Genomic DNA, 260078 nt, shown 5'->3' with positions numbered 1-260078 from the left:
TTGTCCTTAAGCCATTTTGGCCCAATTTGGAAGTATGCTTGGGGTCATTGTCCATTTGGAAGACCCATTTGCGACCAAGCTTTAACTTCCTGACTGATGTCTTGAGATGTTGCTTCAATATATCCACATAATTTTCCATCCTCATGATGCCATCTATTTTGTGAAGTGCACCAGTCCCTCCAGCAGCAAAGCACCCCCACAGCATGATGCTGCCACCCCCGTGCTTCATGGTTGGGATGGTGTTCTTCGGCTGGCAAGCCACCCCCTTTGTCCTCCAAACAACAATGGTCATTATGGCCTAACAGTTCTATTTTTGTTTCATCAGACCAGAGGACATTTCTCCAAAAATTACGATCTTTGTCCCCATGTGCAGTTGCAAACCGTAGTCTGGCTTATTTATGGCAGTTTTGGAGCAGTGGCTTCTTCCTTGCTGAGCGGCCTTTCAGGTTATGCCAATATAGGACTTGTTTTACTGTGGATATAGATACTTTTGTACCTGTTTCTTCCAACATATTCACAAGGTCCTTTGCTGTTGTTCTGGGATTGATTTGCACTTTTCGCACCAAAGTACGTTCATCTCTAGGAGACAGAACGTGTCTCCTTCCTGAGCAGTATGACGGCTGCATGGTCCCATGGTGTTTATACTTGCGTACTATTGTTTGTACAGATGAACGTGGTACCTTCAGGCATTTGGAAATTGCTCCCAAGGATGAACCAGACTTCTGGAGGTCTACAATTTTTTTTCTGAGGTTTTGGCAGATTTTTTTTATTTTCCCATTATGTCAAGCAAAGAGGCACTGATTTTGAAGGTGGGCCTTGAAATAAATCCACAGATACACCTCCAATTGACTCAAATGATGTCAATTAGCCTATCAGAAGCTTCTAAAGCCATGACATCATTTTCTGGAATTTTCCAAGCTGTTTAAAGGCACAGTCAACTTTAGTGTATGTAAACTTCTGACCCACTGGAATTGTGATACAGTGAATTATAAGTGAAATAATCTGTCTGTAAACAATTGTTGGAAAATGTACTTGTGTCATACACAAAGTAGATGTCCTAACCGACTTGCCAAAACTATAGTTTGTTAACAAAAAATGTGTGGAGTGGTTGAAAAACGAGTTTTAATGACTCCAACCTAAGTGTATGTAAACTTCCGACTTCAACTGTATATAACACTGGGATGTAAACCAAAAAGAAGAGCGAGATGTAAATCTCCAAACAAATACACGGGACGAGACCCGTAATCACAAGAGCACAATACACGGTACTCACAAGACCAACGGACATGTGACAGTAATTGAGAAGGACAATTGGGAACAGAGGGCACATATATACACATACTAATCAGTGGGAATGGGAACCAGGTGTGCGTAATGAGACAAGACAGTCCGGGGTTGGTGATAATATTCCATGTCAGTGACGCCTAGAAAGCCGGTGACGTAGACCTCCGGAACTGATGAACGGAATGAGCAGCAGTACCAGGGGGATCCGTGACACCGGCCTCGGGGACACAGTGCGGGTTGGTCAGGGCGCCCCGCCCGACACCTCGAATCCAGGACTTCATGGACTGAGTACGTCGGACCTCCCTCAATGTCCAGAGGAGGAGGCGGGGCGTCACTGGGTCCAGCCTCAGCGAGGGGACCAGGCACCACTGGCCTGAGGACAGACACACGAAAAGTCAGGTTAATGCGGTAATCATCAGGGAGTTGCAAACGGTACGTTACCTCATTAACCCTCTTCAGGACTTTAAACGGCACAACAAACCGTGGACTCAGCTTCCGGCAGGGCAAGTGGAGGGGCAGGTTCCAGGTGGAGAGCCAGACCCGGTCGCCTGGAGAGAAAACAGGCACCTCACTGCGATGGAGGTTGGCCTGTTCTTTGTGCCGACGCACGGCCTGCTGGAGACGAGTGTGTGCAGCATTCCAGATCTCATCAGCGCGCCGAAACCACTCGTCCACCGCAGGGGCCTTGGTCTGGCTCGGATGCCAAGGTGCCAGGGCCAGCTGGTACCCCAGCACGCACTGGAAAGGAGAGAGGTTAGTGTAGGAGTGGCGGAAGGAATTCTGTGCGTAATCAGCCCAAGGTAGAAAATCTGCCCACTCCCCCGGCCAGTCCTGACAGTAACACCTCAGGAACCTTCCCACTTCCTGATTGACCCTCTCAACCTACCCATTAGCTTGAGGATGGTACCCGGAGGTGAGACTGACCGTGACCCCCAGGCGTTCCATTAGCGCTTTCCATACGCGTGAGGTAAACTGAGGACCATGGCCTGACACAATGTTCTCAGAGATCCCATAGTGCCGGAAGATGTGCGTAAAAAGAGCCTCCGCATTTTGCATGGCCGACGGGAGCCCAGGCAGAGGAAGGAGGCGACAAGCTTAGGAAAACCAGTCCACAATGACGAGAACGGTGGTGTTCCCCTGGGAGTGGGGAAGGTCAGTGACAAAGTCCACCAAGAGGTGAGACCAGGGTCGTTTTGGAACCGGCTGGGGAAGGAGCTTTCCATAAGGGAGGTGTCTGGGGGTCTTAGACTGGGCACAGATGGAGCAGGAAGAGACGTAACCCGGAAGTCCCTAGCCAAGGTGGGCCACCAGTACTTCTCAGTCAGGCAGGCGATGGTACGGCCTATCACAGGATGACCCGACACAGGCGCCTTGTGCGCCCAGGAAAGGAGGTGGTCCCGCACACCCGTGGGCATGTAGGCGTGGTTCTCCGGGCACCTTGCAGGTGCGGGTTCCGTACGTAGGGCCTGCCGTATTTCGGCGTCCATGTCCCACACCACTGGCACGGTGATAGGGAACAGAGGGATGATGGGGGTCTTCTGTATGTAGGTCTCCATGACCTCGGTCTCCGCGTAGGAGAGGGGATAGACGTGTCCTCGCGGGAGGGCTGCGTCAGACAGCATATCAATGGCACAGTCCCAGGAGCGATGAGAAGGCAGGCGTTAAGCCTGGGTCTTAGAAAAAAACCCGGTGCAGATCCAGGTATTCCTCCGGTAAATCCACTTGAGTGGCGTGGTCCGGACTTTCCACTGTAGTGGTGTTGACAGACACCGCGAGACACCTCCCCTGACACTCCTGTGTTGGAGCAGGAGAATTCCCTGGCTTGTCACCTCCTCACCTATTAGTGGATAGGGGGCAGGTCGGGGAGAAATGGCCCCTTTCTCAACAATAGGAGCAGAGACCCAGATTCCTCCTTCTCCTACGCTCTGCTTTGGGCAAACCTGCAGAGCCCACCTCCATCGGCTCTGGCCACGGAGCAGGTGTAGCCATGGGCTCCAGATTCCGCACAGGTCTTCGTTGGGACCGCAGGAGATTGTCCAACCAGATCGCCATGCTGATGAGCTGGTCGAGTGACAGGTTATCATCACGGCAGGGAAACTCCCTCTGTACCTCCTCCTGCAGTCCGCTGTGGAAAACGGTGACCAGAGCCAACGCATTCCATCCGGTGGAGGCCGCGATGGTCCGGAACTCCAGGGCGAACTCCGAGGCGGTCCTAGATCTCTGGCGTAGTCAGAGTAGACGCCCACCCCCATCTCGGCCCTCCACAGGATGATCAAACACCGAGCGGAAGAGGAGGGTTAAGCGCTCATAGGACTCGACCTCGGGTCCGCCCGTTTCCCAGACCGCGGCACCCCAGTCCAGGACCCTTCCATTCAGTGCCGAGATGACTGTGGCAACCCTGTCTCTCCCGGAGACAGCCTCGGCATAGCGAGCGAGGTACAGGTCACATTGCAGAAGGAATCCCATCAAAGCGCTCCGGGAGGGACAGGGGTATTCCGCGGACCGGCTCCGATGGGACGGAGGCAGGTAGTGGTGGTGTGGGGGCTGGTGCCAGAACCGGTGCTGGAGACTGGAGGGACTGCACATTCCTCTCCAAACGCAGGATGGTTGCCAGCACGCTGTCCATGGCGCTGCTGAGTCTGGAGAGACAGTCCAGCATCACGAGGACTATCACTACGATGGTCACCAGCTCGGCCTTTCCCGCTGTCTCCATTTTATGGGTCGATTATTCTATCACGTTGTATAATGATTTGAAGACAGGCGCAGGAATACGTATTAGGGGTTTTATTTACTCCACCCAACACAAGGTACGTCATGATAAACGATGGGGAAGAATCCCAAAACAAACATGTGTATATATATATATATATCACACTGGGATGTAACCCAAACAAAAGAGCAAGGTGTAAACCTACAAACAAATACACGGGATGAGACCCATAATCACAAGAGCACAATACACGGTACTCACGAGACCAACGGACATGGGGCAATAATCAACAAGGACAATGGGGAACAGAGGGCACATATACAGTGGGGGAAAAAAAGTATTTAGTCAGCCACCAATTGTGCAAGTTCTCCCACTTAAAAAGATGAGAGAGACCTGTAATTTTCATCATAGGTACACGTCAACTATGACAGACAAAATTAGATTTCTTTTTCCAGAAAATCACATTGTAGGATTTTTAATGATTTTATTTGCAAATTATGGTGGAAAATAAGTATTTGGTCAATAACAAAAGTTTCTCAATACTTTGTTATATACCCTTTGTTGGCAATGACACAGGTCAAACGTTTTCTGTAAGTCTTCACAAGGTTTTCACACACTGTTGCTGGTATTTTGGCCCATTCCTCCATGCAGATCTCCTCTAGAGCAGTGATGTTTTTGGGCTGTCGCTGGGCAACACGGACTTTCAACTCCCTCCAAAGATTTTCTATGGGGTTGAGATCTGGAGACTGGCTAGGCCACTCCAGGGCCTTGAAATGCTTCTTACGAAGCCACTCCTTCGTTGCCCGGGCGGTGTGTTTGGGATCATTGTCATGCTGAAAGACCCAGCCACGTTTCATCTTCAATGCCCTTGCTGATGGAAGGAGGTTTTCACTCAAAATCTCACGATACATGGCCCCATTCATTCTTTCTTTTACACGGATCAGTCGTCCTGGTGCCTTTGCAGAAAAACAGCCCCAAAGCATGCTGTTTCCACCCCCATGCTTCACAGTAGGTATGGTGTTCTTTGGATGCAACTCAGCATTCTTTGTCCTCCAAACACGACGAGTTGAGTTTTTACCAAAACGTTATATTTTGGTTTCATCTGACCATATGACATTCTCCCAATCCTCTTCTGGATCATCCAAATGCACTCTAGCAAACTTCAGACAGGCCTGGACATGTACTGGCTTAAGCAGGGGGACACGTCTGGCACTGCAGGATTTGAGTCCCTGGCGGCGTAGTGTGTTACTGATGGTAGGCTTTGTTACTTTGGTCCCAGCTCTCTGCAGGTCATTCACTAGGTCCCCCCGTGTGGTTCTGGGATTTTTGCTCACCGTTCTTGTGATCATTTTGACCCCACGGGGTGAGATCTTGCATGGAGCCCCAGATCGAGGTAGAATATCAGTGGTCTTGTATGTCTTCCATTTCCTAATAATTTCTCCCACAGTTGATTTCTTCAAACCAAGCTGCTTACCTATTGCAGATTCAGTCTTCCCAGCCTGGTGCAGGTCTACAATTTTGTTTCTGGTGTCCTTTGACCGCTCTTTGGTCTTGGCCATAGTGGAGTTTAGAGTGTGACTGTTTGAGGTTGTGGACAGGTGTATTTTATACTGATAACAAGTTCAAACAGGTGCCATTAATACAGGTAATGAGTGGAGGACAGAGGAGCCTCTTAAAGAAGAAGTTACAGGTCTGTGAGAGCCAGAAATCTTGCTTGTTTGTAGGTGACCAAATACTTATTTTCCACCATAATTTGCAAATAAATTTGAGCGAAAGATTAATGGAGCAAATTACAGAGAGATCCTTGATGAAAACCTGCTCCAGAGCACTCAGGACCTTCCAACAGGACAACGACCCTAAACACACAGCCAAGACAATGCAGGAGTGGCTTCGGGACAAGTCTCTGAATGTCCTTGAGTGGCCCAGCCAGAGCCCGGATTTGAACCTGATTGAACATCTCTAGAGATCTGAAAATGCCAAAAGTGTGCAAAGCTGTCATCAAGGCAAAGTGTGGCTACTTTGAAGAAACTCAAATATAAAATATATTTTGATTTGTTTAACACTTTTTTGGTTACTACATGATTCCATATGTGTTATTTCATAGTTTTGATGTTTTCACTACTATTCTACAATGTAGAAAATAGTAAAAATAAAAAATAAACATTGAATGAGTAGGTGTGTCCAAACTTTTAACTGGTACTGTACATAGTATAAAACAAGGAGAAATGTATGGCCACTCAATCTTTACCTATTACAATAGTATGTGAACACCTTTAGGCGCAACAAGGTGCTACATCGACAATGGACTAAGTAGATATGTGTTATTACATACATTTGTATTTGTATTTATTATGGCTTGCAAAAGTATTTACCCCCATTGGCATTTTTCCTATTTTGTTGCCTTACAACCAGGAATTAAAATGAATTTTTGGGTGGTTTGTATCATTTTATTTACACAACATGTGTGATGCGTGACGGAGGAGGGTAAATCACAGTATACAGAGTTTATTCCGTAATCCAGCATAACCAGTCCAGTGAGCAAAACAGGCTCACTTGAACAAACATGCACACAGGGAAAATACCCCGGCAATACAAAAATACTGAGCTCAACCGAGCTACTAATCCTCACAATGAACAATCACCTACTAGGACAAGGGGGCAGAGGGAACACTTAAACACGTACTAATGAAGGGAATATGAACCAGGTGTGTGTAATGACAAGACAAGACAAATGGAATGATGAGATATGGAGCGGCTGTGGCTAGAAGGCCTGTGACGACGAACGCCGAAGCCTGCCCGAACAAGGAGGAGGGCAGCTTCGGAGGAAGTCGTGACAGTACAGCCCCCCCACCCCCCCTTGACGCGCAGCTTCAGCAGCGCGCCTACCCAGGCCTCGGGGACAGCCAGGAGGACGCGGAGCAGGGCGAGGCGGATGCCGACGGTGGAAATCCCGCAACAGGGAGGGATCGAGGATCGAGACAGGGAGGGATTGAGACCCCCAGACGATCCATGAACGCCTTCCAGACCTTGGATGTGAACTGGGGACCCCGGTCAGACACTATATTCTATGGTATCCCGTAGTGCCGGAAGACGTGTGTAAACAGGGCCTCCGCAGTTTGCAGGGCCGTGGGGAGACCGGGCAGAGGAAGGAGGCGGCAGGCCTTGGAAAAGCGGTCCACAACGACCAGGATGGTGGTGTTACCATTGGGAGAGGGGAAGATCGGTAAGGAAATCAACACTCAGGTGAGACCATGGTCATTGTGGAACTGGTAAAGGTTGTAACTTACCCGCTGGGAGGTGCCTAGGTGCCTTACTCTGGGCCACACCGAGCAGGAAGAGACATACACCCTCACGTCCTTAGCCAAGGTAGGCCACCAGTACTTTCCGGTCAGGCAGCGCACTGTACGACCGATAACTGGGTGACCAAAGGAGGGTGACGTGTGTGCCCAGTAGATCAGACGATCACGGATAAGAGCAGGCACGTACTGCAGCCCAGCTGGACACTGAGATGGCCTGCTCTACAGTCGTGGTCAAACGTTTTGAGAATGACACAAATATTAATTTTCACAAAGTCTGTTGCCTCAGTTTTTATGATGCCAATTTGCATATACTCCAGAATGTTATGAAGAGTGATCAGATGAATTGCAATTAATTGCAAAGTCCCTCTTTGCCATGAAAATGAACTTAATCCCAAAAAAAACATTTCTACTGCATTTCAGCCCTGCCACAAAAGGACCAGCTGACATCATGTCAGTGATTCTCTCGTTAACACAGGTGAGAGTGTTGACGAGGACAAGGCTGGAGATCACTCTGTCATGCTGATTGAGTTAGAATAACAGACTGGAAGCTTTAAAAGGAGGGTGGTGCTTGAAATCATTGTTCTTCCTCTGTTAACCATGGTTACCTGCAAGGAAACATGTGCCGTCATCATTGATTTGCACAAAAAGGGCTTCACAGGCAAGGATATTGCTGCTAGTAAGATTGCACCTAAATCAACCATTTATCGGAAAATCAAGAACTTCAAGGAGAGAGGTTCAATTGTTGTGAAGGCTTCAGGGCACCCAAGAAAGTCCAGCAAGCGCCAGGACCGTCTCCTAAAGTTGATTCAGCTGCAGGATTGGGGCCCCACAAGTGCAGAGCTTGCTCAGGAATGGCAGCAGGCAGGTGTGAGTGCATCTGCACGCATAGTGAGGCGAATACTTTTTGGAGGATGGCCTGGTGTCAAGAAGGGCTGCGAGGAAGCCACTTCTCTCCAGGAAAAACAACAGGGACAGACTGATATTCTGGAAAAGGTACAGGGATTGGACTGCTGAGGACTGGGGTAAAGTCATTTTCTCGAATTAATCCCCTTTCCGATTGTTTGGGGCATCCGGAAAAAAGCTTGTCCGGAGAAGACAAGGTGAGCGCTACCATCAGTCCTGTGTCATGCCAACAGTAAAGCATCCTGAAACCATTAATGTGTGGGGTTGCTTCTCAGCCAAGGGAGTGTGTTCACTCACAATTTTGCCTAAGAACACATCCATGAATAAAGAATGGTACCAACACATCCTCCGAGAGCAACTTCTCCCAACCATCCAAGAACAGTTTGGTGACGACCAATGCCTTTTCCAGCATGATGGAGCGCCTTGCCATAAGGCAAAAGTGATAACTAAGTGGCTCGGGGAACAAAACATCGACATTTTGTGTCCATGTCCAGGAAACTCCCCAGACCTTAATCCCATTGAGAACTTGTGGTCAATCCTCAAGAGGCGGGTGGACAAACAAAAACCCACAAATTCTGACAGACTCCAAGCATTGATTATGCAAGAATGGGCTGCCATCAGTCAGGATGTGGCCCAGAAGTTAATTGACAGCATGCCAGGGTGGATTGCAGAGGTCTTGAAAAAGAAGGGTCAACACTGCAAATATTGACTCTTTGCATAAACTTAATGTAATTGTCAATGAAAGCCTTTGACACTTATGGAATGATTGTAATTATACTTCAGTATACCATAGTAACATCTGACAAAAATATCTAAAAACACAGAAGCAGCAAACTTTGTGAAGACCAATATTTGTGTCATTCTCAAAACGTTTGACCACAACTGTATATCCGCGTCTATTGCCCATACTACAGGCGCCACAATACAGGAGGCCGGGAGTATGGGGGTGTTGTCTCTGGGCCTCTCCTCTGTGTCATACATACGTCGTAGTTCTGCTCCGCCGGGCTGAGCTTCTTAGAGAAGAAGGCACAGGACAGCGCCTATCCCTACCTCGGACGCATCCACCTCCACTACGAACAGTAGTGATGGATCGGGTTGGGCCAGTACCGGGGCTGAGGTGAACAAACCCCTCAGGTTACTGAAGGCCCTGTCAGCCTCAGCAGACCAGCGGAGCTGGGACGGCCCACCCTTCAACAGAGATGTAATGGGAGCTGCGACCTTGCCAAAGCCCCGGATAAACCTCTGATAGTAGTTGGCGAAGCCAATAAAGCGCTGCACCTCTTTAACCGTGGTTGGAGTCGGCCAATTACGCACGGCTGAAATGCGATCTCCCTCCATCTCCACACCTGAGGTGGTAATACGGTAGGAGACGGATTGCTGGAAAAACAGACACTTTTCTGCCTTGGCATAAAGATAATTTTCCAACTGTCGGTCCAGCACTTTGCGAACCAGGGACACATGCTCGGCGCGCGTGGTGGAATACACCAGAATGTCATCGATGTAGACCACTACACCGCGACCAAGCATGTCCTGAAACATCTCGTTCACAAAGGACTGGAAGACTGATGGAGCATTTATCAAACCGTAGGGCATCACCAGGTATTCATAATGCCCCGTGGTTGTTTTGAATGCTGTCTTCCACTCATCCCCCTCTCGGACACGCACCAGGTTGTACACACTCCGGAGATCTAATTTGGTGAAGAAGCACGGCCCATGCATTGACTCGATCACTGAAGGAATGAGGGGGAGAGTATAACGAAATCGTATCGTCTCCTTGTTCAGTGATCGATAATCAATGCAAGGGCTCAGACCGACGTCTTTCTTCTTCACAAAAAAGAAACTCGATGAGGTGGGTGAAGTGGAGGGACGTATATACCCCTGGCGCAGGGACTCGGTGACGTATGTTTCCATAGCCTCCATTTCAGCCTGTGACGGGATACACATGACTCCTGGGAGGCACAGCGTCTACCCGGAGGTTTATCACGCAATCCCCCACCCGATGAGGTGGTATCTTGGTCGCCTCCGTTTTGGAAAACGCGTGCACCAAATCGAGGGTATTCGGGGGGAATGCTCACGGTGGAGGTACTGTCTGGACTTTCCACCGTGGTTGCACTAACGGAAACACCAAGACACCTACCCTGACACTCTCAGGACCACCCTGTGAGAACCCTCTGTGGCCATGAGAATGTGGGGTTGTGGAGTGCTAACCAAGGGATACCACAGGGAAAGCAGGAGAATCAATAATAAAAAACGTGACTTGCTCGCAATGAGTCTCGTGGGTAACCATGGTGATTGGTGCAGTAACTTCCCTAACAAACCTGGACCCTAATGGTCGACTGTCAAGTACTCTGATGGGGAGTGGAATGGATTGATATATCGGGTCCACTCCTCTCCAGGTGTTGGAGGACCTGGAGAACCCGATCCATCGCTTCTCCCAAGCTGGATAGCATTGTTGAATGCTCCTGGACCCGTGCCACGACTCCAGGCATACGCTCCTCTCCCGCTGACTCCATAGTTGGTGGGTGATTCTGTGATGCGTGATTTGAAGGAGTCAGGCGCAGGAGGGTAAATCACAGGATACAGAGTTTCCGTAATCCAGCGTAATCAGTCCAGTGTGCAAAACAGGCGCACTGGAAGAAACATGCGCACGGGGAAAATACCCCGGCAATACAAAAATAGTGAGCTCAACCGAGCTACTAATCCTCACAATGAACAATCACCCACAAGGACAAGGGGGAAGAGGGAACACTTAAACACGTACTAATGAGGGGAATATGAACCAGGTGTGTGTAATGACAAGACAAGACAAATGGAATTATGAGATATGGAGCGGCAGTGGCTAGAAGGCCGGTGACGACGAACGCCGAAGCCTGCACGAACAAGGAGGGGAGGCAGCTTCGGAGGAAGTCATAACAACATGCCTACCACTTTGAAGATGCAACATATTTTGGGGGGTGAAACAAACAATTTTTATTTTTTTTTATTTTATTTTTTATTTCACATTTATTTAACCAGGTAAGCCAGTTGAGAACAGGTTCTCATTTACAACTGTGACCTGGCCAAGATAAAGCAAAGCAGTGAGATAAAAACAACAACACAGAGTTACATATGGGGTAGGATGGATATAGGTCTGTAGCAGTTTGGATCTAGAGTGTCACCCCCTTTGAAGAGGGGAGTGACCGCGGCAGCTTTCCAATTTTTGGGGATCTCAGACGTTATGAAAGAGAGGTTGAACAGACTAGTAATAGGGGTTGCGACAATTTCGGCGGCTAGTTTTAGAAAGAAAGGGTCCAGATTGTCTAGCCCAGCTGATTTGTAGGGGTCCAGATTTTGCAGCGCTTTCAAAACATCAGCTGTCTGAATTTGTGTAGGAGAAGCGGGGGGGGGCATGGGCAAGTTGCAGCGGAGGGTGCAGAGTTGGTGGCCGGGGTAGTGGTAGCCAGATGGAAAGCATGGCCAGCTGTAGCAAAATGCTTGTTGAAATTCTCGATTATTGTAGATTTATCGGTGGTGATAGTGTTTCCTAGCTTCAGTGCAGTGGGCAACTGGGAGGAAGTGCTCTTATTCTCCATGGACTTTACAGTGTCCCAAAACTTTTTGGAGTTAGTGCTACAGGATGCAAATTTCTTTTTGAAAAAGTTAGCCTTTGCTTTTCTGACTGCTTGTGTATATTGGTTCCTAACTTCGCTGAAAAGTTGCATATCGCGGTGGCTATTTGATGCTAATGCAGTATGCCACAGGATGTTTTTGTGCTGGTCAAGGGCAGTCAAGTCTGAGGAGAAGTCAGTTTTCAAAATGACAGTTCTATCTAGACGGAAAATGTTATAGTTGGGGATGGAAATTTCAGAATTTTTGGTGGCCTTCCTGAGCCAGGATTCAGACACTGCTAGAACATCAGGGTTGGCGGAGTGTGCTAACGCAGTGAATAACTCAACCTTAGGAAGTAGACTTCTGATATTTACGTGCAAGAAACCAAGACTTTTGCGATTACAGAAGTCAGCAAATGATAGCGCCTGGGGAGAAGGAGTGATACTGAGGGCTGCAGGGCCTGGGTTAGCCTCTACATCACCAGAGGAACAGAGGAGGACTAGAATAAGGATACGGCTAAAGGCTTTAAGAACTGGTCTTCTAGTGCGTTGGGTACATAGAATAAAGAGGGCAGATTTCCGGGTGTTGTAGAAAAGATTCAGGGCATTATGTACAGACAAGGATATGGAAGGATATGAGTAAAGTGGAGGTAAACCTAAGCGTTGGGTAACAATGAAAGAGATAGCATCACTGGAGGCATCAATTGAGTCGGTCTCCGCGTGTATGGGGGGTGGGACAAAGTAGCTATCTAAGGCAGGTTTAGCTGGGCTGGGGGATCTACAGTGAAATAGTACAATTAGAAATAACCGAAACAACAATAAGCAAACCATGTTTGGGCTGAGGCTAAACATAAACAGGATGTAGTACCGTAAAAAGGAACAGTCCAGCAGACATCAGCTGTATAGCTGAGTTATCATAAGGTCCGGTGAACAGCAATAGGATAGTTCGGAGGCTGCTAAAGCACTAGCGAGTAAGAGGCCACGGCTAGCGTGTGCTAGCGGGCCGGGGCTAGCAGATGGAATCTTCGTGGTCGACGTCGTAACCACATCAGACGATTTCGTCGGCAGACCAGTCGTGTAGGATCGGCGGGGCTCCGTGTCAACACTAGGTGGTCCCGTCCGGTTGACAGAGAGGTAGATAGCCGGGAGATGGGCCTAGCTCAGGATGATTAGCCAGACCACAGCGTCCATTTTGTTGCAGCTAGCTGGTAGCGATGAATCCGGAGTTAAAGGTCCAGTGATTCAGTGATTCCGGCAGAAAAACTGATATGTTCTGGGTCGATAACGCGCTGTGCAGACTGGCCGAATATCCGGTGATTAATGTCCAGTGATTAAATTAATCCCGCAGAAAAAAAAATCCAATGTTCTGGGTGAAATACCGCTAACTGTGGCTAATAGCAAGTAGCTAGTTAGCTGGCTAGCTAGTTTCAACTGGAGATTCTAGATAAAAGGTAAGTCAATAATAGAATCCGTTCCACATTAAGTGAGGCGGGTTGCAGGAAAGTATATTTTGTAGAAGGATGAAAAGTCTGATAGGGAAATATGTAAAAAAAAATACAAAAAAACTGGGTATTTACAGGCTATTTACAGACACACGACTACTACGGTAGATCTTGGATCTAGACAACTATTCACCCCCCCCCCCCCCCCCCCCCCCCCCAAAGTCAATACTTTGCAGACCTTTTGCAGCAATTACAGCTGCAAGTCTCTTGGGTGATGTCTCTATAAGCTTGGCACATCTAGCCACTGGGATTTTTGCCCATTCTTCAAGGCAAAACTGCTCCAGTTCCTTCAAGTTGGATGGGTTCTGCTGGTGTACAGCAATCTTTAAGTCATACCCCAGATTCTCAATTGGATTGAGGTCTGGGCTTCGACTAGGCCATTACAAGACATTTAAATGTTTCCCCTTAAACCACTAGAGTGTTGCTTTAGCAGTATGCTTAGGGTCATTGTCCTGCTGGAAGGTGAACCTCCGTCCCAGTCTCAAATCTCTGGAAGACTGAAACAGGTTTTCCTCAAGAAGTTCCCTGTATTTAGCGCCATCCATCATTCCTTCAATTCTGACCAGTTTCCCAGTCCCTGCCGATGAAAAACATGGTGTTCTCGGGTGATGAGAGGTGTTGGGTTTGCGCCAGACATAGCATTTTCCTTGATGGCCAAAAAGCTCAATGTTTGTCTCATCTGACCAGAGTACCTTCTTCCATATATTTGGGGAGTATCCCACATGGCGTTTGGTGAGCTCCAAATGTGTTTGCTTGTTTTTTTGTTTAAGCAATGGCTTTTTTCTGGCCACTCTTCCGTAAATCCCAGCTCTGTGGAGTGTACGGGGGTACCTGTCTGGTACAGGTACCCCCGCCACACCCCGCCCCTCTCTTTCCCGAGCTTTCGCTCACCTCCAGCACACACGCTCTGTTGGGGCGAGTGACTCTGAACTTACGATGGATAGCCCCAAGTCGTTATGTTTTTCTTGTGCTTTATGCTATTTGCCTCATGACTCCTGCATGCATTGTTGACTATGACCTTGCTTGTTTACCAGCCCGTGGAACAGACTATGTTTGTTCCCAGACTCGGGACTCTGACTCTCTATTGGTTGCACAGTCTATTGGACTCCCATCCTATTCTAACCACCACTTGCCGGCTTTGTATTCATGTTACCTGATGATATGTACAATATGATCTTGTTGCCATCTGATGCACATTCAAATAAATAAACACTGCAGAGCTCTCCCTGTCCTCGGCCGTGCCCTGATTGTATTACTGCTGATGATATCTGGAAATGTGCATGTATACCCTGGCCCATCTACTGTTACTAGCCCTAATTCTGACTTGTGCTCTGATATCTGCTTCACTGATTTCTGCTCTCGTAAAAGCCTGGGCTTTCTGCACATTAACACAAGAAGCTTATTACCTAAAATTGATCAATTGAAAGTGTGGGTTCACAGCTCCAATCCAGATGTGTTGGTCATTACTCTGACGTGGTTAAGAAAGAGTGTTTTGAACACTGTTGTTAACCTTTCTGGTTATAACCTTTTTCGGCAAGACATATCTTCCAAAGGTGGTGGAGTAGCAATCTTTACCAAGGAAAGCCTTCAGTGCTCGGTTGTCTCCACCAAGTCTGTCCCCATAACAATTTGATTTGCTGGTTGTAAGCATTCAACTTTCAAATAGCTTTTTGTTAACTGTTGCTGGGTGTTATCGTCCACCATCAGCACCGGCCTGTACCCTACCTGCACTAAGCTCTCTCCTGGCCCCTTACACTAAGTCTGAATTTGTCCTGCTAGTGACCTAAACTGGGATATGCTTAAACCACCTGACCAAGTCTTAAAGCAATGGGACTCCATAAATCTTTCTCAGATTATTACCAGTCCCACAAGGTATGACTCAAAACACCCATAAAAGGCTACTCTCATTGATGTTATCCTCACAAATAATCCTGATAGGTATCAGTCTGGTGTTTTCTGTAATGACCTTAGTGATCAGTGTTTTATGGCCTGTGTTCGTAATGGCTACTCAGTGAAATGACCTGTCCTGATTTGTCATTGCTAAAAGCTTTAATGAGCGATCTTTCCTTCATGACCTGGCCTCTGTAAATTGGTATAGAATCAGCTTGATCCCCTCTGTCGAAGACGCTTGGACTTCTTTTTTGATATTTTCAGTGGTATTGTTAACAATCACGCTCCATAAAGAAAATGAGAATGAAAAACAGGTTCAGCCCCTGGTTCGACCGTAATCTTGCAGAGTTACTCCACCTCAAGAATTCCATTTGGCGAAAGGCTCGGCACACGCTTACTCAGGCTGACTGGCTCTCGTTCAGGCAAATGAGAAATAAGTGCACTCAGGCTATCTGGAAGGCTAAAGCTAGTTACTTTAAGGAGCAGTTCTCTCTCTGTGGGTCTGACCTCAAGAAGCTCTGGAAAACAATTAAAGACCTGGAGAATAAACCCTCCTCCTCACAGCTGCCCATGTCCCTTAATGTTGATGATGTGGTTGTTACTGACAAAGAGCACATGGCTGAGCTCTTTCATCACCACTTCATTAAGTCAGGATTCCTATTTGACTCAGCCATGCCTCCTTGCCCGTCCAACATTTCCTCATTTCCCAGTCCTTCTAATACGACTAGCCCCGATGCTCTTCCCTCTTTTCCCCCTGAAGTTTCTCCCTGCAGATTGGTCACGGAGTCCGAGGTGCTAAAGGAGCTCCTTAAACTTCACACCAAAAAAACATCTGGGTCAGATTGTTTAGGCCCTTTCTTCTTTAAGGTTGCAGCCCTATCATCGCCAAGCCTGTCTCTGACCTTTTTAACATTTCTCTTCTCTCTGGGGAGGTTCCCATTGCTTGGAAGGCAGCCACAGTGCGTCCTTTATTTAAAGGGGTGATTAAGGTAATCCTAACTGTTATAGGCCAATTTCTATTTTGCCCTGTTTATCAAAAGTGTTGGAAAAACTTGTCAATATTCAGCTGACTGGCTTTAATGATGTCTATAGTATTCTCTTTGGTATGCAATCTGGTTTCCTCTCAGGTTATGGATGTGTCACTGCAACCATAAAGGTCCTAAATGATGTCACCAATGCCCTTGATTCTAAGCAATGTTGTGCTGCTATTTTTATTGACTTGGCCAAAGCTTTTGATATGGTAGACCATTCCATCCTTGTCGGCCGGCTAAGGAGTATTGGTGTCTCTGAGGGGTCTTTGGCCTGGTTTGCTAACTACCGCTCTCAAAGAGTGCAGTGTATAAAGTCAGAACATCTGCTATCTCAGCCACTGCCTGTCACCAAGGGAGTACCCCAAGGCTCAATCCTAGGCCCCACGCTCTTCTCAATTTACGTCGGTGGGATTACTACCTCTGAGGGTTTAGAGCTTGAGGTAGTCATCTCATACAAGTACTTGGGAGTATGGCTACACAATACACGGTCCTTCTCTCAGCACATATAAAAGCTGTAGGCTAAGGTTAAATATAGACTTGGTTTCCTCTATCGTAATCGCTCCTCTTTCACCCCAGCTGCCAATTCAGATGACCATCCTACCCCTGCTAGATTAGGGGGACGTCATTTATAGATCGTCAGGTAAGGGTGCTCTCGAGCGGCTAGATGTTCTATACCATTTGGCCATCAGGTTTGCCACCAATGCTCCTTATAGGACACATCACTGCACTCTATACTCCTCTGTAAACTGGTAATCTCTGTATACCCATCGCAAGACCCACTGGTTGATGCTTATTTACAAAACCCTCTTATGCCTCACTCCCCCCTATCTGAGATACCTACTGCAGCCCTCATCCTCCACATACAACACCCGTTCTGCCAGTCACATTCTGTTAAAGGTCCCCAAAGCACACACATCCCTGGGTCACTCCACTTTCCAGTTCGCTGCAGCTAGTGACTGGAACGAGCTACAAAAAACACTAAAACTGGACAGTTTTATCTCCATCTCTTCATTCAAAGACTCAATCATTGACACTCTTACTGACAGTTGTGGCTGCTTCGCATGATGTATTGTTGTCTCTACCTTCTTGCCTTTTTTCTTATTGGGGGAATGGATCAGCTTAATATTGCAGATAGATTGTATCTTCTATCAATGTAATTGTCTGCATCACTTCCAATCCCCCATGTTTTTTTATTTTTATTTTTATTTTTTATATATATACTCCCCTTTATTACTTTTCAACCCCACCATCCTTTCCCTACTTGGAGTAAATTAGTGAACAACAATGCACAGGCCTCTACTTCCGGTCTATACTTACTATCTACACCTAATGGACAGAGTTAATTTAACAATAATTCTATTATATATATATATATATTTATTGATTGATTGATTTATTTATTTTTGATCCTTAACTTCTTCTACTCTCAACCTCTCCGATCATTTTCATGATGTCCATCCGGTTTGCTTCTATATGCCATATCTTTCTAACGGTGCTCTTTCCCAAAAGCTCCCAACATACAACCTATATACTTATTATGGACACAGTATGCTTACATTATTAGCTATCTTTGTTATTATTTGTTGTTATTTGTTATTAGTCCCATCCTTCAACTCTATTCAATACCTCCCATTTATCTCTTAACACCATCCATATAGGATTTCTATTTGCCATATATATTTCAACTGCACTGTGATGTTTTACAAAAGTTCTGAACCTTTCTATTCTCATTGCTTCTACAGATTGTGAATTAAAAAAAAATTTTTTTGCTAAAAGTATTATTATATTATTGATTGATTGACTATTTACATTTTACATTTTAGTCATTTAGCAGACGCTCTTATCCAGAGCGACTTACAGGAGCAATTAGGGTTAAGTGCCTTGCTCAAGGGCACATTAACGTCATTTAGCAGACGCTCTTAGCCAGAGCGACTCACAAATTGGTGCGTTCACCCTATAGCCAGTGGGATAACCACTTTACAATTTTGGGGGGGGGGGGGGGGGGGTACACTTTACAATTTGGGGGGGGGGGGGGTATTCCTATCCCAGGTATTCCTTAAAGAGGTGGGGTTTCAAATGTCTCCGGAAGGTGGTGAGTGACTCCGCTGTCCTGGCGTCGTGAGGGAGCTTGTTCCACCATTGGGGTGCCAGAGCAGCGAACAGTTTTGACTGGGCTGAGCGGGAACTATGCTTCCGCAGAGGAAGGGGAGCCAGCAGGCCAGAGGTGGATGAATGCAATACCCTCGTTTGGGTGTAGGGACTGATCAGAGCCTGAAGGTACAGAGGTGCCGTTCCCCTCACTGCTCCATAGGCAAGCACCATGGTCTTGTAGCGGATGCGAGCTTCAACTGGAAGCCAGTGGAGTGTGCGGAGGAGGGGGGTGACGTGAGAGAACTTGGGAAGGTTGAACACCAGACGGGCTGCGGCATTCTGGATGAGTTGTAGGGGTTTAATGGCACAGGCAGGGAGGCCAGCCAACAGCGAGTTGCAGTAATCCAGACGGGAGATGACAAGTGCCTGGATTAGGACCTGTGCCGCTTCCTGTGTAAGGCAGGGTCGTACTCTCCGAATGTTGTAGAGCATGAACCTGCAGGAGCGGGTCACCGCCTTGATGTTGGCGGAGAACGACAGGGTGTTGTCCAGGGTCACGCCTAGGCTCTTCGCACTCTGGGAGGAGGACACAGCGGAGTTGTCAACTATGACTTTTCAGATCACCCAGTAATGCTATCTGCAAGGTTAGTTACAGGTAAATATTGCAATCCTTTAGCCATTCCTGGACCTGTGTCCAAAAACAAGCTACAAATGGACAGAACCAAAACAAATGATCTAATGATTCTGTCTCTTCACAGCAAAATCTGCAGAGCTGGGAAGATTGTATCCCCCATATAAATAACATTCTATTGGTAGCAAGAATTTTATATAATAAGTTAATTGAAATATTCTAATTTTTGAATCCGGTGTCGTTTTGCGTGTCAGTTCATAAACACTATGCCATGGGATCGGTACGTCAAAGATCTCTTCCCAACTATTTTGCAATCTATATGGGACGGCTGTCAATCCTTTGGTCCTTAAGTGAAACTGATATACTTTTTTATTTATCACAGTTTTCCTTAACCAATTATGTTCTTTAATGCAAGGCCGACAGACAAGTTCCTTACTTTCTCCCCCTTCCACTTTCCTCTTCCACTTTTGCGGTAAGGCTGCAATTATTTGGTTGTAATTTTGGGTAGAGCAGACATTTCCATATGTTTTTGTTAGTTGCATGTGCGACATAACTCCACCAGTCCTACCGATGATATCATTTACGAAGATTATACATTTTTTAAACATTCTGTAAAAAAATAAAGGTTTTTTGTCAATTAGTATATTTGAATTTAACCACAATATTTGTTGCATTATTTGTTCTGTCGTTTCTGGAGGATTAAATTGAAATTGCAACCAACTTTTTATGGCTTGTTTTAGAAATAGTGACATTTGGGAGATTATTTCCTTTTCAAATAACTGAAAGTGAGAGGTTGTAATCTGAATAAAGGGAAAAAGGCCTTTCTTGAACATTGGGTGAGACAATCTTACTAATTTGCTTGAGAACCAGTTCGGATTTAAGTATAACTTTTGTATGACTGAATATTTTAGTGATAGGTCTAATGCTTTAATATTTAATAATTTCTTTCCTCCGAATTCATATTCATTCTATAAATATGCTCTCTTCATTTTGTCTGGCTTGCCGTTCCAAATAAAATTTAATATTTTTTTCTCATATAATTTAAAAAACTCTTTGCTAGGCGTAGGCAAGACCATAAGCAAATAGGTAAACTGGGATAATACTAAAGAGTTAATCAGGGTGATTTGTCCACAAATTGACAGGTATTTTCCTTTCCATGGTAGTAAGATCTTATCTATTTTTTCTAACTTTCTATTAAAATGTATTGAAGTGAGATCATTTATTTCCTTTGGGATATGTATTAGGGTTAGTATATCCACATCACCATCAGACCATTTTATTGGTAAACTTCATGGTAATGTAAAAATTGTATTTTTTAGTGATCCAATACGTAATATAGTACATTTGTCATAATTTGGTTGTAATCCAGAGAGGTTAGAAAATGTATCTAGATCCTCTATGAGGCTGTGGAGGGATTCTAGTTGTGGATCTAAAAGAAAACATGAATCATCTGCGTACAATGACACCTTTGTTTTTAAGCCCTGTATTTCTAATCCTCTGATATTATTATTGGATCTGATTTTAATAGCTAACATCTCGATGGCCACAATAAATAGATATGCCGATAGTGGACAACCTTGTTTCACTCCTCTTGACAGTTTAAAACTTTCTGAGAAATAGCCATTATTTACTATTTCACACCTAGATTTACTATACATAATTTTGACCCATTTTATAAGAGATTCTCCAAAATTGAAATGCTCCAGGCATTTATATATAAACCCCAGTCGAACTTTATCAAATGCCTTTTCGAAGTCTGCTATGAATAGCAGGCCTGGTTTCCCATATTTTCCATAGTGTTCTATTGTTTCCAATACTTGCCTTATATTATCTCCAATGTATCTTCCATGTAAAAAACCTGTCTGATTAGAATGAATAATATCCGACAATACCTTTTTAATTCTATGCGCTATACATTTTGCTAGGATTTTTGCATCACAACACTGAAGTGTAAGGGGCCTCCAATTTTGTAAATGGACTGGATCTTTATATTTTCCACTTGAATCCTGTTTCAGTAATAATGAGATCAGACCTTCTTCTTGAGTGTCAGATAATCTACCATTTACATAGGAGTGGTTAAAACATGCTAATAACGGTCCTCTTAGTATATCAAAAAAGGTTTGGTATACCTCGACTGGTATGCCATCCAACGCTGGAGTTTTCCCGGACTTAAAGTCTTTAATTGCATCCAGAAGTTCCTCCTCTGTAATTTCAACTTCACATGAGTTCTTCTGTGTGGCTGTTAATTTGACATTATCAATATAAAAAAAATCTCTACAATTAGCTTCAGTTAGAGGAGATGGAGGCGACTGAAAAGAAAACATATGCTTAAAGTACTTTGTTTCTTCCTTCAAAATATAATTTGGTGAATTATGGGTGACTCCGTCAATTGTAACCAGTTTCATTAAGTTATTTTTGGGAGCATTCCTATGTTGAAGATTAAAAAAGAATTTTGTGCATTTTTCCCCATATTCCATCCAGTTTGCTTTATTTTTATAATATATTACACTTGATCTTTCTTGAATAAGTTTCTCCATTTCTTTTTGTTTTTCCTCCAATTTATTCTGAGCCTCTATGTTACAGTTTTTATTGCCATCTATCTGTTCTGTTAGACTTTCTATTTCCTTTCTTAGTATAAACTCTTTTGACCTAAATTGCTTTTGTTTTCGAGATGAGTACTGAATTGCATGGCCTCTAAAGGCACATTTAAAGGTGTCCCATACAATAAGGGGATTCGCTGTACCTACAGTGGGGAAAAAAAGTATTTAGTCAGCCACCAATTGTGCAAGTTCTCCCACTTAAAAAGATGAGAGAGGCCTGTAATTTTCGTCATAGGTACACGTCAACTATGACAGACAAATTGAGAATTTTTTTTCTCCAGAAAATCACATTGTAGGATTCTTAATGAATTTATTTGCAAATTATGGTGGAAAATAAGTATTTGGTCACCTTCAAACAAGCAAGATTTCTGGCTCTCACAGACCTGTAACTTCTTCTTTAAGAGGCTCCTCTGTCCTCCACTCGTTACCTGTATTAATGGCACCTGTTTGAACTTGTTATCAGTATAAAAGACACCTCTCCACAACCTCAAACAGTCACACTCCAAACTCCACTATGGCCAAGACCAAAGAGCTGTCAAAGGACACCAGAAACAAAATTGTAGACCTGCACCAGGCTGGGAAGACTGAATCTGCAATAGGTAAGCAGCTTGGTTTGAAGAAATCAACTGTGGGAGCAATTATTAGGAAATGGAAGACATACAAGACCACTGATAATCTCCCTCGATCTGGGGTCCACGCAAGATCTCACCCCGTGGGGTCAAAATGATCACAAGAACGGTGAGCAAACATCCCAGAACTACACAGGGGGACCTAGTGAATAACCTGCAGAGAGCTGGGACCAAAGTAACAAAGCCTACCATCAGTAACACACTACGCCGCCAGGGACTCAAATCCTGCAGTGCTAGACGTGTCCCCCTGCTTAAGCCAGTACATGTCCAGGCCCGTCTGAAGTTTGCTAGAGTGCATTTGGATGATCCAGAAGAGGATTGGGAGAATGTCATATGGTCAGATGAAATCAAAATATAACTTTTTGGTAAAAACTCAACTCGTCGTGTTTGGAGGACAAAGAATGCTGAGTTGCATCCAAAGAACACCATACCTACTGTGAAGCATGGGGGTGGAAACATCATGCTTTGGGGCTGTTTTTCTGCAAAGGGACCAGGACGACTGATCCGTGTAAAGGAAAGAATGAATGGGGCCATGTATCGTGAGATTCTGAGTGAAACCCTCCTTCCATCAGCAAGGGCATTGAAGATGAAACGTGGCTGGGTCTTTCAGCATGACAATGATCCCAAACACACCGCCCGGGCAACGAAGGAGTGGCTTTGTAAGAAGCATTTCAAGGTCCTGGAGTGGCCTAGCCAGTCTCCAGATCTCAACCCCATAGAAAATCTTTGGAGAGAGTTGAAAGTCCGTGTTGCCCAGCGACAGCCCCAAAACATCATTGCTCTAGAGGAGATCTGCATGGAGGAATGGGCCAAAATACCAGCAACAGTGTGTGAAAACCTTGTGAAGACTTACAGAAAACGTTTGACCTGTGTCATTGCCAACAAAGGTTATATAACAAAGTATTGAGAAACTTTTGTTATTGACCAAATACTTACTTTCCACCATAATTTGCAAATAAATTCATTAAAAATCCTACAATGTGATTTTCTGGATTTTTTTTCTTCTCATTTTGTCTGTCATAGTTGACGTGTTCCTATGATGAAAATTACAGGCCTCTCTCATCTTTTTAAGTGGGAGAACTTGTACAATTGGTGGCTGACTAAATACTTTTTTTCCCCACTGTATGTTGTGTTGGAAAAAGTCAGTTATAAATTCCTTTGTTCTAATTATAAATAAATTATCATCCAATAGGCTTTGATTAAATTTCCAATATCCTCGCCCACATGGAAATTCAGTAAGAGTAATGTATATGCCTATTATATGATGGTCCGACCGCATTCTGTCCCCTATCAACACTTTTTTATACTTTTGGTGCCAACGAGAATGAGATAAGAAAGAAGTCAAGACGACTAGCTTGATTCAGTCTCCGCCATGTATATCTCACTAGATCAGTATATTTAAGCCTCCATATATCTACTAGTTCTAATGTATCCATGACATTCACAATTTCCTTAAGAGCATGTGGGTGATTGTTTGTGGTGTGATTTCCTTTACGATCCATTGAGCTATTTAAAACAGTATTATAATCCCCCACCATAATAATATTGTCTTGAGTTGCTTGCAGGCTTGATAATTTATTATGTATATTGTCAAAGAATTGTGGATCATCATTATTTGGTCCGTAAAGGTTAATGAGCCATATCTGTTTATGGTCCAATAACATATTTAAAATAATCCATCTACCTTGCGTATCTATTTGGACAATTTGCACATTTGGATCGAAATTACTATTAATTAATATCATCACCCCTTTTGAATTTCTTTGCCTATGGGAGAAGTATATCCCCCCCCCCCCCCCCCCCATTATTTTTTCCATGCTACTTCATCTCGAATTGTTGAATGAGTTTCCTGTATACAATAGATATTATATTCCTTCTCTTTGAGCCATGTAAATATTGTTCTTCTTTTGTTATTATCAGTGTCACAATCGTCATGGAGAGACCAATGCGCAGCGTTGAAGGTGAACATATTTATATTTATTGAATGATGATCACACGATCAAAACAACAAAAACGAAACGAGACGTCCCTGGTTACATAAATCAACCAACACGGAACAAGAAACCACAAACACAAAGTGAAAAGACAAACCACAAACACAAAGTGAAAAGACAGTTAAATATGGCTCCCAATCAGAGACAACCAGCTGACACTCGTTGCCTCTGATTGGGAGTCACTCAGGCCAACATAGATAAACCAACATAGAATTACACACCCTGGCTCAACATAACATAGTCCCCAGAGCCAGGGCGTGACAATCAGCTAAGCCATTACAATTATAACTGGCTATACTTATTTCACCATACACCATAATGAGATACAAGTTTCAAGTCTATTTATCATTATATATGTTTGTAAATTTACCAATAAAAAATAGCGTAATGATTGATTGTCCATATAGCTGTACCGTGATATTTGCATTGCTACGGAGTAACCCTTCAATTGTTCTCCACTAATTCCCCCGCTAAAGCCCCTCCCCATCCCAAGTTGAGCCGTCATCCCAGTGATCAGCATCCCACCCACGTCCCTCCGTATCCCTAAGGCCCTGAGAGGCCAGGACCCATCCATCGAAAACAGCACACAGTGCCACCCACAAAACAGAAGCAGATTAACCGCCAAAAGCATTTCCAATGCTTTCACCTCTCTATATATATATCTACATAACTATATATTTTTTAAATTATGCATATCCTATTTTCCATCATTATCAATTAATATGCGTAATAATGTCGGCAGTTCACGCATAGGATTCTAACATATAACCCGGATTGCCATTGTATTACATTTAATTAATTGACAAGCAATTATTATCCTAGAAAATAATTCCCGTGGTCCATCCCATACCCCTCCCCCCCAACATCCCCACCCCCCCACAACAGATGCCAGACAAGCACACACGCACATACTCACATACTCCAACACACTCAACCCCCCTCCTCCACAATCCACCATAAAATCAGATACTCAACGGCCGTTATATCCCAGAGCCCAACTCGAGAAATAACTTGATCTACGAGTGCACGTACAGTTAAAGCTGATTGAGAAAGCATGCAGATTGAGCAGAAATTGATAACAATGTGAGATTTGATTAATCTACTTAATCTATGTCAAGTCCTAGGTGATGGAGATCAGATCCACCCTCTTCACTGAGACACAAACACTCTGATCCCCTATTGTAACCATTTTCCCAAGCATCTCCATGCGGTCAGACCTTTGATTATTTTGTGCCACCTGGGCCACAATGATAAACCCCCTCTCTGATTGTCCGAGTGTGACCCTCTCCCCATGGGTTACTGCAGCCAGTGTTGCCTGCACTGCCACTACCTGGGTGGGCGTACCCCACCGGAATCCCCACCGGCTAGGTAAAAGGTCGTCAAGGTTCTCATTAGCAGCTTTGAGAATTTCCTTGTATATTATGCTCTCCCATCAGGGGGCTCTGGCTTTGTAGGACCAACCCTGCCAGGCAGTGTCAGGTGCGAGCGTGGATGTGGTGTGGGAATCAAGCGCAGGACAACAGAGGCTTCATCCAAAAATCTTAGTAAGACACGAAAAAACAAACAAAGGCTGTGGAGGCTGCCACAGTCTGAAATGTGAGGGCGTACTCCGTAGTGGTCTGGGCACCCTGCTGGAGTTGGAAAAGTCGCTCACCTCCCTCTCTGCCCTCTGGAGGATGGTCGAAGACCGCCCTGAACAGAGCCATGAACCTCATAGGATCCCAGCTCCTCCTCTCCTCTCTCCCAGACGGCCATAGCCCAATCCAATACCCATCCGGTCAGCAGGGAAATGACCCGGGCAACCTTGGACCTCTCGGTAGTGGGGGCTCCTGTCTGATAGGCGAAATAGAGGAAGCACTGGAGTAGGAAGCCAGGGCATTTTGATGGAGTACCATCATACTTCTCCGGGTGGGACAGTCGGGCATTGCTGACCTGGGTGGACGGCTGGGTAGGCTGGGGGACTCGCTCACTGTGACAACCCGTGGTAGGATGCCCCCCGTCAGAGGTATGGAGAACCTCGCTGGTGGTGTCGAGGCAGTAGAGAACGCGGAGGACCTCCTTCATGGTCGGGGCGGCAGGTAGCTTAGTGGTTAAGAGCGTTGTGCCAGTAACCGAAAGGTCTCTGGTTCTAATCCCCGAGCCGACTAGGTGAAAAATCTGTCGATGTGCCCTTGAGCAAGGCACTTAACCCTAATTGCTCATGTAAGTCGCTCTGGATAAGAGCGTCTGCTAAATGACGTAAATGTAAATGTAATACCCAGCAGAGCCAGCTGGTCGTGGTGTTGGTGGAGTAGATTACCCTGTTCCTCGACCGTTCGGAAGATGGAGTTATCTTCTGCTGCTTTCATTATTTTCAGAGGCAGTATTCTGTAACGTATACGCTAGGATTCAGGAAGCAGGTGCAGAAGGTGAGTTTAATACTAAGAATAAGCAGATAAACAAAACAGGAGAAGTGTACTGAACGTCGAGCACCGGAGACAGGGAACAGGAGAAGGCGTGACAGCTGATCCCTTCTAGCTGAGAATCCTGGCCATCCTTAATCCCTACTCCAGACCTCAGTGAAGACCAAATTACACCACTGCTGGAAGGTGAAGCATCACATGCTCACTTGATGGGTAGGGAATGGTCATAGTGAGTGAGTACTTCATCTGAAGCTATCAATCTCTTATGCCTAGATCCAATCCCGAGCGCAATTTTCCCATGTTCTCTTAGACTGTATTCACGTTAAATGCTGCATATGTTGGCTCAATTGGGTCTTGTTTAGCCTCAAGGAATCTGCGCATTGTTCCAAACAAAATGGATTCAGTTTTGCCCAAATGTAGCGACAATTTGTTGTCAGTCAACCAATCTCTAACAAAATGAAATTCCTTACTCAAGGTCTGCTGTATGTAAGCCATATCCTGATACCACTTGGGCTGAGTCAGCAGCATAAAGCAGGAGTTTGCACTTTACTGTATCTGGCATATCATTGACATACAGTATACACTGAGTGTACAAAAGATTATGAACACTTGCTCTTTCCATGACATTGACTGACCAGGTGACTCCAGGTGAAAACTATGATCCCTTATTGAGACAGGTTAAAGAAGGATTTTTAAGCCTTCAGACAATTGAGACACATGGATTGTGTATGTGTGCCATTCAGAGGGTGAATGGGCAAGACAAAATATTTAAGTGCCTTTAAACGGTGTATGTGTGTTAAGAACTGCAACACTGCTTTTCACGCTCAACAGTTTCCCGTGTGTATCAAGAATGGTCCACCACTCAAAGGACATCCAGCCAAGTTGACACAACTGTGGGAAGCATTGGAGTCAACTTGGGCCAGCATCCCTGTGGAATACTTTCGACACCTTCTAGAGTCCATGCCCTGATTAATTGAGGCTCTTCTGATGGCAAATGGGGGTGGAACTCAATATTAGGAAGGTGTTCCTAATGTTTTGAACACTCAGTGTATAAGGATAAGTGTGGCCCTAAAATGTATCCCTACGGTACTCATGAGGTACAGCCTTCTCACTCATCATGAATAATAATGAGTGAGAATTTTACAAAGGCTACAACAAAACAAGCTAACCTCTCACCAATAACAGGGGAGGTTAGCATTTTGGGGGGTATGATCTTTGTGCCTCTGTAACTTTCTCACTCATCCAATTTCATGAGGAGGAGGAAAACCGAGTCGAAATCAGCCATGAAGCTTGTTGATTGGCCAGTGAGTGACCAAGCCCTTGCCACACCTCCAACTTAATCAAAACACCAGCCCTTTCCCACAACCACCAGGTATTGCGCCCCTTATTCCAGCTGTGAAAATTGAACAATATTTCTGAAACGCCCTATGGCTATAGTGCCAGAGGACAGTGCTACGTTTTACCGTTTTGTATTTATTATGGATCCCCATTAGCTGCTACTCTTCCTGGGGTCCAGCAAATTTAAGGCAGTTAGTTATACAATAAAAAAAAACATTACAATACAATCACAACAGATTTCACAACACACTAAGTGTGTGCCCGCAGGCCCCTACTCTACTAACAAATATCTACAACACAAAATCCATGTGTGCTTGTGTGTATAGTGCGTATGTTATCATGTGTGTGTATGCATGTGTCTGTGCCTATGTTTATTTTACTTCACAGTTCCCGCTGTTCCATAAGGTGTATTTTATCTGTTTGTTTAATCTAATTTTACTGCTTTAGTGAACTATGTGCTAAACAAAGTTAAATCACGGACATCTATGTTGCTAGGTAAGAACTAAGATTGGTTCCTTTCACTGGGCTTGTGCATGTGTGAAATGGGGATCTGACCTAGGGTCGAATTGCTCGCTCTTACCTAATCCATGGCTGTCTTACCTTATCAGAGACTGAAACCAGACTGTTGCCTAATGCATCTCTCCTCAAACAAGGTTCTGAGAGCGGAGCCAAAGTTGAACAGCGTTTAGACTAGTCATGAGTAATTACAGCATGACGGGAGGGAAGAGGAGTAGGTTTGTGTACGTTTGAGAGATTGAGGGTGGACCAACATGTCCAACAATCAATCTTTAGGTCAAGCCAGGGTGAGCCGGAGTTGAACAGAGTTTAAAACTGAACATGATTGTTTTTGCATGACAAGGATGTGATTGATTGTAATAATATTGTTTGTAAACTGAATGACAGTCAAATTAAGCCGCTATCATAGACGAACGGAGTGGGCGGAGCGGTAGAGAGCGGGAAACTGAAGATGATGGTAAGAGAACCCAAGAGGGAGGGGTTTTGAGCTAGGAGGGATGTGAATGGGACTATATATACGGGGAGCAAAGAGAGAGGGGAGGCTACTCTGCAGACCAGCCCGGCTTTGTTGAATTGTAATAAAGTAAATCTTGATTCTACAAAAACTCTGGAATAACTTTGATTTTTAATAAAGTATAGTGATTATTTTCCACATCAAGTTCCATGTAGTTGTGGCTCTATGTAGTACTGTTCACCTCCCATAGTCTGTTACAAGTACAAGTAGTAATGTAGTTAATCTCTCCTCCACTTTGAGCCAGCAGAGATTGACATACATATTATTAATGTTAGCTCTCTGTGTACATCCAAGGGCCAGCCATGCTGCCCTGTTCTGACCACACGACTGAACAGTAGTCTAGGTGCGACAAAACTAGGGCCTGTAGGACATTCCTTGTTGATAGTGCTGTTAAGAAGGTAGAGCAGCACTTTATTATGGACAGACTTCTCCCCATTTTAGCTACTGTTGTATCAATATGTTTTGACCATGACAGTTTACAGTCCAGGGTTACTCCAAGCAGTTTAGTCACCTCAACCATTAGGTTTGATTTGTTAAAATATACCCCTAAATGGCAGAAAATACTTAGTACAGTTACCCATGCATTCCAACGATTGTTCTGACAATACTGAAAAATGAATTAACTTTCTGTTGACAGTAACTGTACTGTGTCCTAATAATTACCCAAAACAACTTGTTGTTTCGTGTAGCAGTTTCAGGTATTTTGGGGTAGCTGTTTTGGGTTGTTTCTGGTATTTTGGGGTTTGTTTGGGGTGATTGGTAAGCTAAGGCTATAGAGTAGAGCACTGTTATAATAATGACAAGACACCACAAATGCTGCATTGAACATTTTAAATGTAATAATACAATTCACACTCAAAAATAAATAAATAAAATAAACATTTAAATTGCTACAGTATCAATTGGTACAGTGTAACATTTGTAATTACAATATATGTATTTATATATGGCACACCTTTACACTCTTTATAACCTTTGCTTGGTTTCCTCATAGTGGCCAGAATGACTGTTGGGGGACTGAAAATAGAAGTAGTCTCGGAGAATGTCTCAAAATCAGGCATTATTCAATCAGATCCGCCTTAACCCGCAATAACCGACAAACTGCATAGCATATAATTGTTTTTGTTTAGGCGATGTCGCAGGTGTTCTGCGTTGGAGCTGTCAAATGGTGAATGGCTGATCTTGAGGTCATTGTCACGCAGTCACACCCGTCCCACCCGTGTTAGAAGTTCCGAATGACAAAGTGTAGTAAAGATAATGACACTCATTGAAAATCATACAGATTTATATCAGTCTAATGGAGGTGTATATAACAACACACAACACGATAAGCAAAAACAATTATATGCTATGCAGTTGTCATTTATCATGCGTTAAGGCGGATCTGATCTAAATTTAGCTCTTTGTTTCTTGGCTCAGAAGAAAAATATGAATGATGAAGATAAAATTTAAACTTGTGACTTGGAAATACATGTCACTATTCATAGGAATATGCTTGACAGGTGGTAAAATGAATGTGGTTTCATATCCCATGCTTTCATAAGTTAGAGACACCCATTTGACAAGCATTCCTTCTCACAACTTTTTAAATGTCCAGTTAATTACAGTTCTTAGAACAATACATTGTGTTACAAGTTCTTGTTAGAATGTAATTCTGTGTCAGCCATGTTAGAAATCACTGTGTCTGAAAGCCACATAAAACAATTATTTGCCCTTTCCCCTAAACCCTACCCCTTCTGTGATGGAAAATCTGAAGACTAGAAAGGTGTAAGCAGTATGGGGATGGCTCCACCTAGTGAACTTAGGGTGGTTTCCCGCATATAACAAACACCTCTGGTTCCATGAGAATCTACAAGCACCAAATGGGTAGGAGCGATTAGCTGATTTCAGACCAGGCCATTGTCTCCAAAAACAAACCTCTGGCCAGGGGTTGGCCATTTTGAGGTGAGGTCCTATCTTATTATGTTGAACCTTGATCTAGTCTTACTTTACTATATTCTTACCATCTCAACACACTCATGATATCTCCTTCACAAAAACAGCCTGTTTTCAACCTCTCCTATCCACACACCTTGTGGTAAATCTAAATGGCATAGCAATAACCACAATGATCCTTCAGAGGCACTACTTGTAAAAGACACCAGTCTCCCCCTGCCTTGTACTTCCTAGTCAGTCAGCACCTCTGTAATAGACTGAGGCTTTCCTTTAAAACTACATCTCCCATCACCCATTTCCTACACACTTCACCTTTCGTGTCCTTTTTGTGAGGATCAGAGGTCATTCCCTTTTATGTTACCAGGGTAACAGCTTGAGTAAGCCTCCTTATCTTATACCCAGTTATCTGAATGGCAACCCCATCTGAACTCTCAATATGAACTCTCATTTCATGTTGAAACTGAGCATGAGAAGAACGATGAGGCAGTCCACATTGACCCTTCCTGCAAATCAGATGCTTTTAAGCTAGTTTTAGTCAAGCCAAAGCGGTTGACTGGAAACTCTGTAGTCCATCTCTTTGTTTCTGGTAATGGAATTACAATACTGTAATTCAGTATTAAGTGTACCCTTAATGATTTAACAAGAATCAGTCTTCCCACAAATCAAAGAATAACTAAGGTCATGTTCAGCACAAACAAAAGGAAGCATTTTCTAACAGAAAACAATGTGATTGCTTTTATTGGTAGGACCCTCCATTTTAAACATTTCCTCTTGATTCCTTAATGTGAATATATTTGAGGGTTCTGAGAGTGTACCAGAAAGAATACCAAAGGTTTTGCTGCGTATTAAAGACACTATTCCTGGTCAACAGTGTGACCCTAATGCTTACTTGTTTTTGTTTTAGTGGGAGCAGCCACATGGAAAAGAAGTAACAGAGTGAGCCACTGATAACAGCGCAGATCATTTGCCATCTCCTTAATTGCAAAGGTTGAGGTAAGATAATATGATCCTAGACTTGTAGTTACCTTAGGCCACAGGACTTATCACCCTCTCCAAACACACTGCACCATTAGCTCATGCAGAATCACTCTTTCCCTCACACAATGTATCACACCAACATTAAAGGTTCCATAGAATTAGGGATTAGAATACTCAAATACTAGTAATTTAATAGGATCTTTATGGCAGGTTCATTCATTTATTGATTTATTTTTTCCTGACCTCCATTTGCTGTTACCTTAGCAACTACTGGTCTTTCTGGGGTTCACCAAGTCCAAAGCCCAGTGTTCTACCTGGGATTCAAGCTCTAAATCCATAAAGATTAGTTTTAGACTACTCCAGTCCAGGTCACTATGATCTGAACATTGTGCTTTGAGTGGACAGCCTGAGGACACCATAGGCACATTAACTTCCTCATCAGTGACTCCATTTTGCATATTTTGCGACCCCCTCTTCAACATCTCCACTATGTTTGGATCAATTACTTGTTCATTCGTCCTAATGTTTAACATCTTTGGACAAACAGTAGACACCAGTACCTCTCCTTCTTTCTCTCGCTCCTTCTTCATCTTTTTGTCAGATGTATTAGTTCATATTTGTTATAATTGTTTTGTCCGTCATGCAACAGTATGTTATGATACACTGTAACGTACAGGTTTGTGGTGGAAGGCGGGGCGGGTGCTATTCCAGGTAAATATCCTCTGTCGGACAGGAATAATCTACAAATTCCTTATAGTACAACTGGAAGGCTTTCCTGTAGAAGAGACAAGAGGGGAGAACAGATCCGGGGGGGGGGGGGATAGGGTGGGATAGGGGGGTAGATAAACAAACAAACAAAAAAGGTTTTTCAATCACTCAGTTCCTTTCCTGACAGGTATGACAACTCTCTACAGAAACATACACTCAGTGGCCAGTTTATTAGGTACAACCATCTAGTACCAGGTCGGAGTCCCTTTGCCTCCAGAACAGCCTTAATTCTTCGAGGCATGGAAACGTTGCTCAATTGGTATCAAAGGACCTAACATGTGCCACGGAAACATTCCACACACCATTGCACCACTGCTACCAGCCTGTACCGTTGACACCATGCAGGATGGGGCCATCGACTCATGCTGCTTACGCCAAATCCTGACTCTGCCATCAACATGATAAAACAGGAACCGGGATTCAATGCACCAGGTGATGTTTTTCCACTCCTCAATTGTCCTGTGTTTGTGATCACGTACCCACTGGCGCCACTTCTTCTTGTTTTTAGCTGATAGGAGTGGAACTCAGTGTGATGTGGTCGTCTGCTGCAATAGCCCATCCGTGACAAGGACTGACGATATGTGCGCTCTGTTGTACTGCACCGTTATTTGCTTGTGGCCCGCCTGTTAGCTTGCACGATTCTTGCCATTCTCCTTCGACCTCTCATCAACAAGCAGTTTTCGCCCACAGCACTGCTGCGCTGACTGGATGTTTTTTGTTTGTAGCACCATTCTCGTTAAACCATAGACACTGTTGTGCATGAAAAGCCCAGGAGGCCCACTGTTTCTGAGATACTGGAACCATGCTCAAAGTGGCTTAGGTCACTTGTTTTGCCCATTCTAACATTCAATCGAACAGTAACTGAATGTCTCGATGCCTGCCTGTCTGCCTGCTTTATTTAGCAAGCCATGTGACTCACTGTCTAGGAGCGAACCATTTCCATGAACAGGGTGGTGTACCTAATAAACTGGCCCCTGAGTGTACTGGGTCAATTGCAACCAACAGGCAGAATTTAGCACTGGATTTCTTAAAACGCTACTAACAGGAGATTACATTAATCTGCGTGTTAAAACACTTGCTTGCAACCAAAAACCCACAAGAATAAACTAGCAGATCAGTTGATATCATGTTGTTACTGTTTCAAAAGAGTTAGATGCCAGATAGCTGTGTCTAGGTTCTCTACTCTTGGCCCAATGAAATATCGGGAACATTGAAAATAGCAAGGCTGGTAATTAATAACAAATATTTATTGTTAGAATATAGACCAAATGAATTTTAAGAAACTCGAGTAAAGTTGAGCAGTGTACAGTTCAGTACAGTACAGGAAAGTAGAGTATAGTTCAGTACAGTAGAGTACAGTACTGTACTGAAGTGAACTATACTCTACTCTACTGTACTGTACTGAACTCTACTTTCCTGTACTGAACTATACTCTACTCGAGTTTACTGTACAGTAGAGTATAGTTCAGTACAGTTGAATACAGTGCAATATAGTTCAGTACAGTATAGTTCAGTACAGTAGAGTACAGTAGAGTACTGCGTTGACCTCTACTGTCCTGAACTCTACTCTATTTTCCTGTACTGTACTGAACTATACTCTACTCGTGTTTACTGTACAGTAGAGTACAGTATGGTATAGCACAGTAGAGTACAGTACTGTACTCTGCTCTACTTTCCTGTACTGAACTATGCTCTACTCGAATTTACTGTACAGTAGAGTACAGTACAGAAAGTACAAGACAGTACATTAAAAATATCTATGTTTGGCCCACAGAATATAATTTGTAATTTGTCTTACCTTGATTAGACTATAATTAATGAACATATAGATTATATTAACTCAATCATGATTGGCTTGATTAAGTTCCTAATTTGAGATGTAGACAGTTCCGGAATACTTTATTTTCTCCTTTTATTAAGAAATGACCATACTGTATTAAGACAAGTCTTTGTTAATGGATTAAATAAATTAGAAATGAAAAGTAAACCAACACAAGCTTTACATTAATAAAATGTGTAGAGTAAATTCCCACAGTAGATTATGTGTGGTAAACGAGGAAATACCTAATTTCAGTTGGAATGATTGTCAAATAGTTACATTTCTGCTTAGTCTACTCAAATATTAGGTTTAATTTGTACTGAAGATAATACCCACCAGAGGGCTAAATAGTCTTGAAGGTCAACTGCCCCTTAGAACCACACTTCTCTGGATTTAAACGGCTTATGTGGTATAGATAGGAGTCAGAAACATTTTACATTTTATTTACATTTTACATTTTAGTCATTTAGCATACGCTCTTATCCAGAGCGAATTACAGTTAGTGAGTGCATACATTTTTTTTCATACTGGCCCCCCATACAACACATTACTGAGTACCACTCACCATATTTTCAAGCATATTTCTGCATCATGTTATGGGTATGCTTGTCAATCATTGATGACTGGGGTGTTTCTTTATTATAAAAAATTAACGGAATGGAACTAAGCATAGGCAACATCCTAGAGGAAAACCTGATTTATTCTGCTCTCCATCAGACACTGGGGGATGAATTCACCTTTCAGCAGTACAATAACCTAAAAAGGTAAGGCCAGATCTACACTGGAGTTGCTTACAAAGAAGACAGTGAATGTTCCTCAGTGGCCGAGTTACAGTTTTTACATAAATCTGCTTGAAAATCGATGGCAAGACTTGAAAATGGTTGTCTAGCAATGATCAACAACCAAGTTGACAGAGCTTGAACAATTTTGAAAATAATAATGGGCAAATTTTGTACAATCTAGGTGTGCAAAGCTCTTAGAGATTTACCCAGAAAGACTCACAGCTGTATCGCTGCCCAAGGTGATTTTTTTTTTTACATTTACATTTTAGTCATTTAGCAGACACTCTTATCCAGAGCGACTTACAGTTAGTGAGTGCATACATTATTATTATTATTATTTTTGTAATTTTTTTCTTCATATTATAACATATATTGAATCAGGGTGTGAATACTTATGTAACTAAGATATTTCTGTATTCCATTTTCATTATGGGGTATTGTGTTTAAATGGGTGAGAAAAAAATAAATTTAATCCATTTTGAATTCAGGGTGTAACAATGAAATGTGGAATAAGTCAAGGGGTATGAATACTTTCTGAAGGCACTGTACATCAAGCTAATGTGCATGTAAGAGGAAGATGTGCATAGCTCACGTTAGCTAGCTTTAACTTTAGCCCACAGGCACTTGGATACTAGCTTACTAGTTAGTCATGGGATGTAGCCAGCATGCTTTCAATAATGTTTAAACTCGAACTGGCTCATTTCAACTCGTAAAACTATATAACTAATCCAGATAGGCAAGTTAGGTAGCTAGCTAGCTAGCATTTGGGGGCTTTGTATGTTAACCCAAAACAACATGCCTGTTCTCCTAAAAGTGTATTGTGTATATCTAGGGCAAAAATAAATGAAGGATGGTACTTGTCTACTACAAATATAGCTATTGCTCCGTCAGCAAATAGCAGAAGGTATCAGCAAGCATTCAGCAATGTACACAGCTGGTTGCAGAGTAACGGTGTCACCGGCCTGAATCTATTCTGTAGTTACAGTCCCTCTATTAGCATATACATTTTATTTCATTCACAGTCTACGTACAAAACCTGGTGGATTTGTTGTTCAGCAGCATTGTGGGAAGCCCCATACTATATCAGGAGCTCTTAGAGAAGGCTGAGGCAGTGCCCAGACACCAGTCCCGCTTCAGAGTAATGGAGGACACTTGAATCAGGTTGGTCACATTTGATCTGGTCAATGGTCAAAATACTATCCTGGAATTCACCTAACCACCATATGGAATCATGGCTCTCTCTGGATATATTGTCCCCGTCCATATAGCCAGCAGGGTTCTCAGTTCATCGCGCAGACAGGAAAAAAGAACTCTCCGGGAAAAATAAGGTGGAGGGGTATGTCTCATGATTAACAACTCATGATGTGATTGTGGTAACATACAGGAACTCAAGTCCTATTGTTCTCTCGATCTGGAATACCTCCACATCAAATGCCGACTGCATTACCTCCCGAATTTTTTTTATTTGGTTATTGTCACTGCAGTGTATATTCCCCTCCAAGCAGCCAACACCGCGATGGCTCTCAAGGAACTACACTGGGCTTAGGGCAAACTGGAAACCAAATATCCTGAGGCCAGCATTTATTGTAGCTGGGGACTGTAATAAAGGACATCTGAAAAAAAAGCTGAAAAAATTCTACCAACACATCTCCTGCACTACACGCGGAGAGAACACACTTGACCATTGTTATTCTCCCTTCCGGGATGGCTACAAGGCCCTCCCCGCCCTACCTTCAGCAAATCAGATTACACCTCAATCCTGCTCCTCCCCACCTATAGACAGAAACTCAAAAAGGAAGCACCCATGGTAAAGACTGTTCAACATTGGAATCTATGCTACAAGACTGTTTTGAACATGTGGACTGGGAAATGTTCTTGGTCGCCTCTGAGAATAATAACAACGTATACACTGATTCAATGACTGGGTTCATCAGGAACTGCATAGAGGATGTTGTTCCTACTGTGACGATAAGAACTTAGTGGATAGATGGGAGCATTTACGCAAAACTGAAAGCGCGAACCACCACATTTAACCATGGCAAGGTAACTGGGAACATGGACGTGTACAAACAGAACAGCTAAGGCAATCAGAGCCAAAATTGACAGTACAGGGAAAGTAGAGTAGCAATTCAATGGCCCAGACACGAGATGCATGTGGCAGGGACTCCAGACAATCACGGATTATAAAGGGAAAGCCAGCCATGTTGCGGACACCGACGCCTCACTCCCAGACAAGCTAAACACCTTTTTCGCCACTTCAAGGAATACAACACTGAACCGCCGACGTCGGCCTCCACCACTCAAGAGGACTGTGTGCTCCCGATCTATGGGACAATGTGAGTAAGACAATCAAGCGTGTTAAACCTCGCATGCCTGCCGGCCCAGACAACCTTCCAAGCCGCGTCCTCAGAGCATTTGCATGGACATATTAGATCTCTCCCTATCCCAGTCTGTTGTCCCCACTTGTTTCTAGATGTCCACCATTATTGCTGTACCCAAGAGAGCGAAGGTAACTATCGTAGCAATCACTTCTGTCATCATGAAGTGCTTTGAGAGTTAAGACATCCCGCTATGCCCTCCGACAAACCATCAAACAGGCAAAGCTCCGACGCTCGTAGGATGTGGCAGGGCTTGCAAACTATTACGGACTACAAAGGGAAGCACAGCCGCGAGCTGCCCAGTGACACAAGCCTACCAGACGAGCTAAATGACTTCTATGCGTGCTTCGAGGCAAGCAACACTGAAGCATGCATGAGAGCACTAGCTGTTCCGGACGACTGTGTGATCACGCTCTCCGTAGCCGATGTGAGTAAGAACTTTAAACAGGTCAACATTCACAAGGCCGCAGGGCCAGACAGAATACCAGGACGTGTACTCCGAGCATACGCAGACCAACTGGCTAGTGTGTTCACTGACATTTTCAACCTGTCCCTGACCGAGTCTGTAATACCAATGTTTCAAGCAGACCACCATAGTCCCTGTGCCCAAGAACACCAAGGTAACCTGACTAAATGACTACCGACCCGTAACACTCACGTCTTTAGCCATGAAGTGCTTTGAAAGGCTGGTCATGGCTCACATCATTACCATTATCCCAGAAAACCTAGACCCACTCCAATTTGCATACCGCCCCAACATATCCACAGATGACGCAATCTCTATTGCACTCCACACTGCCTTTTCCCACCTGGACAAAAGGAACACCTACATGAGAATGCTATTCATTGACTACAGCTCAGCGTTCAACACTATAGTGCCCTCAAAGCTCATCACTAAGTTACGGACCCTGGGACTAATTACCTCTCTCTGCAACTGAATCCTGGACTTCCTGACGGGTCACCCCCAGGGTAAGGGTGGTCTAAGGCACTGCATCGCAGTGCTAGCTGTGCCACTAAAGATCCTGGTTTGAATCCAGGCTCTGTCGTAGCCGGCCGCGACCGGGAGACCCATGGGGCGGCGCATAATTGGCCCAGCGTCGTCCAGGGTAGGGGAGGGAATGGCCGGCAGGGATGTAGCTCAGTTGGTAGAGCATGGCGTTTGCAACGCCAGGGTTGTGGGTTCGATTCCCACAGGGGTCCAGTATGAAAAAATTTAAATAATGTATGCACTCAATAACTGTAAGTCGCTCTGGATAAGAGCGTCTGCTAAATGACCAAAATGTAAAAACACATTTGCCGCGCTGATCCTCAACACGGGGGCCCCTCAGGGTTGCGTGCTCAGTCCCCTCCTGTACTCCCTGTTCACCCATGACTCATGGCCAAGCACGACTCCAACACCATCATTGAGTTTGTACATGTGACAAATAAAGTTTGATTTGATTTAAAGGACTCTCAGACCTGATAAAATCAAGATTGAACTCTTTGGCCTGAATGCCAAGTGTCACATCTGGAGGAAAGCTGGCACCATCCCTACGGTTAATCATGGTGGTGGCAGCATCATGTTGTGGGGATGTTTTTCAGCGGCAGGGACTTGGAGACTAGTCAGGATTGAGGGATAGATGATTGGAGCAAAGTACAGAGATCCTTGATGAAAACCTGCTCCAGAGCGCTCAGGACCTCAGGATGGGGCGAATGTTCACCTTCCATCAGCACAACGACCCTAAGCACACCGCCAATAAAATGCAGAAGTGGCTTTGGGACAAGTCTCTGAAAATCCTTGAGTGGCCCAGCCAGAGCCCGGACTTGAACCCAATCAAACATCTCTGTTTAGAACTGAAAATAGCTGTGCAGCGACACTCCCCCTCCAACCTGACAGAGCTTGAGAGGATCTGCAGAGAAGAATGGGAGAAACTCCCCAAATACAGGTGTGCCAAGTTTATAGCGTCATACCCAAGAAGACTCAAGGCTGTAATTGCTGCCAAAGGTGCTTCAACAAAGCACTGAGAAAAGAGTGAACACTTATGTAAATTTGATATTTCATGTATTTTTTAAAAACAATTATTCTTATTGTTTTACCTGTTTTTGCTGTGTCATTATGGGGTATTGTGTGTAGATTGATGAGGGGGAAAAAACAATTAAATCAATTTTAGAATAAGGCTGTAAAGTAAGAAAATGTGGAAAAGGTCAAGGGGTCTGAATACTTTCCAAATGCACATAATTATATTCCGGACTCTGACATTGCTCATTATAATATATCTATATTTCTTAATTATTTTATTTTTCTGTTTTGGATTTGCTTGTATTGTTTTGTATTGTTAGGTATTCCTGCACTGTTGGAGCTTGCAACATAAGCATTTCGCTACACCCATGATAACATCTGCAAACTAATTTATGTGTATGCAATACAAAACTTCAAAACATCGTTCTCTCCATAGCAAATATAGTTTAGCTTACCTCGCTGTACTCACTGCTGCACTTGTTTGTTGTGATTGAATGACAAAGACACACCCAAGAAACACCCACATCAAACCACACCCCCAAGATCACTCTTGTATGCCTTCAGCATTTCTTAATGGACATTGATGAAAAACGAGGCCAAATCACGAAGCGCAGTCACCCTTTAAACACTGACATCAGCTTTAGGGAGCGATAATATAATGGCCAATAGTGGTTGCAATTGAGATAAGCTGTGTGGGTGATTTTAGCGCATATTGGTGGTTTAACGAGAGATCACCTCGTGTTGAGACAGTGCCCAATGTTGGTTGTAATTGGCCCACTATGGCTAAGAACCTCTTGAATCCTCTGACAATATAAAATAGAGGGACAAAGAGCAAAAGAGTGACAGGATATATATATTTTTTAAGACAGAAACAAAGTCCTCAATCCTCACCCAACAGACTCTGCCAGGGGTTTAGTCGAATCTTCAGACACAAACACATGACAGGCAAATCTCTGGTCAGCTGGGTGTTTTGTGATGAAGCCAAAGTACCTAAGAGGAAACCATACAACCCACACATAGGTAAAAAAAAATACAGGGGTCAGAGGAGCGAAACCCCAGAGGGAACCAGGTTCCAATAGTAAAATAAATGCAGATTTTCCGGTTCCGAGAGTGATTCTCTTTCTCCATTTCCTCCACTGCCTGCGCTATGACTCTCCCAAAAAGATAATTGTTACTTGAACACAGTGAGCATGACTGACAAAATGTCATCCAGATCCAGGTACTTACTTGCTGTTCTTAGGGTGATAGCCACAGAAGGAAACATTCTTCAACTGGAAGAAGTGGCTGCACTGGTTACTCTGTGATGGCAGACAGACAGACAGACACACACACACACACACACACACACACACACACACACACACACACACACACACACACACACACACACACACACACATCTATATTACAGTTTTTTCCAATTGCTAACACACTACAATGACATGCACAGCACAATTATTTAAACTGACACACAGAGAGCAAAACCTCTACTCAAGTCTCCAAAACACATTTTCTGCTTTACACACATTTTGCAATTCAAAATGGCACTTTGTAAATGCACTGCACATGGTTCTCTGCATAAGACACAACAATCTGACATAAAGTCACATGTTTTCCATTTAAAAACACTGCCATTCAAAATGACACTACATGAGCTAATTGGCCAATACATGTGCCACCTGGCCAAACACCTCAATGGTTAATTGTTACCACTTCAATCAGGAAGTAAGCACTATGAAAAGACCACAGGTGAGCACCTTTTTTGTTTTACAACAACAATGGAAGATGTTGCAGAGAGAGGAAGAGGAAGAGGGAGGGTGAGAATGAGAGGGGGAGGAAGAGTGAGAGGTAGGGGTAGAGCTGGTAGAGGAGTTCATGGCCAAAGAGGACAACAACTTTCAAATGAAATCAGAGCAAACTTAGTTGATCATGTCATTAACCATGGGCTGACAATGCGAGAAGCTGGACAGAGAGTGCAGCCCAACTTGAGCCGTTTTACTGTCGCCTGTGTCATCCGGACATTTAGACTGGAGTACAGGTATGTAACCAAAATGTATTTCACACTATGTAGTACACCCTATGTCATAGTGTATCAGTTGTGTGACACCTGTTTACTTGATGTAATTGTAGGCCAATATAATTTGGAAACTAGAATGACTACCCATAATCTAGAATGACTACCTATAATCTAGAATGATCACCCATAATGTTCTAGATACAGTATCTGGTATGTGCTGTCATATGAATACATCATAGTTCTTTGGTACAAACCTCATTGACCAAATTCTATGGCTCTGAAAAACAGGTGTTGAGGGTAAAAAGTATCCACCCTCCATGTCAACAACTGCATTTCTCATGGAGTTTGCTGTCTGCTTAAACCATATATTCTGTAGGAGCAGTAGCTAGTGAACCTTATGATTGACCAATTAGATTAGATATTAAAACAAATCTTAGCCTTAATGTCAACAAAGAACCCACTGATGGTTACATAGCTTGACTTCAGTTTTGGAGGGCACCGCTGTTGCCAGATAAAATTCTCACTTGCTTCTATGCAGTACAACTGGATTATTATGTGTGGTCTGCAATACCCTGTAGTGCCCACACTGGGGCGTTATCAACCTTCTTTACTGGGAAGACGTACCTCAGTGTGATCTTGCTGGTCAGAGGTTTGTATAAAAAGTCTCTATGTATCTAGTCTTGCAAGCCAAATGTGAAGTCTTGTAGTCATACTTTGGTCCAAACTAAACTTCTGTCTTTCTAAAATGCGTTGAAGGTGTGCCTTAAGAAGTGTGTGTGTGTGATGCAAACGCATGTGTAGAGTGTGTACGTGTGTGTGCATAAATCTGAGTATGTCTGTGTGTGTACCTGTCCTGTTTGTGTGTGTGTGTGTGTGTGTGCGTGTGCGTGTGTATGTGTACAATGTGTGTGCATTTGAGTGTGAAAGTCTTACTCTGTCAGAGGCATAGTAGTCATCCTGGACTAGGAGCTTCACACCTTTCACGTTGATCTCAAGGATACAAGACGATGGTGGGTTATACTGCACTGTCATCCTTCTATTGGTGGCAATCTGGTGGCAATCAAAACAGCATCAGCATCCCTTGAGAAAAGCAGCAGCTGAAACATCAGGGCTGGTTTAGATATTGAATTGATATGTAAAAAAAACAACAACATAAAAACAAGACAACTTGTGCATCCTTATTCTACTAATTGGAATTTAAAACATGAACATTGGAAAGAGGTGGGTTATTGGTCTTAAAATTCTAGTGGCATCTCAGCTAGAAATATACACTATATATATATACAAACGTATGTGGACACATCTTCAAATTAGTGGATTCAGCTATTTGAGCCACACCCGTTGCTGACCGAGCACACAACCATGTAATCTCCGTAGACAAACATTGGCAGTAGAATGGCCTTACTGAAGAGCTCAGTGACTTTCAACGTGGCACCGTCATAGGATACCACCTTTCCAACAAGTCAGTTTGTCAAATTTCAAATGCCTGGAGAATGCTACCTGCCCTAATGCATAGGGCCAACTGTAAAGTTTGGTGGAGGAGGAATAGTGATCTGGGGCTGGTTTTCATGGTTCAGGCTAGGCCCCTTAGTTCCAGTGAAGGGAAATCGTAACGTTACAGCATACAATGACATTCTAGATGATTCTGTGCTTCCAACTTTGTGGCAACAGTTTGGAGAAGGCCCTTTCCTGTTTCTGCATGACAATGCCCCCGTGCCAAAAGCAAGGTCCATACAGAAATGGTTTGTCAAGATCGGTGTGGAAGAACTTGACTGGCCTTCACAGAGACCTGACCTCAACCCCATCGAACACCTTTGGGATGAATTGGAATGCCGACTGCAAGCCAGGCCTAATCGCCCAACATCACTGCCCAACCTCACTAATGCCTAGTTAAATAAATAAAAATAAATAATGCTCTTGTGGCTGAATGGAAGCAAGTCCCCTCAGCAATGTTCCAACATCTAGTGGAAAGCCTTCCCAGAAGAGGGGGGACCATCTCCATATTAATGCCCATGATTTTGGAATGAGATGTTCGACGGGCAGGTGTACACAATGGCTAATACCTCTTCTCAACCTGCCTCTGTCCTATTTTCTTTTCTATCATGTTTTAATGATTTCCTGTCTTAACCTTTCTAATTTGTAATCTCAGATTCTTCTCCTGTCAATGCTTGTTTGTGTAATACAGGGTTGGGGTCAATTCTGAATTGAATTGCGAATTGCTCTTTAATTCCAATTCTATTCTTAAATTTGTCCACACCCCACAGGAAACAGACTTGGAATTGAATTCAAATGGCTTATTTATTCTACACATCACTACACAAATATAATTGTTTTGAAATCATGTATGGTAACCAATACTATGTATAAGATACAGTGTGGTTGAATCAAATGAATGGCACTTTTATGTCTTAATTTACTTCCTTTAATTAAAATTAAATTACAATTCTGCTTTCTGTGGGATGTGTCCAATTCAAATTTCAATTAATGCGTTGAATAAAATTAAATTCTGAATTCCGACCCCAACCCTGGTGTAATACCATACTATCTCAATAGTATTTTCATAGAGAATAAACTATACTGTTTACCTCTCACTCTTTCTCCCCCATTATTTCCCATGTTCCTACTCACTTCATCTGTCTCTTCATCCATCTGTCTCTTCCTCCCCCTCTCACTCAGTTAAAGTTTATGGTTTCCATTGGTAACGTGACAGTTGACATCTCTCTCACACTCTTTCTATCCTCTCACTCTCTCTTTCACAAGCACACACACAGCACATTCCATACCTTCTGCATAGCTGCACACAGAACATCGTTGCCTTTGTGGTAGGGCACTTGGACCGAGCCCAGGAATTTCATGCGGTATCTGTCTACCCATTCACTGCTCTTCACTGTAGGGGAGAGAGAGAGATAGAGAAACAATATAAACTATGGATGCTACAGTACATTTAAGGGCACAATATGTAGTAATAGCTCTGCCATTTCCTGGTTTCTAATGACAAAATCAATATATAATGTAGACAATCATTGTACCATCAATAACTGTCCATCAATAAACATTGTACCCTCACCTGTTTTCGTATATTGCAGCTTAGTAACTAGTAACCACTTAATTATCCTCGAGGTAAGCAACATTCCATCCTTCACCATCATATAACTAATAATTTGACATCATCTGTAAGTATTCATATTTATTGTTAATGTGTGTGCATGTACTATTCATTATTTCACCATTTATTACTTTTAGGATGTTTAAAAAGGTCGCTAGCTAAAATGGTTTTAACCGATCCCATTGAAATGTATGGTGTTTAGCTTGGCGGTTAGCTAGCCTCATTGCTATTCATGTTTCTCTCTTTAATCGTCATGCTAACTAATCAGCATGGATGTGTGTGTATGCAAATGTGTATTTGTGTTAGTATACTCACCTGTGTCCTACCTGTTTGGTATATTTTGGTTCATCCTGGATGTTCACCTCCCTGTAAAATGCCCAATCTACAAAGGACTATTGTAGCCTATACCTACCTTGTGAGACCTGTAAATCATTATTCTCTCCTACTATTGTCCCAACATGTTATATGTTCATGTTTAGCTTTGATACAGCCAATTCTACATGTATCTATCTATATACAGTGGGGGAAAAAAGTATTTATTCAGCCACCAATTGTGCAAGTTCTCCCACTTAAAAAGATGAGAGGCCTGTAATTTTCATCATAGGTACACGTCAACTATGACAGACAAATTGAGGAAAAAAATTCCAGAAAATCACATTGTAGGATTTTTAATGAATTTATTTGCAAATTATGGTGGAAAATAATTATTTGGTCACCTACAAACAAGCAAGATTTCTGGCTCTCACAGACCTGTAACTTTAAGAGGCTCCTCTGTCCTCCACTCGTTACCTGTATTAATGGCACCTGTTTGAACTTGTTATCAGTATAAAAGACACCTGTCCACAACCTCAAACAGTCACACTCCAAACTCCACTATGGCCAAGACCAAAGAGCTGTCAAAGGACACCAGAAACAAAATTGTAGACCTGCACCAGGCTGGGAAGACTGAATCTGCAATAGGTAAGCAGCTTGGTTTGAAGAAATCAACTGTGGGAGCAATTATTAGGAAATGGAAGACATACAAGACCACTGATAATCTCCCTCGATCTGGGGCTCCACGCAAGATCTCACCCCGTGGGGTCAAAATGATCACAAGAACGGTGAACAAAAATCCCAGAACCACACGGGGGGACTTAGTGAATGACCTGCAGAGAGCTGGGACCAAAGTAACAAAGCCTACCATCAGTAACACACTACGCCGCCAGGGACTCAAATCCTGCAGTGCCAGACGTGTCCCCCTGCTTAAGCCAGTACATGTCCAGGCCCGTCTGAAGTTTGCTAGAGTGCATTTGGATGATCCAGAAGAGGATTGGGAGAATGTCATATGGTCAGATGAAACCAAAATATAACTTTTTGGTAAAAACTCAACTCGTCGTGTTTGGAGGACAAAGAATGCTGAGTTGCATCCAACGAACACCATACCTACTGTGAAGCATGGGGGTGGAAACATCATGCTTTGGGGCTATTTTTCTGCAAAGGGACCAGGACGACTGATCCGTGTAAAGGAAAGAATGAATGGTGCCATGTATCGTGAGATTTTGAGTGAAAACCTCCTTCCATCAGCAAGGGCATTGAAGATGAAACGTGGCTGGGTCTTTCAGCATGACAATGATCCCAAACACACCGCCTGGGCAACGAAGGAGCGGCTTCGTAAGAAGCATTTCAAGGTCCTGGAGTGGCCTAGCCAGTCTCCAGATCTCAACCCCATAGAAAATCTTTGGAGGGAGTTGAAAGTCTGTGTTGCCCAGCGACAGCCCCAAAACATCACTGCTCTAGAGGAGATCTGCATGGAGGAATGGGCCAAAATACCAGCAACAGTGTGTGAAAACCTTGTGAAGACTTACAGAAAACATTTGACCTGTGTCATTGCCAACAAAGGGTATATAACAAAGTATTGAGAAACTTTTGTTATTGACCAAATACTTATTTTCCACCATAATTTGCAAATAAATTCATAAAAATCCTACAATGTGATTTTCTGGAAAGAAAATTCTAATTTTGTCTGTCATAGTTGACGTGTACCTATGATGAAAATTACAGGCCTCTCTCATCTTTTTAAGTGAGAGAACTTGCACAATTGGTGGCTGACTAAATACTTTTTTTCCCCACTGTATGTGAGAATATCATACTTACCTTTTGGCATGCTGTGGTTATAGTTTTGTGCGTACAGTTTTAGACTTCTGAAATTAAATCTTCAAATTATATCTCCAGCCTGGTTCTTGGATGATTAGTGTTAAGAAAAGTTTAGCTGGCTATCTAGCTAAAGAAGCGCTCATTGGAGCATGCCCTTAGTGAGAACAGCAAAAATAATGTATTTTCAGCTGTTTGAAGCTGGTGTACAGAACTGAAAGTAAGAAGACACAAAAATGAAACTTATGGAGGGGGAGCATATAAATATTGTACATAGAACAGATCTACTGCTTGTCAGACTTGCTTTCAATGAGAATGACATATCAACTCCCATTTCTATAGGAAATCTGTTGGTTCTTCCACAAAGCTACATAATGGACCTTTAAAGTGCTCTGAATGAAGATGGGTCAACATTTAAGCACTGCATACATAATAATGGGTTAGTGCTGGACAAGGCTGACTCAGTACTTCTAGCCCTTCTCTTATGTTCGATTGGGCCAACACCGTTTATGTTCCGGGTCAATTTGACCAGTACAGTAAGTACAATAAGTCCATCAAGATCACAAATATAGGATCTTAACCTCCCAAAATGTTTTTTCTAGTAGCTCAGAGTTTCTTCTTTCATATGCTTTTCCCCTAAATTGATGGACCCAATTGTTCAAAAGTTAGAGCCAAATGTTTGATTACTGTACCAAAGTCGTAAATCAATCAAATTATGACATTTTATGACATTTAAGACCTTTATAGCAAATGTTTTGCCTAACTTCAGATCACTGTTCCTCGGCCTCAGAACATTACAGGGAAAGCATACCTATATCCTTGTGATCCCCGTATAGCTCAGGCCCCGTGAAGCTCAGTTGGTAGAGCATGGCGTTTGCAACGCCAGGGTTGTGGGTTCGATTCCCACGGGGGGTCAGTATGAAAAAAAAAATGTATGCACTCACTAACTGTAAGTCGCTCTGGATAAGAGTGTTTGCTAAAATGACTAAAATATAAATGATACAATCATGGACGGATCTTTACTCCACAGAATAACATTTGTCTCTAGCACAAAGGTCAAGGTCAAATTTACTTCAGATCAGTGTTGCTTAGCCTCTGAGCATCATAGGGACATTATTTGTGATCATCATGTTTGCACCATTCCTGTGCAGAAAGCAGATTGTTTCCAGGTCACACCGTTCAAAAGTTATGTAGGTCAAGGTCAAATTGCGGGAGCCAAATTCCTGGTTAAATTGACTTCAGATCAGTGTTGCTCAGCAACATAGGGAAATCATACTTATATCTATGTGATTATCATGGTTGCACCATTCCTGTGCAGTAAGCAGTTTGTTTCTATATATAAAGTTAAATAGACCATGTTCAAGGTCAAATTGCGGGTAAAATTTACCCAGAACATCATGTCACTATTCCGGTACTGGGTTTAAAGTTAATTGTATTTGTTTAATTATGTGTTTTGCAAGTTTGAGACCCATCCTCAGGAAAGCAGATGAAGGGTCATGGTTGAAAAATGACGTAAAATAGTATTTTAGTGATTTCGAACTCTTTTCAAATTGCCCCGGAACAGAAGGGAAGGGTTAAAGTGCTCTACACACGGTTGGATCAATGCCATTAGTACTGTAATGTGCATCAATATATTCACCTATAGAGCTGTCAACACAATAGTGTTCTTTAAAGTGGCAATCTGCGATTGGTTACACACCATGGCAAATACATTTTACTTTACTTACAATGTCATGTGCTGAATCATTTGGTTATGAGGATCAAACTATTTAATATTTGTGTTCCTTAAAGAGGCAATCTGCAGTTGTCACATCAATTTGTAGACTTTTAAATTAATGATATACTGTAGACCAATTGATTCTTGAAGAATATAACTTCTACATTTCTCATGAGCTTAGTTCAAAACTATCAGCTTGTCTTGATCCACTGTGTGTAAACAATTTAATTGTAAACAGTTACATAGCCTCAAAACATGGTAAAAACTATAATGTTGATATCATGAATGGTCAATCCTTGCATCCATAGCTCTGATGAGTGGTTACATTTCTCCAGTCCCATCCCTCAGCTGTTTACGAAAACAGTGGCGGGATGTTGGCTTTGTTATTGTTTGAACTACAGATTGCCCTTTTAAAGTGGTGCAAATACTCATTTAGCATTTTAGCACTGTGTAAATAAGCAGGGATCAAAGCATTGTACCTTTTAAGCTCTCTGGCTCCTTGGCGACCTCTATGGCGTAGTAAGCAGGAAAGATGCCGTGGGTGCCTGTACGCATGTTGTAGCCTTCGTACCAGTAATCCTCTGCTTGTACCTCCACTAGTAGAGGGTCATCCACCTCCAACTCCAGCTCATCTTCATGGCGAGGGACAAACCTGTAGTTGTCACAGAAACAGGGACAAACAGCCAGACAGAACAACAGATTTTAGAACCTGTTCATGCTTAGAAAGCCAATTTTCTAACTGTGTAACGTTCAAGTCTACACCTGTGTACATTTGGCTGGTAACAGATACAGTGCACTCAGCTTATAAGATACATAGATATACTACTGAACTGCTTATAGTGGTCAAACACCATAGCTAAGGAATATTCCTGTACTTACAATGTAATGTGCTTGAATCATTTGGTTGTCAGGATCAAACTGTTTAATATTTGTGTTCCTTAAAGGGGCAATCTGCAGTTGCTACATACATTTTTGACTTTGATTCTTGAAGAATATAATTTGCGTCATGAGCTTAGTTCAACTGTCATACCCAATCAGAACCCAAAATATAAGCGTGTTTTAATCTATTGTTTTGTAAACAGAGGGTGTGTGACAGTACATGAAGGATCACTTGTCTTATACTGTTCAAATGTATGATGAAGTTACGAGTAATTGTAAAAGGATGACCAAATTGAAATATTTCTGTGGTAGTACTTCCTTGAATTCCACTGTGGCGTTGGCCCCCTCTGTTGAACACAGACCAACAATACACCAAACGATGTGTATTGAGCAGCCCGTTAGTTTGGCACAATCTATGTCCAAATCAGTCAAACACTCTATATATGTATATTGAAAATGTTATTGCTTTTTTTTAGCTTTCAGGAGGTCTGGGGGGGTTGAATTTTTCTGAGAGCCAATCCGTGACTTGCCAAATAACATACACTTATTTAATTGTTTTTAGGACTCCAGATTTTCCCACCTTGCCGGCTTGGGGATTCAATCCAGCAACCTTTCGGTTACTGGCCCAATGCTGAGTTTAAAGATAATTGACATTAGATCATCGTTAGCTTAGCACAATTGCTGGAGGTCTCCAGGTAGCCAGCTCCTCTCAAAAGCATGGAAAAATACCTTCTAGCTACTCCTAAGTATATATAAAACTATCATATTTCAATTCTAGTTGTTTTAAATGCAGTTATTTTTGGAACTATTTTATCTGAAATATGCATTTCATTCATCTGCCGTAGGCGAAAGAAAAGGTTATGTGCAACCTCTCAAGTCAACACAGCCAGCCAACTGCGACAACGGGACAGCGCTTCAGTTCTGAGCTAGATAGATGGTAGTACCATCGCATGTCCAATATAGTTTGTGAGTGTCCTGTGAGAATTTATAAAATATATAAATTACTATGTAGGACTATAAATGACCAACCAACCAGCTTTGGAATAGTTAGAAGGTATATTTCCCTGCTTTTGAGAGGAGCTGGTTACTCTACCTGGAGACTTCCAGCCATTGCGCTATGCTAACGATAAGCTAATGTCAGTTACCTTCAAACTGCATACCGAGACATAAAAATGGTATTGATGAGTTCATCTTTCTAGGTAAATAAATTAAATCCCCAAATCTCATAGTATCCCTTTAAAAAGGAATAGTTTCACTATATTAAAACGAGAATTCAGTTCACATAACAGGGGTTGACCTTAACATGAGGGACAGACATACAGTGGGGAGAACAAGTATTTGATACACTGCCGATTTTGCAGGTTTTCCTACTTACAAAGCATGTAGAGGTCTGTAATTGTTATCATAGGTACACTTCAACTGTGAGACGGAATCTAAAACAAATATCCAGAAAATCACATGGTATGATTTTTAAGTAATTAATTTGCGTTTTATTGCATGACATAAGTATTTGATACATCAGAAAAGCAGAACTTAATATTTGGTACAGAAACCTTTGTTTGCAATTACAGAGATCATACGTTTCCTGTAGGTCTTGACCAGGTTTGCACACACTGTAGCAGGGATTTTGGCCCACTCCTCCATACAGACCTTCTCCAGATCCTTCAGGTTTCGGGGCTGTCGCTGGGCAATACAGACTTTCAGCTCCCTCCAAAGATTTTCTATTGGGTTGAGGTCTGGAGACCAGCTAGGCAACTCCAGGACCTTGAGATGCTTCTTATGGAGCCACTCCTTAGTTGCCTTGGCTGTGTGTTTTGGGTCATTGTCATGCTGGAAGACCCAGCCACGACCCATCTTCAATGCTCTTACTGAGGGAAGGAGGTTGTTGGCCAAGATCTTGCGATACATGGCCCCATCCATCCTCCCCTCAATACGGTGCAGTCATCCTGTCCCCTTTGCAGAAAAGCATCCCTAAAGAATGATGTTTCCACCTCCATGCTTCACGGTTGGGATGGTGTTCTTGGGGTTGTACTCATCCTTATTCTTCCTCCAAACACGGCGAGTGGAGTTTAGACCATAAAGCTCTATTTTTGTCTCATCAGACCACATGACCTTCTCCCATTCCTCCTCTGGATCATCCAGATGGTCATTGGCAAACTCCAGACGTGCCTGGACATGCGCTGGCTTGAGCAGGGGGATTTTAATCCATGACGGCGTAGTGTGTTACTAATGGTTTTCTTTGAGACTGTGGTCCCAGCTCTCTTCAGGTCATTGACCAGGTCCTGCCGTGTAGTTCTGGGCTGATCCCTCACCATCCTCATGATCATTGATGCCCCACGAGGTGAGATCTTGCATGGGGCCCCAGACCGAGGGTGATTGACCGTCATCTTGAACTTCTTCCATTTTCTAATAATTGCACCAACAGTTGTTGCCTTCTCACCAAGCTGCTTGCCTATTGTCCTGTAGCCCATTCCAGCCTTGTACAGGTACAATTTCATCCCTGATGGCCTTACACAGCTCTCTGGTCTTGGCCATTGTGGAGAGGTTGCAGTCTGTTTGATTGAGTGTGTGGACAGGTGTCTTTTATACAGGTAACGAGTTCAAACAGGTGCAGTTAATACAGGTAATGAGTGGAGAACAGGAGGGCTTCTCAAAGAAAAACTAACAGGTCTGTGAGAGCCGGAATTCATACTGGTTGGTAGGTGATCAAATACTTATGTCATGCAATAAAATGAAAATTAATTAATTTATTGACTTGTTCATGTGGTCTATATTAAAGAGAACTTCATTTAATATGCTGTAATAGTCTTTTAAAATGCAATATTTGTGCACAATTTCTACTTAAAATATCAAAGGGACGCAAAATGTACTCTATTTGTGGAACGACGTAACTATACATAGGTTTTTCTGCTCTACTGATTCCAAGAGACCCATTCGGCCTGTCAAATCTATATGTCATGGAGGATAACTGACAAGTCACATTACTAAATGCTACAAAGCAATGCTAAAGTGTAAATGGTCAATTAATTTAGTGGTTAGGATTACCTAAGTGCTATGAGTAAGTATGATGGGTTAGAGGTGTTTGTTTAATCAGTGCTAGGATATAGTTGTGGGTTTAATTCCCACATCAGCTATATACTGAAAGGATGTGTTTAATAAGTCACTTTGTATAAATACCTGCAAAATGTAATTCGCAGTAGTGCAGGTGACGACGATGACTGATGATGTGATGATGATAATAAAGATGTATCTCACCTGTAGACGGCTCTGTGACTCTGTTCCCTCTCCTCCCCATTTATGATGCAGGAGAACAAGCAAAACGACTCTGCACCTGGAGAAGTTGGGAGTAAAAGAAGATTCATTTTTATTCTGAAGTACTATTTCCAAGTGCTGCATGGATGAAATATATGTTTTTCTCACCCATCTACTCATAATACCCCATAATGACCAATTGAAAAATATTTGCAGAAATCTTTGCAAATATATTGAAAATTAAATGCAGAAATATGTCGAAAACATAAGTATTCACACCCCTGAGTCAATACTTTGTATAAGCACCTTTGGCGGCAATTGCAGCTGTGAATCTTTTTTGTTAAGTCTCTAAGAGCTTTGCACACCTGGATTGTACAATATTTGCCCATTATTCTTTTTAAAATTCTTCAAGCTCTGTCAAGTTGATGGTTGGTCATTGCTAGACAGCCATTTTCAAGTTTTTCCATAGAGTTTCAACTTATAGAATAGTTATGCATGCTCAAGTTTTCAGTTTTTTTGTCTTATTTCTAGTGTTTTTCACAAAAAAATATTTTGCATCTTCAAAGTGGTAGGCATGTTGTGTAAATCAAATGATACAAACACCGACAAAATCAATTTTAATTCCAGGTTGTAAGGCAGCAAAATAGGAAAAATGCCAAGGGGGGTGAATATTATCGAAAGCCACTGTAGTCAACATTTTCTACAAACAAAATTCCACTTTATGGGGTATTGTGTGTAGATCAGTGACACAAAATCTTAATTTAATCCATTTTAAATTCAGGCTGTAGCACAACAACATGTGTAAAAGGTTTGAATACTTTATGAAGGTACTGTACAGTGGGGAAAAAAAGTATTTAGTCATCCACCAATTGTGCAAGTTCTCCCACTTAAAAAGATGAGAGAGGCCTGTAATTTTCATCATAGGTACACGTCAACTATGACAGACAAATTGAGATTTTTTTTCTCCAGAAAATCACATTGTAGGATTTTTAATGAATTTATTTGCAAATTATGGTGGAAAATAAGTATTTGGTCAAACAAGCAAGCAAGATTTCTGGCTCTCACAGACCTGTAACTTCTTCTTTAAGAGGCTCCTCTGTCCTCCACTCGTTACCTGTATTAATGGCACCTGTTTGAACTTGTTATCTGTATAAAAGACACCTGTCCACAACCTCAAACAGTCACACTCCAAACTCCACTATGGCCAAGACCAAAGAGCTGTCAAAGGACACCAGAAACAAAATTGTAGACCTGCACCAGGCTGGGAAGACTGAATCTGCAATAGGTAAGCAGCTTGGTTTGAAGAAATCAACTGTGGGAGCAATTATTAGGAAATGGAAGACCTACAAGACCACTGATAATCTCCCTCGATCTGGGGCTCCACGCAAGATCTCACCCCGTGGGGTCAAAATGATCACAAGAACGGTGAGCAAAAATCCCAGAACCACACGGGGGGACCTAGTGAATGACCTGCAGAGAGCTGGGACCAAAGTAACAAAGCCTACCATCAGTAACACATTATGCCGCCAGGGACTCAAATCCTGCAGTGCCAGACGTGTCCCCCTGCTTAAGCCAGTACATGTCCAGGCCCATCTGAAGTTTGCTAGAGTGCATTTGGATGATCCAGAAGAGGATTGGGAGAATGTCATATGGTCAGATGAAACCAAAATAGAACTTTTTGGTAAAATCTCAACTCGTCGTGTTTGGAGGACAAAGAATGCTGAGTTGCATCCAAAGAACACCATACCTACTGTGAAGCATGGGGGTGGAAACATCATGCTTTGGGACTGTTTTTCTGCAAAGGGACCAGGACGACTGATCCGTGTAAAGGAAAGAATGAATGGGGCCATTTATCGTGAGATTTTGAGTGAAAACCTCCTTCCATCAGCAAGGGCATTGAAGATGAAACATGGCTGGGTGTTTGATCATGACAATGATCCCAAACACACCGCCTGGGCAACGAAAGAGTTGCTTCGTAAGAAGCATTTCAAGGTCCTGGAGTGGCCTAGTCAGTCTCCAGATCTCAACCCCATAGAAAATCTTTGGAGGGAGTTGAAAGTCCGTGTTGCCCAGCGACAGCCCCAAAACATCACTGCTCTAGAGGAGATCTGCATGGAGGAATGGGCCAAAATACCAGCAACAGTGTGTGAAAACTTTGTGAAGACTTACAGAAGACGTTTGACCTGTGTCATTGCCAACAAAGGGTATATAACAAAGTATTGAGAAACTTTTGTTATTGACCAAATACTTATTTTCCACCATAATTTGCAAATAAATTCATAAAAAATCCTACAATGTGATTTTCTGGAAAAAAATGCTCATTTTGTCTGTCATAGTTGATGTGTACCTATGATGAAAATTACAGGCCTCTCATCTTTTTAAGTGGGAGAACTTGCACAATTGGTGGCTGACTAAATACATTTTTTCCCCCACTGTATATCAGGGGTCTCAAGCTGAAAAAGTTGAAGATCCCCTGGTCTACATTAACAATATTGGGTTGTCTGTGGAAAAAAATTGTAAACTGCACCTGTATGCGTATGATACTGTTGTGTATTCTATTGCCCCCATTGTGGACCAGGCACTTTGACTTACAGACTGCTTTCATTGTCTTACAAAAAACACTTCTTGACCTTAAATAATTATTGAATGCTGGAAAAACAAAGTACATGTTGTTTTCTATAGCGCACAACAATGACTCTAAAGATTTAATAATCTGTACCTTGGATTATGCCCACAATGACCGTGTCTCTGCCTGGGCATTTGGATAAGACAATACGTTGCCTTTTAAAAAACATATAAACGAGTTAACTAAGAAGCTGAGAATAAAAATGGGTTTCTTCTATAGAAATAGATCATTTGTCATGCTTAATAGTAGAAAACAGATCATTCAGTCGACATTCCTACCGGTCCTAGACTATGGTGACATCATCTACATGAATGCAGCTGCCACTGTTAAGCTGTTAGATGCGGTTTACCATAGCACACTTGCTTTTATCAGGGGTGACAGGTTTTCTCTATGAAAAAGTAGGCTGGGCCTCTTTGACGTCGCATAGGTCGAAACATTGCATTCTGTTAATTTATAAAGCCCTTTCGCAAAAACTCCAGCATTACCTAACCCGGGTCACAGGTATGGCCATGTCTTGAAATTCCTTCTGTCACTACAGAATACTCTGCAATTGGATGCATTAGTGCCTTTCGGGCAATTCAGATTGTTGGTTGAGGACCTCTTCACTGAGGAATGTGGTAATTTTGGCCCATAGAAACACATTGAATAATACGTTCATAAATAGACAGTAAACAATTTTATCATAAGGAGTAAGGTTTTGTAGTGTCTGGCCTATATCTACGAGGTATAAGAAAGTTCAGGAAATATTTGTGTTTTTTTTTTACACATATTTAACCCCTTTTTTTTGTTGGCACAAAACTACCTCCATACTTTCATTCATTTGTATGGGTTACATTCAGACGAGTTCCGTGACACTTGTGGGGGTCGTAGAGCAAAACGGACGCTACAGACCGTTCGGATGCTACAGACATTTTCGTGAGAAGCTTGGCCACCTTCCACCGCAGATGCGGAAGGCTTACATAGGCAGATACGGTGGATTGAGACCAGTGGAGGCTCCTCAGAGGAGGAAGGGTAGCACCACAGTGTAGCCGGAGGACAGCTAGCTTCTGTCCTCCTCTGGGTAGATTGACTTAAATAAACAACCTAGGAGGCTCTTGGTTCCCACCCCCTTCCATAGACTTACACCGTAATTATGACAACTTCCGGAGGACGTCCTCCAACCTGTCAGAGCTCTTGCAACATGCACTGACATGTTGTCCACCCAATCGAAGGATCAGAGAATTAATCTAGTACTGAAAGCATAAGCTACAGCTAGCTAGCACTGCATAAAATGTGTTGAGAGAGAGAGAGAGAGAGAGAGAGAGAGAGGCTATGTTAGCTAGCTGGCTATCCAAAACTGGAACTCTTCCAAGTCAAGGTAAGCTTTTGGTTTTATTAATATATTGCCACCGGGACCCGCCGGTGTAACTGCTAAACTGCTTGCTGCTGATTGTACACTGTACTGCATGATTGTAGCGGGTTTACTAACACGCTAGTTCTAGTAGCCATGTTGACTATGATGTGACAACATTATAGGCTGTGTTTCTTTTGCCTGGTCACAGACAGCTGATGTGTTGTGCACTGAAGTCCACAATCTTAGGGAAAAGGTGAGGGGAGGAGAGAGCGTAGATGCGAGAAGAAATTATATACTGCATAAAACGAGCTGTTTGTATGTGGCTGCTATGAATGTGAACTGTGTTTAAGTGCGATCAGGGGTGTATTCATTGCGCAGATACTGTTGAAAAACATTTCTTAAACGGAAGCAAACAGAATGAAACATGGGATAAACATACCAGAATTTGTCCAATAGAAACTCTAAATCAGCTAGATGCAGGCAAGAGTGTTTAAGGCGGTATTAAATGTGTCACTGTCTGTCAAATTATCTTGACCTGTGAACCTACGTTGTAAACTTTCATTCATAGGCTAGGTTGTAGCAACCTCATGATCGGTACAGGGTAAATTCAAGTACGATGTAGTGGCCTAAACCTATCGATGTTCCATTGAGCTTGGTCTATGGAATATGGATGACAGTCATCCAATATGCTGTAATAGAAATAAGGCCATGTTCATCTTAAATGGCACCAACCGCCACTGATTGAGATGCAAAAAGATATCTCTAACTTAAACTGATGGATTTTGATGGGGATTTGTTTTATTATGTTACTTATACTGACGCACGGGTGAGTCAATAGACTATTAAGGATTAAAATGTTGTAACTTTTGATGATGTCATCGGGTAGAACTTTTGAACTTTATATTTGTTCCTGCAAAACTTAGAAATGCGCCATTTTCACATATGTTGACACTCGTATTGTGCTGGAGATAATGAAAAGTGATGGAGTTGCCCTTTAAGCCTAATATAAGAAACTGCAGTGTCTGAACAAAAGATGGTGCCCTTGTGGTTCAGTGGTGGTACCTACTGGAGGACCGTGACTGTCCGTTCATGAAGATGTTGAGGAACTTCTTAGAGAAGTGTAGGTTCGCCTCTGGGGTGGAGTCCTCTGACAGACAGGCGGTTGCTTCTCTCCTCCATTCCACTCTCGCTCTCTCCTCCTCATCCTCTTTATCTTCTTCTTCCTCTTCCTCCTCATACTCCTCCCCGATGGCCGACTCGTACGGAGACAAGACACAATTGTCGTAGACGGTCGCAGAGTCGCTGTCGTCGCTGTAACATTGGTAACACTGCTGCAGACTCACCAGTTCGAGCTGTGCGTGCTCGTCCACGACGAGTGTGTACTTCACAGAGTCGTAAGACAGACCACTCGCTTCCGAGCTCATCAAAGTCCTCGGGGGGGCACCACAGCCGCCACGTCCCAAATACTGCCTGCCTCCCACATCCCTTACCCTCTCATCCTCAGCCTCACCCTCTCCCCCAAATGTCTCGTCCTGGGCATCTACATACTCCACCCCTACCCCTGCCCTCACCACCGCCCCTGCTCCTCCTTCCCTCAGGCTGAGGTTCAGGGCTAAGACTGGGGGTTCCCTGGAGGGGGCGGTAGAGGGAGGGGTGAGGAGAGCCTCCACACAGGAGGCGTAGGAGGAAGGGGGCACATACACCTCGTCCTCCTCACATATGGAGGGGTTGGTCCGGTCGGGCAGAGGCTGGTAAGGGGGTGGGCCCTCGGTGTCAGAGCTGAATGACATGCGTCCGTGCTCTGGCTGCTGGGACAGGAATGGGCGGTCCTGCTCGGAACGGTGCACGGGAGTCAGATAGATCTCCTCAGTGGGTTCTAGGCGTACGTCTGTGTGATAGCGGATATTCTCTCTGTGTGTCCCCCCCTCGCCCTTCCCTGGGGGGCCCAGAGGTGCGGGTGTGTAGTTTTGGGGAGGCGGGGGTGCTGTGGGCTTCTCCTGCAGTTTGGAGCGTGTCCCTGCTGCGGAGCTGTGGGTGTGTCCAGAGGTGTGTTTGTGTCTGCAGGGAGCGTCAGTGGATGTGCCGCGGTCCTTGGTCTGCGTCCCACCTCCTTGCTGCAGCTTGTCCTCATCGCTCAGACAGCTGTGCTCATGGGGAGAGGTCAGCCCACCTGGGGGAGGGAGACAGACACAGACCCAGGCATACACAGACATACATACAAGACACAGGCATACAGTCATGCAGGCTCACAGACAGACATACAAGCAAACATGTCCACACAGGCACACATGTACACATTCACATAGAAAATACACAAACACACACAAGGGCACATAGATAAAAACCCAGATGGAAACATATGCAGCAGTTCACAAACAGTACACACAGACAACAACAAACACATACAGATCAACAGCAACATGCACAGACAAACATACACAAATATTAGAAACGTCAAGTTGGTTAGGTAACACTGGGATTACAAGCTAATTCCAAAATACTCATCATATTCAGTGGGCAGCAAATATAATGTGATTGACCTAGTATGTCATAATCCACTGTCAAAAAGCCCAGCACAAATTCACTGTAAAAAAACATTAGAGCCTTGCAGGGACACTAGCTATTCACCATGCCATCACTGCTATCATAGGACACTAATACATGCTTTGAGAGCAATGTATAAAAAGCTTTTCATAAATTAAGTTATAATTACAACCATTACTAATTATTGGGGGTTTTCAATAGATATCTGAACAAGAAAACAGCTATATAAAGCACTAAACCAAATTGGGACTAGTGGACCTAAAGCAGATACGGTTATATATTAGAGAGACAGAGAACAGAATAAGAATAAAAAGTCAACCGTTTTCTATTTGATTCTGTTATCCTTTCCTTCCAAACACATTTAGTGACAGCTAGGCTAATAGAAACTTCATAGTTGTGCAGCATCGGTCATCTAGTCTGTAACTCAACACACTCTCTGCTAGTTTTACATATAGTTCAGAGAGGCCATTCTAAGACCTGTAGTAGCTCTGGGCTGCTAGCTAAGCCACAGCAGACTGTTCAATATGGCTGACACTAATGAGCCACTGAAATTCATCCACAGACAGATTTTCGACAATGTTGGAATGGATAATAGGAAATATTTATATTGTTTTAGTGGCAGTGGTTGATTCTGCAGTTACTGCTGTGTTGCCTAATTATATCTGCAAAATCAGCAACCCCCTAAAAGATTAAACTGGTGGTATGAGCCAGCAGTCTCCTGTAACATGAAGTGGTGGTGGAACAGCTCACCTGTTTTGAGGGGGGAGGATGAGCGCGAGACCTTCTCCTGCCAGCTGTACTTCTTACCAAATGAGTTGTTGTTTAATGTGTCCTGAGAGGGAAAGAGAGATCAAATTCAAGAGAGAACGGTAAAAAAAAGACTGACACGGCAAAAGAGAATGACACGGCAAAAGAGAGAGATTGGAGAGATTGTGAGTCAGAGAGATTTGGATGCACAAAGTCAATGTACACAATCTTTTTCTCGCTCTACCCTGCCTCTCTCTCATTCACTCACTCACTGACTCAGTCACTCTCTTTCACACACACAAAGCTTTTATTCTGTTGAATGACCAGGGATTCTTTTGTCTGTGCTCCGTGGTGTGCATTTAAAGGGACCCCAAATCCCTTTTCCAAGCTTGTGAAATACACCCAGACTCACAGAGGGGGGATTGTTTTTAGAAGCTGGGGGGCTGATACTGTAGCATGGGGGCCAACAGCTCCCTTGTCATACATCCAGAACCCCCACTGATTCCCCTGAACTCCCTTCTCTGGTTTGGGGTAGAATGTTCTGTCTGTCTCTGTCTCTGACTTTTTGTCTCTCTCTCTCAATTCAATTAAATTCAAAGGGTTTTAGTGGCATGTGAAAAATATGTTTACATTGCCAAAGCAAGTGAAATAGATAATAAACAAAAGTGAAATAAATTATCAAAAATAAACAGTAAACATTACACTCACAAAAGTTCCAAAGGAATAGAGACATTTCAAATGTCATATTATGGCTATATACTGAAAGATTATTGGAATCTGTTTGTGTAGCCAGACAGGTAGGATGACTGACAATAGTGAAGGTGAACAGGTGGTCACAGGTCAGGTGACTGAGAGGAATGGAGGAGACTGAGGCAGGAATTCCTTTACCACAAAGTGGTATATTTACTGGATAGTTTGTGTGTGCTGCATAACTAAGGAAACAGAATAACATGTATCAAATCAAATTCAAAAGTCAAATCATAACAATCATTAACAGAGGTAATTCAGCAATTCAGTTCAATAGGAATTCAATATGAAGCATGATTGAGTCATTTAGGATCATAACCGTTCATCATGAGAATGTAAATAAATCGATCAGTTGGGAATTATTCAATCTATAATCTCAATCAGTTTAATATCAGGATTTATCAATTTAGCAAATAATAATTCTGTTTCATATTTCATCCTTTCCAGGTTTGTCTTCATATGTACATGTCATTTCGTTACATTTTAACCATATATCAACAATGGTGTAATTGACCCGTGATGATCTGTAGGGCTGTGATCATTGTCCATTGCCGTAACACAATAGGTTTGAAGCGTGCACTCCAAGCCGCGCTCCGTGGTAATAACTATGAACAATGATAGATAACAGATTCGGTGGATTTATGTCTGGATTAGCAGCGAGGTCGGGCGGTGGCGATTTCCTCCTTTTAATGAGTTGAGATCTGTCTGACATTTCCACCTGACCTAATTAAAGCGCTCTGGCCCAGCTGCGCAAGTGGCCATGAATTAAATGGCGAATCCACCAACTCCATGGGCCTTTTCTACATGTACAGTGTTGTAACAATGTGCAAATAGTTAAAGTACAAAAGGGAAAATAAATCAACATAAATATGGGTTGTATTTACGATGGTGTTTGTTCTTCACTGGTGATGCACACTGTAGTATTTCACCCAATAGATATGGGAGTTTATAAAGTTTGATTTGTTTTCAAATTCTTTGTGGGTCTGTGTAATCTGAGGGAAATATGTGTCTCTAATATGGTCAGACATTTGGCAGGAGGTTAGGAAGTGCAGCTCAGTTTCCACCTCATTTTGTGGACAGTGTGCACATACTGTAGCCTGTCTTCTCTTGAGAGCCTGGTCTGCCTACAGCGGCCTCTTTCAATAGCAAGGCTATGCTCACTGAGTCTGTACATAGTCAAAGTTTTCCCGAAATGTTGGGTCAGTCACAGTGGCCAGGTATTCTGCCACTGTGCACTCTCTGTTTAGGGCATTCTAGTTTGCACAGTTTTGATGTTAATTCTTTCCAATGTGTCAAGTAATTATCTTTTAGTTTTCTCATGATTTGGTTGAGTCTAATTGTGTTGCTGTCCTGGGGCTCTGTGGGGTCTGTTTGAGTTTGTGAACAGTGTCCCAGGACCAGCTTGCTTAGGGGACTCTTCTCCAGGTTCATCTCTCTGTAGATGATGGCTTTGTTATGGAAGGTTTAGGAATTGCTTCCTTTTAGGTGGTTGTAGAATTTAACGACTCTTTTCTGGATTTTGATAATTAGAGGGTATCGGACTAATTCTGCTCTACATGCATTATTTTGTGTTTTATGTTGTACACTGAGGATATTTTTGCATGCAAAGTCTCAATTTGATGTTTGTCCCATTTTGTGAATTATTGGTTGGTGAGTGGACCCCAGACCTCACAACCATAAAGGGCAATGGGTTCTAATAACTGATTCAAGTATTTTTTGCCAGATCCTAATTGGTATGTCGAATTTCATGTTATTTTGATGGTGTAGAATGACCTTCTTGCCTTGTCTCTCAGATCGTTCACAGCTTTGTGGAAGTTACCTGTGGCGCTGATGTTTAGGCCGGGATGTGTATAGTTTTTTCTGTGCTCTAGGGCAGTGATTCCCAACCAGGTTGGGTATCATACGCTTGCAATGCCAAGGCCAATCTAAAAAATAATAATAATGGCAGAGAAACGTAAAAGCGGTAATTCCCAGACAAAAGAATTGTACACGCCAATGACCCGCGCTCAATCAGTCTACTAGCTTTGCCATTGAGGAACTGAAGCAAGTACGCTTGTATTTTTTTGTTTGAAACACAGCCCCGCATCCCCACCATCATACAATTACTGTTGTTCACTCAATCCAAAAAAAATGCCATTATAACTTGCAATCTGGGTCAGGTGTGGGCATCATTTGACAGCTTATTCTATTGCCAACATGGCAACAAGTGATAAAATAAGATTTTATAGTGTTAGGCTTTCAAAAGGCAAACATGTTGTAATTTTGGTGCGCATATACAGTGGGGAAAAAAAGTATTTAGTCAGCCACCAATTGTGCAAGTTCTCCCACTTAAAAAGATGAGAGAGGCCTGTAATTTTCATCATAGGTACACGTCAACTATGACAGACAAATTGAGAGGAAAAAATTCAGAAAATCACATTGTAGGATTTTTAATGAATTTATTTGCAAATTATGGTGGAAAATAAGTATTTGGTCACCTACAAACAAGCAAGATTTCTGGCTCTCACAGACCTGTAACTTCTTCTTTAAGAGGCTCCTCTGTCCTCCACTCGTTACCTGTATTAATGGCACCTGTTTGAACTTGTTGTCAGTATAAAAGACACCTGTCCACAACCTCAAACAGTCACACTCCAAACTCCACTATGGCCAAGACCAAAGAGCTGTCAAAGGACACCAGAAACAAAATTGTAGACCTGCACCAGGCTGGGAAGACTGAATCTGCAATAGGTAAGCAGCTTGGTTTGAAGAAATCAACTGTGGGAGCAATTATTAGGAAATGGAAGACATACAAGACCACTGATAATCTCCCTCGATCTGGGGCTCCACGCAAGATCTCACCCCGTGGGATCAAAATGATCACAAGAACGGTGAGCAAAAATCCCAGAACCACAGGGGGGACCTAGTGAATGACCTGCAGAGAGCTGGGACCAAAGTAACAAAGCCTACCATCAGTAACACACTACGCCGCCAGGGACTCAAATCCTGAAGTGCCAGACGTGTCCCCCTGCTTAAGCCAGTACATGTTCAGGCCCGTCTGAAGTTTGCTAGAGTGCATTTGGATGATCCAGAAGAGGATTGGGAGAATGACAGATGAAACCAAAATATAACTTTTTGGTAAAATCTCAAATCTCAACCAGCAACAGTGTGTGAAAACCTTGACCTGTGTCATTGCCAACAAAGGGTATATAACAAAGTATTGAGAAACTTTTGTTATTGACCAAATACTTATTTTCCACCATAATTTGCAAATAAATTCATTAAAAATCCTACAATGTGATTTTCTGGATTTCTTTCTTCTCATTTTGTCTGTCATAGTTGACGTGTACCTATGATGAACATTACAGGCCTCTCTCATCTTTTTAAGTGGGAGAACTTGCACAATTGGTGGCTGACTAAATACATTTTTTCCCCACTGTAATGGAGTCATGAGTACATTCAAGTGTGTGTATGAAGTGCACATTTGGTTTGCTTGAATAACATCAAAGCAGTATTTATTATAATCCTCATCATCTTTCAGAACACATCCACTCCTCTTGCTTTACAGCATTCCCATCACTCAGACTACAAATGTGCAAAAGTAGCCCAATTAGCGGACGGGATGGGGACATCTTCTTGTTGTGCATGCTGCTCAAGTTTATAACAACTGTCAGTCGAAACCCATACAGCGCTGTGAAGCGGAGAAACTGAGTTTTGATAGCATGTTACTGTACGGCCACTGCATTCCAATTTAGGTGATAATCAATCACAAAATCTGCCATTTTCAACCGGTATACGGGATAACAGGGGCTGTGTGTGGAAAGGGCTACTGTGTTACCACTGATCTAATAGCACAGCCAAATGACCTGGATTGCAGTTGAGATTACAATAGAAGTGCAAGTGATCAATGCTGTTCGAGATTCTGCATAGATTATTATAGCAATTGTGAAGATCTCCACAGACCTGCGACCTTTGCATGTTATCTTGAACATGCATGCTTCATGCCATCCAGGACCTCTATACCAGGCGGTGTCAGAGGAAGGCCCTCAAAATTGTCAAAGACTCCAGCCACCCTAGTCATAGACTGTTCTACCTGCTACCGCACGGCAAGCGGTACCAGAGTGCCAAGTCTAGGTCCAAAAGACCTAGACTAGACCTAGACCGAAGCCATAAGACTCCTGAACAGCTAATCATAGCTACCCGGACTATTTGCACTGCCCCCCCACCCCATCCTTTTTACGCTGCTGCTACTCTGTTAATTATTTATGCATGGTCACTTTAACTTTACCCACAGGTACATATTACTTCAACTATCTCAACTAGCCGGTGCCCCCGCACATTGACTCTGCACTGGTACCCCCCTGTATATACAGTGGGGGAAAAAAGTATTTAGTCAGCCACCAATTGTGCAGGTTCTCTCACTTAAAAAGATGAGAGAGGCTTGTAATTTTCATCATAGGTACACGTCAACTATGACAGACAAAATGAGAAACAAAAATCCAGAAAATCACATTGTAGGATTTTTAATGAATTTGTTTGCAAATTATGGTGGAAAATAAGTATTTGGTCAATAACAAAAGTTTCTCAATACTTTGTTATATACCCTTTGTTGGCAATGACACAGGTCAAACGTTTTCTGTAAGTCTTCACAAGGTTTTCACACACTGTTGCTGGTATTTTGGCCCATTCCTCCATGCATATCTCCTCTAGAGCAGTGATGTTTTGGGGCTGTCGCTGGGTAACATGGACTTTCAACTCCCTCCAAAGATTTTCTATGGGGTTGAGATCTGGAGACTGGCTAGGCCACTACAGGACCTTGAAATGCTTCTTACGAAGCCACTCCTTCGTTGCCTGGGCGGTGTATTTGGGATCATTGTCATGCTGAAAGACCCAGCCACGTTTCATCTTCAATGCCCTTGCTGATGGAAGGAGGTTTTCACTCAAAATCTCACGATACATGGCCCCATTCATTCTTTCCTTTACACGGATCAGTCGTCCTGGTCCCTTTGCAGAAAAACAGCCCCAAAGCATGATGTTTCCACCCCCATGCTTCACAGTAGGTATGGTGTTCTTTGGATGCAACTTAGCATTCTTTGTCCTCCAAACACGACAGGTTGAGTTTTTACCAAAAAGTTATATTTTGGTTTCATCTGACCATATGACATTCTCCCAATCCTCCTCTGGATCATCCAAATGCACTCTAGCAAACTTCAGACGGGCCTGGACATGTACTGGCTTAAGCAGGGGGACACGTCTGGCACTGCAGGATTTGAGTCCCTGGCGGCGTAGTGTGTTACTGATGGTAGGCTTTGTTACTTTGGTCCCAGCTCTCTGCAGGTCATTCACTAGGTCCCCCCGTGTGGTTCTGGGATTTTTGCTCACCGTTCTTGTGATCATTTTGACCCCACGGGGTGAGATCTTGCGTGGAGCCCCAGATCGAGGGAGATTATCAGTGGTCTTGTATGTCTTCCATTTCCTAATAATTGCTCCCACAGTTGATTTCTTCTAACCAAGCTGCTTACCTATTGCAGATTCAGTCTTCCCAGCCTGGTGCAGGTCTACAATTTTGTTTCTGGTGTCCTTTGACAGCTCTTTGGTCTTGGCCATGGTGGAGTTTGGAGTGTGACTGTTTGAGGTTGTGGACAGGTGTCTTTTATACTGATAACAAGTTCAAACAGGTGCCATTAATACAGGTAACGAGTGGAGGACAGAGGAGCCTCTTAAAGAAGAAGTTACAGGTCTGTGAGAGCCAGAAATCTTGCTTGTTTGTAGGTGACCAAATACTTATTTTCCACCATAATTTGCAAATAAATTCATTAAAAATCCTACAATGTGATTTTCTGATTTTTTTTCTCCAAATTTGTCTGTCATAGTTGACGTGTACCTATGATGAAAATTACAGGCCTCTCTCATCTTTTTAAGTGGGAGAACTTGCACAATTGGTGGCTGACTAAATACTTTTTTCCCCCACTGTATACCCTCCCTACTGTTATTTTATTTTACTTCTGCTCTTTTTTTCTCAACACTTTTTTTGTTGTTGTTTTATTTTTACTTTATTTTTATTTTTATAAATGCACTGTTGGTTAAGGGCTGCAAGTAAGCATTTCACTGTAATGTCTGCACCTGTTGTATTCGGCGCATGTGACCAATAAAATGTGATTTGATTTGATTTGATTACATAAGAAGACATTATTGTTACAGTAACCTCAAAATGTGGCATTGGATGTGTTGCTAATTTTAAAGTTGAATAAATACTGTTACATTTGAAGATAGCCTTAACTTCAGGCTATTTTCTGTATTACAAAAGTAATAATGAATTGTGTTTGGTTGACAATGCCAATATCAACATCTTTATTTAAAGTGCACTTAACGTTTGATTTGAATTTATTTAGTTCTATTCTTTAACTTAGATTGTTGGTTGAGATTGAGACGTGAATCCAACATATCAATTATACATTTGTAGACAAACTGGAATTAAAGACAGACTAAGTCAGTGGCACAGATATAACTATCCAAACAGAAGATACATGTCCATCTCCTTCAAATGTGGATATTTGGTTGCATTGACAACAAAACACAGTTTAATATCCAGTTTGTCTACAAATGAATAATGTATATGTTGGATTCATATCTCCATCTCAACCAAAAATATAAGTATACATTTCTAGTTATAACTTATAAAGTATGGTTACATTTAATTTGCTCTGTTAAACCTATCCGTTGGAATGACTTTGACAGCAACAGTGAATCTTTCTAGTTATTAAGCGATTTCTCAATAATCATTCTCACGATAGCATATTGGTAGTGTTCAGTGACAAATATCAAAGCTATGCAGTGCTGGGCCTGGTTAAAACCAAATGGATAGCTGTAGATATATAAACTCTCCGGTAGGAGTTGCTGCCCAGCCTATTGTTTTTTTCTGATAGCTGACATAATGTTGAAGTTCTGATGTTATTTCAAAGGTAGAAATTCAACATATTTTATACAAGGTTTGTCTATGTTGAAAATGGGTTACCATGATGACATAATCCTGTTGTAAAAATGTTACCCTCAAAACAAATACAATGTATTTTCCACATACAGTAGATTCCAAATCACAATATGTTGACAAATTATGTTGAAACAGTGGGCACCCACCCCTTTCTCCTCTCGTTGCTGACTCACCCTCATTGACTCATCAGGCAGAAATGGTGTGTCACCATAGGACCCCTATCAGTGATGTAGCAGGTGGGGTGTGTATGGCATGTTTGTGTATGTGTGTGTGTGTCATAAACCTAAATGACTAACCATAGGATGGCTAGCTGTCTAAGGGCTACAGTGAGGGAAAAAAGTATTTGATCCCCTAATGCTTTTGTATATTTGCCCACTGACAAAGACATGATCAGTCTATAATTTTAATGGTAGGTTTATTTGAACAGTGAGAGACAGAATAACAACAAAAAAATCCAGAAAAACGCATGTCAAAAATGTTATAAATTGATTTGCATTTTAATGAGGGAAATAAGTATTTGACCCCTCTGCAAAACATTACTTAGTACTTGGTGGCAAAACCCTTGTTGGCAATGACAGAGGTCAGACGTTTCTTGTAGTTGGCCACCAGGTTTGCACACATCTCAGGAGGGATTTTGTTCCACTCCTCATTGCAGATCTTCTCCAAGTCATTAAGGTTTCGAGGCTGACGTTTGGCAACTCGAACCTTCAGCTCCCTCCACAGATTTTCTATGGGATTAAGGTCTGGAGACTGGCTAGGCCACTCCAGGACCTTAATGTGCTTCTTCTTGAGCCACTCCTTTGTTGCCTTGGCCGTGTGTTTTGGGTCATTGTCATGCTAGAATACCCATCCACGACCCATTTTCGATGCCCTGGCTGAGGGAAGGAGGTTCTCACCCAAGAATTGACGGTACATGGCCCCGTCTATCGTCCCTTTGATGTGGTGAAGTTTTCCTGTCCCCTTAGCAGAAAAACACCCCAAAAGCATAATGTTTCCACCTCCATGTTTGACGGTGGACATGGTGTTCTTGGGGTCATAGGCAGCATTCCTCCTCCTCCAAACACGGCGAGTTGAGTTGATGCCAAAGAGCTCGATTTTGGTCTCATCTGACCACAACACTTTCACCCAGTTCTCCTCTGAATCATTCAGATGTTCATTGGCAAACTTCAGACGGGCCTGTATATGTGCTTTCTTGAGCAGGGGGACCTTGCGGGCGCTGCAGGATTTCAGTCCTTCACGGCGTAGTGTGTTACCAATTGTTTTCTTGGTGACTATGGTCCCAGCTGCCTTGAGATCATTGACAAGATCCTCCCGTGTAGTTCTGGGCTGATTCCTCACTGTTCTCATGATCATTGCATTGAGATCTTGCATGGAGCCCCAGGCCGAGGGAGATTGACAGGTCTTTTGTGTTTCTTCCATTTGCGAATAATCGCACCAACTGTTGTCACCTTCTCACCAAGCTGCTTGGCAATGGTCTTGTAGCCCATTCCAGCCTTGTGTAGGTTTACAATCTTGTCCCTGACATCCTTGGAGAGCTCTTTGGTCTTGGCCATGGTGGAGAGTTTGGAATCTGATTGATTGATTGCTTCTGTGGACAGGTGTCTTTTATACAGGTAACAAACTGAGATTAGGAGCACTCCCTTTAAGAGTGTGCTCCTAATATCAGCTCGTTACCTGTATAAAAGACATGGAGCCAGAAATCTCTCTGATTGAGAGGGGGTCAAATACTTATTTCCCTCATTAAAATGCAAATAAATGTATAACATTTTTACATGCTTTTTTCTGGATTATTTTGTTGTTATTCTGTCTCTCACTGCTCAAATAAACCTACCATTAAAATTATAGACTGATCATTTCTTTGTCAGTGGGCAAACGTACAAAATCAGCAGGGGATCAAATACTTTTTTCCCTCACTGTAGATTCTATCAGATCCATGCTAGCCGACATCCGAAATGGTTGTTTTGGAGCTGTCGGATGACTTGAATAAGCAGCCAATCCGAAATGATTCCCAATTTACCACTTTCATGAACATTGCCGGATTACCGACCGGGCACGCAGGGCACGTACCCAGGGGCCCCCGACCTCCAGGTGGTCCCGTTGATTTTGTTATAATGTTCGAGTCATACGAACACGGTATAAGCCATGGCAAAATGTGTAGCATTGCAGAAAATTAGCAGGAAATTAGAAAACTGCTTAATTGTCTGTCCGCTTAGAAGACACACATTTTATTTTATTTTATTCACTTGTATTTATTCAGGGTAGCCCAATTGAGACCAGGGTCTCATTCCCAATGGTGCCCTGAGTACAAACATTTTGTCACAACAGCAAGAACAATTTACATTATAATTAAAACAAGATTAATAAAAATAACCACAAGGCACAACCTCAACACCACAATTTTAACAAATAAACCACTGCAATCAATCGAACCAACTGCAATCCTCAATGAATTCATTCAACACCAGAGACCTAAACTGCCCTAGCGGCACCAGGGAATCAAGACGCAAAGATCTTTGGGCGTTATTCCAACAATGGGGGGCACTAAAACTAAAGGAGGATTTACCTAAATTGGTCGAGACTAGAGTGACCTCAAGAGTTAACCAATCCTGCGAGCGGGTTTGGTAGCTCATTCTTTTTAGGGAGAGGCTAGATCTAGTTTTTTTAAAGAAGCCCACTTTGAATGTTAGCTTTTAACAAGCTCATTCGTATGTTATTTAAACATTAAGTCTTTGTCAATCCAAATGTCCAGATATTTGTAGGCGGAAACTCGATCAATGGGAAAACCATCCAATGAATAAATATGTAGTCCATCTCAAACATTCTTGCGAGAACAAGAGAACAACATGTAAAAACAAGAAAAAATACTACAGTTTACTATAGAATACTACAGTTCTTATGATAGAATTGTGTGGTAAACTGTAGTATACTGTAGAATAATATACTACACACAGTAGTAATACCTCGATCATGTACTGTACCTTCTATAGAATTGTGTATTATATTGTAGAATACTATAGTAAATACTACACTAATATCCGCAAAAACGCTATAGTCCGCAAGAACACTACAGTAATTACTATGAGTATTGTCACGATACCAGAATTTAGATTTTGATACCGATACTAGGTTTAATTTCACAATACTAGATTACCATCACGATGCCCGATACCAAAATGATACCAAAACGATACCATGGCAAAAAAAGAAAGCATATTAGCCAAAGTCACAGAATGGCACTTGATCCAGACAGATATCAATATCATACAATTTGAATTTTTTACATCAACATTTTTCAGACACCCTTATCAAAATGTATTAATATTGGTTGCCTTCACACCAAACATGGTCTCGTGCTGCCAGCCTTTGGAATAGAGAATTACCATCGTTTTCAAACACTATCAAAAGTAAAGGCTTTCTATACCTGAGGTGAGTGAAAAATAATCCTTACTGAAGTAATAATTACTCATAATAGCAAATTATTAATTGTATCATTTATAAATAGTTCAATGGTTAATTAAAACATTGGTCTTAGAACTTGGAGAATGCCATATTTTTTGGGAAATAGGGGAAACACTGAGTAGGCTAACACCCCATCCAATGGGCGCAAACTCCACAGGTAAGGCTGTACAGTCCAATATTATTAAATACAATTAGTTTAGGAACCCAGGGGAGCATTTGTGCAAGAAGAAATGGGGGCTGACGTTTTGACCCTATTTTAATCCGGAGAATATGTCCTTTCTAATAGGGTTATATAACATTAACAAACCCCCCCCCCCCCCCCTCTTTTGCCATCCGAACAGCCTCAATTTGTTGAGGCATGGACTCTACAAGGTGTCGAAAGCATTCCACAGGGAACTTGGCCCATGTTGACTCCAATGATTCCCACAGTTGTGTCAAGTTGGCTGGATGTCCTTTGGGTAGTGGACCATTCTTGATACACACGGGAAACTGTTGAGTGTGAAAAACCCAGCAACGTTGTAGTTCTTGACACAAAGCAGTGCGCCTGGCACCTACTACCAAATCAACTCAAATCAAATGTTATTGGTCACATACACAGTGTGTATATAAACAGTGGGGAGAACAAATATTTGATACACTGCCGATTTTGCAGGTTTTCCTACTTACAAAGCATGTAGAGGTCTGTAATCTAAAACAAAAATCCAGAAAATCACATTGTATGATTTTTAAGTAATTAATTTGCATGTTATTGCATGACATAAGTATTTGATATATCAGAAAAGCAGACCTTAATATTTGGTACAGAAACCTTTGTTTGCAATTTCAGAGATCATACGTTTCCTGTAGGTCTTGGCCAGGTTTGCACACACTGCAGCAGGGATTTTGTCCCACTCCTCCATACAGACCTTCTCCAGATCCTTCAGGTTTCGGGGCTGTCGCTGGGCAATACAGACTTTCAGCTCCCTCCAAAGATGTTCTATTGGGTTCAGGTCTGGAGACTGGCTAGGCCACTCCAGGACCTTGAAATGCTTCTTACGGAGCCACTCCTTAGTTGCCCTGGCTGTGTGTTTCGGGTCGTTGTCATGCTGGAAGACCCAGCCACGACCCATCTTCAATGCTCTTACTGAGGGAAGGAGGTTGTTGGCCAAGATCTCGCGATACATGGCCCCATCCATCCTCCCCTCAATACGGTGCAGTCATCCTGTCCCCTTTGCAGAAAAGCATCACCAAAGAATGATGTTTCCACCTCCATGCTTCACGGTTGGGATGGTGTTCTTGGGGTTGTACTTATCCTTCTTCTTCCTCCAAACACGGCGAGTGGAGTTTAGACCAAAAATCTCATTTTTTGTCTCATCAGACCACATGACCTTCTCCCATTCCTCCTCTGGATCATCCAGATGGTCATTGGCAAACTTCAGACGGGCCTGGACATGCGCTGGCTTGAGCAGGGGGACCTTGCGTGTGCTGCAGGATTATAATCCATGACGGCGTAGTGTTTTACTTATGGTTTTCTTTGAGACTGTGGTCCCAGCTCTCTTCGGGTCATTGACCAGCTCCTGCCGTGTAGTTCTGGGCTGATCCCTCACCTTCCTCATGATCATTGATGCCCCACGAGGTGAGATCTTGCATGGAGCCCCAGACCGAGGTTGATTGACCGTCATCTTGAACTTCTTCCATTTTCTAATAATTGTGCCAACAGTTGCCTTCTCACCAAGCTGCTTGCCTATTGTCCTGTAGCCCATCCCAGCCTTGTGCAGGTCTACAATTTTATTCCTGATGTCCTTACACAGCCCTCTGGTCTTGGCCATTGTGGAGAGGTTGGAGTCTGTTTAATTGAGTGTGTGGACAGGTGTCTTTAATACAGGTAACGAGTTCAAACAGGTGCAGTTAATACAGGTAATGAGTGGAGAACAGGAGGGCTTCTTAAAGAAAAACTAACAGGTCTGTGAGAGCCGGAATTCATACTGGTTGGTTAGTGATCAAATACTTATGTCATGCAATAAAATGCAAATTAATTACTTAAAAATCATACAATGTGATTTTCTGGATTTTTGTTTTAGATTCCATCTCTCACAGTTGAAGTGTACCTATGATACAAATTACAGACCTCTACATGCTTTGTAAGTAGGAAAACATGCAAAATCGGCATTGTATCAAATACTTGTTCTCCCCACTGTATATATACAAACTGAGTGTACACAACATTAAGGACACCTGGTCTTTCCGTGACATAGACTGACCAGTGATTCTAGGTGAAAGCTATGATCTCTTATTGATGTCACCTGTTCAATCCACTTAAATCAGTGTAGATGAACGGGAGGAGACAGGTTAAAGAAGGATTTTGAAGCTTTGAGATAATTGAGATATTGAATACTATATCTACTGACTAACCAGGTGTTGAGCAGTGGTGCTTACCTGTCCAAGGCTATGTAATATGGAAGCTGTTGTCAACCGAAAATCTAGAGATGTCCGGACCAGGCAGAAGGTTTTTCCATAAATCCAGTTCTGGTGGATCAGTTCAATGGCACCAAACTGTCCTTTCTACTTTTAGTAATAGTTATGGTCTGTACTACTACCCTTTAGAGATATATATATATATATATATACAGTACCAGTCAAAAGTTTGGACACACCTACACATTCAAGGGTTTTTCTTTATTTTTACTATTTTCTACATTGTAGAATAATAGTGAAGACATCAAAACTATGAAATAACACATATGGAATCATGTAGTAACCAAAAAAAGTGTTAAACAAATCAAAATATATTTAATATTTGAGATTCTTCAAAGTAGCCACCCTCTACCTTGATGACAGCTTTGCACACTCTTGGCATTCTCTTAACCTGCTTCATGAGGTAGTCACCTGGAATGAATTTCAATTAACAGGTGTGCCTTGTTAAAAGTTAATTTGTGGAATTTCTGTCCTTCTTAATGCGTTTGAGCCAATCAGTTGTGTTGTGACAAGGTAGGGGTGGTATACAGAATATAGCCCTATTTGGTAAAAGACCAAGTCCATATTATGGCAAGAACAGCTCAAATAAGCAAAGAGAAACAACAGTCCATCACTACTTTAAGACATGAAGGTCAGTCAATCTGGAAAATAACACCAGTTGGATGAGAAGCAAAAGGATGGTAGATAGCTAGCTAGGTATATTTTGCTATGGAAGGTTTTTCATATGTGACTCGTTTCAGAAAACTAGTTGTATGTCACAGGAGAGGCATTTGAAAGTAAACAATATTTTTTTTTATCAAAATACGTTTTTTGGCAGAAATGCCTTCTGGAACATCTGAACTTTCATGTGCTTTAATAACAAACTTGTATGCCATCTGTAAATACAAATACAATTGTTAAATTACGAGCTTAGTTGGTTTAGCCACGGAAAAAGACAGGAACCTTCCCACTAGCCATGATTGGCTGAGATAATGGATGGGCATGCAGTACATGCCAAGAGATGAGTTCAGACTTTTCTGCCCTGTAGCATGCTTGTGTCAATAACATGAGGAGCTCTGTATGTGTAGGTAATATTATCTAATGCGGCTTTTTTTAAAGATATCACAAGGAACTGCAACAAAGAAGTTGACCGAGTTTTAAAATCAGTGGAATGCCGGTGGAAGCAGAGTATGATAGCTAACGATATATTATGCGGAGAGAGTCGAAAAGAGAACACCTGTCTCTGGATTACATCTTCAAAATAAGGGCAACCATGGCATCCGTGACCGAGAGGGAGAAGCGTTCATCCACGTATACGGGTAAGAGTGTTCTGTTCTCCTAGCTAGCTACCATGTATAGGGGGAAGAAAGTCTGGCTATAATTTTGTCAGAAAGTTGTTTTCATTGCAAGTTAAGGTGTACTGTTAGCTAGCTAGCTAATGTTAGCTGAATGGCTCGCTAGCTAACATGACCTGCACCAAAGTCAAATTAGGATATAACGTTAGGCCAACAAGACAGTGTCCTAGTTCTAAAAATCTCAGAATGCCCTGCTTCTATTTCATCACACTCACAACCGTAAGCTATTTTCTATAATTAGCTCGCCATTAACTTGTAAATAATGATCTTGTTGTGATTTCCTGTAATAATTAGCTAAAGCTATGACGTTCTATGCTATGATATGGTCATAGATAGAAAACAAACCAAAACGAATCAAAACATTGTTTAAAAAGTTACTTTTAGTTGCCTGGTTTGCTAGATTGACATATCCTAAATTAATTTTTAAACGGATGGGTTTGTTGGTGTTAAAATACACCAGTTATGCTATTTTGGACCAGCAGGCTGCAGGACCGAATCCAGGTGGTCAGTCACATGTGGCTGAAGAGAGTAATTTGTGTAAACAGCTGACCTGGACACTTGCGTGTAATCAAAGCACAAACAAATAAGCTAATGAATGTCCTTGGCTGCTATTATAGCCAGTTAGATACACCCAACTTTGAGAACTTTGGGAAATCTGCCACACTGCTAATTTATAATACATGCACATACCAGACAGACACGTCGCTGTTAGAAGATCCAGAGCAAATTCTAGCCCTTACCTTATGTATTGATTCAGAACATTCCTTCCTCTTCTTGACATTATAATCCAAATTTGCACTGACTGATCAACACATTGTCAAGTTACTTTTCAATGTGTTCCCGAAAACCTAAAGTCGCCATCCACAAGTAAAAATGTGCAGGGGTGCGGGTTGCACATGAAGCATGCAGAAACAACAACATCATTATGATCATTCCATGCTTGCACTACCTGTCAAAAGAAAGCTAACCAATTTAGCAGGCATGGAGTTTTGTGATAACATGAAACTGTTTTCAACACATCAACTGTTTTAGACAATTTTTTAAGGTAGTGGCTCCTAATCTGTGACTGGATCGTTTATTTCTGAGTGCACAAATTCTCACGGAATTTGGGACTTCACTCATTTTCTCAATGCCAAAACCGGATTAGATACATAACTAGTTAAATCAGAGTTAAAAGCCCAAAAGATGATATTCAGCTTTATTCTAAAATGGATTAAATAAAAAAAATCCTCATCAATCTACACACAAACCCATGATGACAAAGCAAAAACAGGTTTTTAGACATTTTTGCAAATGTATACAACAAAAAATACTGAAATATCACATTTACGTAAGTATTCAGACCCTTTACTCAGTTCTTTGTTGAAGCGCCTTTGGCAGCGAATACAGCCTCAAATCTTCTTGGGCATGACGCTACAAGCTTTGCACACCTGTATTTGGGGAGTTTTCCCATTCTTCTCTGCAGATCCTCTCAAGCTCAGTCAGGTTGGATAGGGAGTGTCGCTGCACAGCTTTTTCAGGTCTCTCCAGAGATGTTTGATTGGGTTCAAGTCCAGCCTTTGGCTGGGCAACTCAAGGACATTCAGAGACTTGTACCGAAGCCACTCCTGCGTTGTCTAAGCTGTGTGGTTAGGGTCCTTGCCCTGTTGGAAGGTGAACCTTCGCCCCAGTCTGAGGTCCTGAGCGCTCTGGAGCAGCTTTTCATCAAGGATCTCTCTGTACCTTGTTCCGTTCATCTTTCCCTTGATCCTGACTAGTCTCCCAGTCCCTGCCACTGAAAAACATCACCACAGCATGATGCTGCCACCACCATGCTTCACCGTAGGGATGGTGCCAGGTTTCCTCCAGACGTGACACTTGGCATTCAGGCCAAAGAGCTCAATCTTGGTTTCATTAGTCCAGAGAATCTTGTTTCTCATGGTCTGAGAGTCCTTTAGGTGCCTTGTGGCAAACTCCAAGCGGGCTGTCATGTGCCTTTTACTGAGGAGTGGCTTCCGTCTGGCCACTCTACCATAAAGGCCTGATTGGTAGAGTGCTGAAGAAATGGTTGTCCTTCTGGAAGGTTCTCCCATCTCCACAAAGGAACTCTGGAGCTCTATCAGAGTGACCATCTGGTTCTTGGTCACCTCCCTAACCAAGGCCTTTCTCCCCCGATTGTTCAGTTTGGCCTGGCGGCCAGCTCTAGGATGAGTCTTGGTGGTTCCAAACTTCTTCTATTTAAGAATGATGGAGGCCACTTTGTTCTTGGGGACCTTCAATGCTGCAGAAATGTTTTGGTGCCCTTCCCAGATCTATACCTCGACACAATCCTGTCCTGGAGCTCTATGGACAATTTTGCTCTGACATGCACTGTCAACTGGGGGACCTATTAGAGACAGGTGTGTGCCTTTCTAAATCATGTCCAATCAATTGAATTTACCACAGGTGAACTCCAATCAAGTTGTAGAAACATCTCAAGGATGATCAATGGAAACAGGATGCACCTGAGCTCATTTTCGAGTCTTAGAGCAAAGGGTCTGAATCCTTATGTAAATAAGGTATTTCTGTTCCTTATTTGTAATACATGTGCTAAAATGTCTAAAAACCTGTTTTTGCTTTGCCATTATGGGTTATTGTGTGTAGATTGCTTAGGACATTGTTTTATTTAATCCATTTTAGAATAAGGCTGTTATGTAACAAAATGGGGAAAAAGTCAAGGGGTCTGAATACTTTCCGAAGGCACTGTATTTCAACATCATTTAAATAGGCCTATAGCTTACTCTTTATATTTTAATACAATCATTTCGGCTTTCATTTTAAACATATTTTTATGTGTTGCTTGTTTGTATCAATTGCAAAGACATTGCCAACTTTGTGTTTATAGTCAAGTTATTGAAATCACAGACAGAAGGATAAACCATGTGATTCTATGTTTAGCGGAGATCATCTGTGTATAAAGTCACGCGGGAGGGCAAAAAAACATCCAATGACGCACCTAGCTGTTCTATGAGTGGTCTGAGGCAGCCGTTAGAATACGAGTATTTTCAAGTGCAACTTTAATAATGATGGTTTTGGGAAACAGCTTGGAGATTTAACGATGCTCCTACGAAGGTATTAACGATGAACTTAGCCTTAAGATGCTCTTTGTCACGGATTTAGCCGAGGCTGCTCCTCCTACTTGCTCGGGCAGGCTTCGGCGTTCGTCGTCCCCGGAGTACTAGCTGCCACTGATCTAGGTTTCAGCAATCATCTAGATTGGTCTGCTTTGTGTACACCTGTTTCCCATTAGTGTTGATGGTTTCCCTTTATAACCCCTGTCTGTCATTCGTTTGTTGTGTGTGATTGTTCTCCGTTTGTTTTCGGCAGGACTGTGTATTATGATTATTGTTCCTCCCTGTTTTGGAGGCTTTGTTGTTTTGTACTTTTCATTACGTTTATTAGAAAGTACATCTGCCAGTCTCTCGGTGTCCTGCGCTTGACTTCGTTCACCGCATACACATTTATCCTGACAGAATCACACACCACACATGGAGTCAGCAGGAGCGGCGGTGCCAGCTGGATCAGTGGAGGAACGCGTTGAACAACAAGCGGCCATGATCCAGGCTCTCGGCACCGCCATGGAACGGGTGGTGAGCACTATGAAGCGATGGGAAAGAGGGGGTCTGCCTACACCTCCTCCTACGATACCACCACCATCGGCATTACCCATCGCTTCTCCTCCGGGGTCCAGTGGGATTTCGCTCTCGCTCCCGAGGGCTTATGATGGCACAGCTGCCGGGTGTCAGGGTTTCCTGCTCCAGGTTGAACTCTACCTGGCAACCATCCACCTGGTGCCCTCGGGATACGAGAGCATGTCCGCCCTCATCTCCTGTCTGTCCAGCAAGGTGCTGGAGTGGGCCAACGCCGAGTGGGGGAGAATAGACGCCGCTAATGTCAACTATGCGGAGTTCACCCGCCGCTTCAGGGCAGTTTTCGATCATCCACCAGAGGGTAAGGCGGCGGGTGAGCGTCTATTCCACCTCAGGCAGGGGAGGAGGAGCGCACAGGAGTTCGCGCTGGACTTCCGGACGCTGGCTGCCAACGCGGGATGGAATGAGAGGGCCCTCATTGACCACTACCGATGTAGCCTGAGGGAGGACGTGCGTCGGGAATTGGCCTGCAGGGACACCAACCTCAGCTTCGACCAACTGGTGGACATGTCTAGTCGCCTGGATACCCTGTTGGCTACCCGCGGACGTCCGGATTCAGGGCCGTCCATTCCATCCCCCAGCACTTCCGAGCCGACCCCTATGGAGCTCGGAGGTGCTGGTGCTAGGGAGACCAGGATAGTGGCCAGGAGGGAGGCCATCCCCTGCACCAACTGTGGCCGCAGAGGACACACTGCTGGTCGGTGCTGGGGAGGGTCTCCTGGGATTCGAGGCGGTAGGCAGAGTAGGCACCCAACTCACCCAGAGCTCTCTGGTGCGCATATGTGTATTACTGTTATGTTTCCCGAGGACTCTCCTCATTCCCAGCATAAGGCACTAGTAGATTCATTTATAGCTGGGAATTTTATAGATCGCCAGTTCACCTATAAGTTAGGGATTCCTATTGTACCCGTTGATGTGCCCTTCCCCATCCATGCCCTAGATAGCCGTCCTTTGGGGTCAGGATTGATTAGGGAAGTCACAGCACCTCTCAAGATAAAAACGCAGGAGGGCCATGAGGAGTTAATTAGTCTGTATTTGATGGATTCTCCTGCGTTTCCCGTGGTGTTGGGACTCCCCTGGTTAATGTCACATGACCCCAACATTTCATGGCAGCAGAGGGCTCTCAAGGGATGGTCTGATCAGTGTTTCAGGCGGTGTGTAGGTGTTTCCGTAGGGGCAACGACGGTGGAAAGTCTGAACCAAGTTCCCCCCATGCACATTCCACCTGAATATGCCGATTTGGCGCTCGCCTTCAGTAAAAAGAAGGCGACTCAATTACCACCTCATCGATAGGGGGATTGTGCGATAGACCTCCAAGTAGGCGCTGCGCTTCCTCGTAGTCATGTGTATCCTCTGTCTCAGGAGGAGACGGCGGCTATGGAGACATATGTCGCCGAATCTCTGGGACAGGGATACATACGGCCATCCACGGTGTAAACCTCAATAAAAACCAAAAACCCTCTACCCGGCTGAAGAGGAGCAACAAAGGCATTGAAGACGTTCCTGTCCGACACCACCTCTGCCAGGAGACCTGAATCCAGCATCAAAGCAATCAATTGCCTTCTCTTTTGTGCCTTTTCTCTCAAGAATGTGACAGGAGTCCATGTGGAGTGAGAAGGAAGAGAGAGATCTATGCCAATACAACGTTCTTCATAGTTTGGGTATACTGGTTGGCAAAATGGACAAAACTGAATGATGGTGGAGGTGGGGCGGCTCAGCCGTGACATTGGAATTGGGGCATTGCCATGGGAAATCCAAGATGAACTATGAAGCTATCTGAAGGACATAAGGAGGACGCCAGAAGATTGAGTGCCGGTAGAGGAAGGGAGTGTTAGTTGAGGTAGTATGTTGAACTGAGGAGTTATTATACACTGCTAAATTGATAGTAATTTAGACTAGGAATGCATTAAGATACTAATCTGTTGTAATTCTCGTTATGAGGAAGGTAATGCTAAAATTATCGATAATATAAAGGTACATTCTGTTAGTGTCAATATGTGCCAAGGTGAGAATTTTAACTTTGAATGATGGAACCAAGGTGACTGACTAAGAATTGTCATTCTAAATTTGTTTTGGGAAATTAATTTGAGTATGATTATGAATTGTAAGCTGACTGATTGATCTGAATGAAGATATGTGAATAAAAGATGTTGACACTATTCTTAAACATGTCCTAGGTAGTATGGTTAAAACAATGCTATGTTAGTTTTAATGTGTTAAGAGACTAACACTTACATTGGAATTATTTTGAGTATAAATAGTGATTTTTTTATTATGAGTATAACCTTGAATGCAAAGATTGGGATTGATAGCATAAACATAATATACTTTTATACGTTTATGGGATTATAAAATCCCATTGGGAGGGATATGATGTGTATTTTTAATGGATTATCAGATGAAATTGAGTTAATCATGAACATATAGTTAACATTATTTGTGGCTAACTGAATTGGGCCGTTTGTTTTTGTCTCTCTCTTCAAACACAGTGAAGGGAGCGGCACCAGGGTTGAATAGAGTTTGGGCTAGACCTTTGTCTCCTTGGTATCTTCTTGATTGATTACAGCTTGAGGGGGTGAGGTACAGGGGAGCGGGTGATTGGTTGAAGTAATAGTTCAGCCGTCCTCAGGGACAAAGGAAGTGGGCAGAGCAATAAAAGAGCGGGAAAACTGAAGAGGACTATATAAGGTGGAGGGAGACCTTAAGAATGCGTTCCCCTCTGCAGACGGTTATCGGCTTTGTTGAAAACTTTAATAAAGTCATTTCTTGATGCAACAAAAACTCTGTGAGACCGTATTTGTAATAAAGTATGGTGGTTATATACCACAACACTGAATCAATAAATGCACAGGGTCATGACACTGTGAGAGTGAATGTAAGCTAGCTGTATTTACAGAGAACAGGAAACAGACATATACACACACACTGCCACACACATACCCAGCAGTGGAGGTTCCTCAGAGGAGGAAGGGGAGGACCATCATCAGTGAATTTCATAAAAATAAAAATAGTGGAACATTGAAAAAGTGATCATTTTTAGATAAAACTATACTAAATATATTCACGTCAATAAATAATTGATTTAAACACACTGTTTTGCAATGAAGGTCTACAGTAGCCTCAACAGCACTCTGTAGGGTAGGACCATGGTGTAGCCGGAGGACAGCTAGTTTTCGTCCTCCTCTGGGTGCATTGGCTTCAATACAAAACCTAGGAAGGAGACTCATGGTTGTCACCCCCCTTCCATAGACTTACACAGCAATTATGACAACTTCCGGAGGATGTCCTCCAACCTATCTGAGCTCTTGCAGCATGAACCTACATGTTGTCCACCCAATCAAAGGATCAGAGAATGAACAAAAATATAAATGCAACATGCAAAATTTTCTAAGATTTTACTGAGTTACAGTTCATATAAGGAAATCAGTCAATTGAAATAAATTCATTAGGTCTTAATCTATGGATTTCACATGAATGGGAATACAGATATGCATCTGTTGGTCACAGATACCTTAATAAAAAGGTAGGGGCGTGGATAAGAAAACCAGTCAGTATCCGGTGTGACCACAATTTGCATCACAAAGCGCAACACAGCTCCTTCACATAGAGTTGATTAGGCTGTTGATTGTGGCCTGTGGAATGTTGTCCCACTCTTCAACAGCTGTGCGATGTGGCTGGATATTGGCGGGAACTGGAACACGCCGGTGTAACTGCTAAACTGCTTGCTAACTCTACACTGTATATGATTGTAGCGGGTTTACTAACGCATTAGTTCTAGTAACTATGTTGACTGTGATGCTAGCTAATATGGTGACAATGATGTAGGCTGTATTTTGCGGTTAGCAGTTATGATATGAAGGTTTGGCTTGGAAAGGTCTTTTCACCTGGTCACAGACAGCTGATGTGTTGTGCACTGAAGTCCACAAGCGAAGGGAAAAGGTGAGAGGAGGAGAGTGTGTAGATGCAAGAAGGAATTATACAACGAGCAAAGTGATCATGCTGTTTGTATGTGGCTGCTAGAAAGTAAACTGTGTTTGCGTGTGATCAGGGGTGAATTCATTCCGCCGATTCTGTTGAAAAACTTTTTTTAACGGAAGCAAACGGAACGAAATGGGTATAAACATATCTGGATTTGTCCAATACAAACTCTCGTTTCCAACTGTTGGACTAATGATTACACCCTAGATCAGCTAGATGCAGGCAAGGTGGTGTTGACTGTGTCACTGTCTGTCACCTTGATTACTAAAAATGTTCTCTCGATCTGCGCACCTACGTTGTAAACTTTTATTCATAGGCTAGGTCAGGGTTCCCCAACCCAGGGTAAGAGTAGGTGGGCAGTCCCCAGGGGGTACGTGGGTGGATTTTCTAAAATGTGAAGAAAAATATTGGGAAAAACATTGCCCAAAAAGATATGTTCAAGTTATTTAAATCTTAATAGGTAGGAAAACATTTACTGAGGTCACTGGTGTGAAATCTAGATATTTTATATTTATAGGCCTACTTTTTTTTACTTTGGATGCGTTTGCATTGCTCTATCTACCTGGCCTCTGCTCGCCCACCCGTTGGCTCAATGGTTGATCCTCTGCTCGTGCCAAGTGCACGTGATCCTTTGCTCCGTGCACTAGAGTGCCTGCTGCTGTTATTCTAACAGAAACTATCATTGATCAAATCAAATCAAACATTATTTGGCACATGAGCCAAATACAACAGTGAAATGCTTACATTAAAAAAAGACATAATATAAAATAATACAAAATAAAAGTAACAAATAATTAAAGAGCAGCAGTAAAAATAACAATACAGCTGATGCACTGAAGATGATACCATTGTCAAATAACACGATGTACTGTAGGATTGATAACATGGGCGTTGATATCGTTGATCAAGTGGTGGAAAATGTAAAGAATTCAGAGACATTTCGGAAATGAATGAGCACATTCTTTTCTGCAAGAAGCTAATGGGGAGAACTACAGGTAAGGATGTGTTTGAAGTTATTGACAGCCTTTTTTTCAGAGCACAATCTGGATTGGAAATCCTGTGTTCATGTGTGCACGGAGGTGCAGCATCATTGCCTGGGAGAGTGAAAGGATTAATTGCCCACATAAAGAAGGTAAATCCAGACATTGAATGGAATCACTGTATCATTCACAGGGAGGCATTGGCCAGCAAGAGAATGAGTCCTGAGTTACATGATGTTTTGCATGACGCAGTGAAAGTGATTAACTTTGTCCATTCCAGGCCTCTGAATCATGACTGTTTGAAAGGCTCTGTGATGACAGTGGGACTGAGCACCAGCAGCTAGCTACTGCTTCACACTGACATCCGTTGGCTATCCAGAGGGAAAACGCTACAGAGGCTTTTTGAGCTGCGCACTGAAGTTAGTGATTTTCTGTCTGAGCACTCACACCCCCTTGTGTCTGTGTTAGAGGACACAGACTGGGTAGCCCGCCTTGCCTATCTTGCTGATGTGTTCATCAAACTGAACAACCTGAATCTAGCTCTGCAAGATAAAGACACACACATTCGAAACATTTCAACATTAGGAAGTATTTTTTCATTAGGAAGATCAAACTATGGGAGAGGAAATGTGAAGATGGGGATATAAGTTGTTTCCAGCAACTTGACACCTACAGTACATTTCTATAGGTGATGTTGACAGAGCTCACATTTACCCAAACTCAACAGTGAGTTCAACTCCTACTTCCCTGACATTGAAAACAAGTCTCCCAAACTTGACTGGGTGCATAATCATTTAATGACTGACAGTACCAACAACGACATTCCTACCAGACTGCAGGAAAATCTTCTGGATGTGTCCTCAGACCGTGACCTGAAGATGAGGAACTCAGAGACAAGACTTTCACAGTTCTGGTGTGATGTGGAGAAGGAATATCCTGATTTGGGGATACATGCACTGAATGAACTGCTGCCCTTTGGATCTACAGTGCATTTGGAATGTATTCAGACCCCTTGACTTTTTCCACATTTTGTTACGTTACAGCCTTATTCTAAAATGGATTACATTTTTTTTTATCCTCATCAATCTAAACACAATACCCCATAATGACAAAGCAAAAAAAATATTTTGCTCTAAGACTTGAAATTGAGCTCAGGTGCATCCTGTTTCCATTGATCATCCTTGGAAAGGCCTGATGGAAGCCATTCCTCAGTAAAAGGTACATGACAGCCCTCTTGGAGTTTGCCAAAAGGCACCTAAAGGACTCTCAGACCATGAGAAACAAGATTATCTGGTCTGATGAAACCAAGATTGAACTCTTTGGCCTGAATGCCAAGCGTCACTTCTGGAGGAGACCTGGCACCATTCCTACGGTGAAGCATGGTGGTGGCAGGATCATGCTGAGGGGATGTTTTTCAACGACCCTTAGCACACAGCCAAGACAATGCAGGAGTGGCTTCGGGACAAGTCTCTGAATGTCCTTCAGTGGCCCACCCAGAGCCCGGACTTGAACCTGATCGACCATCTCTGGAGAGACCTGACAGAGCTTGAGAGGCTCTGTAGAGAAGAACGAAAGAAACTCCCCAAATACATGTGTGCAAAGCTTGTAGCGTCATACCCAATAATACTCCATGCTGCAATTGCTGCCAAAGGTGCTTCAACAAAGTGCTGAATAAAGGGTCTGAATACTTATTTAAATGTGATATTTCAGTTTTGTATTTTTAATAGATTTGCAAAAATGTCTATAAACATGTTTTTGCTTTGTCATTATGGGGTATTGTGTGTAGATTGATGAGGGGAAAAAAACGATTTAATCAATTTTAGAATAAGTCTGTGACGTAACAAAATGTGGGAAAAGTCGAGGGGTCTGAATACTCTCCGAATGTACTGTACATACTTAAGTGAAGTGACATTTTCATCCATGACCCTAATCAAGACCAAGCACAAGAACAGACTGGACTTAGAGAAAAGCCTGATCACTTCTGTTGCCACCCTGCCCCCAAAGACTGACAAAGCTTATGAGTGAGAGACGGGGTCAAGTTTCTCATTGATTGGTGAGTCCTCATGTGTCATACACAAGTCTAGAAATATGGGTTATATGTACTGGGAGAATGTGTATAACATTTGATCTTTGTTTTTGTATAATTTGTCTGGGCACTTGAAGATGTGAACAAATCCTATAAAAAAGATTAAAATGATGTTTGTATTTGTATTTATTATGGTCCCCATTAGTTGTCTCTACCTTCTTGCCCTTTGTGCTGTTGTCTATGCCCAATAATGTTTGGACCATGTTTTGTGCTGCTACCATGTTGTGCTGCTGCCATGTTGTGTTGCTACCATGTTGATGTCATGTTGTGTTGCTACCATGCTGTGTTGTCATGTGTTGCTGCCATGCTATGTTGTTGTCTTAGGTCTCTCTTTATGTAGTGTTGTCAAAAACGCATGTCAAAAATGTTATAAATTGATTTGCATTTTAATGAGGGAAATAAGTATTTGACCCCTCTGCAAAACATGACTTAGTACTTGGTGACAAAACCCTTGTTGGCAATCACAGAGGTCAGACATTTCTTGTAGTTGGCCACCAGGTTTGCACACATCTCAGGAGGGATTTTGTTCCACTCCTCTTTGCAGATCTTCTCCAAGTCATTAAGGTTTCAAGGCTGACGTTTGGCAACTCGAATCTTCAGCTCCCTCCACAGATTTTCTATGGGATTAAGGTCTGGAGACTGGCTAGGCCACTCCAGGACCTTAATGTGCTTCTTCTTGATCCTCTCCTTTGTTGCCTTGGCCGTGTGTTTTGGGTCATTGTCATGCTGGAATACCCATCCACGACCCATTTTCAATGCCCTGGCTGAGGGAAGGAGGTTCTCACCCAAGATTTGACGATACATGGCCCCGTCCATCGTCCCTTTGATGCGGTGAAGTTGTCCTGTCCCCTTAGCAGAAAAACACCCCCAAAGCATAATGTTTCCACCTCCATGTTTGACGGTGGGGATGGTGTTCTTGGGGTCAGCTCCATTTTGGTCTCATCTGACCACAACACTTTCACCAAGTTCTCCTCTGAATCATTCAGATGTTCATTGGCAAACTTCAGACGGGCATGTATATGTGCTTTCTTGAGCAGGGGGACCTTGCGGGCGCTGCAGGATTTCAGTCCTTCACGGCGTATTGTGTTACCAATTGTTTTCTATGGCCCCAGCTGCCTTGAGATCATTGACAAGATCCTCCCGTGTAGTTCTGGGCTGATTCCTCACCGTTCTCATGATCATTGCAACTCCACCAGGTGAGATCTTGAATGGAGCCCCAGGCTGAGGGAGATTGACAGTTAATCACACCAACTGTTGTCACCTTCTCACCAAGCTGCTTGGCGATGGTCTTGTAGCCCATTCCAGCCTTGTGTAGGTCTACAATCTTGTCCCTGACATCCTTGGAGAGCTCTTTGGCTTCTGTGGACAGGTGTCTTTTATACAGGTAACAACCTGAGATTAGGAGCATTCCCTTTAAGAGTGTGCTCCTAATCTCAGCTCGTTACCTGTATAAAAGACACCTGGGAGCCAGAAATCTTTCTGATTGAGAGGGGGTCAAATACTTATTTCACTCATTACTATGCAAATCAATTTATAACATTTTTGACATGAGTTTTTCTCGATTATTTTGTTGTTATTCTGTCTCTCACTGTTAAAAAAAACAACCATTAAAATTATAGACTGATAATTTCTTTGTCATTGGGCAAACATACAAAATCAGCAGGGGATCAAATACTTTTTTCCCTCACTGAATATATTTATTTTATTTTTCATTTTTAATCCCCCGTCCCCGCAGGAGGCCTTTTGCCTTTTGGTAAGCCGTCATTGTAAATAAGAATTTTTCTTAACTGACTTGCCTAGTTAAATAAAAATGCTTATTAAAATGAGGTCCAGCAAAATTAAGGCAGTTTGACATTTTTTTTAAACATTACAATACATTAACAACAGATTTCACAACATATTAAGTGTGTGCCCTCAGTCCCCTACTCTACTACCACATATCCACAACACAAAATCCATGTGTACTTGTGTGTATAGGGCGTATGTTATCGTGTATTTGTATGCATGTGTCTGTGCCTATGTTTGTGTTGCTTCGCAGTCCCCGCTGTTCCATAAGGTGTATTTTTATCTGTTTTTTTAATCTGGCACAGACCCCCACTGATACACAGTCACAAGCCTCAGTCACACACAAAAGGAGATGGGCACCAAAAAAACACTCTCTCTCTCTCCTGACAATCCCAGCCATTGTTTCGACCAGCATAACACACTCACAGAGAAAAACAGACATGGTGTCTAGGGGGGTGATATCATCACAGGTTTTTCCCCACTGATTTTATACACACATAGACTAGATACAGTATAGAATATCAGCTTTATCCTCACATTCTCATACATTTTACTCTATCATTTCATTCTTCCACCCCTCCATCCTTCCAGCTATCAGTATTCACTCAGCTGTCACAAACAGAGGTTAATGAGGAAGAAAGAAAAGGGGACATCAAGCGGTGTCAGCCAGTAGAAGGAGGGAGGGGGGGTGAAAGGATGGGAAGAGTAATGAAGGGATAACGGAGGGTTCATTTGGACTCACCTGAGTGCGTGGCACCATGGGGAAAAGGTTAAGGGTCGTGGGTCTCTTGGGCCGGTATATATCCATGGTTATTAGAGGGGGGTCCTCGGTTACTGGCAGGGGTGCTGTGGAAGATGGCTTAGATGACTCCTTGTCGTCACGGTAACCATCGGCCCCGTCGATCAGATCCAAATGGAGCATCTCCGCATGGAGTTGGCCGACAGCACCCAGCTCCACCATTCCCACCACACTATTGGTCCCCCGCCTCACACAGCCCTGCAGGGATTGGACGATACTCACGTCAGTCAGTCCAGAGAGAGAGAAAGGCTACGGGAGCTACAAGCAGAGACGCACAAAAGGAGATAAAGATTGAGAAAGAGACAGAGGAAATGGAACAAGATGAGAAGTAGAGGTAGACAGAGAGCAAGGGATGGAGGAAGGAGAAAATAGGGGGGATGGGGGATTGAGTTGGCCAATTAGAGGCTGATCTGACATCAGCCTGCACACTGTCACTGCCGACGCTAAGCCACTTATAACAGGGAGAGAAAAAGAGAGAGGGAAAGAGCCAAATGGAGAGATCAAGGCAGAGAGACTATTCATAGCAGCAGTTTGTTTACTGATTGTATCTACATAAATGGATTGATGAATATGAATGCCACTACTTGTAGAGCTCAACATTACTCTTTCACTGAGGTGCTGGAAATAACTGAATGGACACACACACACACACACACACACACACACACACACACACCATTCTGTAAAGTATTGTGCATTGTGGAGAAATGTTGTGGACAGGGAAATAATTGTATTTTTAATGGTATTGTAATTCCACCCCACAGAATACCGTGCTGTACCTTTTGCATGATATTGTTGTTTCTGGCTCATTTAGATATTTTGAGCCGCACTGCTTCTTGACATACTGCTTGCTTAACCCGGAAGCCAGCCGCACCAATGTGTCGGAGGAAACCCCATACAAGGACATCCCGGCCGGCCAAGCCCTCCCCTAACCCAGACGACGCTGGGCCAATTGTGCGCCGCCTAATGGGTCTCCCGGTCGCGGCCGACTGCGACACAGCCTGGGATCAAACCAGGGTCAGTAGTGACGCCTCTAGCACTGCGATGCAGTGCCTTAGACCGCTGCGCCACTCGGGGGGCCTATATTGGGTCATGTTGAATTACTGTTAATGACTATGTCTACTCTTGTACGCTGTCTACGCTTGTAACGCCAAGGTAGTGGGTTCGATCCCCGGGACCACCCATACACAAAAATGTATGCACGCATGACTGTAAGTCGCTTTGGATAAAAGCGTCTGCTAAATGGCATATTTATTTTTTTTATTTACTCTACTCCTCTCACAGCCACCCCTCACTCCTAGTTCCCTCACTCCATTCCTACCTTGAAGTACCCATAAACATTCGTACTCTGCCTCAATCGGGGGAGCTGTCAGACCTTTCCCTCTCTCCATCTTCCATTCCCCATAGTGGTGATCGATATGCCCTCAGGCAGTGGAGTCTAACCTTCCCCCCTAGTATTCTGGTATCAATGATGTGTTGCCCCTTGTTGCTAGGAGACCAGGAGCCTTAGCGACGGGGCAGGCAGTAGTTGGTAGTTGGTAGTATTCCTGCCCAACTAGATGCACAGGCATTGCATTGCATCAAGCAATGGTTGCGTGCCACGTCATTGACTACTCAGTCGGGCATCAGATTGCTATATCATATAATGTGGTTAGCTGACATCCAGCCGTTATGAGATCTGGCATGCGTCTGCAATGTAGTTGGGCAGGAACACCACCACAGCCTGAGGATCCTGATGCCTGGCATTGCATTGGCCAATCACCCGTTTTTGTTACACAGACATACTAGACATGAACATAATATTTATATGCACAAATAACTAAGGTAGACTACAAAAGTATGTGGACACCTGCTCTTCAAACATCTCATTCCAAAATCATGGGCATTAATATGGAGTTGGTCCACCCTTTGCTGCTATAACAGCCTCCACTCTTCTGGGAAGGCTTTCCACTAGATGTTGGAACATTGCTGTGGGGACTTGCTTCCATTCAGCCAGAAGAGCATTAGTGAGATCGGGCATAGATGTTGGGCGATTAGGCCTGGCTCGCAGTTGGCGTTCCAATTCATCCCAAAGGTGTTTGATGGGGTTGAGGTCAGGGCTCTGTGCAGGCCGGTCAGGTTCTTCCACACTGATCTCGACAAAACATTTCTCTATGGACAGCGCTTTGTGCACGGGGGCATTGTCATGCTCAAATAGGAAAGGGCCTTCCCCAAACTGTTGCCACAAAGTTGGAAGCACAGAATCGTCTAGAATGTAATTGTATGCTGTAGCGTTAAGTTTTCCTTTCACTGGAACTAAGGGGCATAGACTGAACCATGAAAAACAGCCCCAGCCCATTATTCTTCCTCAACCAAACTTTACAGTTGGCCCTATGCATTGGGGAAGGGAGCGTTCTCCTGGCATCCGCCAAACCTAGATTTGTCCGTCGGACTGCCAGATGTGGAAGCGTGATTCATCACTCCAGAGAACACGTTTCCACTGCTCCAAAGTCCAATGACAGCAAGCTTTACACCCCGCCAGCAGACGTTTGGCATTGCGCATGGTGATCTTAGGCTTATGTGCGGCTGCTCAGCCATGGAAACCCATTTCATGAAGCTCCCAACTAACAGTTCTTGTGCTGACGTTGCTTCCAGAGGCAGTTTGGAACTCGGTAGTGAGTGTTGCAACCGAGGACAGACGATTTGTACGCGCTATGCGATTCAGCACTCGCCGGTCCCGTTCTTTGAGCTTGTGTGGCCTACCACTTCGTGTTTGAGCCGGTGTTGCTCCTAGACCTTTCCACATTTGACCGGGGCAGCTCTAGCAGGGCAGAAATTTGACTTACTGACTTGTTGGAAAGGTGGTATCCTATGACCTTCAGTAAGGTAATTCTACTGCCAATGTTTGTCTATGGAGATTGCATGGCTCTGTGCTCAATTTTATACACCTGTCAGCAACGGGTGTGGCTGAAATAGCCAAATCCACTAATTTGAAGATGTGTCCACATACTTTTGTATCCTGTATGTGTATGACCAAACACAAGCTACATTTATTTTATTTTATTTTATTTAACTAGGCAAGTCAGTTAAGAACAAATTCTTATTTACAATGACGGCCTACACCGGCCAAACCCGGACGACGCTGGGCCAATTGTGCGCCGCCCTATGGGACTCCCAATCACGGCCGGTTGTGATACAGCCTGGAATCAAACCAGGGGGTCTGTAGTGACGCCTCAAGCACTGAGATGCAGTGCCTTAGACCGCTGCGCCACTCTGGAGCCCACATAAGGAAGGTTTATCTTCATAATGCTAGAAGGTTTTTGAAATAGAACATACCAGTTCTATTAATGGGTTCGAGTCCTGAATGCTGATTGGCTAACAGCGGTGGTATATCAGACCCTATACCACAAGTATGACAAAACATTTATTTGTACTGCTCTAATTAAGTTGGTAACCAGTTTATAATAGCAATAAGGCATCTTGGGGGTTTGTGGTATATGGCCAATATACCACGGCTAAGAGCTGTATCCAGGCACTGCGTCATACATAAGAACAGGCCTTCGCCGTGGTATATTGGCCATATGCCACACCCCCTCAGGCCTTATTGCTTAATTCTATTATTACTTAATTCTATATAAACTGAACAGGCCTGGTGCTACTGCACTCTTTTACAACCTGTTTGTGTGTGTGTGTGTGTGTTCCAAAGCTGCATATAGTTTCAACAGTGAAGCTTGCAGTAGATGAGATAAAACTGTTACCATGGAGATAGGTTTCCTTGTCCATGTTTTGGTTGGCTCATGCACACCCACACACGCCCCCTCCCTCTCTCCTCCATCACCCCTCCCTCCCATGTTTCTCCTTCTCTTCAACTTCTCTGCTCCCTCCATCCTCCCTCCCTCCTTTATTTCTGCTCCCTCTCTCTCCCCCCCTCATCTCCCCTCCCTTCATTTTGCTCTTTTCTTTAAAACATAGAGGTCTCTCTGAGGACCCTAACCCTAACACACACTCACTCACAGACCCGTCCATTATTGATGAGGTCAGATGCTTCCCACAATCCCCTGGGGCTATGAGCTCATCAATAAAGTCATTGCTCCCTCTTCACAGACATAGCATCGAAGACAAGGATGAGTTTGTGTGCGCATGTTTCTTTGTGTTGGTTGGATGTGTTTCAATTATATATATATATATATATATATATATATATATATATATATATATATATATATATATATATTATTTTTTTTAATCCTTTATTTCAGTGGTACTCAATTCTTTGGACACTCTTTCTCACTCCAAATGATCAAAGCCCTCAAATCCGTGAGCTAACATGGAAGTTAGCTCACAAATAGGAATTTAAGCACAAATAAGTTAAGCACAAAGAAGAATGATGAACTCCATAACAATTGCAAGCTCTCTGTTGAATAGGCAACTTTTTGCTACACTGCTAATATTGGCCCCTAGCTGTGTGATATATATAGTAGAATAAGACAAAAACTCTGTTGATGAGACAAGAAGAAAATACTCAGTTATTGTAGCAGGATATGTAGGACAAGTAAAACTATTTGAAAGCAGGAGTCTCAAACAAGAATGCATTTTTTTCCTGTCGTGCTCTGGGCCGAATAGATCATATGGCTAGATAGGACACATTTCTCTCCCAGAGACAGTAGGCTACCACATTTGTAACTGTAAGTAGGTATTTTGTTGAATCTGTCTGATATAATTAATTAAGCAGCCAATATTGCCAGTCAGTATGGGGCCAATATTAGCAGTCAGTATGGGGCCAATATTAGCAGTCAGAATTAATTTGAGAAACGTTGCTTTGATAATAATCATTTTATGCTGACTTTGCTTCCCAACTCCAGTCCTCCAGTACCCCAACAGTACACATTATTGTTGTACCCTGGACAAACACAGATGCTAGATATTAAAAGATTATGATATCAGAGCATTCAAGAATATAATTTGACTTTGTGACCCCCCAAACCTCCTTCTACGACCGATAGTGCAGCTCTCCCAAATCAAATAAAATCAAATGTTATTGGTCGCATACACATACAGTGGGGAAAAAAAGTATTTAGTCAGCCACCAATTGTGCAAGTTCTCCAACTTAAAAAGATGAGAGAGGCCTGTAATTTTCATCATAGGTACACGTCAGCTATGACAGACAAAATTAGGAAAAAATTCCAGAAAATCACATTGTAGGATTTTTTATGAATTTATTTGCAAATTATGGTGGAAAATAAGTATTTGGTCAATAACAAAAGTTTCTCAATACTTTGTTATATACCCTTTGTTGGCAATGACACAGGTCAAACGTTTTCTCTAAGTCTTCACAAGGTTTTCACACACTGTTGCTGGTATTTTGGCCCATTCCTCCATGCAGATCTCCTCTAGAGCAGTGATGTTTTGGGGCTGTCGCTGGGCAACACAGACTTTCAACTCCCTCCAAAGATTTTCTATGGGGTTGAGATCTGGAGACTGGCTAGGCCACTCCAGGACCTTGAAATTCTTCTTACGAAGCCACTCCTTCGTTGCCCGGGCGGTGTGTTTGGGATAATTGTCATGCTGAAAGACCCAGCCACATTTCATCTTCAATGCCCTTGCTGATGGAAGGAGGTTTTCACTCAAAATCTCACGATACATGGCCCCATTCATTCTTTCCTTTACACGGATCAGTCGTCCTGGTCCCTTTGCAGAAAACAGCCCCAAAGCATGATGTTTCCACCCCCATGCTTCACAGTAGGTATGGTGTTCTTTGGATGCAACTCAGCATTCTTTGTCCTCCAAACACGACGAGTTGAGATTTTACCATAAAGTTATATTTTGGTTTCATCTGACCATATGACATTCTCCCAATCCTCTTCTGGATCATCCAAATGCACTCTAGCAAACTTCAGACGGGCCTGGACATGTACTGGCTTAAGCAGGGGGACACGTCTGGCACTGCAGGATTTGAGTCCCTGGCGGCGTAATGTGTTACTGATGGTAGGCTTTGTTACTTTGGTCCCAGCTCTCTGCAGGTCATTCACTAGGTCCCCCCATGTGGTTCTGTGATTTTTTTGCGGGTGAGATCTTGCGTGGAGCCCCAGATCGAGGGAGATTATCGGTGGTCTTGTATGTCTTCCATTTCCTAATAATTGCTCCCACAGTTGATTTCTTCAAACCAAGCTGCTTACCTATTGCAGATTCAGTCTTCCCAGCCTGGTGCAGGTCTACAATTTTGTTTCTGGTGTCCTTTGACAGGCCATAGTGGAGTTTGGAGTGTGACTGTTTGAGGTTGTGGACAGGTGTCTTTTATACTGATAACAAGTTCAAACAGGTGCCATTAATACAGGTAAGGAGTGGAGGACAGAGGAGCCTCTTAAAGAAGAAGTTACAGGTCTGTGAGAGCCAGAAATCTTGCTTGTTTGTAGGTGACCAAATACTTATTTTCCACCATAATCTGCAAATATATTCATAAAAAATCCTACAATGTGATTTTCTGGAGAAAAAAAATCTCAATATGTCTGTCATAGTTGACGTGTACCTATGATGAAAATTACAGGCCTCTCTCATCTTTTTAAGTGGGAGAACTTGCACAATTGGTGGCTGACTAAATACTTTTTTTCCCCACTGTACAGGGGGTACCAGAACCGAGTCAATGTGCGGGGTACAGGTTAGTCTAGGTAATTTGTACATGTAGGTAGGGGGGGGGGGGGAAGTATCAATGTAAATAGTCCGGGTGGCCATTTGATTAATTAAACATACGCCTCACAAGTCCTCAACTGGCAGCTTCATTAAATAGTACACGCAAAACACCAATCTTAACGTCAACAGTGAAGAGGCGACTCCGGGATGCTGACCTCCTAGGCAGAGTTGCAAAGAAAAATACGTATCTCAGACTGCCCATCTTAATCTTTTCTTTTTATTGGCCAGTCTGATATACGGCTTTTTCTTTGCAAGGTGGTATACTCCTCGATGCCATTGGATGAATCCAGGAACATATTTCAGTCTGTGCTAGCAAAACAGTCCTGTAGCGTAGCATCCGTGTTATCTGACCACTTTCGTATTAAGCGAGTCACTGGTACTTCCTGCTTCTGTCTTCACTAAATTGGCAACAAGATTGCTAGCCAGCTGTGAACCAACTAGCCGATTAGACGATTTATACACATTCATCATTACTACCAAAACACAAACAGAGAGTGTGTTAGCTATATCGACAATTCTATGTTTAGTAAAAAATGGTTTTCCAGAAAAGGGTGGAAGAGATGGCTACCAGATTGAGTTACTTTTATTTGTTAATGTTAGCTAGCTTATGTTAGCTAATGTTAGTCAAAGATAGAACAAACAAACATTTTTACTTTGCTGAAGTTAGCTACCAGTCTAGCATTGACTACCATGGCATAGGCGAAAGTGATTGGCAATGTGTATCCAAAAGATAGCTAACTAGCTATATGATTTAGCTGATGACTTTCAGAGTTCAATACAGGACTGTAACGTAAGCTACCTAGCTAACTTACCGTGTCCAGCTAGGCTAGCAAGCTAGCTAACGTTATGTTACCTCAAATTGAGAATCTTCTGTTTTACTATGAAGAAAATAAAACATGGTATCGCATCACTTCTCAGCTGTCGTCGAAACGGATTCCCCATCCGTTCAGCCTGAAAATCCCTCTGATATTTGGTCACCGTAAGCATCATTCTTGATAGCTGCAAGCCATTAACACCATAGGGGTACATTTATGGTAGGTAGAATGGTGAAAGATAACTAATTTTAGCACTCTTTTGTAATTCGCTCAGCCAGACACAGAACACCACACAGGTATGATGACAGACGTTAGTGAAAAATGTGTTTTTATTAAATCTTGCCTAGAAAAGTACTGAGATTACTGTGTGTTGGTCGTTCGAAGTAAACAATGCCATCAACCAAGTTTGTGGGCATGCCCCATCTACCTAGCGGGGCTGTATCTGCATTCACTATGAATACTGGACTTTGTAGTTCACTATGTGCAGACAAATACACAGAAAGACTATAGTAATGAGTAATGAGTATTTTCCCTGTCAGAGCCAGGGTGACATTTCCCTTTAAGGCTATCTTACAAACTAATGTAACAGTATTTATTGAACGTTAAAATGAGTAACACTTCCATGGCCATATTTTGAGGTTACTGTTACTATAAATCTTCTTTTGTAATCATGTTCAAGATCACAAGTCTGTGGAGATCTTCACAATTGCTATAATCTGCCCAGAATCTTGAAAAGGCATTTGTCACGATCGTCAGGGAGAGACCAATGCGCAGCGTGTTGAACGAACATACTTTAATTAGTTAAAGTGTCAACAAAATACAAAACAAGAAACGACTCGTGACGTCCACGGTATCAATGACCGAACACGGAACAAAAACCCACAAACCCAAAGGGAAAAACATACAGTTTAAATATGGCTCCCAATCAGAGACAACCAGCCAACAGCTGACACTCGTTGCCTCTGATTGGGAGTCACTCAGGCAAACATAGAATACAACAAACTAGAATGAACACCAACATAGAAATACACACCTAGAAATGAACACACCCTGGCTCAACATAATGAGTCCCAGAGCCAGGGTGTGACAGCATTGATTACTTGCAGCATGTACTTGTACTTGTAATGTAATCTCAACTGCAATCCAGATAATTTGGTTGTGCTATTAGTAAATAAACCAAATATCTGACATATTCCCATTTGAGCTTTAGGTGACAAGTAAACATTTGGAATTCAACTAACTTTAGGCTGTCTTTTTGAGCGTGTGAATATGTGACCCGTTAGTCAAAATTCGTTTTTTTGCAGAAATGCCTTATTGAGCATGTGAATTTTCATGTGTGTTAATAACAAACTCATATATAATCTTTAAATATAAATAAAATGTGAAATCACAAAGCTGTTTAGACACGGAGAAAATGCAGAATCTTGCCTAGCCATGATTGGTTGAGGTCTGAGGGGGCTGGGACATTCACGAGAAAGAGAGTCCATTTTGTCACTCAAGGCTTCTTTGAAAAATGGCACATTCTGCTCTCTGCTACCACGGATATTTGAAAGATCCATTGGATTTACGAATATTTTCATCATGGACTACATGCAAAGTGTAGCTACAGCTTTCAATACCAATGTTGTCCTGAATACAGCTGCTGGTATCGATACAACTCTGTCTTCTGTGGCTAAAGCAGTCTGGACTGGTTGAAGACAAGTGGCAAGGATTATTTTGTAAGTGTTTCAGTCTGCCGTGAATCATCATAATCCATACACCGGTAAGAGTCTACAGTTAAAATGCCAAGATAGCTACATGTACATACATTATTGTCTCAACTGTATCAAAACATTTTTTCATTGCTAACTATTGTTAGCTATATAGCTAGCTAGCTAGACAGTTGCATACAGGTATCATTATAGCTTGCTTCGTCCCGCAATGAGCCATTGTTTACAGATGGCTCATTGCAGGACAAAGCAATTATTGGGGATTTATTATTCTCCTAAATTGATGGGATGACTAACTTAGAAAGAATGCATTCTTGACTGGGCTAATGTAGGTTGTGACACCTGGCAGGCTGTGATTGATGTGAAGAGCTGTTTTAGGGGGTAAAATGAGATAAGGATTGTGTCTCCAGATGCTGGAATATACTGGTTCTTTGTGATCTGTGAACCTTCCTTGGACATAGGAATGATGTCTAAGGGAGCTGGCTCTTCTCACTATGATAGGTTGTTATGATGAACGTATGCCTGGTAACAGAAGAGGCTGGCAACAGGGGTGCATCAACGGATTGGCTGAGTAAGTTTAAACCACGCTCAAGTCTCTACTCTAATTGGCCAGCAGAGAAGTGGGAAATGTTCTCTGTCAGAGTATTTGAGTATTGGATCTGAAACAATGTTTTAGTTCTCTGGGGTGCCCTGCGAGGTATCTCAGAGAGCCCGTATATACGAAACATAATATTTACCATTGAAGGTTTTTGCATTAATTAAAATAACTAGTATATCTTAGAAGTCGTGTTGACCTCTTTTGTTCCTAATACCAGATTTGAATTGACGCGACTTTGACAATGTTAAGACAGCTAGCTGAGCTGGCCAGTTGCATTCTGTTGTTAATGTTAATTGCTGATGTGCTAAGGCATGCATAACATGATGCTAATCTTTTTCATGTTTGCAAGTGTGTCGTGTTTAACTAGCTGAAATAGCCACTGTGGTGTGAATGCTAATTGATTAGCAAGCTAATCAAACCCCATGTTACATTATAGGGACACATGCTAAATTGGCTAGCTAGCTAGCCAAGATGAAATTATAGATAAATAGTTAGCTAGCTAGGATAATAGATTTCAAGGTCGTTTTTTTGCGTGTTAAACTAGCTGGCTAACACGATGAATACTATTTACATCTACCCAGCTGGTAATTATGAAGCTAAACGTTTGCTAAATCTAGCTAGTCATTTTGTGTCTGCATTGCCATTGTTGGGCTGGAAGCAATTTAAGTGTGTACAGGGCATTTTAGCACAGCTGTACAGTGGTAGGTCTGATCACCGACAACGATGAGACAGCCTATAGGGAGGAGGTCAGAGACCTGGCCATGTGGTGCCAGGATAACAACCTCTCCCTCAACGTGATCAAGACAAAGGAGATGATTGTGGACTACAGGAAAAAAAAGTTATAGACATGAATTCATGAATTTATTAAATGTTTTGCATTTTAGTCATTTAGTAGACACTCTTAACCAGAGTGACTTACATTTAGTGCATTCATCATAAGATAGCTAGGTTGGACAACTACATACAACAGGTATAGAAAGTAGATTTCTCCTCAATAAAGTAGCTGGGGATGGCGCTGACAGGTAGGGCAGCGCTGCTTCTAGCTCCTAAGCAACTTTGCAGTATTTTGTTTTTTTGTGTGTTGTTTCTTACATTATTAGCCCAGAAATCTTTTTGTGTCATTACATATAGCCGGAAATAACTTTTAGATATCAGCGCGGCGGTAACTCACCAGAATTACGACCAGGAATATGACTTTCCTGAATTGGATCCTTTTTCGTACCCCGCAGGACAATTGAACTGATTTGAGAGGCTGATCCAAAATACCGCCTGACGGGCCGCCCCCAGGTGGTAAGGGTTGGTAAGAACACATCTGCCACGCTGATCCTCAACACAGGGGCCCCTGAGGGGTGCGTGCTTAGTCCCCTCCTGTACTCCCTGTTCACCCATGACTGCAAGGCCAGGCAGGACTCCAACACCATCATTAAGTTTTCCGACGACACAACAGTGGTAGGCCTGATCACCGACAACAATGAGACAGCCTATAAGAAGGAGTAGTGGAACAGGTTGAGAGCTTCAAGTTCCTTGGTGTCCACATCACCAACAAACTATCATGGTCCAAACACACCAAGACAGTCGTGAAGAGGGCACGACAAAGCCTATTCCCCCTCAGGAGACTGAAAAGATTTGGCATTGGTCCTCAGACCCTCAAAGTTCTACAGCTGCACCATCGAGAGCATCCTGACTGGTTGCATCACCACCTGGTATGGCAACTGCTCGGCCTCCGACCGCAAGGCACTACAGAGGGTAGTGCGTACGGCCCAGTACTTCACTGGGGCCAAGCTTCCTGCCATCCAGGACCTCTATACCAGGCGGTGTCAGAGGAAGGCCCTAAAAATTGTCAAAGACTCCAGCCACCCTAGTCATAGACTGTTCTCTCTGCTACCGCACGGCAAGCGGTACCGGAGCGTGAAGTCTAGGTCCAAAAGGCTTCTTAACAGCTTCTACCCCAAGCCATAAGACTCCTGAACAGCTAATCATGGCTACCCAGACTACTCAGACTGCTCTGAGAAAACATTAGACCACTGCTACTCAGCTTTTCGATATGCCTACAAGGCCCTCCCCCGCCCTCCCTTTGGCAAATCTGATCACGACTCAATTTTGCTCCTCCCTTCCTATAGGCATGAACTCAAACAGTACCCATGGTAAGGACTATTCAACGCTGGTCTTACCAATCGTAATCCATGCTTCAAGATTGTTTTGATCACGCGGACTGGGATATGTTCCGGGTAGCCTCTGAGAATAACATCGACGAATGCACGGATATGGTGACTGAGTTCATCAGGAAGTGTATAGGAGATGTTGTACCCACTGTGACTATTAAAACCTACCCAAACCAGAAACCGTGGATAGATGGCAGCATTCGCACAAAACTGAATGTGCGAACCACCACATTTAACCATGGCAAGGTATGGTGGAAAAATTACAAGATTATGTTTGATAATGTTTTATGCAATAGAATAGGGTTCTTAGAAACTCTTTATTCTGTGTCTGTGTGAACTGAGAGGAGCCTCTGAAGCTGGGCCTGGCAATTGATTTAGGGATGGCTAGGTGATCAAACCAACTGCCACATTCCATTTCATGATTAATGGTGTGTGAGAGGGAGATGTCTCCAGTCTGACTGAGCCTGCATTTTCATAGACTGAATTGGTGTCTGTAAGGTACCAGGGATGAGATCTGTTATGAATAGTTGAAAAGAACCTTGGTCTTGGAGGCCAAACCCTGGTTTCCGTACAATGAGAACAGTCTTCATAGCAGATACTGTCTGCTGTGAATTATTCATTTCTTTCATACAAATCCTAACCATTTGATTCATTCCACACATCTGCTGTTTGTCATGTAGACTGAGAGGGTGTATCTTTGCTATAAAATATATTTGTATTGTCTGTATGTCAGAGCTCAAGAGTGTTGGGTTGACCAGCCTCACTTACTACCTTATTAATACGTTTTGAATAAGGTAATATCCTGATTGGTGATTGACCTTGTCTCTCCTCATTATTGATTAAACTTTCCACGACAAAGGTGACTGGGAATATGGCAGAATACAAACAGTGTAGTTATTCCCTCCGTAAGGCAATCAAACTGGCAAAACGTCAGTATAGAGACAAAGTAGAGTCGCAATTCAACGGCTCAGACACAAGACGTATGTGTCAGGGTCTACAGACAATCACGGACTACAAAGGGAAAACCAGCCACGTCGCGGACAATGACGTCTTGCTTTCGGACAAGCTAAACACCTAAAAAAGCCAGCTTTGAGGATAACAGTGCCACCGACGCGGCCCGCTACCAAGGACTGTGGGCTCTCCTTCTCCGTGGCCGACGTGAGTAAGACATTTAAGCGTGTTAACCCTCGCAAGGCTGCCGGCCAGATGGCATCGCAAGCCGCCTCCTCAGAGCACGCGCAGACCAGCTGGCTGGAGTGTTTACGGACATAATCAATCTCTCCCTATCCCAGTCTGCTGTCCCCACTTGCTTCAAGATGTCCACCATCGTTCCTGTACAAAGGAAAGCAGAGGTAACTCTACTAAATTATTATCGCCCCATAGCACTCACTTCTGTCATCATGAAGTGCTTTGAGAGGCTAGTTAAGGATCATATCACCTCTACCTTACCTGACACCCTAGACACACTTCAATTTGCTTACCGCCCCAATAGATCCACAGACGATGCAAACGCCATCACACTGCCCTATTCCATCTGGACAAGAGGAATACCTATGTAAGAATGCTGTTCATTGACTATAGCTCAGCATCAGACTATAGCTCAGCATTCAACACCATAGTACCCTCCAAGCTCATCATTAAGCTCGGGGCCCTGGGTCTGAACCCCGCCCTGTGCAACTGGGTCCTGGACTTCCGACGGGCCACCCCCAGGTGGTGAAGGTAGGAAACAACACCTCTTTGCTGATCCTCAACACAGGGGCCCCACAAGGGGGCGTGCTCAGCCCCCTCCTGTACTCACCCATGACTGCATGGCCACGCACGCCTCCAACTCAATCATCAAATTTGCAGACGACACAACAGTACTAGGCCTGATTACCATCAATGACGAGACAGCCTACAGGGAGGAGGTGAGGTCCCTGGGAGTGTGGTGCCAGGAAAATAATCTCTCAATCAACATCAACAAAACAAAGGAGCTGATCGTGGACTTCAGGAAACAGCAGAGGGAACACGCCCCTATCCACATCGACGGGACCGCAGTGGAGAATGTGGAAAGCTTAAAAGTTCCTCAGCGTACACATCACTGACGATCTGAAATGGTCCACCCACACAGACAGTGTGGTGGAGAAGGTGCAACAGTGCCTCTTCAACCTCAGGAGGCTGAAGAAATTTGTCTTGGTACCTAAAACTCTCAAACTTTTACAGATGCACAATTGAGAGCATCCTGTCGGGCTGTATCACCGCCTGGTATGGCAACTGCACCGCCCGCAACAGCAGGGCTCTCCAGAGGGTGGTGCGGTCTGCTCAACGCATCACCGGGGGCAAACTACCTGCCCTCCAGGACACCTACAGCACCCGATGTCAAAGGAACGTCAAAAAGATCATCAAGGACAACAACTACCCGAGCCACTGCCTGTTCCCCACGCTATCATCCAGATAGCGAGGTCTGTACAGGTGCATCAAAGCTGGGACCGAGAGACTGAAAAACAACTTCTATCTCAAGGCCATCAGACTGTTAAATGGCCATCACTAGGCGGCTTCCACCCGGTTACGTAACCCTGCACCTTAGAGTCTGCTGCCCTATATACATGGACTTGAAATTACTGGCCACTTTAATAATGGAACACTAGTCACTTTAATAATATTTACATATTTTTGAATTACTCATCTCATATGTATATACTGTATTCTATTCTACTGTATTTTAGTCTGTCTGACATTGCTCGTCCTAATATTTATATATTTCTTAATTCCATTCTTTTACTTTTAGATTTTGTGTATTATGTGTAGTGTTGTGAATTGTTAGACATTACTGCACTGCTGGAGCTAGAAACACAAGCATTTCCCTTCACACGCAATAACATCTGCTAAACATGAGTATGTCACCAATGTAATTAGTCCATAAACACAATACCACATGTAGCCTATTTGGCCTGTTAAATAGGTTATTCAATTGCTTTAAAGGGATAGTGCGAGATTTTGGCAATCAAGCCTTTTTCTACCCAGATGACATGCTTCCTCCTCCCGTATACTTCCAGTCATTGTGCTAACGCTAGTTAGCAATGGTTCGCAAAACTACCTTCACCTTCCTTCAAACTGCACGCAGGGACATAAAAATGGTATTAATGATTTCATCTGACTCTGGGTAAGTAGAAAAGGGGCTTAATTGACAATAATTCACACTATATCCTCTACTGTGGTATGTGATGTAAGGTGTAGCCACCATTTCTGAACTTTTTTGCTATTACAGAGCCAAGAAAAAGTTGACATTTCATTTATTTGTATTTTTCTACTTATCTAGACAACCCACTCCACGTTTAAAGTGAAATACAGTGGGGGAAAAAAGTATTTAGTCAGCCACCAATTGTGCAAGTTCTCCCACTTAAAAAGATGAGAGAGGCCTGTAATTTTCATCATAGGTACACGTCAACTATGACAGGACAAATTCTAGAAAATCACATTGTAGGATTTTTAATGAATTTATTTGCAAATTATGGTGGAAAATAAGTACTTGGTCACCTACAAACAAGCAAGATTTCTGGCTCTCACAGACCTGTAACTTCTTCTTTAAGAGGCTGTCCACAACCTCAAACAGTCACACTCCAAACTCCACTATGGCCAAGACCAAAGAGCTGTCAAAGGACACCAGAAACAAAATTGTAGACCTGCACCAGGCTGGGAAGACTGAATCTGCAATAGGTAAGCAGCTTGGTTTGAAGAAATCAACTGTGGGAGCAATTATTAGGAAATGGAAGACATACAAGACCACTGATAATCTCCCTCGATCTGGGGCTCTATGCAAGATCTCACCCCGTGGGGTCAAAATGATCACAAGAACGGTGAGCAAAAATCCCAGAACCACACGGGGGGACCTAGTGAATGACCTGCAGAGAGCTGGGACCAAAGTAACAAAGCCTACCATCAGTAACACACTACGCCGCCAGTGACTCAAATCCTGCAGTGCCAGACGTGTCCCCCTGCTTAAGCCAGTACATGTCCAGGCCCATCTGAAGTTTGCTAGAGTGCATTTGGATGATCCAGAAGAGGATTGGGAGAATGTCATATGGTCAGATGAAACCAAAATATAACTTTTTGGTAAAAACTCAACTCGTCGTGTTTGGAGGACAAAGAATGCTGAGTTGCATCCAAAGAACACCATACCTACTGTGAAGCATGGGGGTGAAAACATCATGCTTTGGGGCTGTTTTTCTGCAAAGGGACCAGGACCACTGATCCGTGTAAAGGAAAGATTGAATGGGGCCATGTATCGTCAGATTTTGAGTGAAAACCTCCTTCCATCAGCAAGGGCATTGAAGATGAAACGTGGCTGGGTCTTTCAGCATGACAATGATCCCAAACACACCGCCCGGGCAACGAAGGAGTGGCTTCGTAAGAAGCATTTCAAGGTCCTGGAGTGGCCTAGCCAGTCTCCAGATCTCAACCCCATAGAAAATCTTTGGAGGGAGTTGAAAGTCTGTGTTGCCCAGCGACAGCCCCAAAACATCACTGCTCTAGAGGAGATCTGCATGGAGGAATGGGCCAAAATACCAGCAACAGTGTGTGAAAACCTTATGAAGACTTACAGAAAACGTTTGACCTGTGTCATTGCCAACAAAAGGTATATAACAAAGTATTGAGAAACTTTTGTTATTGACCAAATACTTATTTTCCACCATAATTTGCAAATAATAATAATAATTATTCATTAAATATCCTAGAATGTGATTTTCTGGAAAAAAAATTCTCATTTTGTCTGTCATAGTTGACGTGTACCTATGATGAAAATTACAGGCCTCTCTCATCTTTTTAAGTGGGAGAACTTGCACAATTGGTGGCTGACTAAATACTTTTTTCCCCCACTGTATTTACTCGATAAATGTTTTAAAATGAAAACTGAGATGTCTTGTGTGAATAAGAATGTGAACCCTTAAGTCAATACTTGATTGAAGCACCTTTGGCAGCAAAAAAATAAAGTTGTCTCTCCATCACTTGTTTGGGTAAAAAGCTGAGGGATGGGGCTGGAGAAATGTAACCACTGTCAAATTCTCAGACAGAGCTATTCAAGGACTGACCATTCATTAGATACACATTTTAACCATGTTTTAAAGCTATGGAGTGTTTGTTTACAAACAATGGAGAAAAACAAGTTTATATGATGGGTTCTGATGTGGTACGACAGTTGGACTAAGCTCATGAGACATTTATGTTATATTCTTTAAGAATCAATGGCTGTATACAATCAATTTAAAAGTCAGAAAATGGATCTCTGCTTATTCTCTGGCTGCCCACTGTTGAGGACAGGTCTGATCTGCACAGTGTTCTGGTGTTAAGACACACAATAATATTTTTTTTAAATATATGCATCACCTGATAGATGATCCAGGTTTTCACCCCATCCTCCTCTCAACAATGACCTCCAATGGGTCAAGTTTCAGTCCCACCACAGATTTTTAGAATAAATTATAATTATTAAGGTCTGCAAGATTATTCAGTACTAAATGAATTTCAAGCAAAGGTCTGTGCCAGTCTACGACTTTAACCCTGAGTTGTTTTAAAATATCAATGGTGGCTTTGTGGTTGAACCTTTGCTTGAAATTCATATAGGACTGGGTAACCTTACAGAGACCTTATAATTCATTCTAAAGTCATGAGAACCACTCTACTGTAAATACACACAGATGAAGTCCATTTAACATATTGTGTGACTTGTTAAGTAATTTGTGTTCCTTGCACTTATCTTGCCATATAGCAAAGGGTTCACATACTCATTCACACAATACATTGCCTGCTTTCTATGGAAGCCCTGAAGCCCAAGGCAAAAAAAAAAGTAGAAAAACGTACACTCTTGCAATTCTCTCGTTTGAACGACTTTTCTTTTTTAAATAAGTTGTTTAAACGAGATACTAAGTCATTCAAACACGATACTAAGTCATTTGATGACTTATTATCTGATTTGAACAACTTAACCCATTACAGTCTAAGCCCTGTCTAAACTGGGGAGGGGTTCTACTAAGCTATAAATAGTTGTTGTAAGAAGGTCATATCAAGTATCATTTTGCTATTTGATTTAGAATTTTAAGACACCTTGAAGTATAAAAAAATATGAAAACATTGTTTGCTTTTTTAAAATGTATTTGGCCTAACTGCTATTAGCACATAAAAATGCATTGAATAACAGATTCACTACATACAGTGCATTCGGTAAGTATTCAGACCCCCTGACTTTTTCAACATTTTGCAGATGGTCTGAATACTTATGTAAAGGTATCTGTTTTATATTTTTAATAAATGTGCAAAAATGTCAAAAAAACTGTTTTCGCTTTGTCATCATGGGGTATTTGTTACGGTCCGGCACTGTTGGTCCTGTTCCTGCTGGTTTTCCTTTCCCTTTTTTCCCCTGTGTGTGTTGTTTGTGTCTGTCTCCCCCTGCTGTGCAGCCCAGGCAGAGGATCTAGGTCAGGGGGCGTGGCCATTCTCTCACAAGATCAGTTACATCAAGCTGCAGCTCATTGTCACCAATCAAGCAGCAGTTATCTACCCGGGCTGGACACCTCTCCAGCGCCAGTTCGTTCCTACACTACCTGTGGTAACTTGGCCCGTACAGCACTCTCAGTTTAGTTGTACTCTCTCAGTATTATTGTTGTTCCTGCCACGTTTGTAACCTGTCTCTCCTTCGACCAGATCCCGTCTGTTCCTGCTGCCTGCCTGCCTGCCATTCCCACGCCGCAACCTGCTCCTCTGTTGCCTGATATCCTCGTCATCCAGCTCTCAGGACTACTGGCTCTCTACCCCACTCAGCTCCTACCCCGGCCTGAAGCTACTCCACCCAGAACTGCTTCTCTCTGCCAAAACACGTTGAATAAACTACATCCTATTTCACTCTCTTTGTCCGTGTGTCCGTCTCTGCACCTGAGTCCCCCACCCAACCTAATAGAACGAACTGGCCAAACATGGACTCAGCAGAGATGCCACATGAAACAACGGGTGATGGCGTACAACACGCCCTCCATTCACAGGGAATGCTATTGGGACAACACGACCAACTCATCCGGACTCTATTGGATAACAACCAGCAGTTGTTGGATCAAGTATCTCATCTCACCTCTCAGGTAGCTAACCTGGTAACACTCACCACCCTTCCTCCCTCTGCTTCTCCTCCGCCTGTTCCTCCTACAGTGGCTCCAGGCTCGGCTTCCGCTCCTGCCCTTCGGGAACCCCCTACAACCGCACCCGAACCTTTCACCGGGGACCTGAACAAATGCCGTGGTTTCCTGCTTCAGTGCCGCTTGGTGTTCCAACAGAAGCCCCTGTCTTTCTCCACGGAATCCTCCAAGGTACATTACGCACTGGGGTTAATGAGGGGCAAAGCTTTGATTTGGGCAGAAGCGGCTTGTTCTACTCAGCAGATTGCCAGCCTGTCGTTTGACGATTTTTCCTCTCAATTGAAAGTTGTGTTTGATCACCCGGACCATGCCGGGACCGCCACAAAGAGACTATTGAAGCTACGACAGGGCACGGGTAGCGTGGCTGAATACGCCATTGAATTTTGGACCTTGGCAGCCGATTCCAAGTGCAACGACGAAGCTCTTCAGGGAGCGTTTGTTAACGGTCTAAGTGACACGATTAAGAATGAACTAGCTGTTCGTGATGAGCCTGCTAACCTTCATGTTCTCGTTTCCCTTGCTACACGAATAGACAACAGGCTACGGGAGAGGAGACAGGAGAGGGGCGGTCGGGTTCACACCTCAGCGGATCCCTCCACGGAACTAGACGAGCCCATGCAGCTGGGCCGTGCTCGTCTGTCCCTTGTCGAAAAGGAACGGCGCATACGGGCTGGTGAGTGCATGTACTGTGGGGACCGCACTCATTTCCTGGTTAACTGTCCGGTTCGCCCAAAAGACCAAGCTCGCAGGTAAAAGTGGGCGTACTTGCGAGTGCTATACCTGACTCAATGCCCACAACACCCCGTCTAGTGATCCCAGTTACAGTCCAGTTCAGGAATCTATCTCTCCCACTAGCTGCTCTCATCGACTCTGGTGCTGAGGATAGTTTTATTGACGCTAACCTGGTCACTCAGGCTGAGATCCCTGTTAAGCCCCTGCCTAAGCCTATAACAGTAACCGCTATTGACGGCCATCAGTTTGCCAACATCACCCACCAAACTGTCCCCGTTTCTCTCATGCTGTCCGGCAATCACAAAGAAACCATCCAGTTTAAAGTAGTCTCCTCCTCGGCCTCCCCCCTTATCCTCGGTTTCCCCTGGCTTAGCCTTCACAACCCCCATATTGATTGGCAAAACCACAAAATACACAGTTGGAGCACTCACTGCCATTCTGTTTGCCTTGGGTCGGCTATTCCGCCCTCGGTCGGCTCCCCTGATTCCCCTGTCAAAACTCCAGACCTCTCTTCAGTCCCTGAGGAGTACCTGGACCTGGCCGAGGTATTCAGTAAGTCCAAGGCACTTTCATTACCACCTCATAGGCCATACGATTGCGCTATTGAGTTACTTCCTGGAGCCCCTTTGCCGTCCAGTCGGCTTTTCAATCTGTCCCGTCCTGAGAGAGAAGCTATGGAAACCTACATAGGCGACTCCCTAACCTCTGGCATCATTCGTCCCTCATCGTCCGCTGTTGGTGCTGGGTTCTTTTTTGTAGAGAAGAAGGACAAAACATTACGCCCCTGCATTGACTACAGAGGACTAAATAACATCACAGTCAGAAATACATACCCCCTGCCTCTCATCAACTCAGCATTTGACTCCCTTCATGGTGCCACTGTGTTTACCAAACTCGATCTACGGAACGCTTACCACCTCGTTAGGATCAGGCAGGGAGACGAATGGAAGACTGGGTTCAATACCCCTCTCGGACACTTTGAATACCTAGTCATGCCATTCGGTCTCACTAACGCCCCAGCAGTGTTTCAGGCTATGGTTAACGATGTGTTGAGGGATTTTTCTACACCGTTTTGTGTTTGTCTATTTGGATGACATTCTTATATTCTCTAAGTCACAGGATGAACACGTCTCCCACGTCCGTCTGGTTCTCCAACGCCTCATGGAAAACAAACTGTATGTGAAAGCAGAAAAATGTGAGTTCCACCGGCAGTCCGTCCCCTTTTTGGGCTTTATTATCGAGCGGGGACAAGTGTCACCAGACCCTGACAAGATCAGAGCGGTTGTGGAGTGGCCCACACCCACGTCTCGGAAGCAGCTACAACGCTTCCTGGGCTTCGCCAACTTCTACCGCCGCTTCATCAGGGGTTTCAGCCGAGTGGTTGCCCCCCTGACCAAGCTCACCTCCCCTAAGGTGCCATTCCTGTGGACGCCTGAGGCCGAGTCAGCCGTGAGTACATTGAAGGAACTGTTCACCACCTCACCTGTTCTTATTCATCCAGACACTAGTTTGCAGTTTATTGTGGAAGTGGACGCCTCTGATTCGGGGGTGGGGGCTGTCCTGTCACAACGTTCCCCCACGGACCAGAAGCTCCATCCTGTGGCTTTTTTCTCCAGGAGATTGACCCCTGCTGAGAAGAACTACGACGTGGGTAACCGGGAGTTGCTTGCTGTCAAGTTGGCGTTGGAGGAATGGAGGCACTGGCTAGACGGAGCAGAGCAACCCTTCATAGTCTGGACAGACCACAAGAACCTGGCTTACATCCAGTCGTCCAAGAGGCTGAACTCCCGTCAGGCCAGATGGGCTCTGTTCTTCAGCAGGTTCAAGTTTATTTTAACATATCGTCCTGGCACACGTAACGTCAAGCCTGATGCTCTCTCTCGCCAGTTTACAGACAATGAAGACTCCAGCAATCCTGAATCTGTTCTGCCCGCTTCCTGTTTGGTGGCGGCTGTTCATTGGGAAATCGAGTCCCTCGTCCGATCGGCACAAGAGTTGGAACCTGGACCGGCCGATGGCCCCCCCGACCTTCTCTATGTTCCCGCAGCCGTGCGGCCGCAAGTGCTCAACTGGATCCACACCTCACGCTTCTCCTGCCACCCTGGTATGAAACGTACACTATCGCTACTGAAGAGGCACTTTTGGTGGCCATCCGCCGAGGCTGACGTCCGGGAGTACGTGGCGGCCTGTTCCATCTGTGCCCAAAATAAGGCTTCCCACAGGGCGCCTTCGGGCCTGCTGCGGCCTCTCCCAGTCCCGAGTCGTCCTTGGTCTCACGTGGGCTTGGACTTCGTCACTGGACTTCCTATGTCTGAGGGTAATGACACCATACTCACCATCGTGGACAGATTCTCTAAATCTGCCCATTTTGTTGCATTACCAAAATTACCATCTGCCAGTGAGACAGCCGACCTCTTTGTCCTACATGTATTCCGTCCCCATGGAATACCTGTGGACATAGTGTCCGATAGAGGTCCACAGTTCATTTCTCGGGTATGGAAGGAGTTTTGTTCGGCTCTGGGTGCCTCTGTCAGTCTCTCATCAGGTTTCCATCCCCAGTCCAATGGCCAGACTGAGAGGACCAATCAGGACCTGGAGGCTGCTCTACGCTGTGTGACATCCCAGAACCCGTCCACCTGGGCCAAACATCTCCCGTGGGTTGAATATGCCCACAATTCCCTCACCTCATCTGCCACCGGTCTCTCACCATTTGAGGCGGCTTTGGGGTACCAACCGCCATTGTTCCCGTCTCAGGAAAGGGAGTTAGCCGTCCCGTCAGTTCAGGATAACCTTCGTCGCTGCCGCAAGGTGTGGGTGGACACCCGTGAGGCCCTTCTACGGACAGCAGAGCGTAATAAGAGGGTGGCGGACAGGCACAGGGTAGTCGCTCCACAGTTCCAGCCTGGTCAGCGAGTCTGGCTCTCCTCCAGCAACATCCCCCTGCGCACTGACTCCCATAAGCTGTCGCCCCGGTATTTGGGTCCTTTCGAGATCGAATCCATCATCAACCCTTCGGCTGTTCGGTTGAAGCTTCCCCAGGCCATGAGAGTCCATCCTACATTTCACGTGTCCCAGCTGAAGCTGGTCTCCTCCAGCCCTTTGTGTCCGCCTGTGGATCCCCCTCCGCCACCGCGCATTATTGACGACCATCCAGCCTACACGGTGCGGAGACTGCTGGACGTCCGGAGGCGTGGTAGAGGGCTTCAGTACCTGGTGGACTGGGAGGGATACGGTCCCGAGGAGAGGTCCTGGATTCCCCGACGATTTATTCTGGATCCGCAGCTAGTGGCTGACTTCCATAGGGATCACCCTGACAAGCCGGGTGGGTCGCCGGGTGGCGCCCGTTGAGGGGGGGGTACTGTTACGGTCCGGCACTGTTGGTCCTGTTCCTGCTGGTTTTCCTTTCCCTTTTTTCCCCTGTGTGTGTTGTTTGTGTCTGTCTCCCCCTGCTGTGCAGCCCAGGCAGAGGATCTAGGTCAGGGGGCGTGGCCATTCTCTCACAAGATCAGTTACATCAAGCTGCAGCTCATTGTCACCAATCAAGCAGCAGTTATCTACCCGGGCTGGACACCTCTCCAGCGCCAGTTCGTTCCTACACTACCTGTGGTAACTTGGCCCGTACAGCACTCTCAGTTTAGTTGTACTCTCTCAGTATTATTGTTGTTCCTGCCACGTTTGTAACCTGTCTCTCCTTCGACCAGATCCCGTCTGTTCCTGCTGCCTGCCTGCCTGCCATTCCCACGCCGCAACCTGCTCCTCTGTTGCCTGATATCCTCGTCATCCAGCTCTCAGGACTACTGGCTCTCTACCCCACTCAGCTCCTACCCCGGCCTGAAGCTACTCCACCCAGAACTGCTTCTCTCTGCCAAAACACGTTGAATAAACTACATCCTATTTCACTCTCTTTGTCCGTGTGTCCGTCTCTGCACCTGAGTCCCCCACCCAACCTAATAGTATTGTGTGTAGATTAATATAAAATACAATAATAATCATCCATTTTAGAATAAGGCAGTAACGTAACAAAATGTGGAAAAAGTCAAGGGGTCTAAATACTGTCCCAATGCACTGTAGAACAACAGATAGTCCCCACAAAAAATCTAAAAGGAAGTTTGTTCTGAAGTGTCTGTCCTATATTAGAGATATAAGAAAGATAAGGAAACGGTTTTTGTATTTAACCCCTTATTTTTGGCGTTTTTGGGACGGCAGGTAGCTTAGTGGTTAAGAGCGTTGTGCCAGTAACCGAAAGGTCGCTGGTTCTAATCCCCGAACCGACTAGGTGAAAAATCTGTCGATGTGCCCTTGAGCAAGGCACTTAACCCTAATTGCTCCTGTAAGACGCTCTGGATGAGAGCGTCTGCTAAATGACAAAAAAAAAAAAAAAACTATCGAAATAAAAAATAAACAGTCTCCATATATACAGTTGAATTCGGAAGTTTACATACACCTGAGCCAAATACATTTAAACTCAGTTTTTCACAATTCCTGACATTTAATCCTAGTAAAAATTAGACAGTTAGGATCACCACTTTATTTTAAGAATGTGAAATGTCAGAATAATAGTAGAGAGTGATTTATTTCAACTTTTATTTCTTTCATCACATTCCCAGTGGGTCAAACGTTTTAGGTAGCCTTCCACAAGCTTCCCACAATAAGTTGGGGGAATTTTGGCCCATTCCTTCTGACAGAGCTGGTGTAACGGAGTCAGGTTTGTAGGCCTCCTTGCTCGCACACGCTTTTTCAGTTCTGCCCACACATTTTCTATAGGATTGAGGTCAGGGCTTTGTGATGGCCACTCCAATACCTTGACTTTGTTGTCCTTAAGATATTTTTCCACAACTTTGGAAGTATGCTTGGGGTCATTGTCCGTTTGGAAGACCCATATGCGACCAAGCTTTAACTTCCTGACTGATGTCTTGAGATGTTGCTTCAATATATCCACATAATTTTCCTTCCTCATGATGCCATCTATTTTGTGAAGTGCACCAGTCCCTCCTGCAGTAAAGCACCCCGACAGCATGATGCTGCCAACCCCGTGCTTCACGGTTGGGATGGTGTTCTTCAGCTTGCAAGCCTACCCCTTTTTCCTCCAAACATAACAATGGTCATTATGGCCAAACAGTTCTATTTTTGTTTCATCAGACCAGAGGACATTTCTCCAAAAATTATGATCTTTGTCCCCATGTGCAGTTGCAAACCGTAGTCTGGCTTTTTTTATGGCGTTTTTGGAGCAGTGGCTTCTTCCTTGCTGAGCGGCCTTTCAGGTTATGTCGATATAGGACTCGTTTTACTGTGGATATAGATACTTTTGTACCCATTTCCTCCAGCATCTTCACAAGGTCCTTTGCTGTTCTGGGATTGATTTGCACTTTTTGCACCAAAGTACGTTCATCTCTAGGAGACAGAAAGCGTCTCTTTCCTGAGTGGTATGACGGCAGTGTGGTTCCATGGTGTTTATACTTGCGTACTATTGTTTGTACAGATGAACATGGTACCTACCTTCAGGTGTTTGGAAATTGCTCCCAAGGATGAACAAGATTTGTGGAGGTCTACAATTCTTTTTCTGAGGTCTTGGCTGATTTCTTTTGATTTTCCCATGATATCAAGCAAAGAGGCACTGAGTTTGAAGGTAGACCTTGAAATACATCCACAGGTACACCTCCAATTGACTCAAATGATGTCAATTAGCCAATCAAAGGCACAGTCAATTTAGTGTATGTAAACTTCTGACCCACTGGAATTGTGATACAGTGAATTATAAGTGAAATAATCTGTCTGTAAATAATTGTTAGAAATATGACTTGTGTCATGCACAAAGTAGATAGTTTGTTAACAAGAAATTTGTGCAGTGGTTGAAAAACGAGTTTTAATAACTCCAACCAAAGTGTATGTAAACTTCTGACTTCAACTGTATGTAATGTAACAGTTGAAATGTATTCAATATTGAGTTTGCATCCCAATATTACACTTTATATACATCACAGAAGAATGAAATATAACAAAACATTGACATAGAAACACCGGATTTTCAGCAGGTATTTTTCAATAATGTTTATTATCTATGAAATTATGAAAACAATTAATAACCTTCCACCCATGAGGCCACTAGGCCATTTGACAGCAGGAAAGGGCTACACGTTTTCTTATGAAGGACCACTGGACCAATTAGCACCAAATCTGGTATATATCTACTATGTACCCATGTCATTAAACACCATTTTCTAGGACTCTGGCTCAAACAATATGGCTGCTATGAGACAATGAGCTGACATGAAATGTTTTTTCATGTCCAATTATGGGTCCATAGGCAAATTTGTTCCTTGTGATAAGAAGGACATTTGTGCCGAATTTTGTGACTCTAGGTCAACCAGTGTGAGGGGTGTGACCTTTCAAAGTTAGCATTTTCAATCGCTTGTTATAGCGCCACTATGTGGTCAATTGGCATGGCATTGCATGGAAGTGAGTGGCCCTTTAGCATCCTGCCAGGTTGCACCCTCCTAGGCCTTACCATCTCACGGGAATTTGCATTTTAATTTGGCCTTACGGTGCTTGAACCCCTAATAATAATAATAAACGATTACTACCTTACTATTCTGTGCAGGCTGACGCAGACCGATTAGGCCATTTCAAATACTTCAAGCTAGTCAAAAGCAACCTACTGAGGGGCGCACAGATTATTTTGACAATAATATTGTGTGGAGTTGTTTTTATTAACTGGAAGAATTTTAACTAATGTCTAATTGTGGGGTCTTTGGTAAACAAAAATGTCACGATACATAGCGGCATTTTAATCAATCAGGGCATTTGAAGCAGAGCAGAGATATTCATGCATTCTGCCAAACCTGGTATGATATTGCAAAGAAGATTCGTCCTGTCCATTTGGGAATTTCGATAATTAAACAGAATTTTAGGGACTGCAGATAACCAGCATGGAGCTGTTTTTACGCACCAATAATCTGTGTTCTCTTTAGGTGATATCACCATTGCGTATGCCCTCAGTGACAGTCTGTTCGATTACAGACATGAAAAGAAGCTGATACTGGCCTTTATTATTTACAATTGTTTTCTTATATTTTAGCTTGATTTATATTATGGTGTTTCTATTCCAAGAAAACTAAAAATACAGTGGTCTATGTATTGCCTACCTAAAACATCCGTTAATACATTTGAAGTCCTTCCAAATATAAACTAAATATCTTAATGTTAGAAAGTAGAATATAAACTAGATATAGGCTACAGTGGGTGTGGTAGGCTAAATAATTACAACCAAATTGGCCTAATTAAAAGAATAGTGAAAAATGCTAGGCAGAGCATGCCTAGAGCTAGTGGCTGAGCATTTCCAGAGCGCAATTGGAGCGGGAGAGAAGGCTGACAATTTTTTCAATCTGCTAGAATTACATTCTGCTCCTCGTGTCACACTTACCCACTTACATGCTCTGACATTCAAAAGCAACCCTGCTTTAGGCTATCAAAGAACTGTTAATGAATAATCATACCAATGGATAGAATCAGTGAATGAATGGCTGCAGCAACCCTTACACAGTCTGACAAGCTGCATTACAAATGAGGCCTAATTAGACAAAATAACAATTAAGTCATTCAAACGAGATACTAAGTTGTTCGAACAAGATACCAAGTCATTCAAACAAAATACCAAGTCGTTCAAACAAGAGAATTCCAAGAGTCTTACTTTTTTTTGTTTGACTTGGGCTTCAGGGTTTGCGTAGCTTTCTTTACATTTCATAATTTATTAACATTTTTCTACATTATCTTTTTCACTTTCTAAGTGATAGAAAAGTGGTATGAAAATAAATAAAAAACTAAATATGTCAATGTTTAAGACTGTAATGCAACAAAGTGTGAAAATTGTTCAGTGATTCACATTATTTTTCTTGGCACTGTACATGTATCACTGTTCTGATGATCTTAGAAATACTTGCTAATACTTGCCCCATACCTAACAATGAGCATCTGCTATTTTAAAGTGGTGTGTGTGTGTCTGTGTGTGTGTGTGTGTGTGTGTGTCATAAAGCAAGTGCAGGTTTGAAGTTCTCCCTTACCTTAATCTCCAGGCCATTGCAGTTCAGACTCATCCCACACTCATCTGTGATCTCAGTGATCTCAGACAGGTCCTCATCCTCAAACTCATTCAGGCTGATGTCATGGGTCAACCTAGGGGGGGTTGGGGTGGAGAGGGAGGCGGGAGATAGGGAGAGAAGGAGAGTGGAGGGAGATTGGGAAGGGGGTGGGATAGAGTGAGAAGACACAGGGAGAGGAAATGTTAAACTGTCTGACCCTCCAAAGCGCAATTTATTTTCCCCTCTAAGTCTGTACAATCTGTCTGATCAATCTAACTGACAGCATCTTCATTGACAGCAACTGTCGCTAACCACCATAATGAACAATGTTGTTTCAAAACAATTGCCAGCTATGATGTCTATGACAAAAACTAAGAGTTAATTTAAGATTAAAATAAATAAAATAAAGTGCACTAAAGGTACTAGTATAACTCAAGAAATGCAGAGCGTGTTGGAATATTTTTCCATTTTTAACACTACAACTGCCGCAAAGCTAATTTTGACCATTGACACTCTTAAAAACTATATTACTGTTGGCAAAGAAACCAGGTGGTTTTCACTCTGTGACTATTCCTAAATATGGGACATTGTTATAAACTAAATAAACACGCACTTTTACCCAGTTCATTTTAGGCACTATAATGCAACATTGTGAATGGTGCATGTATACAGTCTGCAACATGTTCATATTACATTTTTTATACAGTAAAGAACATAGAATATGACATCATACAATGCGAGAATGTTTGGCTTGGATGAGCTGGATAATAACAAGGAACGTATCCGGTAAACTTGTGTTTTTGCCCATTCTTATAGCCAAACATACTGTAACTCAGGACACTTGTGAAACATTTAGGTAACCTGTCTGGTGCCAAATGGCTATTGCATAAAGCGCAGATTGAGCCCACCACAAAAACTTTTGCCTACTCATGCATCATGCATAGGGCCCTGCGTTTTGCTCGAGTTCTTTTCTACCTGGCATTTTGATCATCCCACCTCAAGAGGGCGATATAGCACCTTCCCACACCATGTGTGAACTAATTGTCACCTGTGCATACCATAATCATCTAAATTAATTATCCAATTAGTCCAAAATAAGTTCCAAATCATGTGGATTGACTTTAAAAAATGCACCAAATTATTAGGCCCTCACGGACATTATCAACACAAATATTTCACTACTTATTCATTGTGTGTTTTAGTTTTGCACAGTATAGAAAAACTTCTGTACTTTTTTGATAATAGAACATAAAAAACAGTTTGGTACTAGAATTATTTTTACTTTTGGTATTTCTGTCAAATGTGTCTCACGGATCAACTGTCTACGCAGCCGATGTCCCCCTTATAGAGCAAAAGCACCGTTCCTGCTCCACTTAGTCTGGGCTGCATCATGTTAGCTTCCCACTCATGCTGCACAGAAGTTAACACACCTGAATAATGTGACACGGCATGTAGAAATGTTGAAACTGTTAATGACTGTTCGCAAAACAATGTCCATACAGGCTAGAACACTTTACAATGCAAGAAGATACCGGTAGCTCCCAGCTTTGTAGGGTAACTTTTATTTTTAGCTTACAGCTGAAGCTATCATCAATTCACTACCCTGGTACTATGTTTCTGATAATATGCAAATTATGACGCAAAATATCCTGATTTCAAAGCTGATTGTCACTAAAACTTAATTCATTCACTTAATAAGTCTCCATCTCACATCTCTCCCAAAGATTATCTATTACCTCAGTGAAGTGACTCAGGGCGCCCACCCTCTTGCCTCGTGAATGACATCATTACTGGTTAACACTAGAACCACCATAGGCCAATGGCTACTGACGTTTGATTTTGTAAATTAAAATAGTTTATTTGTCCAAGTTTTTTAATCACAAAGAGAAAAGTATTTAGAGCCTTTTTACCTCTAGTATTTAGAGCCTTTATCTCTCTCTCTCTCTCTCCTCACTGAATGAATGCCAAATGGATGAATGGACGATAATTGTGCACCTTCACAATTTAATTTAAATTAGGCCTAACTGAATGGTAAGGAGGGTGAAGAGGTTGATTTAATTTAGAAAGACAAGTGTAATGATGAATTTGTGTTATGCCTATTTACAGTTGAAGTCGAAAGTTTACATACACCTTAGCCAAATACATTTAAACTCAGTTTTTCACAATTCCTGACATTTAATCCTAGTAAAAATTCCCTGTCTTAGGTCAGTTAGGATCACCACTTTATTTTAAGAATGTGAAATGTCAGAATAATAGTAGAGAGAATTATTTATTTCAGCTTTTATTTCTTTCATCACATTCCCAGTGGGTCTGAAGTTTACATACACTCAATTAGTATTTGGTAGCATTGCCTTTAAATGGTTTAACTTGGGTCAAACGTTTCGGGTAGCCTTCCACAAGCTTCCCACAATAAGCTGGGTGAATTTTGGCCCATTCCTCCTGACAGAGCTGGTGTAACTGAGTCAGGTTTGTAGGCCTCCTTAAATCGCACACGCTATTTCAGTTCTGCCCACACATTTTCTACAGAATTGAGGTCAGGGCTTTGTGATGGCCACTCCAATACCTTGACTTTGTTATCCTTGAGCCATTTTGCCACAACTTTGGAAGTATGCTTGGGGTCATTCTCCATTTGGAAGACCCATTTGCGACCAAGCTTTAACTTCCTGACTGATGTCTTGAGAGGTTGCTTCAATATATACACATAATTTTCCTTCCTCATGATGCCATCTATTTTGTGAGGTGCACCAGTCCCTCCTGCAGCAAAGCACCCCCACAGCGTGATGCTGCCACCCCCGTGCTTCACGGTTGGGATGGTGTTTTTCGGCTTGCAAGCAACCCCCTTTTCCCTCCAAAAATAACGATGATCATTATGGCCAAACAGTTCTATTTTTGTTTCATCAGACTAGAGTACATTTCTCCAAAAAGTACGATCTTTGTCCCCATGTGCAGTTGCAAACCGTAGTCTGGCTTATTTATGGCAGTTTTGGAGCAGTGGCTTCTTCCTTGCTGAGCGGCCATTCAGGTTATGTCGATATAGGACTCGTTTTACTGTGGATATAGATACTTTTGTACCTGTTTCCTCCAGCATCTTCACAAGGTCCTTTGGACCAAAATACGTTAATCTCTAGGAGACAGAATGCGTCTCCTTCCTGAGCGGTATGACGGCTGCGTGGTCCCATGGTGTTTATACTTGCGTACTATTGTTTGTACAGATGAACGTGGTACCTTCAGGCATTTTTTTTCTGAGGTCTTGGCTGATTTCTTTTGATTTTCCCATGATGTCAAGCAAAGAGGCACTGAGTTTGAAGGTAGGCCTTGAAATACATCCACAGGTACACCTCCAATTGACTCAAATTATGTTAATTAGCCTATCAGAAGCTTCTAAAGCCATGACAGCATTTTCTGGAATTTTCCAAGCTGTTTACAGGCACAGTCAACTTAGTGTATGTAAACTTCTGACCTACTGGAATTGTGATACAGTCAATTATAAGTGAAATAATCTGTCTGTAAACAATTGTTGGAAAGATTACTTGTGTCATGCACAAAGTAGATGTCCTAACCGACTTGCCAAAATTATAGTTTGTTAACAAGAAATTTGTGGAGTGATTGAAAAACAAGTTTTATTGACTCCAACCAAAGTGTATGTAAACTTCCGACTTCAACTGTATCAGCGGCAAATAATTTGATCTTGCAGGTTGGTATCATTCTCGTTTACTTTTTACTTTATACAAAATAAATATGGGACTGTTTTATTTACTATAACGCTATTACTCATCACATTTATTGTAAGGGAAACGGAAACATGCTACGTGTTGCAGTAGGCCTTTAGAATATTGCAAAATATATCCTTGACTATATATCCAAGTTCATGAGCGGGAAACAAACGATGCCAGTCAGCCTGCACATCAGGCCCATCGAAACTACACCTAAACTAATTTTACACATAAGAGTTAGCCTATAGACAAGATTAAATTGACAATAATCTGATGAGTGACAATATTATCAGTTGTCAAATTGTACAAGATGGGCGCATCTTGTAATTGACAGATGAAGGGAAACAAGCATCACTTTATCAAATCCTCCATCATAGTCACATGCAGGTAAAACGTTTAGATGTCTATATAGTATATCATCTCCCATCAGAGTCAAAATCAGACACTGAGTACAACATGCAACTTGTGTAGTTCACAATGGCAAGCCGAACCAAACAAATGGAAGCACTGACAGCATTGCAAATGCTGCAGAATTTAGATGAGTTGGAGTCAGATGGAGGATCGTATATTGAGCTTGATATCGACGTTGCTGATGAAGAGTCTTCATCTGATTTTGATGTTGACTTCGAGCCTCCGCCACTGATGCCTGAGCCTCGCCGCAGAAGAACCAGAACAGAGCCAAATGAGACCTGCTTTCGCTCTTCCCCAAGCACCACAGTTCCCACTCTGGAAAATGAAGACACAATGTCAAGTCGGCAGGTGCAGATGACACAAGGCCCATGAAAACTGTGTGCAGTGCAACCGATTTGTTTGTGGGGCTCGCTCACACAAAGCCCCGAAGCTGTCTGCTGACTGTGGACCCAAGACATGAAGAGAAGACAAAATTGATTAATGCGTAAAGGCACGGTATATATATTGTTATTTATTTTGCTCATCTGTACCCCAGTATCTCTATTTGCACATCATCTCTTGCACATCATTCCAGTGTTAATACTAAATTGTAATTATTTTGCACTATAGCCTATTTTATTGCCTTACCTCCATAACTTGCTAAATTTGCACACTGTATATTAATTGTATTTCTGTTGTATTTTTGTTTTTTGTTTTGTTTTACCCCATATGTAACTCTGTGTTGTTGTTTTTATCGCACTGCTTTGCTTTATCTTGGCCAGGTCGCAGTTGTAAATGAGAACTTGTTCTCAACTGGTTTACCTGGTTAAATAAAGGTGAAATAAAAAAATAAAAAAATAAAAATATAGTCCGATACAATTAACAAATTACTGTTTATATCTTGTCATGAATATATTTCCACAAATATTTCTTTATGCTATTCATCCAATTCTTCATGCACTGGTGCTTTTGTTTAGGAACACTGCAAATAATTTCACCTGCGCACCTGGTTATATTATTATTATAATATATACAGTGAGGGAAAAAAGTATTTGATCCCCTGCTGATTTTGTACATTTGCCCACTGACAAAGACATGATCAGTCTATAATTTTAATGGTATGTTTATTTGAACAGTGAGAGACAGAATAACAACAAAAAATATCAGAAAACCGCATGTCAAAAATGTTATACATTGATTTGCATTTTAATGAGGGAAATAAGTATTTGACCCCTCTGCAAAACATGATTTAGTACTTGGTGGCAAAACCCTTGTTGGTAATCATAGAGGTCAGACGTTTCTTGTAGTTGGCCACCAGGTTTGCACACATCTCAGGAGGGATTTTGTCCCACTCCTCTTTGCAGATCTTCTCCAAGTCATTAAGGTTTCAAGGCTGACGTTTGGCAACTCGAACCTTCAGCTCCCTCCACAGATTTTCTATGGGATTAAGGTCTGGAGACTGGCTGGCCACTCCAGGACCTTAATGTGCTTCTTCTTGAGCCACTCATTTGTTGCCTTGGGCATGTGTTTTGGGTCATTGTTATGCTGGAATACCCATCCACGACCCATTTTCAATGCCCTGGCTGAGGGAAGGAGGATCTCACCCAAGATTTGACGGTACATGGCCCCGTCCATCGTCCCTTTGATGCGGTGAAGTTGTCCTGTCCCCTTAGCAGAAAAACACCCCCAAAGCATAATGTTTCCACCTCCATGTTTGACGGTAGGGATGGTGTTCTTGGGGTCATAGGCAGCATTCCTCCTCCAAACACAGCGAGTTGAGTTGATGCCAAAGAGCTCGATAATGGTTGGCAACTGTTGGATAGAATTAGCTTGCAAACAAGTATAGAAACTGAGAGATTTTGTATGGAAGTCATTCAGATGGCAGGAGGCTATGTCCATACTTCCTGTCATTGAATCAAATACTAACCATTAAATAATGACTGAATCAAATCTCCATCTGTGTAACATACTCTCTTGCATCCTGAACTTCTAAATACCAGAAACTCACCTTGTCAGTGACATTGTTTTGAATAGTTCTCCAATCACTGCATCAGACTGAAGATTGATGAGCTCAAGTTGCAGGTCAGTGGGAGCGTTATCCACATTGAAGGTGAAAGGAGAGGAAACCAACAGCATGTCATTTTCCAACACTTTGAAATCCTCAAAACAACGAGAAAACTCACAGTTCAAAGCACGCAGCATCGATGTATACTTCTCCCGCTGATCATCTGACAGGGAACAGTCTAGAAGTGTCGGAAGGTGGGTGAGATTGTTGGTTCTACTTGGCGGGTCAGGAGGAGTAATTTTCCCTTGAAGGCTTTGACAAGGCTGTACATCTGATGTGCAAAAAGGCCCTTCCCTTCTAGTTTGGAATTCAGTTCATTCATGAGGCCCATGATGTAAACGATGAAGGCAAAATCAGCCAACCATATTTTCCTTTCATTTACAAAAACTTTAGGTCCCACACCCTTTTAAACGCCTTAACGAAACTCAGTCCCAACTTTGCCACACACTTATTAACCTCCTCCAATAAATCTTTCCATGTGGTTGTGCTCTTCCTTAACTGTACTTCACAGTAATTAAACGTATGCCTCGTAAGAATATCAACTGTGCTGTGTCACGTGCATCACTGCTCTCATCCAGGGCCAAGGAGAAATAGGTGAAATCCTTTACCTTGCCTTTCAACTGTTGTTCCATATTCTCTGCGATGTCCTCAACACGCCGTGTCTCTGTTAATCTTGACAGGGAAACATTTTCAAACAGCTCTTTCTTGTTGGGGCAAAGTATTGCTGCAGAGTCAATTAAACCTTCTTTAATGAATTCGCCCTCAGCGAATGGCTTGATATGTTTAGCAATTTTGTGGTACATAGCTAGCTCTCGCAATTCTGTTGTTTGCTGAATGCAGTTTTGTGAAAAGTCCTTGCTGCTTTTGCAACTGAGAAAGCAACTCTTTCGATGCAGTTGCCCTCTGCTAAGAAGACATATTCCTATATTTCTCTGCATGCTTCATCTGGAAGTGTCGGGACAAGTTGTAGTCTTTCAAGACAGCGATGCTCTCTTTGCACACTAAGCACACAGCTTTCCCTGATACCTCAATAAATTCATATTTCAATGTCCACTCTTGCTGGAACACCCTACATTCATTGTCTACTTTCCTTTTCTTTGAAAAACTCATTTTCTAGCTAGCTACTATTTGTAACTGTGACGTGTGTGTCAGCCTGTCAGTCACTGTCTGTCCTCGTGCAGTTGTTATTTATACGTGCCTTCAAAATAAAATGTCCCACAAGCGGTGGAAGTTAAATCATTACACAAAAGGCGAGTATTAAATTGGGCTTTTAATTTGAATAACAAATACTTTAAAAAAAATAACTTTACTATAGCAAATTCTTTGTGATCGGAGCATGATTCCGCGGGCCATATTGAGTCAGGTCGCGGGCCGCATATGGCCCCCGGGCCAGCCTTTGCCCAGGCTACACCATGGTGCTATCGTCCAGAGTGCTGTTGAGGCTACTGTAGACCTTCATTGCAAAACAGTGCGTTTTAATCAATTATTTGGTGACGTGAATATATTTAGTATAGATTTATCTAAAAAGCATAGCTTTTGTAATGTTTCACTGTTAAAAAAAAAATCAAATTCACTGAGGATGGTCCTCCCCTTACTCCTCTGAGGAGCCTCCACTGATGTACATATAACTAGGAATAAAGTGACAGTTAATAAACAGTAGCAGCAGCATATGTGATGAGTCAAAAAGGTTAGTGCAAATTGGGTCAATGCAGATAGTTAAACAGTTAACCAAATAGCTCCCTGGACTAACTATTTAGCAGTCTTACGGCTTGGGGGTAGAAGCTGTTCAGGAGCCTTTTGGTCCTGCTCCGGTACCGCTTGCTGTGCAGTAGCAGAGAGAACAGTCTGACTTGGGTGGCTGGAGTCTTTGACAATATTGAGGGCCTTCCTCTGACACCGCCTGGTATAGAGGTCCTAGATGGCAGGGAACTCAGCCCCAGTTATGTACTGAGCCGTACGCACTAGCCTCTGCCGAGCAGTTGCCATACCAAGTGGTGATGCAGCCAGTCAAAATGCTCTCAATGGTGCAGCTGTATAACTTTTTCAGGATCTGAGGGGCCATGCCACATCTTTTCAGCCTCCTGAGGGGGAAGAGGCATTCTCGTGCCCTCTTCACAACTGTGTTGGTGTCTTTGGACCATGATGGCATGTTATGAAGCTTATAAACAAGAGCCAAAAAGGACCACATCCGGGATCCCAAGCCAGTAGCACACTTGTAAACTCCTTCCCTGTGTGTTTGTGTGTGTGTGTGTGTGTGTGTGTGTGTGTGTGTGTGTGTGTGAGAGAATGGATGACAGGGTGTGTGAATGTGTGTGAATCAGTGAATGTATTGTTTCTGCACTTCAAATTGCCATCATTAGGCAGTTTTACAGATTCATAAACTTGGTCAAGTTGTCAGGTTTACTTTTAGTTTCCTACTTCAAAACATTTTCTATCTAACAATTATTAGATTATCTTGAACATCATCATAACATGGACTGTGCATTGTTACAAAATTAAACCCTCACATTATTATTGTCAAGTTAATCATTTTTACTGATAAAAGTCTTTACCGTATGAGTAGAATAACTTTGCCTGTTAAAAAGGCTGTCCTGCTCACCTAACTTCCCCTCACAGTCCCTTCAGTTTCCCTTATGTCCCAATAGTTTGCCTGCTAAATTATCCCTCACCCATCATAGCCCTGCCATTCCCAACTAATCAGAGCGCATGGAAATGCGCATCTGGACACGCTTCTGAGGACTTTCTATTGTCAACAGTAACATGAATGTTGTGCGTTCATCAAAATGTAAGTTGCAGGGGGGTTTTATCTGCTGTGTAATAATATAACAACAACAATAAGATTCCAAGTCATTCGGATTACCACAATAATATAAACATCCTCAAATAGGAGCAGCTGCATCTGTGGTGGTGACTATCATGTTCTAAACGGACAGCACTATAGAGGGCAGAACCAAACTCATCAGTTTACAGCTGGTGAGGGTATTCACAGCCGACCGCTCAGGGCATACCAGCCAACAGTTTTTTCCTTGGTCCTTCAATACAGAGAGGGATTTAACCTTTTATTTAACTAGGCAAGTCAGTTAAGGACAAATTCTTATTTACAATGACGACCTACCCCGGCCAAACCCAGACAACGCTGGGCCAATTGTGCGCCGTCATATGGGACTCCCAATCACGGCCAGGTTGTGATACAGCCTGGAATCAAACCAGGGTATGTAGTGACGCCTCTAGAACTGAGATGCAGTGCCTTAGACCGCTGCACCACTCGAGAGCCCACTCGGAATTGAACTGACAGTAATCACAGAAAGTATTGACTAGGAAACATAGTAATAAATGTAGCCAAGGATGCACAACAAATTACTTGGCTAGCTAGCAAGCCTAAATGGAGCAAAAAACAGCTAGCTGAATTTCAACAAAAAAATAATGTTACAATTTCTTACCTCCACACCAAAATCGGGAAATAGTGATATGTCCTACCAAAGCATCAATTGCTCGGTTTAGTCCCTGAAAGAAAGCAGGTAGAAAAATATGATTTGCAACATCTCATTAGCTTTTTAGCCAGATCACAAATTCAGGATTTTTTTTTTAAACTGAGCGATTCTTACTAATTGACACATTCCTGAATTAACTAGTAAGTTTAAACTGCTGATGAGATCGCATTCTAGCTATAGGTAGTGTCACACCCTGATCTGTTTCACCTGTCTTTGTGATTTTCTCCACCCCCCTCCAGGTGTCACCCATCTTCCCCCTTATCCCCAGTGTATTTATACCTGTGTTCTCTGTTTCTCTGTTGCCGGTACGTTTTGTTTCGTCAAGCCTACCAGTGTTTTCCTGCTTGCTCCTATCTTTCTCAAGTTCCTGTTCTCTTTGCTGGAGAATCGGGATCCTGTCGGGCATATCTCACTCAGTGTTTGCTTATCATTGAGCTGCAGCCCTCCTCCTTCCCCTCGGACCGCTCTAAGACAGCGTAGCTCATCACGCTGATGTCCAGGAGGGCTCTCACCTGGGCTACGGCAGTGTGGGAACAACAGTTGGCCGTATGCTTCTGTCTGGAGGAGTTTGTGCAGGAGGTAAAGGTGGCTTTCGATGCGCCATTGTCTGGGAGAGAGGCTGCCTGGAAGTTACTCCAGCTTCGGCAAGAATCCCGCAGTGTGGCAGACTATGCAGTATATTTCCGCATGTTGGCAGCTGAGTGTGCCTGGAACCCGGAAGCGCTGTTCGACACGTTCCTGCACGGAGTATCGGAGGAAGTAAAGGACGAGCTTGCAGCCCGGGAACTACCGACGGATCTCGACTCGCTCATCGCCTTGACCATTCGGATCGATGGGCGACTACAGGAACGAAGGAAGGAGAGGAAGAATTCCACCTAGCCTCCGAGGCATCCCAGAAGTCCCTGACGGTTCCGTTGCCGAGAGAACCCGAGGCTACCCGAGTTCCCCCGAGAGTCTCCGAAGTCTGCCGATTCACCTCTTCCCGAGCCGATGCAGCTAGGCAGAGCTAGGCTGTCTCCAGCCGAACGGCAAAACAGGCTTTACACAAAGAGTTGCCTGTATTGCGGGACTACTGGTCATTTTGTGTCCACCTGTCCACTAAAAGACCAGGCTCAACGGTAGGAGCGAGTGCTCTGGTGGGCCATATGGATAACTTTTCCTCTCCCCTTACTCGCACCCCCCTTTCATGCCATCTTGCTGTGGGGGAACCAGTCGAAATCTCTCCGGGTACTCATCGACTCTGGGGCCGGTGAGAGCTTTATGGATGCAACCTTGGTGTCCGAGCTGGGCATCCCCACTCAGCCCCTCTCCATTCCCATGGACGTTAGAGTGCTGGATGGGCACTCTATAGGCCGGGTCACCCACAATACCACCCCCATCAACCTACGAGTATCAGGGAACCACAGCGAGACGATCCAATTCCTGCTATTTAAGTCTCCTCAGGTTCCCATGGTATTGGGTTTCTCTTGGCTCCAGCGACACAACCCATTTATTGACTGGTCTATTGGTGCCATCATGGGCTGAAGCCCATTCTGCCATGCTCATTGCCTGAAGTCAGTGCAGCCTGCGCCGGGATGTCTTCCTGGGGGCTCTGAAGTTGCCTCGGACCTCTGTGCCATTCCCGTGGAGTACCAGGACCTCCGGGAGGTGTTCAGGAAGGCCTGGGCCACTTCGCTTCCATCGCACCGACCCTACTACTGCAGAATCGACTTTCTCCCAGGCACCACTCCGCCCCGGGATGACTGTACTCGCTGTCGAGTCCGGAGACCAAGGCTGAGTCCTACATTGAGGACTCCCTAGCTGCCGGGTTCATCCGTCCTTCTGCCTCCCCCACTGGTGCAGGGTACTTCTTTGTGGAGAAGGACAAAACAACTGCGCCCGTGCATCAACTACCGGGGCCCAAATGACATCACAGTGAAGAATCACTACCACTCATCTCCTCAGCATTCGAGCTGCTCCAGGGGGCCAACGTGTTCTCCACGCTGGACCTACGGCATGCCTACCACCTGGTGCAGATACGGGAGGGGGACGAGTGGAAGACTGCCTTCAACACGGCCTGCGGTCACTACGAGTATCTGGTCATGCCATGTGGCCTTACCAATACTCCAGCTGTGTTCCAGGCCCTGGTTAATGATGTTCTCCGCGACATGTTGAACCGGGTCGTCTTCATCTACCTCAACGACATCCTCGCCTTCTCCCGCTCTGCCCAAGAACACGTGCGCCATGTCCGACAGGTCCTCCAACGCCTCCTGGAGAACCAGCTTTTTGTGAAAGCGGAGAAACGCGAATTCCATCGCTCCACCATCCTCTTCCTGGGCTACATTATCACTGCAGAGAGTGTACAGATGGATCCCGAGAAGGTGAGAGCGGTGGTGGATTGGCCCAACCTACGTCCAGAGTGCAGCTGCAACGTTTCCTAGGATTCGCAACTTTTATCGCCGCTTTATCCAGGGTTACAGCACTCACCTCTCCCAAGGTTCTGTTCACATGGTCCTCAGATGCCCATCTTGGTTCATCCTGACCCATCCCGTCAGTTCGTGGTGGAGGCCGATGCTTCGGATGTCGAAGTGGGGGCGGTCCTGTCCCAGCGTTCGGCCCTAGACCTCAAGTTACATCCCTGCGCCGCCTTCTCCCATCGCCTCAAACCACAGAGAGGAATTATGATGTGGGAAATCATGAGCTTCTCGCGGTGAAGATTGCGTTGGAGGAGTGGAGGCACTGGCTGGAGGGGGCGGAACATCCGTTCATTGTGTGGACAGACCACAAGAACTTGGAATATCTCCGCACCGCCAAGCGTCTCAATTCCAGGCAAGCTAGGTGGGCCCTGCTTTTCACTTGGTTCAACTTCTCCCTCTCATACCGACCGGGATCCAAGAATGTCAAGCCAGATGCGCTGTCACGCCGCTATAGCCCCGCGGCTACAACCCCGGAATCCGAGAAAATCCTTCCCACCTCGTGCTTGGCGACGGCACTCAGTTGGGGAATATGGAAGCAGGTCTGGGAGGCGTAGCGTTGCCGGCCGAACCCCGGGCCCAGATAACGGGATGTTTGTTCCTGATGCTGTCCACTCCTGGAGTCAGCCCACTCCTCCAGGCTAGCCTTCCACCTGGGCTCTGGACCCTGGTCTTTGTGCGACAATGCATTTGGTGGCCTACCATGGTTCCTGACGTCTCTGCGTTCGTCGCCGCCTGCACGATCTGTGTGCAGAACAAGACTCCTCTGCAAGCTCCGGCTGATCTCCTCCAACCTCTGCCTGTTCCTCACCGTCCCTGGTCTCACATATACCTGGACTTTGTCATGTGTCTTCCCCCATCTGATGGCAACACCACCATGCTGACAGTTGTGGACTGGTTTTCCAAAGCCGCCCACTTCATTCCTCTCCCCAAGCTACCTTCCGCCAAAGAGACGGCCCAGCTCATGTTGCAACACGTCTTCCGGATCCATGGACACCCAGTGGACACGGTCTCAGACCGGGGTCCTCAGTTCTCGTCCCGGTTCTGGAAGGCGTTCTGCACACTCATTGGGTCATTGGCCAGCCTGTCCTCCGGTTTCCACCCTCAGTCCAACGACTCTGCGCTGCCTGGTCTCCGCCAACCCCACCACCTGGAGCCAGCAACTAGTGTGGGTCGAATACGCCCGCAGCACCCTTCCCTACTCTGCCACGGGGTCTTTCGCCCTTTGAGTGTTCCCTGGGTTATCAACCTCCGCTCTTCCTGGAGCAAGAGGTCGGCATACCCTTGGCCCAGATGTTTGTCTGGAGGAGAGCGCAGTTGGCTCTTCTCAAGACCACCTTTAGGTATTGATGACAAGCGGACCGGACCCCAGCTCCCCGGTATCGTCTCGGGCAGAAGGTATGGCTGTCCACCCGAGATCTGCCCCTCCGGGTGGAGTTGCACAAACTTTACCCCCGGTTTATTGGCCCTTTCCCGATCTCCAAGATCATTAGCCCCTCTGCTGTTCGTCTTCTGTTGCCCCGTACCCTCCGTATACATCCCACTTTTCATGTGTCTAGGATCAAACCCATGTCTCACAGCCCTTTGTCTCCTGTTTCTAGTTTTCCCGGTTTTGACCATTCTGCCTGCCCTGACCCTGAGCCTGCATGCCGTTCTGTAGCTTGTCACACCACCCTGGATTATTGACCTCTGCCTGCCCTGAGACTGCCTGCCGTTCTGTACCTTTTGGACTCTGATCTGGATTACTGACCTCTGCCTGCCCTTGACCTGTTGTTTGTCTGCCCCGTTTTTGTAATAAACTTTTGTTACTTCAACACTGTCTGCATCTGGGTCTTCTCTTGAAACGTGATAGGTAGTGTCAAACTTTAGCGAGCTTGGCTAGTGGGCTGATGTCGAAAGCACACACTCTACGTTGAATGCCACAATAGTCAAATTTAACATTCATATGAAAGTCATCTGGACCTTTTAAAATAATTTGTTGAAAAAATAAAATGTTAGCGCTCACATTTCATGAAGAAGTTTTTTCTTCTTCTAGCTAGAAGGTGTTCTCCCAAAAAGGACACAGCCATGATGTCATCACTCTGCGCGTCACATGACACAAATATTTCCCAATGAATGGAGATATGCGGCTTCAGATAAGTCGGTTTTCTGGAATGTAATATATCGACAGGCAGGCTTATATTTTGTATTCTGTAAGCACAGAATACCACAAGCACTTTTTGAATGCGCAAATGCACATTCCACAGTTGTAAATGTTAGGATTTTCTTAACAGTTGCTCACAAATCATTCTACATTGGTTCAAATTGTAGTTTTATTTGTGAGCTGTTGCATGCTCATTGACCTCACCAGGGTCTTGACCTGAATGCAGTTTGGCGTCGATGGCCACTGGCATGTTGGAGAAGTGTGCTCTTCACGGATGAATCCCAGTTTCAACTGTGCCAGTCAGATGGCAGACAGTGTGTATGGCATTGTGTGGGCGAGTGGTTTGCTGATATCAACGTTGTGAACAGAGTGCCCCATGGTGATGGCGGGGTTATGGTATGGGCAGGCATAAGCTACGGACAATGAACACAATTGTATTTTATCGATGACAATTTGATTGCACAGAGATACCGTGACGAGATCCTGAGGGCCATTGTCATGCCATTCATCCGCCACCATCACCTCATGTTTCAGCATGACAATGCACGGCCCCATGTCACAAGGATCTTCACACAATTCCGGGAAGCTGAAAATGTCCCAGTTCTTCCATGGCCTACATACCCACCAGACATGTCACCCATTGAGCACGTTTGGGATGCTCTGGATCGACATGTACAATTACCAGCAACCTCACACAGCTATTGAAGAGGAGTGGGACAACATTCCACAGGCCACAATCAACAGCCTACTGACAGGTTCAGATCCACTCCCCTAGCTTTTTTAAGGTATCTCTGACCAACAGATACAGTGCATTTGGAAAGTGTTCAGTACCCTTGACTTTTTCCACTTTTTTTATGTTACAGCCTTATTCTAAAATTGAATAAATCGTCCCCCCCCCCTCCATCTACACACAATGACAAAGCAAAAACAAGTTTTTAGTAAAAAAAATATGAAAAAAATACATTTACATAAGTAGTCAGACCCTTTACTCAGAACTCTGTTGAAACACCTTTGGCAGCGAATACAGCCTCGAGTCTTCTTGGGTCTGACATTACAAGCTTGGCACACCTCGATCCTGACTAGTCTCCCAGTCCGTGCTGCTAAAAAACATCCCCACAGCATGATGCTGCCACCACCATGCTTTAACGTAGGGATGGTGCCAGATTTCCTCCAGACGTGACGCTTGGCATTCAGGCCAAAGAGTTCAATCTCGGTTTCATCAGAACAGAGAATCTTGTTTCCTTCTGAAAAGTTATATCTCCACAGAGCAACTCTGTCAGAGTGACCATCGGGTTCTTGGTCACCTCCCTGACCAAGGCCCTTCTCCCCTGATTGCTCAGTTTGGTGGTTCCAAACTTCTTCCATTTGAGAATGATGGAGGCCACTGTGTTCTTGGGGACCTTCAATGCTGCAGACATTTTTTGGGACCCTTCCCCAGATCGGTCCCTTGACACAATCGTGTCTCGTAGCTCTACTGACAATTCCTTCGACATGGCTTGGTTTTTGCTCTGACATGCACTGTCAACTGTGGAACCTTATATAATAATAATAATAAGCCATTTAGCAGACGCTTTTATCCTAAGCGACTTACAGTCATGTGTGCATTAATTATAGACAGGTGTGTGCCTTTCCAAATCATGTCCAATCAATTCAATTTACCACAGGTGGACTCCAATCAAGTTGTGGAAACATCAAGGATGATCAATGGAAACAGGATGCACTGGAGCTCAAATTTGAGTCTCATAGCAATGGGTCTGAATACTTATGTAAATAAGTTATCTTTTTTTTTTTTTTTTTATACATTTGCAAATAAAAATAAAACCTGTTTTCTCTTTGTCATTATGGGGTATTGTGTGCAGATTGATGAGGCAAAAAATGCATTTAAATCGATTTTAGATTAAGACTGTGACATAACAAAATGTGGAAAAAGTGAAGGGTCTGAGTACTTTCAGAATGCACTGTACATCTGTTTTCCCAGTCATGTGAAATCAATAGATTTGGGCTTAATTCATTTATTTCAATTGACATATTGCCTTATGATAACTAACTCAGTAAAATCTTTGAAATTGTTGCATGTTGTATTCTATATTTTTGTTCAGTGTAAAAAATATAATTGAGTATTAACAAGTATATGGAGCAATAGAAACTGTATTTGAATGTAATATGTTTTTATTTGTTATGCACAAATTTAATAATTGAATTGATCAATTGAAATTGTATTTAATGATTTTGAAACTGAATTGACTGAATATTGCACATTCAGTGAATTTTGTTGTTGAATTTGATTGAATATTCAATTTCAATATTTATATATTCAGATTCAATGTTAGATGTTGCATTCATTTTGTGAATTAAGTTTACAAAACTATAATTTCAACTTCACCAAAGTTTCAAATATTCAACTTCTCAGATGCAGTTTTCAAATTCAGCTCTCTAAATTCAGATTTAATACCATAGACTGCGTTGAGACAATGATTTATCAATGACCTAAGCCCAGCTCAGATAATCCCTACCATTGTGTCACTGAGTTGTTGTAATGCTGCAGAAAATTTACATTATCCCAGGGGCATTGGCAGTCACAATGTAAGTAACCTAATTTCTGTCCCTCTAACTCCCCTGAATGCCTTTGTCGATCCTACAGCTATTGTAATCAGTAATCATGTGCCTATGAACCAGAGTTATACTGTTAATACTGAGGCGGTGTGCCCTAGTAAGAAGTTCACTGTGTGCAGCTCACCCTGCAGAATCAGCTCAAACATAAATAACATTGCCATGTCTACTTCTGATAAGCTTCCCTGTAAAGCAATAAAAACAATCAAGCATCCCAGAAAAGTGCTAGAAATTGCCCACATTAACATATGTAGCCTAAGAAACAAGTGTCATGAAATCGATAACTTGCTAGTAATAGATGACATTCATATTCTGACTATCTCTGAAACTCACTTAGATAATACCTTTGATGATACTGTGGTAGCAATACATGGTTATAATATCTACAGAAAAGACAGCAATGCCAATGGGTCGGTGTTGCGGTCTATATTCAGAACCACATTCCTGTAAAGCTTAGAGAGGATCTCATGTTAAATACTATTTAAGTAATATGGCTACAGGTTAATCTGCCTCACCTAAAGCCCATTCTTGTGAGAAGCTGCTATAGACCACCAAGAGTTAATAGTCAGTATCTGGATAATATCTGTGAAACACTTGATTATATATGTGATATCAACACAGAGGTATATTTTCTGGGTGACCTAAATATTGACTGGCTTTCATCAAGCTGGCCACTCCAGAAAAAAGCTTCAAATGGTGCCTGCAACCTGGTTATCCGTCAACCTACCAGGGTATTTACAAACAGCCCAGGAATGAAATCTTTATGCTGCAGAAATCTGCTTTAAAGCAGTATCCAAATCAAATTGGATGTGGTGATCACAATACAGTAGCCATATCTAGAAAAACCAAAGTTCCAAAGGCTGGGTCTAATATAGTGTATAAGAGGTCATACCATATGTTTTGTAGTGATTCCTATGTTGATGATGTAAAGAATTTGTTGGTCTGTGATGTGTAATGAGGAGCAATCAGATGCTGCATTTGACACATTTATGAAATGTCTTATTCCACTCACTAATAAGCATGCACCAATTAAGACAATGACTGTAAAAACTGTTAAATCATCATGGATTTATGAGGAATTAAAAAAATTGTATGGTTGAGAGGGATGAGACAAAATAAATGGCAAATAGGTCTGGCTGCACAACTGATTGGCAAACATACTGCAAATTGAGAAATAATGTGACTAAACTGAATATAACGGAACTATACTATGAAACCAAGATAAATTATATAAAGAATGATAGTAAAACGCTTTGGAGTATCTTAAATGAAATTTTGGACAAAAGGCAAACTCAGCTCCATCATTAATTGAATCAGATCGCTCATTCATCACAAAAAACCCAGTGATTTTGGCAACTACTTGAATTATTTTTTCATGGCAAGATTGGCAAACTTAGGCATGACATTCCACCAACAAATGCCGACCCTACACATCCAAGTACACTGTAACTGACCAAATTATAAAAAGACAAGCATTGCAATTTTGAATTCCGTAAAGTGAGTGTGGAAGAGGTGAAAAAAGTAATGTCATTCAACAATGACAAGCCCCCTGGGTCTGACAACTTGGATGGAAAATTACTGAGGATATTGCCACTCCTTTTTGCCATATCTTTAATTTAAGTCTACAAGAAAGTGTGTGCCCTCAGGCCAGGAGGGAAGTAAAAGTCATTCTACTACCCAAGAACTGTAAAGCCCCCTTTACTGGCTCAAATAGCCAACCAATCAGCCTGTTACCAACACTTAGTAAACTTTGAGAAAAAAAATTGTGTTTGACCATATACAATGCTATTTTACAGTAAATAAATGGACATACTTTCAGCACACTACACGGAAGGGCATTCAAAATGCACGGCACTTAGACAAATGACTGATGATTTGCTGAGAGAAATTAATGATACAATGCTTGTGTGAGCTGTTTGTTAGACTTCAGTGCGGCTTTGACATAGTCTGCTGCTGGAAAAATTTTTGTTATGGCTTTACACCCCCTGCTATATTGTGGATAAAGAGTTACCTGTCTAACAGATTACAGAGGGTGTTCTTTAATGGAAGCCTCTCCAACGTAATACAGGTAGAATCAGGCATTCCCCAGGCTAGCTATCTAGGCCCCTTACTTTTTTCAATCTTTACTAATGACATGCTGCTGGCTTTGAGTAAAGCCAGTGTGTCTATGTATACGGATGACTCAACACTATACACGTCAGCTACTACAGCGAGTGAAATCACTACAACACTTAAGAGCTGCAGTCAGTTTCAGAATGGGTATGCAATAAATAAATTAGTCCTAAATATTTCAAAAACTAAAAGCATTGTATTTGGGACAAATCATTCACTAAACCGCAACTAAATATTGTAATGACTTATTTGGAAATGGGGATATTTAATAAATACAAATGACAGGGCTATTCAACTATATTCTCTATGGGGGTCAAATAAAACAAAATGCCACACTCCCTTCTAATATGTCCTGTGCAGTCTGTGCAACATCATAGAGGGGGACAAAAGGCACATCCATGTTTCAGACTGTCTTAGCTTTCAGAGATCAGGTTACAATAGCTTATAGGCCAGACATTTCAAACGCAAGAGCCAAATTCATAGGTAGAAAATAATTTCAGCATGCCACATTGGCTTCAGAAACCACTCATATCGCTAACTTCTGTTTACCCTAGACCAGAGCTATAATCATTAACTAGCTCTGGTCCAGGGCATTAGTGTGATGCGCACATACAGTGGGGAGAACAAGTATTTGATACACTGCCGATTTTGCAGGTTTTCCTACTTACAAAGCATGTAGAGGTCTGTAATTTGTATCATAGGTACATTTTCTGGATTTTTGTTTTAGATTCCGTCTCTCACAGTTGAAGTGTACCTGTATGAACTGCACCTGTTTGACCAGAAAATCACATTTGTATGATTTTTAAGTAATTAATTTGTATTTTATTGCATGACATAAGTATTTGATACATCAGAAAAGCAGAACTTAATATTTGGTACAGAAACCTTTGTTTGCAATTACAGAGATCATACGTTTCCTGTAGGTCTTGACCAGGTTTGCACACACTGCAGCAGGGATTTTGGCCCACTCCTCCATACAGACCTTCTCCAGATCCTTCAGGTTTCGGGGCTGTCGCTGGGCAATACAGACTTTCAGCTCCCTCCAAAGATTTTCTATTGGTTTCAGGTCTGGAGACTGGCTAGGCATCTCCAGGACCTTGAGATGCTTCTTACGGAGCCACTCCTTAGTTGCCCTGGCTGTGTGTTTCGGATTGTTGTCATGCTGGAAGACCCAGCCACGACCCATCTTCAATGATCTTACTGAGGGAAGGAGGTTGTTGGCCAAGATCTCGCGATACATGGCCCCATCCATCCTCCCCTCAATACGGTGCAGTCGTCCTGTCCCCTTTGCAGAAAAGCATCCCCAAAGAATGATGTTTCCACTTCCATGCTTCACGTTTGGGATGGTGTTCTTGAGGTTGTACTCATCCTTCTTCTTCCTCCAAACACGGCGAGTGGAGTTTAGACCAAAAAGCTCTATTTTTGTCTCATCAGACCACATGACCTTCTCCCATTCCTCCTCTGGATCATCCAGATGGTCATTGGCAAACTTCAGATGGGCCTGGACATGCGCTGGCTTGAGCAGGGAGACCTTGCGTGCGCTGCAGGATTTTAATCCATGACGGCGTAGTGTGTTACTAATGGTTTTCTTTGAGACTGTGGTCCCAGCTCTCTTCAGGTCATTGACCAGGTCCTGCCGTGTAGTTCTGGGCTGATCCCTCACCTTCCTCATGATCATTGATGCCCCACGAGGTGAGATCTTGCATGGAGCCCCAGACCGAGGGTGATTGACCATCATCTTGAATTTCTTCCATTTTCTAATAATTGCGCCAACAGTTGTTGCCTTCTCACCAAGCTACTTGCCTATTGTCCTGTAGCCCATCCCAGCCTTGTGCGGGTCTACAATTTCATCCCTGATGTCCTTACACAGCTCTCTGGTCTTGGCCATTGTGGAGAGGTTGGAGTCTGTTTGATTGAGTGTGTGGACAGGTGTATTTTATACAGGTAACGAGTTCAAACAGGTGCAGTTAAGACAGGTACACTTCAACTGTGAGAGACGGAATCTAAAACAAAAATCCAGAAAATCACATTGTATGATTTTTAAGTAATTAATTTGTATTTTATTGCATGACATAAGTATTTGATCACCTACCAACCAGTAAGAATTCCGGCTCTCACAGACCTGTTAGTTTTTCATTAAGAAGCCCTCCTGTTCTCCACTCATTAGTGGATTTTCTGGATTTTTGTTTTAGATTCCGTCTCTCACAGTTAAAGTGTACCTATGATAAAAATTACAGACCTCTACATGCTTTGTAAGTAGGAAAACCTGCAAAATCGGCAGTGTATCAAATACTTGTTCTCCCCACTGTACCTGTCTGTGCACAAGCTCTGGTCCAGGGCATAGCTAATAGCTAGACAGCTCTGGTATGCACTAACTAGCTCTGGTCCAGGATGTACAGTGGGGAAAAAAGTATTTAGTCAGCCACCAATTGTGCAAGTTCTCCCACTTAAAAAGATGAGAGAGGCCTGTAATTTTCATCATAGGTACAAATTGAGAGAAAAAAAATCCAGAAAATCCCATTGTAGGATTTTTAATGAATTTATTTGCAAATTATGGTGGAAAATAAGTATTTGGTCACCTACAAACAAGCAAGATTTCTGGCTCTCACAGACCTGTAACTTCTTCTTTAAGAGGCTCCTCTGTCCTCCACTCGTTACCTGTATTAATGGCACCTGTTTGAACTTGTTATCAGTATAAAAGACACCTGTCCACAACCTCAAACAGTCACACTCCAAACTTCACAATGGCCAAGACCAAAGAGCTGTCACCAGACACCAAAAACAAAATTGTAGACTTGCACCAGGCTGGGAAGACTGAATCTGCAATAGGTAAGCAGCTTGGTTTGAAGAAATCAACTGTGGGAGCAATTATTAGGAAATGGAAGACATACAAGACCACTGATAATCTCCCTCGATCTGGGGCTCCACGCAAGATCTCACCCCGTGGGGTCAAAATGATCACAAGAACGGTGAGCAAAAATCCCAGAACCACACGGGGGGACCTAGTGAATGACCTGCAGAGAGCTGGGACCAAAGTAACAAAGCCAACCATCAGTAACACACTACGCCGCCAGGGACTCAAATCCTGCAGTGCGAGACGTGTCCCACTGCTTAAGCCAGTACATGTCCAGGCCCGTCTGAAGTGCATTTGGATGATCCAGAAGAGGATTGGGAGAATGTCATACGGTCAGATGAAACCAAAATATAACTTTTTGGTAAAAACTCAACTCGTCATGTTTGGAGGACAAAGAATGCTGAGTTGCATCCAAAGAATACCATACCTACTGTGAAGCATGGGGTTGGAAACATCATGCTTTGGGGCTGTTTTTCTGCAAAGGGACCAGGACGACTGATCCGTGTAAAGGAAAGAATGAATGGGCCATGTATCGTGAGATTTTGAGTGAAACCCTCCTTCCATCAGCAAGGGCATTGAAGATGAAACGTGGCTGGGTCTTTCAGCATGACAATGATCCCAAACACACCGCCCGGGCAACGAAGGAGTGGCTTCGTAAGAACTATTTCAAGGTCCTGGAGTGGCCTAGCCAGTCTCCAGATCTCAACCCCATAGAAAATCTTTGGAGGGAGTTGAAAGTCTGTGTTGCCCAGCGACAGCCCCAAAACATCACTGCTCTAGAGGAGATCTGCATGGAGGAATGGTCCAAAATACCAGCAACAGTGTGTGAAACCCTTGTGAAGACTTACAGAAAACGTTTGACCTGTGTCATTGCCAACAAAGGGTATATAACAAAGTATTGAGAAACTTTTGTTATTGACCAAATACTTATTTTCCACCATCATATGCCAATAAATTCATTAAAAATCCTACAATGTGATTTTCTGGATTTTCTTTTCTCATTTTGTCTGTCATAGTTGACGTGTACCTATGATGAAAATTACAGGCCTCTAACATCTTTTTAAGTGGGAGAACTTGCACAATTGGTGGCTGACTAAATACTTTTTTTCCCCACTGTAGCTAGTAGCTAGCTATGGTCTGCATTAGTTCTGTTATAGCTCTGGTCTGCATTAACTCTGGTGTAGCGCGTAGCTAGCTAGCTCTAGTCCATGTGGTGCCAGGACAACAACCTCTCCCTCAATGTGAGCAAGACAAAGGAGCTGACCGTGGACTACAGGAAAAGACGGGCTAAACAGGCCCCCATTAACATCGACGGGGCTGTAGTGGAGCGGGTCGAGCGTTTCAAGTTCCTTGGTGTCCACATCACCAACAATCTATCATAGTCCAAACACACCAAGACAGTTGTGAAGAGGTGCACGACCACACCTTTTCCCCCTCAGGAGACTGAAAAGTTTTGGCATGGGGTCCCCAGATCCTCAAAACTTTCTATAGCTGCACCATCGAGAGCATCCTGACTGGTTGCATCACCGCTGGTATGGCAACTTCTCGGCATCTGACCATAAGGCGCTTCAGATGTTAGTGCGCATGGCCCAGTACATTACTGGGGCCAAGCTTCCTGCCATCCAGGACCTATAGACTAGGTTGTGTCAGAGGAAAGCCCAAAAAAAATGGTCAAAGACTCCAGTCACCCAAGTCATAGACTGTTCTCTCTGCTACCGCACGGAAAGCAGTACTAGAGTGCCAAGTCTAGGACCAAAATGCTCCTTAACAGTTTCTACCCCAAAGCCATAAGACTGCTGAACAATTAATCAAATGGCCACCCAGACTATTTATATTGACCCCCCATTTGTTTTTACACTGCTGTTACCCGCTATCTATTATCTATGCATAGTCACTTTACCCCTACCTACATGTACAACATTTCCTCAACTAACCTGTACCCCGCACATGGACTCAGTACTGGTACCCCCTGTATATGCCCTCAATAGTTATTTTATTGGTTACTTTTTATAATTTTTTACTTTAGTTTATTTGGTAAATATTTTCTTAACTCTTTCTTGAACTGCATTGTTGGTTAAGGGCTTGTAAGTAAGCATTTCACGGTAAGGTCTACACCTGTTGTATTCAGCGCATGTGACAAATAAAGTTTGATTTGATTTAAAAGAAAAACCCCAGCAATTTACCTTTCGGAGTAAAATCATACCAAACGTGGAGGAAACCAAACAGGGTAGACACAAGATAAAAAGCTTTGTTTCATACCTTAAAGCGGGAGCGGTAAACAGCTCTCCCAACATCTCTCATGCCCACTGGAAACTGAGCCAGCCGCTCTTAAATAGCAGCTGTGCCAGAACAGGTGAAACTAACGACTGCCTAACGAGGCGACAGGTGCAACACATCCTAACCAATGAGGATAATTCCAGTCAGGGCCAGCCTCACCCAAACAGAACCAACTTCGAAATCGAAAATGTAATTGAACACGAAATTGAGCAAAACCCCAAAGCCTATAACACTCATAATAAACCATAACACATCCGTGAATCTGCTTAGGTTGATTTATTGAATTACCCAATAAATGGCTGTGAATCTTCCTTCATTTGCTGATTAAATTATCCCACTTCTGGCTTCTCCATGTTAAGCATTAGACCCATGATTGAGTCATTAATACAGCCACATCTTTCTGACTCTCTCTACTGCTAATTTACATCTTAATCCCAAATCAGGCATATTAATAGGCTGCACACAACATTACAGTTCATTCATCAACCTCTGCTGCTCACATTTGTTGTGCATCGTAAGGACAGTCCCATCTAATGGGTCACCTTTACATCCAACACCGTATGACAACAAACACAGAGTCAGCAAGTCAGTGCTTTCAACATACCAGCATCCTGGTGATATCATCATATTCTGTATTCTTCTTCTCCCAAGAGTTATATTACATGTGTCATATATGATAAAAGCTGCTACATCTACCTCTAGTACATCCTCCACTCTCTCACTCTCTTCTCTCGCTGCCTCTCTCCTATGCATCCTCTCTACTTCAAGGGCATCCATGTCCTATGCTGCAACACTGAGAGAAGCATAGGGAGCGACATATTTTCAGCACTTACATACACACACAAGGTCACCCAGCCCTCCACTAGGTTTCTGCCAGTGTGGTAAACACCTAGGATAGGAAAGAGAGATGCCGTGTTGCCCTACCATTTCTCCCACTGGTCTTCCATCCACCCTTCCTCTCTTTCCCCTCCGGAGTCCATGCTGCAAGTGAGGGCATCCACAGAGGAGAGGAGAAGGAAAAGGGGGGAGGAGGAGGGGTGCTCAGCTGTGTCGATAGGATAGGCATACGATTCAAAGCCCTTCTCTGGTTATCCCTCCTTCCTCCTGTCGCCTTAAACGTTCCTGAGCCCAGAATGGGAATATAAGAGCATCGTTGTTAGCAGCGGCAGGAGCAGCCAGCGCAAAGTGCTATTAAATAACCGACTCCTCTCTTCTCCTCTCCCACTGAGAGCCTTTTTCTCGAGTCATCAGTGTTTACACTGTCCCGGATGTGCGAGGTGCACTGCAGGGAACTGCTGCCCTGTGACACAAGCAGGAGTAGAAAGATAAATTATTGTAGGAGAGCTGGGCTTGGCTGGGCTGAGAACAGACCTCTCCAAAACACAGCCCTCCTCAATTATTCATGGAGCATATCGATCATGCTCGGGTTATTCTCATCTTCTCTCTCTCATTATCCCTCTCCCTTTCCTTTCTTCCTCCTCTCTCCTTTTTTCTCTGAACAAAATGGATGAGAGGAGACAGGAGGATCTGCTTCATCTCCAGAAGGGGGGGTGTACACTTCATGCCACCTTCATGCCTTCTACAAAACTCCCTCTCTCCCTCTCTCTCTGTGTGTGTGTGTGTGTGTGTGTGTGTGTGTGTTAATCATATTCTATTGAACACAGAAGGCAAACCAAGCACCATGTATATTGTTGAAATATGAATGTACCTGATCATTTATTTATTATTTTTGTTATTTTTGTGCCTCAGTGTACCTTAGTATATGGCCCCTCCTTTTGCCCACTCTTTGCACTGTGGCAAGTATAGAATAAATGAAGTTAATCAGAGAATACTTTTGTTTGCTTATTTAAAGGAAGAAAAATCCTATTTTTGTTGCACCATATCCCTGGATATCCGTGAGTGCTCTTTGCCTTTTCAGAACTTTTAATGTAGACTGTATGCGTCAGAAACAACCCCGCTTCAGCTTGGGCACTGACTATGTTGGCAAGGTAAAGAAGCCACTACAATCAAGTCAAAATAATCCGTAAAGGATATTTATCGGAAGGAAGCTCTGCTACGGACACACGCTGGATACAGTTCTAACTTTCCATTTCATTTGGAACGCAAGGACAGCTCAACTCCTAGAATTTGCTTGCCAAAAGATACCGACCCTACTGTTATGCTTGTTTACACTGAGCTGCACTGGGGTTGAAACGCAATCATGGTTACATTAAGACAGCGTGGAGCCTGCACGAGATATGAGTCGGAAAACGTACCTTAATGGCAGGGTTTGATTCTGCCATTCAAACCCTTGGGCAGGCCGCCTAAGCGTTTTTTCGGGCCGCCCAAATAGAAAAATGCTGAAAATCCGGCCATAAAAACCACATTAACTCTGTCATAAATGGTGCAAAAAAATTATATGCAATACAGTAATCTCCCTAGCAGAAGGCGGGGCTGGTGCGTGCATCATCTATGAAGAACAATGTTCAAGACGATACACAACATTTCTGTGTCACCAGAGGATTTTAGCTCCACAGATAAATTATTATTAGTGATTTACATATTTGGTCCAATTAAATCAAGACAAGACCAAGGTACTTATTATTGGAGCCAAAGCAAGATAAAACACCAGGTAAAAAACTAGGTGTTATTTTAGATCCTGAACACAATTTCGAATCACACATTATGAATGTGACCAAAATAGCTTTTTCCCACCTCAGGAACCACCTCAGGAACCGCCAAGGTGCGGCCGTTTCTATCTCAGGCTGATACAGAGAGACTCATACATGCTTTTATTACAAGCAGGCTTGACTACTGTAATGCTCTCCTGTCTGGTCTATCCAAGAAAGCCATTGGTCAACTGCAAAACATACAGAATGCTGCAGCACGGATACTGACATGATATTAGACATGCTTTTGAGTCCCTCAGGTCCTCTGGCACTGGCCTTTTAACTATCCCAAAGCCTAGGACCAAGAGGCATGGAGAGGCAGCCTTTAGTTACTATGCCCCCAGCCTCTGGAATAGCCTGCCAGAGAACCTGAGGAGGGTGATGGAAACGATGGACATATTTAACAGAGATCTTAAAACACACCTTTTTAGCTTTGCTTTTCCTTAAGGTGCTTTTTTAGTCTTTCCGTTTTTATTGTTAATCTTTAGATTTTTATCCTCTTATGTATTGTTATATCGTTTTTAAAATAATTTATTTCCTGTGAAGTGCATTGAGTTGCATTCATGAATGAAATGTGCTATATAAATAAAGCTTGATTTGATTTGAAGACCCACACCTCACCTCATTTACCGTTTGACAGCCATTGGGCTCCCACTGAAAACACTGCTACTCCTACTGCTCTCTCCTCGTCTGACCATGTTTTCTCGCATACCCCGAGAGCATCTGGTCAGCGGGATGTTGGCACAGGAATTCTCATCTCTCCCAAGTGGACATTCTCAATTTTTCCCCTAACCCATCTGTCTATCTCCTCATTTGAATTCCATGCTGTCACAGTCACTAGCCCATTTAAGCTTAATATCCTTGTCATCTATCGCCCTCCAGGTTCCCTTGGAGAGTTCATCAATGAGCTTGACGCCTTGATAAGTTCCTTTCCTGAGGATGGCTCACCCCTCACAGTTCTGGGGGATTTCAACCTCCCTACGTCTACATTTGACTCATTTCTCTCTGCCTCCTTCTTTCCACTCCTCTCCTCTTTTGACCTCACCCTCTCACCGTCCCCCCCTACTCACAAGGCAGGCAATACGCTTGACCTCATCTTTACTAGATGCTGTTCTTCTACTAATCTCACTGCAACTCCCCTCCATGTCTCCGACCAGTACTTTGTATCCTTTTCTCTCTCGCTCTCCTCCAACACTACTCACTCTGCCCCTACACAGATGGTAATGTGCTGTCGCAACCTTCGCTCTCTCTCTCCCGCTACTCTCTCCTCTTCCATCCTATCATCTCTTCCCTCTGCTCAATTCTTCTCCCTCCAATCTCCTGATTCTGCCTCCTCAACCCTCCTCTCCTCCCTTTCTGCATCCTTTGACTCTCTATGTCCTCTATCCTCCCGGCCGGTTCGGTCCTCCCCTCCAGCTCCGTAGCTTGATGACTCATTGCGAGCTCACAGAACAGAGCTCCGGGCAGCAGAGCGGAAATGGAAGAAAACTAGACTCCCTGCGGACCTGGCATCTTTTCACTCCCTCCTCTCTACATTTTCTTCATCTGTTTCTGCTGCTAAGGCCACTTTCTACCACTCTAACCCTAGGAAGCTCTTTGCCACATTCTCCTCCCTGCTGAATCCCCCCCCCCCTCCTCCCTCTCTGTAGATGACTTCGTCAACCACTTTGAAAAGAAGGTTGACGACATCCGATCCTCGTTTGTTAAGTCATATGACACTGCTTGTCCTGCTCACACTGCCCTATGCTTTGACTTCTTTCTCCCCTCTCTCTCCAGATAAAATCTTGCGACTTGTGATGGCAGGCCGCCCAACAACCTGCCCGCTTGGCCCTATCCCCTCCTCTCTTCTCCAGACCATCTCCAGTGACCTTCTACCCTACCTCACCTCGCTGATCAACTCATCCTTGACCGCTGGCTATGTCCCTTCCGTCTTCAAGAGAGCGAGAGTTGCACCCCTACTCAAAAAACCAACACTCGATCCCTCTGATGTCAACAACTACAGACCAGTATCCCTTCTTTCTTTTCTCTCCAAAACTATTGAGCGTGCCGTCTTTAGCCAACTCTCTTGCTATCTCTCTCAGAATGACCTTCTTGATCCAAACCAGTCAGGTTTCAAGACTGGTCATTCAACTGAGACTGCTCTTCTCTGTGTCACGGAGGCTCTCCGCACTGCTAAAGCTAACTCTCTCTCCTCTGCTCTTGTCCTTCTAGACCTGTCTACTGCCTTTGATACTGTGAACCATCAGATCCTCCTCTCCACCCTCTCCGAGCTGGGCATCTCCGGCGCGGCTCACTCTTGGATTGCGTCCTACCTGACCGGTCGCTCCTACCAAGTGGCGTGGCGAGAAGCTGTCTCCGCACCACGTGCTCTCACCACTGGTGTCCCCCAGGGCTCAGTTCTATGCCCTCTCCTATTCTCGCTATACACCAAGTCACTTGGCTCTGTCATATCCTCACATGGCCTCTCCTATCATTGCTACGCTGACGATACACAACTAATCTTCTCCTTTCCCCCTTCTGATAACCAGGTGGTGAATCGCATCTCTGCATGTCTGGCAGACATATCAGTATGGATGAAGGATCACCACCTCAAGCTGAACCTTGGCAAGACGGAGCTGGTCTTCCTCCCGGGGAAGGACTGCCTGTTCCATGATCTCGCCATCACGGTTGACAACTCCGTTGTGTCCTCCTCCCGGAGTGCGAAGAGCCTTGGCGTGACCCTGGACAACACCTTGTCGTTCTCCGCTAACATCAAGGCAGTGACCCGATCCTGTAGGTTCATGCTCTACAACATTCGGAGAGTACGACCCTGCCTTACACAGGAAGCGGCACAGGTCCTAATCCAGGCACTTGTCATCTCCCGTCTGGATTACTGCAACTCGCTGTTGGCTGGGCTCCCTGTCTGTGCCATTAAACCCCTACAACTCATCCAGAATGCCGCAGCCCGTCTGGTGTTCAACCTTCCCAAGTTCTCTCACGTCACCCCGCTCCTCCGCACACTCCACTGGCTTCCAGTTTAAGCTCGCATCTGTTACAAGACCATGGTGCTTGCCTATGGAGCTGTGAGGGGAACGGCACCTCCGTACCTTCAGGCTCTGATGAGTCCCTACACCCAAACGAGGGCATTGCGTTCATCCACCTCTGGCCTGCTGGCTCCCCTTCCTCTGCGGAAGCATATTTCCCGCTCAGGCCAGTCAAAACTGTTCGCTGCTCTGGCACCCCAATGGTGGAACAAGCTCCCTCACGACGCCAGGACAGCGGAGTCACTCACCACCTTCCTGAGACATTTGAAACCCCACCTCTTTAAGGAATACCTGGGATAGGATAAAGTAATCCTCCTTACAGTTATCCTACCAACGGGACATTAAAAACTGTAAAATATTATGTTTCATCAAGTTGTGGCTGAACGACGACATGGACAACATACAGCTAGCGGGCTATACGCTACATCGGCAGGATAGAACGGCTGACTCCAGTAAGACAAGGGGTGGCAGTCTGTGTATATTTGTAAACAACAGCTGGTGCACAAAATCAAATACTAAAGAAGTCTCGAAGTTTTGCTTACCTGAGGTAGAGTATCTTATGATCAGCTGTAGACCACACGATTTACCAAGAGAGTTTTCATCTATATTTTTCATAGCTGTCTATTTACCACCACAAACCAATGCTGGCATTAAGATTGCACTGAATGAGCTGTATAAGGCCATAAGTGAACAGGAAAACGCTCATCCAGATGCAGCGCTCCTAGTGGCCGGGGATTTTAATGCAGGGAAACTTAAATCAGATCTACCTAATTTCTACCAGCATGTTAAATGTGCAACCAGAGGGAAAAAAAACTCTAGACCACCTTTACTCCACACACAGAGACGCATACAAAGCTCTCCCTCGCCCTCCATTTGGCAAATCTGACCATAACTCTATTCCCGTGATTCCTGCTTATAAGCAAAAACTAAAGCAGGAAGCACCTGTGACTCGGTTAATAAAAAAGTGGTCAGATGACGCAGATGCTAAGCTACAGGACTGTTTTGCTAGCACTGACTGGAACATGTTCCGGGATTCTTCAGATAGCATTGAGGAGTACACCACATCAGTCACTGGCTTCAACAATAAGTGCATCGATGACGTCATCCCCAAAGTGACCGTACGTACATACCCCAACCATTAGCCATGGATTACAGGCAACATCCTCACACCGCTTTCAAGGAGCGGACTCTAACCCGGACGCTTATAAGAAATCCCGCTATGCCCTCCGAAGAACCATCAAACAGGCAAAGAGTCAATACAGGACTAAGATTGAATCGTACTACACCGGCTCTGATGCTCGTCGGATGTGGCAGGGCTTGAAAACTATTACAGACTACAAAGGGAAGCACAGCTGCGAGCTGCCCAGTGACACAAGACTTCCAGACGAGCTAAACCACTTCTATGCTCGCTTCGAGGCAAGCAACACTGAAGCATGCATGAGAGCACCAGCTGTTCCAGATGACTATGTGATCACGCTCTCCGTAGCCAATGCGAGTAAGACTTTTAAGCAGGTCAACATTCACAAGGCCGCAGGGCCAGACGGATTACCAGGACGTGTATTCCGAGCATGTGCTGACCAACTGGCAAGTCTCTTCACTGACATTTTCAACATGTACCTGACTGAGTCTATAATACCAACATGTTTCAAGCAGACCACCATAGTCCCCGTGCCCAAGGACACTAAGATAACCTGCCTAAATGACTACCGACCCGTAGCACTGATGTCTGTAGCCATGAAGTGCTTTGAAAGGCTGGTCATGGCTCACATCAACACCATTATCCCAGAAACCCTAGACCCACTCCAATTTGCATTCCGCCCCAACAGATCCACAGATGATGCAATCTCTATTGCACTCCACACTGCCCTTTCCCACCTGGACAAGAGGAACACCTACGTGAGAATGCTATTCATTGACTACAGCTCAGCATTCAACACCATAGTGCCCTCAAAGCTCATCACTAAGCTAAGGATCCTGGGATTAAACACCTCCCTCTGCAACTGGATCATCGACTTCCTGACGGGCCGCCCCCAGGTGGTAAGGGTAGGTAACAACACATCTGCCACACTTATCCTCAACACGGGGTCCCCTCAGGGGTGCGTGCTAAGTCCCCTCCTGTACTCCCTGTTCACCCATGACTGCATGGCCAGGCACGACTCCAACACCATCATTAAGTTTGCCGACGATACAACAGTGGTAGGCCTGATCACTGACAACGATGAGACAGCCTATAGGGAGGTCGTCAGAGACCTAGCCGTGTGGTGCCAGGATAACAACCTCTCCCTCAACGTGACCAAGACAAAGGAGATGATTGTGGACTACAGGAAAAAAAAGAGGACTGAGCACACCCCCATTCTCATCGACGGGGCTGTATTGGAACAGGTTGAGAGCTTCAAGTTCCTTGGTGTCCACATCACCAACAAACTATCATGGTCCAAACACACCAAGACAGTCGTGAAGAGGGCACGACAAAACCTATTCCCCCTCAGGAGACTGAAAAGATTTGGCATGGGTCCTCAGATCCTCAAAAAATTATATTAGACTGTTTTCTCTGCTACCGCATGGCAAGCAGTACCGGAGCGCCAAGTCTAGGTCCAAAAGGCTTCTTATCAGCTACTACCCCAAGCCATAAGACTCCTGAACAGCTAATCATGGCTACCCAGACTACTCAGACTGCTCTGAGAAAACATTAGACCACTGCTACTCAGCTTTTCGATATGCCTACAAGGCCCTCCCCCGCCCTCCCTTTGGCAAATCTGATCACGACTCCATTTTGCTCCTCCCTTCCTATAGGCATGAACTCAAACAGGAAGTACCCGTGCTAAGGACTATTCAACGCTGGTCTGACCAATCGTAATCCATGCTTCAAGATTGTTTTGAGACTTCTCAACAGCTTCTACCCCCAAGCCATAAGACTCCTGAACAGCTAATCATAGCTACCCGGACTATTTGCACTGCCCCCCCACCCCCACCCCATCTTTTTACGCTGCTGCTACTCTGTTAATTATTTATGCATAGTCACTTTAACTCTACCCACATGTACATATTACCTCAACTACCTCAACTAGCCGGTGCCCCCGCACATTGACTCTGCACTGGTACCCCCCTGTATATATAGCCTCCCTACTGTTATTTTATTTGACTTCTGCTCTTTTTTCTCAACACTTTTTTGTTGTTGTTTTATTTTACTTTTTTATAAAAAAAATAAATGCATTGTTGATGAAGGGCTGTGAGTAAGCATTTCCCTGTAATGTCTACACCTGTTGTATTCGGCACATGTGGCCAATAAAATTTGATTTGATTTGATTTATTCGGCTACTATTGACTGACAGATAGCAAGCTAAATGCCATGCTATATGTAAAATTAGCAAGCTAGTTAAAAATTAGATAGGTTTATGTGTGTACAGTCGTGGTCAAAAGTTTTGAGAATGACACAAATACTAATTTTCACAATGTCTGCTGCCTCAGTTTTGATGATGGCAATTTGCATATACTCCAGAATGTCATGAAGAGTGAACAGATGAATTGCAATTAATTGCAAAGTCCCTCTTTGCATTGAAAATTAACTTAATCCCCAAAAAAACATTTCCACTGCATTTCAGCCCTGCCACAAAAGGACCAGCTGCCATCATGTCAGTGATTCTCTCGTTAACACAGGTGATAGTGTTGACGAGGACTAGGCTGGAGATCACTCTGTCATGCTGATTGAGTTAGAATAACAGACTGGAAGCTTTAAAAGGAGGGTGGTGCTTGAAATCATTGTTTTTCCTCTGTTAACCATGGTTACCTGCAAGGAAACACATGCCGTCATCATTGCTTTGCACAAAAAGGGCTTCACAGGCAAGGATATTGCTGCTAGTAAGATTGTACCTAAATCAACCATTTATCGGATCATCAAGAACTTCAAGGAGAGAAGTTCAATTGTTCTGAAGAATGCGTCAGGGCGCCCAAGAAAGTCCAGCAAGCGCCAGGACCGTCTCCTAAAGTTGATTCAGCTGCGGGATTCGGGGCACCACCAGTGCAGAGCTTGCTCAGGAATGGCAGCAGGCAGGTGTGAGTGCATCTGCATGCACAGTGAGGCAAAACATTTTGGAGGATAGCCTGGTGTCAAGAAGGGTAGCAAAGAAGCCACTTCTCTCCAGGCAAAACATCAGCGACAGACTGATATTCTGCAAAAGGTACAGGGATTGGACTGCTGAAGACTGGGGTAAAGTCATTTTCTCTGATGAATCCCCTTTCCGATTGTTTAGGGCATCCGGAAAACACCTTGTCCGGAGAAGACAAGGTGAGCGCTACCATCAGTCCTGTGTCATGACAACAGTAAATCATCCTGAGACCATTCATGTGTGGTGTTGCTTCTCAGCTAAGGGAGTGGGCTCACTCACAATTTAGCCTAAGAACACAGCCATGAACAAAGAATGGTACCAACACATCCTCCGAGAGCAACTTCTCCCAACCATCCAAGAACAGTTTGGTGACGACCAATGCCTTTTCCAGCATGATGGAGCACCTTGCCATAAGGCAAAAGTGATAACAAAGTGGCTCGGGGAACAAAACATCAAAACTTTGGGTCCATGGCCAGGAAACTCCCCAGACTTAATCCCATTGAGAACGTGTGGTCGATCCTCAGGTGGCGGGTGGACAAACAAAAACCCACAAATTCTGACAAACTCCAAGCATTGATTATGCAAGAATGGGCTGCCATCAGTCAGGATGTGGCCCAGAAGTTAATTGACAGCATGCCAGGGCGGATTGCAGAGGTCTTGAAAAAGAAGGGTCAACACTGCAAATATTGACTCTTTGCATAAACTTAAAGTAATTGTCAATAAAAGCCTTTGACACTTATGGAATGCTTGTAATTATACTTCAGTATACCATAGTAACATCTGATAAAAATATCTCATAACACTGAAGCAACGAACTTTGTGAAGACCAATACTTGTGTCATTCTCAAAACTTTGGCCACGACTGTTGAATTACAGTCATGCTGATTTGAATTACATGTTCTCAGATACAAAAACTACAGTCATGCTGATTTGGCAAGCTACACTGTAATGCTAAATCATGGTCTCGCTACACATAACATTGTCCTCTCTTGTCTGTATATTTGCATTATTCTGCTAGTTTTCCCCCAAGGCAAGGTGTTGATAACAGAAAGATGTACATATGTCTATGTTTAATAAAACTGAACTGTTCTTTGATTGATATGCCTCTTGAGTTTGAGTTGTGTGGTATTGGATTTGAATACATTAATAAGTAAGTATCAGCTGCCAGTCAGCTGTCTTCCCTCCAGGTGCACAGGTGCACATGTGAGATTTACAGTACCAGTCAAAAGTTTGGACACACCTACTCATTCCAGGGTTTTTCTTTATTTTTTACTATTTTCTATATTGTATAATAATAGTGAAGACATCAAAACTATGAAATAACACATATGGAATCATGTAGTAATGTAGTAAGAGTGAGCAAAGCTGTAATCAAGGTAAAGTGTGGCTACTTTGAAGAATATAAATATATAATATATTTTGATTTGTTTAACACTTTTTTGGTTACTACATGATTCCATAGGTGTTATTTCATAGTTTTGATGTTTTCACTATTATTATACAATGTAGAAAATAGTAAAAATAAAGGAAAACCCTTGCATGAGTAGGTGTGTCCAAACTTTTGACTGGTGCTGTATGTGAGAAGAACGTTCTTGGAGAGAGGTAGTATACGTCTCAGTGTCTGAAGAAAATAGTTTAAATGGTTAGAAAATATGATTGTCTATGATCAATTACAAATTACTTTATATAATGGAAAACATGGCAACTCCTTGGCATCTGACCGTAAGGCGCTACAGAGTACATCACTGGGGCCAAGTTTCCTGCCATCCAGGACCTATATACTAGGCGGTGTCAGAGGAAGGCCCAAAAAATTGTCAAAGACTCCAGTCACATTAAAGATTAAAGAACATAATTGGTTAAGGAAAACTGTGATAAATAAAAAAGTATATCAGTTTCACTTAAGGACCAAAGGATTGACAGCCGTCCCATATAGATTGCAAAATAGTTGGGAAGAGATCTTTGACGTACCAATCCCATGGCATAGTGTTTATGAACTGACACGCAAAACGACACCGGATTCAAAAATTAGAATCTTTCAATTTAAATTATTATATAAAATTCTTGCTACCAATAGAATGTTATTTATATGGGGGATACAATCTTCCCAGCTCTGCAGATTTTGCTGTGAAGAGATAGAATCATTAGATCATTTGTTTTGGTTCTGTCCATTTGTAGCTTGTTTTTGGACACAGGTCCAGGAATGGCTAAAGGATTGCAATATTTACCTGGAACTAACCTTGCAGATAGCATTACTGGGTGATCTGAAAAGTCATAGTCAATCAATCAATAATATAATAATACTTTTAGCAAAAATGTTTATTTTTAATTCACAATCTGTAGAAGCAATGAGAATAGAAAGGTTCAGAACTTTTGTAAAACATCACAGTACGGTTGAAATATATATGGCAAATAGAAATCCTATATGGATGGTGTTAAGAGATAGATGGGAGGTATTGAATAGAGTTGAAGGATGGGACTAATAACAAATAACAACAAATAATAACAAAGATAGCTAATAATGTAAGCATACTGTGTCCATAATACGTATATAGGTTGTATGTTGGGAGCTTTTGGGAAAGAGCACAGTTAGAAAGATATGGCATTTAGAAGCAAACCGGATGGACATCATGAAAATGATCGGAGAGGTTGAGAGTAGAAGAAGTTCAGGAGCAAAAAAATAAATAAATAAATATATATATATATATATATATATATATATATATAGAATTATTGTAAAATTAACTCTGTCCATAAGGTGTAGATAGTAAGTATAGACCGGAAGTAGAGGCCTGGGCGTTGTTGTTCACTAGTTTGCTCCAAGTAGGGAAAGGATGTGGGGTTGAAAAGTAATAAAGGGGAATATATATATAAAAAATAAAAATAAACATGGGGGATTGGAAGTGATGCAGACAATTACATTGATAGAAGATACAATCTATCTGCAATATTAAGCTGATCCATTCCCCCCAGAAAAAAAAATAAATAATATATATATATATATAAACAAATAAGAAAAAAAAAAGAAAAAAAGACTCCAGTCACCCAAGTCATAGACTGTTCTCTCTGCTACCGCATGGCAAGCGGTACCGGAGCACCAAGTCTAGGTCCAAAAGGCTCCTTAACAGCTTCTACCCCCAAGCCGTAAGACTGTTGAACAATTAATCAAATGGCCACTCTGACTATTTACATTAACCCCCCCCCCCCCCCCCCCCCCCGCACATTTTACATTGACTCCCCTTACATTGACCCCCCTTACATTGACCCCCCCCCCCCCCCGCTACTCGCTGTTTATTGTTTATTATCTATGCATAGTCACTTTACAAATTTCCTCGACTAACCTGTACCCCTGCACATTGACTCGGTACCGGTACCCCCTGTATGTAGCCTCGGTATTGTTATGTACTTTTCTTGTGTTATTTAACTCTATTTCTTGAAGTGCATTGTAGTTGGTTAAGGGCTTCACCTGTTGTATTCGGCGCGTGTGACAAATACATTTTTATTTTATTTTATTATAATTCAGTTGTTGGACAAGTCTGAGAGCGCTCACTTTGAGGTACATCACTTCAGCAGACAATGCTCTCAGTATGCTTACTTGCAGGGGACTTAGCTAGCTCTTGTTCACATTTTGACAGAGAAACCATAGACAAAGGCAAAATCACTTAATTATTTACCTCTCAAAGAAAGAGGCCAAGATTGGAAGCTACGGTAGCAAGGTGACCACAAAGCTTAAACATTTCACTGAATGCATTTGTGAATATAATGTCTGTCTAAACTTCTACTTCATTCTAATTACCCCCTGTAACTGCTTTATACAATGTAAGTCATTTATTATGTTTGGAAAATGCTTTGTAGCACATTTATGTGGTTCTCATGAAGGCATTATGAAGGCTTTATGAAGCCTTTATCAGCTGAATGTCATTTGAAGTGGGACCATTTTGTTTTTGTAGACTTAAATTTAAATGTTTTATTTAGAAAATAAAGACAAATGGCATGGACAAAATGATTGGCAGCCCGAAGCTAGTACTGGGTTTCACAGCCTTTGGCCAAGATAACTGCAGACAAAATCTTTTTGTAGCCCACATTTCAGCAGCAAATTTATCACATTTTTCAATATTTTAGGGGAGCCTTCCACCAACTGCTGTTTTCAGATCTCGCCATACACTCTCAGAAATAAAGGTTTCAATTTGTTCTTAACGTTGTACAAACGCTTGCCACTGTAATGGTACCCTGTAAGGTACGTAATTTATACCAGTGGAGGCTCCTCAGAGGAGGAAGGGGAGGACCATCCTCCTCAGTTAATTTCATAACAATTCAAATAAAATAAAAGTTATACTTTTTAGATAAAACTATACTAAATATAATCACGTCACCAAATAACTGTTTAAAACACACTATTTTGCAAAGAAGGTCTACAGTAGCCTGAACAGCACACTGTAGGGTAGCACGATGGTGTAGCCGGAGGACATCTAGCTTCCGTCCTCCTCTAGGTGCATTGACTTCAAAACAAAACCTAGGAGGCTCATGGTTCTCACCCCGTTCCATAGACTTACATAGTAATTATGACAACTTCCGGAGGACATCCTCTAGCCTATCAGAGCTCTTGCAGCATGAACTGACATGTTTTCCACCCAATCAAAGGATCAGAGAATTAATCTAGTACTGAAAGCATAAGCTACAGCTAGCTAGCACTGCAGTGTATTAAATGTGGTGAGAAGTTGACTCAAAGAGAGAGAAAGACAATAGTATTTTCTTCCAAAATGACGGAGAAGCAAGAGAGAAATAGAGAGAGAGAGTGTCTTTTTTTTCACTTTCAGTTTTACTTACTTAGCTAGCAAATGCAGCTATCTAGTTTAGCGTACTGGAACACCCTGCTCAAACAGAGGGATGCTATGTTAGCTAGCTGGCTATGACTTTCAAATTCAACACTGGAACTCTTCCAAGTCAAGGTAAGCTTTTGGTATTACTAATTTATTGCCACTGGGGCCCGTACACTAACGTGACTGTACACTAACGTTCCTGCATGATTGTAGTGGGCTTACTAACATGTTAGTTCTATTAGCTATGCTGACTATGACCTTCATCTATATGGTGACAACAATGTAGTCTGTGTGTAGCGGTATGGCTTGGAAAGTTTTTTTCGCCTGGTCACATACAGCTGATGTGTTGTGCATTTTTGTCCACAAGCGAAGGGAAGAGAAGGAATACAACGTGGCTGCTATGAAAGTGAACTCTGTTTACGTGTGATCAGGGGTGTATTCATTCCTCAGATTCTGTTGAAAAATGTTTCATAAACAAAACAGGGATAAACATACCTGAATTTATCCAATAGAAACTCTCATTTGCAACTGTTGGACTAATGATTACACCCTATGTCAGCTAGACGCAGGCAAGAATGTCACGGTCTGTCACCTCAAATTTGTCTCTCGACCTGTGTGCACATATGTTGTAAACTTTCATTCATAGGCTAGGTTGATGGGTATAGGGAAGATATGTGTATCATGTAGTAGCCTAAACCTATCGCTGTTACATTGAACTGGGTGAATGGAATATGAATGAGAGTCATCCAGGATGCTGAAATAGAAATAAGGCCAAGCTCATCTTAAATGGCACTGACCGCCTCTGATTTATACTGAACAAAAATATAAACGCAACTCAAAACAATTTCAACAATTTTAATAAGTTACAGTTCCGAAAAGGAAATCAGTCAATTGAAATAAATGTATTAGGCCCTGATCTATGGATTTCAAATGACTGGGAATACAGATATGCATCTGCTGGTTTCACGGATTCTGCCGAGGCTGCTCCTCCTCCTTGCTCGGGCAGGCTTCGGCGTTCGTCGTCCCCGGAGTACTAGCTACTGCCGTTCGATGTTATTGGTGTTTGTTTAGTTTTGTCTGTATTGTTTACACCTGTTCATCATTATGTTAATTGTTTCCCTTATAATTACCCCTGTCTCTCATCTGTACTTTGTGTGTGATTGTTTTCCCCTTCACGGTTGTCTATTTTGTGAGCGGGTTATTTCCTCCCTGCGTGGAGTTATTTCTGTGTCCTTTTGGATCCTTTTCGAATTAAAAGTACGTATCCGAGAGTTCTGTGTCCTGCGCCTGACTTCGTTTACTGCATCTCACAGACAGTCGTGACAGAATCACACACCTTACCATGGAGTCAGCAGGAGCGACGGCACCGACTGGATCACTCGAGGAGTGCATCCTACAACAGGCAGCGATGCTCCAAAATCTTGGTGCCGCTATGGATAACGTTATGAACACTTTGGGACGATGGGAGAGAGGAGGTTTGCCCACACCTCCTCCAACGATACCACCACCATCGGCTACTCCTATCGTCCCACATCCGGAGTCCAGTGGAATTCGGCTCTCGCTCCCGAGGGCTTATGATGGCACCGCAGCCGGGTGTCAGGGTTTCCTGCTCCAGGTGGAACTTTACCTGGCAACCATTCACCCGGCACCCTCGGGATATGAGAGCGTGTCCGCCCTCATCTCCTGTCTGTCCGGCAAGGCACTGGAGTGGGCCAACGCCGAGTGGGGAGGGATAGACGCCGCTACTGTGAACTATGCGGAGTTCACCCGCTGCTTCATGGCAGTGTTCGATCATCCCCCGGAGGGGAAGGCGGCGGGTGAGCGTCTATTCCACCTCAGACAGGGGAGGAGGAGCGCGCAGGAATTCGCACTGGACTTCCGGACTCTGGCTGCCAATTCGGGATGGAATGAGAGGGCCCTCATCGACCACTACAGATGCAGCCTGAGGGAGGACGTTCGTCGAGAGCTGACCTGCAGGGACACCAACCTAAGCTTCGATCAGCTGGTGGACATGTCGATTCGCTTGGATACCCTGTTGGCTACCCGCGGACGTCCAGCGCTGGGGCCGTCCATTCCATCCCCCAGCACCTCCGAGCCGAGCCCTACGGAGCTCGGGGGTGCTGGTAGTAGGGAGGCCAGGAAGGAGGCTGTCCCCTGCACCAACTGTGGCCGCCGAGGACACACGGCGGTTCGGTGCTGGGGAGGGTCTCCTCGGATTCGAGGCAGCAGGCAGCGCACTGATGAGTCATTCCCGGTGAGTAAGGTCCCAACTCACCCAGAGCTCTCTGCTGTTCATATGTGTATCCAAGTGATGTTTCCAGAAGTTTCTTCTTACTCCCAGCATAAGGCGCTAGTCGATTCAGGCGCAGCTGGGAATTTTATCGATCGCCATTTCTCATATAAGTTAGGGATCCCTATATTACCAGTCGATGTGCCCTTCCCTATCCATGCCCTAGATAGCTGGCCTTTGGGGTCGGGATTGATTAGGGAGGTCACAGCGCCACTGAAGATGAAAACGCAGAAGGGTCATGAGGAGACTATACAGTTGTATTTAATTGACTCTCCTGCGTTTCCAGTGGTGTTGGGACTTCCCTGGTTAATATCTCATGACCCCAACATTTCATGGCAACAGAGGGCTCTCAAGGGATGGTCTGATCAGTGTGTGGGGCGGTGTGTAGATGTTTCCGTAGGGGCAACGACGGTGGAGAGTCCGAACCAAATGCCCACAACGCACATTCCTCCTGAGTATGCCGATTTGGCAAGCGCCTTCTGTAAGAAGAAGGCGACTCAATTACCACCTCATCAACAGGGGGATTGTGCGATAGACCTCCAGGTTGGCGCGGCGCTCCCTCGCAGCCATGTGTATCCTCTGTCTCAGGAGGAGACCGCTGCTATGGAGACATACGTCGCTGAATCCTTGAGACAGGGATAGATACGGCCTTCCACTTCTCCTGCGTCCTCAAGTTTCTTTTTTGTGAAGAAGAAGGATGGGGGTTTAAGCCCGTGTATTGATTTCCGTGGTCTCAATCAGATCACTATTAAATACAGCTCTCCTCTCCCTCTGATTGCTAGTATGACGGAGTCATTACACGGGGCGCGCTTCTTCACAAAATTGGATCTCAGGAGCGCTTACAACCTGGTGCGCATTCGGGAGGGAGATGAGTGGAAAAAAGCCTTCAGTACCACCTCGGGTCACTATGAGTACCTCGTCATGCCATACGGTCTAATGAATGCTCCTTCAGTCTTCCAATCATTTGTAGACGAGATTTTCCGGGATTTGCATGGACAGGGGGTAGTGGTGTATATTGAAGACATTCTGATATACTCCGCTACACGTACCGAGCATGTGTCCCTGGTACGTCGGGTGCTGGGTAGACTGTTGGAGCATGATCTGTATGTGAAGGCAGAGAAATGTCTGTTTTTCCAGGAGTCCATCTCCTTCCTGGGACACCGGTTGTCTGCGTCAGGGGTGGAGATGGAGATTGACCGCGTTTCAGCCGTGCGTAATTGGCAGACTCCAACTACAGTAAAGGAGGTGCAGCGGTTTTTGGGTTTTGCCAATTACTACCGGAGTTTTATCCGGGGTTTTGGACAGGTAGCGGCTCCCATTACCTCCCTGCTAAAGGGGGCCCCGGTGCGTTTGCAGTGGTCGGCTGAGGCGGACAGGGCGTTTAGTCATTTGAAGGACCTGTTCACCTCAGCTCCGGTGCTGGCACATCCGGATCCCTCTTTGGCGTTCCAAGTCGAGGTGGATGCGTCCGAGGCGGGGATCGGTGCTATACTGTCTCAGCGCTCGGGCACGCCTCCAAAACTCCGCCCCTGTGCTTTCTATTCTAAGAAGCTCAGTCCGGCGGAGCGCAATTATGACGTGGGGGATAGGGAGCTGCTAGCTGTGGTCCAGGCCCTGAAGGTGTGGAGACATTGGCTTGAGGGGGCTAACCACCCTTTTCTCATTCTGACTGACCATCGTAACCTGGAGTACATCCGGGCAGCGAAGAGACTGAACCCTCGTCAGGCTAGGTGGGCCATGTTTCTGGCCCGGTTTGTATTTAAGATCACGTATATCCCAGGGTCACAGAACGTTAAGGCAGACGCCCTGTCCCGACGATATGACACAGAGGAGAGGTCCATTGAGCCCACTCCCATATTACCGGAGTCTTGTCTCGTGGCACCGGTGGTGTGGGAGGTCGACACGGAAATCGAGCGGGCGTTACGTACCGACCCTTCTCCCCCAGAGTGTCCAGAGGGACGGAGGTACGTGCCGCTCGAGGTCCGTGACCGACTGATTTATTGGGCTCACACGTCACCCTCCTCTGGTCATCCTGGTATTGGTCGGACGGTGCACTGTCTTAGCGGGAAGTGCTGGTGGCCCACCTTAGCTAAGGACGTGAGAGTTTACGATTCTTCCTGCTCGGTGTGCGCCCAGTGTAAGGCGCCTAGACACCTGCCCAGGGGGAATTTACAACCTCTCCCCGTTCCACAACGGCCGTGGTCTCACCTGTCGGTGGATTTTGTCACGGACCTTCCCCCCTCCCAGGGGAATACCACGATATTGGTCGTTGTGGATCGGTTTTCTAAGGCCTGCCGTCTCATCCCTCTGCCAGGTCTTCCTACAGCCCTACAAACGGCCGAAGCCCTATTTACTCACGTTTTCCGGCACTACGGGGTGCCTGAGGATATAGTGTCTGATCGGGGTCCCCAGTTCACCTCTAGAGTGTGGAGGGCATTTATGGAACGTTTGGGGGTCTCGATCAGCCTTACCTCGGGTTTTCACCTTGAGAGTAATGGGCAGGTGGAGAGAGTAAACCAAGTGTGGGTAAGTTTCTGAGGTCCTACTGCCAGGACCGGCAGGAGGAGTGGTCGGGGTATATTCCCTGGGCAGAGATAGCCCAAAACTCACTCCGCCACTCCTCCACTAATCTCACTCCTTTCCAGTGTGTGTTGGGCTATCAGCCGGTTCTGGCACCCTGGCATCAGAGCCAGATCGAGGCTCCTGCGGTGGATGAGTGGTTTCGGCGCTCGGAGGAGACATGGAACGCTGCGCAAGTCCATCTGCAGCGGGCCATCAGACGGCAAAAGGCGAGCGCCGATCGCCACCGCAGTGAGGGTCCGGTTTATGCACCGGGAGATCGGGTCTGGCTCTCGACCAGAAACCTGCCCCTTCACCTGCCCTGCCGGAAGCTGGGCCGGCGGTTTGTGGGGCCATTTAAAGTCCTGAGGAGATTGAACAAGGTATGTTATAGGTTACAGCTGCCTGTTAATTATCGCATTAACCCCTCGTTCCATGTGTCTCTCCTCAGGCCGGTGGTAGCTGGTCCACTCCAGGAGAATGAGGTACGAGAGGCCCCTCCGCCCCCACTAGACATCGAAGGGGCTCCGGCGCACTCAGTCCGTTCCATCGTGGATTCGAGGCGTCGGATGGAGGGTCTGCAGTATCTCGTGGAGTGGGAGGGGTACGGTCCGGAGGAACGGTGCTGGGTCCCTAGGAGGGACATCCTAGATCCCTCCCTGTTGACAGAGTTCCACCGGAGTCACCCAACTCGCCCTGAGTCACCCAACTCGCCTCTGCGTCCTCCTGGCCGTCCCCGAGGGGGGGTACTGTCACAGATTCTGCCGAGGCTGCTCCTCCTCCTTGCTCGGGCAGGCTTCGGCGTTCGTCGTCCCCGGAGTACTAGCTACTGCCGTTCGATGGTATCGGTGTTTGTTTAGTTTTGTCTGTATTGTTTACACCTGTTCGTCATTATGTTAATTGTTTCCCTTATAATTACCCCTGTCTCTCATCTGTACTTTGTGTGTGATTGTTTTCCCCTTCACGGTTGTCTATTTTGTGAGCGGGTTATTTCCTCCCTGCGTGGAGTTATTTCTGTGTCCTTTTGGATCCTTTTCGTATTAAAAGTACATATCCGAGAGTTCTGTGTCCTGCGCCTGACTTCGTTTACCGCATCTCACAGACAGTTGTGACATGGTCTCATCAGACCACAGGACATGGTTCCAGTAATCCATGTCCTTAATCTGCTTGTCTTCAGCAAACTGTTTGCGGTCTTTCTTGTGCATCATCTTTAGAAGAGGCTTCCTTCTGGGACGACAGCCATGCAGACCAATTTGGTGCAGTGTATGGTCTGAGCACTGACAGGCTGACCCCCCACCCCTTCAACCGCTGCAGCAATGCTGGCAGCACTCATACGTCTATTTCCCAAAGACAACCTCTGGATATGACGCTGAGCACGTTCACTCAACTTCTTTGGTCGACCATGGTGAGGCCTGTTCTGAGTGGAACCTGTCCTGTTAAACCGCTGTATGGTCTTGGCCACCGTGCTGCAGCTCAGTTTCAGGGTCTTGGCAATCTTCTTATAGCCCAGGCCATCTTTATGTAGAGCAACAATTATTTTTTTCAGATCCTCAGAGTTCTTTGCCATGAGGTGCCATGTTGATCTTCCAGTGACCAGTATGAGGGAGTGTGAGAGCGATGACACCAAATTTTAACACACCTGCTCCCCATTCACACCTGAGACCTTGTAACACTAACGAGTGAACATTTTCACTTAGGGGTGTACTCACTTTTGTTGCCAGCGGTTTAGACATTAATGGCTGTGTGTTGAGTTATTTTGAGGGGACAGCAAATGTACACTGTTATACAAGCTGTACATTCACTACTCTACAATGTAGCAAAGTGTCATTTCTTCAGTGTTGTCACATGAAAAGATATACTAAAATATTTACAAAAATGTGAGGGGTGTACTGACTTTTGTGAGATACTGTATATATGTGTATATGTTTGGGAGGGAACAGCTATGTGTTTGATATTTTCTAAGAAGTAATATGTGTCCCTAAAATAACTGGGGTGCTTAGTGGAGAGGGGGTTGATATAATTAAGATGTTGTAGGACTCACTGTTGCAGTCAGAAACAATTTCTCTTCCGGGGGGAACCTCAACGGGAACTATCCAGGTGTCTGGTTCTTTGTGTATACACCCACTCAATTGGTTGGCACTTAAAATAGCCTTTGGGGGTTGAGTAGTCACGTTGAAGCCGCAGTAGCGAATTTACTTGGCTTTGACGGCATTCTCGGTCTTCTTGGGGAGTAGCACCGCCCGGATGTTGGGTCCTCGTCATTACAGAAGGCCAGCTGCAGGTGACAGGGGATGATGTGAGTCTTCTTGTTTGCACAGGCAGTGTCTCCGGCCAACTTCAGGATCTCAGCAGTCAGGTATTCAAGCACGGCGGCCAGGTAGACTGGTGCGACAGCGCCCACACGCTCGGCGTAGTTGCCTTTGCGCATCAGCCTGTTCACTACATTCTGATTTTAAAAAATAAGGGCATCTTGTAATCCAGCTTGATTTAAATGTTCATGTACAATTTGTTCCCAAAATTGAAAGAATGTTTGTGTTTGTGTTATTTTTTTTTACAGGAAGATGAAGGGGGTGATGTCCTGCAGGACCTAGCACAACATGTAAGGAAAATCGTTGTGTACTAACCTGGGATATTTATGTTAAGGATTATGTTTACCAATAGATGTCAGTATTGACTCAATACGGGGTTTACTTTCCACTATCCCTAGCCGTTTAAATGTCTGACGTATAACCGTGCATGAGAAAGCCACAGGTAGCATAATGTAGTCCCCATACCCATTCCATACGAGTGAGTGTCAGTAGTCTACTACACTGTAAACCCGAATGTTCAAAATAATTAATTGTAATACGTAGTGTAAACTTAAAATGTTCTTAAAAGTTGTACTTACTTAAAAATGTTGAGTGCCAGTAGCAATTTTCTTCTTTTTGAGTTTATTGAACTTGTAATTTTTGAATAATATGAACATTTTTCATTTTTATGTAACTGCTACTTAACATTATTATTTTTTTTACTTAAAACTATATGGATTAAACATGAATTGATGTCTTATTTTGAAAGAACAAATGAATCAAATCAAGAACTAATTGAGAATAAATCAATTGCATCAGATATATTTGTATACAATGGGGAAAAAAAGTATTTAGTCAGAAACCAATTGTGCAAGTTCTCCCACTTAAAAAGATGAGAGAGGCCTGTAATTTTCATCATAGGTACACGTCAACTATGACAGACAAATTGAGAGAAAAAAAATCCAGAAAATCACATTGTAGGATTTTTTATGAATTTATTTGCAAATTATGGTGGAAAATAAGTATTTGGTCACCTACAAACAAGCTAGATTTCTGGCTCTCACAGACCTGTAACTTCTTCTTTAAGAGGCTCCTCTGTCCTCCACTCGTTACCTGTATTAATGGCACTTGTTTGAACTTGTTATCAGTATAAAAGACACCTGTCCACAACCTCAAACAGTCACACTCCAAACTCCACTATGGCCAAGACCAAAGAGCTGTCAAAGGACACCAGAAACAAAATTGTAGACCTGCACCAGGCTGGGAAGACTGAATCTGCAATAGGTAAGCAGCTTGGTTTGAAGAAATCAACTGTGGGAGCAATTATTAGGAAATGGAAGACATACAAGACCACTGATAATCTCTCGATCTGGGGCTCCACGCAAGATCTCACCCCGTGGGGTCAAATTGATCACAAGAACGGTGAGCAAAAATCCCAGAACCACACGGGGGGACCCAGTGAATGACCTGCAGAGAGCTGGGACCAAAGTAACAAAGCCTACCATCAGTAACACACTACGCCGCCAGGGACTCAAATCCTGCAGTGCAAGACGTGTCCCCCTGCTTAAGCCAGTACATGTCCAGGCCCGTCTGAAGTTTGCTAGAGTGCATTTGGATGATCCAGAAGAGGATTGGGAGAATGTCATATGGTCAGATGAAACCAAAATATAACTTTTTGGTAAAAACTCAACTCGTCGTGTTTGGAGGACAAAGAATGCTGAGTTGCATCCAAAGAACACCATACCTACTGTGAAGCATGGGGGTGGAAACATCATGCTTTGGGGCTGTTTTTCTGCAAAGGGACCAGGACGACTGATCCGTGTAAAGGAAAGAATGAATGGGGCCATGTATCGTGAGATTTTGAGTGAAAACCTCCTTCCATCAGCAAGGGCATTGAAGATGAAACATGGCTGGGTCTTTCAGCATGACAATGATCCCAAACACACCGCCCGGGCAACGAAGGAGTGGCTTCGTAAGAAGCATTTCAAGGTCCTGGAGTGGCCTAGCCAGTCTCCAGATCTCAACCCCATAGAAAATCTTTGGAGGGAGTTGAAAGTCCGTGTTGCCCAGCGACAGCCCCAAAACATCACTGCTGTAGAGGAGATCTGCATGGAGGAATGGGCAAAAATACCAGCAACAGTGTGTGAAAACCTTGTGAAGACTTACAGAAAACGTTTGACCTGTGTCATTGCCAACAAAGGGTATATAACAAAGTATTGACAAAACTTTTGTTATTGACCAAATACTTATTTTCCACCACAATTTGCAAATAAATTCATTAAAAATCCTATAATGTGATTTTCTGGATTTTTTTTTCTCATTTTGTCTTTCATAGTTGACGTGTACCTATGATGAAAATTACAGGCCTCTCACATCTTTTTAAGTGGGAGAACTTGCACAATTGGTGGCTGACTAAATACGTTTTTGCCCCACTGTATATATAAAATATCATACACACACACACACGTGTATATATGTTTATAAATAGTTAATTGTTAATAGTTTGCTTGTTACAAGGTTGGCTGGTTAATAAATTACATATATGCGCTCACATATTTTATTTTGTAGTATTTGCGTGCACTTCCTCTTCAGGCAGCAGACCGGAGCCGAGGAGAAGAGCAGGAGACCGGAGGGTAACACTCAGCTCTGCACAAATGAGTTGTGAATGTAAGTAGTCAACATAAAACTTGCTTGAATGTTTGTTTCTGGAGGTTCAACGTGTTTTTAAGACGGACAAAGTGAGTCACGTTAGCAATGTAAAACGGTTATCTGTTAGGTTAGCAAGCTAACATGCAAAGTCATCCCGCCAGTTAGCTAGCTGTATAGGCTACATGGCTAGGCTAATGTAGTTGTTAAAAAACTGGTTGAGCCCAACGTGCAGTGGTGGATAGTAAGGTATCATGTACTGCTCAATAAAAACTCGAAATCTGTGCTGGAGCTGTGTCAGTGTTGTGAGTGAAAGCAGAAGCTAACTCCACGTGTTGTGCCTTAGGCTAACTGAAAGCTATTCTCTGCAAGTTGAATTAGCTGGTTAATTTTTTTGTATTAATTTTTTTGTTATTGCTACGATAAGAATTTATGGATGCTATCAGCCCAACGTTACCAAACTTTGACTTATTTGTGTAATAAAATGTTTTGAATAGTCTAACAGGCATCTTACACATCTACTTTGTTTTAATGAATGTTGGTGTAGCTATATTGTTGTACACTTTTAGTATGAGGAATATATGACTGCAGTTTTTGATAGTTCTGATGGAGGTTTAAACTTCATGACAGGTGTCCTGTAAAATAATATTTGTTTGTGTGTTTTCAGGTTGCTGCAACAAATATGACTTGGCACCAGTGGCGGCTCCTGAAAAAATTCTCAGGAGGGGCAATTTTTCTGATGATTTAGGTGACCTACACACATTTAAAAAAAGATATGTCCAGCAACAACATGAAGACAGGGGCAGCATATAAGTCAATACCAGAAGCATTTATTGACTGATCTGGGGAGATGGATTCCAGTTTCTGTGACAGATTATAAATAATCTCTGATGCCTTTGTTATATTAGCTTTTGGTTGAATGTACTGTCGTAGTAAATATATAATGTTATAGCTTGGTCTGACTAAAATCTTGTGCATGACCCATTTTGTGTTGGGCCTTTGTATTCAATACAATGAACAAGAGTCCTATCTTGTCAGCCTTGTCAGCAGGTGGCTAAGGATAACACCCACGCCATAGGTCTCTCAGTTCTTCCAACTCACGAGTTCTTGCCCTGAGGACACACACACACACACCCACACACACACACACACACACACACACACACACACATCATCACTGATAAACACACACACACACACACACACACACATCATCACTGATAACAAACAAACACACACACACACACACACACACACACACACACACTGATAACAAACACACACACACACACAAATCCTCTTCTCTTAGGCTGAACATCTGAAGACAGAGAACCCGACTCAGAGCCAATGCAACAGTGACACTAGCCTGGAGGTGACCTCGCCCAACTCATCAGGACCAATCAGAAGATCAGAACTACTAGATTCAACCTACTTCATTTTATTGTATAAAATGTCAGCACACAATGTTTAGGGGCTCTTCTGATAAACTCCCTACGAGTTTGACGAACGGGTCCGTGCACGCGATTCCAGATATCTTTACCTCTGAATAAACTGCCTTATATTATACAATTATCCACCTTGTCCAAAAGTCTCTACTTGGTCTCCGTTCTCCAGTAAACTTGTTTTATCAACAATAGTAAGGTTCAATGACACAGAAAGCAGTTCAATGTCGGGGTACAGAGTCGCTCTCTTACCAGGATCGCGGTCCGCTCTGACCAGGGTGAAGGTGGCCGGCTCCACTTCTCTGTCCGGGACTCTGTCATCCAGCCAAGTCTCCCAGCTGTATTGGGATTCAGCTGCCAGCAGCGTTTTCATTATTTAGTCCGTTCGTAGCGGGTATGTACACGATCAACAAGATCAGTCCAAAACCGAAGATCAGTCCAAAGCAGAATGTTTGCAGAATGTTTGTAAACTAAGTCTACAAATTAAAAACATAAAATAACGCCACACTGCAGGTCGCAATAGAGACGCTGCTAGCCGCCATTGTCTTAGTTACGTTCAACGTTACGTCACGTATGACGAAAGCGCGTAAGTGCAAGCCCACAGACACCGATAGAGAATGTATTGAAAGCTTTGAAATGTGAAAAAAATAGATTTTACATGACAGGCTATGAGAGACTTCTGGGCGATTTTCAACCTGACTGAAATCGCCCCAAAAACGGGCGGGGCCATTTGAAGCACGACTTTAGCCTGATTTGACATTTAGTGGCTGGCAGATCAGACGTGAACACTGATAACTGCTGTTGCCGTGATATAATTGATTAGAAAAAAAATCCCTTCCTTTTCCCGTTTGGCAGTGCGTCGCCCATATCGCCCTATTGAACAAGCCGTCCCTGCTTGGCACTGTAAGTTGTGTTCAGCTTATTTTACCACTAGAAAATATGTATTTAAACACTGCAGACTGCAGCACAGCCACTTTTCAAAAATGAGCCCACTCCCATGCCTCCATGATGATTGCATGTGCACATTTCAGACACTTAGTGCACTGAGTACTCATCTGTCAAGATATCATACTCAAGAACATAACAGCAATGCAAAGGAGATTCAGGAACTTGTGACTTTCAAGTGTCCTTTATGCACATTTCAGCAACCTTTTTCTGAGTCTGTACTCCTCAGTCACATAAGAACACACTTAAAAAAGCATGAGACAGTGGTATGTCCATACAAAGGTTGTAACTATAGCACAAATGTATACGCTTCTTTTAATTCCCATAAAAGTAGAGTGCATCAAGCGAGTCTTGCGTCAGACTTTGGTAGTGACATTGTCTATGAACATACTCAGAATCTCCAAGCCACCAACTCTAACGTCACTATTGATGTGGATGAAGAGTGTCCAGTTCAGAGCACAGAAATGCAGGATGATGAGCAGTGTGATACTTCAAAACTAAAAAATCAGCTCAAACTTAATGCAGCATCTTTATTTCTAAAGATGCAGGCTATCCTTCATGTGTCAAACACAGCTTCACAAGAAATAGTTGATCACTTGAATCAGATCTTCTCTTTATCTCAGCCATTGATCAAGGATGCAATTAATGATATATTGCAGAGACATGGTCACAATATCACAGATTCCACACTCAATGAAGTTGTCAGTGCTGTCATGGACTCTAATGTTGTATTTAGTGCAACCTCCAAAGGTGCAGAGTTGTCCTCTTATAAGCGAAGGAAGACATTTATAGAGCACAACTATCCATTGGTAATGCCAGTAGAGTACCATTTAGAAGCACCTGGTCATACCATCAGTCTCCTGAGTGGCGCAGTGGTCTAAGGCACTGCATCGCAGTGCTAACTGTGCCACTAGAGATCCTGGTTCGAATCCAGGCTCTGTTGCAGCCGGCCGCGACCGGGAGACTCATGGGCGGCGCACAATTGGCCCAGCGTCGTCCAGGGTAGGGGAGGGAATGGCCGGCAGGGATGTAGCTCAGTTGATAGAGCATGGCGTTTGCAACGCCAGGGTTGTGGGTTCGATTCCCACGGGGGGCCAGTACAAAAAAATATGTATTCACTAACTGTAAGTCGCTCTGGTTAAGAGCGTCTGCTAAATGACTAAAATGTAAATGTATGTTCCAATCCTTCAAATGATTCAGGAGCTGTTTAAAAACACAGATATCCTGAGCAAGATCAGAGAACCAAACACTGAGCCTGGTTATTATGTGTCATATCGTGATGGCTCTCATTTCCAGGAAAATGAGTTACTCTCAACAGAAGATCTACACCTAGCAATACAGCGATCTTGAAATCACTAAGCCTCTCGGCACATCACGTGAAGTTCACAAACTTTGTGCTATATACTGGGTCCTAGCAAATGTGCCGCCCAAGTATAGATCAGCAATGCACACTATACAATTGGCCATGCTAGCTAAAGTGACAGACCTCCAGAAATATGGATATGCAGCTGTACTTGCTCCACTGGTTCGTGATGTTCACACACTTGAACAGGATGGTGTTTTCATTGAATCTGTTGGTCAGAATGTGAAAGGCTTCTGTGTTTCTGCTGACAATCTGGCTGCACATGGGTTAGGTGGCTTTTTGGAGTCATTCATAGCAGATTATGTTTGCAGATTCTGTATGGCCACAAGTGAACAGTTTCAAACAACTGAGGTAAAAAAGGAGGAATTTGTCCAGAGAACCAAAGCGAGTCATGACATTCATGTACAAAATGTCCTCCAAGTTGAGAGTTCAAGCAGACAATTTGGGGTTAAAGGTGATTGTGTCTTCCGTGAGTCACTTGAGCACTTCCACCCTATCACAGGTTTTCCTCCAGATCTACTACACAATCTTTTGGAAGGAATCGTTCCAGTTGAACTTGCACTTTGCATTAGAGAAATGATTCGGCTTAAGCACTTCACTTTAGAGTATTTGAACCAAAGGTGTCACGATTCAGACAGACGACCAGAGGACCACAATTGCGTCACACCAGAAAGTTTATTAAAACTTAAGGGAAAAGGGAAGTAGGGAGTGAGTGAAGGCTCCAGGGGTAACCGGGATCCCGTCCAATGTGCTGGGTCTGTGCCCCCCCCCAGTGGCAGCGATGCGTCCTATGAAGCCGGTGGTGGGTGGTCCAGAAGTCCTGGGGGGGGGGGGGAGACACAGACACAACAGGGCGGATGAAACAAGGCAGCAGTACAGTTCAAGGGATATCCAAATACGTAGTAGCAAGGCAGAAGGCTGGTCAGAGTTACCGGGATCGAAGAGTAGTCAGGAGTCGTTATGGCAAAAAGCAGGTCTGGATCTCCTGGGGCAGAAGAGTATCCAAACATCAGGCAGGTCCGGGAACACAAAACCAGGGTGAGCCAGAAGCGCGAGCAAACAGGTTCCGGGTGTGAGCTTTGCAGACGATCTGACAAAGGAGAGCTGAAAGACAGGGCTTTAAATACTGGGAGAGGTAGTGGGTAATGCAGCGCAGCTGGCAGAGTAATTAGAGCAGAGCAGAGCAGGGACAGGTGGAGCTAGTTAGGCTGAGTAGAGAGAGTGGTGAGCAGAGTGGAAGAAAATTAAGGTGGTAACCCGGTGGAGTGAGAGGCTCATGACAGAACCCCCCCCCCAAGGGACGGCCACAGAAGTCCCAAGAGCAACACCACGCCGGGCGGGAGGAGGGGAGCCGGAGGAGGGCTAGAACTCCTCCGAACGGTCCGAGTGAACGTCCTCATCCTCGGAGGAAGCCGGAGGGCCGTGGTCGGGAGATGGGACAGGTCCCGAGACAGGATCAGGCACAGGACAGGAAGCCGAGCGGGCAGGACGGTTGGGGACCCCTCTGGGGCGGCCCCTACGGATTGCAGGTTGATCAGGATGCCGTTGGTGGAAGGCGGTGATGAGAGTCCTATCCACAATCCGACTAGCTGGCACCCAGGTCCTTTCCTCAGGTCCATAGCCCTCCCAGTCAATGAGGTACTGGAGACCCCTACCCCTCCGTCTGGACCGAAGCAGGCGGCGGACGGTGTAAACCAGACCACCATCGACGAGCCGTGGAGGAGGAGGACAAGGCGCAGCAGGGACCAGCGGACTCTCATGAATGGGCTTAATCTTAGACACATGGAAAGTGGGGTGCACCCTCAGGGAATTAGGCAGTTGGAGCCGGACAGCAGTTGGGCTAATCACTCTTATGATAGGGAATGGGCCAATGAACCGAGGTGCCAGCTTCTGCGACTCCACCCTGAGTGGCAGGTTCTTCGATGACAACCACACCCTTTGACCAACATGGTAGGTGGGAGCAGGAATTCTCCGACGGTTGGCCCCGGTAGTGTAGCTGGCAACGGATCTGAGGGGTGTGGCTCGGGCTTGTGACCAGGTGCGGCGACATCGACGGGCAAAAGCAAGTGCAGATGGGCAAGTAACCTCCTCTTCCTGGCTGGCAAATAGAGGAGGCTGGTATCCATAAACACATTGGAAAGGGGACATACCGATGGCAGAGCAGGTCAGAGAATTGTGTGCGTACTCCACCCATGTCAATTGCTGCGACCAGGAGTGGGGGTTGCGTGAAGTCATGCATCGCAGTGCCTTCTCGAGCTCCTGATTGGCCCGCTCTGACTGCCCATTGGATTGGGGATGGAATCCGGAAGTCAGACTGACTGTGGCTCCCAGCAGGTGACAGAACTCCTTCCAAAAAGCGGAGGAGAATTGTGGACCACGGTCAGAAACTACATCCTTTGGCAGTCCGTGGATCCGGAAGACGTGTTCCAGGACCACCTGGGCGGTCTCCTTGGCGGTTGGGAGCTTGGGGAGGGGAATGAAGTGTGCCATCTTGCTGAATCGGTCAACTATGGTGAGAATGACGGTCATGCCACTTGAAGGGGGCAGCCCCGTGACAAAGTCAAGGGCGATGTGAGACCAGGGACGTCTGGGCACAGGCAGGGGCTGCAGCAATCCGGCTGGGGGCTGGCAGGACGACTTGTGTTGGTTGCAGATGGGGCAGGCTTGGACGAATTCCCGTACATCCTTTCTCAGAGAGGGCCACCAGAACCTCTGGGCGAGCAGGTTGTAAGTGCGGGTGGAGCCAGGGTGACAAGCTAGGCGGGAGTCATGTCCCCACTGAACGACCTGGGACCTCAGGTTTTCGGGGACAAAAAGGCAGTCAGCTGGGCAAGTGCTGGGACCTGGCTGGTTATGGAGAGCTTCCAGCACCTGTTCCTCAACAGCCCAGGTCAGAGCTGCTACGATGCAGGGACTTGGCAGAATCGACACAGGGTCCTTGGAGGGGGTGTCATCCTTCTGGAATTGACGGGAGAGGGCGTCTGGCTTGGTGTTGCGTGATCCAGGCCGGTATGACAGAGTGAAATTAAACCTGGTGAAGAACAGGGCCCAGCGGGACTGCCTGGAGTTCAACCGTTTGGCCGTGCGGATGTACTCCAAGTTCTTATGATCGGTCCAAACGAGAAAAGGAATGGTGGACCCCTCCAGCCAGTGACGCCACTCCTCCAAGGCAAGCTTCACAGCCAGCAGCTCACGGTTCCCTATGTCGTAATTGCACTCAGAGGGGGACAACCGACGTGAGAAAAAGGCACAGGGATGGAGCTTCCTATCCTCCGCAGCCCACTGAGAAATCACAGCACCAACTCCCACATCCGAGGCGTCCACCTCCACAATGAATTGCCGGTCCACATCAGGCATCTGGAGGATGGGAGCGGAGGTGAACCTCACCTTGAGGGTACTGAAGGCTTTGTCGGCTGCTGGGGTCCAGGTGAAGGGTTGCTTGGTGCTGGTTAGAGCAGTGAGAGGGGCAGCAACGGTACTGTAGTTCCGGATAAACTTTCTATAGAAGTTAGCAAACCCCAGAAACTGTTGCAGCTTCTTTCTGTTCTCCGGAACTGGCCATGAAGTGACTGCTGATACTTTGGCAGGATCCATTTGGATACTTCCCTCTGCCACTATGTACCCCAGGAAGGCCACTGTCTTGACGTGAAACTCACATTTCTCTGCCTTGGCGTAGAGGGAATTCTCCAGAAGACGGTGAAGGACTTGCTGGACATGGCGGGTGTGTTCAGACAGGTTTCTGGAGTAGATTAAGATGTCATCCAGGTAAACGAAGACAAACTTGTTTAACATGTCCCGCAGTACATCATTCACTAGAGCCTGGAACACAGCAGGAGCATTGGTGAGGCCAAAAGGCATAACCAGATACTCGTAGTGGCCTGTTGGTGTATTGAATGCGGTTTTCCATTCATCTCCCTCCCGGATCCGCACTAGGTGGTAAGCGTTTCTGAGATCCAACTTGGTAAAAACAGTGGCTCCCTGGAGCAACTCAAAAGCAGAGGTGAGCAGAGGCAGAGGGTAACGGTTTTTCACTGTGATGTCGTTGAGTCCCCTGTAGTCGATGCAGGGGCGAAGAGATCCGTCCTTCTTCCCCACAAAGAAGAAGCCAGCACCAGCAGGAGATGAAGATGAACGGATTAATCCTGCGGACAGAGAGCCATTGATGTAGTCCTCCATGGACTTTCTTTCAGGAGCAGACAACGAATAAAGACGACCCTTTGGAGGGGCTGTTCCAGGGAGGAGGTCGATGGCACAGTCGTACGGTCGGTGAGGGGGCAGAGATGTGGCTCTTGCTTTGTTAAACACTTCTCTGAGACCATGGTAGCATTCTGGGACATTGGAGAGGTCAGGAGCGGAGTTAGTAGGTACTGGCCGAGGGGGTAGTGCGGCAGCAAGCAGGCAGGTTCGGTGGCAGTCCTCTCCCCACTCCCTGATCACCCCGGTCACCCAGTCGAGCTGAGGGTTGTGCCGGCGGAGCCATGGGTAACCCAGGATGAGGGGTTGGCCTGGAGAGGGGAGCAGGTGAAACTGGATAGTTTCTTGATGGTTTCCGGACAGACCCATCGAGACCGGGGCCGTGACATGAGTGACCGATCCGAGTAAGTGTCCGTCCAGTGCCCGGGCAGGAATAGGAGGTGTCAAACGGAGGTTCTCCAGTCCCAGTTGGCGTGCCAGCTTGATGTCCATTATGTTGGCTTCGGCGCCAGAATCCACCAGAGCAGCCAGGGTGTGAGTTGAGTCAGAGAGGCGGAGGTGAACTTGCAGCAGGGGTTTGCGGTCGGAGGACTGGATGGTCATTGAACTCAACCGGACTCCCCCTATGCCCGGTGAGCTTCGGCCCTTTAAAGGGCAGGTTACCACACGATGTCCCTCACCTCCACAATAGAGGCAGAGGTTTGAGGTGAAGCGGCGCTGGCGCTCTGCAGGAGTGAGAGAGGCTCGCCCAATCTCCATAGGCTCAGACTGATCAAGCTGACCTGGGTGAGTGGCAGTAGATGACAGGAGCCCAGTCGGATCTCTCCGAATGCCGGTAGTAGGTGGACCTTGGCGCCCCCTCTCACGACGACGGGTCTGTATCCTTCTGTCGATCCTGACAGTCAGTGCGATGGCTTCATCAAGAGTGGAAGGCAGTTCATGGGAGACCAACTCGTCCTTGATATAGTCAGCCAAACTATGGAAGAACGCGTCCACCAACGATGGTGTGTTCCAAGAACTTCGTCTAGCCAGGGTTCGGAAGTCGATGGAATGGTCTGCGACTGTACGTCTGCCTTGTCGAATACTGAACAGTTCACGAGACGCCTCTGCGGTTGGTGAATCCAGGTCAAACACCTTCAGCATCTCCTCAGCAAACAGGTCGAAGGCTGCACATGCGGGGGTTTGACGTTCGAACTCTGCTGTTCCCCAGAGTCGAGCTCGGCCCGTCAGGTGAGTGATGGCATACCCAACTTTAGCCCCCTCCGTGGCGAAGGTCCTTGGCTGCAAGGAGAACTGAAGTCGGCAGCTAGTCAGGAATGGCCGGACCTGGGTTGAATCGCCGTTGAACCGCTCGGGGTTTCCAATCTTGGGTTCCGGAGCAGCGGCTGCAATGACCGGGGCAGGTAACTCGGGGGCAGGGCTGGTGGGCAGACTGGCTGGGGTAAGGTTGGTGAGGAGTTGAATGATCATGGCGAGTTGTTGTTGCTGCTGCTGGAACTGCTGCTCATGCTCGTCGGTTTCCATGTCGGGGGAAGTGTGCGCTGAGTCCATAATGGTCAGATCGTACTGTCACGATTCAGACAGACGACCAGAGGACCACAATTGCGTCACACCAGAAAGTTTATTAAAACTTAAGGGAAAAGGGAAGTAGGGAGTGAGTGAAGGCTCCAGGGGTAACCGGGATCCCGTCCAATGTGCTGGGTCTGTGCCCCCCCCCAGTGGCAGCGATGCGTCCTATGAAGCCGGTGGTGGGTGGTCCAGAAGTCCTGGGGGGGGGGGGGGAGACACAGACACAACAGGGCGGATGAAACAAGGCAGCAGTACAGTTCAAGGGAAATCCAAATACGTAGTAGCAAGGCAGAAGGCTGGTCAGAGTTACCGGGATCGAAGAGTAGTCAGGAGTCGTTATGGCAAAAAGCAGGTCTGGATCTCCTGGGGCAGAAGAGTATCCAAACATCAGGCAGGTCCGGGAACACAAAACCAGGGTGAGCCAGAAGCGCGAGCAAACAGGTTCCGGGTGTGAGCTTTGCAGACGATCTGACAAAGGAGAGCTGAAAGACAGGGCTTTAAATACTGGGAGAGGTAGTGGGTAATGCAGCGCAGCTGGCAGAGTAATTAGAGCAGAGCAGAGCAGGGACAGGTGGAGCTAGTTAGGCTGAGTAGAGAGAGTGGTGAGCAGAGTGGAAGAAAATTAAGGTGGTAACCCGGTGGAGTGAGAGGCTCATGACAAAAGGATCACATCATTCCCATATCAGCACACTGATAAAGTAAATAAACCTCATCCAGTTCCCAAAACATTCATGACCCGGAAAACAATTGGAGGCAACGGGCATGAAAATGCCACGCTGCTCAGACTACTTCCGTTACTTGTAGGCAGTAAAGTACCAGAGGGTAATGTTGCATGAGAGGTTTTGATGGACTTGAAAGAGTTGATGGAATTAGCATTGTGCCCATCTTTTTCTGATGAAACATTGGACTATTTTGTTTGCAAAATCAGTGACCACAGACAGATCCTACAAGAGGCTTTCCCTGAGTTTAGGCTTCGTCCTAAACATCACTATGTGGAGCATTACCCCACCTTAGTTAAGTGCTTTGGGCCCCTGGTGCATGTTTGGACCATGCGATTTGAAGCTAAACATCGCTTCTTCAAGAGAGTGGTGCATGACGCTCAAAACTTCAAAAATGTCTTGAAGACACTGGCAATCAGACACCAACACATGATGGCATATCACCTTGGTTCACCATAGTTTTTCAAACCAAAAACGCAAACATCCAGGGTTGACTCTGTTTTGGTTTTAGCTCTACCAGAAGTAGTTCAGGCTCACATTAGAGGACAAACAACTAGTGACACTGTCTATCGTACATCAAAGGTGACCATTGATGGCACAGACTATACCAGTGGCATGTTTGTGTCAGTTGGAATCAGTGGGGGACTGTCAAAATTTTGCAGACTAACACAGATCTACCTTGTGAATCACAATGTTTATTTTCTCTGTTGTGATTATGACTCCTGGTATGTAGAGCATCTTCGATCCAAGGAGCTGTCAGCCATACAGGGAAGCCTGTCTATCCACCTGCAATCTGCTTCAATGATACAATCCCACTCTCTGCATACAAGATTGATGGCTTGCTGCTGTTGACTCCCAAGAGGTTCATACAAGTGAGACAAAATTAAGACCACTCTATGGTAAGTAATTCTTCATAAAATCATTAATTGTTCATTTATTGGAAAATGTGCTCAATATAATCAATCATTATATAAATCAACAAACCTGCAAACAACAAACCTGCCTGATAAGTTTTGGAGACATGCAGTGTTTGTTTTGCCATACATTCATTATGTCCGCCAGGGCCAACTCAGATTTTTCTTTCAAACACTGTCACTTTGGCATGGAGGTATAAAGCATTATGAATGGTGAACACGTTGGAGGTTGTCATTAATGATTATAAACATTTAGAAAGCCTTATAAATGCACTATAATGTCTGTGTGCTGATGTGTTTTTAACCTCCAAATCTCTTCTTTTATTAAAGTGATGGCAGCTGAAGCCCCACAAAACATGATCCTTCGTGTCATCGAGGCAGACCGTGTTAGAAAATTAAAACTCAGCTCCCGTCCAGCCTCTGTTGATGCAGTGATTGAGATTTTAAAAGAACAACTGGAATTGGACTGTGACTTCAGTTTGCAATACAAAGATCCAGACTTTGATGGAAAACTCACTTGCCTTGTTGACATCGAGGAGTTACCACAAAAAGCCTGTGTTCATATTTCAGTTAAACAGGATTCCAGTTCTCTTGCATCAACTGATACCCTTTCAGATGTGTCATCCCCAGAACGTCTGAGCAGATGGCCTCCAGGTCCTTTACAAATTCCCACATTTGCATTTGACATTGAGCTGACACTTAGAGATGGGAATGCTGCATTTGAAAAGAATGAAAGACCTCTTCAGTTGTCAAGGGACCAAAAGCACAATATTTTAGACAAACTGGCATCTACCATATATGGTTTTAAGGCTTACCCCAGTGATAAAGAGATAGCAATGGTGGCTGAAGCTCTTGTGAGGAAACACCCCTGTTTAAAAGAAGCAGGATCTGACAATGGATGGAATGGCTGGAAGAACAGCATCAAGTTTAAAATGGGCAATTACAGGACCAAGATGAGAAGGGCTGGATGTCAGGAGGTCGCTGTAAATGCTGGGAAAAGAAGCCGGAAAAAAACCTGAGAATGAACCTTCACACTCCAACATCAAAAAGCCTAAGTGTGCAGAGGTCAACTTTCTGCCTAACTTTCCTCAAGGAGAGGATCCCTCAAGCCTTGACCTTTTGAGGCAGGCTATTGTTGAGGAAGTAAAGAAGACTGAGAGAAACCTACCCCTTATTAGTAAGATGATGCAGAACACGTTTGCCTTGCGACGACAGACTATTGTAATGTCCTGCCCACCGGTGAAAGAGCTAATGGACCTCTGGCCTGCTCTTCATATGCAGTTTGAGGTAAAATCATCATCAATTTAATAAATAAATTCATTTTGTAGGTTATTTTTTCTGTTTTTATCTTTTCTACTGTATGTCACATTGTGTGTAATGTTGCCTAATTTCATTCATCATAAAATAAATAATTGCTGTTACTGTCCTTTCCTCAATGGAGGTATATGCAGAGTTCCAACGGATAACTAACCAGAACCTACCTAACACTTTCTATGCCGAGCCTGATCGCCACACTCCTCGTTTGATGGCCTTATTTAGACAGAAAGCTTCCAGAACTGGAAAGACTGCAGATGCTTTGGCAAACATTTTCAAAGTCCATGATACACAGGTGATTATACATTTCACAGGTAGTCTTAGTGTAATGTTGGGAGTTTAATGCTTCAAATAAGCTTTTGAATTCCACAATTGCACCAGTCAGCAGGTTATTAGTGGATTTATGTGCAGATATTGGTAATTAATAAATTAATTAGTTGGGACTGTTTGTCATTGGGTTTGATAAGTAAACTTGTCACAACACTATTTTAATCTTCTTAGGAATTACATGATGTCCACACAAGGCGTACCACTGTTCTCTGCAGATGTTACTAATAACTCTGCAGATGTTCTCCATGCCCTTCCTGATTATCTACTAGAGGAAGTCTCTGGATTTTTCAGAACATGTGTGGTAAGTCCCAGTAAAGAGATATCAGGCCTATTGTACTGTAAATTAACAAATTCATATCTTCATTTCATTTCCAACACACTAGAATTTCTGTATATGTACCAGTGTTTCAACTACAAACCTCTGGCAAGATGTTTATAAGTGTGAAGTGTCATTTTGAGCCCATTACAGCATCAAAAAAATCAACTGCAAAGAAAATAAAGTAGCCGTCATTAGCCTCACAGTGGAACACATAAAAGTAATCTCACTTTCTCAGCAACGAGAGCACAACGCAGCAGAATGAACATGAGTCTTTCAGACTTGTGTATTTCTTGTTATTTATATGACATCCAACTAGGGGTGGAACAGTACACAGAAGTCACAGATCGGTTCATACCTCGGTTCAGACATCACGGTTCGGTTTGGTACAATGGAGGGGAAAGCAAAACAAAAATGCAGAAGGCACATTTTTTTATTGTGCATGTCTCAGGCTGTCCACTGAGCTAGCTGTAACAGCTTGAAGTGGATAAAGTAAGATGTAAACAGTAAACAAGAAGTACCCTGCATCATCTCCAGACTCCATCTGTAACTTGTAAACAAAATAAGACAATCAGCTAGTAGTGTGATATGGGAGACAAGCGCTGCTCTCATATGTGAATGCACAGAGCAGGGATGTTAAAAGAGCAGCTTCGGTTACACAGAGCAGTTGACACGTTTTGGTGTTAGCTTCACACGCTAACGGCGAAGCTAACAGCTAACGGCGGAGCTAACAGCTAATACCGGAGCAAACAGCGAATCAAACGGGCCTGGAGGCCATTTGTGGTCGAGGCGAGAAGGGATACAGCTACGTCCGTGTTTGGTTGTATTTGGAAGGGACTAGTTCGCTTCATGTGGACTCTTCATTTGGACTGGACTGACTGACTCGACATGTAGGCGGGGCTCGGGAGCTTCAGAGCTAAGGGCAGGGCTACAGATTAGGTGTCCCTAAAGAACCGCTTGTCTAACAGTAGTTCCGCATTACATTAATTAATTTGCACTCAAGTTTTATTTATTTTTATACTGTGTATTCTCCGTGTAAATTCATGTACCGTACCATTTCGGTTCAATACAAATACATGTACCGTTCCACCCCTACATCCAACTGTAATCAAAATTGCCACAGCCATAGTTTCAGTAAATGTGATTAGTATATGTTCTCCCTTTCATTTTTTAAAGGATGATATGGATGAGCCAGACCTGTGGGATGCATCAGTGGTCCTCCTTACAACAGTCAGTGATGATGCCACAAGCCCAGTTCACTACCACCCAGTGAGAGTCTCTGTCGTCCTAGAGGGTGATGTGGTTGTCAATCTCCCCAGGCTTGCTGATGCCTTCCTGGTAATGTTCGGCCTGATTTATGCACTACATCTCAGCTATCCCAAGGGACTGACAAACACTTTTGAGTTCACACAGAAAATCTTACTTGGTCTTGATGACTCTAAACTGTCACCCAAGCTGCAGACTCTTAAAAATGAGCTGATGTTGTATGTGAAACTGAAGATCCAAAAAGGAGTGGTGGATTCTGATGGCTCACTCTGTTAGAGCATAGTCCACAATGAGAATATGTCATGTCAGGTCCATGTTGAATACTGTTAAACTGTTTATGTTAAAGTTGCTGCTCTACTCAACTGGTTTTCAGCCAAATGGCACAAAGTACACACTGTCTTTGTACGTGTTAATGTATTTTTTATTGTTGTTAAACTGAAATTCAGGGTTGAATTAAGTGTTTATATATGGAGGATATTTTTATTCATAATTCAAATTGAAAGGCCAAAGAGAAAACGAAGCGAGATCAAATTAAAAATATTATTATTTTACTACACTACTAGGAAAAATCATGCCATAATTAAATTTAAAAAGTCAAATTTAAAATGCAAAGCTTCAACTGTCAGCTGGAAGTCGTTTCAGACCCTCCCACCAGCCGTTGGGCCATGCCTCCTCATTTAAAATGACACCTGTCACTTCTAAATGAAAAGCTTAAATCAAAATGTAAAAGGTGAATCTGAAAATGTCAATGTCAAATGTAAAATGTAAAATTCAAAAGACAAAATGTCAAATTGAAAATTATAAAGGGGAAAGGCTAAAATAAAACAATTATATTTTAGATTTTAATTGAAGTATTTCCATTTTAAGCTTTTACATCATACATTTAATTATGGCATGATTTTTCCTAGTAGCGTAGTAAAATAATACTATTAATTTGATCTTGCTTCGTTTTCTCTTTGGACTTTCAATTTGAATTATGAATAAATATATCCTCCATATTTATACACTATGGCATTTTGTTTTTAAAAGGTGTACTATATAGCTTTGGGAAGTACATTTTTATCAGAAAGGAAAGCTCTTCATTGATACATTTTCATAAATAAATAAACTATTTTCTTCTGAGGATGGGATGTTTATTCAGTTGCCACACATATTTTAAGTTTGGTGGTAAATTATTTTGAGTTGTAACAAGTCTATGTTTTTGAGTTATGGGTAATCAGAAGATTGATTGAAAAAACTAATAAATGTTAAGTTAACTCAGGATATTTATGTTTCATTTTCATGCTTGAAATTATTAAGTTCTCTTGAGATATTGCAATGAGAAAGATGAATAAATATTCTGAGAAGCATAAACTGAAAATGTTTGAGTTGGCTTAATCAGTAAATTTAATTGAATTATAATTTTAAATTACATTTAACATGAACTCCAAATATATAAGCAATGATATACTCAAATGTTTGAGTTTATGAACTCAAAAAAATTGTGGCAACTGATTGCCTCACTTTTTTAAAGTTCTGCTTACTTATTCCGGTTTACAGTGTATATGTCTGTGCTATGTGCAGGCAGCTAGTATAATTATTGTTTGTGAAGTAAGTATGGTGATTATTATTAAGGTTCTGGTCGTCTGAGATACCAACAAGTAGGCTATACAATATCAAGAAATATATGTATTTTTCTATTAGTGTATTTGAGTTTGTTCTGTCGTTTCTGGATGATTAAATTGAAATTGCATCCAACTTTATATGGCTTGATTTAGATATAGTGATATTTGAGAATTGATTTCATTTCAAATAACTGAAAGTGAGAGGTTGTAATCTGAATAAAGGGGGAAAATGCCATTTATTGAACGTGGTGAGACAGTCTTACACATTTCTAGAGAACCAGTTCGGATTTAAGTATAACTTTTGTATGACTGAAGCTTTTAGTGGTAGGTCCAACGCTTAAAATATTTAATCATTTCTGTCCTCTCTATTGATATTCATTTTATAAATAGGCCCGTTTAATTTTGTCTGGCTTGCTGTTCCAAATCAAATGGAATATTTCTTTTTCATATAAATTAAAAAACTTTTCGCTAGGTGTAGGCAAGACTGTAAACTGGGATAATATTATAGAGTTAATCCGTGTGATGTGAGGCTTCTTGTTTGCACGGGCAATGTCTCCAGCCAACTCCAGGATCTCAACAGTCAGGCACTCGAGCACGGCAGCCAGGTAGACTGGTGCGACAGCGCCCACACGCTCGGCGTAGTTGCCTTTGCGCATCAGCCTGGGCATCTCGTAATCCATCTTGATTTAAATGTTCATGTAAAATGTGTTCCCAACATTGAAAGAATGTCTGTGTTTGTGTGTGATTTTTTTATTCCAGGAAGATGAAGGGGGTGATGTCCTGCAGGACCTAGCACAACATGTAAGGAAAATCGTTGTGTACTACCCTGGGATATTCACGCTAAGGATTATGTTTACCAATAGATGACAGTATTGACTCAATACGGGGTTTGCTTTCCGCTATCCGTAGCCGTTCAAATGTCTGACATATAACCGTGCTCGAGAAAGCCACAGGTAACGTAATGTATTTCAGCAGATTTCGTGCATTTCTGTGTGAAAAGACACACATTTATGTGCTACTTAATTCGTGCGAAAAGACACCAATTTAACCAGTAGGCTACACACAACAACCATAAACGGATAGCCTAATTTTCTTTATTTTCTTTATTATAGTTGTTTATTAACTTTATATGGCTTGTTTTAGATCTAGTGATATTTGAGAGATGATTTCATTTCAAATAACTGAAAGTGAGAGGTTGTAATCTGAATAAAGGGGGAAAATGCCATTTATTGAACGTGGTGAGACAGTCTTACACATTTCTAGAGAACCAGTTCGGATTTAAGCATATATTTTGTATGACTGAAGCTTTTAGTGGTAGGTCCAACGCTTAAAATATTTAATCATTTCTGTCCTCTCTATTGATATTCATTTTATAAATAGGCCCGTTTAATTTTGTCTGACTTGCTCTTCCACATCAAATGGAATATTTCTTTTTCATATAAATTAAAAAACTGTTCGCTAGTTGTAGGCAAGACCATAAACTGGGATAATACTATAGAGTTAATCAGTGCGATTTCTTTCCACAAATAGACAGGTATTTTTACCTTTCCTTGGTAGCAAGATCTTATAATTTTTTGCTAACTTTCTATTAACATTTAATAGAGTGAGATCATTTTATTTATTTTGGGATATGTATCCACATCACCATCAGACCATTTTATTGGTAAACTACAAGTTGTATTGTCAGTGATCCAATTTACAGTTTACTCATTTAGCAGACGCTCTTATCCAGAGCGACTTCCAATTAGTGAGTGCATACATTTTCCATTCTGGCCCCCGTGGGAATCGAACCCACAACCCTTGCGTTGCAAGCGCCATGCTCTACCAACTGAGCTACAGGAGGGCCAATACCTTATATAGTACATTTATCATAATGTGGTTGTATTCCAGAGAGGTTAGAAAATGTATCTAGATCCTCTGAGTACAATGACACGTTTGTTTTTAAACCTTGGATTTCTAATCCCTTGATATAATTGTTGGATCTGATTTGAATAGCTAACATTTCGATGGCCATAATAAATAGATATACCGATAGTGGACAACTTTGTGCATTTCAGCACCACGGAGCTCCTCTATTACCCGTCTCGTGAGTGGAGATGAAGCAGAAGCGCTGTCCATTCAACTGTGCTGAATAAAGCAACGCATGCACCGAGTCTTCCTTTGTCCTTCCTGATTTGGCCAATTATTTGGTTGGAGTATTTCGGCCTGCCGCGCGTCTTTGACTATTGTAGATCATCCCTTTGGATTTATGCGTTTTATTTCAACGCCTCAGGCAAGTAAAACGTGCAATACGTAGCTTTAAGACGGGTTAGTTAACAACATACATGGTGAGAAATGTAGAGGTGCGCGTATAAATGGAGCAATTGTGTCTTTTTGATGGAAATATGGAGGTGGGATTTTGGAGATCGGGTCATAATTTACGCGCGCTCTCCGCGAATACAGTGGGCCATCAGGATGTCCTAGGGCACGATGGACACCCTCTTTGTGTGGATGGCACACAGTTTGGTGTCCTCGAACAGACCGACCAGGTAAGCCTCGCTAGCCTCCTGCAGGGCTATCACGGCGGAGCTCTAGAAGCACAGGTCGATCTTGAAGAACTGGGCGATTTTTCTCCCCAGGCGCTGGCAGGGCTCGTAACGGGGAGGCGCTCCTGCGCGCAGACTTGGCGGCTAGCTGCTTCCTGTAGGCTTTGCCACGGGTGGATTTGCGAGCGGTTTGCTTGGTTCTGGCCATGGCGCTTGCTTCCTTCTTAGACAGTCGGAGTATAGCCTCGAAATGCCCATGTGAAATGTATAAAGCCGGCAGTGGCATCTGCTGATTGGACACCATCTCCCCACTACCCCGATTGGCCCGTTGCGGAGGACTCCTCTGTCGGTTACTGGAAAGGATGCTTTGCTTCTTTTTTTTTAGGACCGCGCGCCCATCACAATAAACTGCGTGCCAAAAACAATAGTACACTAAGCGCGTGCGTACAATAGCACACCGCTGGCCCTTTGAGCGCAATAATAGTCGTCAAAGTCAAGAGTAAAATCTTGTGTTATATTTTAATGCTAGCCTGTTATCGCAAACGAGGCCAATAGTACACTGCCTGCACACAACTACACACTGCGCGCTGGCAAAAGCACACTGACAGTCGGGAGTATAGCCTCGAAATGCAGAGACGCGCCATGGCCAGAACAAAGCAAACCGCTCGCAAATCCACCGGTGGCAAAGCCCCCAGGAAGCAGCTCACCACTAAGGCTGCTCGCAAGAGCGCCCCGGCCACCGGCGGTGTGAAGAAGCCTCACCGTTACAGGCCCGGCACCGTGGCTCTGAGAGAGATCCGTCGTTACCAGAAGTCCACTGAACTGTTCATCCGCAAGCTGCCCTTACAGCGCCTGGTGAGAGAAATCGCCCAGGACTTCAAGACCGACCTGCGCTTCCAGAGCTCCGCCGTGATGGCCCTGCAGGAGGCTAGCGAGGCTTACCTGGTCGGCCTGTTCGAGGACAGCAACCTGTGCGCCATCCACGCCAAGCGGGTGACCATCATGCCCAAGGACATCCAGCTGGCCCGCCGAATTCGCGGAGAGCGTGCATAAATGAGGATGACCTGATCTCCAAAATCCCCCAAATGCTCTTTTAAGAGCCACCTCCATATTTCCATCAAAAAGGCACAATTGTTCCATGTATACACGCACCTCTACACTACCCACCATGTATGTTGTTCACTAACACGTCTAAAAGCTACGTATTGCACCTTTTAGTTGCCTGAAGTCTAGCTTCAATGTTTGTGTGTGTATACACAACCATCTGGCATCATCCACTTCCATTGGACTATAGTAGCACAGTAAAATGCTTTACAAAGGAGGGGAAAAAGAAACTAGTGATAATATAGGCCGAATAGTAACAAGAATTGTGTTCAGATGAATAATTGACACTATTAGCTGTGTGTAATAGCCTTGCATGCAGTCAAGACAAAACATTGCATGCCAACTGACTTCGAAAGTCCCATGTTGCAGTGCTGCTGAGAGACTCATGCAGAGGCCAAAACTTTACAGTGGAGCACGGAGGACATCTTGTGGTTCAACTCGGGTACTGCCCATGTAGCTCTTTAGCCCAGCGTTTCCCAAACGCGGTCCTGGGGTCCCCAAGGGGTGCGCGTTTTGCCCTAGCACTCCACAGCTGATTCTAATACTCCCAGCTTGATGATGATGAGTTGATTATTTGAATCAGCTGTGTAGTGCTAGGGCAAAAACTCCCAAAACGTGGCCTGAGTTTGGGAAACCCTGCTTTAGGCTAATACTAGCCTATTAGGATGACTTGGTTCTATCGCTTTAATGCCAACCGCTGAACTCTGGTTTTCACTAATTACTTGTCCCAGGTGACCATTATGAAACTAATAGCAAAACAAATGTTTCTAAATTGCTCTTTGAATGTAACATGCTACAGTCTGTCAATTACACTGTGGAAATCACATTTACATCTTTCTTATCCCCTGTGTCGTCATTGAAGACATGTCACAATCATTGAAGGAAAAAGTCCATGTATTCTTTAGATAATTACAACATAGATGTCCTGTAATCAAACGACACAAATGGAATGAATGAAACAAACCGAACGTTTAGCAGGCACTAGTTTGCATCAAGCCTGTCTTGAGCATTTTGACATAGGTGTGGATTTGATGTCATTGCATGCCTCATCCGTGGCCTGGAGGAGGGTGGCACGCTCATGGGGATGGCAATCACACACACTTTTCACCTGTATTGCATTTCACAGTATTGTGTGGCTCAGGTATTCAGCGCATGTCACTTGCAACACCATAGTTGTGGGTTGGATCCCCACTGGGGTCAAATGCTAAAAGGTATGGACTCACTGTTGTCACTTGGGATAAAAGCGCCAGCTATATCAAAGCTATAGGATATGAAGGTAGGGCATTGGCCAATGCCATTTTCGAAAAGCAGTGTGAACCCCCCCCGAAGGAGAAGTTGACTATTCAAATAGAGCTACCAAAACATTTATTGGATGTTGCAAAGTTTTGCTTTCACCCATGTCCCTAAAGGGAGTCAAAAAAGGGCAGGAAACGATGGGTTCTCAGCAATATTTCACCAACAACCAATCACTATTCAAGCATAGACATTAGGATCATCAACAAATATTCCTAAGTCATACTTCAAATGGGTTGTAACGAAATGGAATTGTCTGTTCAATGCAAGTTCAACGTCAAAGAAAAAGTGCATCACCACAACAAACGTGTCTTTAGATACACTGTAAAAAATGACTTTGTGGAATGTACACAAACTATTACAGTCAACAAAAGCACACGTCATATTATTGATTCGATATTTTTGCTTGTTTTTATGAGTAGATAAGCTTGAGTAAGTTGTTTAGATGTGGTCAAATACATTGAGTAAAGATAGAAGTAAAAAGGATTATATTACGTTGATTCAACTCAAATAGATCCATGACATTGTGTTCTTTTACCTGAATGATTCATCCTATTATGTACTCAATGTTACATGATATATTCATTTAGACCAACTCAGAAAAGGTTCACATTTTTACTTTGGATTCACTCAATCAGATCCCTTAAGAGAAAAGGTATCCGGACACCGGGAATCCATTTATTTAAACATCAACGGTTTGCAAAACATGTGTTATTATGAGTTGACAAATTACGGAATTGCAAACAACACTGCAGGTAAGTCCTGATTGCTGTAGGTAGGCAAAACCGTAGAAATAGGACCTAGAACACTAACTAGTATAGGATCTCTGTGGGCAGAACATTTACTTACGAGAGATACAATGGAGCTTCAACCAAATAGACGTCATGGGGAAAAAAATATTCTCATAGTAACCATGGATAACTACTGAAATGGAGGCTCAAATAGCTTGTGTTTGCACTGTGGGATATTTTTCAAACTACAATGTTGCCTACAAGGCCAAAATAATTAAAGATGTGACAACCCCAATAATCGAAACACTTTTACTTGTTTGTTCCTATAACATTTCTCTGTTCACGAGCACTGCTGATGGATGCCACCTATATTACTTTGGTCATTTTTCCTTTAACCCATTAATGTTGTAGTTGCGCCTTTTTTCAACAGTTCCCAATAGAAATCTGTTTAAAATAGGTTAAAAAGGTTTTGCAGTAGACCATCAGTGATGCAGGTAGCATTGTGATGTCATAACAACCATACTGTGCAGACAGACGCTGGTACCGCACCTGCTGCTATTTCAACCTCTAAATGGCCGCCTATGAAAAGCCAAGTGACATTTACTCCTGATGTACTGACTGACCTGTTGCAACCTCTACAACCACTGTGCTTATTATTTGACCCTGCTGGTCATCTATGAACGTTTTAACATCTTGGAGAAAAATGTGCCCTTAATGGCCACGTACTGTTATAATCTCCACCCGGAACAGGCAGAAGGGCACCGGCTACCCCTCAGAGCCTGGTTGTTCTCTAGGTTTGTGACTTTCTAGGGAGTTTTTCCTAGCCACCGCGCTTCTACATCTGCATCGCTTGCTGTGTGGGGTTTTAGGCTGGGTTTCTGTATAGCATTTTGTGACATCTTTTGATGTAAAAAGGGCTTTATAAATCCACTTCATTGATTGATTGATGGTAGAATTGTCAAAATACCAGTGGTGAAAGGTGTGTACCTTGATGAAACCTTAAAATGGTACAACGGATTTAAAAATCGGAATTTCAAACCGCAACTGTATGGGAACAAAATAGACATTACATTTTTACAATGACATCCTTCATTAAAAACACCTATTTTGTATCTTTTGTATACAAAACACAATGGAAAATACCGTGGCAGTGACCCTTTAAAACACACCTTGCAGAATAAACGTGTCTTCCTTACCCTCTAACCTCTTTAGCCTAGAGAACCGCCACGGGCCCAACGGGGACGGGGTCCCAGACCGCAATGTGCTCGAGCCCCGCCTCTCGGTGACCATCCCCCAGTAGGCAGAGGTTGGTCCCAGCACAGATTCTGTGCCCCAGGGGGCTTCACCAACAACAAGCGGGCCTGTGGTAGAGAACACCGTTCCTGACCTGCTACCAGAAAAAATGAAGGGAGAGAAGAGTTCCAAAGGCACCTCAGCGTTTAACTACGAAGGTGTTACAAAGTAACCCTGACATTCAGTCTATGACAATTGTCCTCTGGCCTGTCATTCTGCTTAAGACAGTCATTTGTTCTTGAGGCCTGTCATCTTGACTGTGAGCTTTGAGCAGTCCAGCTCCACAAACACTTTCTGGAATGCCTTGAACGTGTACTCCGGCTTTTAGGGGTGGCTGAGATTCAGAGCATACAGTGAGGGGGAAAAGTATTTGATCCCCTGCTGATTTTGTACGTTTGCCCACTGACAAAGACATGATCAGTCTATAATTGTAATGGTAGGTTTATTTGAACAGTGAGAGACAGAATAACAACAACAAAATCCAGAAAAACGCATGTCAAAAATGTTATAAATTCATTTGCATTTTAATGAGGGAAATAATATTTGACCCCTCTGCAAAACATGACTTTGATTGCCAACAAGGGTTTCGCCACCAAGTGCTGAGGTCAGACGTTTCTTGTATTTGGCCACCAGGTTTGCACACATCTCGGGAGGGATTTTTTCCCACTCCTCTTTGCAGATCTTCTCCAAGTCATTAAGGTTTTGAGCATGACGTTTGGCAACTCGAACCTTCAGCTCCCTCCACAGATTTTCTATGGGATTAAGGTCTGGAGACTGGCTAGGCCACTCCAGGACCTTAATGTGCTTCTTCTTGAGCCACTCCTTTGTTGCCTTGGCCGTGTGTTTTGGGTCATTGTCATGCTGGAATACCCATCCACGACCCATTTTCAATGCCCTGGCTGAGGGAAGGTTCTCACCCAAGATGACGGTACATGGCCCCGTCCATCATCCCTTTGATGCGGTGAAGTTGTCTTGTCCCCTTAGCAGAAAAACACCCCCAAAGCATAATGTTTCCACCTCCATGTTTGACGGTGGGGATGGTGCTCTTGGGGTCATAGGCAGCATTCCTCCTCCTCCAAACACGGCGAGTTGAGTTGATGCCAAAGAGCTCGATTTCGGTCTCATCTGACCACAACACTTTCACCCAGTTCTACTGTGAATCATTCAGATGTTCATTGGCATACTTCAGACGGGCCTGTATATGTGCTTTCTTGAGCAGGGGGACCTTGCGGGCGCCGCAGGATTTCAGTCCTTCACGGCGTAGTGTGTTACCAATTATTTTCTTGGTGACTATGGTCCCAGCTGCCTTGAGATCATTGACAAGATCCTCCCGTGTAGTTCTGGGCTGATTCCTCACCGTTCTCATGATCATTGCAACTCCACAATGTGAGATCTTGCACGGAGCCCCAGGCCGAGGGAGATTTACAGTTCTTTTGCGTTTCATCCATTTGCGAATAATCGCACCAACTGTTGTCACCTTTTCACCAAGCTGCTTGGCGATGGCCTTGTAGCCCATTCAAGCCTTGTGTAGGTCTACAATCTTGTCCCTGACATCCTTGGAGAGGTCTTTGGTCTTGGCCACGGCGGAGAGTATGGAATCTGATTGATTGATTGCTTCTGTGGACCGGTGTCTTTTATACAGGTAACACGCTGAGATTAGGAGCATTCCCTTTATGAGTGTGCTCCTAATCTCAGCTCGTTACCTGTATAAAAGACACCTAGGAGCCAGACATCTTTCTGATTGAGAGGGGGTCAAATACTTTTTTCCTCATTAAAATGCTAATCAATTTTATAACATTTTGGACATGCGTTTTTTTCTGGAATTTTTTGCTGTTATTCTGTCTTTCACTGTTCAAATAAACCTACCATTCAAATTATAGACTGATTATTTCTTTGTCAGTGGTCAAACATACAGAATCAGCAGGGGATCAAATACTATTTTCCCCTCACTGTAATTCATGCCAAGAAGAATGGCAGAAGCCTTTGCAAAACTCAGACCGGTGATCACTTAAGGATGACGCCTACCTCCTCTGGACCATCACTCGCCACGGCACCCTCCTTGTTGATCGCATAGATTTCCTTTACATGTTGCGCAAGGTCTTGCAGGAAATGACCCCCCTCAGCTTCCTGTAAAATAAATAACACACAAATACAGACATTCTGTCAATGTGGGGAACACATTTTAGTCCACCTGGATTACGACATGCCCTTATTTGTTATCAGATTGCGGTAAACATTCTCTCCCTCTAACACACACCCACACACACACGTGATCGAATATTCATGGATGAAAATGCTTTATTGCCCCCACATGGTAGTCTTTAATGACTTTACTGGCCACCTCCAGTAAAGCTAAACAATAATTCCTCACTGAACTCACATCATGACCCTGATATAGAATAAAATCACTGATCTCATTGGATTCAATCTGTGCATGTGAAATCTATGAAATCACCGACCCAAGTATCCTATATTAGCAAAAGGTGTACAATGCTTGGGTAGCACAGCGGGGCCTGTGGCTTAAATTGCAGCACCGAACATCAGCCAGATAAATACAAAACAGTGCATTTTTCCTGAGGATACTTTACCATCCAGTATGACCCGCAATCTGTCTGAAAGTACTCCTCCCTTGGAATGGAATAAGGACAGCAGCTTAGGGGTGTCCTGCATAAACCTTGCCTCAAGATGCTTTGCGGTGAGCCTGTGGAATTGTTCATGGATCTGAAAGACAAATACTTAAATATCATCAAGCAAGGCTCATAACAAAGAGGTTTGTCATAGTGAAGACATATCATTTGGCATTTTCTTTTTTTGCCTGCTGACTCACCTGAGAGGCTTCTAAACAGAGCAGGCTATCTGTCTTTCATGTCTTCAACACTGGGACACTGGTTGATCACTTCCTGTCTTTTGGCTTGCAAATGTCTTGGTCATATTTCCTGGAATCACCCTTGTGTGGTCCTTCTTTGCATGTTACTAATTCTATTCTCTGAGCGGCCACATCTGTTAAAAGAAGAATCTAGACGACTAAACATAACCATTAACCCATTTTATCAAGACCCTGCAACTACAACAAGTAGCTACGAATTGTGACAAAATTGATTATTTCCATAGCCATTACAGCAGCTAGATTTTAGCTAACGTACGTTAGCAATCAAGGGCTGACACACGATTGATACGCTACTAGCTAGCTCGCGCTAATACACATGGGCAGACAAACCTAAATTAGCTAATGTTAGCTTAGCTTAGGAAGTAACCTAGCTAGCACAAGCGCCCTTATGTTAGCTAGCTACCTACTAGCTAAAGGTAGTATGACAAAAAAAAGAGGACGAGGAAACGTAGCGTGGAACCCCGTATTCTCGGCATATTCAACAGCGTTTAAATAATTAATTACCTTCAACAGTGTTATCTTGTGATCAAGCCATCAATGTTAGGTGATTATTGGTGGTGTCAAAATGTTAGCTAACGGGTTAGCAATTAGCAAGTTTGACATTTCAGTGGAAATACTACTATTATCAGCTTTTTGATGAGCGGTTTTGGAGAAAAAAAACGACACGTATTATCGCAATTCGGCCCCAAGTTATTGGCCACCTTACTATTCAGTTCCATTACAAGATATATCCGTTCAATTTTGTTCAAGAAGAGACACACCGACCGCGTACCGGAAGTGTTTGACTGGTTGGCTAGGCTTCCGGTAAAAAAGAATGATTTGCCTGTCCACTTTTCATTGCGTGGCCCGGTGCGCCCTCTTGAGGACGATTAAAAAATGGTTCATCACCAACATATTCAGTGTTGTAACCAAATAATGTCTCATCATTTGTTTTACAGATTCATCTTATGTTGTGAGAAAGTAGATAACAGTTGAATTCTAAAATATGAGTATTAATAATTTACATCAAATAAACCTTTAATTTCAGTTATGTGCATTGACATAAACAATGAAAACACTTGGAGTTTGTTGCAGAGATGCACTTGGAAAGTAAAGGAAGAACTACACAAGAGTGGTTCCATAAATATATATATATTACATTTTAGACTTTTCTTTTTTTGTACAAATAAATAAGTTCATATGAACACAAACAATTCAATCTCGACCTCCATCCCTATATTGTCACAAAAATCACAATAATAATCCAGCTCCACCGCTACCTCTTGATCCCACTGCACACACCTGCAGTGGAACCAGTGCTGACAGAAGTCACAGCACAACCATGGCACCTCGGATCTACACTCCTGAGAGGAGCTTGCAGGCGGATCACGCTCCCCGCAGCGAGCACAGCAGGTGGTCTTCTTTTATACCAAATAATACAAATTGATTAATATGGTTTTACAAAATGTAGAAGTTCTTCAGCAACAATAGTAATTTATACAACTGAGAGAGAGAGAGAAAAACAGATGAAGTACCTGAGAGCGGTGCCATGGGTGGCGTGACCGGTGGAGCTTTTCTCTTCCTTCTCTGTGCTGCAGTTTGAGAAAAAGTACTGTTAGACAGAGCATGTTTCATGAAAACCCTTTTCAACTTTTTTACACCAATACCTCTGGAGGAAGCTGCAGAGGTTTTGGAGGAGGTGGAGATGACTTGAGGGCTGGTGCTATGCACTGTAGATATGTAAAGAGAGATTCTGTTGTTTACATTGCTGTTGTATAAAACACACAACAAACAGTCATTTCTTCGTAATTTAACACGCGTTTACCTGTGGAGGTGGCGGTATTCAAATTGCAGGGGGCCAGGGACACCTGACGAGGCCGCTAAGGTGGTGTGATCAGGGGAGTCTGAGGAGGCAGTTGGTCCAGAGGAGGCCGTGTTGGTGGTGACAGACAGGGTGGGTGGTGTGCATCGCGCTGGCGGTGGACAAAACCGCCGACGATGGCTTGGAGGAGCCGGTGTTTGTAACGGTGGGGTTGAGGGGCCGACTACGGTGTGGCCGGGAGAGTAGGCACGTGGCCTTCTGCAGCTGGGGACTCCGGTGGCTCCTACAGGTGTTGCACACCGGGAGGCACTGGCAGTGGTGATACAGCTGTCAGGAGTGGTTCCAGCAGGGGGTCCTGCAGAGGCGATGGCGCCAATGGTCTCATCCACGGCAGCCCTCTCCTGTGCCCTCTGTGTTCTGAGGGCTGCCCGAAGCTCTTTCTCCTCTGCCTCTGCCCTCTCCTTCTCACCAATCTCCTGCCACTGGCGCGTGTATTCCTCCCCGGTGAGGCACGTGGCGTCCACAGGGACTCTTCTGTATCGGTCCAGCCGATACTTCAGGACAGTAAGGATGTGCCCCAGGTCCTTCGCTATCAGCCCACCCTCTATTAGGGGGTGCTCTTCTAGAGCTAGGCCTGGGACTGGAGCAGGGACTGGGACTGGAGATGGGGCTGAGGGTCCTCCTGCGGTCACTGGGGAGGAGGCGCTGACGGATGGCACAGTGCTGCTGGTTCCAGGAGAGGCGGTGGTGGGACTCAGTAGGGACCAAGACAACATTAAACGGGACCCTTCAATGGCTGAAGGGTCAAGAAGGGAAGAGGGCACACTTCTTAAACCCTTCCACCACATAGCGCATGTCCTTGCATCGCTGGTACGAGTAGCGGAATACTCTGGCAAATTCTGATTTGTTTACCATGTAGGAGTCGTCAAAATGGCTAAGGTCTCCAGCTGCCTCGGAGAACTCAGCCTTTAAAGGGCCAAAGTATGCCACGTCCAGCGGCTGCAGGACAAGGGTGCAGTGTGGTGGAAGACAAAGAAGTATAACCCCTTCCCTTAGTGCCGCCGCGAGCACCTCCGGGTCCATGTGGCTCTTGTGCCCATCGAAGAGGAGAAGGAGAGGGCGCTCCTTCACTGCATGCTTAAAGAAGTGCAGAAACCAATTCCTGAACAGGTCCCCGTCAATGTAGCCACTGCTAGCCAAGGCTTGGGGGGGGGGTCTCCCAGTGTGTAGTGGCCACCGGGGAAACGTCCTCCCCAGCTGCGTTGAAGCAGGCCAGCACTGTGATGTGCTCCTTGGTCACAGGAGCCTGCTGGTACACGTGTTTTGCGCCCCGGGGAGCCAGCACTTTGTGCCTGCTCTGGTCGCTACGAAACCCAGACTCATCGCAGTTATAGATTTGGCTGGGTTTCTCCCTCAACCCACTCTCCTCCAAGTGCTTCTCATAAGAAGCGAAGAAAGTGTCCGTCGTCGGACGTGTGGCACACTCAGCACTCCCCCTGTCCTGGGTGTCCGGCCTCCTCATGCTCAGGATCATGTGCCTCCTCCTGAACATTTCCCACCACCGCTTCCCCAGTGGCGGGATTGTTTCCCCTGTGTGCCGAACCTACAATAGAATAGAATAGAATATATACAGTGGGGGAAAAAAGTATTTAGTCAGCCACCAATTGTGCAAGTTCTCCCACTTAAAAAGATGAGAGGCCGGTAATTTTCATCATAGGTACACGTCAACTATGACAGACAAAATGAGAAAAAAAAATCCAGAAAATCACATTGTAGGATTTTTAATGAATTTATTTGCAAATTACGGTGGAAAACAAGTATTTGGTCAATTACAAAAGTTACTCAATACTTTGTTATATACCCTTTGTTGGCAATGACACAGGTCAAACGTCTGGCACTGCAGGATTTGAGTCCCTGGCGGCGTAGTGTGTTACATATGGTAGGCTTTGTTACTTTTGTCCCAGCTCTCTGCAGGTCATTCACTAGGTCCCCCCGTGTGGTTCTGGGATTTTTGCTCACCGTTCTTGTGATCATTTTGACCCCACGGGGTGAGATCTTGCGTGGAGACCCAGATCGAGGGAGATTATCAGTGGTCTTGTATGTCTTCCATTTCCTAATAATTGCTCCCACAGTTGATTTCTTCAAAACAAGCTGCTTACCTATTGCAGATTCAGTCTTCCGAGCCTGGTGCAGGTCTACAATTTTGTTTCTGGTGTCCCTTGACAGCTCTTTGGTCTTGGCCATAGTGGAGTTTGGAGTGTGACTGTTTGAGGTTGTGGACAGGTGTCTTTTATACTGATAACAAGTTCAAACAGGTGCCATTAATACAGGTAACGAGTGGAGGACAGAGGAGCCTCTTAAAGAAGAAGTTACAGGTCTGTGAGAACCAGACATTTTGCTTGTTTGTAGGTGACCAAATACTTATTTTCCACCATAATTTGCAAATAAATTCATTAAAAATCCTACAATGTGATTTTCTGGATTTTTTTCTCCTCAATTTGTCTGTCATAGTTGACATGTACCTATGATGAAAATTACAGGCCTCTCTCATCTTTTTAAGTGGGAGAACTTGCACAATTGGTGGCTGACTAAATACTTTTTTTCCCCACTATCATTGTCCATCCAGGATGAAAATATTTGTTTTGGTATCATCATACACATACACATTTACATCACACACATTGAGAACAGTCAGTCCACTAGTCTACATACATAAATACAGATAACACCAAATACCTGCATATTTTGTCGGCGTATTTCATCAGCCTCTGTCTGGTGAAGGGGAACCCATGGCTGGCACAGTAGATACAGTACTGCACCAGAGAATTTTCATCCTCTGGTGCAAGCAATGTGGCTGGTCCACTGCGACAACCACGGGTCACCTGGCCGCTCAGCCTGTCCGCCAGGGTCTGCCGAGGTACACCATGAACCTTGGTAGATAAGAAAAGAAAACTGTTACTAGCAGATAAAATTCACATACACATGGTAATCTCCTAAAAACAAAAGATGCCTAACCTTGGCAGCCTGGCGAATAGCCATCCCTGCCCCGCAGTCCTCCATGGCATGGAACATGTCCACCTCCCTCCACTGCTTCCTCTTGACTTTCTCCATGCTGTGGTGTTAATACATGTAGATAATTAACTTGGCATACTATACACATTTTAGAAAGATATCTGAATATGTATAAACATTTACATTTCAGAGCTAAGGCATTGAAAGGTGATGAAAGTTTTCACAATAACTGAAAGTGTACCCACGTTTTTTGTTTGATGTTATCTGTAATGAAAATGTGTGTCCCAATTAGTTTAATATTGATGCATACATTGTACAATTTGACTAAATACTACCTCTATGTAGCTGTTGTAAGATGAAACATAACCAACAGTGATAGGTGACAAAAAGTTCATGGTTCAAAGTTCCAAATACATTTTTGCAGATTGTGCAAAAGGCCTCCGTCAGAGGACTCCCAATTTTGATACGATAAAGCTAACATTCCACTGTTTTCGTGATATGTATTATCTAACGCTTACAATTTCTTTCCTTTTTGCTGTCTTAGCAGTTCTATCAACATTTAGCAACTAAGCTAGTAACATTAGAAAATCCGTTAGCTATATTTCAGAGGTAAAAAGATGGATATTAATTTATGTGTGGTCTGTCGCGCAATCAAATTTTACAATATGCAGCGTGTTCCACAAAATGTGTACATGTAACTTTTTTGAAAACGCTCAAAACCTAACTTCACTTACACAAATTGCACTGAAAATCGGTGGTCAGCTAGCTAGAAGTGTGTCGTTAGTAGCAAAACTTACCGTTCTCTTCCAGTCCATTTAAATGTTGAGTTCGAGGTGATTTAGTCCTCCAACCGCTAAAGAGTGTCAGAGGTTAGGGGAAAACTAGCTACAAGTTAGCTAACTAGTCTAGGCTACGTTAGCTAGTAACACGTGACCAAACGAGAGCTCGCTAACCATCGGTCACATACGACCCAACAAATGCGCAGACAAAACATGTAATCAAAAAACTGTCATTATAATAATGCACATTTGTCCAGCATAGATTTGACTGGCAAAAGCAGCTGCTTTTTGCGCGTCCCATCGAGCTAGTCAGAAGACGTTAACGTCAGCTAGCTAACCTTGCAACGGCTAGCTAAATAAGTAGCCCTGACAAATGTTTGGCTGGTAATATAATAAGCTACCGTTACGTACATCGTAAACACAGAGTCATTTATAATGCTATTAGCTCTACATTTTCCATGCTTACTTATTAGTCATTGAAAAAAATTACCTTACCTGAGCGCATATCGGCAATGAGCATGTATAGAGCAGGCCCATTTGCAGCAGACAGGAAGTGGCAAATATTAGATGCTAATGAAGCCAATTCACTTGACTGTTCTGTCTTTGTAGTGACTTGCACAATATGCGTCGATTTTAAGTAGCCTTGTGAAGTAGGATTTAGTCTTCATGGTTTTAATGACATGCACGTACATATTTACTGCACAGATATAGGAAATAGTTGAACGAGTATATTGTTTTTTATTATTATTTTAAAACCACATCTACTAGGCACCCACAACATGGTGTAGATAAATGTCACGCCCTGGCTCTAGGGACTCTTTTATGTTGAGCCAGGGTGTGTAGTGTCTATGTGTTGTGTTCTATGTTTAGTTTCTAGTTCATGTGTTTTCTATGTTGGCCGGGGTGGTTCTCAATCAGAGGCAACGTGAATCAGCTGTTGCTTGTTGTCTCTGATTGGGAACCATACTTAGGCAGCCTATTGTGCACTTGTGTTTCGTGGGATCTTGTTCCGTGTTGGTGTGTGTATTTGACCGAGGACTTCACGTTTCGTTTGTTGTTTTGTATTTTGTATCGTGTTGAAAAGTACCAATTAAAGATATGTACGCATATCACGCTGCGCCTTGGTCCACTCATTATAATGGGACCAAAGTAACAAAGCCTACCATCAGTAACACACTACGCCACCAGGGACTCAAATCCTGCAGTGAAAGACGTGTCCAGGCCCGTCTGAAGTTTGCTAGAGTGCATTTGGATGATCCAGAAGAGGATTGGGAGAATGTCATATGGTCAGATGAAACCAAAATATAACTTTTTGGTAAATATTCAACTTGTCGTGTTTGGAGGACAAAGAATGCTGAGTTGCATCCAAAGAACGCCATACCTACTGTGAAGCATGTGGGTGGAAACATCATGCTTTGGGGCTGTTTTTCTGCAAAGGGACCAGGACGACTGATCCGTGTAAAGGAAAGAATGAATGGGGCCATGTATCGTGAGATTTTGAGTGAAAACCTCCTTCCATCAGCAAGGGCATTGAAGATGAAACGTGGCTGGGTCTTTCAGCATGACAATGATCCCAAACACACCGCCCGGGCAACGAAGGAGTGGCTTCGTAAGAAGCATTTCAAGGCCCTGGAGCCAGTCTCCAGAGCTCAACCCCATAGAAAATCTTTGGAGGGAGTTGAAAGTCCGTGTTGCCCAGTGACAGCCCCAAAACATGCTAATTGCTAACCTGTTAGCTAACATTTTTACGAAACCAATAATCACAACATTGATGGCTTGATCACAAGATAACACTGTTGAAGGTAATATATTTCTTAAAAGCTGTTGAACATGCCGATAATACGGGGTTCCACGCTACTACCTTTAGTTAGTAAGTAGCTAGCTAACATAAGAGCGCTTGTGCTAGCTAGGTTACTTTCTAAGCTAAGCTAACGTTAGCTAATTTAGGTTTGTCTGCCCATGTGTATTATCTCGAGCTAGCTAGTAGTGTATCAATCGTGTGTCAGCCGTTGATTGCTAACGTATGTTAGCTAAAAGCTAGCTGCTGTAATGGCTATGGAAATAATCAATTTTGTCACACTTCGTAGCTACCTGTTGTAGTTGCAGGGTCTTGATAAAATGGGTTAATCGTCTAGATTACTACTGTATGGGAACAAAATTGACATTACATTTTACATTGACATCCTTCATTAAAAACACCTATTTTGTATCTTTTGTATACAAAAACACAATGGAAAATACCGTGGCAGTGACCCTTTAAAACACACCTTGCAGAATAAACGTGTCTTCCTTACCATCTTACTTCTTTAGCCTAGATGACCGCCACGGGCCCATTGGGGACGGGGTCCCAGACCGCAATGTGCTCGAGCCCCGCCTCTCGCAGGGTGGCACGCTCATGGGGATGGCAATCACACACACCTTCCACCTGTATTGCATTTCACAGTATTGTGTGGCTCAGGTATCCAGCGCATTTCAGTAGCAACACAATATCTGTGTGTTGGATCCCCACTGGGGTCACATGCTAAAAGGTATGGACTCACTGTTGTCACTTGGGATAAAAGCATCTTGGAGAAAAATGTGCCCTTAATGGCCACGTACTGTTATAATCTCCACCCGGCACAGGCAGAAGGGCATTGGCCACCCCTCAGAGCCTGGTTGTTCTCTAGGTTTGTGCCTTTCTAGGGAGTTTTCCTAGCCACCGCGCTTCTACATCTGCATCGCTTGCTGTGTGGGGTTTTAGGCTGGGTTTCTGTATAGCACTTTGTGACATCTGTTGATGTAAAAAGGGCTTTATAAATCCACTTTATAAATCCAGACCATTTTTCTCAAACTTGTTGCGTTAGTGGTCAAATCGGCAGTTATTTGGAATGTAGTGAATCTGCTAATTTTTGACAAGATTTACAGCAGATAGTAACCCACCAACAGTGCCTTTCTAAAACAGCTCTAGTTTCTGATTGGTTGATGTAATTTTGAAATCGATTGTGGATTTGCAAAGCAGAGAAGTAGGGGAAGATTTCATCATATGATACCATTTTTCTCAAACTTGTTGCGTTAGTGGTCAAATCGGCAGTTGTTTGGAATGTAGTGAATCTGCTATTTTCTGACAAGATTTACAGCAGATAGTAACCCACCAACAGTGCCTTTCTAAAACAGCTCTAGTTTCTGATTGGATGATGCGATTTTGAAATCGATTGTGGATTTGCAAAGCAGAGAAGTAGGGGAAGATTTCATCATATGATACCATTTTTCTCAAACTTGTTGCGTTAGTGGTCAAATCGGCAGTTGTTTGGAATGTAGTGAATCTGCTATTTTCTGACAAGATTTACAGCAGATAGTAACCCACCAACAGTGCCTTTCTAAAACAGCTCTAGTTTCTGATTGGATGATGAGATTTTGAAATCGATTGTGGATTTGAAAAGCAGAGTAGTAGGGGAAGATTTCATTATATGATACCATTTTTCTCAAACTTGTTGCGTTAGTGGTCAAATCGGCAGTTGTTTGGAATGTAGTGAATCTGCTATTTTCTGACAAGATTTACAGCAGATAGTAACCCACCAACAGTGCCTTTCTAAAACAGCTCTAGTTTCTGATTGGTTGATGCGATTTTGAAATCGATTGTGGATTTGAAAAGCAGAGTAGTAGGGGAAGATTTCATTATATGATACCATTTTTCTCAAACTTGATGCGTTAGTGGTCAAATCGGCAGTTGTTTGGAATATAGTGAATCTGCTAATTTTTGACAAGATTTACAGCAGATAGTAACCCACCAACAGTGCCTTTCTAAAACAGCTGTAGTTTCTGATTGGTTGATGCGATTTTGAAATCGATTGTGGATTTGCAAAGCAGAGAAGTAGGGGAAGATTTCATCATATGATACCATTTTTCTCAAACTTGTTGCGTTAGTGGTCAAATCGGCAGTTGTTTGGAATGTAGTGAATCTGCTATTTTCTGACAAGATTCACAGCAGATAGTAACCCACCAACAGTGCCTTTCTAAAACAGCTCTAGTTTCTGATTGGTTGATGCGATTTTGAAATCGATTGTGGATTTGCAAAGCAGAGAAGTATGGGAAGATTTCATCATATGATACCATTTTTCTCAAACTTGTTGCGTTAGTGGTCAAATCGGCAGTTGTTTGGAATATAGTGAATCTGCTAATTTTTGACAAGATTTACAGCAGATAGTAACCCACCAACAGTGCCTTTCTAAAACAGCTCTAGTTTCTGATTGGTTGATGCGATTTTGAAATCGATTGTGGATTTGCAAAGCAGAGAAGTATGGGAAGATTTCATCATATGATACATTTTTCTCAAACATGTTGCGTTAGTGGTCAAATCGGCAGTTGTTTGGAATGTAGTGAATCTGCTATTTTCTGACAAGATTTACAGCAGATAGTAACCCACCAACAGTGCCTTTCTAAAACAGCTGTAGTTTCTGATTGGTTGATGCGATTTTGAAATCGATTGTGGATTTGCAAAGCAGAGAAGTAGGGGAAGATTTCATCATATGATACCATTTTTCTCAAACTTGTTGCGTTAGTGGTCAAATCGGCAGTTGTTTGGAATGTAGTGAATTTGCTAATTTTTGACTAGATTTACAGCAGATAGTAACCCACCACAGTGCCTTTCTAAAACAGCTCTAGTTTCTGATTGGTTGATGCGATTTTGAAATCGATTGTGGATTTGCAAAGCAGAGAAGTAGGGGAAGATTTCATCATATGATACCATTTTTCTAAAACTTGTTGCGTTAGTGGTCAAATCGGCAGTTGTTTGGAATGTAGTGAATCTGCTATTTTCTGACAAGATTTACAGCAGATAGTAACCCACCAACAGTGCCTTTCTAAAACAGCTCTAGTTTCTGATTGGTTGATGCGATTTTGAAATCGATTGTGGATTTGAAAAGCAGAGTAGTAGGGGAAGATTTCATTATATGATACAATTTTTCTCAAACTTGATGCGTTAGTGGTCAAATCGGCAGTTGTTTGGAATGTAGTGAATCTGCTAATTTTTGACAAGATTTACAGCAGATAGTAACCCACCAACAGTGCCTTTCTAAAACAGCTCTAGTTTCTAATTGGTTGATGCGATTTTGAAATCGATTGTGGATTTGCAAAGCAGAGAAGTAGGGGAAGATTTCATCATATGATACCATTTTTCTCAAACTTGTTGCGTTAGTGTCAAATCGGCAGTTGTTTGGAATGTAGTGAATCTGCTATTTTCTGACAAGATTTACAGCAGATAGTAACCCACCAACAGTGCCTTTCTAAAACAGCTCTAGTTTCTGATTGGTTGATGCGATTTTGAAATCGATTGTGGATTTGAAAAGCAGAGTAGTAGGGGAAGATTTCATTATATGATACCATTTTTCTCCAACTTGTTGCGTTAGTGGTCAAATCGGCAGTTGTTTGGAATGTAGTGAATCTGCAAATTTTTGACAAGATTTACAGCAGATAGTAACCCACCAACAGTGCCTTTCTAAAACAGCTCTAGTTTCTGATTGGTTGATGCGATTTTGAAATCGATTGTGGATTTGCAAAGCAGAGAAGTATGGGAAGATTTCATCATATGATACCATTTTTCTCAAACTTGTTGCGTTAGTGGTCAAATCGGCAGTTGTTTGGAATGTAGTGAATTTGCTAATTTTTGACAAGATTTACAGCAGATAGTAACCCACCAACAGTGCCTTTCTAAAACAGCTCTAGTTTCTGATTGGTTGATGCGATTTTGAAATCGATTGTGGATTTGCAAAGCAGAGAAGTAGGGGAAGATTTCATCATATGATACCATTTTTCTCAAACTTGTTGCGTTAGTGGTCAAATCGGCAGTTGTTTGGAATTTAGTGAATCTGCTAATTTTTGACAAGATTTACAGCAGATAGTAACCCACCAACAGTGCCTTTCTAAAACAGCTCTAGTTTCTGATTGGTTGATGCGATTTTGAAATCGATTGTGGATTTGCAAAGCAGAGAAGTAGGGGAAGATTTCATCATATGATACCATTTTTCTCAAACTTGTTGCGTTAGTGGTCAAATCGGCAGTTGTTTGGAATGTAGTGAATCTGCTATTTTCTGACAAGATTTACAGCAGATAGTATCCCACCAACAGTGCCTTTCTAAAACAGCTCTAGTTTCTGATTGGTTGATGCGATTTTGAAATCGATTGTGGATTTGCAAAGCAGAGAAGTAGGGGAAGATTTCATCATATGATACAATTTTTCTCAAACTTGTTGCGTTAGTGGTCAAATCGGCAGTTGTTTGGAATGTAGTGAATCTGCTATTTTCTGACAAGATTTACAGCAGATAGTAACCCACCAACAGTTCCTTTCTAAAACAGCTGTAGTTTCTGATTGGTTGATGCGATTTTGAAATCGATTGTGGATTTGAAAAGCAGAGTAGTAGGGGAAGATTTCATTATATGATACCATTTTTCTCAAACTTGATGCGTTAGTGGTCAAATCGGCAGTTGTTTGGAATGTAGTGAATCTGCTAATTTTTGACAAGATTTACAGCAGATAGTAACCCACCAACAGTGCCTTTCTAAAACAGCTCTAGTTTCTGATTGGTTGATGCGATTTTGAAATCGATTGTGGATTTGAAAAGCAGAGTAGTAGGGGGAGATTTCATTATATGATACCATTTTTCTCAAACTTGATGCGTTAGTGGTCAAATCGGCAGTTGTTTGGAATGTAGTGAATTTGCTAATTTTTGACAAGATTTACAGCAGATAGTAACCCACCAACAGTGCCTTTCTAAAACAGCTCTAGTTTCTGATTGGTTGATGCGATTTTGAAATCGATTGTGGATTTGCAAAGCAGAGAAGTAGGGGAAGATTTCATCATATGATACCATTTTTCTCAAACTTGTTGCGTTAGTGGTCAAATCGGCAGTTGTTTGGAATGTAGTGAATCTGCTATTTTCTGACAAGATTTACAGCAGATAGTAACCCACCAACAGTGCCTTTCTAAAACAGCTCTAGTTTCTGATTGGTTGATAAGATTTTGAAATCGATTGTGGATTTGAAAAGCAGAGTAGTAGGGGAAGATTTCATTATATGATACCATTTTTCTCAAACTTGTTGCGTTAGTGGTCAAATCGGCAGTTGTTTGGAATGTAGTGAATTTGCTAATTTTTGACAAGATTTACAGCAGATAGTAACCCACCAACAGTGCCTTTCTAAAACAGCTCTAGTTTCTGATTGGTTGATGCGATTTTGAAATCGATTGTGGATTTGAAAAGCAGAGTAGTAGGGGAAGATTTCATTATATGATACCATTTTTCTCAAACTTGATGCGTTAGTGGTCAAATCGGCAGTTGTTTGGAATATAGTGAATCTGCTAATTTTTGACAAGATTTACAGCAGATAGTAACCCACCAACAGTGCCTTCCTAAAACAGCTCTAGTTTCTGATTGGTTGATGCGATTTTGAAATCGATTGTGGATTTGCAAAGGAGAGAAGTATGGGAAGATTTCATCATATGATACCATTTTTCTCAAACTTGTTGCGTTAGTGGTCAAATCGGCAGTTGTTTGGAATGTAGTGAATCTGCTAATTTTTGACAAGATTTACAGCAGATAGTGACCCACCAACAGTGCCTTTCTAAAACAGCTCTAGTTTCTGATTGGTTGATGCGATTTTGAAATCGATTGTGGATTTGCAAAGCAGAGAAGTAGGGGAAGATTTCATCATATGATACCATTTTTCTCAAACTTGTTGCGTTAGTGGTCAAATCGCAGTTGTTTGGAATGTAGTGAATCTGCTATTTTCTGACAAGATTTACAGCAGATAGTAACCCACCAACAGTGCCTTTCTAAAACAGCTCTAGTTTCTGATTGGTTGATGCGATTTTGAAATCGATTGTGGATTTGCAAAGCAGAGAAGTAGGGGAAGATTTCATCATATCATACCATTTTTCTCAAACTTGTTGCGTTAGTGGTCAAATCGGCAGTTGTTTGGAATGTAGTGAATCTGCTATTTTCTGACAAGATTCACAGCAGATAGTAACCCACCAACAGTGCCTTTCTAAAACAGCTCTAGTTTCTGATTGGTTGATGCGATTTTGAAATCGATTGTGGATTTGAAAAGCAGAGTAGTAGGGGAAGATTTCATTATATGATTCCATTTTTCTCAAACTTGATGCGTTAGTGGTCAAATCGGCAGTTGTTTGGAATGTAGTGAATCTGCTAATTTTTGACAAGATTTACAGCAGATAGTAACCCACCAACAGTGCCTTTCTAAAAAAGCTCTAGTTTCTGATTGGTTGATGCGATTTTGAAATCGATTGTGGATTTGCAAAGCAGAGAAGTAGGGGAAGATTTCATCATATGATACTATTTTTCTCAAACTTGTTGCGTTAGTGGTCCAATCGGCAGTTGTTTGGAATGTAGTGAATCTGCTATTTTCTGACAAGATTCACAGCAGATAGTAACCCACCAACAGTGCCTTTCTAAAACAGCTCTAGTTTCTGATTGGTTGATGCGATTTTGAAATCGATTGTGGATTTGAAAAGCAGAGTAGTAGGGGAAGATTTCATTATATGATACCATTTTTCTCAAACTTGTTGCGTTAGTGGTCAAATCGGCAGTTGTTTGGAATGTAGTGAATTTGCTAATTTTTGACTAGATTTACAGCAGATAGTAACCCACCAACAGTGCCTTTCTAAAACAGCTCTAGTTTCTGATTGGTTGAAGCAATTTTGAAATCGATTGTGGATTTGCAAAGCAGAGAAGTATGGGAAGATTTCATCATATGATACCATTTTTCTCAAACTTGTTGCGTTAGTGGTCAAATCGGCAGTTGTTTGGAATGTAGTGAATTTGCTAATTTTTGACAAGATTTACAGCAGATAGTAACCCACCAACAGTGCCTTTCTAAAACAGCTCTAGTTTCTGATTGGTAGATGCGATTTTGAAATCGATTGTGGATTTGAAAATCAGAGTAGTAGGGGAAGATTTCATTATATGATACCATTTTTCTTAAACTTTTTGCCTTAGTGGTCAAATCGGCAGTTGTTTGGAATGTAGTGAATCTGCTAATTTTTGACAAGATTTACAGCAGATAGTAACCCACCAACAGTGCCTTTCTAAAACAGCTCTAGTTTCTGATTGGTTGATGCGATTTTGAAATCGATTGTGGATTTGCAAAGCAGAGAAGTATGGGAAGATTTCATCATATGATACCATTTTTCTCAAACTTGTTGCGTTAGTGGTCAAATCGGCAGTTGTTTGGAATGTAGTGAATCTGCTAATTTTTGACAAGATTTACAGCAGATAGTGACCCACCAACAGTGCCTTTCTAAAACAGCTCTAGTTTCTGATTGGTTGATGCGATTTTGAAATCGATTGTGGATTTGCAAAGCAGAGAAGTATGGGAAGATTTCATCATATGATACCATTTTTCTCAAACTTGTTGCGTTAGTGGTCAAATCGGCAGTTGTTTGGAATGTAGTGAATCTGCTATTTTCTGACAAGATTTACAGCAGATAGTAACCCACCAACAGTGCCTTTCTAAAACAGCTCTAGTTTCTGATTGGTTGATGCGATTTTGAAATCGATTGTGGATTTGAAAAGCAGAGTAGTAGGGGAAGATTTCATTATATGATACCATTTTTCTCAAACTTGATGCGTTAGTGGTCAAATCGGCAGTTGTTTGGAATGTAGTGAATCTGCTAATTTTTGACAAGATTTACAGCAGATAGTAACCCACCAACAGTGCCTTTCTAAAACAGCTCTAGTTTCTGATTGGTTGATGCGATTTTGAAATCGATTGTGGATTTGCAAAGCAGAGAAGTAGGGGAAGATTTCATCATATGATACCATTTTTCTCAAACTTGATGCGTTAGTGGTCAAATCGGCAGTTGTTTGGAATGTAGTGAATCTGCTATTTTCTGACAAGATTTACAGCAGATAGTAACCCACCAACAGTGCCTTTCTAAAACAGCTCTAGTTTCTGATTGGTTGATGCGATTTTGAAATCGATTGTGGATTTGCAAAGCAGAGAAGTAGGGGAAGATTTCATCATATGATACCATTTTTCTCAAACTTGTTGCGTTAGTGGTCAAATCGGCAGTTGTTTGAAATGTAGTGAATCTGCTATTTTCTGACAAGATTCACAGCAGATAGTAACCCACCAACAGTGCCTTTCTAAAACAGCTCTAGTTTCTGATTGGTTGATGCGATTTTGAAATCGATTGTGGATTTGAAAAGCAGAGTAGTAGGGGAAGATTTCATTATATGATACCATTTTTCTCAAACTTGTTGCGTTAGTGGTCAAATCGGCAGTTGTTTGGAATGTAGTGAATTTGCTAATTTTTGACAAGATTTACAGCAGATAGTAACCCACCAACAGTGCCTTTCTAAAACAGCTCTAGTTTCTGATTGGTTGATGCGATTTTGAAATCGATTGTGGATTTGCAAAGCAGAGAAGTATGGGAAGATTTCATCATATGATACTATTTTTCTCAAACTTGTTGCGTTAGTGGTCAAATCGGCAGTTGTTTGGAATGTAGTGAATTTGCTATATTTTGACAAGATTTACAGCAGATAGTAACCCACCAACAGTGCCTTTCTAAAACAGCTCTAGTTTCTGATTGGTAGATGCGATTTTGAAATCGATTGTGGATTTGAAAATCAGAGTAGTAGGGGAAGATTTCATTATATGATACCATTTTTCTTAAACTTTTTGCCTTAGTGGTCAAATCGGCAGTTGTTTGGAATGTAGTGAATCTGCTAATTTTTGACAAGATTTACAGCAGATAGTAACCCACCAACAGTGCCTTTCTAAAACAGCTCTAGTTTCTGATTGGTTGATGCGATTTTGAAATCGATTGTGGATTTGCAAAGCAGAGAAGTATGGGAAGATTTCATCATATGATACCATTTTTCTCAAACTTGTTGCGTTAGTGGTCAAATCGGCAGTTGTTTGGAATGTAGTGAATCTGCTAATTTTTGACAAGATTTACAGCAGATAGTGACCCACCAACAGTGCCTTTCTAAAACAGCTCTAGTTTCTGATTGGTTGATGCGATTTTGAAATCGATTGTGGATTTGCAAAGCAGAGAAGTATGGGAAGATTTCATCATATGATACCATTTTTCTCAAACTTGTTGCGTTAGTGGTCAAATCGGCAGTTGTTTGGAATGTAGTGAATCTGCTATTTTCTGACAAGATTTACAGCAGATAGTAACCCACCAACAGTGCCTTTCTAAAACAGCTCTAGTTTCTGATTGGTTGATGCGATTTTGAAATCGATTGTGGATTTGAAAAGCAGAGTAGTAGGGGAAGATTTCATTATATGATACCATTTTTCTCAAACTTGATGCGTTAGTGGTCAAATCGGCAGTTGTTTGGAATGTAGTGAATCTGCTAATTTTTGACAAGATTTACAGCAGATAGTAACCCACCAACAGTGCCTTTCTAAAACAGCTCTAGTTTCTGATTGGTTGATGCGATTTTGAAATCGATTGTGGATTTGCAAAGCAGAGAAGTAGGGGAAGATTTCATCATATGATACCATTTTTCTCAAACTTGATGCGTTAGTGGTCAAATCGGCAGTTGTTTGGAATGTAGTGAATCTGCTATTTTCTGACAAGATTTACAGCAGATAGTAACCCACCAACAGTGCCTTTCTAAAACAGCTCTAGTTTCTGATTGGTTGATGCGATTTTGAAATCGATTGTGGATTTGCAAAGCAGAGAAGTAGGGGAAGATTTCATCATATGATACCATTTTTCTCAAACTTGTTGCGTTAGTGGTCAAATCGGCAGTTGTTTGAAATGTAGTGAATCTGCTATTTTCTGACAAGATTCACAGCAGATAGTAACCCACCAACAGTGCCTTTCTAAAACAGCTCTAGTTTCTGATTGGTTGATGCGATTTTGAAATCGATTGTGGATTTGAAAAGCAGAGTAGTAGGGGAAGATTTCATTATATGATACCATTTTTCTCAAACTTGTTGCGTTAGTGGTCAAATCGGCAGTTGTTTGGAATGTAGTGAATTTGCTAATTTTTGACAAGATTTACAGCAGATAGTAACCCACCAACAGTGCCTTTCTAAAACAGCTCTAGTTTCTGATTGGTTGATGCGATTTTGAAATCGATTGTGGATTTGCAAAGCAGAGAAGTATGGGAAGATTTCATCATATGATACTATTTTTCTCAAACTTGTTGCGTTAGTGGTCAAATCGGCAGTTGTTTGGAATGTAGTGAATTTGCTATATTTTGACAAGATTTACAGCAGATAGTAACCCACCAACAGTGCCTTTCTAAAACAGCTCTAGTTTCTGATTGGTTGATGCGATTTTGAAATCGATTGTGGATTTGAAAAGCAGAGTAGTAGGGGAAGATTTCATTATATGATACCATTTTTCTCAAACTTGATGCGTTAGTGGTCAAATCGGCAGTTGTTTGGAATATAGTGAATCTGCTAATTTTTGACAAGATTTACAGCAGATAGTAACCCACCAACAGTGCCTTTCTAAAACAGCTCTAGTTTCTGATTGGTTGATGCGATTTTGAAATCGATTGTGGATTTGCAAAGCAGAGAAGTAGGGGAAGATTTCATCATATGATACAATTTTTCTCAAACTTGTTGCGTTAGTGGTCAAATCGGCAGTTGTTTGGAATGTAGTGAATCTGCTATTTTCTGACAAGATTTACAGCAGATAGTAACCCACCAACAGTGCCTTTCTAAAACAGCTCTAGTTTCTGATTGGTTGATGCGATTTTGAAATCGATTGTGGATTTGCAAAGCAGAGAAGTATGGGAAGATTTCATCATATGATACCATTTTTCTCAAACTTGTTGCGTTAGTGGTCAAATCGGCAGTTGTTTGGAATGTAGTGAATCTGCTATTTTCTGACAAGATTTACAGCAGATAGTAACCCACCAACAGTAAATTTCTAAAACAGCTGTAGTTTCTGATTGGTTGATGCGATTTTGAAATCGATTGTGGATTTGAAAAGCAGAGTAGTAGGGGAAGATTTCATTATATGATTCCATTTTTCTCAAACTTGATGCGTTAGTGGTCAAATCGGCAGTTGTTTGGAATGTAGTGAATCTGCTAATTTTTGACAAGATTTACAGCAGATAGTAACCCACCAACAGTGCCTTTCTAAAAAAGCTCTAGTTTCTGATTGGTTGATGCGATTTTGAAATCGATTGTGGATTTGCAAAGCAGAGAAGTAGGGGAAGATTTCATCATATGATACTATTTTTCTCAAACTTGTTGCGTTAGTGGTCCAATCGGCAGTTGTTTGGAATGTAGTGAATCTGCTATTTTCTGACAAGATTCACAGCAGATAGTAACCCACCAACAGTGCCTTTCTAAAACAGCTCTAGTTTCTGATTGGTTGATGCGATTTTGAAATCGATTGTGGATTTGAAAAGCAGAGTAGTAGGGGAAGATTTCATTATATGATACCATTTTTCTCAAACTTGTTGCGTTAGTGGTCAAATCGGCAGTTGTTTGGAATGTAGTGAATTTGCTAATTTTTGACTAGATTTACAGCAGATAGTAACCCACCAACAGTGCCTTTCTAAAACAGCTCTAGTTTCTGATTGGTTGAAGCAATTTTGAAATCGATTGTGGATTTGCAAAGCAGAGAAGTATGGGAAGATTTCATCATATGATACCATTTTTCTCAAACTTGTTGCGTTAGTGGTCAAATCGGCAGTTGTTTGGAATGTAGTGAATTTGCTAATTTTTGACAAGATTTACAGCAGATAGTAACCCACCAACAGTGCCTTTCTAAAACAGCTCTAGTTTCTGATTGGTAGATGCGATTTTGAAATCGATTGTGGATTTGAAAATCAGAGTAGTAGGGGAAGATTTCATTATATGATACCATTTTTCTTAAACTTTTTGCCTTAGTGGTCAAATCGGCAGTTGTTTGGAATGTAGTGAATTTGCTATATTTTGACAAGATTTACAGCAGATAGTAACCCACCAACAGTGCCTTTCTAAAACAGCTCTAGTTTCTGATTGGTTGATGCGATTTTGAAATCGATTGTGGATTTGAAAAGCAGAGTAGTAGGGGAAGATTTCATTATATGATACCATTTTTCTCAAACTTGATGCGTTAGTGGTCAAATCGGCAGTTGTTTGGAATATAGTGAATCTGCTAATTTTTGACAAGATTTACAGCAGATAGTAACCCACCAACAGTGCCTTTCTAAAACAGCTCTAGTTTCTGATTGGTTGATGCGATTTTGAAATCGATTGTGGATTTGCAAAGCAGAGAAGTAGGGGAAGATTTCATCATATGATACAATTTTTCTCAAACTTGTTGCGTTAGTGGTCAAATCGGCAGTTGTTTGGAATGTAGTGAATCTGCTATTTTCTGACAAGATTTACAGCAGATAGTAACCCACCAACAGTGCCTTTCTAAAACAGCTCTAGTTTCTGATTGGTTGATGCGATTTTGAAATCGATTGTGGATTTGCAAAGCAGAGAAGTATGGGAAGATTTCATCATATGATACCATTTTTCTCAAACTTGTTGCGTTAGTGGTCAAATCGGCAGTTGTTTGGAATGTAGTGAATCTGCTATTTTCTGACAAGATTTACAGCAGATAGTAACCCACCAACAGTAAATTTCTAAAACAGCTGTAGTTTCTGATTGGTTGATGCGATTTTGAAATCGATTGTGGATTTGAAAAGCAGAGTAGTAGGGGAAGATTTCATTATATGATACCATTTTTCTCAAACTTGATGCGTTAGTGGTCAAATCGGCAGTTGTTTGGAATGTAGTGAATCTGCTAATTTTTGACAAGATTTACAGCAGATAGTAACCCACCAACAGTGCCTTTCTAAAACAGCTCTAGTTTCTGATTGGTTGATGCGATTTTGAAATCGATTGTGGATTTGAAAAGCAGAGTAGTAGGGGGAGATTTCATTATATGATACCATTTTTCTCAAACTTGATGCGTTAGTGGTCAAATCGGCAGTTGTTTGGAATGTAGTGAATTTGCTAATTTTTGACAAGATTTACAGCAGATAGTAACCCACCAACAGTGCCTTTCTAAAACAGCTCTAGTTTCTGATTGGTTGATGCGATTTTGAAATCGATTGTGGATTTGCAAAGCAGAGAAGTAGGGGAAGATTTCATCATATGATACCATTTTTCTCAAACTTGTTGCGTTAGTGGTCAAATCGGCAGTTGTTTGGAATGTAGTGAATCTGCTATTTTCTGACAAGATTTACAGCAGATAGTAACCCACCAACAGTGCCTTTCTAAAACAGCTCTAGTTTCTGATTGGTTGATGCGATTTTGAAATCGATTGTGGATTTGAAAAGCAGAGTAGTAGGGGAAGATTTCATTATATGATACCATTTTTCTCAAACTTGTTGCGTTAGTGGTCAAATCGGCAGTTGTTTGGAATGTAGTGAATTTGCTAATTTTTTACAAGATTTACAGCAGATAGTAACCCACCAACAGTGCCTTTCTAAAACAGCTCTAGTTTCTGATTGGTTGATGCGATTTTGAAATCGATTGTGGATTTGCAAAGCAGAGAAGTATGGGAAGATTTCATCATATGATACTATTTTTCTCAAACTTGTTGCGTTAGTGGTCAAATCGGCAGTTGTTTGGAATGTAGTGAATTTGCTATATTTTGACAAGATTTACAGCAGATAGTAACCCACCAACAGTGCCTTTCTAAAACAGCTCTAGTTTCTGATTGGTTGATGCGATTTTGAAATCGATTGTGGATTTGAAAAGCAGAGTAGTAGGGGAAGATTTCATTATATGATACCATTTTTCTCAAACTTGATGCGTTAGTGGTCAAATCGGCAGTTGTTTGGAATATAGTGAATCTGCTAATTTTTGACAAGATTTACAGCAGATAGTAACCCACCAACAGTGCCTTTCTAAAACAGCTCTAGTTTCTGATTGGTTGATGCGATTTTGAAATCGATTGTGGATTTGAAAAGCAGAGAAGTGGGGGAAGATTTCATCATATGATACCATTTTTCTCAAACTTGTTGCGTTAGTGGTCAAATCGGCAGTTGTTTGGAATTTAGTGAATCTGCTAATTTTTGACAAGATTTACAGCAGATAGTAACCCACCAACAGTGCCTTTCTAAAACAGCTCTAGTTTCTGATTGGTTGATGCGATTTTGAAATCGATTGTGGATTTGCAAAGCAGAGAAGTAGGGGAAGATTTCATCATATGATACCATTTTTCTCAAACTTGTTGCGTTAGTGGTCAAATCGGCAGTTGTTTGGAATGTAGTGAATCTGCTATTTTCTGACAAGATTTACAGCAGATAGTATCCCACCAACAGTGCCTTTCTAAAACAGCTCTAGTTTCTGATTGGTTGATGCGATTTTGAAATCGATTGTGGATTTGCAAAGCAGAGAAGTAGGGGAAGATTTCATCATATGATACAATTTTTCTCAAACTTGTTGCGTTAGTGGTCAAATCGGCAGTTGTTTGGAATGTAGTGAATCTGCTATTTTCTGACAAGATTTACAGCAGATAGTAACCCACCAACAGTGCCTTTCTAAAACAGCTCTAGTTTCTGATTGGTTGATGCGATTTTGAAATCGATTGTGGATTTGCAAAGCAGAGAAGTATGGGAAGATTTCATCATATGATACCATTTTTCTCAAACTTGTTGCGTTAGTGGTCAAATCGGCAGTTGTTTGGAATGTAGTGAATCTGCTATTTTCTGACAAGATTTACAGCAGATAGTAACCCACCAACAGTGCCTTTCTAAAACAGCTCTAGTTTCTGATTGGTTGATGCGATTTTGAAATCGATTGTGGATTTGCAAAGCAGAGAAGTATGGGAAGATTTCATCATATGATACCATTTTTCTCAAACTTGTTGCGTTAGTGGTCAAATCGGCAGTTGTTTGGAATGTAGTGAATCTGCTATTTTCTGACAAGATTTACAGCAGATAGTAACCCACCAACAGTAAATTTCTAAAACAGCTGTAGTTTCTGATTGGTTGATGCGATTTTGAAATCGATTGTGGATTTGAAAAGCAGAGTAGTAGGGGGAGATTTCATTATATGATACCATTTTTCTCAAACTTGATGCGTTAGTGGTCAAATCGGCAGTTGTTTGGAATGTAGTGAATTTGCTAATTTTTGACAAGATTCACAGCAGATAGTAACCCACCAACAGTGCCTTTCTAAAACAGCTCTAGTTTCTGATTGGTTGATGCGATTTTGAAATCGATTGTGGATTTGCAAAGCAGAGAAGTAGGGGAAGATTTCATCATATGATACCATTTTTCTCAAACTTGTTGCGTTAGTGGTCAAATCGGCAGTTGTTTGGAATGTAGTGAATCTGCTATTTTCTGACAAGATTTACAGCAGATAGTAACCCACCAACAGTGCCTTTCTAAAACAGCTCTAGTTTCTGATTGGTTGATGCGATTTTGAAATCGATTGTGGATTTGAAAAGCAGAGTAGTAGGGGAAGATTTCATTATATGATACCATTTTTCTCAAACTTGTTGCGTTAGTGGTCAAATCGGCAGTTGTTTGGAATGTAGTGAATTTGCTAATTTTTGACAAGATTTACAGCAGATAGTAACCCACCAACAGTGCCTTTCTAAAACAGCTCTAGTTTCTGATTGGTTGATGCGATTTTGAAATCGATTGTGGATTTGCAAAGCAGAGAAGTATGGAAAGATTTCATCATATGATACTATTTTTCTCAAACTTGTTGCGTTAGTGGTCAAATCGGCAGTTGTTTGGAATGTAGTGAATTTGCTATATTTTGACAAGATTTACAGCAGATAGTAACCCACCAACAGTGCCTTTCTAAAACAGCTCTAGTTTCTGATTGGTTGATGCAATTTTGAAATCGATTGTGGATTTGAAAAGCAGAGTAGTAGGGGAAGATTTCATTATATGATGCAATTTTTCTCAAACTTTTTGCCTTAGTGGTCAAATCGGCAGTTGTTTGGAATGTAGTGAATCTGCTAATTTTTGACAAGATTTACAGCAGATAGTAACCCACTAACAGTGCCTTTCTAAAACAGCTCTAGTTTCTGATTGGTTGATGCGATTTTGAAATCGATTGTGGATTTGAAAAGCAGAGTAGTAGGGGAAGATTTCATTATATGATACCATTTTTCTCAAACTTGATGCGTTAGTGGTCAAATCGGCAGTTGTTTGGAATGTAGTGAATTTGCTAATTTTTGACAAGATTTACAGCAGATAGTAACCCACCAACAGTGCCTTTCTAAAACAGCTCTAGTTTCTGATTGGTTGATGCGATTTTGAAATCGATTGTGGATTTGCAAAGCAGAGAAGTAGGGGAAGATTTCATCATATGATACCATTTTTCTCAAACTTGATGCGTTAGTGGTCAAATCGGCAGTTATTTGGAATGTAGTGAATCTGCTAATTTTTGACAAGATTTACAGCAGATAAGATCCCACCAATAGTGCCTTTCTAAAACAGTTCTAGTTACAGATTGGTTGATACGATTTTGAAATCGATTGTGGATTTGAAAAGCAGAGAAGTGGGGGAAGATTTCATCATATGATACCATTTTTCTCAAACTTGTTGCGTTAGTGGTCAAATCGGCAGTTATTTGGAATTTAGTGAATCTGCTAATTTTTGACAAGACTTACAGCAGATAGTAACCCACCAACAGTGCCTTTCTAAAACAGCTCTAGTTTCTGATTGGTTGATGCGATTTTGAAATCGATTGTGGATTTGCAAAGCAGAGAAGTAGGGGAAGATTTCATCATATGATACCATTTTTCTCAAACTTGTTGCGTTAGTGGTCAAATCGGCAGTTGTTTGGAATGTAGTGAATCTGCTATTTTCTGACAAGATTCACAGCAGATAGTAACCCACCAACAGTGCCTTTCTAAAACAGCTCTAGTTTCTGATTGGTTGTTGCGATTTTGAAATCGATTGTGGATTTGCAAAGCAGAGAAGTAGTGGAAGATTTCATTATATGATACAATTTTTCTCAAACTTTTTGCCTTAGTGGTCAAATCGGCAGTTGTTTGGAATGTAGTGAATCTGCTAATTTTTGACAAGATTTACAGCAGATAGTAACCCACCAACAGTGCCTTTCTAAAACAGCTCTAGTTTCTGATTGGTTGATGCGATTTTGAAATCGATTGTGGATTTGCAAAGCAGAGAAGTATGGGAAGATTTCATCATATGATACCATTTTTCTCAAACTTGTTGCGTTAGTGGTCAAATCGGCAGTTGTTTGGAATGTAGTGAATTTGCTAATTTTTGACAAGATTTACAGCAGATAGTAACCCACCAACAGTGCCTTTCTAAAACAGCTCTAGTTTCTGATTGGTTGATGCGATTTTGAAATCGATTGTGGATTTGAAAAGCAGAGTAGTAGGGGAAGATTTCATTATATGATACCATTTTTCTCAAACTTGATGCGTTAGTGGTCAAATCGGCAGTTGTTTGGAATATAGTGAATCTGCTAATTTTTGACAAGATTTACAGCAGATAGTAACCCACCAACAGTGCCTTTCTAAAACAGCTCTAGTTTCTGATTGGTTGATGCGATTTTGAAATCGATTGTGGATTTGAAAAGCAGAGAAGTGGGGGAAGATTTCATCATATGATACCATTTTTCTCAAACTTGTTGCGTTAGTGGTCAAATCGGCAGTTATTTGGAATTTAGTGAATCTGCTAATTTTTGACAAGACTTACAGCAGATAGTAACCCACCAACAGTGCCTTTCTAAAACAGCTCTAGTTTCTGATTGGTTGATGCGATTTTGAAATCGATTGTGGATTTGCAAAGCAGAGAAGTAGGGGAAGATTTCATCATATGATACCATTTTTCTCAAACTTGTTGCGTTAGTGGTCAAATCGGCAGTTGTTTGGAATGTAGTGAATCTGCTATTTTCTGACAAGATTCACAGCAGATAGTGACCCACCAACAGTGCCTTTCTAAAACAGCTCTAGTTTCTGATTGGTTGATGCGATTTTGAAATCGATTGTGGATTTGCAAAGCAGAGAAGTATGGGAAGATTTCATCATATGAGACCATTTTTCTCAAACTTGTTGCGTTAGTGGTCAAATCGGCAGTTGTTTGGAATGTAGTGAATCTGCTATTTTCTGACAAGATTTACAGCAGATAGTAACCCACCAACAGTGCCTTTCTAAAACAGCTCTAGTTTCTGATTGGTTGATGCGATTTTGAAATCGATTGTGGATTTGCAAAGCAGAGAAGTAGGGGAAGATTTCATCATATGATACCATTTTTCTCAAACTTGTTGCGTTAGTGGTCAAATCGGCAGTTGTTTGGAATGTAGTGAATCTGCTATTTTCTGACAAGATTCACAGCAGATAGTAACCCACCAACAGTGCCTTTCTAAAACAGCTCTAGTTTCTGATTGGTTGTTGCGATTTTGAAATCGATTGTGGATTTGCAAAGCAGAGAAGTAGGGGAAGATTTCATCATATGATACCATTTTTCTCAAACTTGTTGCGTTAGTGGTCAAATCGGCAGTTGTTTGGAATGTAGTGAATCTGCTATTTTCTGACAAGATTCACAGCAGATAGTAACCCACCAACAGTGCCTTTCTAAATCAGCTCTAGTTTCTGATTGGTTGATGCGATTTTGAAATCGATTGTGGATTTGCAAAGCAGAGAAGTATGGGAAGATTTCATCATATGATACCATTTTTCTCAAACTTGTTGCGTTAGTGGTCAAATCGGCAGTTGTTTGGAATGTAGTGAATCTGCTAATTTTTGACAAGATTTACAGCAGATAGAGACCCACCAACAGTGCCTTTCTAAAACAGCTCTAGTTTCTGATTGGTTGATGCGATTTTGAAATCGATTGTGGATTTGCAAAGCAGAGAAGTATGGGAAGATTTCATCATATGATACCATTTTTCTCAAACTTGTTGCGTTAGTGGTCAAATCGGCAGTTGTTTGGAATGTAGTGAATCTGCTATTTTCTGACAAGATTTACAGCAGATAGTAACCCACCAACAGTGCCTTTCTAAAACAGCTTTAGTTTCTGATTGGTTGATGCGATTTTGAAATCGATTGTGGATTTGAAAAGCAGAGTAGTAGGGGAAGATTTCATTATATGATACCATTTTTCTCAAACTTGATGCGTTAGTGGTCAAATCGGCAGTTGTTTGGAATGTAGTGAATCTGCTAATTTTTGACAAGATTTACAGCAGATAGTAACCCACCAACAGTGCCTTTCTAAAACAGCTCTAGTTTCTGATTGGTTGATGCGATTTTGAAATCGATTGTGGATTTGCAAAGCAGAGAAGTAGGGGAAGATTTCATCATATGATACCATTTTTCTCAAACTTGTTGCGTTAGTGGTCAAATCGGCAGTTGTTTGGAATGTAGTGAATCTGCTATTTTCTGACAAGATTCACAGCAGATAGTAACCCACCAACAGTGCCTTTCTAAAACAGCTCTAGTTTCTGATTGGTTGATGCGATTTTGAAATCGATTGTGGATTTGAAAAGCAGAGTAGTAGGGGAAGATTTCATTATATGATACCATTTTTCTCAAAGTTGATGCGTTAGTGGTCAAATCGGCAGTCGTTTGGAATGTAGTGAATCTGCTAATTTTTGACAAGATTTACAGCAGATAGTAACCCACCAACAGTGCCTTTCTAAAACAGCTCTAGGTTCTGATTGGTTGATGCGATTTTGAAATCGATTGTGGATATGCAAAGCAGAGAAGTAGGGGAAGATTTCATCATATGATACCATTTTTCTCAAACTTGTTGCGTTAGTGGTCAAATCGGCAGTTGTTTGGAATGTAGTGAATCTGCTATTTTCTGACAAGATTCACAGCAGATAGTAACCCACCAACAGTGCCTTTCTAAAACAGCTCTAGTTTCTGATTGGTTGATGCGATTTTGAAATCGATTGTGGATTTGAAAAGCAGAGTAGTAGGGGAAGATTTCATTATATGATACCATTTTTCTCAAACTTGTTGCGTTAGTGGTCAAATCGGCAGTTGTTTGGAATGTAGTGAATTTGCTAATTTTTGACAAGATTTACAGCAGATAGTAACCCACCAACAGTGCCTTTCTAAAACAGCTCTAGTTTCTGATTGGTTGATGCGATTTTGAAATCGATTGTGGATTTGCAAAGCAGAGAAGTATGGGAAGATTTCATCATATGATACCATTTTTCTCAAACTTGTTGCGTTAGTGGTCAAATCGGCAGTTGTTTGGAATGTAGTGAATTTGCTAATTTTTGACAAGATTTACAGCAGATAGTAACCCACCAACAGTGCCTTTCTAAAACAGCTCTAGTTTCTGATTGGTTGATGCGATTTTGAAATCGATTGTGGATTTGAAAAGCAGAGTAGTAGGGGAATATTTCATTATATGATACCATTTTTCTCAAACTTGATGCGTTAGTGGTCAAATCGGCAGTTGTTTAGAATATAGTGAATCTGCTAATTTTTGACAAGATTTACAGCAGATAGTAACCCACCAACAGTGCCTTTCTAAAACAGCTCTTGTTTCTGATTGGTTGATGCGATTTTGAAATCGATTGTGGTTTTGAAAAGCAGAGAAGTGGGGGAAGATTTCATCATATGATACCATTTTTCTCAAACTTGTTGCGTTAGTGGTCAAATCGGCAGTTGTTTGGAATGTAGTGAATCTGCTATTTTCTGACAAGATTTACAGCAGATAGTAACCCACCAACAGTGCCTTTCTAAAACAGCTCTAGTTTCTGATTGGTTGATGCAATTTTGAAATAGATTGTGGATTTGAAAAGCAGAGTAGTAGGGGAAGATTTCATTATATGATGCAATTTTTCTCAAACTTTTTGCCTTAGTGGTCAAATCGGCAGTTGTTTGGAATGTAGTGAATCTGCTAATTTTTGACAAGATTTACAGCAGATAGTAACCCACCAACAGTGCCTTTCTAAAACAGCTCTAGTTTCTGATTGGTTGATGCGATTTTGAAATCGATTGTGGATTTGAAAAGCAGAGAAGTATGGGGAGATTTCATCATATGATACCATTTTTCTCAAACTTGTTGCGTTAGTGGTCAAATCGGCAGTTGTTTGGAATGTAGTGAATTTGCTAATTTTTTACAAGATTTACAGCAGATAGTAACCCACCAACAGTGCCTTTCTAAAACAGCTCTAGTTTCTGATTGGTTGATGCGATTTTGAAATCGATTGTGGATTTGCAAAGCAGAGAAGTAGGGGAAGATTTCATCATATGATACCATTTTTCTCAAACTTGATGCGTTAGTGGTCAAATCGGCAGTTATTTGGAATGTAGTGAATCTGCTAATTTTTGACAAGATTTACAGCAGATAAGATCCCACCAATAGTGCCTTTCTAAAACAGCTCTAGTTTCTGATTGGTTGATGCGATTTTGAAATCGATTGTGGATTTGCAAAGCAGAGAAGTATGGGAAGATTTCATCATATGATACCATTTTTCTCAAACTTGTTGCGTTAGTGGTCAAATCGGCAGTTGTTTGGAATGTAGTGAATCTGCTAATTTTTGACAAGATTTACAGCAGATAGTAACCCACCAACAGTGCCTTTCTAAAACAGCTCTAGTTTCTGATTGGTTGATGCGATATTGAAATCGATTGTGGATTTGCAAAGCAGAGAAGTAGGGGAAGATTTCATCATATGATACCATTTTTCTCAAACTTGTTGCGTTAGTGATCAATTCGGCAGTTGTTTGGAATGTAGTGAATCTGCTAATTTTTGACAAGATTTACAGCAGATAGTAACCCACCAACAGTGCCTTTCTAAAACAGCTCTAGTTTCTGATTGGTTGATGCGATTTTGAAATCGATTGTGGATTTGCAAAGCAGAGAAGTAGGGGAAGATTTCATCATATGATACCATTTTTCTCAAACTTGTTGCGTTAGTGGTCAAATCGGCAGTTGTTTGGAATGTAGTGAATCTGCTATTTTCTGACAAGATTTACAGCAGATAGTAACCCACCAACAGTGCCTTTCTAAAACAGCTCTAGTTTCTGATTGGTTGATGCAATTTTGAAATCGATTGTGGATTTGAAAAGCAGAGTAGTAGGGGAAGATTTCATTATATGATGCAATTTTTCTCAAACTTTTTGCCTTAGTGGTCAAATCGGCAGTTGTTTGGAATGTAGTGAATCTGCTAATTTTTGACAAGATTTACAGCAGATAGTAACCCACCAACAGTGCCTTTCTAAAACAGCTCTAGTTTCTGATTGGTTGATGCGATTTTGAAATCGATTGTGGATTTGCAAAGCAGAGAAGTAGGGGAAGATTTCATCATATGATACCATTTTTCTCAAACTTGTTGCGTTAGTGGTCAAATCGGCAGTTGTTTGGAATGTAGTGAATCTGCTATTTTCTGACAAGATTTACAGCAGATAGTAACCCACCAACAGTGCCTTTCTAAAACAGCTCTAGTTTCTGATTGGTTGATGCAATTTTGAAATCGATTGTGGATTTGAAAAGCAGAGTAGTAGGGGAAGATTTCATTATATGATGCCATTTTTCTCAAACTTGTTGCGTTAGTGGTCAAATCGGCAGTTGTTTGGAATGTAGTGAATCTGCTAATTTTTGACAAGATTTACAGCAGATAGTAACCCACCAACAGTGCCTTTCTAAAACAGCTCTAGTTTCTGATTGGTTGATGCGATATTGAAATCGATTGTTGATTTGCAAAGCAGAGAAGTAGGGGAAGATTTCATCATATGATACCATTTTTCTCAAACTTGTTGCGTTAGTGATCAAATCGGCAGTTGTTTGGAATGTAGTGAATCTGCTAATTTTTGACAAGATTTACAGCAGATAGTAACCCACCAACAGTGCCTTTCTAAAACAGCTCTAGTTTCTGATTGGTTGATGCGATTTTGAAATCGATTGTGGATTTGCAAAGCAGAGAAGTAGGGGAAGATTTCATCATATGATACCATTTTTCTCAAACTTGTTGCGTTAGTGGTCAAATCGGCAGTTGTTTGGAATGTAGTGAATCTGCTATTTTCTGACAAGATTTACAGCAGATAGTAACCCACCAACAGTGCCTTTCTAAAACAGCTCTAGTTTCTGATTGGTTGATGCGATTTTGACATCGATTGTGGATTTGCAAAGCAGAGAAGTAGGGGAAGATTTCATCATATGATACCATTTTTCTCAAACTTGTTGCGTTAGTGATCAAATCGGCAGTTGTTTGGAATGTAGTGAATCTGCTAATTTTTGACAAGATTTACAGCAGATAGTAACCCACCAACAGTGCCTTTCTAAAACAGCTCTAGTTTCTGATTGGTTGATGCGATTTTGAAATCGATTGTGGATTTGCAAAGCAGAGAAGTAGGGGAAGATTTCATCATATGATACCATTTTTCTCAAACTTGTTGCGTTAGTGGTCAAATCGGCAGTTGTTTGGAATGTAGTGAATCTGCTATTTTCTGACAAGATTTACAGCAGATAGTAACCCACCAACAGTGCCTTTCTAAAACAGCTCTAGTTTCTGATTGGTTGATGCGATTTTGAAATCGATTGTGGATTTGAAAAGCAGAGTAGTAGGGGAAGATTTCATTATATGATACCATTTTTCTCAAACTTGATGCGTTAGTGGTCAAATCGGCAGTTGTTTGGAATGTAGTGAATTTGCTAATTTTTGACAAGATTTACAGCAGATAGTAACCCATCAACAGTGCCTTTCTAAAACAGCTCTAGTTTCTGATTGGTTGATGCGATTTTGAAATCGATTGTGGATTTGCAAAGCAGAGAAGTAGGGGAAGATTTCATCATATGATACCATTTTTCTCAAACTTGATGCGTTAGTGGTCAAATCGGTAGTTATTTGGAATGTAGTGAATCTGCTAATTTTTGACAAGATTTACAGCAGATAAGATCCCACCAATAGTGCCTTTCTAAAACAGTTCTAGTTACAGATTGGTTGATACGATTTTGAAATCGATTGTGGATTTGAAAAGCAGAGAAGTAAGGGAAGATTTCATCATATGATACAATTTTTCTCAAACTTGTTGCGTTAGTGGTCAAATCGGCAGTTATTTGGAATGTAGTGAATCTGCTAATTTTTGACAAGATTTACAGCAGATAGTGACCCACCAACAGTGCCTTTTTAAAACAGCTCTAGTTTCTGATTGGTTGATGCAATTTTGAAATCGATTGTGGATTTGAAAAGCAGAGTAGTAGGGGAAGATTTCATTATATGATACAATTTTTCTCAAACTTGTTGCGTTAGTGGTCAAATCGCCAGTTGTTTGGAATGTAGTGAATTTGCTAATTTTTGACAAGATTTACAGCAGATAGTAACCCACCAACAGTGCCTTTCTAAAACAGCTCTAGTTTCTGATTGGTTGATGCGATTTTGAAATCGATTGTGGATTTGAAAAGCAGAGTAGTAGGGGAAGATTTCATTATATGATACAATTTTTCTCAAACTTTTTGCCTTAGTGGTCAAATCGGCAGTTGTTTGGAATGTAGTGAATCTGCTAATTTTTGACAAGATTTACAGCAGATAGTAACCCACCAACAGTGCCTTTCTAAAACAGCTCTAGTTTCTGATTGGTTGATGCGATTTTGAAATCGATTGTGGATTTGAAAAGCAGAGTAGTAGGGGAAGATTTCATTATATGATACCATTTTTCTCAAACTTGATGCGTTTGTGGTCAAATCGGCAGTTGTTTGGAATATAGTGAATCTGCTAATTTTTGACAAGATTTACAGCAGATAGTAACCCACCAACAGTGCCTTTCTAAAACAGCTCTAGTTTCTGATTGGTTGATGCGATTTTGAAATCGATTGTGGATTTGAAAAGCAGAGAAGTGGGGGAAGATTTCATCATATGATACCATTTTTCTCAAACTTGTTGCGTTAGTGGTCAAATCGGCAGTTGTTTGGAATTTAGTGAATCTGCTAATTTTTGACAAGATTTACAGCAGATAGTAACCCACCAACAGTGCCTTTCTAAAACAGCTCTAGTTTCTGATTGGTTGATGCGATTTTGAAATCGATTGTGGATTTGCAAAGCAGAGAAGTATGGGAAGATTTCATCATATGATACCATTTTTCTCAAACTTGTTGCGTTAGTGGTCAAATCGGCAGTTGTTTGGAATGTAGTGAATTTGCTAATTTTTGACAAGATTTACAGCAGATAGTAACCCACCAACAGTGCCTTTCTAAAACAGCTCTAGTTTCTGATTGGTTGATGCGATTTTGAAATCGATTGTGGATTTGAAAAGCAGAGTAGTAGGGGAATATTTCATTATATGATACCATTTTTCTCAAACTTGATGCGTTAGTGGTCAAATCGGCAGTTGTTTGGAATATAGTGAATCTGCTAATTTTTGACAAGATTTACAGCAGATAGTGACCCACCAATAGTGCCTTTCTAAAAAAGCTCTAGTTTCTGATTGGTTGATGCGATTTTGAAATCGATTGTGGATTTGAAAAGCAGAGAAGTGGGGGAAGATTTCATCATATGATACCATTTTTCTCAAACTTGTTGCGTTAGTGGTCAAATCGGCAGTTGTTTGGAATGTAGTGAATCTGCTAATTTTTGACAAGATTTACAGCAGATAGTAACCCACCAACAGTGCCTTTCTAAACAGCTCTAGTTTCTGATTGGTTGATTCGATTTTGAAATCGATATTGGATTTGAAAAGCAGAGAAGTAGGGGAAGATTTAATTATATGATACCATTTTTCTCTAACTTGTTGCGTTAGTGGTCAAATCGGCAGTTATTTGGAATGTAGTGAATCTGCTAATTTTTGACAAGATTTACAGCAGATAGTAACCCATCAAAAGTGCCTTTCTAAAACAGCTCTAGTTTCTGATTGGTTGATGCGATTTTGAAATCGATTGTGGATTTGAAAAGCAGAGTAGTAGGGGAATATTTCATTATATGATACCATTTTTCTCAAACTTGATGCGTTAGTGGTCAAATCGGCAGTTATTTGGAATGTAGTGAATCTGCTAATTTTTGACAAGATTTACAGCAGATAGTAACCCACCAACAGTGCCTTTCTAAAACAGCTCTAGTTTCTGATTGGTTGATGCGATTTTGAAATCGAATGTGGATTTGAAAAGCAGAGAAGTAGGGGAAGATTTAATTATATGATACCATTTTTCTCAAACTTGTTGCGTTAGTGGTCAAATCGGCAGTTATTTGGAATGTAGTGAATCTGCTAATTTTTGACAAGATTTACAGCAGATAAGATCCCACCAACAGTGCCTTTCTAAAATAGCTCTAGTTTCTGATTGGTTGATTCGATTTTGAAATCGATATTGGATTTGAAAAGCAGAGAAGTAGGGGAAGATTTAATTATATGATACCATTTTCTCTAACTTGTTGCGTTAGTGGTCAAATCGGCAGTTATTTGGAATGTAGTGAATCTGCTAATTTTTGACAAGATTTACAGCAGATAGTAACCCACCAACAGTGCCTTTCTAAAACAGCTCTAGTTTCTGATTGGTTGATGCAATTTTGAAATCGATTGTGGATTTGAAAAGCAGAGTAGTAGGGGAAGATTTCATTATATGATACCATTTTTCTCAAACTTGTTGCGTTAGTGGTCAAATCGGCAGTTGTTTGGAATGTAGTGAATTTGCTAATTTTTGACAAGATTTACAGCAGATAGTAACCCACCAACAGTGCCTTTCTAAAACAGCTCTAGTTTCTGATTGGTTGATGCGATTTTGAAATCGATTGTGGATTTGAAAAGCAGAGTAGTAGGGGAAGATTTCATTATATGATACAATTTTTCTCAAACTTGTTGCGTTAGTGGTCAAATCGGCAGTTGTTTGGAATGTAGTGAATTTGCTAATTTTTGACAAGATTTACAGGAGATAGTAACCCACCAACAGTGCCTTTCTAAAACAGCTCTAGTTTCTGATTGGTTGATGCGATTTTGAAATCGATTGTGGATTTGCAAAGCAGAGAAGTAGGGGAAGATTTCATCATATGATACCATTTTTCTCAAACTTGTTGCGTTAGTGGTCAAATCGGCAGTTGTTTGGAATGTAGTGAATCTGCTATTTTCTGACAAGATTTACAGCAGATAGTAACCCACCAACAGTGCCTTTCTAAAACAGCTCTAGTTTCTGATTGGTTGATGCAATTTTGAAATCGATTGTGGATTTGAAAAGCAGAGTAGTAGGGGAAGATTTCATTATATGATACAATTTTTCTCAAACTTGTTGCGTTAGTGGTCAAATCGCCAGTTGTTTGGAATGTAGTGAATTTGCTAATTTTTGACAAGATTTACAGCAGATAGTAACCCACCAACAGTGCCTTTCTAAAACAGCTCTAGTTTCTGATTGGTTGATGCGATTTTGAAATCGATTGTGGATTTGAAAAGCAGAGTAGTAGGGGAAGATTTCATTATATGATACCATTTTTCTCAAACTTGATGCGTTAGTGGTCAAATCGGCAGTTGTTTGGAATGTAGTGAATCTGCTAATTTTTGACAAGATTTACAGCAGATAGTAACCCACCAACAGTGCCTTTCTAAAACAGCTCTAGTTTCTGATTGGTTGATGCGATTTTGAAATCGATTGTGGATTTGCAAAGCAGTGAAGTAGGGGAAGATTTCATCATATGATACCATTTTTCTCAAACTTGTTGCGTTAGTGGTCAAATTGGCAGTTGTTTGGAATGTAGTGAATCTGCTATTTTCTGACAAGATTTACAGCAGATAGTAACCCACCAACAGTGCCTTTCTAAAACAGCTCTAGTTTCTGATTGGATGATGAGATTTTGAAATCGATTGTGGATTTGAAAAGCAGAGTAGTAGGGGAAGATTTCATTATATGATACCATTTTTCTCAAACTTGTTGCGTTAGTGGTCAAATCGGCAGTTGTTTGGAATGTAGTGAATTTGCTAATTTTTGACAAGATTTACAGCAGATAGTAACCCACCAACAGTGCCTTTCTAAAACAGCTCTAGTTTCTGATTGGTTGATGCGATTTTGAAATCGATTGTGGATTTGAAAAGCAGAGTAGTAGGGGAAGATTTCATTATATGATACAATTTTTCTCAAACTTGTTGCGTTAGTGGTCAAATCGGCAGTTGTTTGGAATGTAGTGAATTTGCTAATTTATGACAAGATTTACAGGAGATAGTAACCCACCAACAGTGCCTTTCTAAAACAGCTCTAGTTTCTGATTGGTTGATGCGATTTTGAAATCGATTGTGGATTTGCAAAGCAGAGAAGTATTTGAAGATTTCATCATATGATACCATTTTTCTCAAACTTGTTGCGTTAGTGGTCAAATCGGCAGTTGTTTGGAATGTAGTGAATCTGCTATTTTCTGACAAGATTTACAGCAGATAGTAACCCACCAACAGTGCCTTTCTAAAACAGCTCTAGTTTCTGATTGGATGATGAGATTTTGAAATCGATTGTGGATTTGAAAAGCAGAGTAGTAGGGGAAGATTTCATTATATGATACCATTTTTCTCAAACTTGTTGCGTTAGTGTTCAAATCGGCAGTTGTTTGGAATGTAGCGAATTTGCTAATTTTTGACAAGATTTACAGCAGATAGTAACCCACCAACAGTGCCTTTCTAAAACAGCTCTAGTTTCTGATTGGTTGATGCGATTTTGAAATCGATTGTGAATTTGCAAAGCAGAGAAGTATGGGAAGATTTCATCATATGATACCATTTTTCTCAAACTTGTTGCGTTAGTGGTCAAATCGGCAGTTGTTTGGAATGTAGTGAATTTGCTAATTTTTGACAAGATTTACAGCAGATAGTAACCCACCAACAGTGCCTTTCTAAAAGAGCTCTAGTTTCTGATTGGTTGATGCGATTTTGAAATCGATTGTGGATTTGCAAAGCAGAGAAGTAGGGGAAGATTTCATCATATGATACCATTTTTCTCAAACTTGTTGCGTTAGTGGTCAAATCGGCAGTTGTTTGGAATATAGTGAATCTGCTATTTTCTGACAAGATTTACAGCAGATAGTAACCCACCAACAGTGCCTTTCTAAAACAGCTCTAGTTTCTGATTGGATGATGAGATTTTGAAATCGATTGTGGATTTGAAAAGCAGAGTAGTAGGGGAAGATTTCATTATATGATACCATTTTTCTCAAACTTGTTGCGTTAGTGGTCAAATCGGCAGTTGTTTGGAATGTAGTGAATTTGCTAATTTTTGACAAGATTTACAGCAGATAGTAACCCACCAACAGTGCCTTTCTAAAACAGCTCTAGTTTCTGATTGGTTGATGCGATTTTGAAATCGATTGTGGATTTGAAAAGCAGAGTAGTAGGGGAATATTTCATTATATGATACAATTTTTCTCAACCTTGATGCGTTAGTGGTCAAATCGGCAGTTGTTTGGAATGTAGTGAATCTGCTAATTTTTGACAAGATTTACAGCAGATAGTAACCCACCAACAGTGCCTTTCTAAAACAGCTCTAGTTTCTGATTGGATGATGCGATTTTGAAATCGATTGTGGATTTGAAAAGCAGAGTAGTAGGGGAAGATTTCATTATATGATACCATTTTTCTCAAAGTTGTTGCGTTAGTGGTCAAATCGGCAGTTGTTTGGAATGTAGTGAATCTGCTATTTTCTGACAAGATTTACAGCAGATAGTAACCCAGCAACAGTGCCTTTCTAAAACAGCTCTAGTTTCTGATTGGTTGATGCGATTTTGAAATCGATGGTGGATTTGAAAAGCAGAGTAGTAGGGGAAGATTTTATTATATGATACCATTTTTCTCAAACTTGTTCCGTTAGTGGTCAAATCGGCAGTTGTTTGGAATGTAGTGAATCTGCTAATTTTTGACAAGATTTACAGCAGATAGTAACCCACCAACAGTGCCTTTCTAAAACAGCTCTAGTTTCTGATTGGATGATGCGATTTTGAAATCGATTGTGGATTTGGAAAGCAGAGTAGTAGGGGAAGATTTCATTATATGATACCATTTTTCTCAAACTTGTTGCGTTAGTGGTCAAATCGGCAGTTGTTTGGAATATAGTGAATCTGCTAATTTTTGACAAGATTTACAGCAGATAGTTACCCACCAACAGTGCCTTTCTAAAACAGCTCTAGTTTCTGATTGGTTGATGCGATTTTGAAATCGATGGTGGATTTGAAAAGCAGAGTAGTAGTGGAAGATTTTATTATATGATACCATTTTTCTCAAACTTGTTGCGTTAGTGGTCAAATCGGCAGTTGTTTGGAATGTAGAGAATCTGCTAATTTTTGACAAGATTTACAGTAGATAGTAACCCACCAACAGTGGCTTTCTAAAACAGCTCTAGTTTCTGATTGGTTGATGCGATTTTGAAATCGATTGTGGATTTGAAAACTAGAGTAGTAGGGGAAGATTTTATTATATGATACCATTTTTCTCAAACTTGTTCCGTTAGTGGTCAAATCGGCAGTTGTTTGGAATGTAGTGAATCTGCTATTTTCTGACAAGATTTACAGCAGATAGTAACCCACCAACAGTGCCTTTCTAAAACAGCTCTAGTTTCTGATTGGTTGATGCGATTTTGAAATCGATGGTGGATTTGAAAAGCAGAGTAGTAGGGGAAGATTTTATTATATGATACCATTTTTCTCAAACTTGTTCCGTTAGTGGTCAAATCGGCAGTTGTTTGGAATGTAGTGAATCTGCTAATTTTTGACAAGATTTACAGCAGATAGTAACCCACCAACAGTGCCTTTCTAAAACAGCTCTAGTTTCTGATTGGATGATGCGATTTTGAAATCGATTGTGGATTTGAAAAGCAGAGTAGTAGGGGAAGATTTCATTATATGATACCATTTTTCTCAAAGTTGTTGCGTTAGTGGTCAAATCGGCAGTTGTTTGGAATGTAGTGAATCTGCTATTTTCTGACAAGATTTACAGCAGATAGTAACCCATCAACAGTGCCTTTCTAAAACAGCTCTAGTTTCTGATTGGTTGATGCGATTTTGAAATCGATGGTGGATTTGAAAAGCAGAGTAGAAGGGGAAGATTTTATTATATGATACCATTTTTCTCAAACTTGTTCCGTTAGTGGTCAAATCGGCAGTTGTTTGGAATGTAGTGAATCTGCTAATTTTTGACAAGATTTACAGCAGATAGTAACCCACCAACAGTGCCTTTCTAAAACAGCTCTAGTTTCTGATTGGATGATGCGATTTTGAAATCGATTGTGGATTTGGAAAGCAGAGTAGTAGGGGAAGATTTCATTATATGATACCATTTTTCTCAAACTTGTTGCGTTAGTGGTCAAATCGGCAGTTGTTTGGAATATAGTGAATCTGCTAATTTTTGACAAGATTTACAGCAGATAGTTACCCACCAACAGTGCCTTTCTAAAACAGCTCTAGTTTGTGATTGGTTGATGCGATTTTGAAATCGGTTGTGGATTTGAAAAGCAGAGAAGTAGGGGAAAATTTCATCATATGATACCATTTTTCTCAAACTTGTTGCGTTAGTGGTCAAATCGGCAGTTGTTTGGAATGTAGAGAATCTGCTAATTTTTGACAAGATTTAAAGCAGATAGTAACCCACCAACAGTGCCTTTCTAAAACAGCTCTAGTTTCTGATTGGTTAATGCGATTTTGAAATCGATTGTGGATTTGAAAAGCAGAGAAGTAGGGGAAGATTTCATCATATGATACCATTTTTCTCAAACTTGTTGCGTTAGTGGTCAAATCGGCAGTTGTTTGGAATGTAGTGAATCTGCTATTTTCTGACAAGATTTACAGCAGATAGTAACCCACCAACATTGCCTTTCTAAAACAGCTCTAGTTTCTGATTGGTTGATGCGATTTTGAAATCGATTGTGGATTTGAAAACTAGAGTAGTAGGGGAAGATTTTATTATATGATACCATTTTTCTCAAACTTGTTCCGTTAGTGGTCAAATCGGCAGTTGTTTGGAATGTAGTGAATCTGCTATTTTCTGACAAGATTTACAGCAGATAGTAACCCACCAACAGTGCCTTTCTAAAACAGCTCTAGTTTCTGATTGGATGATGCGATTTTGAAATCGATTGTGGATTTGAAAAGCAGAGAAGTAGGGGAAGATTTCATCATATGATACCATTTTTCTCAAACTTGTTGCGTTAGTGGTCAAATCGGCAGTTGTTTGGAATGTAGAGAATCTGCTAATTTTTGACAAGATTTACAGCAGATAGTAACCCACCAACAGTGCCTTTCTAAAACAGCTCTAGTTTCTGATTGGATGATGCGATTTTGAAATCGATTGTGGATTTGAAAAGCAGAGTAGTAGGGGAAGATTTCATTATATGACACCATTTTTCTCAAACTTGTTGCGTTAGTGGTCAAATCGGCAGTTGTTTGGAATATAGTGAATCTGCTAATTTTTGACAAGATTTACAGCAGATAGTAACCCACCAACAGTGCCTTTCTAAAACAGCTCTAGTTTGTGATTGGTTGATGCGATTTTGAAATCGGTTGTGGATTTGAAAAGCAGAGTAGTAGGGGAAGATTTCATTATATGATACCATTTTTCTCAAACTTGTTGCGTTAGTGGTCAAATCGGCAGTTGTTTGGAATATAGTGAATCTGCTAATTTTTGACAAGATTTACAGCAGATAGTAACCCACCAACAGTGCCTTTCTAAAACAGCTCTAGTTTCTGATTGGTTAATGCGATTTTGAAATCGATTGTGGATTTGAAAAGCAGAGAAATAGGGGAAGATTTCATCATATGATACCATTTTTCTCAAACTTGTTGCGTTAGTGGTCAAATCGGCAGTTGTTTGGAATGTAGTGAATCTGCTATTTTCTGACAAGATTTACAGCAGATAGTAACCCACCAACAGTGCCTTTCTAAAACAGCTCTAGTTTCTGATTGGTTGATGCGATTTTGAAATCGATTGTGGATTTGAAAACTAGAGTAGTAGGGGAAGATTTTATTATATGATACCATTTTTCTCAAACTTGTTCCGTTAGTGGTCAAATCGGCAGTTGTTTGGAATGTAGTGAATCTGCTATTTTCTGACAAGATTTACAGCAGATAGTAACCCACCAACAGTGCCTTTCTAAAACAGCTCTAGTTTCTGATTGGATGATGCGATTTTGAAATCGATTGTGGATTTGAAAAGCAGAGTAGTAGGGGAAGATTTCATTATATGATAGCATTGTTCTCAAACTTGTTGCGTTAGTGGTCAAAACGGCAGTTGTTTGGAATGTAGTGAATCTGCTAGTTTTTGACAAGATTTACAGCAGATAGTAACCCACCAACAGTGCCTTTCTAAAACAGCTCTAGTTTCTGATTGGATGATGCGATTTTGAAATCGATTGTGGATTTGAAAAGCAGAGTAGTAGGGGAAGATTTCATTATATGATACCATTTTTCTCAAACTTGTTGCGTTAGTGGTCAAATCGGCAGTTGATTGGAATGTAGTGAATCTGCTAATTTTTGACAAGATTTACAGCAGATAGTAACCCACCAACAGTGCCTTTCTAAAACAGCTCTAGTTTCTGATTGGATGATGCGATTTTGAAATCGATTGTGGATTTGAAAAGCAGAGCAGTAGGGGAAGATTTCATTATATGATACCATTTTTCTCAAAGTTGTTGCGTTAGTGGTCAAATCGGCAGTTGTTTGGAATGTAGTGAATCTGCTATTTTCTGACAAGATTTACAGCAGATAGTAACCCAGCAACAGTGCCTTTCTAAAACAGCTCTAGTTTCTGATTGGTTGATGCGATTTTGAAATCGATGGTGGATTTGAAAAGCAGCGTAGTAGGGGAAGATTTTATTATATGATACCATTTTTCTCAAACTTGTTCCGTTAGTGGTCAAATCGGCAGTTGTTTGGAATGTAGTGAATCTGCTAATTTTTGACAAGATTTACAGCAGATAGTAACCCACCAACAGTGCCTTTCTAAAACAGCTCTAGTTTCTGATTGGATGATGCGATTTTGAAATCGATTGTGGATTTGGAAAGCAGAGTAGTAGGGGAAGATTTCATTATATGATACCATTTTTCTCAAACTTGTTGCGTTAGTGGTCAAATCGGCAGTTGTTTGGAATATAGTGAATCTGCTAATTTTTTACAAGATTTACAGCAGATAGTAACCCACCAACAGTGCCTTTCTAAAACAGCTCTAGTTTCTGATTGGTTAATGCGATTTTGAAATCGATTGTGGATTTGAAAAGCAGAGAAATAGGGGAAGATTTCATCATATGATACCATTTTTCTCAAACTTGTTGCGTTAGTGGTCAAATCGGCAGTTGTTTGGAATGTAGTGAATCTGCTATTTTCTGACAAGATTTACAGCAGATAGTAACCCACCAACAGTGCCTTTCTAAAACAGCTCTAGTTTCTGATTGGTTGATGCGATTTTGAAATCGATTGTGGATTTGAAAACTAGAGTAGTAGGGGAAGATTTTATTATATGATACCATTTTTCTCAAACTTGTTCCGTTAGTGGTCAAATCGGCAGTTGTTTGGAATGTAGTGAATCTGCTATTTTCTGACAAGATTTACAGCAGATAGTAACCCACCAACAGTGCCTTTCTAAAACAGCTCTAGTTTCTGATTGGATGATGCGATTTTGAAATCGATTGTGGATTTGAAAAGCAGAGTAGTAGGGGAAGATTTCATTATATGATAGCATTGTTCTCAAACTTGTTGCGTTAGTGGTCAAAACGGCAGTTGTTTGGAATGTAGTGAATCTGCTAGTTTTTGACAAGATTTACAGCAGATAGTAACCCACCAACAGTGCCTTTCTAAAACAGCTCTAGTTTCTGATTGGATGATGCGATTTTGAAATCGATTGTGGATTTGAAAAGCAGAGTAGTAGGGGAAGATTTCATTATATGATACCATTTTTCTCAAACTTGTTGCGTTAGTGGTCAAATCGGCAGTTGTTTGGAATGTAGTGAATCTGCTAATTTTTGACAAGATTTACAGCAGATAGTAACCCAACAACAGTGCCTTTCTAAAACAGCTCTAGTTTGTGATTGGTTGATGCGATTTTGAAATCGGTTGTGGATTTGAAAAGCAGAGAAGTAGGGAAAGATTTCATCATATGATACCATTTTTCTCAAACTTGTTGCGTTAGTGGTCAAATCGGCAGTTGTTTGGAATATAGTGAATCTGCTAATTTTTGACAAGATTTACAGCAGATAGTAACCCACCAACAGTGCCTTTCTAAAACAGCTCTAGTTTCTGATTGGTTAATGCGATTTTGAAATCGATTGTGGATTTGAAAAGCAGAGAAATAGGGGAAGATTTCATCATATGATACCATTTTTCTCAAACTTGTTGCGTTTGTGGTCAAATCGGCAGTTGTTTGGAATGTAGTGAATCTGCTATTTTCTGACAAGATTTACAGCAGATAGTAACCCACCAACAGTGCCTTTCTAAAACAGCTCTAGTTTCTGATTGGTTGATGCGATTTTGAAATCGATTGTGGATTTGAAAACTAGAGTAGTAGGGGAAGATTTTATTATATGATACCATTTTTCTCAAACTTGTTCCGTTAGTGGTCAAATCGGCAGTTGTTTGGAATGTAGTGAATCTGCTATTTTCTGACAAGATTTACAGCAGATAGTAACCCACCAACAGTGCCTTTCTAAAACAGCTCTAGTTTCTGATTGGATGATGCGATTTTGAAATCGATTGTGGATTTGAAAAGCAGAGTAGTAGGGGAAGATTTCATTATATGATAGCATTGTTCTCAAACTTGTTGCGTTAGTGGTCAAAACGGCAGTTGTTTGGAATGTAGTGAATCTGCTAGTTTTTGACAAGATTTACAGCAGATAGTAACCCACCAACAGTGCCTTTCTAAAACAGCTCTAGTTTCTGATTGGATGATGCGATTTTGAAATCGATTGTGGATTTGAAAAGCAGAGTAGTAGGGGAAGATTTCATTATATGATACCATTTTTCTCAAAGTTGTTGCGTTAGTGGTCAAATCGGCAGTTGTTTGGAATGTAGTGAATCTGCTATTTTCTGACAAGATTTACAGCAGATAGTAACCCAGCAACAGTGACTTTCTAAAACAGCTCTAGTTTCTGATTGGTTGATGCGATTTTGAAATCGATGGTGGATTTGAAAAGCAGAGTAGTAGGGTAAGATTTTATTATATGATACAATTTTTCTCAAACTTGTTCCGTTAGTGGTCAAATCGGCAGTTGTTTGGAATGTAGTGAATCTGCTAATTTTTGACAAGATTTACAGCAGATAGTAACCCACCAACAGTGCCTTTCTAAAACAGCTCTAGTTTCTGATTGGATGATGCGATTTTGAAATCGATTGCGGATTTGAAAAGCAGAGTAGTAGGGGAAGATTTCATTATATGATACCATTTTTCTCAAACTTGTTCCGTTAGTGGTCAAATCGGCAGTTGTTTGGAATGTAGTGAATCTGCAAATTTTTGACAAGATATACAGCAGATAGTAACCCACCAACAGTGCCTTTCTAAAACAGCTCTAGTTTCTGATTGGATGATGCGATTTTGAAATCGATTGTGGATTTGAAAAGCAGAGTAGTAGGGGAAGATTTCATTATATGATACCATTTTTCTCAAAGTTGTTGCGTTAGTGGTCAAATCGGCAGTTGTTTGGAATGTAGTGAATCTGCTATTTTCTGACAAGATTTACAGCAGATAGTAACCCACCAACAGTGCCTTTCTAAAACAGCTCTAGTTTCTGATTGGTTGATGCGATTTTGAAATCGATGGTGAATTTGAAAAGCCGAGTAGTAGGGGAAGATTTTATTATATGATACAATTTTTCTCAAACTTGTTCCGTTAGTGGTCAAATCGGCAGTTGTTTGGAATGTAGTGAATCTGCTAATTTTTGACAAGATTTACAGCAGATAGTAACCCACCAACAGTGCCTTTCTAAAACAGCTCTAGTTTCTGATTGGATGATGCGATTTTGAAATCGATTGTGGATTTGAAAAGCAGAGTAGTAGGGGAAGATTTCATTATATGATACCATTTTTCTCAAACTTGTTCCGTTAGTGGTCAAATCGGCAGTTGTTTGGAATGTAGTGAATCTGCAAATTTTTGACAAGATTTACAGCAGATAGTAACCCACCAACAGTGCCTTTCTAAAACAGCTCTAGTTTCTGATTGGATGATGCGATTTTGAAATTGATTGTGGATTTGAAAAGCAGAGTAGTAGGGGAAGATTTCATTATATGATACAATTTTTCTCAAACTTGTTGCGTTAGTGGTCAAATCGGCAGTTGTTTGGAATGTAGTGAATCTGCTAATTTTTGACAAGATTTACAGCAGATAGTAACCCACCAACAGTGCCTTTCTAAAACAGCTCTAGTTTCTGATTGGTTGATGCGATTTTGAAATCGATTGTGGATTTGAAAAGCAGAGTAGTAGGGGAAGATTTCATTATATGATACCATTTTTCTCAAACTTGTTGCGTTAGTGGTCAAATCGGCAGTTGTTTGGAATGTAGTGAATCTGCTAATTTTTGACAAGATTTAAAGCAGATAGTAACCCACCAACAGTGCCTTTCTAAAACAGCTCTAGTTTCTGATTGGTTAATGCGATTTTGAAATCGGTTGTGGATTTGAAAAGCAGAGAAGTAGGGAAAGATTTCATCATATGATACCATTTTTCTCAAACTTGTTGCGTTAGTGGTCAAATCGGCAGTTGTTTGGAATGTAGTGAATCTGCTAATTTTGGACAAGATTTACAGCAGATAGTAACCCACCAACAGTGCCTTTCTAAAACAGCTCTAGTTTATGATTGGATGATGCGATTTTGAAATCGATTGTGGATTTGAAAAGCAGAGTAGTAGGGGAAGATTTCATTATATGATACCATTTTTCTCAAAGTTGTTGCGTTAGTGGTCAAATCGGCAGTTGTTTGGAATGTAGAGAATCTGCTAATTTTTGACAAGATTTACAGCAGATAGTAACCCACCAACAGTGCCTTTCTAAAACAGCTCTAGTTTCTGATTGGATGATGCGATTTTGAAATCGGTTGTGGATTTGAAAAGCAGAGAAGTAGGGAAAGATTTCATTATATGATACCATTTTTCTCAAACTTGTTGCGTTAGTGGTCAAATCGGCAGTTGTTTGGAATGTAGTGAATCTGCTAATTTTTGACAAGATTTACAGCAGATAGTAACCCACCAACAGTGCCTTTCTAAAACAGCTCTAGTTTCTGATTGGATGATGCGATTTTGAAATCGGTTGTGGATTTGAAAAGCAGAGAAGTAGGGGAAGATTTCATCATATGATACCATTTTTCTCAAACTTGTTGCGTTAGTGGTCAAATCGGCAGTTGTTTGGAATGTAGAGAATCTGCTAATTTTTGACAAGATTTACAGCAGATAGTAACCCACCAACAGTGCCTTTCTAAAACAGCTCTAGTTTCTGATTGGATGATGCGATTTTGAAATCGGTTGTGGATTTGAAAAGCAGAGAAGTAGGGAAAGATTTCATTATATGATACCATTTTTCTCAAACTTGTTGCGTTAGTGGTCAAATCGGCAGTTGTTTGGAATGTAGTGAATCTGCTAATTTTTGACAAGATTTACAGCAGATAGTAACCCACCAACAGTGCCTTTCTAAAACAGCTCTAGTTTCTGATTGGATGATGCGATTTTGAAATCGGTTGTGGATTTGAAAAGCAGAGAAGTAGGGGAAGATTTCATCATATGATACCATTTTTCTCAAACTTGTTGCGTTAGTGGTCAAATCGGCAGTTGTTTGGAATGTAGAGAATCTGCTAATTTTTGACAAGATTTACAGCAGATAGTAACCCACCAACAGTGCCTTTCTAAAACAGCTCTAGTTTCTGATTGGATGATGCGATTTTGAAATCGGTTGTGGATTTGAAAAGCAGAGAAGTAGGGAAAGATTTCATTATATGATACCATTTTTCTCAAACTTGTTGCGTTAGTGGTCAAATCGGCAGTTGTTTGGAATGTAGTGAATCTGCTAATTTTTGACAAGATTTACAGCAGATAGTAACCCACCAACAGTGCCTTTCTAAAACAGCTCTAGTTTCTGATTGGATGATGCGATTTTGAAATCGGTTGTGGATTTGAAAAGCAGAGAAGTAGGGAAAGATTTCATTATATGATACCATTTTTCTCAAACTTGTTGCGTTAGTGGTCAAATCGGCAGTTGTTTGGAATGTAGTGAATCTGCTAATTTTTGACAAGATTTACAGCAGATAGTAACCCACCAACAGTGCCTTTCTAAAACAGCTCTAGTTTCTGATTGGATGATGCGATTTTGAAATCGGTTGTGGATTTGAAAAGCAGAGAAGTAGGGGAAGATTTCATCATATGATACCATTTTTCTCAAACTTGTTGCGTTAGTGGTCAAATCGGCAGTTGTTTGGAATGTAGAGAATCTGCTAATTTTTGACAAGATTTACAGCAGATAGTAACCCACCAACAGTGCCTTTCTAAAACAGCTCTAGTTTCTGATTGGATGATGCGATTTTGAAATCGGTTGTGGATTTGAAAAGCAGAGAAGTAGGGAAAGATTTCATTATATGATACCATTTTTCTCAAACTTGTTGCGTTAGTGGTCAAATCGGCAGTTGTTTGGAATGTAGTGAATCTGCTAATTTTTGACAAGATTTACAGCAGATAGTAACCCACCAACAGTGCCTTTCTAAAACAGCTCTAGTTTCTGATTGGATGATGCGATTTTGAAATCGGTTGTGGATTTGAAAAGCAGAGAAGTAGGGGAAGATTTCATCATATGATACCATTTTTCTCAAACTTGTTGCGTTAGTGGTCAAATCGGCAGTTGTTTGGAATGTAGAGAATCTGCTAATTTTTGACAAGATTTACAGCAGATAGTAACCCACCAACAGTGCCTTTCTAAAACAGCTCTAGTTTCTGATTGGATGATGCGATTTTGAAATCGATTGTGGATTTGAAAAGCAGAGTAGTAGGGGAAGATTTCATTATATGTTACCATTTTTCTCAAAGTTGTTGCGTTAGTGGTCAAATCGGCAGTTGTTTGGAATGTAGTGAATCTGCTATTTTCTGACAAGATTTACAGCAGATAGTAACCCAGCAACAGTGCCTTTCTAAAACAGCTCTAGTTTCTGATTGGTTGATGCGATTTTGAAATCGATTGTGGATTTGAAAAGCAGAGTAGTAGGGGAAGATTTCATTATATGATACCATTTTTCTCAAACTTGTTGCGTTAGTGGTCAAATCGGCAGTTGTTTGGAATGTAGTGAATCTGCTAATTTTTGACAAGATTTAAAGCAGATAGTAACCCACCAACAGTGCCTTTCTAAAACAGCTCTAGTTTCTGATTGGTTAATGCGATTTTGAAATCGGTTGTGGATTTGAAAAGCAGAGAAGTAGGGAAATATTTCATCATATGATACCATTTTTCTCAAACTTGTTGCGTTAGTGGTCAAATCGGCAGTTGTTTGGAATGTAGTGAATCTGCTAATTTTGGACAAGATTTACAGCAGATAGTAACCCACCAACAGTGCCTTTCTAAAACAGCTCTAGTTTCTGATTGGATGATGCGATTTTGAAATCGATTGTGGATTTGAAAAGCAGAGTAGTAGGGGAAGATTTCATTATATGATACCATTTTTCTCAAAGTTGTTGCGTTAGTGGTCAAATCGGCAGTTGTTTGGAATGTAGAGAATCTGCTAATTTTTTACAAGATTTACAGCAGATAGTAACCCACCAACAGTGCCTTTCTAAAACAGCTCTAGTTTCTGATTGGATGATGCGATTTTGAAATCGGTTGTGGATTTGAAAAGCAGAGAAGTAGGGAAAGATTTCATTATATGATACCATTTTTCTCAAACTTGTTGCGTTAGTGGTCAAATCGGCAGTTGTTTGGAATGTAGTGAATCTGCTAATTTTTGACAAGATTTACAGCAGATAGTAACCCACCAACAGTGCCTTTCTAAAACAGCTCTAGTTTCTGATTGGATGATGCGATTTTGAAATCGGTTGTGGATTTGAAAAGCAGAGAAGTAGGGGAAGATTTCATCATATGATACCATTTTTCTCAAACTTGTTGCGTTAGTGGTCAAATCGGCAGTTGTTTGGAATGTAGAGAATCTGCTAATTTTTGACAAGATTTACAGCAGATAGTAACCCACCAACAGTGCCTTTCTAAAACAGCTCTAGTTTCTGATTGGATGATGCGATTTTGAAATCGATTGTGGATTTGAAAAGCAGAGTAGTAGGGGAAGATTTCATTATATGTTACCATTTTTCTCAAAGTTGTTGCGTTAGTGGTCAAATCGGCAGTTGTTTGGAATGTAGTGAATCTGCTATTTTCTGACAAGATTTACAGCAGATAGTAACCCAGCAACAGTGCCTTTCTAAAACAGCTCTAGTTTCTGATTGGTTGATGCGATTTTGAAATCGATTGTGGATTTGAAAAGCAGAGTAGTAGGGGAAGATTTCATTATATGATACCATTTTTCTCAAACTTGTTGCGTTAGTGGTCAAATCGGCAGTTGTTTGGAATGTAGTGAATCTGCTAATTTTTGACAAGATTTAAAGCAGATAGTAACCCACCAACAGTGCCTTTCTAAAACAGCTCTAGTTTCTGATTGGTTAATGCGATTTTGAAATCGGTTGTGGATTTGAAAAGCAGAGAAGTAGGGAAAGATTTCATCATATGATACCATTTTTCTCAAACTTGTTGCGTTAGTGGTCAAATCGGCAGTTGTTTGGAATGTAGTGAATCTGCTAATTTTGGACAAGATTTACAGCAGATAGTAACCCACCAACAGTGCCTTTCTAAAACAGCTCTAGTTTCTGATTGGATGATGCGATTTTGAAATCGATTGTGGATTTGAAAAGCAGAGTAGTAGGGGAAGATTTCATTATATGATACCATTTTTCTCAAAGTTGTTGCGTTAGTGGTCAAATCGGCAGTTGTTTGGAATGTAGAGAATCTGCTAATTTTTTACAAGATTTACAGCAGATAGTAACCCACCAACAGTGCCTTTCTAAAACAGCTCTAGTTTCTGATTGGATGATGCGATTTTGAAATCGGTTGTGGATTTGAAAAGCAGAGAAGTAGGGAAAGATTTCATTATATGATACCATTTTTCTCAAACTTGTTGCGTTAGTGGTCAAATCGGCAGTTGTTTGGAATGTAGTGAATCTGCTAATTTTTGACAAGATTTACAGCAGATAGTAACCCACCAACAGTGCCTTTCTAAAACAGCTCTAGTTTCTGATTGGATGATGCGATTTTGAAATCGGTTGTGGATTTGAAAAGCAGAGAAGTAGGGGAAGATTTCATCATATGATACCATTTTTCTCAAACTTGTTGCGTTAGTGGTCAAATCGGCAGTTGTTTGGAATGTAGAGAATCTGCTAATTTTTGACAAGATTTACAGCAGATAGTAACCCACCAACAGTGCCTTTCTAAAACAGCTCTAGTTTCTGATTGGATGATGCGATTTTGAAATCGATTGTGGATTTGAAAAGCAGAGTAGTAGGGGAAGATTTCATTATATGTTACCATTTTTCTCAAAGTTGTTGCGTTAGTGGTCAAATCGGCAGTTGTTTGGAATGTAGTGAATCTGCTATTTTCTGACAAGATTTACAGCAGATAGTAACCCAGCAACAGTGCCTTTCTAAAACAGCTCTAGTTTCTGATTGGTTGATGCGATTTTGAAATCGATGGTGGATTTGAAAAGCAGAGTAGTAGGGTAAGATTTTATTATATGATACAATTTTTCTCAAACTTGTTCCGTTAGTGGTCAAATCGGCAGTTGTTTGGAATGTAGTGAATCTGCTAATTTTTGACAAGATTTACAGCAGATAGTAACCCACCAACAGTGCCTTTCTAAAACAGCTCTAGTTTCTGATTGGATGATGCGATTTTGAAATCGATTGCGGATTTGAAAAGCAGAGTAGTAGGGGAAGATTTCATTATATGATACCATTTTTCTCAAACTTGTTCCGTTAGTGGTCAAATCGGCAGTTGTTTGGAATGTAGTGAATCTGCAAATTTTTCACAAGATATACAGCAGATAGTAACCCACCAACAGTGCCTTTCTAAAACAGCTCTAGTTTCTGATTGGATGATGCGATTTTGAAATCGATTGTGGATTTGAAAAGCAGAGTAGTAGGGGAAGATTTCATTATATGATACCATTTTTCTCAAAGTTGTTGCGTTAGTGGTCAAATCGGCAGTTGTTTGGAATGTAGTGAATCTGCTATTTTCTGACAAGATTTACAGCAGATAGTAACCCACCAACAGTGCCTTTCTAAAACAGCTCTAGTTTCTGATTGGTTGATGCGATTTTAAAATCGATGGTGGATTTGAAAAGCCGAGTAGTAGGGGAAGATTTTATTATATGATACCATTTTTCTCAAACTTGTTCCGTTAGTGGTCAAATCGGCAGTTGTTTGGAATGTAGTGAATCTGCTAATTTTTGACAAGATTTACAGCAGATAGTAACCCACCAACAGTGCCTTTCTAAAACAGCTCTAGTTTCTGATTGGATGATGCGATTTTGAAATCGATTGTGGATTTGAAAAGCAGAGTAGTAGGGGAAGATTTCATTATATGATACAATTTTTCTCAAACTTGTTGCGTTAGTGGTCAAATCGGCAGTTGTTTGGAATGTAGTGAATCTGCTAATTTTTGACAAGATTTACAGCAGATAGTAACCCACCAACAGTGCCTTTCTAAAACAGCTCTAGTTTCTGATTGGTTGATGCGATTTTGAAATCGATTGTGGATTTGAAAAGCAGAGTAGTAGGGGAAGATTTCATTATATGATACCATTTTTCTCAAACTTGTTGCGTTAGTGGTCAAATCGGCAGTTGTTTGGAATGTAGTGAATCTGCTAATTTTTGACAAGATTTAAAGCAGATAGTAACCCACCAACAGTGCCTTTCTAAAACAGCTCTAGTTTCTGATTGGTTAATGCGATTTTGAAATCGATGGTGGATTTGAAAAGCAGAGTAGTAGGGGAAGACTTTATTATATGATACCATTTTTCTCAAACTTGTTCCGTTAGTGGTCAAATCGGCAGTTGTTTGGAATTTAGTGAATCTGCTAATTTTTGACAAGATTTACAGCAGATAGTAACCCACCAACAGTGCCTTTCTAAAACAGCTCTAGTTTCTGATTGGTTGATGCGATTTTGAAATCGATTGTGGATTTGAAAAGCAGAGTAGTAGGGGAAGATTTCATTATATGATACCATTTTTCTCAAACTTGTTGCGTTAGTGGTCAAATCGGCAGTTGTTTGGAATGTAGTGAATCTGCTAATTTCTGACAAGATTTAAAGCAGATAGTAACCCACCAACAGTGCCTTTCTAAAACAGCTCTAGTTTCTGATTGGTTAATGCGATTTTGAAATCGATTGTGGATTTGAAAAGCAGAGAAGTAGGGGAAGATTTCATCATATGATATCATTTTTCTCAAACTTGTTGCGTTAGTGGTCAAATCGGCAGTTGTATGGAATGTAGTGAATCTGCTAATTTTTGACAAGATTTAAAGCAGATAGTAACCCACCAACAGTGCCTTTCTAAAACAGCTCTAGTTTCTGATTGGTTAATGCGATTTTGAAATCGATTGTGGATTTGAAAAGCAGAGAAGTAGGGGAAGATTTCATTATATGATATCATTTTTCTCAAACTTGTTGCATTAGTGGTCAAATCGGCAGTTGTTTGGAATGTAGTGAATCTGCTATATTCTGACAAGATTTACAGCAGATAGTAACCCACCAACAGTGCCTTTCTAAAACAGCTCTAGTTTCTGATTGGTCGATGCGATTTTGAAATCGATTGTGGATTTGAAAAGTAGAGTAGTAGGGGAAGATTTCATTATATGATACCATTTTTCTCAAACTTGTTGCGTTAGTGGTCAAATCATTAGTTGTTTGGAATGTAGTGAATCTGCAAATTTTTGACAAGATTTACAGCAGATAGTAACCCACCAACAGTGCCTTTCTAAAACAGCTCTAGTTTCTGATTGGTTGATGCGATTTTGAAATCGATTGTGGATTTGAAAAGCAGAGTAGTAGGGGAAGATTTCATTATATGTTATATGATACCATTTTTCTCAAACTTGTTGCGTTAGTGGTCAAATCGGCAGTTGTTTGGAATGTAGTGAATCTGCTAATTTTGACAAGATTTATAGCAGATAGTAACCCACCAACAGTGCCTTTCTAAAACAGCTCTAGTTTCTGATTGGATGATGCGATTTTGAAATCGATTATGGATTTGAAAAGCAGAGTAGTAGGGGAAGATTTCATTATATGATACCATTTTTCTCAAACTTGTTGCGTTAGTGGTCAAATCGGCAGTTGTTTGGAATGTAGTGAATCTGCTATATTCTGACAAGATTTACAGCAGATAGTAATCCTCCAACAGTGCCTTTCTAAAACAGCTCTAGTTTCTGATTGGATGATGCGATTTTGAAATCGATTGTGGATTTGAAAAGCAGAGTAGTAGGGGAAGATTTCATTATATGATACCATTTTTCTCAAACTTGTTGCATTAGTGGTCAAATCGGCAGTTGTTTGGAATGTAGTGAATCTGCTAGTTTTTGACAAGATTTACAGCAGATAGTAACCCACCAACAGTGCCTTTCTAAAACAGCTCTAGTTTCTGATTGGATGATGCGATTTTGAAATCGATTGTGGATTTGAAAAGCAGAGTAGTAGGGGAAGATTTCATTATATGATACCATTTTTCTCAAAGTTGTTGCGTTAGTGGTCAAATCGGCAGTTGTTTGGAATGTAGTGAATCTGGTAATTTTTGACAAGATTTACAGCAGATAGTAACCCACCAACAGTGCCTTTCTAAAACAACTCTAGTTTCTGATTGGTTGATGCGATTTTGAAATCGATTGTGGATTTGAAAAGCAGAGTAGTAGGGGAAGATTTCATTATATGATACCATTTTTCTCAAAGTTGTTGCGTTAGTGGTCAAATCGGCAGTTGTTTGGAATGTAGTGAATCTGCTATTTTCTGACAAGACTTACAGCAGATAGTAACCCACCAACAGTGCCTTTCTAAAACAGCTCTAGTTTCTGATTGGTTGATGCGATTTTGAAATCGATTGTGGATTTGAAAAGCAGAGTAGTAGGGGAAGATTTTATTATATGATACCATTTTTCTCAAACTTGTTGCGTTAGTGGTCAAATCGGCAGTTGTTTGGGTTGTAGTGAATCTGCAATTTTCTGACAAGATTTACAGCAGATAGTAACCCACCAACAGTGCCTTTCTAAAACAGCTCTAGTTTCTGATTGGATGATGCGATTTTGAAATCGATTGTGGATTTGAAAAGCAGAGTAGTAGGGGAAGATTTTATTATATGATACCATTTTTCTCAAACTTGTTGCGTTAGTGGTCAAATCGGCAGTTGTTTGGGTTGTAGTGAATCTGCAATTTTCTGACAAGATTTACAGCAGATAGTAACCCACCAACAGTGCCTTTCTAAAACAGCTCTAGTTTCTGATTGGATGATGCGATTTTGAAATCGATTGTGGATTTGAAAAGCAGTGTAGTAGGGGAAGATTTCATTATATGGTACCATTTTTCTCAAACTTGTTGCGTTAGTGGTCAAATCGGCAGTTGTTTGGAATGTAGTGAATCTGCTAATTTTTGACAAGATTTACAGCAGATAGTAACCCACCAACAGTGCCTTTCTAAAACAGCTCTAGTTTCTGATTGGTTGATGCGATTTTGAAATCGATTTTGGATTTGAAAAGCAGAGTAGTAGGGGAAGATTTCATTATATGATACCATTTTTCTCAAACTTGTTGCGTTAGTGGTCAAATCTGCAGTTGTTTGGAATGTAGTGAATCTGCTAATTTTGACAAGATTTACAGCAGATAGTAACCCACCAACAGTGCCTTTCTAAAACAGCTCTAGTTTCTGATTGGATGATGCGATTTTGAAATCGATTGTGGATTTGAAAAGCAGAGTAGTAGGGGAAGATTTCATTATATGATACCATTTTTCTCAAACTTGTTGCATTAGTGGTCAAATCGGCAGTTGTTTGGAATGTAGTGAATCTGCTAGTTTTTGACAAGATTTACAGCAGATAGTAACCCACCAACAGTGCCTTTCTAAAACAGCTCTAGTTTCTGATTGGATGATGCGATTTTGAAATCGATTGTGGATTTGAAAAGCAGAGAAGTAGGGGAAGATTTCATCATATGATGTCATTTTTCTCAAACTTGTTGCGTTAGTGGTCAAATCGGCAGTTGTTTGGAATGTAGTGAATCTGCTATATTCTGACAAGATTTACAGCAGATAGTAATCCACCAACAGTGCCTTTCTAAAACAGCTCTAGTTTCTGATTGGATGATGCCATTTTGAAGTCGATTGTGGATTTGAAAAGCAGAGAAGTAGGGGAAGATTTAATCATATGATGTCATTTTTCTCAAACTTGTTGCGTTAGTGGTCAAATCGGCAGTTGTTTGGAATGTAGTGAATCTGCTATATTCTGACAAGATTTACAGCAGATAGTAATCCTCCAACAGTGCCTTTCTAAAACAGCTCTAGTTTCTGATTGGATGATGCGATTTTGAAATCGATTGTGGATTTGAAAAGCAGAGTAGTAGGGGAAGATTTCATTATATGATACCATTTTTCTCAAACTTGTTGCATTAGTGGTCAAATCGGCAGTTGTTTGGAATGTAGTGAATCTGCTAGTTTTTGACAAGATTTACAGCAGATAGTAACCCACCAACAGTGCCTTTCTAAAACAGCTCTAGTTTCTGATTGGATGATGCGATTTTGAAATCGATTGTGGATTTGAAAAGCAGAGTAGTAGGGGAAGATTTCATTATATGATAGCATTTTTCTCAAACTTGTTGCGTTAGTGGTCAAATCGGCAGTTGTTTGGAATGTAGTAAATCTGCTAATTTTTGACAAGATTTACAGCAGATAGTAACCCACCAACAGTGCCTTTCTAAAACAGCTCTAGTTTCTGATTGGATGATGCGATTTTGAAATCGATTATGGATTTGAAAAGCAGAGTAGTAGGGGAAGATTTCATTATATGATACCATTTTTCTCAAACTTGTTGCGTTAGTGGTCAAATCGGCAGTTGTTTGGAATGTAGTGAATCTGCTAATTTTGACAAGATTTACAGCAGATAGTAACCCACCAACAGTGCCTTTCTAAAACAGCTCTAGTTTCTGATTGGATGATGCGATTTTGAAATCGATTGTGGATTTGAAAAGCAGAGTAGTAGGGGAAGATTTCATCATATGATACCATTTTTCTCAAACTTGTTGCGTTAGTTGTCAAATCGGCAGTTGTTTGGAATGTAGTGAATCTGCTAATTTTTGACAAGATTTACAGCAGATAGTAACCCACCAACAGTGCCTTTCTAAAACAGCTCTAGTTTCTGATTGGTTGATGCGATTTTGAAATCGATTGTGGATTTGAAAAGCAGAGTAGTAGGGGAAGATTTTATTATATGATACCATTTTTCTCAAACTTGTTCCGTTAGTGGTCAAATCGGCAGTTGTTTGGAATGTAGTGAATCTGCAAATTTTTGACAAGATTTACAGCAGATAGTAACCCACCAACAGTGCCTTTCTAAAACAGCTCTAGTTTCTGATTGGATGATGCGATTTTGAAATCGATTATGGATTTGAAAAGCAGAGTAGTAGGGGAAGATGTCATTATATGATACCATTTTTCTCAAACTTGTTGCGTTAGTGGTCAAATCGGCAGTTGTTTGGAATGTAGTGAATCTGCTAATTTTGACAAAATTTACAGCAGATAGTAACCCACCAACAGTGCCTTTCTAAAACAGCTCTAGTTTCTGATTGGTTTATGCCATTTTGAAGTCGATTGTGGATTTGAAAAGCAGAGAAGTAGGGGAAGATTTAATCATATGTTGTCATTTTTCTCAAACTTGTTGCGTTAGTGGTCAAATCGGCAGTTGTTTGGAATGTAGTGAATCTGCTATATTCTGACAAGATTTACAGCAGATAGTAATCCTCCAACAGTGCCTTTCTAAAACAGCTCTAGTTTCTGATTGGATGATGCGATTTTGAAATCGATTATGGATTTGAAAAGCAGAGTAGTAGGGGAAGATGTCATTATATGATACCATTTTTCTCAAACTTGTTGCGTTAGTGGTCAAATCGGCAGTTGTTTGGAATGTAGTGAATCTGCTAATTTTGACAAAATTTACAGCAGATAGTAACCCACCAACAGTGCCTTTCTAAAACAGCTCTAGTTTCTGATTGGTTTATGCCATTTTGAAGTCGATTGTGGATTTGAAAAGCAGAGAAGTAGGGGAAGATTTAATCATATGTTGTCATTTTTCTCAAACTTGTTGCGTTAGTGGTCAAATCGGCAGTTGTTTGGAATGTAGTGAATCTGCTATATTCTGACAAGATTTACAGCAGATAGTAATCCTCCAACAGTGCCTTTCTAAAACAGCTCTAGTTTCTGATTGGATGATGCGATTTTGAAATCGATTGTGGATTTGAAAAGCAGAGTAGTAGGGGAAGATTTCATTATATGATACCATTTTTCTCAAACTTGTTGCATTAGTGGTCAAATCGGCAGTTGTTTGGAATGTAGTGAATCTGCTAGTTTTTGACAAAATTTACAGCAGATAGTAACCCACCAACAGTGCCTTTCTAAAACAGCTCTAGTTTCTGATTGGATGATGCGATTTTGAAATCGATTGTGGATTTGAAAAGCAGAGTAGTAGGGGAAGATTTCATTATATGATACCATTTTTCTCAAACTTGTTGCGTTAGTGGTCAAATCGGCAGTTGTTTGGAATGTAGTGAATCTGCTAATTTTTGACAAGATTTACAGCAGATAGTAACCCACCAACAGTGCCTTTCTAAAACAACTCTAGTTTCTGATTGGTTGATGCGATTTTGAAATCGATTGTGGATTTGAAAAGCAGAGTAGTAGGGGAAGATTTCATTATATGATACCATTTTTCTCAAACTTGTTGCGTTAGTGGTCAAATCGGCAGTTGTTTGGAATGTAGTGAATCTGCTAATTTTTGACAAGATTTACAGCAGATACTAACCCACCAACAGTTTCTTTCTAAAACAGCTCTAGTTTCTGATTGGTTGATGCGATTTTGAAATCGATTGTGGATTTGAAAAGCAGAGAAGTAGGGGAAGATTTCATCATATGATACCATTTTTCTCAAACTTGTTGCGTTAGTGGTCAAATCGGCAGTTGTTTGGAATGTAGTGAATCTGCTATTTTCTGACAAGACTTACAGCAGATAGTAACCCACCAACAGTGCCTTTCTAAAACAGCTCTAGTTTCTGATTGGTTGATGCGATTTTGAAATCGATTGTGGATTTGAAAAGCAGAGTAGTAGGGGAAGATTTTATTATATGATACCATTTTTCTCAAACTTGTTGCGTTAGTGGTCAAATCGGCAGTTGTTTGGGTTTTAGTGAATCTGCAATTTTCTGACAAGATTTACATCAGATAGTAACCCACCAACAGTGCCTTTCTAAAACAGCTCTAGTTTCTGATTGGATGATGCGATTTTGAAATCGATTGTGGATTTGAAAAGCAGAGTAGTAGGGGAAGATTTCATTATATGATACCATTTTTCTCAAACTTGTTGCGTTAGTTGTCAAATCGGCAGTTGTTTGGAATGTAGTGAATCTGCTAATTTTTGACAAGATTTACAGCAGATAGTAACCCACCAACAGTGCCTTTCTAAAACAGCTCTAGTTTCTGATTGGTTGATGCGATTTTGAAATCGATTGTGGATTTGAAAAGCAGAGTAGTAGGGGAAGATTTTATTATATGATACCATTTTTCTCAAACTTGTTCCGTTAGTGGTCAAATCCGCAGTTGTTTGGAATGTAGTGAATCTGCAAATTTTTGACAAGATTTACAGCAGATAGTAACCCACCAACAGTGCCTTTCTAAAACAGCTCTAGTTTCTGATTGGATGATGCGATTTTGAAATCGATTATGGATTTGAAAAGCAGAGTAGTAGGGGAAGATGTCATTATATGATACCATTTTTCTCAAACTTGTTGCGTTAGTGGTCAAATCGGCAGTTGTTTGGAATGTAGTGAATCTGCTAATTTTGACAAAATTTACAGCAGATAGTAACCCACCAACAGTGCCTTTCTAAAACAGCTCTAGTTTCTGATTGGTTAATGCCATTTTGAAGTCGATTGTGGATTTGAAAAGCAGAGAAGTAGGGGAAGATTTAATCATATGATGTCATTTTTCTCAAACTTGTTGCGTTAGTGGTCAAATCGGCAGTTGTTTGGAATGTAGTGAATCTGCTATATTCTGACAAGATTTACAGCAGATAGTAATCCTCCAACAGTGCCTTTCTAAAACAGCTCTAGTTTCTGATTGGATGATGCGATTTTGAAATCGATTGTGGATTTGAAAAGCAGAGTAGTAGGGGAAGATTTCATTATATGATACCATTTTTCTCAAACTTGTTGCATTAGTGGTCAAATCGGCAGTTGTTTGGAATGTAGTGAATCTGCTAGTTTTTGACAAGATTTACAGCAGATAGTAACCCACCAACAGTGCCTTTCTAAAACAGCTCTAGTTTCTGATTGGATGATGCGATTTTGAAATCGATTGTGGATTTGAAAAGCAGAGTAGTAGGGGAAGATTTCATTATATGATACCATTTTTCTCAAACTTGTTGCGTTAGTGGTCAAATCGGCAGTTGTTTGGAATGTAGTGAATCTGCTAATTTTTGACAAGATTTACAGCAGATAGTAACCCACCAACAGTGCCTTTCTAAAACAACTCTAGTTTCTGATTGGTTGATGCGATTTTGAAATCGATTGTGGATTTGAAAAGCAGAGTAGTAGGGGAAGATTTCATTATATGATACCATTTTTCTCAAACTTGTTGCGTTAGTTGTCAAATCGGCAGTTGTTTGGAATGTAGTGAATCTGCTAATTTTGACAAGATTTACAGCAGATAGTAACCCACCAACAGTTTCTTTCTAAAACAGCTCTAGTTTCTGATTGGATGATGCGATTTTGAAATCGATTGTGGATTTGAAAAGCAGAGTAGTAGGGGAAGATTTCATTATATGATACCATTTTTCTCAAACTTGTTGCGTTAGTTGTCAAATCGGCAGTTGTTTGGAATGTAGTGAATCTGCTAATTTTTGACAAGATTTACAGTATATAGTAACCCACCAACAGTGCCTTTCTAAAACAGCTCTAGTTTCTGATTGGTTGATGCGATTTTGAAATCGATTGTGGATTTGAAAAGCAGAGTAGTAGGGGAAGATTTCATTATATGATACCATTTTTCTCAAACTTGTTGCGTTAGTGGTCAAATCGGCAGTTGTTTGGAATGTAGTGAATCTGCTAATTTTTGACAAGATTTACAGCAGATAGTAACCCACCAACAGTGCCTTTCTAAAACAACTCTAGTTTCTGATTGGTTGATGCGATTTTGAAATCGATTGTGGATTTGAAAAGCAGAGTAGTAGGGGAAGATTTCATTATATGATACCATTTTTCTCAAACTTGTTGCGTTAGTTGTCAAATCGGCAGTTGTTTGGAATGTAGTGAATCTGCTAATTTTGACAAGATTTACAGCAGATAGTAACCCACCAACAGTTTCTTTCTAAAACAGCTCTAGTTTCTGATTGGATGATGCGATTTTGAAATCGATTGTGGATTTGAAAAGCAGAGTAGTAGGGGAAGATTTCATTATATGATACCATTTTTCTCAAACTTGTTGCGTTAGTTGTCAAATCGGCAGTTGTTTGGAATGTAGTGAATCTGCTAATTTTTGACAAGATTTACAGTATATAGTAACCCACCAACAGTGCCTTTCTAAAACAGCTCTAGTTTCTGATTGGTTGATGCGATTTTGAAATCGATTGTGGATTTGAAAAGCAGAGTAGTAGGGGAAGATTTTATTATATGATACCATTTTTCTCAAACTTGTTCCGTTAGTGGTCAAATCGGCAGTTGTTTGGAATGTAGTGAATCTGCAAATTTTTGACAAGATTTACAGCAGATAGTAACCCACCAACAGTGCCTTTCTAAAACAGCTCTAGTTTCTGATTGGATGATGCGATTTTGAAATCGATTATGGATTTGAAAAGCAGAGTAGTAGGGGAAGATGTCATTATATGATACCATTTTTCTCAAACTTGTTGCGTTAGTGGTCAAATCGGCAGTTGTTTGGAATGTAGTGAATCTGCTAATTTTGACAAGATTTACAGCAGATAGTAACCCACCAACAGTGCCTTTCTAAAACAGCTCTAGTTTCTGATTGGTTAATGCCATTTTGAAGTCGATTGTGGATTTGAAAAGCAGAGAAGTAGGGGAAGATTTAATCATATGATGTCATTTTTCTCAAACTTGTTGCGTTAGTGGTCAAATCGGCAGTTGTTTGGAATGTAGTGAATCTGCTATATTCTGACAAGATTTACAGCAGATAGTAATCCTCCAACAGTGCCTTTCTAAAACAGCTCTAGTTTCTGATTGGATGATGCGATTTTGAAATCGATTGTGGATTTGAAAAGCAGAGTAGTAGGGGAAGATTTCATTATATGATACCATTTTTCTCAAACTTGTTGCATTAGTGGTCAAATCGGCAGTTGTTTGGAATGTAGTGAATCTGCTAGTTTTTGACAAGATTTACAGCAGATAGTAACCCACCAACAGTGCCTTTCTAAAACAGCTCTAGTTTCTGATTGGATGATGCGATTTTGAAATCGATTATGGATTTGAAAAGCAGAGTAGTAGGGGAAGATTTCATTATATGATACCATTTTTCTCAAGCTTGTTGCGTTAGTGGTCAAATCGGCAGTTGTTTGGAATGTAGTGAATCTGCAAATTTTTGACAAGATTTACAGCAGATAGTAACCAACCAACAGTGCCTTTCTAAAACAGCTCTAGTTTCTGATTGGATGATGCGATTTTGAAATCGATTATGGATTTGAAAAGCAGAGTAGTAGGGGAAGATGTCATTATATGATACCATTTTTCTCAAACTTGTTGCGTTAGTGGTCAAATCGGCAGTTGTTTGGAATGTAGTGAATCTGCTAATTTTGACAAAATTTACAGCAGATAGTAACCCACCAACAGTGCCTTTCTAAAACAGCTCTAGTTTCTGATTGGTTTATGCCATTTTGAAGTCGATTTTGGATTTGAAAAGCAGAGAAGTAGGGGAAGATTTAATCATATGTTATCATTTTTCTCAAACTTGTTGCGTTAGTGGTCAAATCGGCAGTTGTTTGGAATGTAGTGAATCTGCTATATTCTGACAAGATTTACAGCAGATAGTAATCCTCCAACAGTGCCTTTCTAAAACAGCTCTAGTTTCTGATTGGATGATGCGATTTTGAAATCGATTGTGGATTTGAAAAGCAGAGTAGTAGGGGAAGATTTCATTATATGATACCATTTTTCTCAAACTTGTTGCATTAGTGGTCAAATCGGCAGTTGTTTGGAATGTAGTGAATCTGCTAATTTTTGACAAGATTTACAGCAGATAGTAACCCACCAACAGTTTCTTTCTAAAACAGCTCTAGTTTCTGATTGGTTGATGCGATTTTGAAATCGATTGTGGATTTGAAAAGCAGAGTAGTAGGGGAAGATTTCATTATATGTTACCATTTTTCTCAAACTTGTTGCGTTAGTGGTCAAATCGGCAGTTGTTTGGAATGTAGTGAATCTGCTAATTTTTGACAAGATTTACAGCAGATAGTAACCCACCAACAGTGCCTTTCTAAAACAGCTCTAGTTTCTGATTGGATGATGCGATTTTGAAATCGATTATGGATTTGAAAAGCAGAGTAGTAGGGGAAGATTTCATTATATGATACCATTTTTCTCAAACTTGTTGCGTTAGTGGTCAAATCGGCAGTTGTTTGGAATGTAGTGAATCTGCAAATTTTTGACAAGATTTACAGCAGATAGTAACCCACCAACAGTGCCTTTCTAAAACAGCTCTAGTTTCTGATTGGATGATGCGATTTTGAAATCGATTATGGATTTGAAAAGCAGAGTAGTAGGGGAAGATGTCATTATATGATACCATTTTTCTCAAACTTGTTGCGTTAGTGGTCAAATCGGCAGTTGTTTGGAATGTAGTGAATCTGCTAATTTTGACAAAATTTACAGCAGATAGTAACCCACCAACAGTGCCTTTCTAAAACAGCTCTAGTTTCTGATTGGTTTATGCCATTTTGAAGTCGATTGTGGATTTGAAAAGCAGAGAAGTAGGGGAAGATTTAATCATATGTTGTCATTTTTCTCAAACTTGTTGCGTTAGTGGTCAAATCGGCAGTTGTTTGGAATATAGTGAATCTGCTATATTCTGACAAGATTTACAGCAGATAGTAATCCTCCAACAGTGCCTTTCTAAAACAGCTCTAGTTTCTGATTGGATGATGCGATTTTGAAATCGATTGTGGATTTGAAAAGCAGAGTAGTAGGGGAAGATTTCATTATATGATACCATTTTTCTCAAACTTGTTGCATTAGTGGTCAAATCGGCAGTTGTTTGGAATGTAGTGAATCTGCTAGTTTTTGACAAGATTTACAGCAGATAGTAACCCACCAACAGTGCCTTTCTAAAACAGCTCTAGTTTCTGATTGGATGATGCGATTTTGAAATCGATTGTGGATTTGAAAAGCAGAGTAGTAGGGGAAGATTTCATTATATGATACCATTTTTCTCAAACTTGTTGCGTTAGTGGTCAAATCGGCAGTTGTTTGGAATGTAGTGAATCTGCTAATTTTTGACAAGATTTACAGCAGATAGTAACCCACCAACAGTGCCTTTCTAAAACAACTCTAGTTTCTGATTGGTTGATGCGATTTTGAAATCGATTGTGGATTTGAAAAGCAGAGTAGTAGGGGAAGATTTCATTATATGATACCATTTTTCTCAAACTTGTTGCGTTAGTGGTCAAATCGGCAGTTGTTTGGAATGTAGTGAATCTGCTAATTTTTGACAAGATTTACAGCAGATAGTAACCCACCAACAGTTTCTTTCTAAAACAGCTCTAGTTTCTGATTGGTTGATGCGATTTTGAAATCGATTGTGGATTTGAAAAGCAGAGAAGTAGGGGAAGATTTCATCATATGATACCATTTTTCTCAAACTTGTTGCGTTAGTGGTCAAATCGGCAGTTGTTTGGGTTTTAGTGAATCTGCAATTTTCTGACAAGATTTACATCAGATAGTAACCCACCAACAGTGCCTTTCTAAAACAGCTCTAGTTTCTGATTGGATGATGCGATTTTGAAATCGATTGTGGATTTGAAAAGCAGAGTAGTAGGGGAAGATTTCATTATATGATACCATTTTTCTCAAACTTGTTGCGTTAGTGGTCAAATCGGCAGTTGTTTGGAATGTAGTGAATCTGCTAATTTTTTACAAGATTTACAGCAGATAGTAACCCACCAACAGTGCCTTTCTAAAACAGCTCTAGTTTCTGATTGGATGATGCGATTTTGAAATCGATTGTGGATTTGAAAAGCAGAGAAGTAGGGGAAGATTTCATTATATGATACCATTTTTCTCAAACTTGTTGCATTAGTGGTCAACTCGGCAGTTGTTTGGAATGTAGTGAATCTGCTAGTTTTTGACAAGATTTACAGCAGATAGTAACCCACCAACAGTGCCTTTCTAAAACAGCTCTAGTTTCTGATTGGATGATGCGATTTTGAAATCGATTGTGGATTTGAAAAGCAGAGTAGTAGGGGAAGATTTCATTATATGATACCATTTTTCTCAAACTTGTTGCGTTAGTGGTCAAATCGGCAGTTGTTTGGAATGTAGTGAATCTGCTAATTTTTGACAAGATTTACAGCAGATAGTAACCCACCAACAGTGCCTTTCTAAAACAACTCTAGTTTCTGATTGGTTGATGCGATTTTGAAATCGATTGTGGATTTGAAAAGCAGAGTAGTAGGGGAAGATTTCATTATATGATACCATTTTTCTCAAACTTGTTGCGTTAGTGGTCAAATCGGCAGTTGTTTGGAATGTAGTGAATCTGCTAATTTTTGACAAGATTTACAGCAGATAGTAACCCACCAACAGTTTCTTTCTAAAACAGCTCTAGTTTCTGATTGGTTGATGCGATTTTGAAATCGATTGTGGATTTGAAAAGCAGAGTAGTAGGGGAAGATTTCATTATATGATACCATTTTTCTCAAACTTGTTGCGTTAGTGGTCAAATCGGCAGTTGTTTGGAATGTAGTGAATCTGCTAATTTTTGACAAGATTTACAGCAGATAGTAACCCACCAACAGTTTCTTTCTAAAACAGCTCTAGTTTCTGATTGGTTGATGCGATTTTGAAATCGATTGTGGATTTGAAAAGCAGAGAAGTAGGGGAAGATTTCATCATATGATACCATTTTTCTCAAACTTGTTGCGTTAGTGGTCAAATCGGCAGTTGTTTGGGTTTTAGTGAATCTGCAATTTTCTGACAAGATTTACATCAGATAGTAACCCACCAACAGTGCCTTTCTAAAACAGCTCTAGTTTCTGATTGGATGATGCGATTTTGAAATCGATTGTGGATTTGAAAAGCAGAGTAGTAGGGGAAGATTTCATTATATGATACCATTTTTCTCAAACTTGTTGCGTTAGTGGTCAAATCGGCAGTTGTTTGGAATGTAGTGAATCTGCTAATTTTTTACAAGATTTACAGCAGATAGTAACCCACCAACAGTGCCTTTCTAAAACAGCTCTAGTTTCTGATTGGATGATGCGATTTTGAAATCGATTGTGGATTTGAAAAGCAGAGTAGTAGGGGAAGATTTCATTATATGATACCGTTTTTCTCAAACTTGTTGCGTTAGTGGTCAAATCGGCAGTTTTTATGGAATGTAGTGAATCTGCTAATTTTTGACAAGATTTACAGCAGATAGTAACCCACCAACAGTGCCTTTCTAAAACAGCTCTAGTTTCTGATTGGTTGATGCGATTTTGAAATCGATTGTGGATAAGAAAAGCAGAGTAGTAGGGGAAGATTTCATTATATGATACCATTTTTCTCAAACTTGTTGCGTTAGTGGTCAAATCGGCAGTTGTTTGGAATGTAATGAATCTGCTAATTTTTTACAAGATTTACAGGAGATAGTAACCCACCAATAGTGCCTTTCTAAAACAGCTCTAGTTTCTGATTGGTTGATGCGATTTTGAAATCGATTGTGGATTTGAAAAGCAGAGTAGTAGGGGAAGATTTCATTATATGATACCATTTTTCTCAAACTTGTTGCGTTAGTGGTCAAATCGGCAGTTGTTTGGAATGTAGTGAATCTGCTAATTTTTGACAAGATTTACAGCAGATATTAACCCACCAACAGTGCCTTTCTAAAACAGCTCTAGTTTCTGATTGGTTGATGCGATTTTGAAATCGATTGTGGATTTGAAAAGCAGAGTAGTAGGGGAAGATTTCATTATATGATACCATTTTTCTCAAACTTGTTGCGTTAGTGGTCAAATCGGCAGTTGTTTGGAATGTAGTGAATCTGCTAATTTTTGACAAGATTTACAGCAGATAGTAACCCACCAACAGTGCCTTTCTAAAACAGCTCTAGTTTCTGATTGGATGATGCGATTTTGAAATCGATTATGGATTTGAAAAGCAGAGTAGTAGGGGAAGATTTCATTATATGATACCATTTTTCTCAAACTTGTTGCATTAGTGGTCAAATCGGCAGTTGTTTGGAATGTAGTGAATCTGCTAGTTTTTGACAAGATTTACAGCAGATAGTAACCCACCAACAGTGCCTTTCTAAAACAGCTCTAGTTTCTGATTGGATGATGCGATTTTGAAATCGATTGTGGATTTGAAAAGCAGAGTAGTAGGGGAAGATTTCATTATATGATACCATTTTTCTCAAACTTGTTGCGTTAGTGGTCAAATCGGCAGTTGTTTGGAATGTAGTGATTCTGCTAATTTTTGACAAGATTTACAGCAGATAGTAACCCACCAACAGTTTCTTTCTAAAACAGCTCTAGTTTCTGATTGGTTGATGCGATTTTGAAATCGATTGTGGATTTGAAAAGCAGAGTAGTAGGGGAAGATTTCATTATATGATACCATTTTTCTCAAACTTGTTGCGTTAGTGGTCAAATCGGCAGTTGTTTGGAATGTAGTGAATCTGCTAATTTTTGACAAGATTTACAGCAGATAGTAACCCACCAACAGTGCCTTTCTAAAACAGCTCTAGTTTCTGATTGGATGATGCGATTTTGAAATCGATTATGGATTTGAAAAGCAGAGTAGTAGGGGAAGATTTCATTATATGATACCATTTTTCTCAAACTTGTTGCGTTAGTGGTCAAATCGGCAGTTGTTTGGAATGTAGTGAATCTGCAAATTTTTGACAAGATTTACAGCAGATAGTAACCCACCAACAGTGCCTTTCTAAAACAGCTCTAGTTTCTGATTGGATGATGCGATTTTGAAATCGATTATGGATTTGAAAAGCAGAGTAGTAGGGGAAGATGTCATTATATGATACCATTTTTCTCAAACTTGTTGCGTTAGTGGTCAAATCGGCAGTTGTTTGGAATGTAGTGAATCTGCTAATTTTGACAAAATTTACAGCAGATAGTAACCCACCAACAGTGCCTTTCTAAAACAGCTCTAGTTTCTGATTGGTTTATGCCATTTTGAAGTCGATTGTGGATTTGAAAAGCAGAGAAGTAGGGGAAGATTTAATCATATGTTGTCATTTTTCTCAAACTTGTTGCGTTAGTGGTCAAATCGGCAGTTGTTTGGAATATAGTGAATCTGCTATATTCTGACAAGATTTACAGCAGATAGTAATCCTCCAACAGTGCCTTTCTAAAACAGCTCTAGTTTCTGATTGGATGATGCGATTTTGAAATCGATTGTGGATTTGAAAAGCAGAGTAGTAGGGGAAGATTTCATTATATGATACCATTTTTCTCAAACTTGTTGCGTTAGTGGTCAAATCGGCAGTTGTTTGGAATGTAGTGAATCTGCTAATTTTTGACAAGATTTACAGCAGATAGTAACCCACCAACAGTTTCTTTCTAAAACAGCTCTAGTTTCTGATTGGTTGATGCGATTTTGAAATCGATTGTGGATTTGAAAAGCAGAGTAGTAGGGGAAGATTTCATTATATGATACCATTTTTCTCAAACTTGTTGCGTTAGTGGTCAAATCGGCAGTTGTTTGGAATGTAGTGAATCTGCTAATTTTTGACAAGATTTACAGCAGATAGTAACCCACCAACAGTGCCTTTCTAAAACAGCTCTAGTTTCTGATTGGTTGATGCGATTTTGAAATCGATTGTGGATTTGAAAAGCAGAGTAGTAGGGGAAGATTTTATTATATGATACCATTTTTCTCAAACTTGTTCCGTTAGTGGTCAAATCGGCAGTTGTTTGGAATGTAGTGAATCTGCAAATTTTTGACAAGATTTACAGCAGATAGTAACCCACCAACAGTGCCTTTCTAAAACAGCTCTAGTTTCTGATTGGATGATGCGATTTTGAAATCGATTATGGATTTGAAAAGCAGAGTAGTAGGGGAAGATGTCATTATATGATACCATTTTTCTCAAACTTGTTGCGTTAGTGGTCAAATCGGCAGTTGTTTGGAATGTAGTGAATCTGCTAATTTTGACAAAATTTACAGCAGATAGTAACCCACCAACAGTGCCTTTCTAAAACAGCTCTAGTTTCTGATTGGTTAATGCCATTTTGAAGTCGATTGTGGATTTGAAAAGCAGAGAAGTAGGGGAAGATTTAATCATATGATGTCATTTTTCTCAAACTTGTTGCGTTAGTGGTCAAATCGGCAGTTGTTTGGAATGTAGTGAATCTGCTATATTCTGACAAGATTTACAGCAGATAGTAATCCTCCAACAGTGCCTTTCTAAAACAGCTCTAGTTTCTGATTGGATGATGCGATTTTGAAATCGATTGTGGATTTGAAAAGCAGAGTAGTAGGGGAAGATTTCATTATATGATACCATTTTTCTCAAACTTGTTGCATTAGTGGTCAAATCGGCAGTTGTTTGGAATGTAGTGAATCTGCTAGTTTTTGACAAGATTTACAGCAGATAGTAACCCACCAACAGTGCCTTTCTAAAACAGCTCTAGTTTCTGATTGGATGATGCGATTTTGAAATCGATTGTGGATTTGAAAAGCAGAGTAGTAGGGGAAGATTTCATTATATGATACCATTTTTCTCAAACTTGTTGCGTTAGTGGTCAAATCGGCAGTTGTTTGGAATGTAGTGAATCTGCTAATTTTTGACAAGATTTACAGCAGATAGTAACCCACCAACAGTGCCTTTCTAAAACAACTCTAGTTTCTGATTGGTTGATGCGATTTTGAAATCGATTGTGGATTTGAAAAGCAGAGTAGTAGGGGAAGATTTCATTATATGATACCATTTTTCTCAAACTTGTTGCGTTAGTGGTCAAATCGGCAGTTGTTTGGAATGTAGTGAATCTGCTAATTTTTGACAAGATTTACAGCAGATAGTAACCCACCAACAGTTTCTTTCTAAAACAGCTCTAGTTTCTGATTGGTTGATGCGATTTTGAAATCGATTGTGGATTTGAAAAGCAGAAAAGTAGGGGAAGATTTCATCATATGATACCATTTTTCTCAAACTTGTTGCGTTAGTGGTCAAATCGGCAGTTGTTTGGAATTTAGTGAATCTGCTATTTTCTGACAAGACTTACAGCAGATAGTAACCCACCAACAGTGCCTTTATAAAACAGCTCTAGTTTCTGATTGGTTGATGCGATTTTGAAATCGATTGTGGATTTGAAAAGCAGAGTAGTAGGGGAAGATTTTATTATATGATACCATTTTTCTCAAACTTGTTGCGTTAGTGGTCAAATCGGCAGTTGTTTGGGTTTTAGTGAATCTGCAATTTTCTGACAAGATTTACAGCAGATAGTAACCCACCAACAGTGCCTTTCTAAAACAGCTCTAGTTTCTGATTGGATGATGCGATTTTGAAATCGATTGTGGATTTGAAAAGCAGAGTAGTAGGGGAAGATTTCATTATATGATACCATTTTTCTCAAACTTGTTGCGTTAGTGGTCAAATCGGCAGTTGTTTGGAATGTAGTGAATCTGCTAATTTTTGACAAGATTTACAGCAGATAGTAACCCACCAACAGTGCCTTTCTAAAACAGCTCTAGTTTCTGATTGGTTGATGCGATTTTGAAATCGATTGTGGATTTGAAAAGCAGAGTAGTAGGGGAAGATTTCATTATATGATACCATTTTTCTCAAA

The 260078-nt window shown here is 42.1% G+C and overlaps 2 protein-coding genes and 1 long non-coding RNA gene across 3 annotated transcripts; 1 reads left to right on the top strand and 2 right to left on the bottom strand.

Moving 5' to 3' along the window:
- Positions 1-32536: 32536 nt before the first annotated feature.
- On the bottom strand, positions 32537-141220 carry LOC311111444 (C-Jun-amino-terminal kinase-interacting protein 1-like; the record flags this gene model as incomplete). Its single annotated transcript, XM_084154165.1, has 12 exons — positions 141138-141220; positions 116088-116199; positions 88132-88386; positions 59935-60016; positions 57707-58810; positions 52685-52760; positions 49030-49202; positions 44381-44484; positions 42531-42647; positions 40808-40878; positions 40472-40570; positions 32537-32609 (listed from the first exon to the last, which is right to left on the bottom strand). The coding sequence occupies exons 1-12, from the start codon at positions 141191-141193 to the stop codon at positions 32537-32539; spliced, it is 2322 nt and encodes a 773-aa protein (XP_084010291.1). The 5' UTR covers positions 141194-141220.
- Positions 141221-177624: 36404 nt separating this feature from the next.
- Positions 177625-187519, top strand: LOC311111330 (uncharacterized protein; the record flags this gene model as incomplete). Its single annotated transcript, XM_084154051.1, has 4 exons — positions 177625-177681; positions 178873-179034; positions 183941-184062; positions 187432-187519. The coding sequence occupies exons 2-4, from the start codon at positions 178879-178881 to the stop codon at positions 187517-187519; spliced, it is 366 nt and encodes a 121-aa protein (XP_084010177.1). The 5' UTR covers positions 177625-177681; positions 178873-178878.
- Positions 187520-191658: 4139 nt separating this feature from the next.
- On the bottom strand, positions 191659-192243 carry LOC311111159. The gene is made up of 3 exons (XR_014610750.1): positions 192204-192243; positions 191914-192108; positions 191659-191799 (listed from the first exon to the last, which is right to left on the bottom strand). It is a non-coding gene; the product is annotated as an uncharacterized lncRNA (long non-coding RNA).
- Between the last annotated feature and the right edge of the window lie 67835 nt (positions 192244-260078).

Source organism: Coregonus lavaretus, assembly GCF_964263955.1.
Source record: "Coregonus lavaretus genome assembly, chromosome: 37".
Classification (NCBI taxonomy): domain Eukaryota; kingdom Metazoa; phylum Chordata; class Actinopteri; order Salmoniformes; family Salmonidae; genus Coregonus; species Coregonus lavaretus.
This window is presented reverse-complemented; position numbering and strand designations above follow the sequence as displayed.